The following is a 253,983-nucleotide window of genomic DNA, read 5'->3' as shown; positions in this document are numbered from 1 at the left end:
AGATAAAGTTATTTACAGAAGTGGATTTGGGTTTGCTCTAATGCACAGAAAGAGGAGGATTAAAACCTCCCAGTTCAATGTCACTGAGCAGAGATTTTTATCCCAGAGATATTTCAGACTGGGCTGCCCAGGGTCGTCCACTGGGAAATAGAGGGTGGATTCAAACTTGGGCCTGTCTGACTCCAGGTTGCGGACATCGCGCCGTGTGCCCTGATGTCAGAGGCTGCAGGCAGACCACCGTCACTGGCCTGATGGGTCCCAGGACTCTCAAAGGAGCACTGAGAACCCACCTCCTTGGTTCTTCCCTATCCCCATGCCTACCTGCTGGCTCTGCCCACCTGGCCCAGCCTCTGCTTTGCACCACTCACTCCTGCCCCTCTGGGTGGTCAGATCCCAAGCCCTGCAGTGCCAGGAGCTGCTCTCCCTGTGCCTGTGCTGGGGCGGGGGGAGGGGGTGACAGCCCCTCTGCCCTGATGCACCGCCCGAGCTGCCCAAGCTGCCCGCACTCACTGGCATTTCTGCAACCACTGTAAAGTGTCACTCACCGCACAGCCCCATCCTCCGCTGCACCCACATGCTGCCCTCAGTGCATGAAGTTAAAGGTCGACCTCCTCCCCACCCAGCCGGGTCCTTCCACGACCTTCCCCATCTCTGCACGGGGAATTCCTTCCTGCCTCTGACTCCGGCCAGAAACCTGACTCTTCTCTCTCACCGCCTCCCAGTCCACTCCATCGGGACACCTCCTCAGCTCTCCCTTCCACCCTGGGTTCCAACACCGCCTCATGCCCCTGGGCGGGTGCCCTGGGGATGCCCCTAAGTCTTACCCTCTAGTTGGGTCCTTCATACGCCATCATTCCCAGTACAGCCATGGAGATGGCAGGGGATCATATGCCAATTCAGCGAGGTCCTACTGTGTGCCAGGCCCTCACTGGCCCCTAACATTGACCCTGGGATGCAGGTCCCACCATCGACCCATCCACACCTGGGCCCCTGAGAGCTGAACAGCCTGCCGATGGCTCCCAGCAAGTGCCAAGTGGAGCTGGGTGTCGACCCGGCTGCCTGGTGCCAACACCTGTAGTGCAGAAAGGTTGCAGGAGTGGGGGGGGGGGGCGCTTTGGGCTGATGTCTGCAGTTCGGGGGCTACCGCAGGATCTGCATGCCTCTGTGTCCCTGGAGCCACCTGCGGGCCACCTAGGATGCCGTGTAAACAGGAGGCTGGGTCGGGTGGCAGTACGTTCAGTTCGTCCAGGTTGTAGATGCTTCCAGGGACTCAGCTTTGCAGGGGCTTCTCCCGTGCCCTACCAGCCCCTCCCTTGGGGTCTCATCTGCTTCTGAAACCTGGGGCTGCAGGAGCTCAGGGGAGTCCCACACTGTGGGCAGCCCTGTGTGCTTGGGGTCTGGATTTCCCCTCCCACCACAGAGGGACATTGACCCCTTGGAGTGTGGGTGCTGTCACCAGGCAAGGGCATGGCCAGAGCTGTGGGGACACAGACAGGGACAGCAGGGATCACACAGTGGCCAGGGATACAGGGGACAGTTGGCACTAGGCTCACCCCTGAATGGTGGGAGTGAGTCTCACCTAGACAGAGTCAGGGACACAGTGGACTGTGGTGGAGACACGGCGGTGTGGACAGGGCTCTGGGGGAGGCTGGCCCAGAGCTGTCCCTAGCCCTCCCCTCCCCTCCCCGCCTCAGGTCCCTCAGCCCTCCCCACGCACCCCACCCCTGCCCTTCCCGGTCCAGCCGCTGCCACTGTCTGACGCGTCTTTGAAATCTTATCTCCATCTTGTTCTCCGTTTCCTCCCTGTCCAGGCCTCATCTGTCTCCTGCCTCCCATCCACCCCTCACCTGCTTCCCATCTGTGGCCCCTCCCCCTCCCAGCCCGAGGGCCTCAGCCTCTGTCCTGTCCTGTCCTGTCAGCCCATCCCTGCCCCTCCAGGGGCAGATTTCAGCGCTGTGGGTTAGCACCCTGCCCACTGCTTCCTGTGTGCCCTGAGCTCCATACCCCAAGCTCATTCGCTGGTCCTCCTTCCTTCTGCTGGGGATGCAGCTACAGTCCCCAGGCCGGCCGTGATCCAGCCCTCGGGCCCCTGAGGCTCCCCAGTCAACCCCTCCAGCTCCTGGAGCCCCTTGCTCCTCTGAGCTTTGCCTGGGTTGCATGAGTCAGAGCGGCCTGGGCTTCTGCTTCACTTCAGTCTCTGACCTCCTCAAGGGTGGGGACAACTCCACCCTGCATCCTTTACAGATGAGGCTTGGTGAGCAGGTGTGCTGTCTCCGGTTCTCCACAAGTCTAGCTCTGTTCCATCCTTCAGGACTCAGCCCTAATGTCACCTCTTCAGCCAGCTGCCCTGACAACTCAATCTAACGTGGCTCCCTCCCCCACCCCAGCCCACCCAACCTCCGTCCCTGCACCCTGATTTCATTTCCTTTGGGAGTTCAGCTTCTACTTTACAGAGGAAACAGATAGGAACCAAGGGCATCTAACAGTGGGCCCATCTGAGTGCCCAGAGTGCCCCGGGGGCCCCAGCAGAGCCCTCTAGCTTCCTTCTCCCAACCAAAGCCAGGCTTCCCTGGCTCTGTCCCTGTCGCAGCGGTCCCAGCTACCTCTGGGAGTCTCCATCCTGTGGAATCAAACTTAGAGTGTAGACCCAGCCTGCCTGGTTTCAAATCCCAGCCCCACGACCTAGCAGCTGAAGATCCTTAGCTCTGGGCTGCATTTCTGCACCTGTAAGCGGCTGAGGAGGGTGAGGTGCCCATGTCAGAACTGTTGGACATAAGGATTAGGCCCCTTGCAGGTGTCATGGGCCCACAGGCAGCAAAAATACAGGAGTGAATTGTGTACTTGAACGTGAAGAGCCCCTTCACTGGTGATCAATGATAATCACAATTATCAATCATTTCGCTGTCACGATCCCGGTCTTTCCCGAGTGCTCTGCAAACCCAATCTCTCTGAGTCCTCTCAACACACTTGGAGGTGTGGACTCTTACTTCCAGCTTCCAGACGAACCAACCAGGAGGCAAAGGGCAGAGACCCCCAGGTCACCCCTGAGTATGCAGGAGGTGGGAAATGCAGGCCAACAGTGGGAACTTGGGGGCTGTCAGATACTGGGTCTGACCTGGCTCTGCCCCTGGTGACCTGGGGCAAGACATGCTCCCTCTCAGCCTTTGCTTGTCCGTCTGTAAAATGGGGACAATAACACATTGAGAATTCAGTGACTTCTATGGGCTTACTCAGTGATCACTTAGTGAATGGCGTCTGACAATAGAACTCAGCTGGGGTTTGCCCCAGACCTGTTGACCCTGACCCTGAGCCTTCCCAATCCAAGGCCTGGCCTTCCGGGAACGAATGCGGCCCCTTCCTGCTCTGCCAGGGACCCCCCAGGCATCTGAAACTACCTGTGCACGACCACACTTCTGGGAGGCGAGTCTACAGTCCCATTTGGAAGCAATTGGGGCCCGAGTCTCTTGGGCCTGGAGTCCATGTTTAACTTATTTGAGGCATTTGTGGCTTCAAAGGCGAAACCTAAACGTGGAAGGGAGGGTAACGGGTGTTTTGCTGTTCATTCAGATTGTGCTTCTCTGAAGTGTATCGCTGGCTGACATCTCAACTGCTGCATGGCACAGGCCTGTCTGGGTGGGCTGTGAGCTCCCAGGCACGAGCCTGCCACTGCCCTGGACATTCCATGGCTCCCACTGTCCACAGGGACCAGCCAGGTGCCTCAGCCAGATGACAGCTGTGGAGCCCAGAGACCCAGGCCCCTTCCTGGTTGTGGGACCCGGGGCTACTGCATAGCCACTCTGAGCCTCAGTTTCCTCCCCTGGAAAATGGAGAAAATGTTACCTACCTTGCAGGTTTGCTCAGAACTGAGTGATTTCCTGGGATGTGGGACTTTAAGTGATCAAGCCTGGAAAGTTCCAGGCAAACCAGAACCAGTTGGTCACTTACAGGGTTGTATGTGGATGAAAAGGGAAAACGCATGAAAAGTGCTGAGCATGGTGCTTGGAGAAAAGCAGCGACGGCAGTGGCCCTGTGTGCATTACACTTCACAGTTTACACAGCCCTTTCTTTCTATTTCACAAGTCTCCCAGTGACCCTGCTTATTCTCCTGACTTTAAAGGTGAGAAGACTGAGGCTGAGAAAACTGGCAGCGTATCTAGGGTCAGATGGGGTAGAGACGGGACCTGCTTAGGGTGAATGACCCCAGGGTCTGCCAGCCATAGCCACAGCCACGAGGGAAGCCCTTTCCTCTACTCTCACTATCTTTCCTCAGGGAGGTGAGGATTGGAAGGATGGATAGAGTTGACTCAGAGTGGGAGGGAGCTGTGATTCTGGAAAAGAGTTAGACTCTCAGCTCTCCTGCTGACAGGCGCTGGTCCACAAACTCTCACTCATTCAAGCCCCCTCTGCTGCCACCGAACTCTGTGCCTTTGGGCAAGCTACTTTATCTCCTGAGCCTCAATTTCTTCAGCTGTAAATAGGGAGTAATCACAGTACCTACTGAGCAGGATTTTTCTAAGGACTCAATGCAGTGATTTATAAAAGAGCTCTGGAAAGTGCCTAGCAAACATTAGCTAACAATAAGATTATAATGATTCAAAATAATACAATTCACAAAATGTTTTCCCCTCCAGGAGCCCATTGAGTCCTCACAACAGCACAGTTTTGAGGAGTAGCTGTGATTTTCCCCATTTTCCAGATGGGGAAACTGAGGCCTGGGTCAGGGGCAGAAGTTGCCCAAAGCTACACAGGAAGTGGGGGAGCAGGGCTGGGAAGCCAGGCTGACTGGACCAGACAAGCAGCAGAGCCCATCCCGTCTCTATGCCTGACAGCTTTTCAGCCCGTGGCCCTTCTGACCCTGCCTCCGAATGGACTTTTGTTCTCCTGTCTCCAGGAGAGTCCACCAGCTCCATTACCCGCCCTCTGCATTTTTCCCCCCTTTTTGTTGTACTTCTCACTAGTGGAAGTCAACTTATTGTTTTTCTTGTTGTTATCCATTTCTCCCACAAGAATGTCAGTTCCAAGAGGGCAGGGTCTTTGTCTTTTATGTTCACTGCAAAATCCCAGTGCCTGGCACAAAGCAGGCCTTCAGTAAACAGCTATCGAATGATTCGGTAATCTTCTAATTATTAGAAAAACAAACGAAGCTTGGAGTTCCGCACCGCCACCTGTGATGCAGTGCCCTATTCAAGCCAGCAGATGGCAGCAGAGAACAAGTTACCTGATGGGTGGAGCCCAGGTGAAGCGCACAGGTTTGACCTTAGAGCAGAGCCTGTGTGTGTGTGTGTGTGTGTGTGTGTGTGTGTGTGTGTGTTGTATGTGCCTTCTAGATCCCAACTGGACAGAAGGAAGCTTTTTCCAATAACATATAATAACAGCTATCACTGATTAACTACAAAAGCAGTTCGTGCCCAGTGCCACCTGTGCAAGATCTCGTTGAATTCTCATTATAGCCCTATTTTTAACCTCATTCTCAGACAAAGAAACTGAGGTGCAATAATATGCCCCAGGTCACAGCCAGGGGTGTCCAGGACCAGGAGACTAGGAGCCTTTCCTCAACCGCTGTCATATAAGACCTCTGAGCTTCAGCTGCCCCTCAGCAGACTCAGTGGGCCACCCCACCAGGAGGAAATGGGTTCCCCGTCACTGGAGGTGTGCAAGTTGTGCTGGATAAGCACCCAACAGAGAGGGTTTGGGGCACCAGATGCCCAAAGCCACTCCTGGCCAGGAAGGACCTGCTGTATAATTTTCAGGGCCTGGTGCAAAATGAAAATGTAGAGCCTTCTGCTCAAAAAGTAAGAATTTCACGATAGTGAGAGCAGAGCATCAAGCCAAGCGTGGGGCCCTTCTAAGTATGAGGTTCTGTGTCACTGCGCAAGTTGCATGCCCAGGGAGCCAGGGGTCTGGGTAAGGCCTATGAGGGACATGCCTCAGGAGCCCCTGGGATGTCACCAGCCCAGCTCTGCAGGAGTCCAGGGAAAAGTCCTCCTTAGCATGTTTCTTCTCATAAGGCGGGACCCCACATCCCTGCACCTTTTATCTTCCTTCCCTGGCAGTGATTTATCTCCATGTGAAGGGCTGGGGCCTCAGAGGCACAAGTCCTGTTTGATGGTCCATGAATCTTTCCTGTCTGGATCCTCTGGCCACTCTCTGCGCTGCTGGGTGGACCCACTACTTCCTTTCTGCCAAGTGTGGATTAGGAAGCCATAAAACAAGGAACCCAAACTCCTGGCCAGGAGAGCACACACATGGGTTTCAGATGCGCTGGCCAGGTGGAAGGAGATGGATGGGGGCTGTGGGACTTGAGTCCCAGAGGGGGACCGCTTCCCTTGGAGGCCGCCATCTCCAGTCCCCTTTCCCACGGGGAGGGGACTTCCTGGCCAAGCCTGGGGCCAGAGCTGGTCAGGGCCACTCCCAGAAAAGACCCTGGCTGAAGGCACAGCTAGAGGTGGTCCTGGTGGGGCAGGGAGTAAGGGAGCCCAGGCTGAGCTGAGCATGAGGGCCCCGGTAGGAAGACCTGAGCACCACTCGGGTAGGAAGAGCTGAGCACCACTATGTGCTGGGCACTTAATACATGTTGTTCTCACGTCTCGCGAGGTTGCTCCCCTCAGAATACTGTGGATGAGGAGCCCGAGGCTCGAGGTGAGGCCACTTGCTAAGGTCACACAGCCAGGAAGTGATGGGGTTAGGATTTGAACCCTGGTAAATAGATAACAAAGTTCTATCCCAAAGAGAAATTCTAAAACCATAATATTTGCAAAGCATATTATTTATGACTTATTTCTTGAATGTTATCTGTTTAAAAAAATTAGGTTGGAAAGGCATGTGGAACAAAATTGAAAAGTTGTATAAGATAACTTTGAGGGTTAAGGCTTCATCTCCCCTCCCCATTGTCCATAACATCCCCCCTCCCCCCCACCCCCGCTTTCAATTCTTTTGAGTATTTACCCAGAAGTGGAATTGCTGGATCATACAGCAATTCTATTTTTAATTTTTTGAGGAACTGCCATAATGTTTTCCACAGTGGCTCTACCATTTTACATTCCCACCACAGTATATAAGGGTCCCAATTTCTCCACATCCTCGCCAACACTTGTTATTTATTTATTTTCATAATAGCCATCTTAATGGTATGAAGAGGTATCTCGTAGTTTTGATTTGCACTTCCCTAATGATCAATGACGTTGAGCATCTTTTCATGTGCTTATTGGCCATTTGTATATTTTCTCTGGAGAAATTTCTATTTAAGTCTTTTGCCCATTTTTGAATTGGCTTCTTTGTTTGTTGTTGTTGTTGACTTTTAGGAGTTCTCTATATTATCCTGGATATTAATCCTTTATCAGATATTTGATTACAAATATTTCCTCCCATGCTGTGGGTTGCCTTTTTACTCTCTTGATGGTGTCTTTTTTTTTTTTTTTTTTTTTTTGTGGTATGTGGGCCTCTCACTGTTGTGGCCTCTCCCATTGTGGAGCACAGGCTCCAGATGCACAGGCTCAGTGGCCATGGCTCACGGGCCCAGCCGCTCCGCGGCATGTGGGATCCTCCTGGACTGGGGCACGAACCTGCATCCCCTGCATCGGCAGGTGGACTCTCAACCACTGCGCCACCAGGGAAGCCCGATGGTGTCTTTTGATGCACAAAAAAAATTAATTTTGATGGAGTTCAATTTGTCTATTCTTTTTCTTTTGTTGTCTGTGCGTTTGATGTCATAGCCAAAAAATCATTGCCAAATCCAATGTTGTGAAGCTTTTGTCCTACGTTTTCTTCTAAGAGTTTTATAGTTTTTGATTTTATGTTTAGGTCATGGATCTATTATGAGTTAATTTTTATATATGGTGTTAGGTAAGTGTCTAACTTCATTCTTTTGTATGTAGGTATCCAATTTTTCCAGAACCATTTGTTGAAAGGACTGTCTCTTCTCCACTGACTACTCTTGACATTCTTGTCAAAAATCATTTGACCATACATGTGAGGATTTATTTCTGGACTTTATATTCTATTGAACTTGTCTGCATTTATGCCAGTACCACACTGTTCTCATGCACGTAACTTTGTAGTAAGTTTTGAAATCAGGAAGTGTGACTCCAACTTTGTTCTTCTTTGTCAGAATTGTTTTGGTTATTTGGGGTCCCTTGAGGTTCCATGTGAATTTTAGGATGAGGTTTTTTTTAACTTTTGAAAAAAAAAATCATTGAGATTTTGGTAGAGATTGCGTTAAGCATATAGATTGTCTTAGGTAGTATTGATATCTTAGAAATATTAATTCTTCCAATCCATGAACATGGGATGTCTTTCCATTTATTTGTCTTCTTTAATTTCTTTTCAGAAATGCATTGCAGTTTTTATTGTGCAAGTCTTTCACCTCCTTGGTTAGGTTAATGCCTAAGTATTTTATTCTTTTTATTTTTTGGCTGCACCACGCAGCTTGTGGGATTTTAGTTTCCCTACCAGGGACTGAACCTGGGTCACTAAAGTGAAAGCACCGAGTCCTAACCACTGGACCGCCAGGGAATTCCCAGTATTTTATTCTTTTTGATGCTGTTGTACATGAAACTGTTTTCTTAATTTTCTTTTCAGGTTGTTCATTGTTAGTGTACAAAAATGCAACTGATTTTTGTGTGTTTACTTTGTATCCTGCTACTTTGCTGAATTTATTAGTTCTATGAATGATTTTTGTGGAATTTTAGGGTTTTCTACATATAAGATTATATTGTCTGTGAGCAGATACAATTTTTCTTCTTTATTTTCAGTGGGATGCCTTCTATTTCTTTTTCTTCCCTAATTGCTCTGGTTAGCACTTCCAGTAATATGTTGAACAGAAGTGGCAAAAGCAAGCTTCCTTGCCTTCTTCCTGATCTTAGAGGGAAAGCTTTCAATCTTTCACCACTGAGTATGATGTTTGCTGTGGGTTTTTCATATATGGCTTTTATTATGTTGAAGTAGTTACCATCTATTCCTAGTTTCTTGGGTGTTTTTTTTTTAAATCATAAAGGAATATTGAATTTTGTCAAATGCTTTTCCTGCATCAACTGAGAGGACTGTGTTTTTTGTTTTGTTTTGTTTCATTTTTGATCATGTGTTTTTTTTCCTTCATTCTGTTAATGTGATATATTACATTGATCAGTTCTCATATGTTGAACTATCCTTGCATTCCAGGAATAAATCCCACTTGTTCATGGAGTATAATCCTTCAAATATGTGGTGCAGCACATTTTGCACCCGAGGTTCAATATCACAGATGTGTTGCCTGTTTAATATCGATCTCCTCCCACTATGTTGAGCTCACCAAAGGCAGGGACCAGGTTGGTCTGTTTCCCCAGCACCATGCACAAGGCTTGGCACAGAGTAAGAGCTCACTAAATACTCAGTGAATGCATGAGCAAACAGGAAAATGACAGAAAGAAATTACCCTAAAGAGATAACAGTATTGGATTACAGGTGATTTCAGTTTTCTTTTTATACTCTTCTTTTGTACATGTTTATCCTGATTTTATCAAAAATCAAATATACATTATTTTAATGATAGAATGAGAGACTACTCTGGGTACCCAGAAGGGACAGGATTGAAAGGCATGAAATCAGAGCAGGAACCCTGATAAGGAGGCCGCTGGAATGTCCACGTGTGGGGTGATGTTGGGGGGGTATACAATGGGTGATGGGGGCCAAAGCCTCAGTTTCCTCATCTGGATAATCAGGCTAATAGTCACCCCTGTACTTAAAATACAAAGTTCAGGTAAAAACAAACATCAGGGGCTTCCCGGGTGGCGCAGTTGTTGAGAGTCCACCTGCCGATGCAGGGGACACGGGTTCGTGCCCCGGTCCGGGAAGATCCCACGTGCTGCGGAGCAGCTGGGCCCGTGAGCCATGGCCGCTGAGCCTGAGCGTCCGGAGCCTGTGCTCCGCAACGGGAGAGGCCACAACAGTGAGAGGCCCGCGTACCACACACAAAAAAACAAACAAACACAAAAAACCACATCATTTACTGAGACTCATTCCATGCCCTTCACTGTCCTATCTAAAGCCCCCATTCCCACTTGAAGATCATTATCTTCACTTTCTAGGTGGGAAAACTGGGGCAGGGATCCATCCAAATTCTAGCTCAGTCATAATGACCCAGTTTTCTGAGCCTCAGTTTTCCTGTCTGTGTAAGGGGAACAACAATAGCCTCTACTTGTTGCGGTGCTGTGTGTGGTCAGTAGGATTGTGGTCTTAAAGCTTATAGCTTACCTTCCAGGATGGGCCAGCTTATGTGAGCTGCCCATCACCACCATGACCAATGAGGTGAAGTTACCCTCCTAGGGTCACACAGCAAACCAGTGGCCCAGCCGGGATTCAGCCCAGGTTTCTCTGACCCTAGAGCCCAACTCCTTCCAGTTTCTGGTGTGAGGGGCTCCTGTGCTTGGTAAGAGCTCTGGATGGCAGGTGCCCGTCTGGAATGTAGTAGAGCTGAGTGTGAGGGGGCCTGTCCTGGTGGTACAGCGTGGACAGGAGAGGGGTCAGGGAATCTGGCCCCATGAGGGATTTCTCAGGGCCACACATCCAGTGCAGCAAGAGGTTTCCCAGCAGCCGATGCACCATTAATGGGCCTCCTTTCATCACAATACCCCGTGATAACAGACAGATTTAATTAAAAAGAACACACATCCTCCTCTGCAGGGCGGCTGCAGCCAGGGTGTAGGGCCTGAAATTAAAATTTAGCTCTATAAACTCAGCACACAGGCGAGGGTGCCCAGAGCTCCCGGGTTTTCTAAAAGCAACACCCCCGTCCCTGCATGTCCACGTTATTTATCGTGTTAATTTTGTCCTCTGGCCACAGTGTGAACCAACTCTGAGCCCCGAGCCCCGACCCTGACTTGCCTCTAGCTCCCAGGCTGTGCCAGGCACGCGCGTGCCTCCTTTGTGGAGGAGCAAGACCGAGAATGCCAGCTTGAAATGCGGAAGACCGGGCAGGACTCTCCCTGGCTTTGTGCTATCGGGCAAGTGACCCACTCCACCCAGATCGTCTGTTTCTGCATCAAGAAGCTGAAGCTGTCCCCTGAGGCTGGGCGAGGCCTGGATGAGACAATGAGGAAGGCCGCTGGGCACACAGTGACCGCTCAGCAAAGGTTGGCTGTCAACACTGTCGATGTTGTGACCACTAGTGGTGGGAGCTTCTGCACGGAGCCCAGGAGGCCTTGGCGACAGGGAGGCTGAGATGGCTGGGGAGGCCCAAGCTGGACATTCAGGGTCCCAGATGCAGCAATTAAGAGTGGAGACTTGGGAGTCAGACGGGTCCAGGTTCAAATTCTTGTTCTGCCACTTCCTAGTTGTGTGGACCTGGGTGAGTGACTCTCCCCTGGGGCTCTGTTTTCTCATCTGTAAAATGGGAATGATAATAGAGCCTTCCTTTTAGGGCTGCAGACTGAGGAATCCACAGTCAGGTACTACACCTGGCACCGGGGAAAAGGCGTGGGCTTGGGTGCTCTGGCCCACGAGGACGGCTTTTAAAGCTGAGGGGAGGGGTTGCCCAGGCCCGGTTTTCTGGTCCGGCTCAGGGCGGTCTCCCCGGAGGCCCTCAGGCCAGCGGCACCCAGCAGGTTTACACCCCAGGTGCCCGCAGCTGTCAGGCTGGGGACAAGGGCGCCCGCTTTGTGACCAGATAGGTAGCCTGATAGCAGGGCCTGTGAGACAAAGCTATCGGAGTCGTCGACAGGATACCAAATGGGCTTCTCCGAGCAGGCGGGCGCAGAATTGCATTCAGCTCGGATTTAATTAAAACGACTCGAATCTTTCTGATAATCCTCCCAGCAACGGCTGGAGCAGGGCCTGAAGCAGGTTTCCAGGCAACGGCGCATCCTGCAGATAAGGAACTTTGCAGGGAAGACGCCGTGAGCCCCTCGGCTGGCCCGACACCGCTGCTATCACCCTGCCCATCGCCCAGCCAGAGAGGCTGGGGCAGCCAAGTATCAGTGCTTGTGGAATGGGCAGGTCTCCAGCTCTGCTTGGAGGCTGAATCTGGAGGGGAAGGATGAGGCCGGGTGCTGCATCCTCAGCAGCACCTCCCCTCCCACCTCCCAGCCTTTGCCTGTGCTGGTCCCTCTGCCCTGCCTCCTGTTCGTGGATTCTGACTTGTCCTTCGAGTCCCAGCCCACAGTGTCCCTCCCTGTCCTCCTCTGATTACATATGAATCCCCGGCACCCGGTCCAGAGCCTGCCAGAGGACAGGGGCTCAGAGAATATCTGATATATGAATGGATGAATGAATGCATGTGTGAAGCAGACAAGCAGCCCTGAGTTTGGAACAGGGGCTCCTATACCAGTGTTACTTCTTACCAGTCTAGAAACCAGGCAGGCAAACGGTTCATCTTCTCTGCTTCCTCACCCGCACAGAAGGGGTACCCATCACTCTGCCTGGGAAAGGGGTGTGATCCCTGCCACCCCCCAGTAGGGGCCCGAGGGGCACCCACCATGTATCCAGCACTGCACAGCCCCGGCTTCGGCTCCCCCAGGCTAGACTCAGGGCTCAGCTGAATCTTCTTCTCCCAGACCCTGCCTCACCCTGGAACCCATTACAAAATATTTTAAATTTAATTATTTAAAATAGGTAACAATTCACATGGTTCAAAGTTATATACAGACAGAACAGTGAAGTTCCCGCAGGGAACCACCGCTGTTAGCTTCTCAGGTATTCTTCCCGAGTTTCTTTACGCACATATATGTTTAGATATGAGTATAAGGTGCAAACAAAACAAAGCAAAAACACTGCGCACCAAGATCTCCACGTTGCTCTTTTCACTTACTACCTCCTGAAGGTCTTTCCATGCTGCTATGAAGGGTCCTCTCGTTTTTCCAGCTGCCTAGTATCCCGCTGCGCAGATGCCTGGGTTTATTGAACCAGCCCTATGACGGCCGTTTTGATTACAGCCTGTGTTTTGTTATTATTGACAAAGCTGCATGGAAGAACCTTGTACATATATCGTGGGGTTGTTTGTCTGCAGAACAGTTCCCAGAATAGAACTTGCTGGGTTGAACGGTGGAATCTATCTTAACACCACAACCTCATTCATCCATCCGTCCATCCATCAATGGTTTCCTACTATTCAACATCATAGTGAGCCTACTATGTGCCAGACACTAAGCAGGGCACAGGGGGCCTAGTGGTGAAGGAACCAGGCCTGATCCTTGTGCTCTTAGAGTGTAAACTTCTGCTCCACGGACACGGCGCCTTCCCCCCACCCTGCCCAGTGCTGCTGGAGGGCTCCCCTCACTCAAGAACCTGCTCTGGCTCCCTGTGGCTCTGGCTCCCCGGCTCACATTCCAACTCCCAGCCTGAAGTGTGAGGTTCCCTGTCCTTTCTCATCTAGCCTGATGCGTCCTTACGTTTAGCCCAAAGTCTTCACTGTCATGGGCTTCTTTACTGCCTCTTGGGACCTCCATCTCCGGGCAACCCCAGAGGGTAAGCTACATGCTGGGTGGGCACCCTCACTGCTGGAGCACCTTCAGCGTGCTTGCCTGCTGTGCTGTGCTTGGAATACTGGCTCTGGGGTCACACTGCTTGGCTTCAAATCCCATCCCCATAGCCCTTGAGACCGATGGACCTGGGCAAGCCAGCAAATCTCTCTGGCCTTGGTGTCCTCATCTGAAAAATGGGGACAATAGTCTGACTACTTCCAGGCTTGTGGTGAGATGGAGATAAGCCCAGGCCCCTACAGCAGGCAGGACCGAAGCAAGCTGGTGTCACGTGCTTGCTTAATCCCCACCAATAGCTTCCCAGGGAGGGTATTAGCCCCACTTTACAGATGAGAAAACAGAGGCCTAGAGAGCAGAGTTGGGATTGGAATCAGCACTGTTTGGCCCTGTGATCCTTATCCTCAACCACCAACTTCTGCGGCCTCATGGGGGTCCCTGCAGCACAGTGACACCCACTCTGCCGACCACGGTGGACTTTCCTGCCTGGCCCTGCCTTCTAGACCCTTGGAGCCCCTTCCCCCGAGCTGGGCTCTGGCTTCTCTCACTTGTTCACTCAACTCCCTCATTCAGCTGTGCCAGGCACCGTTCTAGGTGCCCAGGATTCAGCAAGGAACAAAAGGGATGTTCGCCGTGAAGGTCAGGAAGTTGGGGGGTGGGGGAACAAGCGTGCAGAGCGGGAGGGAAGCCCAGAGGAGGCAGGGTCTCCAAGGAAGGCTGGATGGGGAAGCTGACATGGGTGGAGACGTGCCTGGAATCAGGAGGCCGGGAGGGCAGGGCTTTGTTATGGGGGGAGTGCAGCTGGGGTGCCCAGGACCCTACTGGAAAGCTTGCCTGTGCAGCGGGGGGAGCAGTGAGAGGGTGTGACTGATGGGGAAGGGAGTCAAAGGACTTTTGTCTTAAAAAGTGGAGAGACCTGGGCCTCCCTGGTGGCACAGTGGTTGAGAGTCCGCCTGCCGATGCAGGGGACGCGGGTTCGTGCCCCAGTCCGGGAGGATCCCACATGCCGCGGAGCGGCTGGGCCTGTGAGCCATGGCCGCTGAGCCTGCGCGTCCGGAGCCTGTGCTCCGCAACGGGAGAGGCCACAACAGTGAGAGGCCCGCGTACCGAAAAGAAAAAGATGGACAAAAAGTGGAGAGACCTGAGAGGTTATAGGCCAAGGGTGCATGCAGAGAGAGAAGGGGCCTCTGATGAAGGGGTTCACTGCAGGCCAGGTGGGCCCCAGAGTGGGGCCACTTCCATGTGGGCCCTGAGATGCAAGGGGACTTCCCACTGCAAGGCCCCCATTGCCTTGGGAAGGGGAGCTTGTTGGGCTGGGGTGATGAGAGGGGCTGGGGCGGAGGGGCCTGAGGGAGGACCAGAGGGCCTGGTGAGGTCTCCTCATCGATGCGTGGTGGACACGGGCAAAGCACAGAGGACAGGCAGCAGGATCCCCCTCTCAGGGACAGAGACGGGGAGCTGAAGCTCCTGGGGGGTCAGAGCAGGCCCCAGCCTGACTCCGGACGGCCCCCTCGTCTGTTCGTGTCTCTGACTCCCCACCACGTTCCGAGCCTCATTCCTTCCTCATCCCCAGGGCCCAGGGCCCAGGGCTGCTCCACTACAGACCATCGCTTCCCTTCCATCCCATGGCCTCCCTGGGCAAGGCCTTCTCCAGGGCAGGAGCCAGCAAAGAGGATCCCCGGTGGGCTTCAGAGACTTCAAACCTTTCCTTCTTCTCAATTATTAGTTATTATTCTTTCAAAGTGATGGAGGAGGAAAGGAAGGGCGGCGCGGGGCGGGGGAGGGGAGCGCTCACTCGGGGCCAGCTCCGGGCTGAGCTATGTGTGCGTACACTGCTTTAATCCGCACAACAGCCAGTGACACAGACACGGGCTTCCTGCCCATTTAACAGAGGGAGAGACTGAGGCTAGAGAGGGTGGGGGTTTGCCTGAGGCTGCACAGCTAAGTAGCCAGGCAGCTGATGGCAGAGGTGGGATATGACATCCAGAGGCCAGGCCTTGGACAGGGCTCACTTCAACTGGGACAGAGTCAATATCGCCCCCCTCCTGTGAGATCCCAAATCCTCTTGGGGCCCGGGGGGATGCAATTCAAGGCAAGCAGAGCGCCATACGACTTTGGAGCTGTAAACTGAGGCCAGATCATGAGAGCCCTTGAACGCAGGGGTGCCAGCAGGGCAGCGTCGTCGAGCCGTGATCTGTGGGCTGCCCCACGCCCTGGTGCCAGCTGGGCTCTGGAGGCTCCGGACCCGAGTGACCTCGGGCACCTCTGGTGAGCGGGCTGGTCTGGGCTGGGACTGTGGGATGACTGTTTTTAATAAGCTTCCAGGTGAAACTGATGCTTATTTGGGATGGAAACCAGGATGGTGGGGAAGGGATGCTGGGGAGGGGTCTTCAGTAGGTGTGCGCCCGAGGCAGACTGTGCCAGGATGTCTGGCCCCTCCCATCTGTCTTCCATGATGTCACCAGACCTCAACCACTTGGCCCATTGACCAGCCGTCAGTCACCCATTTTGTAGAGAAGTGACTGGCTTTTATTTATTTTTAATCAAAAAGGTAATGAAAGTAATAAACACAATATTTATTAAAGAAACTTTAAGGAAAAATGACAAAAAGAAGAAAATAAAAATCTTTCATAATCTCATCACCGAGGGACTAGCACCATGTAAGGTATTAACATATATCTTCCAGGAACGTGTATTTTGATTTATCCAACAAATGTTTATTAAGCCCCAATTTTGTGCCAAGCAATGAGATGAAACAATGACCAAGCCAGATACGAACAAAACACACACATACACACGCACGTGCACGCACACACGTATTTCTTTTTTTTTTAAAAGATGGTACCATGTTATTTGTGCTAGTTTTTGACAGCTCTGCTGTCAAAACTTGCTAATTTTTGACAGCTCTCCCACGTGAAAATGCACACACATATTTAGTATAACTTTGTTTTATTTTTTTTAAATAAAAAAATCACAAGATAAAAAATTTAAAAGTACAAATAGCTATATCCCCCTTACCATCCACTGTTAACAGTTTTTTGGGGGCATTTTTTCAGAATTTTTATGCACATAGAAATAAATATATGTCTTTTTCCCATAACTGTAAACATGCTAAAAATACTGTTTGACATTTGCTTACTTACTTATTTACCCATAGTCTTGGAGATGGTTCCACATCTACACACAAAGATCTCCCTCATTCTTTTTAATGCTGCTTACGATCGATGTGCAACAATTTATCTGTCTCCTAGACTCTTAGCTGTATCTAGTTTTCACATAACTTACGGTGCCTCCTTGAATGCTCGTGTATGGAAGTTATCTCACTATCTTCCTGACAAAGTCCTAGAAGCAGAAATGCTGGATAAAACGTTATGTATATTTTAAAGGCTGTCAATATATGCTGCCTCTTTCAGAAGGCTGACCAATCGACTCTCTCTGCAGCCTCACCAGCACTGGGTATTATCATTCCTTTGAATCTTGACCAATCTGATAAGCCAGACATGCTATCTTGATGTTGTATTAATTTGCCTGTTTTTGAGTATTGGTGGCATTGAGTACCTTTTCTTACACATATGGACCACTTTCATTTCTTCTTTTGTGAATTGTCTCTGACATATTTTTAGATTTGTGAGAGATACTTGTATGTATATGTACTTTATATGTAAATATGTTCACTTCTTTCTGTCATATCTAGCAAATATCCCTCTTCCCTCCAATTTACAGTGTGTCGTTTATATTTTGCTCATTCGGAATACTTTGCTATACCAAATATTTTGCAATTTTATGTACTTAAATAGAGCAATGAAAATTTTTTTTGTCTTTGGAGTCAGATTAGAAAGATCTTTACCACACTCAACATTATAAAAATACTCACCGATATTTTCTTCTGGTAATTAAAAAATGAATTCCTTTCTAAATCTATCTGGAATTTATTTTCACTTAAGGTAAAGCTCTAACTTTATTTTTTCCTCAATGGTTCATTAGACATTAGGTCTCCATGTCATTTATTAAAAATCCCATTATTTCCTTATTGATTTGAATTGTCTTTTGCTGTAATTAATTCTTATTGTCTTTGGATCTATCTCACTGACATGCTTGTCTCTTCCTCTGCCAGTCTCTCCCTGATTTAATTACTGTAGTTTTATAATATGCTTTGTAATCTTACAAGCAAACCCTCCTCATTAATCTTTCTTTTCAGAACTTTCTTGGTGATTCTAATATGTTTGTATATCCAGATGAACTTTAGAATCATTTAATTTGAAAAATAAAATTCCATTGACTGTATTTGTCTGTATTTGTGTTAAATTTGTAGATTACTTCGGAGAAGATAGGCATTTTATAGATTTTTATAACACTCTATCTTCCTATCCCATAAAATGTCTTGTCTCCCTGTTATTTAAAAGTTCTTCTGTGTCTCTCAATGAAGTTTAAAATTTTTATTTGTATAGGTCCTATACATTTTTGGTTATGCCTATTTCTAGGCGTTTGGTACTTTTTCATGGTTTTTATAAATGGGATTTTTTTCCATTATATATTCTAACTGCTTGCTAATGAAATATAGAAAAGTCTTTTCTTTCTAATTATCTAACTACTAGCTATTTTACCAAGCTCTCTTTTTAGTTCTAATAATTTTTTATTTGAGTGTCTTGGATTTTATAGGCAAACAGCATCTTCATTTGAAAATGGTGGGAAAAAAATGGTGATGCTGTCTTTTTCAATACTTACACTTCCTCTTAGCTCCCTGGCATGTCATGATTTTTTGGAGTGGATGGGCTACAGTCTGTGGTCTGGGAATCACCAGTAACCTCAGATGTGGCTTAGTCTGCCGAGCGCCACTTTCAATACCTGGAGGGGACCATGAAGAGAAGGGTGTGTAAGTGTGTATCTGTGTCACTAAGACAAAAGGAGGAGGACCCCTGGACAACGTTGTAGCTTAGCCGCCATCACAGGCACCCTTGTCAGCAACCCGGGCTGGCTCATCTGTCTGCTGCTGGCGTTTCACTCCTATGTACAAAGTCTGCATAATATTTAAATGTGCATATGGACTGGGCTACTTAAGTAGTCTTTCCTGGTGTTGGCCATGTATTCTTGGACCTTCATTCCTGGAATAGATGCTATTTAATTACAGTGTATTAGACTTTTAATGTTCTACCAGATTCCCTTTGATAGTGTTTGATTTCCCGCTTTCCCATCAATATTTCAGATGAGATTGGTCTACGGGGCTTATGGCACTGTCTTAGCTGGGTTATGGCATTCGATTTTTGACCGCTTCAGAGCATTATAAGTGAAACTTTACATCTTTTCCTATTATAAGAAAAGCTTTTCATCTTTTCCCATTCTTGGGAAAGCATGAATTGCATGTGAATTATATATTTTTTGTGAGAGCTCATAAAACCATCTGGGCCTGGTGCCACTTTAGTGTCATCTTTCTAAAACTGAAATCTGCCTGTACCATGTGCTTTCAATAATTTTTCATTGATCACAGGATAAAGCGCAAATCCTTTAACCTGACATTCAAGGTAGAGTATGATTGAACTCTGCACCAACTCTCACCACTCTCCCTCCCTCTCATATTCTGGCCACATCTAACTTCTGGAAGTTCCCCAGACCCTAGAGTAGGAGATTCAAGAGGATAGGAACAGGCTTGTTTTGTTCAGTGCAGAATCTCTGGCACCCTGTAGAAGCTTCCCTTTGATAGGTATTCCTTGAACTCCTGTTGAATGGCACTCACCGTGTTAATATTGTTGTATCTTTTAGTTCACATCAATACATGTTCACTGAGCATCTCCTTTGTGCCTGGTCACATGCTGGCCCTGGGGGGAAAGAATCCCAGCCCCTGTATTCAAGGTGCTATTTGGCTATGGGGGAAACAGGTGAGTAAACACACATTATACACAGTGAGGTAATTGCAGCTGGGGGGATATGAGTGGCATTATGGGAGCATGGGGAAGGGCCATCCGACCCAACCCAGGAAGAGAGATCCAAGAGGCTTCCTGGAGGAGGTGGCCCTGGAATTACTCTTACATGATGAGAAGTGGGGACAGGTCATTCCATGCTAAGGGGATATAGCGAGCCAAGATCCAGAAGGAAGAACAAGCACAACTCTGTTATCTCTTCTCAGGATGACTGTAGTAGCCTCCTAGCATGTCATGTCACTCTTCTGCTGAAAATCCACGAGTGGCTTTTTAAGACTTTTTCCAAAGTCCTTTGTGTGAGCAAGGCCTGATGTGATCTGGCCCCTGTGTTTCTCTGAATTTACCTGATCACTCTGTTCCAACCACTGCTGCTCCTTGGAGAGCCCAAACAGTACCAGCTCAGGCCCTCTGCACTGCCTGTTCCCTCTGCCTAGAGACTCACACCTTCACTCTTCCTGGGTCTCTGCCCAAATGTCACCAACTGGTGACGCTGTCCTCGACCCCTGTATAAAACAACAGCCCTCTCAGTTATTCTCTGTCCTGACACTGCTTTATTTTCTTCCAAGCTAGTAAAGCCACCTGATATTATACACACACACACATATACATGTATACATACACACATTTTATGCTATATGTATGTGTATATCATAATATATGATATGCTATATACTTAGGATTTTTAACTTTTTTTTCGCCTGTTAGAATGGGAGTTTCGGGAGAACAGGGAGCTTGTCTTGTTCGCTCTTGTGGCCCCAGTACTCAGAACACCATCTAGAAGAATGTGCCAATCAATACAAGCAGTTTGGCATTGCTGGTAGCAGAACATACCTGAGGGGTGAAGTGGGAGGTGCGGCTGGGACCCAGTAGAGAGCAGCGGCAGGCTGGGGAGGGGGGCAAGCCTTGGGTGATGGCAAGGAGCTTGGACCTTCTTCTGAGTGAATCAGGAGCCAGGCAAGGGTAATGAATGGTTGGATTTATGCTTGGGGATGGTCACGCTGCCCGTTGGGAGGGGCGTGGTGTGGAAGGAATGAGACTGGCAAGTTACCCCTGTGCAGGTAAGGAGTAGGGGTGAAGGGTTGGTTCAGGGGGAGGGAGGCAGGGAGAAGGCGAGATTGATGATGCCTTGCCCCTCACTGAGCTGGGGAGTCCCAGAGGGGAGATTCTGTTCTGGGGGTGTCAAGTCCAAGGCGCTCTTGGGCAACCTAGTGGAGGTGCCTGGGAAGCTGGGGCCAGGTGGGTCTAGAGCTCAGGAGAGAGGCCTGGGCTGAATAGAGGTTTTGGGCTTGGAACACGGGGAGCATGACATCATTGTTGCCATCATCCCCATTCAATCTTCGTCTAAGCGAACTTTAATTGAGCACTTAGTATGTACCAGGCACTGTGCTCAGAGTGATTTCTTTATTGACTCTTCTCTATAATCCAGTGGTGTGCTGGTACAGGTCTCCCAACCAGCTCTCTGGAGAAAAACTGTACAAACCCTGATTTGTAGAGTTCGCCAATTTCCATGATGTAAATACTTCAACCATGGTTGATTTCAAGCGACTGACGGATGTTATGGGAGGTGGAATTTGAAGAGATGGGCAGTGGCGCAGCATCATGTGGAATTTCCACCACAGATACAATAGACTCAGACAACCTCCAGGGCATCGATGAGAGTAAAATGAAGTAATTTTATAGGAATTGACAGGTTTGGAGTATTTATTACCTTTAATTTTAATATTGCTTATTTAATTGTAAGTTTACCTAATTTAATTTTTAACAATGGCTGTTTCTAATGACCACCTTACAATATTAATTCCTGAAAATTTAACAAGCAGCTCTTGTGAGCCGGTCTGAATCAGTTCCAGCACACGGCTGCTACAATCCCATGACGTCGTTGCTGTGGTCGGGGAGGTGAAGTGAGGTCACCCAGCTGGTGAATGGGAGATTTGGGTATTCTTGAGCAAGTCACTTCCTGTCCTTGAGCCTCAGTTTCCTCATCTGTAAAATGGGGACAATAAAACATATCTCCTGGGGTGCTGTGGAGAGTTCATGAGTTAATGCTTGTAAAGTACCTGACATACAGCAAATGGTCGACAAGTGGGAACCACTAGTGTGTTATAGTTATTTTAGTAATAATAATGAACATATATCCTCTCCTCGAGGTATTCACGTTCTAGTAGGGGGAGTTGGTCAGTGACAAGACATATACACATTCATAGGATTCTGATCCAGGCAGAAAAGGAAGACTTCCTGGAAGAGGTTGCATTTGAACTAGGTCTGGCAGAATTGAGAGAATGGGGGTCCATGAGGAATGGGGGAGGCATTCCTGGCTGCTGGTCCATACAAGCAGAGGAGGGATGAGAGATGAGACTGAAGGCGACTAGAAGGATGTCGAATGCCAAGACAGAGTCTGGACTTTTCTCTGAGGGCCCTGGGGAGCCGCAACAAGCTGCTCAGCAGGGCCTGGTGGCATCAGGTTGGCCTCTTGGAACATCGGTGTGACTGCGGTGGGGAGAAGGGCCAAGAGGGGGCAGGAGTGGAGGCAACATCGGCCCCGATGAAGAGACGTGGAGATGGAAGCCCACCTATCTGGGCGGGGCTGGGGTGGCCTCCAGAAACACAGGCTCCCTTGACCCCCTTCTCCCCTGCAGCTACAGTGAGGGGGCGAGCAGTAGGTTTCCCTTCCTCAACCGCTATCATCCCCGCCCCTGCTCAGGCCCAGGTCCAGCTCCAGCCCCAGCAGCTAATCCTGGTGACACTGGGTCCCGAGGCCGGGGCGGGGCAGCCAGGCAGCTGGCCTCAATTAGCTGGGGAGCCGGGTCTGGACAGTGTCATTAGGAGAAAACCAGAGCCCTGCCATAAACTCTAATGAATGCATTAATGGAAGGCTTGTGCGCCTCAAAGGGGAAAAAAAAAGTGGGTCTAAATAAAGTTATTAACACAGCCCACCTGTGTTCGGCTCTCGGCCTATATTGTTCAAATAGCCTATTAACTCCTGAAGCATCCAGTCTTGAAAGTGAGCCCTGCCTCTCTGAAGCAGACGTTTAACTGCGTTCATATAATTCAATTAGGTTCCTCAGTCGTGGTCCAAAGGCATTCTCTGGGCTTTCATCTCAGTAATGGCCTGCAGGCTGGAGTGGGGAACAGGGGGTTAAAAAGAGGGGCTTGGAACCTGCTTTCTGGCCTGACTCACTGCATCACCTGGAGGGCCTCCAAATGAGTTTCCTGGGGCAGAAAGCATTCCCCATGTGCCCGGGCTCTCCGATGGCCTTCTGTGCCTGGAATTCCCACCTACATCCTTCTTGTGCCTCTCTGTCCAACATCCAGGCCCTGCAGCCCCCATTCTGCCCCACCCCCCTTGCCCAGCAGTCCAAGGACCCTGACTCCACCCAGCTGACCCTATTAATAAAGAGTTAAGAAAATTCATTAGGAAGTGGGTCTTTTATAGATTCTGTTAAAGCCTTCTTCCTACTTCTGTCACTGAAAAAGGATAAAAATCCTTTTATCACTCTACAACTTGTTAATGTTCCGCCCCGGGAGCACTTCATCTGTAATAAACATCTTCACAAAATATGCATCCCCAGGGAGGAGCCGCTAATTTCCTCAAGGCCTCACACATGTGAGGGGTTTTTATTGGCTGCAGGTGCTTCACGAGGTTGCGTGGGCTTCTAATAAATGTCCACTAAACCGCAGGTAGCCTGGGAGTGAGATGGGCCTGTGCACCTGTCCACAGAGGGCCTCCACACGCAGCTCCTCCACCTTCCCCTGGTCCGCCCTGGCAGCGGCAGCTCCCGAGACCGACCTGCCCCTCGGACGCCTGCAGGTAAGTTCTCAGGGCCCCTAGATTCCATCCGAGCCACTCACAGAGCCCTGGTGGGGGGGGCCTGGGGCCTCGCTGCTGCCGCTTGATATCAGGAGGATTCCTCCCTGGAACCCACACACCTTGGCAGGCATGGCAAACACACAAAGACGTTGAAGGCGTGTTCGCTGGTTGATTTCTGGGTTTCCTTTCCTTGTTTGCTGTGAGGGAGTCACCCACATTAGGATCTACTGTGGAAATGTGATTATCAATGAATTTGACTTCCCATTTTCTTAGTAACTGAGGCAGAGAGAAAAGAGAGCTTGCCTCTCTTAAGTGCGATTCATAGGAAATGTGTTTTGCATATCTTCAGGGCGGTTTTTGGGATGTTAAAAATAATTGCTAGAAAAATAGGGGGTAGCTCAGTCACTAGAAAAGAAAAAGCTTACTTAAGGAGTAGTTTTCATCTGCATTCCATGAATTAATTAGAAGTTTGCATTTAATAAATACCTCTCTAGTCTCCGGGGCTCTTTCCATGTCATGATCGCCAAATTAATCGCGAGCTATGTGCTGGGTTATGGACAGATATGATGCCTTGTGGCTGAGGGAGTGGGGATGCGGCCAGTGGCTGTTTCTTAACCTCGATGTGAGCTGGAGAGTCAGCCCTAGGCTCCTGGGGGTTCACGGAGGCCCAGGGGAGAGAGATGGGGGCCCGACATGGATCTGCAGGCTCTTCCAGGATGAGGTGCCTCTGAGGACCAGAGGTTGGGATGCTGAGCTCATCCCTAAATCAAAGGGTGTATGTTGCTTCTGGACACTTAATAACTGGCATTTCTGGGGCACTTCCATGGTGGCGGTAGGGACATGACCTGAGATCTGTCCATATGGCTTGGTGCACGCATGCCCCCACCCAGGGAAGCCACCCACGCTAGGGAAAGCGGCTGTCGGATTCAGCAGAGACAACACACTGGGGCCACAGAGGCTTCTGGAAAGAGGAGATAATCCAGATCTTTCTGAAAGCCCTGAGGAGGAACACTTAACTCAGCTGCGTTCACAGGCCCCTCCTTCCCAGCCAGGGGGCTGTGCAGAATCTCACAGTCTCCGGATCCAGGGCCGGGAGGGAGGTAGAGCAGGGCCTGGACAGCTGAGCCTTGGGATGTGCACATTCCTTGTCTGGGAAGATAACGATAACATCCCGTCACTGGGCGCAGCACCCGTGATAATACAGGTCCTGAGGTCTTGCTGTGGGTCAGGGCTGAGCACCCGGAGGAGAGGGGCTTACCTCTGGAATCTTAACTACCCCTTTGTGTGCCAGGAAACTCAGGTTTAAGAAGTGAGGTTACTGACTCAAAGTCACCCAGTGGAGAAAGAGAGTTTGGGAACAGAAGCAGAGGACCCTACCCGTATCACCTGCAGGCATCCTCCCATCAGACCTTCAGGGGAGGGCACAGGCTGCCCAGCTTGCAGGCCACAAGCTGAGGCTCACCTAACAGTGGGGAAACCAACCTGGCAGGGCCCTGACCTCTGCCTCCGTCCCCCGGACACGGCTGACCCCCCCACTTCTCTGTGCTGGGAGGAGAGAGGGTCATTCACCCCCTGCCCCGACTCCCACTAGTCTGCCTGGCCCGGGCCAGCAGAAGCCATAGGAGGTCCAGGGAGCCTGGAGCAGCTTCAGAGGCGGCGATGGACATGATGAAAGGCCCGGAGCACGGGACCCAGCCAAAAGTTTAGAGGAAGCAGGGTCACTGCGCCTGGGGAGCGGAAGGCCCAGGGGGCCGGGGCCCCGGCTAATGGAGAGCACCAGATGCTGACCAGCTGTTCTCTGTCTCCCTGGAGGCCTGGCAGAACCAGAAAAGCTTCTACAGCAGGAGAGAATTAGGGGGGATAGCAGAAAGAACTGGCTGAGGGAGTGGTCGGGCTTTGAGGAGCTGTAAGAAACAGGATGGTAGCTCCGAACTAGGGCCTGGGGGCCAGAGAGAGAGAACTCAGAAAGTTAGCCCTGATACACTGACCCCCCCCCTCCTCTACAACATGATTTGAATGAATCCACCACCCTCTCCCACCCAGCTCTGCCTCGTGGGCCAGAAGCCCTACTCCTCCAGTAGCAGGGCCAGCGGTCTGGGGCCTCAAGCCTTGGACAGGAGCCTCTGAGGCTAAACAGTCAGGGTTCCGGGGAGACCCACGTCTCGGAGGCCTGGGCCCCCACAGGCTGGGGACAGCTGGTCCCAGGAGGCGAGACCTTTAGCGGCCAAAGCCCTCCAACATGAAGCCCCCAATCCCTTGGCTCATCAAAATAAACTGTAAAGTACTAAACCGTAAAGTAAGGGTGAAGAAGGCCTGCAAAGTCCCAGTTCTACCCACAGTGAACACTTTGGTGCTTTAAAAATCCAACTAAAATATCTAGGTGTCTGTGTTCAGCCGGTGCTCTAAGCACAGGCTCTGTCTGCTCACAGGGTGACCCAGCCTGGTACTTCCTCCCTCGCATCAGGGCCGGGGCCAGGGCCACTGACTTGGGGGCTTGGGAAGGGAGGAGCGGGAGAGACTCCGGAAAGCCACGCTCAGGGCTGGTGCAGAGCTGCAGACCTCACCCCAATCGCCAACTCATGATAGGAAAACCGGGGTGCAGAGAGAGAGAATGGAACAAGTCTGTGGAGTCACGGCCAGACGATGGTGGCCAAGCATTGTTCCAGCCCCAGCGGAAGCACTGTTTTCTTGATGATTTGATTCTGTTTCTGGGTGGAAAACTAGGATGTCCCTGCTCAGCTTCCTTGACCCCTTGTGGAACCCAGGGCTAGGGTTGTTCAATCAAATATAGGGCACTCCATCCAACTGGAATTTCAGATAACGAGGAATAATGTTCTAGTATGAGTGTGTCCAATGCAATATTTGGGACAGACTTACACTAAAAAAAAATTATTTCTCGTTTACCTGAAATTCCTATTGAATGGTGCATCCTGTATTTTTATTTGCTAAATCTGACAACTCTACCCAGGGCCCCTTCCCCAGTTGGGACTGCTGTGCCCTCCCGGGAAGAACCTTCCAGGTGTTTCTCTGGCAGCAGGAACCCAGGCTGGATGCACTGCTCTCACAATTCGGAGATGCCAGGGGCCGTAATCGCTCCTTTACTGTTGCAAAGAACAGAAAATGCAATTTCTTGCTATATTTTTCTTTCGGTATATATTTTTGGAGGCGGCTTGGAGGGCTCCCTCACTATGGGAGTTATTTATCAGGGAAATGAGGCGTTTTTGAGTTTGTCGTTTGTGGAGGATACGGCAGTGCCAGGCAAGCTGCTTCTGTGATCTCCTGTTTCTCTGGAAGATTATGGAAAACAGCCGACGGTGTAAGGCAAACTTTTCCCTCTGATGCTTCTGGAAGCTCATCTCCTTGATTTAAAACTTGCTAGGACACAGGTGGATTTTTTTAAGACATAAAATGGAAGGAAGGAAAAAGACAAAATACCAGCAAATGTTCTCCGGCCAGCTCTTGGAATATGATTCTTGGGATCAATGGTATTTCATTTTTCAAATTGTTGAGGTCTTTTTCAAAAAATGATTTCCAAAAGGGCCATTGCCTTTGCATATAAAGAGACTTAGAAAGGTCTTTCTTTTTCTTTCCCACTCCCTCTCTTTCTTAAGCTAACAGAAAGATGTTAAAGACATTATCTGAACTAAGCAATCAGGAAAAAATATTTGCAGAGTCAAGAAAGATCAACAGAACACGGAAAAAAAAGGAAACAGATAAAAAGCAAGTAAAACACACAGAAAAAAGTCTTTATGTTAGATTTTCGTTAAAAGTTTTTGACGTCTGACTTTATACCTTGGCTTGCGAACCTGATCACATTTAGTTTCAAGATGCCATAACTCAAACATCAAATCCTGATGGCTTTTTCTCACTTTTTCCAAATATTTGATGCATTTTTCTTTTTTTTTTCTTAACATCTTCCCGGACCAGGAGAAATATTCCAATATGGGAAAATAATGTATTCAGTGTATTTCTTTTCTAGAATGGTATCCGAAGGCAGTCAGGGTCTGCTCTAAAGATGGCAAAATTTTGCAAAGACAATATCCTAGCCCTAATTCACACCAGAATGAGAGCAGGGGGGTTTACCTACACTCCCTTTGCCGAGTCTGAACCATGGGAGAGTTCTGCTTCACTGAGCAAAGAGCCTGGCTGAAACCCAAGGGACCCAAACCTCAGCCTGCACCCCCTTTCCAGCTCCCATCTATCCTCTTCCCTTTGGGATCATAGATCTCAGATCGGAATCTTGGCCCGGAGCCTGGAGCCGGAAAGTGCGGCTTGATGTCAATTACGGCCCAATTCCAGAGGTGCCGTCGAAGAGTTAACTAGGATGTCCCAGCGCGCGAATGTGGGATAATTGGGAAACAAATTCTACAAACATCTTGAAAGGGGCAAAAGACCTTTGATCTTTCTATAGAGAGGCAGACATTACCAACGTTACTGCCTTTGGGGGCCTGCACACATCTCATACCAGGTTAGAGGATGCCATCTTTCTGAGAAATCAGCCGACACCTAATTCCATCATACCTTAATTATCCTAACTGGTTTCGTATGTCCAAAGGCATTTTCCCCAAAGATTAGAGGAGAGAGTAGGACTGACAAAATAATTAAATATGCAATTTGCCAAGCGTGGGCAATATGGCTTTGAAATCACCTTTTCAGGAAGTTTTACTGCTCGTTCATGGACATGTATATGGCAGCCTTCAGACTTTTATTTAAGCTCTTTTGATTGCCTTAATGGATTAATACCTGGGTGCTATCAGCGAGGGCCTGAGACCCAAGGCTGTTTCTAATTTCGCAAATATTGCGTCCGCTTCCTCTAGTGTTATGACAAAAGCAAGCCTCTAGAATTTGCCTTCTCGCTTAAAGCAACATGCTGATCCCCTCAAATAATTGCCTGATGTCAGAATCGGCATCTCCCAAGTGGCGTTGTGGGTTACAGGAAAGTCCCGCGGTGCCAGGGGCCTGGGCAGCCGGCGGCAGGCTTGGCAGGACTGGGGAGGCCCGTGTCGCGCTCGGGGCCTGGGTCTATTCGGGGTGGCATTCCAAAAACGAGTCCGTGTCTCCTGACGGCAGGATGCCTCTCGGGTACAGAGGAATGTGTTGCTGTCCCTGCTTAGGACTCCTGCCAGTGCGTAAGGAACATTCCATGGGAAGGGGCGGGGGAGGTGCTCGTGGGGATCTGGAGAAGAATCTCCGCTCAGGCTCAGACTGCTGCGTGGAGGGAGGCATCCGGAAACCGGAGCTGGGGGTTTGCTCTGGGGGAATAGTTTGCATTCTGTCCCGGAGGCCGGGAGAGCTGGAGTCCAGGAGGAGGAATCCACGGAAGTGGTCGCACCGTTCCCATCTTTTGGCTGAGCTGGGTGTCTGGGGGCAGTGTCTCGGGGCCAGTTCCAAGGACATGAAAACAGGGTCTCTGGGGGTGGGGGGAGTTCTTTTCTGGTATGGAACATGGGTGGGTACCCGGTGGGCAGAGGATGGATCGGTAACAGCATGCAGAATCGCTTGGTGCCGGGAGTAGTGAGAGGGTAGGTGGAAAGGAGGGAGAGAGAGAGAGAAACAATCAAAAAGACAGCACACACACGCACGTGTGCACACACACACACACACACACACACACACACAGATTGCCTTTGAAGGTGGGGGTGGGGGGGCGGGGAGGAGACAAGGCCTAATTGTCCTAGGGATGTGCGCTGCAGCCGGGCTTTTTCATCGTCCCCAGAGCTCCCTAATGAGGCTGTGGCCTCTCCTGGTGGGAACACTGCTCCCTGGACTCAGCTTTGATAAAGCGGATGGACCGTCTGGGTCGAGTTACCAGGTTTTCCTCTTTTCCTTTTGAACCCTGCGGTGGTTTTGCTCTTTCATGACAGAGGGGGCCAAAGTCCCTGGCCTCTGTCCTCAGGGGACACAGGCCATTCCACCTCCTGGGAAGGGCAGGGAGGTGGCAGGCCCTGGAGTGGGGATGCTGGCCCAGGCCACGGGCTGGGGGAGAGGAGGGGGCTTTGCTGGGCTTGATATTCAGAACTGCTTGCCAGCCACACCGGGTCTACTGGCTGCCAGCAAAAAAAATCACCTAAAATGCTTCTTAGCAGCCACGGGGGATGCTGGCATGGTGAGGGAACACGGGTTAATAACAGCAGAGGCAGCAGAGATAATGCTGTCTGCTTACCGAGAGCTCACTCTGCTGGGCACCGAGCCAAGTGTTTGACAAGGATGATACTGTGCCCCTTTTACAGAGGGGCAAATGGAGGCTCCGAGCTCAGTGGCCTACTGGTCAGAGGCAGGATAGGACTGGATCTGTCACCCCACGGCCCAGCTCTTAACCACTGGCCTTCCTGAAGGGGCGGGAGCCTCAGCTGGCCCTTGAGCCCCTTCAACACACCAGTTTTCTAGGTGCACAGACCCTCCCTCATTTCTTCTTACCCGTGACTGGGCTTTCAGTAAGACCACAGTCATAACGTTAGCAAGACCCCAGCTTTGAGGTCCTGCCTCCCCCAGGTGTCCAGAGGTTGCCCCGGGCAGTGGCTCTGGAAGGGGCGAGTCTTGAACCAGGCACCCTGAAGCAGGAGGAGAGAAGAGGACCCCCAGCCAGTGGGACTTGGCTTTGATCTCTGATTAGAAGAAAACGCCCTCTCAGGTGGTTCCTCCTTATCAGGGAGGAAAGCCCCCTTTCTGGACGGCAGATGGTGAGCAGCTGGAGAGAGACTGTCCCCTCCCAGGGCCTTCACACAAGACAGGTCCTGCTTTCAAAGGCTCACCTGCACTTCCGGGTCAGACTTGTCCCTGGCCTGGTGGCCTGCTGTCCCACCCCCACCTTCCGGCCCCCCTGCCCTTATCCCAGCCGCCTGCCCTTGAGGCTTTCCCATCAGGGCTCCTCGGGCCCGCTGCCTGCGCGTCCTCAGCCGCTGCTGCCCGGAAGACGGGCGGCAGCTGTGCCCAATGGCCCTATCGCCGCGGCCAGTCACTCTTGATCTCTGTGGTCCGCTGGGCGGTGAGCAAGGACCTTAACTTTTGTCTAACTTGTGAAAAGAGAACCTCGTAAGCCTTGACTCATTCCGTCAGGCACCCACTATGTGCCAGGCCCTGGGCTGGCACCGGGGGCACAGTGGCCAGTGAGGTGGATGCGGTTTCTGTGTTCAAGGAGGGGTGGTGGTTTCTGATTCTGATCAGCAGTGGGTTCTGGGCCACACGCTCCACGGTGGATCGGGACGCCCCAGAGTGCAGCCACGCCCCGAGCGAGAGCTGGGGACAGAGCCTTACAAGGTGGGGTGGCAGCCCTCCCGTGGTCCCTGTGGGTCCCTAGGGATGGTGTGTGTCAGGGCAGCGGTGCTCCTGCTGCTTCGCGCTCCCACCTGGACCCGCAGCTTGTGGGCGGAGCCACGTGACGCCTCCATTAGGAGCTGGAGAGTTGAGAATTCCTGCTGGAGCCCCTGGCAGAGTGTTCTTTCCACGTCCCATCATTGACACGCCCTCTTGGACCTCTGGGTCACATTTGTGGTAAGAGGGTGCAGAGGGAAACAGTGATAAAGGGAGGAGCATGATGAGAGCAGAGGACTTTCCCCCAACATTTTAAAAAACTTGTTGAAGTATATTTATTATACAATGTGTTAATTTCTGGTATATAGCAAAGTGATTCAGTTATACATATATATACATTTTTTTCATATTCTTTTCCATTATGGTTTATCACAGTATATTGAATGTAGTTCCCTGTGCTATACAGTAGGACCTTGTTTTTTATCCATTCTATATATAAGTTTGCATCTGCTAATCCCAAACTCCCAATCCATCCCTCCCCATTGGTAACCACAGTCCATTCTCTATGTCTGAGTCTGTTTCTTAGCTAAGTTCATTTGTGTCATATTTTAGATTCCACATATAAGTGATATCATATGGTGTTTGTCTTTCTGACATACTTAGTATTAGAATCTCTAGGTCCATCCATGTTGCTGCAAATGGTATTCATTCTTTTTCATGGCTGAGTAGTATTCCATTGTGTGTGTGTGTGTGTATATATATATATATATATATATATATACACCACATCTTTATCCATTTGTCCATCAATGGACATTTAGGTTGTTTCCATGTCTTGGCTATTGTACATAGTGCTACAATGAACACTGAGGTGCGTGTATCTTTTTGAATTAGAGTTCTGTCTGGATATACGCCCAGGAGTGGGATCGCCGGATCATATGGCAACTCTAATTTTAATTTTTTGAGGAACCCCGATGCTATTTTCAATAGTGACTGCACTAATTTACATTCCCATCAACAGTGTAGGAGGATTCCCTTTTCTCCATACCCTCTCCAGCATTCGTTATCTGCAGATTTTGAAATGATGGCTATTCTGACGGGTGTGCGGTGGTACCTCATTGTCATTTTGATTTGCATTTTTCTAATCATTAGTGATGTTGAGCATCTTTTCATGTGCCTGTTGGCCATCTGTATGTCTTCTTTAGAGAAATATCTGTTTAGGTCTTCTGCCCATTTTTCAGTTGGGTTGTTTGGTTTTTTTGTTACAAATATATTCAAATACCTAGAACTTTTTATTACAAATACATAGAAAAATCGTGAGACCAGTCCAAGGAATGCCCACATACCCACCTCCTAGATTCAATACAAGCGAACTTTTTACTGTACTTGCTTTATCTATGTATACACATATCTGTATCTGTGTATTTTTTGTTATAAGTTTGAAAGTAAATTCCGTATGCCATCCCTAAATACTTCAGTGTGCATTTTCTAAGAATAAGGACGTTCTCCTCGGTAACTGTAACACCATTACCACGTGAAGTAAATTAACAGTAATTTGAGAGGGAGGGATTTTGATAATTAGTTAAAAATCAAGTGCTGGTACCTCAGAAAAACAAAAGGCCTGGCAGAGTGTTATTTTAAAAGCTTCCTTTGGTTTCAATCTCTATCCAGGGCAGCTGGAGGAGGAGGGGATGGCACTCTGGTGACAAAGCCCATGAGTTCCATGAGAGCAGAGCGTGGGCACGCAGTGGGTGCTTTCGAGGTGTTTGTTGATTGGATGCATCCCCGGCAACAGCGCATCCCTGAATCCCCCCTTGTCCTCCAGAGTACAGAGGGGTCTGTCCTTCCGGCTCCTTCCTTGCCCAGAGGAGGGACGCATGTGGGGAGAGTGGGGGCTTTCCTGGGAGACAGACTGGAGCTGTTTGAACCTCTGAGACCTGGGCTGACTGGGGTACCCCCAAATCTCCAGTTCCCTCGGGACCATCGAAACATCTGGGGTGAGGGTGCGATGTGGCGCCTCCCCATGCGCTGTGAGGCCCTTTCCCCTCCCTGAGGGGAAGCATCTTGTACCTGTGTGTGTGACGTTGGGAGAGTTTGGGTGGAATGTGATGGAATAGTATTCGGCCTTAAAGAGGAAGGAAATCCCGACACAGGCTATAGCATGGAGGAACCTGGAGGTTGTTAGCTCAGTGCAGTAAGCCAGTCGCCAAAGGACAATAACTGTGTGATGTCACTTATGTGAGGTACTTAGAGCAGCCAGATTCACAGAGACGAAGAGTAGAGTGATGGCCGCAGGGGCTGGTGGGAGGGGGAGATGGGGCACTGTGGTTTAACGGGGACAGAACTTCAGTTTTGCGAGATGCAAAGGGTTCTGGGGATGGATGCGGGTGACGGTTGTACAACCACGTGAGTGTACTTAATGCTGTTGAGCGGCACACTTAAAATGGTTAGGGTTACGGTTAGAGAAATATTATGTATTTTACCACAATAAAATGGTGGGGTTTCGGTGTCTGCGATTGGCTGGTTTGTTAAGGTTCTGTTTCGGAACGATGCTGCCCCCCTCTCCTCCCATGCTAGCGGAGCCCACAGCGTGGTCAGTCAGGCAGAGTCCCCGAGAGCTGAAGATGCTTGGGAGCGTCAGACCCGAGACCCGTTTCTGGAAACGTTTCTGTTTGAAGTGAGTCTCGCCAGCCAGGAATGAAACAGAGGCATTTTGTCAAAGGAAAGAACTTGATGAAAAATTGTTTTATGAAACCCGAATTTTGGCATGTTTTCACATTTTAGTTTGTCAGAAGGCAGCGTAATAAATGTTAAGCGTGTTGTTTATTAGTATGTGCGGTTGGCTTCTTTTATGATGACAATTTTATTTTCAAGTTTGTCACCGAGTCCCTGCCGGACGGGGTGGGGAGTCTAGAAAAGAAGGGCGGGAGGCACGGTTTCCAGTTTATCCAAGTAGAGAGCAGTTTTTATTAAAACAACAGAAAAGGAAGAGGCAGCCCAGGCCCAAAGCCCCCTCCCACGCACGGGTCAGGGGGCCAGCGCGGCCTGCGGGCGCCTTGTCCTGGGGCCCGGCCTTGACCTTCCGATGTCTGTCTGGCTGCGGTGGGAGCCCTGCACTGCCCGGGCCGCCTTGTGGGCCTCTTGGCTGGGCCGCGCCCGCAGCCTTTGTTCCCCAGGCCGGCACTGGGTAGCCAGTTTGTGGTTGTAAATGGAGGCCGTGCAGGGTGTGGACAGCCCCTGGCAAACCCTCCGTGAGAGCCGGCCGAGGGAGAGAGGGACGGAGCGTGTGTTTCCTTTCCTGTCACCTCCTCTCCACCCACAGTGGATGGAGGGGTAGAGGTTCCAACCACTCGTGAGCTGAGGGCAGTGGGACCCAGGGGGAGGACACTGGGAGCAGTCACGCAGCTGGCCCTGCCACTGAGACTGGGGGCGGGGGGTGCTTCCCTCCAAAAGCCTCCGTTTCCTCAACTGTAAAATGGGGTCTCCACGCTTACCCTGGGGCTGCTGTGAGCTCCTGTTTCCTGGGTGCTCTCCCTGGGCTGCTGTGAGCTCCTGTTTCCTGGGTGCTCTCCCTGGGGCTGCTGTGAGCTCCTGTTTCCTGGGCGCTCTCCCTGGGCTGCTGTGAACTCCTGTTTCCTGGGTGCTCTCCCTGGGCTGGTGCTTTGGAGGCCGTATTCCACCCAACCCCAGGGCGGCCCTGTGTCCAGTCTGATCCCCCCTTTCAGAGGAGGAATTGGGGATCAGAGAGAGGGAGCCCTGTTACCCAAGCCGCCCAGCAGTGAGAGTGTGGCTGGCTAGGGTCCTGAGTCTGCTTGGAGCCCAGGCCGGAAGTAGGGGCACAGCCCTGCCCCGCCGGCTCCGGGTGGGCATCCTCGAGGTGACTCGGCAGCTGCCCTCAGGCTGGGGAGGAAGTACAGCTTCCGAGGACACAGGGAGCCCTGCTCTGAGAAGAACTGGGGGTCCTGGCCAAACGTGGTGACTTTCAGCCCCGAGGGTCTCTCCCTCCTGGAGTTAGGGGCCTGGGGCCCCTGCATCTATGCTCTTGGCCCAGGTCTGGTCAGCTGGTGAAGGGGCTCCTGAGCTCCACCCGGTGGACGTACCAAGTGATGAATCCCCACCTCTATTCGGGCGGTGGGCTCCTCTTTGGGGCTTTCTGGGCTGGGGGCAGGAAGAGAGGCACGGGGCCTGCCGGCATCCAGAGGGTTTTCTGCGTAGTTCCTGACGGGGCACAGAGAGGCTGTGGCCCTCTCTGGTGTCACAGAGCGTTCTGGCAGAGGACCACCTGCCAGTCCCTTCCTGAGGCCACTGGTGCGGGCACTGAGGCTGGTGCTGGGGTTGGGTGGGACTAGGGGAAGGGTCTCCCACCTTGGGCTGCTGCCTCCTCTGCTTCCTTTGGCATGTGGGGTGGGGACTTGAAGGAAGGTAATGGGTCCCCAACACCCCTTGTTCGTCACATTGTGTTTTAGCCCCAGGTCTGGCCAGTGGCTTTGAAATAGATGTTGGTCAAGACAAAACAAGGGGAGCTCGTTTGGGATCCTTTCCCTAGATTTGGACCCTCCAGGGCCCACGGTCATCACCCCTGCTGTAGGAAAGGCTTTTAAGAAAGTCGAGGTGGGGGACTGGAGAGCACTGTCCGGGCCTCTGGCCGTTGGCAGCTCCTGCCCCATCTGACCTGAAGCTTCCCTGGCAGGGGCTCCAGCGTGGCAGTCGGATCCTCCATAAAAGAATAAGGATCACATTCTTCACGTTTTAAGTTGTACAAAAGCTGTATGCATAATTAATGTGCAATAAACGTGAGCAGCTGGAAATTAACTAAATAAAAAAAAAGGAATATACTTAATTGTAAAACTTTAATTTTGCTTTTATTCTTTTCCTTTCTCTCTCTCTCCCCGTTCCCCCGCCCTTTTACAACTTGTTATATTCTCAGAGCCCTTCAGATCTTGCCGGAGATCATATTCTGAAAGACTCACCTCCTGACCTCTTGCCGGGGAGCCGAGGACAAGATTAGTTTTAAGCCTCGGCCCAGTCAGCTACTTTCAGCAGAGGGTCCGAGAGTGTCCACGAGCGGGGCGTTATTGTGTCGCAGAAAGGAATGTTGTAATCACCCCCCAAGACCTTCCTTGGGGGACCGCTATACCCTGGTTTCAAGGGCTTTGGTAGATGCAGCTTTGAGAGTCGCTGTTTGAAACTCAGAGCCCATCATGGTATTTAAAATTCAAAAACGTGAATTCAGTGGTTAAGAAGCAAAAGGACTAAATACATTTACATAAATTCAAACAAAGTATTTTAAGCAATACCATCCAAGGCCCCCTTTCTTCTTCTCCTTCTAATTTTTTAAAGGACAAGACCTTTTCTAGGTGATAAAATTGGGTGGCAAAATTTCCCAGTGGAAAAATGTATTGACCCATTCTTACTTATTGTCACATCTTTTCATAAAACCTGGGAATTCAGCTAAAAACAACAATCCATCCACTTGAAAGAAAAAAAAATATTTTTAAAGAATAAAACACTCTATTAACAGATACTTTAAAACATGATTTATTGCACACACATAACAACAGTAACTTAAAATATCAAATCCTTGGAATAAATCACTGCCGATCCCATCTCTCTTAAACGCCAGCTGTCTTCCTGTTTCTGCTGTCTTTCTCAGCCCTGGTCTGTATCAGCAGATAATTTTAAAAGAGGCAGAAGAATCAGACGAAACTCAGAGGCATCTAGCTTATTTGGGCAAGAATTGTGTTTTTAGAACATCCTTGTTTGTCCTGGACAGTTCACAGCTGGCCCTTCTCAAGTCTTTTCAAATAGCAACCAACTCAGAGTGTCTCTTTGACTTGCTCTGTTACCAGATGAATTTATAATAAGAAAAAGACTGTCAATAGTCAGTCACGTTCGTTGCCACCTCTGCCAGGTACCGGTCCTTTTTAAGGCAAACCGCTGTCATCCTAGAGATGCCCAGGCATTGGGGACCACAGGTGAGCTGTAAATAACCAGGTCCGTGGCTGTAGATCACCTCTGGCCGGCCAGCCATGCAGCCTCCACGGCAGCCCAGCTGGCAAATGCAGCCGCCTTTGTGAACAGGTGGTCCACAAGGGCGGCGGCTGGTTTCTGCAGCAGCCTTGAAGGACCAGCCTGGTTCCAGTCCAAGACAACCCACCCAGTGCTCCGCCAGGCCCCAGCCGCAGGCCTTCGCATTAAACAGGTTCTGACACTAAAAATCAAGGTCTGTCGGCTGTTGTCATAGGAATATGCAGTATCCTCTGGAGGTCTCCTTATTGAAAAACCACATCTTGCTGCTGCCTGGGCTAGGCTTCTATTCCATTTGTATTGATCATGGGGAAATGTCTCATTCCCTGGCTGACAAATACAGCCAGCAGGAAGGGAGTTTGTGTTTGGTGGAAAACATTTGTTTCCACAGTGATCTGGGGGGCCCCAGAGCTGCGGTTATGTTCATGAGATGGGGGGACATCTCTAGTTAGGCTGTGGGATTACAAATGTGGGGATGACATGGGCTTCGGAAATTAGCCAATGTGGCCACTTTGCAGATAGTGGCACTTCTAGGAGTGTGTCCTATAGATGGTACCTGTCAGTGTGTGAAAGGTCATCCAGCACAGCGCTGTTTATAGGTACCAAGGGTTCATATGGTTCTCATATGGTTCAGTCTACTAGATCTACTGAATAGAATGGCGTGCAGTCGTTTTTATAAAATTTATTTGTTACTAAAGTATAGTTGATTTACAATGTTGTGTTTCAGGTGTACAGCAAAGTGATTCTGTTATACATACATGTGCATACGTATGTATGTGTGTATCTATATACACATATATTCTTTTTCAGATTCTTTTCCATTATAGGCTATTACAAGGTATTTTATAACTTTTTTAAAATTTTTATTTATTTATTTTTATTTTTGGCTGTGTTGGGTCTTCGTTTCTGTGCGTGGGCTTTCTCTAGTTGCGGCAAGCGGGGGCCACGCTTCATCGCGGTGCGCGGGCCTCTCACTGTCGCGGCCTCTCTTGTTGCGGAGCACAAGCTCCAGACGCGCAGGCTCAGTAGTTGTGGCTCACGGGCTTAGTTGCTCTGCGGCATGTGGGATCCTCCCAGACCAGGGCTCGAACCCGTGTCCCCTGCATTGGCAGGCGGACTCTCAACCACCGTGCCACCAGGGAAGCCCTATTACAAGATATTGAATATAGTTTCCTGTGCTATGGCATTGCCGTCTTAAAAGGCATGAGATGGAGAACTCTCCAAGATGTATTAGGAAATGAAAAAAGCAAGCTGCAGAATTATGTACCTGCTATGCTCTGTATGTGGTTTTTAATTTTTATTTATTAAAAATTTTTTTTTTTTTTTTTTTTGGCCGTGCGGCATGTGGGATCTTAGTTCCCTGACCAGGGATCGAACCCACACCCCCTGCAGTGGAAGCGTGGATTCTTAACCACTGGACCGCGGGGGGAAGTCCCCATATGTGTTTTTTAAGAAGGAAATATACACATGTTTGTTGGAATAAGCCTCAACTCTGGAAGGAGACATTAGAAACTGTCCAAAGAGACTGCTTTGGAGAAGGGACTGAGGAAGGGTGAGAGCAAGGCTGACTTTCCCCTTTACAGCCTCTCTACCTTCTGAATTTTATACTGTGTGTATGTAGGGCAGATATAAAATAATTAAAATTTAAAACAAAGATCAAGATGTCAGGAAAGCCGTCATTATATTAGGGGTTAGGAGCTCAGACTCTGTGGTCTGAGAATTCTGGGCTTCAAGCCACTTCGTCTCATGGAGCCTCAGTTTCCTCGTCTGTCAAGTGGGGATAGTAATGGTGTTTACTTCACAGAGTGGAAGTGAAGATTTCCTTGAGACATGAATGGGAAAGGCTCAGCCCAGCGGCACAGAGAATTCAGTAAATGTTACATGTTATTATAGACGACATATAAATCATAACACACACTCATAAATCCTTACAGTGACTTTCTTGGCATTTTTGTTTTCTTGAAAGAGAATTTTAAAATATCTGCCTGTGTTTAGAGCCAGGAGCTGAGACTCCTGAGTGTTACGTGGAACTCTGTTTAGGGGACCGTTTCGCTGATGCAGTGACGGCCCACGCTGAATCTGCAGGGTGGGTCTGGTGCTTTTTTTCTGAACCCGTAAATGGTCTTCCGCATCTCTGTGTACACAGGCAGGTGAACTAATAGAATTAGGCTTATTGGTTTAATTCCTCTGGGCCCCCTCTGCGAGGGGAGAGCAGCTGGATGAATATTTTAATTAAGCTCTGACACCCAGAAGTCAAAGTCCCCGAGCGGTCCCAGTGGGCAAGGTCTCAGCAGTTTGGGGTTTAATCAAGTTCGGTTTCAGAGTTCAAATTTCTTCCTGGACAGAAATGTGTCATTAGGTGTCCAAGATTTCGACTGGAAAAAAAAAAATACAACTTGACTGTATTTTCTCTAGAGAATGACACTGTGATTCGATTAGCTCCTTTTCCTTGACATTTTGCCCACTTTATTAACTTCTGCTTTGCTTCTAAGCAGGCAACTACTGTTTTACTTCCCTGAAGAAGCTCATAATATTATAATTCAAGTGTCAGGACAGATTAGGTTAAACGAACTGTGTAATTCCCCAAGGAAAACAAACTTCAAAACGGACGCGGTTCGAGTTGTAACATGTCATGGCTTGCATTAGCGTTGAACGGGGTGATTCTATCACCTGACGTGCTGAAGTTGGCTCAAATGTTCCCCACTCTGCAAGGTGAGAAATTACTTAGCTAACAAAACATTTCGTTTTCCTCTCTTTGCATTCTTTCTTTATGAGATCCTGAATGTGACATTTTCACCAAAAAATCTCTGTGCTTATTTGTGAAAAAATGTATATTAAAACCAAAACCCATCAAATGGAAAGAAATCACAGATGGTTTTATTCACAAGCAGTAGAATTAATGGCCTCTCTTCTCTTTATAAATATTAGAAGCAGATGAGTTCATTACGATTTCACCCTAATAAAGAAAACCTGCTTGATTTTGACAAGACATTGACTTATCTAAAACATCTCCTAAATAACAAAGCTACTTCCCGCCCGTAAAACACCAGCTCGCAAACACCAGCTTTACCTGGACTGCTTCTAAATTAATGAAAAACACTCGAATCCGAAGAGCGCAGAAGAAGGGGCGGAGGGGGTGGAGATGGAATTCAAGGGATTTTTGAAAATGTGACTGATTTTGCAAAGAGCGAGTTTTGAAATGTTTACTCTGTGGTGGTTTGAAATTTTTACATCTTTCAACAAAGCGCGCGCGGAGAAGTGAAACCATCTGAAAGGGCTTTTGAAAAGAGCGACTCAGCACAAGTTGGCGGAGGCTGTGGTTCCTTTATCTCGGGCGATCTGTGCCCATCGTGCAGGAGGGAGCCCCAGCCCTTTCCCCCCTCCGCTCCGCGCCTCCGAGCTCCCAGCTCCGCGGCGGCCTCCGCCCGGCTTCAAAGCGCTGCTGGCGGAGCGTCCCGGGAGGGAATCGGAATCGGACACCTCGCTCCGGGGACGCCGGGCCGGCCGGCGCGGTCCTCTCCCCCAGCTCGGCTGCCTGATGTGGTCATCTTGTTAGTCATGGCAAGCCCGGGGTCTCTCTGTTTGTGCCGCTTTCAGCACTTATTAAGCGAGAAGTGGGAGGCTTTACACGAAACTGCAAAAGATGTTTTTTCTCCCCAGGGCCACGGCAGTCGGGGCCACGGCTTATCCATCATCGCAAAGATCTCTCCGAGGCACGGAACGAGTCAGCTCTGCCCAGAGGGGGAGAAAAATGAGCGGCACATGGGGCCCTCTGTCCCAGGACCTTCTTGGCTCGGCTCCCGGGGAAGAGGGTGGGCTCCTTGGTCTGGAAACTGCTGGGGGAAGGCCTTTGGAGAGGCAAAGGCACACAGCTTCAGGAAAGTGGCACATCTCTGTGGCTCTGGTGCCCAATTCTACAGTTTGGGGCTTTCCACTCGGATGCCCCCACTCTCCCCAGCCCCGAGACCAACAGGGGGCTCTCACCACGGAGATCCAGACACCTGTACACAAGTGGCAGTGCTGGGGGAGGGGTGCTGTTGAAGGTGGAAATAGTCTCTAAGCAGCTCCTGGAAAGTGAACAAATTCTGGTACCTGCACACCGTCTCGGGAACCTGCGTCTTTCTTGTCGCTCTGTGCTCCCTTCCTCCAAGGGAGGGGCTGTGAACTCCCCGGCAGGCCCAGGTGGAATTCTGAGTTCTGAGATCATCAGAGTCCCTCCTTTGAGCCTCAGTTCCATGAGTATCAAACTGCTGGGGAGATTTTGGGGGAAGCAACAAGTTTGAGCCAAGAACCCATGATTGAACTTCTCCGCCAATAAAGCCCTCCCAGCTGAGCCCCAAGGGTCTGTACTTGGTTCACCAAGCAGGGGCGGCAGGAGGCAGTGGGGGATTTGCAAACTTCAAACAGGACCTGGGGTGGGGTGGGGAGACTGTGCTGAGGAAGGAGGCCACCGACAGAGGGCTCAGGGTTAATTAAAGAGACTGCACCGTGGCACCTATCAACTCAACCTTCTCCGTATTTTCTCGGCATGAAAGCACCAGCGACTCAAGTTCTACGCAGGGTTGCCTCCCTCACCTAGGGTGAGCCTGGAAGGGCGGGAGAGTCGAGCCACACTTAGGATGGACATTTGCAGCCTCCTGGAGGACCCCAGCCAAGGCTACTTTGCCTTCCCACCGAACGCTACTTTGGACATCGAGGGTCTACTGTCTTCTAGGCACTGGGCTGGCCATATCACCTGGGAGATAGGGCCCATCAGCTCTCCCATTTTACAGATGAGGAAAGTAAGGCTCAGAGAGGCAAAGGCTAAAGGGCTCACCAGCTCAAGGGTATTTGGCTGCTTTGTGGGAGAGACGGGGTTGGAGCCTGGAGCCTCAGGCTTATGCCACTGGCTTGGGCCGGGGCCAGAGACCAGCAAAGGACAGGTTATCACTGCTTACAGCCCGCCCTCACCTCGGCCCTGCCCCCTCGCACTGTCCTTGACATTCAATCAGGTGCCTGTGATGTCTGGCCCAGCAGTTGGGGCTGGGCCTCCCCAGCTTCCCCACGACAAATGGTTCTCATTTGAAAGGGAGGTTATAAAAACACATGCCCAAAGACACTGTCAGGGAACCGAGGATTAATCTCATTTCAGTCAAAGACCATTCCAAATATTTTGGGGGTGGGGGAATGGGGGTGGGTAACAGCCGTTGACTGGGAAGGAAGTCAGGGTTCGAGGGTGCCCCTCAGGTCGGGGCCGGTTTGGAGGCACGGATGTGGACTGGTGAGGTCAGGGGTCATTGCATACCTGGTGAGGCTAAGTCTGACCGGAGGCATTGCTTTGCTGCACAAAGTCCACGAGGCCGGCTTTACCAGGGGGCCGGGGCCGGGGCTCCATCGTGAACACTCACACTGGGTTTGCTATCTTGGTTATGTTTCAGGGTGGTTTAAGTTGCCAAAAGGAAGGGAAGGATTAGACGCCCAGGACATTTGCATTTTCTGGATGGTGTCAAAGCTGCATGTTTTTGCCTGGTGACTCAACCAGAGGGGGCCCTGAAGACCAGTCAGGAGGAGGGGGGCACTGCCTCCCAGCCCCCTGCCCAGACGCTTGTGGGCTGCACAGCGAACCCCCCACCAATCCGAGCCAGGGAAGTGAGGGAGCATCAGCTTGGCTCTAAGCCGGCGGCTCCCAAACTGGGTGGCTTGATCCCTAAAAGACGACCTGTGGTTCTGGGGCACAGGCGTGAGCTGTGGACTCGGGGCCTCTGCAGAGCTTTCCGAACCCCAATGGCTCCACTGACTGAGCGGTCAGGGGGTGCCAGGTGGCTGCTGCTGCAATCTCGTCTGTTCAATGACCCTGGGAGGTAAGGACATTTATTATCCCCATTTTGTGGCTGGGGAAACTGAGGCTCAGAAAGATGCAAGTGGCTTGCCTAAGGCCTGGAAGCTGGACCACAGTGAGACATCTCCTTTAACTTTCTCAGCAACTTTTCAAAGTAGGGACTGTTGACTTCCCCAATTTATGGATGTGGAAGTTGAGGCTGGGAGTCGAGGCGCCGTGATGTGGCTCGTTCAAGCCACTGGGGAGGGAGGGCGGAGCTGGGGACTTTGGGTCCCTCCAGCTGATCCGGATCCGGAGCTCTGGCCCCGGCCGGTACCCCCTCGGGGCGGTCCAGAGCCCACATGGGCCGCTCCCCGCAAGCCGGCGGGCGCAGCAGGGGTGGGACCTCCAAGCGGCGCGGAGGGGGCTCGCGCTGCGGGCTGGCCTCCTTCCAAACAAATGTCCGCAGGGTGGAGTCGATGGATTCATTTTCCAACTGTCGGAGGTATTCGCCGAGCTCCCGCACGCGGAGGAGTCCCCGCAGAGCCCAGCGAGGGCCGGCGCCGGGCCGGGCCGGGCGCAGCAGAGCGCCCCCGCGTGGCCGGATTCGGGCGCGCGAACTCGCGGCCCGGGCAGTGGGCTGAGAGGGGCCTCGCGCTTTACAGGGACCCAGGAACCTTGAAAGGGAGCTGCTAGGATGGTCCCCATTTTACAGAGGGGAAAACAAGCAGGAGAAAAGTGCAAGAGACCTCCCAGGTTCCTCCAACCGGGAAATGGGATTCAAAGTGGGGGGCAGCCTCCCTCCAAAGTGCCTCCTCCCTGGAAGTAGCAAGAGGCTGTCCCGGCCCCTGCAGAGGCCTGCCCTAGGGAGCCCCTCCAGTCAGTGTGTGTGGGGGGGTGCCGGGGGCCCATAGCGGTTTAGTACCCCAGCAGGAAGCGCCGATGGGTGCGGTAGCGCTGGAAGCAAATTCCAAACACGAAGCTCTTGGATTTTCTGGCAAAATCCAGCCAGGGAACACTGATGTGCTAGTGTGCACCAGGCCAGGGCCTCCCACACTGGGTGGACAGGTCTGAGGGGGGGTGGGCGTGGGGGCTCCTTAGACCCTCTGTCCCCCTTCCTGCCCACGGTGAAGGGGTCTTCTGGGGCCTCCCTGTGGCCCAGTGCTCTCTGCTGGGTGCCGGCCAGCACTGTGCCACACCCTGCGCCAAGCATGCTGCGGGTCTGATCTCAATTCCTCCTCTGGAAAGCTCTGGGTGGCTGCTGGCTCTTATCCCAGAGCCCCAGGGTTGCATTCAGGGGAGTTGGCAGAGCTGGGCTTGTCGGGCCTCATGAGTCATCCCGATACCAGACAGGACGCCTCTTCTCTGGTGCACGGAATCCTGGCTGCCTTCAGGCACAGCTCGGGAGCTGGGCATGCTCGGGTTGGACGTCCTGAGCTCCCTGTGGTTGACCCATGCTTCTGAGCACTCTCTGCAGCCTGGTTTCTACATGCGCTGAAGTGGAGAGTCCCCGCCTGCAGGAGTGTGGTGATAACACACGCAAAGCAGAACCTCTGTTGCTCTACGTAAATGTGTGCCGGGGCTGTGTGACCAAATGCAACCCGCCCCCCCCATCATTTGTTTGCCCCTCACTTGGAACATCCTTCATCCCAGTCCATCCACCTTAGAGGTCAGCGCTCACCTTGTCTCCTCTAGGAACCCTTTCTCTCCCATCTTCCAGGGCTCCTCTCCAAGGGACGGTACTGGTGGGTTATGAAAGCCATTTTTAAAGGGTTCGAGAGGATGGGCAAAGATTCTTAAACAAGGCCCAGAAAGGAAAAGATTGATAATTGGACTCTATTAATAACTAAATATTTTAAATTTTTTCATCGAGGTAATTGACATATAACATTAGTTTCAGGTGTACAATATAACAATTCAATATTTGTATATACTGCAAAATGGCTACAACAAGTCTAGTTAACATCAGTCATCATACAGAGTTAAAATTTTTTCTTTCTCATAATGAGAACGTTTACGATCTACTCTCTTAGCAACTTTCAGGTATGCAATACAGTATTAATAACTGTAGTCACCATGTTGTACATGACATCCCCAGGACTTGATAACTGGAAGTTTGTATCTTTTGACCCCCTTCACCCGTTTTGCCCACCCCCACCCCCACCTCTGGCAACTACCAGTCTGTCCTCTATACCATGAGCTAGATTTGTGGTGGTGGTGGTGTTTTTTAATTTATAAATAATACATTGCAAAGTGCTTACGAATCAGAAATCGTATCTGAAAGGTTAGCTTTGTGTCCCCATTTTAAATCCACCATTTATCAGCTTATGTCCTTAGGCAATCATTTAACCTGTTGAGGATTCTGTTTCTTCATCTGTAAAATGATGGTGATAACGGCTGCCCTTTCTATCTTTTTTAAAAAAATGGAGGTATAGTTGATTTACAATATTATATTATTTTTAGGTGTATGACATAGTGATTCAATGTGTTTATAGATTTTACTCAATTTAAAATTATTACAAAATAATGGCTGTATTTCCCTGTACTATATATCCCTGTTGCTTATTTTATAAAGTAGTTTGTGTCTCTTAATCCTATAACCCTATCTCGCCCCTCCCCACTTCCTTCTCCCCATGGGGAATCACTGGTTTGTTCTCTATATCTGTGAATCTGTTTCTGTTATATACATTCCTTTGCTTTATTTTTTAGATTCCACATATAAGTGATAACAGAGTATTTGTCTTTCTGGTCTGACTTATTTCACTAAGCATGATACTCTTTAGGTCCATCCACATTGTAGCAAATGGCAGAATTTCATTATTTTTTATGGCCAAGTAATATTCCATTATATATGTGTATATATACACATATATATGTATGTACACACACACATATATGTATACACACACAGACACACACAGACACACACACACACACACACACATCCTCTTTATCCATCCGTTGATGGGCACTTAGGTTGCTTCCATATCTTGGCTATTGTAAATAATGCTGCTGTGAACATTGGGATGCAAGTATCTTTTTGAATTATTTTTTTCATTTTCTTCAGATATATACCCAGCAGTGGAATAGCTGGATCATATGGTAGTTCCATTTTTAGTTTTCTGAGGAAACTTCATACTGTTTTCCATAGTGGCTGCACCAATTTGCAATCCCACCAACAGTGGGATTTCTCCACATCCTTGCTGACATTTGTTATTTGTAGACTTTTTGATGATAGTCATTTTGACAGGTGTGAGGTGACATCTTATTGTGGTTTTGATTTGCATTCCTCTGATGATTAGTGATGATGAGCATCTTTTCATGTGTCTGTTGGCCACATGTATGTCTTCTTTGGAAAAAATGTCTTTTCAGGTCTTCTGCCCATGTTTTGATTGGGTTGTTTATTTTTTTGATATTAAGTTGTATGAGCTGTTCATATATGTTGGATATTAATCCTTTATCAGTCATATCATTTGCAAATATTTTCTCCTGTAGGTTGCCTTTTCATTTTGTTGATGGTTTTCTTTGCTGTGCAAAAGCTTTTAAGTTTAATTATGTCCCATCTGTTTATTTTTTCTTTTCTTTTTTTTTTTTTTTGCCTTAAGAAACAGATCCAAAAAAATATTGCTATGATTTATGTCAGAGAGTGTTCTGCCTATGTTCTCCTCTAGGAGTTTAATGGTTTCAGGGCTTATATTTAGGTCTTTTTTGAGTTTAGTTTTGTATATGGTATGAGGAAATATTCTAATTTCATTCTTTTTACATGTAGCTGCCCAGTTTTCTCAGCACCACTTATTGAAGAGACTGTCTTTTTTTCATTGCATATTCTTGTCTCCTTTGTTGTAGATTAATTGACTGTAAGTGTGTGGGTTTATTTCTGGGCTCTCTATTCTGTTCCATGGATCTATGTGTCTGTTTTTGTGCCAGTACCATGCTGTTTTGATTACTATAAATTTTTAGGATAGTCTGAAGTCAGGGAGTGTGATACCTCTAGCTATGTTCTTTTTTCTCAAGATTGCCTTGGCAATTTGAGGTCTTTTGTGGTTCCATATAAATTTTAGGATTATTTTTTCTAGTTCTGTGAAAAATGCCATGGGTGTTTTGATAGAGATTGCATTAAATTTATAGATTGCTTTGGGTAGTATGGGCATTTTAACCATATTAATTCTTCCAATACAAGAACATGGGATATCTTTCCATTTCTTTGCATTATTTTCAAATTCCTTCATCAATATTTTAGTTTTCAGAGTATAGGTCTTTCACCTACTTGGTTAAGTTTATTCCTAGGTATTTTATTCTTTTTGATACGATTGTAAATGAGATTGCTTCTTTAATTTCTCTTTCTGATAGTTCATTAATAGTGTATAGAAAAGCAACAGATTTCTGTGTTTTTTATCCTGCAACTTTACTGAATTCATTTATTCTAATAGTTTTTTTTTTGGTGGAAACTTTAGGGTTTTGTATATATAGTATCATGTCATCTGTAAATAGTGACATTTTTACTTCTTCCTTTTCAGTTTGGATGCCTTTTATTTCTTTTTCTTGTCTGATTGCTGTGGCTAGGATTTCCAATTCTATGTTAAATAGAAGTGGCAAGAGTGGGCATACTTTTCTTGTTCCTGATTTTAGATTTTCATTGTTGAGTATGATGTTACCTGTGGGTTTGTCATAAATGGCCTTTATTATGTTGAGATATGTTCCCTCTATACCAACTTTGATGAGAGTTTTATCATGAATGGATGTTGAATTTTGTCAAATGCTTTCTCTGCATCTATTGAGAATCATGTGATTTTTATCATTCCTTTTGTTAATATGGTGTATCACATTGATTTGCAAATATTAAACCATCCTTGCATCCCTTGAATAAACCCCACTTGATCATGGTGTATGGTTTATATATTGTTGAATTAAATTTGCTATTTTTTTGAGGATTTTTGCATCTATATTCATCAGAGATATTGGCCTGTAAATTTTTTTTTTTTGGTAGTGTCTTTGTCTGTCTTTGGTATTAGGGTAATGGTGGCCTTATAGAATGAATTTGGGAGCGTTCCATCCTCTTCAATTTTTGGGAATAGTTTGAGAAGGATAGGTATTAGCTTTTCATTATGTGTTTGGTAGAATTTCCCTGAGAAGCCATCTGGTCTTGGACTTTTGTTTGCTGGGAGTTTTTTGGTTTTAAATTTATTTATTTAATTTTTTTTTTTTTTTTTTTTTTTTTTTTTTGCCTGCATTGTGTATTCACTTGCACATGGGTTTTCTCTAGTTGCTGAGAGCAGGGGGGGGGGCTACTCTTTTTTGTGATGCACGGGCTTCTCATTGCGGTGGCTTCTCTTGTTGCAGAGCAGAGGCTCTAGGCATGCAGGCTTCAGTAGTTGTGGCACATGGGCTTCAGTAGTTGGGGCTCGCGGTCTCTAGAGCACAGGCTCAGTAGTTGTGGTGCACAGGCTTAGTTACTCTGCGGCATTTGGGATCTTCCTGGACCAGGGATCGAACCCATGTTCCCTGCATTGACAGGTGGATTCTTTTTTAATTTATTTGTTTTTATTTTATTTTTTTTGCGGTACGCGGGCCTCTCACTGTTGTGGCCTCTCCCTTTGCGGAGCACAGGCTCCAGACGCGCAGGCTCAGCGGCCATGGCTCACAGGCCCAGTTGCTCCGCGGCATATGGGATCTTCCCAGACCGGGGCACGAACCCGTGTTGCCTGCATTGGCAGGCGGACTCTCAGCCACTGCGCCACCAGGGAAGCCCGGCAGGTGGATTCTTAACCACTGTGCCACCAGGGAAGCCCTGCTGGGAGTTTTGTTTGTTTGTTTGTTTGTTTTTTACAAATTCAGTTTCACTACTAGTGACTGGACTGTTCAGATTGTTTATTTCTTCCTGATACAGTCTTGGAAAGTTGTGTCTGTCTAGAAATTTGTCCATTTCTTCTAGGTTGTCCAATTTGTTGACATATAATTTTCATAGTATTCTCATTATATTTTGTATCTCTGTGGTATTGGTTGTTATTTCTCCTCTTTCACTTCTTATTTTGTTTATTTGGGTCCTCTCTCTTTCCTTCTTGATGAAGCTGGCTAAAGGTTTATCAATTTTGTTTATCTTTTCAAAGAACTAGCTCTTGGTTTCATTGATCTTTTCCTTTTGTCTTTTTTGGGTCTCTATTATTTATTTTTCTCTCTCATCTTTATAATTTCCTTCCTTCTGCTGACTTTGGGCTTTGTTTGTTCTTTTCCTAATTCCTTTAGATGGAAGATTAGATTGTTTATTTGAGATCTTTCTTATTTCTTGAGTTAGGCCTGTATGACTATAAACTTCCCTCTTAGAACTGCTTTTGTTGCATCCCATAGATTTTGGAAAGTTGTGTTTCCATTTTCATTTGTCTTGAGGTATTTTTTGAGTTCCTCTTTGATTTCTTCATTGACCCATTGTTTTTTTTAATAGCATGTTGTTTAGTCTCCACATGTTTGTGCTTTTCCCATTTTTCTTCCTGTAATTGATTTCAAGTTTCATGTCATTGTGGTCAGAAAAAAAATGCTTGATATAATTTCTGTCTTCAAATTTGTTGAGACTTGTTTTGTGGCCTTGCATGGGATTTATCTTGGAGAATGTTCCATGTGCAATTGAAAAGAATGTGTATGCTGCTGTTTTGGGGTGGAATGTCCTGTAGATATCTATTAAATCCAACTGGTCTATGTGTCATTTAAGACCACTGTTGCCTTATTGATTTTCTGTTGGGATGATCTGTCCGTTGATGCAAGTGGGGTGTTAAAGCACCTGCTATTATTACATTGTAATTTTCTCCCTTTATGTCTATTAATGTTTGCTTTATATATTTATGTGCTCCTGTATTGGATGCATATATGTTAACAAGTATACTATCCTCTTGTATTGATCCTTTTAGCATTATATAATGCCTTTCTTTGTCTTTTGATTTGGACTTTATTTTTTCTGGTATGAGTATTGGTACCCCAGCTTTCTTGTTGTTTCTGTTTACATGAAATATCTTTTACCACCCCCGCACTCTCAGTCTCTGTGTGTCTTTAGTTCTAAGGTGAGTCTCTTGTACGAAGCATATAGATGGGTCTTGCTTTTTTCTATTCAATCAGCCACCTTATGTCTTTTGATTGGAGCATTTAGTCCACTGACATTTAAAGTAATTATTTTTAGGTGTATACTTACTTACATTTTATTACTTGTTTTCTGGTTGTTTTTGTAGGTCTTCCCTGTTCTCTTCTTCTTCTTTTATTTCTTCCCATGTAGTTTAATGATTTTCTTTAGTGGTATGCTTGTGTTAATTTCTCTCTTGTTTTTGTGTATTTAATATAGGTTTTTGATTTTTGGTTACCATGGGGTTCACACATGTTGACCTAAAACTATATCTGTTTTATTTTTTATTTTTATTGGAGTATAGTTGATTTACAATGTGTTAGTTTCAGGTGTCCAGAAAAGTGAATCAGATATAGATAGATATATATATATACACATATATATATATGTGTATATATATATATAATCTCCATTCTTTTCAAGATTCTTTTCCCATATAGTTCATTACAAAATATTGAATAGAGTTCCCTGTGCTATACAGTAGATCCTTGTTAGTTATCTATTTTTTTTTAAAGATATATATATATATATATATATATATTTTAAATGAATTTATTTATTTTTGGCTGTGTTGGGTCTTCGTTTCTGTGCGAGGGCTTTCTCTAGTTACGGTGAGCGGGGGCCACTCTTCATCGCGGTGTGCGGGCCTCTCACTGTCACGGCATTCTCTTGTTGCGGAGCACAGGCTCCAGACGCGCAGGCTCAGTAGCTGTGGTGGGCAGGCTTAGTTGCTCTGCGGTATGTGGGATCTTCCCAGACCGGAGCTCGAACCCGTGTCCCCTGCATTGGCAGGCGGATTCTCAACCACTGCGCCACCAGGGAAGCCCTAGTTATCTATTTTATATATAGTAGTGCATATGTGTTAATCCCAATATCCTAATTTAGATATCTATTTGTTTTAACTAGGTAGTCCTTTAAGTGCAAACACATTCTAAAAGACCTACATTTTTTACTCCCTTCCCCCTCACTTTGCATTTTTGATGTCATATTTTACATCTTCATGTTTATCTGTTTACTGATTATTTTAGTTATAGTTGATTTTTACAATTTTGTCTTTTAATCTTCATACTAGCTTATTTAAGTGGTTGATCTTCAGCCTTTATGTTTGCTTTTATTAATGGGATTTTTCCTTTTCTATAGATACTTCTTGTTATAGCCTTTTCTTCTTCCCTTAGAAAAGTCCTTTTAGCATTTCTTTTTGGGTCAGTTTAGTATTGATGAACTCTTAGTTTTTGTTTATCTGAGAAGTTCTTTACCTCTCCTTCAATTCTAAGTGATAATCTTGCTTGGTAGAGTATCCTAGGTTGCAGGTTTTGCCCTTTCAGCACTTTAAATATATCATGCCATTCCCTTCTGGCCTGCAAAGTTTCTGCAGAGAAATCAGCTGATAGCTTTATGGAGGTTCCCTTGTAACGGACTCTTTGTTTTTCTCTTGCTGCCTTTAGAATCCTCTCTTTATCTTTTGTTATTTTAATTATGCCCTGGTGTGGGTCTGTTTGGGTTCATCTTGTTTGGGACCATATGTGCTACCTGTACCTGGATATCTGTTTCCTTCTTCAGGCTTGGGAAGTTTTCAGCCATAATTTCATTAAATACATTTTTGACTCTCGCCCCCGCTTTGCTCTCTTCTCCTTGTGGGACCCCTATAATGTGAATGTTGGTACACTTGATCTTATTCCAAAGATTCCTTAAACTGTTTTCATTTTTTAAAATTTGTTTTTCTTTTTGCTGTCTGATTGGGTAATTTCCATTATTCTATTTTCTAGATCACTTATGCTTTCTTCTGTATCACCTAGTCTGCTGTTCATTCCTTCCAGAGTGTTTTTCATTTCAGTTATTGTATTCTTCAGTTCTGACTGGTTCCTTTTTATATTTTCTAGTTCCTTGTTAAACTTCTCACTGTGTTCATCTATTCTTTTCCCCAACTCAGTTAGCAATCTTATTCTACCGCTTTGAATTCTTTATCTAGTAAATTGTTTATTTCTATTTCATTTGTTGTTTTTTCAGGGGCTTTCTCTTGCTCTTTCAATTGAAACAAATTCCTCTGTCTTTTCATTTGCCTATCTTTCTCTGTCTCTATGGAATTAGGTCAAACAGTTACTTATGGTGGTCTTGAAGGGGTGTCCTTATGTGGTAGTTTCCCTATACCGTCTGCATGTGCCCAGTGGCTTTGGTGGGAGAGCTGGATTTGACATGAACGTAAGTCACGTCTTTCCTCAAGGTGTTCTGGCAGCTATCTCCTTGGTAGGAGCTGGGGCTGGAGAAGGAGGGGCTAGGGCTGGAGCCCTCTACTCAGTGGATGTCACCACCCTGTTGGGGGTGGGGTCAGGTCCCAAGTTGCTGGAGCAGAAGCCCTGAGGGTTGGCTCTGACCTGGCTCAGTTCCCTTTAAGTGCGTGTTCTTCCCCCTCCCAGGCCCAGCACCCTCAGTCCCAGAGGGGAGCAGTGCTGGAGTAAGGGGGGCCAGCGTGGGCATTTGGTGAGGGTCAGGGCAGGGGGTGTGGTGGTCTGGCTGCCGTCAGAGATCTGGAGTGCCTCTGATGGCCTCCCTGTGCAATCGTCAGTAATGGCTGCCCCCTCCCCACTAAGTCATCACTTAGCATTCGAGCTGACACGGCGTCTCATGGCCCGAGCTTTTTCCTTGGTTGTGGCAGCCCTTGCCCCCGTGTGGAGCTGCAACGTGAGGCAAAGGGTGCTGGAGCACCTTTTGCTTGGCTCAGGCGCGGGTGCGCACTGGGGTGGCAGGGGGAAGCAATCCAGCCAGCTGGCTGTTTCCATCTGCCCTTTCTGCCCTACTCTGGGGGCAAGCGAGCATTTGTGCACTCCTCATGAGCAGAGTCCAGGCTTCCCACAGCTCTCCTGTTAGTCCCACTGGCCCTCCAACCAGCCAAGGGGCTCATCTTCCCTTTATTGGACCCCAGGGCTGGAATGCCCACTATGTGGCTCACCCCCGGGGAGGGTCTCCACCCATCTAATCTCCCTTTTCCTCTGAGTCCCTTCCTGGGGACACAGGTCCTGACCTTATTACTTCTTTTCCCCTCCTGCCTGATTCTGCTTGTATCTTACAGCTTTGTTAGTACGGGAGCCTTTCTGCTAGTCTCCAGTTAGTTTTCAGTAAGAATTGTTCCACATGTAGATGGATTTTTTTTTAACATCTTTATTGGAGTATAACTGCTTTACAGTGTTGTGTTCGTTTCTGCTGTGTAACAAAGTGAATCAGCTATATGCCTACGTATATCCCCATATTCCCTCCCTCTTGCGTCTCCCTCCCACCCTCCCTATCCCACCCCTCTAGGTGGTCGCAAAGCACCGAGCTGATCTCCCTGTGCCACATAGCTGCTTCCCCCTAGCTATCTGTTTTACATTTGGTAGTGTATATATGTCCATGCCACTCTCTCACTTCGTCCCAGCTTACCCTTCCCCCTCCCCATGTCCTCAAGTCCATTCTCTACGTCTGTATCTTTATTCCTGTCCTGCCCCAGGTTCATCAGAACCGTTTTGTTTTTTTAGATTCCATATATATGTTAGCATATGGTATTTTTCTCTTTCTGACTTACTTGACTCTGTATGACAGACTCTAGGTCCTGTAGATGTATTTTTGATGTGTACGTGGCAGGAAGTGAGTTCTGGGTCCTTCTACTTCGCCATCTTGATTCAGGTCCTTATTGTTATGTTTTAGATTCCACATGTAAGTGAGATCATACAGTATTTGTTTTTCTTTGTCTGACATTTCATTGAGCACATTGCCCTCAAGGTCCATCCATGTGGTTGCAAACAGCAAGATTTCATTCTTTTTTATGGCTAAGTAGTATTCCATTGTATAAATACACCACATTTTCTTTATCCATTCGTCCACTGACGCACACTTACGTTGTTTCCATATCTTGGCTATTGTAAATAATGCTGCAATGAACACAGGGGTGCATAGATCTTTTTGAATTAATGCTTTTGTTTTCTTCAGGTAATACCCGGAAGTGGAATTGCTAGATCATATGGTAGCTCTATTTTCAATTTTTTTTTTTTTTTTTTTGGTGGTACGCGGGCCTCTCACCGCTGTGGCCTCTCCCGTGGCGGAGCACAGGCTCCGTACGCGCAGGCTCAGCGGCCATGGCTCACGGGCCCAGCCGCTCTGCGGCATGTGGGATCCTCCCGGGCCAGGGCACGAACCCGCGTCCCCTGCATCGGCAGGCGGACTCTCAACCACTGCGCCACCAGGGAAGCCCTATTTTCAATTTTTTGAGGAACCTCCATGTTGTTTTCCATAGTGGCTTCACCAAGTGACATTTGTACCAAAGGGCGCAAGGGTTTACTTTTCTCCGCATCCTTGCCAACACTTATGTGTTATTTCTGTCTTTTTGATAACAGCCATCCTAACAAGTGTGAGGTGATTACTCACTGTGGTTTGGATCTGCATTTCCCTGATGATTAGTGATGTTGAATATCTTTTCAAGTACCTGTTGGCCATCTGTATACCTTCTTTGGAAAAATGTCTGTTCAGATCTTCTATTTTTTAATTGGATAGTTTGGTTTTCTGCTAATGAGTTGTATGAGTTCTTTATATATTTTGGCTATTAATCCCTTGTCAGACATACGGTTTGTAAATATTTTCTCCTATTCAGTAGGTTGCCTTTCATTTTGTTGATGGTTTCCTTTGCTGTGCAGAAGCTTTTTTGTAGTCACACTTATTTTTGGTTTTGCTACCTTTCTTTTGATCTCAAATCCAAAAAGTCAGCACCAAGTCCTATGTCAAGGAGCTTACGGCTTATGTTTTCTTCTAGTAGTCTTATGGTTTAAGATCTTACATTTAAGCCTTTAATGCATTTTATTTTTGTATATGGTGTAAGATAGTGGTCTAGTTTCATTCTTTTGCTAGTGGCTGTCCAGTTTTCCCAACACCATTTATGGAAGAGACTGTCCTTTACCCATTATAAATTCTTGGCTCTTTTGTTGCAAATTAATCAACCATATATGTGTGGGTTTAGTTCTGGGCTCTCTATTTTGTTCCATTGTCTATATGTCTGTTTTTATGCCAATATCATACTGTTTTGGATATGAAAGCTTTGTAATAAAGTTTGACACCAGGGGGCATGATGCCTACAGTTTTGTTCTTTTTTCTCAAGATTGCTTTGGCTATTTTTTTTGTGTGTGGTTCCACACAAATTTTAGGTTTGTTCTCTTTCTATGAAAATGACCTTGGAATTTTGATAGGGGTTGCACTGAATCCTTAGATTGCTTTGGATAGTATGAGCATTTTTTTTTTTTTTTTTTTTTTGCGGTACGTGGGCCTCTCACTGCTGTGGCCCCTCCCGTTGCGGAGCACAGGCTCCGGACGCGCAGGCTCAGCGGCCATGGCTCACGGGCCCAGCCGCTCCGCGGCATGTGGGATCCTCCCAGACCGGGGCACGAACCCGTATCCCCTGCATCGGCAGGCGGACTCTCAACCACTGCGCCACCAGGGAAGCCCTAGTATGAGCATTTTAACAATATTAATTCTTCCAATCCATGAGCATGGGATATCTTTCCATTTATCTGTGTCTTCTTTGATTTCTTTCATCAGTATCTTATAGTTTTCAACATACAGTCCTTTCACCTTCTTGCTTAAAATGTATTGCTAGGTATTTTATTCTCTTTGATGCAATTATAAACTGTATTGTTTTCTTAATTTCCCTTTTTGATAGTTCATTACTAGTGTATTGAAATGCAACTGATTTTTGTGTATTGATTTTTGTATACTACAACTTTAATAAATTCATTTATTAGTTCTAACAGTTTTTGCTGGAGTTTTTAGGGTTTTCTATATATAATATCATGTCATCTGAAAATAGTGACAGTTTTCCTTCTTCCTTTCCAATTTTGGATGCCTTTTTTTATTCTTGCCTAATTGCTCTGGCTAGGACTTCTAATGCTATGTTGAATAAAAGTGGTGAGAGTGGGCATCCTTGTCCCTGATTTGAGAGGAACAGCTTTCAGCTTTTCATTGTTGAGTATATGATGTTAGCTGTGGGTTTGTCATATGTAGTCTTTATTATGTTGAGGAATATCCCCTCTAAACCCCTTTGCTGCGATTTTTAAAAAATCATAAATGGATGGTGAATTTTTTCAAATGCTTTTTCTGCATGTATTGAGAGGATCATAAGATTTTTTATCCATGTTGTTAATGTGGTGTATCACATTGATTGATTTGTGAATGTTGAACCATTCTTGTTTCCCTGGAATAAATCCCACTCGATCATGGGGTATGATCCATTTAAGGTATTGTTGAATTTGGTTTGCTAATATTTTGTTGAGTATGTTTGCATCTATGTTCATCAGGTTTTTGGCCTGTAATTTTGTTTTCTTGTGGTGTCTTTGTCTGGTTTTGGTATCAGGGTAATGCTGGCCTTGTATATTTTCTTGTATTTTATCAACTTGGCTACAGTTTCTGTATTAAAATCTTCAAGTGCAGCTGCTGATTTATCTGTTTCTCTTCCTCTTTGGTCAGTATTTCAGAACTTTTAGGCTCTTACTTGAAACAACTTGCTCCTGCCTGTTTCAGTGTCCTCCCATATCTCTTAAGGGCTACCTTTTTTTTTTTTTTTTTTGCGGTACGCGGGCCTCTTACTGTTGTGGCCTCTCCTGTTGCGGAGCACAGGCTCCGGACGTGCAGGCTCAGCGGCCATGGCTCACGGGCCCAGCCGCTCCACGCGCGGCATGTGGGATCTTCCCAGACCAGGGCACGAACCCATGTCCCCTGCATCGGCAGGCGGACTCTCAACCACTGCGCCACCAGGGAAGCCCAAGGGCTACTTTTTGTTTATATTAAACTCATGTTCTGTCTGGCCTATTAGTGCTTCTTCTGGTATTGGTGGGTTAGATTCTTGTCTTCCTTTTGGTGGACCAGCTCTTCTGGCGTCTGTTTTTCCCATGTGAACTCACTGTTCCCTAGACCTCTCAGCTCCATTGGCTGGAAATGGAGCTGAGCAGAGTGGCAAGGAAGCTGGTTCTTAACCTCATCTGCACACTAACATCACTGGGGAGCTTGACAAACAACTGGCTCCTGGGTCCCTCCTCCAGAGATTCTGCTTTCTGTGATCTGGGCACAGGAAGTTTTAAAAACTCTCCAGGTGATTCTAATGTGCAGTCAATGTTGCAAACCCTTGCGCTCCCTCCAGAGAAGGACAAGGAGGGTTATAGAGGAATTGATGCACCTTGGATGTTCCAATCTGTGCCAACTTCTGCCCGTGTGTCCTCCTCAATCAGGAAGTTCAGACCTTCAGGAAAGTGTCCAAGACCTCTGCCCCAGAACCACCTTTCCTGAGACCTGTGTCTCTGGTTGCACTTACTTGGCCCAAGATGTGGGGAGAAGGGAGGGGTCCAGCCCAGCTGTTGTTTTGGTGGTGAAAGGATGAAAATAGTGAAGGGATAGTGAAAGGATGAAAATGACCCATGCAGAGCAGTGTGTGTGTGTGTGTGTGTGGGGGGGAGGGGCAGAAGAATGAGCAAAGCCAGAAAGCCGCTCGCCCACGCAATCTCTCACCTGTAGCATTGGCTGTCTTTCCCTCTGGCCTGTTGCTGTTCACCGAGCCCCTTCTAGCTTTAGTGTTGGGTCCTGTGGTCCACCAATCTTCCTGTCGCTTTCTCCGGCATCTCCCTGAGTTGGGCTCAAGAGAGAGAACCAGCAGCCCGTGGCAGTCCACCTTCCTGCCCCCACCCCACCGCCATCGTGGATCGTGTTGGGCGCCGCGGCTTCAAAAAGGAGCCAGATAAGGGCCCAGCTCTCACTCTTGTCTCTGGTGTCTTTGAAGCCAGCGTAGACATGTCCATGGAGGCCCAGTGCTTGTCATCATGATCCCTGGGGTGGTCCCAAGCCTCACAGCAAGTGCCACTGGGGCCCATTCTTCTTAGGCTCCTCAGCAATTGAGTCCAGCCCACTCACTTCAAGAAACTCATTCAAAGAGCGTTTGCTCATGCCTGCTATTTCTCTAGGCTTGTACTGGGGGCTCAGTTTGAGTGTATGTGTGGCTGGGGAGGACTGTGTAATAAATGAGACACATACCCCTTCTTCCAGGAGCAGATAACATAATGAGAGGATCAAATGGCTCCAGTACCGCCAATGGGTCAATAGGTTTAAAATGCAAGGTGTACAGTGGCTTGAAGGGGTCGAGAAGGACATCCCAGAGGAGACACATGAGCAAGTCTTGAAGGATGAACAGGAGTTTACCAGGCAGAAAAAATGAGGGAAAAGTATTCTAGGCAGAGGGAATAGCATATGCAAAGGCAAGGAAGCAGAGCTTAGGGTTTGAGGAAGCACTAATAATTCAGCAGGGAGATTTAGTGGCAGGTGAGGCTGGGATGGGAGGTGGGGGTCAGACCTAGGACAGTGGTGGACGGAAACCTGGGGGGCTCAGATTTCATTCTTAGGGTGAGGGATGAAGCACTGTCAGTGGAGCAGTCCTATTGGATCCTGGCCATGAGGAAGACGGATGAGAGGGGACGACATGGGCGGCAGGGGAATGGTTAAGGGGCTGATGCTGTCATCCAGGGAACAGTGTCGAGGCCAGAACTTAAAAAGAAGTAGCAAGAAGAATAGTGGCTGAGTTTGAAAGCAAGTTTAGATGAGAGAACTGTCCAGCTGGAAACAGGGTGATCATAGATGGCTCCAGGTGGGGGTGTGGGTGACTCTCGTGAGAGATGGTGGAGCTGCTCCAGGGATGGGGAAGTTAGGAGAAGGGGAACAATGTGGGGCCTGGGGGAAGATGGTACATTCAGCTCGGGATGTGCTGAGGTCAAGGCGAAACATCCAAGTGGAGACCTCCAGGTGGCTGCTGGGACTACGTGGCTGGACCTCAAGGAGACTGGCCACGACAGAGCTAAGGGTAGTTAAAGACACAGCTGCTCCCAGCTGCCAGGAGGATGCAGAGGGGGAGAAAGGTGAGGGTGGGGCTCAGGGAGCCTCTAGTGTTTTAGAGATGAGCCAGTTATGGTGGGAAATAGCAGGCAGAATTAGGGGGAGTAGGCATGGCTGGGGTGTGTGTGGTGGGGGTGGAGTGGGATGGGCTAGACCGTCGGCTTCGCAAGGACAGGGACGTCAGTGGTGTCAGTCATTGCTGAGTCCCCAGTGCCCGGCTCGGGGCCTTAATGTGGAAGGTCCTCATACAACACGGCTTGGACGGTTGGGTGAATGTACGAATGGTGCTCCACCCACCTCACCGTCCTCCCCCCTCGTCACAGAGTGGTGGAGGGCCCCTCCATCTCTCCAGGGAGGTGTCTCACCCCTCTGCCTACAGCCTCGCCCCACTGTGTAGCAGATGCCTCTAGAGGGCCTAAACCTACACCTGCTCCAGATGCCTTGTGATCACACACTCCCCCTCCCACCAGGGCCAGAGCTGCTAGGGGCAGAAGGGGGTCACCTGACCCAGGCAGCCAATCAGAGTCTGTCCTGGGACTCTTGCCTCTGGGTCTTGTGAACTGAGAATGTGTGAACTTGGGTGGCCACGTGAGCATGTATGTGCCATATATGCTGGTGCACAGAGCACGGGAGAGGGAGGGCCAGGGTGTGAGAGGACGAGAAGCAAGAAGACGCCCAGACAGAGACAGACGAGGCAGTGTGGGTGAGACAGAGGAGAAACAGGTGTTCCTGCTCTGGCCCCTTTGAGGCTAGGCTGTGTCCTGCTTTGCGGTCCGAGTGTCCTCTGGGTCTGGCCGCTAAGCCCACCCTGGCCCAGGCTGTAGAGTGTGGACTTCAATTTCTTGCTGCCCAAAGGCCCATGTGTGAGGTGCTTCCCCCCGGCGACCCCGAGCAGTGCAGATTCTGTGTCTTGGATGTCAAAGGCTACTACGTGTACTTCCTTGGTGACCCGGCACTAGGAGGGACTCTTCAAACTCCATGTTGAGTGTTCTTCGTGGGTTTCTCGTGGAATTCTCTGGGCTGTTCTCCCTCTCCCACTGTGGGAAAAAGACCTGAGGGATGCCAGAGGTGGGGGCCTGGGCTGGAGGTGCCAGTACCCTTTTGGGGACTTTCATGGTCCCAGTGAGATGAGAGCTAAGGGTCACCCGATTCCCGCCTTAGTCTGGCATGAACAGGGTGTCCAGCCCCAAACTGCGAAGCCACTTATGAAAAAGGTAAAGAGCTATGGTGGTGAAACCTCACCAGTCATGTGCTCACAAGGAGCCTGTGTGCGTCCAGGGCTGGCAGCCCCTCCCTGGCATTTGGGGTGGCATATTGCCAGCAGGTGAGCAGTGGAGACAGGACAAAACCACTGGCGCTGGACGTGGTTGCATGTTCCCCCACTCCCGGCAGCCAGACGGCCCCGGCTCGGCACAGACAAGGCTCGGGGCGAGCCAGAGATAGGAGCGCCCCTTTGCGTTCCTTGCTGGCGACCCATTAAAATGCACGCGTTTCGCATGCTTTTATGGAAACTGGTGTTTTCTCCCTCCAGAAGCATTCCAGAGGGCTGTCGCCAGGGAGTGGCAAGGCTCTCTTCGCTCCTCTGGGATCCTTCTGGCTTGTCACCAGGTCATCTAAGCTAAACGGGGGCAAAGAAACCCACCAGCTCTTTCTAGAAGGCTGGAAGGCCAGGGTGCTGGCCAACCCAGCCAGCAGCTGGGCTGAGCTGGAGAGAGTGGAGCCCAGAGCATCCCTGAGGGAAGCCGATCTCGGTGCCTCAGAGACAGCAGCAGGCTGGGGAAAGGTTAAAACAAACGTTTATTTAACAAATTATATTAAGACGACAATCACACAGTGAAACTTCCCTTTGCCAAGTACTGGAGTCACCTCAAATAAATACACGCGGTACGACGTTGTTCCTAAGCTAGTGACACAGCCACCTGCCTGAGGCCTGTCTCCCGGTGGTGACAGGCCCCACCGGCACGGTCGCAACAGGTGAAGAAAACTGGCCACCCGGGGCGTGGTGAGCGTGGGCACCCGGCCCCTCCAGGCCCTGGGGAGGTGAGCTCGGCTTTCGTGCGCCCGGCAGGCACGGGGCTGCCGTCAAGGCCTCTCTGTGCCTCACCCTTGGGCGCACCAGCTCTCAGGGGAGCTGCGGGCTGGGACCCCTGTAAACCGTGATGGGCAGCCCGCAGCCCCGGGACTGCACCCAGCTCTCGCCCCGTGCTGGGCGAGACACTGTCACACCAGCAGGGCCAGTGACAGCTGGGAACCCATTACTGGACTGGAGGCAGGTGCTCGTGATGGGACAGCTGGCACTGGGGGCTCTGGGGCCAGATCCCGCCTCTGCCACTCACCAGCTTTGTGCCTGTGGACATGTCTCAGCTTCTTCATCTGGAACCGGGAGCAAACATCTGGAACCGGAGTATTTGTTTTTTTGGGGGGAGGGGTGGTGACAGGAGAAAATGTGCTTCAAGTGCAGCCTAGCGCCTGGCAAGGAGTAGGTGCTTTGTACGTGTTGGTCCTCCTTGCCCCCCGCCGCCTTCTGAAGGACACGGGGGCAGGTGGTGGCCATCAGAGCCTCCCAGCAGGGTGGCCCTCTGGGGAGCTAGGGCGGGGGCCTAACCCGCTATTTCTCCCCGCCACCAGGGTGCTCATCCCTCCAAGTGGAGGCTGTGGCTGGTACCAGTTCCCGGACTTGGTGGAAAAAGCCTTGTTATAAATTTGCAAGTGAACTTGGAGACAACTGCTTGCTCCTTATCACCGCTGTGCTGTTTCCAAGGCCTTTGGAGAGAGACTTGGAACGTTCAGGGGGAAGAGAAGGCAGCAGGGGGTGCTGTGCTCTGGTCAGTCCTTCCGGGAAGGACGGAGGCTGCTGCCTTCACGTCTCCGAGAGAACCCCTGCCTTCCCTCCCCACGTGAACAGAGGGTTTGTGAAGAAAAGCACCGTCCCAGAAAGACAGAGAGGTGGCTCGGTCCCGAGGTGAGCGAGCTCCACTTCCACATGGGGCAGGCGGGGCACGTGGGCACCCACCTCAGAAGGAAGGGTGCAGAGTTTGGAGCAGCCTAAAATCCACCACGGACGCGACTTCTTAACACTGTCACTGCTTCATTGTCTTAAGCTGCCGTCATGGCGACGTTCACAGTCGCTGTTAGACCCAGACCGAGTCTGGAACGTTGTGGAGGCCTCTCCAGCTCGCCTGAGTCCACAGAGGTTTGCCCTCTTCCCGGCGGCCCTGCAGCCCTGCCTTGCCTGCCTGTCCCAGAACTGCAGGGTGGCCCGGGGCTGGCGGGGGGCTGGCGGGGGCTGGCGGCTCCTCTCCCCAGACACACCCTCACTGCTCTCTTGCTCCCTGACAAGGGGTCCCACGGGGCTGTCTCTGGACCTCCTAGGGCCCATCGGAGCCGCCGAAGTGCTTGGTTCTCAGTCAAGGGAGAACGGCCGTGGGGTGTTACCTGTTGGAGATGATCCCACAGCTGGGGTGTGAGGAGAGATGCAAGGACAGAGCCCACGAGCCAACACAGCCGGACAGAGGTGAGCGGAGACGTCACCCCTCTGCCGGTTTTGGACCAGCCCCACCCGTCCAAACGGCAGCAGCAGACACAGGGTCTCCGGGCCCCACGGGGCTCCCCCAATTCCCCAGAAACAGCCCGCTCATTTCAGTGGGTACATTTGAGACCGGTTCATCGGCTCTGTCCTGGGTAAGCACCGATCCCAAAGGGTCCTCATGGGGACTTTCCATCCCGCGCCTCCCGGGCCCTGGCGGGTTCCACCAGCTAACTGCCTTTTCCTGCCACGTGGCCACGCGGGAAGGCCAGCCCCACGGGGGATGTCCTCAGGTCTCGGGGGCAGTGGGGAGAGGTGAGCACATCTCTAGCGCCCAGAAATCAGGAGGTATCGAAATGAAGCCCAAGGGGCAGCCGTGGGGGAAGAGTGGAGGGGGAGGGGGGTGGTGGGGCTGATGCGGGTCTGTGAGGGATGTTCTGCCCCGGCCTCACTTCTCAGCCAGAGGCGGCAGCTCCTAACTGCCGGCCAGGTCCTGCTGCGCCCCAGCCAGCCCTGTGCCACCCTAGGAACTGCAGGGAGGAGGGGCTGTCCCTGGCTGGGCAGTGGTTCTCCTAGGCTGCCTTCCTATGCCAGCGACCAGACACATATCGAACCTCACGTCCAAAGCGCCAACCATCTGGTGACCCCCAAGATGTGAGATACCAAGTCCTGGGGAGTTAGGACAAATTCCAACGGCCAGACAAGGCAGCCACAGGGTGAGGACCGAGCCTCCAGGGAGGACAGCGGCCCCGTTCCCATGGCACCCATGGGACTGACACCCAGTCCCAGCCGGCACTGTGGGGAATGCCAGCATGGCCGCTGGCCACTCGTGGCAGAGATGTCAGTTCTGGCCCCAGTTTGGTGACCTGGGTCAGACGGGCTTTTCAAAACAACTGTTCCTGTTAGCAGAGGCCACTAAGACACAGCCTGGCTCTGAGAAGCTGGGTGACCGCGTGTCCACGTCCCTGGGCACGGGCTCACAGAGCCTCTTTACCCACGGCCTGGTCACGGTCAGAGCACCGGGCCGGGCAGTTGGAGCTGTCATTGGCACGTGGGCACTGCAGAGATGAGCCCTTTGTGGGGATGAGGGTGTGAGGTGAGTGAGCCCAGCGTCCTGGCAGCAAAGCTCACGTCCAGGCAAGCACCTGGCCACACGGCCGTCTCGCCGGGAAGGCAAGTCCTCTCTGGGCCGGTGGCTGGGGGATGGCTGTCCCCCGACCTCAGGGCATCCAGTGTGTGAATTGAGGGGCGAGTCTGAGGTCCACTTGGGGACCCGCTGGCCGCCTCCTCCCACGTTTCCTTAGGGTCCCTGGGAAATTCTCGGGCACTTGATGCCGTTGGCATGAGCGATGTGTTCCGTGGGTCTGGGGCGATCCGTCAGCCCTGGAGGGCCCTGTGCGAAGCCGCCAGCCCCTCAGGGTCTTCTGGGAGGAAGCAATGGCTTAGTGGTGGTGACAGTCCGGAGAGCAGGGAGCCGGTGGCGTCACTGGGCGGCCAGAACAATTGTCCAGGGCCCTCGGGGTGACTCCCGTGGTGGGTAGGGTTGTTCGCAGGACAACTGGTCATCACACAGACATGGTAGGAGCCACTGGTCACTACAGCACACACAGATTAGTCGAGATTATGAACAGCATCCCCAGGGAAGCGGGGTGTCATGTCAGGCAAGCTGATGACCGAGGAGGTAACAGCTCAGCTGCCCAGAGTCTCCCAGAAGCGCCAAGCGGGGCAGTGTGGATGGGCGGCGGGAGGGACCGGGCGAGGGGGGCGCTCAGTAGTCTGGGCAATGCATCTTCTCCCCGCAGGTGGCCCCTCAGGACTGGGGGATCTGCTGGCACCGGGTGGGGCTGGGTGGGAGCCGGGCGGCGGCGCTCTGCTCCGTGCGGAAGCTGTACTCGTACTGCAGGGGGAGAGGGTAGAGCAGCACAGTCAGGGCTAGAGGACACCAGAGAAGGACCCCCCCCCCCCACGGCCTCGGACAGGCAGGCGCAGGCCCTGAGGACACGGTAAGGGCGGCCCTCTGCACGTGCGCATGTACTGCAGGCGTGAGCTGTGCACGTGCACGGCGGGCGGGGGGTAGACGCCTTTGGTGCTGCAGGTGGCTGGCTAGTTAGTGACAGTTGGTGCCTTCTGGGCCCTGCCCGCCCCCTGAAAGGTGAGCTCTCGGCCCCAGCAGCGCCCAAAGCCGCGGTGCCTGCAGCGGACGCGCGCAGCTGCCCACGTGCGCCCTGCTGCCCCCCGGCGGATGGTCCCCACGCTCCTGCTGCTGGAGGATTCCCACGGACGGGAAGGGACAGAGCTGGGGCTCCATCCCAGACCTGACCTGGGCTAGCCGCAGCCACCAGGCTTGGGGGACCCCTGGACTTGCTGCTCAGCTCACTGCTTCCTGACCTGAAGACAAACACCGGCTGACATGGGACGCAGGGAAGGGGCACCACCCCACACCCTGAAGCGCACTCCGCACTGAGCTCCCAGCACTTGCTCGCACGTGATGGACCTGGGGCTCCGTGAGCCTGGGCCAGGGCGGGCGCCGGCGGAGTGTACCTGTGCCAGGCCCGCCCTGCTGCCCGCCCGAACCTGAGCTCAACCCTCCCGCCTGAGACCCAAGCCTGCCTACCTGACCCCGGCTCACTGAAATGACAGAAGGTAGCTTCCGAGTCTGGCAGAAATTTACAGAAGGGGTGGGGACACCTGTGGTTCACCTTGAAGGCCAGGCAGGATTTCAACATCCAAACGTTGGGCAGGGCATGCCAGGAAGAAGAGGGGGCACAGGTGAGGAGTGCCCGCCGGGCAGAAGGGCCAGGCCCGAGGCTGCGGGGCTGGGGAGCAGGGCCATGGGAATGGCCTGGACACCACGCAGGGCAGCCACGTGGGTCCACGGGTCTTAGAAATGAGTTGCTTAGATTAGGTCAGTGGTTGTTAAACATTTAAAATAATATTTTAAAACTTTTTAGCAGTAGAATTGCCATAAAACGGGCTTCCCTACGTAACGCAGTTGAGCTGCCTGGTTGAACTCAGCCACTACTTGAAGTTGTCGCCTCGGAGACCCCGGGGGGGGCTGCCAGGAAGGTGACGTGCAACCATCCCAGCACGAGGGTGACCGCTGGGTGCCCACCCAGCAGGGTGCAGACCCCAGCCGCAGCTGTGGGCTCCAAATGCCCTCCCGACCCCCAAAGTGAGCTGCCTGCGGCAAGGAGGCATTTCTGAGGGCCATGCAGAGCAAGGAGCACAGCTACGGGCTGAGGGGCTTTAGGGATCGTTCTAGAAATGAGGGGAAGCAGAAGCTTCCGGAGGGTTTTACTCCTCCCAAGGGGAAATGGTGGGGAGGCCGAGGCAGCCAGCAGACTACCACTGCAGCACTGCGTCCTCAGCCACCCTGCCCGTGGTCCCGGAGGCCGATCCAGGACCGACACAGATCCAGGCTGGCGCTGGGTGCGGGGGCGAGGCCTGGGCTGGCCCCGGCTGTCCCGTGTGAGCAGCAGAGGCGAGCAGCCCTGAGCAGCCACAGGGACCAGGTGACACTGGTGATAGGACTGTGGTCCCTACAAACAGAAGGGGCGGGGAGGGAAGGACTTGACGTGGCAGGGTGACCTCAGGCAGGTCTTTCCTCCTCTGAACCTCAGTGAACTCATCTCTAAAGAGGGATCACATCAAGAAATAAATGTTGGCGATGATATGGAGCAAAGGGAACCCTCGTACACTGTTGGTGGGAATGTAAATTGGTACAGTCGCTAAGGAGAACAGCATGGAGGTTCCTTAAAAAACTAAAATAGCACTGTCACGTGACTCACTTCTGGGAATTCACCTCAAGAAAAGGAAAACACTAATTCAAAAAGTTCTACGTACCCCCGTGTTCACAGCAGCATTATTTACAATAGTCAAGATATGGACCAACATAAGTGTCCATCAATGGATGATGAATGGATAAAGAAAATGTGGTACATATACAGTAGAATATTCCTCAGCGATAAAAAAAAAGAATGAAATCGTCAATAAAACTGAAAGCTGGTTCTTTGAAAAAGGAAGCAAAATTGATAAACCTTTAGCCAGACTCATCAAGCAAAAAAGGGAGAGGGCCCAAATCAATAAAATCAGAAATGAAAAAAGAGAAGTTACAACTGACACGGAAATACAAAGGACCATAAGAGACGACTGCAAGCAACTATATGCCAATAAAATGGACAATCTGGAAAAAATGGACAAATTCTTAGAAAGGTACAATTTCTCAAGACTGATCCAGGAAGAAACAGAAAATATGAACAGACCAATTTACAAGTACTGAAATTTAATCTGTGATTAAAAAACTCCCAACAAACAAAAGTTCAGGACCAGATGGCTTCACAGGCGAATTCTATCAAACATTTAGAGAAGAGTTGACACCTGTCCTTCTCAAACTAAACTATTCCAAAAAAATTGCAGAGCAAGGAAGACTTCCGAACTCATTCTATGATGCCACCATCATCCTGATATCAAAACCAGACAAAGAAAGATACCACAAAAAAAGAAAATTACAATATCACTGATGAACACAGACGCAAAAATCCTCAACAAAATACCAGCAAATTGAATCCAACAATACGTTGACTCACGTTGGATCATACACCATGATCAAGTGGGATTTATCCCAGGGATGCAAGGAGTTTTTCAACATCTGTAAGTCAATCAATGTGATACACCACATTAACAAATTGAAGGATAAAAACCATATGATTATCTCAATAGATGCAGGAAAAACTTTTGATAAAATTCAACATCGGTTTATGATAAAAATTCTCCAGGAAGTGGGCATAGAGATAACCTATCTCAACATAATAAAGGCCCTATACGACAAACCCACAGCTAACATCATACTCAATGGTGAAGAGCTGGAAGTGTTTCCTCTAAGATCAGGAACAAGACAAGGATGTCCGCCCTCATCACTTTTACTCAAGGATGTCACAAAGAAAGAAAACTACAGGCCAATATTGCTGATGAACATAGATGCAAAAATCCTCAACAAAATACTAGCAAACAGAATTCAACAGCACATTAAAAGGATCATACACCATGATCAAGTGGGGTTTATTCCAGGAATGCAAGGATTCTTCAATATACGCAAATCAATCAATGTGATACACCATATTAACAAACTGAAGGAGAAAAACCATATGATCATCTCGATAGGTGCAGAGAAAGCTTTCGACAAAATTCAACACCCATTTATGATAAAAACCCTGCAGAAAGTAGGCATAGAAGGAACTTCCCTGAACATAATAAAGGCCATATATGACAAACCCACAGCCAACATCGTCCTCAATGGTGAAAAACTGAAACCATTTCCACTAAGATCAGGAACAAGACAAGGTTGCCCACTCTCACCATTCTTATTCAATAGTTTTGGAAGTTCTAGCCACAGCAATCAGAGAAGAAAAAGAAATAAAAGGAATCCAAATCGGAAAAGAAGAAGTAACGCTGTCACTGTTTGCAGATGACATGATACTATACATAGAGAATCCTAAAGATGCTACCAGAAAACTACTAGAGCTAATCAATGAATTTGGTAAAGTAGCAGGATACAAAATTAATGCACAGAAATCTCTGGCATTCTTATACACTAATGATGAAAAATCTGAAAGTGAAGTTAAGAAAACACTCCCATTTACCATTGCAACAAAAAGAATAAAATATTTAGGAATAAACCTACCTAAGGAGACAAAAGACCTGCATGCAGAAAATTATAAGACACTGATGAAAGAAATTAAAGATGATACAAATAGATGGAGAGATATACCATGTTCTTGGATTGGAAGAATCAACACTGTGAAAATGACTCTACTACCCAAAGCAATCTACAGATTCAATGCAATCCCTATCAAACTACCACTGGCATTTTTCACAGAACTAGAACAAAAAAATTCACAATTTGTATGGAAACACAAAGATCCCAAATAGCCAAAGCAATCTTTTTTCTTTTGCGGTACACGGGCCTCTCACTGTTGTGGCCTCTCCCGTTGCGGAGCACAGGCTCCAGACGCGCAGGCTCAGCAGCCATGGCTCACGGGCCTAGCCGCTCCGTGGCATGTGGGATCTTCCCTGACTGGGGCACAAACCTGTGTCCCCTGCATCGGCAGGCAGACTCCCAACCACTGTGCCACCAGGGAAGCCCCAAAGCAATCTTGAGAACGAAAAATGGAGCTGGAGGAATCAGGCTCCCTGACTTCAGACTATACTACAAAGCTACAGTAATCAAGAGAGTATGGTACTGGCACAAAAACAGAAATATAGATCAATGGAACAGGATAGAAAGCCCAGAGATAAACCCACGTACATATGGTCACCTTATCTTTGATAAAGGAGGCAAGAACATACAGTGGAGAAAAGACAGCCTCTTCAGTAAGTGGTGCTGGGAAAACTGGACAGGTACATGTAAAAGTATGAAACACTCCCTAACACCATACATAAAAATAAACTCAAAATGGATTAAAGACCTAAATTTAAGGCCAAACACTATCAAAATCTTAAGAGGAAAACGTAGGCAGAACACTCTATGACATAAATCACAGCAAGATCCTTTTTGACCCACCTCCTAGAGAAATGGAAATAAAAACAAAAATAAACAAATGGGACCTAATGAAACTTCAAAGCTCTTGCACAGCAAAGGAAACCATAAATAAAACCAAAAGACAACCCTCAGAATGGGAGAAAATATTTGCAAATGAAGCAACTGACAAAGGATTAATCTCCAAAATTTACAAGCTGCTCATGCAGCTCAATATCAAAAAAACAAACAACGCAATTCAAAAATGGGCAGAAGACCTAAATAGACATTTCTCCAAAGAAGATATACACATTGCCAACAAACACATGAAAGGATGCTCAACATCATTAATCATTAGAGAAATGCAAATCAAAATTACAATGAGATATCATCTCACACCGGTCAGAATGGCCATTATCAAAAAAATCTAGAAACAATAAATGCTGGAGAGGGTGTGGAGAAAAGGGAACCCTCTTGCACTGCTGGTGGGAATGTAAATTGATACAGCCACTATGGAAAACATTCTGGAGGTTCCTTAAAAAACTACAAATAGAACTACCATACGACCCAGCAATCCCACTACTGGGCATATACCTTGAGAAAACCATAATTCAAAAAAGAGTCATGTACCAAAATGTTCATTGCAGCTCTATTTACAATAGCCAGGACATGGAAGCAACCTAAGTGTCCATCATCGGATGAATGGATAAAGAAGATGTGGCACATATATACAATGGAATATTACTTAGCCAAAAAAAGAAATGAAATTGAGTTATTTGTAGTGAAGTGGATGGACCTAGAGTCTGTCATACAGAGTGAAGTAAGTCAGAAAGACAAAAACAAATACTGTATGCTAACACATATATATGGAATCTAAGGAAAAAAAAAAAGGTCATGAAGAACCTAGGGGTAAGACGGGAATAAAGACACAGACCTACTAGAGAATGGACTTGAGGATATGGGGAGGGGGAAGGGTAAGCTGTGGCAAAGAGAGTGGCATGGACATATATGCACTACCAAACGTAAAACAGATAGCTAGTGGGAAGCAGCCGCATGGCACAGGGAGATCAGCTCGGTGCTTTGTGACCACCTAGAGGGGTGGGAGGGAGGGAGACTCAAGAGGGAAGAGATATGGGAACATATGTATATGTATAACTGATTCACTTTGTTATAAAGCAGAAACTAACACACCACTGTAAAGCAATTATACTCCAATAAAGATGTTAAAAAAAATTATCTAAGGAGGCAAAAGATCTGTACTCCAAAAACTATAAGACGCTGATGAAAGAAATTGAAGATGACACAAACAGATGGAAAGATACACTGTGTTCTTGGATTGGAAGAATCAATATTGTCAAAATAACTATACTATCCTAGGCAATCTACAGATTCAATGTAATCCCTATCAAATTACCAACGGCATTTTCACAGAACTAGAACAAGAAAAATCCTTAAAATTTGTATGCAAACACAAAAGACTCTGCATAGCCAAAGCAATCTTGAGAAAGGAAAGTGAAGCTGGAGGAATCAAGCTCCCTGACTTCAGATTATACTACAAAGTTACAGTAATTAAAACAGTATGGTACTGGCACAGAAAAGAATATATAGATCAATGGAACATGATAGAAAGCCCAGAAATAAACCCATGCAATTATGGTCAATCAATCTACAACAAAGGAGGCAAGAACATACAATAGAGAAAAGACAGTCTCTTCAATAAGTGGTGCTGGGAAAACTGGACAGTTACATGTAAAAGAATGAAATTAGAACATTCTCTAACATCATACACAAAAATAAACTCAAAGTGGATTAAAGACCTAACTGTAAAACCGGATACTGTAAAACTCTTATAGGAAAACATAGGCAGAACACTCTTTGACATAAATCGTAGCAATATCTTTTTGGATCTATCTCCTAGAGTAATGGAAATAAAAACAAAAATAAATAACTGGGACCTCATTAAACTTAAAAGTTTTTGCACAGCAAAGGAAACCATAAACAACCTATAGAATGGGAGAAAACACTTGCAAATGATGTGACTGACAAGGGATTAATCTCCAAAATATGCAAACAGCTCATACAGCTCAATATCAAAAAAGCCCAAACAACTCAATCAAAAAATGGGCAGAAGATCTAAATAGACATTTCTCCAAAGAAGACATAACAGATGGCCAAAAGGCACATGAAAAGATGCTCAACATTGCTAACATAGAAATGCGGATCTAAACTACAATGAGGTATCACCTCACACTGGTCAGAATGGCCATCATGAAAAAGTCTATGAATAATAAATGCTGGAGAGGGTGTGGAGAAAAAGGAACCCTCCTACAGTGTTGGTGGGAATGTAAACTGGTATAACCAGAGAACAGTACTGGAGAACAGTACGGAGCTTCCTTAAAAAACTAAGAATAGAGCTACCATATGATCCTGCAATCCCACTCCTGGGCATGTATCTGGAGAAAACCATAATTCGAAAAGATACATGCACCCCAATGTGCACTGTAGCACTGTTTACAATAGCAAAGACATGGAAACAACTTAAACATCTATCAACAGACAAATGAATAAAGAAAATGTGGTACACACACACACACACACACACACACACACACACACACACACACAGTAGAATACTACTCAGCCATAAAAAGGAGTGAAATAATGCCATTTGCAGCAACATGGATGGAGCTAGAGATTATCTTACTAAGTGAAGTAAATCCGACAGAGAAAGACAAATATCATATGATATCGCTTACATGTGGAATCTAAAAAAAAGATACAAATGAACTTATATACAAAACAGAAATAGACCCACAGACATATAGAAAACAGATTTATGGTTACTAAAGGAAAAGCAGGGTGGAGGGATAAACTAGGAGTTTGGGATTAACATATACACACTGCTATATATAATATAGATAATCGACAGGGACCTACTGTATAGCACAGCGAAATATACTCAATATTTTGTAATAACCTATAAAGGAAAAGAATCTGAAAAAGAATATACGTATGTACGTGTATATATACACACATACGTAACTGAGTCACTTTGCTGCACACCTGAAACACAACACTGTAAATCAACTACTTCAATACAAAACTTTTTTAAATAAAAAATAAAATAATGAAATCTTGCCTTTGTGACAACACGGATGGACCTTGAGGGCATTATGCTAAATGAAATAAGTCAGACAGAGAAAGACAAACACCATCTGATCTCACTTATATGCGGACTCTAACACACAGCAACAACAGCAACCACAAAACCAAGCTCACCGTGCAGAGAGCAGATGGGTGGTTGCCACAGGCAGCGGTGGGGTGGGGTGCGCGAAACGGGTGAAGGGAGTCAAAAGGCACAAACTTCTAGTCACGAAATAATTACGCCATGCGGGGGGGATGTACAGCCTGGTGACTACAGTTATTAATACTGTACTGCATCTTTGACAGTTGCTAAATCTTAAAAGTTCTCGTCAGAAGTCAAAAAATTGTTACTGTGTTTGATGAGGGATATTAACCACTTATTATGATGATCGCTTTGCAATATACACAAATACTGAAACATGTTGTACACCCGCAACTAATACAATGTTATATGTCAATTACACCTCGATAAAAAAGGTGGCTTGATGATCTCTACTCCCGGGGCCTACTGTGAAGGCAGGACGAGGTGCGGCAGGTTAAGGGCCCGCCTGCCCCAGCAGCAGGCAAGCACTCGCTGCACATCTGCTGGCTACGTGGGGGAGCCCATCAAAGTAGCCCCACTTTCCTGCTAATGACCATGGTCTGGGGACTCCAGCTCCCAGGAGGCTGGAGGAGTAGTGCAGCCCTGGACCAGGCCTTCAGGCAAAGTTTGGGACAATACCGCCACCTGGTGGCTGCTCAGGCGCATCACGCTCCATCAGCACCCATCACATTCCCTGCCCCCGTGCTGGGCGCTGGGGCCAGGTGAGAGCCCTACAAGAGTGGCAGGGGATGGACATGGGCACACCGGAGCCTTTAACCCAAATGGGCAACACAGGACGAAAGCAGCTTGGGGGAGAGAGCATAAGAGCATTTCTGCCAATGGCCGAGGGTGGTCCCTGAGCAGCACCCAGGGGGTGCCACAAGCCCGGCTGGAGACATATGGAACCAGGAATAAAGGGATGGGAAGTGGAAGCACTTGGGGGGCAGGGTATCTGGAGTTACAGGTGTGGAGCTGTTTCGAGAAAAGCACCCAGGGTCGGAAGACAAGAAGATGGGCCTGTCACCTGGGGCCAAGAAGGGAGGAGGAAACCAGCCCTGACGATGGACCCAGGGGCCAGGGAGGAGGGCAGCAGTGCCTGAGCTGCACAGGCCGGGGGCACGGTAGTTAAAAACACATGGTGATCTTAGCAGGGGCAGTTCTGGGTGGGCAAAAGTTCAAGAGAGCAGTGCTGACGTGGACAGGCGAGTGTGGTCTCTCCTCAGGCGTGGGGAGAGGGTGGCACCCAGCTCTGAAGAGGCTGTTAACAGCAGGCTGATCCGCCTTTAACACACGCAGGTCCTGACTCAGTAGGTCTGGGGTGGGGCCTGAGATTCTGCATCGTCAACCAGCTCCCAGGTGACCTGATGCTGTGGGTCAGTTCCGTAGCCCAATCAGTGAGATGTAGGAGCGGATGTGGATGGGAGTGAGCAGAGAGGAGACCAGAGGCATCAGGGCTGAGGGGCTGCTGAAGAGGGGCTGGGGGAGAGGGTGGGGAGGGCCTCGCTTTGGCTGCTTTGAGGCCTTGCCTGGGAGACGCCCACCTGGGGCCGCCCGCAGCAGAGGTGAGGGAGCGAGCCCAGCGCCAGGCGCCCTGCAGGGGCACCGTCACGTGCTGGGGAGACAGCTGTGGGCTGTGCCACCTCTGCTCTTCCAGAGTGTCCGGCTCCCAGGGTGGCGGGGACGCCCAGGGCAGCGAGGCCGCCTTGGTTAGTTGGGGGCTGGTCACAGAGAGCGCGTGGAGGGAGACGGAAGCCCGCGCTCCCAGACGTCCAGAGCCGGCCCGGAAGCGGGCTGCAGACCCGGACGCTGCCCTGCCGGTGTGGGCCTGGCAAGTGCGCTCCCGATGGCAGGGTGGGGGGCGGTACGAGGGGCGCAGGTGGACAGGCCAGGGTGGAAGGGCCCTGGTGGGGGGTCGGAGGCCAGTCTTTGTGGCCAGGGGTAGGGACACGGTCACTGCGGGAGGGGGGTATAGAAGGGTCTTCAAGGACAAACTGCTAAACTCCTGTTTCTCTCACCCTCGGGGGCGGGGGGAGAATCAGGAGTACACACGCCGCCTCCTCCTGACTCACGGCCCAAGTTCGCGCCCCAGGAGGGGGCCAGGGACCCGCCGCACAGATTGCTGTCCGCCCACCCCTGCCCTTGAGATTCTTCCCTTTGTAGGTTATCTTGGCTGGAGAAAAGCACCTCTTGTTTTCTCTAACTCCCCAAATGAAATTTCAACATATGTCCCCCGTCATAATCCCCCTTAGGCCGTGGATAACCCTTCCCACAGACGCTGTCCTCTGCCTGGGATTGCTGGCCCCAAAGTGTTTGCCCAAGAGACTAGGGCCGCTTCTGGAAGCCCTTTCACTCCCTTGGGCAAACACTGAGTACCTTTGAAGGTGGATTTGGGCCCGGATCTGTTGACTCAGGACATTAGCCTCCTGCATGAGGAAAACCTGCACTCGCGTACAAACAGCAAATCCTTTTTGAATTAAAAAAATTTTCAATTAAAAAGCATTTTGGTTCGTAGAGCTGAGCCCAGCCGAGCAGCGCCCGGCCCTGGCCACAGTGCCCTCTGGTGGGCATGGGCCATTATCACAGCAGCAGGAAGTCCAGGAAAGAGACGTCGCTGTCAGGGGCTCTGTGGGGCTTCCCTGGGCCGGGGATGGTGGGCCCCTGGCAGAAGACCCTGCCACCAACTTATCAGACCTCTCGAGACACAGCACGCGATTCCCAGATTCCAAGAGCCTTTTGTCACGGTGAGGCCAGCATCCTGGCGGTGGGAGATGCCGACCTTGGTTTCCAGCTGCACTGGGGAGGCCAAGTCACTCTAGCCCCAGCCTCATGGCAGAAGGAGGCTGATCAAACCCCCCACCCACTCTTGAGAGTGAAAAAGCAGTCCTCCATGTGCATCGGAATCAAGGGTCTGAACCAAAGCCAGTGCTGCCTGGACCCTGCCTGGGGTCAGGGTGGGGTTGAGGGCAGGGCAGGCATCGGCATTTCTTAAAAGCAACCAAGGGGCTTTAATGGTTAAGCAGGTAGAGAACCACGACCTGAAACCTTTTGCTAAATAAAATAGAGGGAAAAGAAGTAAAGGCAAGCACACACCCTCCCACCCTTCCCTCCCTGGGTCTTGTTAACTATCAAATCAACGAGAGGGCTCCAGACAAGGAACAGCAGTAAGGGATTGTTTTTAGAACCTGAATTTTGAGATGTGGAAGCTGAGGCTCAGGGAAAGATCAAACTTCCCAAGGTCCCCGAGGGCTGGATGAGGCCAGGGGCGGGGACAGGCACACTGCTGGTGGGGCAACCAGCCTCAGGACCGGTGTCTACACGCACCTCTCAATACGGGTGGAATTCCGAAATGGGGGACAGGTGGGGTCACAGAAGGGCCTGGAAGGATGTGGCAAGAGCGGGTCTGAAGGAGCCCAGGCTGGGCCTCAGGGCCCTGGCCAGGTGAAGACAGGTAGGAGGAAGTAAAGGAACAAGACACCAGCCAACTTGAAGTCTGGCTCAGGGCTGGAGTGACAGTCACGGCGGGTCCCCAGGGCAGATGGGCGGTGGGTGAGGTTCTGAGCAGTGGCCCCGGCCGTCCCCACAGCCTGCCTTTCCCAAGCCTGTCCTGGCCCCATGGGCCAGGCCATGACACCTGCTGTGTCACCCTGGGTTCAGCCCCTCTGGGAATTTCAGCTCCGGGAAGCTTCCTCTCCTCACACGAGGACTCTGTGTCCCCCCATCTGTTTCTGGAAGCCTGGCTGCTGGATCTCGGGTACCCCTGGAGAGGAAAGGGCCAGGTGCCATCGTGAGGAGTGGGCCCTAAGGGGCCTCACGTGCCACGGCGCAGGCCTCCTCCGTGTGCTGGGAGGGCTGACAAGCCTGTAGGAGGGCTCTGTCCCGAGAAGGGCTGTCACGTGCAGACTGGGGCCTGGGGGATGAAGGGAAGCCAGGACTGCCCCCCAGACCTTGCGGGGGGGGGGTCCTGAAATACCCCCAAGCTGGGGAGATGCCTTGTTCATCCCCTCACTTGCTGAGAGCCCACAGCTGGGCCTGGAGGTCAGGGCTCCTGGACTACAGCCCATGAGCCCTGTGGTCACTAATAAGGGAACAGGAGGGGTAGGAGCTGCCGTGTCCCAAGCCAGGGTCGGGGACAGAATCCTCACGCCCAGTGAAGCTGGTACTGCTGTCCTTCCCACGTGAGCACAGCGGGGCTCAGAGAGGGGAGAAGCCTGACCGAGGCCACCGGGGTCGGGAAGCAGGAGGGTCCCACAACAAGCCCACAGCGGGGTCGGTGCGACCCTCGCGGGAAGCCTCTTCTGTGTTTCCCTTCTGGCTTTCCTGCTGGGCTGCTCAGCTCTGACCCGAGAGCAGCAACCCCAGAGTCAGAGACCCTGAGCCCCACCCAGCCCCCCTGCTCAGCCTCACCCTAAATGAGGGGCTGAACAAGGACCCCTCGCGACCCACCTGCTCCAGGAGCAGGCACCACGTCTGTATGGGCACGGGGCACGGCTGCCGGATGAATGCATGGACCACGTGCCGATTCAGGCCGTACCTCTTTTGACTCCGGGGCACCCAGGTCATTCTCATCAACGCTCATCAGCACCCCGTCCCCCTTTCCTGCTCTAAGCCGGGGACTCCCGGGGGGGGGATGGTGACACCCACCAGCACCCTACACAGCCTGCTGCCCTGGGCTCAGTGCCGCGAGAGCCCCCCCACTCTCAGGGCACCCTCAGCTCAGGAGCACCTCCACCTAGGAACCGACAGAGCATCAAAGAGCGGTGAAGTGACTCCTACGTCCCCACCTGGGCGGAGCCCCAGCCCCTGCTCTGGGAGTGAGGCGTCAAAGGTTTCTGCACAGACCTTTCCCCACACATGGCTTCTCAGATCTCCCCTCCCTCTTCCTGTCAAACACCACACCTCTGTGCCTTTTCGAATGCTACTCCCTCTGGGACGTTCGTCCTCCTCCAGGGAGGATTAATCACTAGCTTCCAGGGCCCCACATCACTTTCCATCTCCTCCTTAAGTGCAGGGTCAGGATGGGGCCTCAGACATTTCTGTAGCTTCAGAGGCTGGTAGAGGCTGTGGCCCAGAATAGATGAATAAATGAATGAATGAATGAATGAATGATGGATGGATGGATGGTACAGGCTGTGGGGAGGGGGGAGGTGAATGGGTGGATGAATGAGTGGATGGAGACACAGGTGGATGGATGGACGGGTGGATGGATAGGTGAGTGAAGGGACAGATCAGGCTCTGGGGACAGCTCAATGCAAAGGAGAGAAGACAGCTAGCCTAGGGACTCAGTTCTCAGGTAGGGGGCAAGTCATTCTGGTCTTCAGTCTTTGGAAGCAGCAGTGTGGGCTGTGGGTCCTCTGAATTCCCACAGCCTCTGAGCGTGATGGTGTGATGGCCCCTAGTCCGTGGTGTTTAACTCATGGAGGCAAAGTGCCGACCCCAGGGCTTGTCCCCATCACCCCTGTGAATCGTGAAATTATGAGTCGACATGTGATCTGTGTTTGTATCTCCATGCACAGACATGGGCAAGCTGGAGGTTCACACACTAGTGGCCTGTGTGGTGTTTAAAATAGTTATAAACATTGAAAGTTGAAGAGACTTTGCATAAAATGCCAGCATTTTCCAGATTTTATAAAACAAATAGGGGGCTATGGCGATTTTGGACCTTCATTCTTGCACCCCAACCCTTAGCCTCACACAGGTGAATGAAGGCTGCTTCCTTTAGAGAGAGGCGTGCTTTCCAGTTTGCCGCAGTCCCCACCATTCCCTACGAACTGCCCAACCAGAGTGTCAACTGCCATTTTATCCCTGTGAGTGCATTTTGTGTGGGCACATGGGGACAAAGTAAGCAAGAAAGTGAAATATTTCTGCACCCATGACTCTTAAAAGTAGAAAGATGAAAGACAGAGAAGGCCATGCATTTTAAGGAAAATGGGGGAAAGCACATTCTGTGGTGGCACTAGGACTGCTGCGTGATTAATAACAAGCTGACTTCTCCTGGCCCCTCCCAGGCTGCAAGGCTGGGGGCCCAGGGGGTACCTGCGGGTCCAGCCATTGGTGTCGGCATGGGGCTCTGGGCAGGGCTGGGGGCTGACGGACGCCTTTGTGGCTGAATAAACGCCGGTTCTGTTGGCAAAGAGCCATGGGGGCTCACCCCTCAGTGAGTCAGCGTGTCAGAATTCAGCTGAATGTCACCTAAAAATGGATATTTGTATTTTCCCCCTCCTAGGTTATTTGTGGAAAATATTTAAAACAATGCCGCTTTCTGGCACTGATTTCTGAGTGGAAAAGGAGAAGCCATGGATGACTCTGGGAACGTGCCCTACCCATTCTTTATCTTTATGGTAATTTTTTTACCTACATGCTGGGCAACCTTCTAAGAGTTCAACTGGCGGGGGGGGGGGGGGGGGGGGGGCGGTATTACTTTCAAACTTGGGGGATGAGAGTTGCCAAAAGGACAGAAAATGACAGAAAAATCCTTTTATGATAGACGTCAAAAGACGGAATATTCATCTTGACCTCAGTTCTGCATGACCCAGGTATACAACTCATGACAGTATCCAGGGCAGGTAATTCTGTCCACCAAACATCGCTCCCTCATTTATATGATGAACGCCCTGGGCCGCTGCAGGAAGCGACCTGGTGACCTGGGTGGCGGCTGCTGCTTGGCGACACCACTGCCGACAGAACCAGAGAGGGTGGGGGGGGGGAGGGGGAACACAGACTCTCAGAATTAGGAACTCTATTACTATAATCTACCGTATTAATATTCCTGCAGAGAAAAAATATGATCATCTCAATGGATGATTAGAAGACATTTATCAAAAGCTACCATCTAGGGCTTCCCTGGTGGCGCAGTGGTTGAGAATCTGCCTGCCAATGTAGGGGACACGGGTTCGAGCCCTGGTCTGGGAGGATCCCACATGCCGCGGAGCAACTAGGCCCATGAGCCACACCTACTGAGCCTGCGCGTCTGGAGCTTGTGCTCCGCAACAAGAGAGGCCATGACAGTGAGAGGCCCGCGCGCCGCGATGAAGAGTGGTCCCCGCTCGCCGCAACTAGAGAAAGCCCTCACACAGAAACGAAGACCCAACACAGCCAAAAATAAATAAAGAAAGAAAAGGTATTATGAAAATAATTAAAAAAAAAAGCTACCATCTAATCCTGATAAAAACATTTAGGAAAACAGAAATAGATGGCTAATTCTTTAACATGATAATAAAAAAAAAGATATGTCTATATGCAGCAAGCCAAAATGCAGCATTATGGGTTAGTATAGAACTAGAAACTTCCGTCCAGACAAGGCGGCCCAGTGACCTCACCGAGCTGGCCGCGGTGCCAGGTGAGGCACAGGAAGAGGGACAGGAGGAGGCAGTGTTGGTATTTGCAGACGACATAAACTCCGGCCTGCGAAACTGAAGAAAAGCAACTGAAAAACCGTCAGAAACAATAGAAGTCAGTGGGAGAGCCAGCCCACAAAATGATGCAAAAGTCAACAGCTCTTTGATACATAAATGACAGAAAATATAATGGAAGAAAAGATCCTGTTCATGAGAGCCACGAAAACATCAAACACCTAGGAATAACCTACAAAGAAGGGTGCAGGCTCTCCACAAAGAACGCCCTTCCACTCTGCTGAGCGACAGAAACAAAGACCCGGGTGCAGGCTTTTCACCAATCGTTCCTCTATTAATCTATATGCTCAGTGCAGTCACAATAAACATCTAGAATGGAGAGTTTCTCCCCCTGAAAAGATTCTCAAGTTCAGCTGGAAGAATAATCATGTGAATATAATTAGAAAAATTGAGGTGGGGCAGACAGGAGAACTAACCTTATATTAAAGTTGATTATAAAGCTATCAGATTCAAAGCAGTGTGGCAATCATAAAAAGAACAGAGATGAACAGAGTCAAGAAAAATGTCCATTGATCCACTTACAGATGGAACTGTCCGGTAAGAGTAATACTGAAAACTCACTGAAGAAAGTAAACACTGTTGTGAAAACTGGCTAACACTTTAGGATAAGATAAAGCTGGATCTAGATCTTACTTTCTAATAAACTTCAGATGGATTCAGTAGTTGAAAAGTATTTAATATTTTATATATGTTAAATACTTGTGTTTTATATATATTAAAACACAAAGGGTATGAAAAAATATGGGCGAATATTTTTATAATCTTCTAAGTAGGACATGAAATCAAAAATAAAACCTCAAAACAAAGACAAAATTGCCCATGAAAAAATTAAAAACCATTGTATAGCAGAACACATCTTTAACAAGGTGAAAAGCCACTGGTTGAATGTGTGTGTGTGTTTGAACACAGGACAGAAAGGAGGTTGTTGCAAAGAACATAAAGAACTCAAAAATGAACGAAAGAAGCTAAATAAGCCAATAGAAAAAACTGGGCAAAGGGCACAAACAGAAGAGATTCACAAAAGAAATACAAACGGCCAATAAACATATGAAAAGATGTTCACCTTTAAATACCAGTGATGCTTAGCTATAGTGAGGACGTGGGAAACAGGTACCCGCTCACACACCACAGATGGGGGAGGGGAAGTTTAAATGGGCACACTCTTTTTGGAAGGCAAAATGGTAATACCATGCATTCTTCTAAGAAACACCCAGGGAGCAAAGACACACATACAAGGAAATATACTGCACCGGTGTAATAGCAAATAATTGGAAACAACTCAAAAGTATATCAATAGTGGATTGCTTAAATAAATTATGACAGTCATAAAAGGGAACCATATGTAGTCATTAAAAAGAATGAGGTAGGTTTGTGTGAAATGACATGGAAGGTTGTGCAAGATACACCGGTCTGTGCGAAAGCAAGATACAGAATATTATGTCCAGTGTTGAACTCCTGTGATCTTTGTTTGACACGTGTGTGTGTATGTGTGTCTCTCCCAGGAGTGGACCACGGGGGACTCTCACCTTTGAAATGTTTCTGTAATGTGTGCATTTTAATAAACACGCACAACCTTTGCACTTGGAAAGAAAACACTAAATATTAAAAAATCGATTCTGAACAGCAGGGTAGCTGCTTAAGATGACAAACTGCCCATGATGTCTGCCACAATTTATGGGGAGAGAACTGATCTCATCTGTGGCATCAAACAGTGGTTCCCAAGCTGTGGTCAGACTCCTGAAGAGTCCAAGAAGTGGAGGTCCCCAGGCTACTTCCCACATTTCAAAAGAAGCCTAACATTTCTTTTATGCGTTTGGAATTAAACTAATTCATTAGGTGCCTTTGTTTTTGGCTGAAATTATCTCAACTCAGTGTGACAGCTCTGTAAAAATTTGGTGGCAGCTCTATGTCTTTGAACAATATAAAAAAGGGGAGCGGAACAATATATAAGAAGGGTTAACTTCTATTTAATTAACTTTTATTTAATAAATGAAGTAGGCAAATTTCTTTCCCAAAACATATCAGCTTCCTGACTGAAAAAGAAAGAAGAAAAGATTCTGGGTGTTGAAAAATACTAAGTCTCACAGATAGAAAACACCTTATTTCCTGCTGCAGTTTAAGACCTGACCACTAGATGGTGCAAAGAGATCACACATTTTGCAACATCTCCCTCTACAAAATTCTTAACATTAATAAGCACAATGAAAGCTTTCCAAAAGTAGAAAGAATGAACAATTGTGCTGGGATATGAACATTTTGCTTTTATAAAATTGGACTCTGCCATTTCATTACTGATACAAAAATCTTCTGCCTCACTTTCTTCCTGCATATGCAGATCCCAAATTCAGTCTAATCTCATATATTGCAAGGGCTTGCAGAAGTCCATGCAAAGTGGATGTACAGAAGTTGGATTCAAAAATTCTTTTTACTTCGCGATGCCAAATGTGTTTCCATTAATTTCACCTCAATGCCGTGAGGTAAATGCTAGTGGAATCTGCCCCAAGCTAAATAAGCAATAAGCCCTATTTTTCAATACACAAACACATAAAGATGTCAGCTCAAACTGTTTACTAATTAACACTTAAAAAGACACAAATTAGATATGCGTGGCTAAGAGCAATTATAATCAAGACGAATTTCTCCAGTCATTTGGGAACTGAAAAAAATGCCTAATTGCTGGAACCAATGTTTTAAAAACTGAAATCACGCCAGTTAGCAAATATGTTCATTTAAAGAACATTCCACGTGACTACACTCTTGAGGATTGACTACAAACATAAGAACAAGGAAAATATTTAGGTATAAAATTAAAATTTTAAGCTCCTTTAGATTTATAATTTCTTCATTAAATATGTCTGCAAACAGCAGCCCATAAAAACCTGTAGCAATTAAGTGGTTAAATGAACTGCCTCCCTTGTCAGTTTTAAAGGAGTGATTAATATCAGATCCTCCCTTTACTAATTAGACTCTCCCTTGTCTTTCAGCCTTAAAGCCTAGTGAAAATGGAGGCTGTTTGCTCCACCAGGAAGTGTGGTGGGCTAATGGCGCTCCCTTGCCACGGTTTTGAGTGTGGTGCCCACCGAAGGGAGGGTGAGCACTGTGGTTTTCCATGGAGGGTCGGCAGCAGGTGGGGAAAGGGCTTTGTGTGCGGGTCTGGAAGGCACTCTGGATGCCGCTTCAATCACAGGAATTGTCGGCTCCTATTTTTAGAGGCTTGCAGTGTTATGCACAAGGCATGGAATCTACAGTCCAGGCCACCTCTCCTGGCCACCACTCGTGAGACAAGGGACAGGGCAGTCTGTGCGGGAGGCGAGGCTGGGGATGGACGGGCCACGGGGGACGGTGGGGTAGTGGGCGGGGAGGGAGGATACACAGGCTGCAGGAAAGGTAACCGAGACACAGGAATTATTTTAGAAGCTGCTGCCCAAACTGAGGAGCTGGGGAGCTCTCACCCTGGCTGCGATGGGGCGTCCATCAGATGGAGAAACAGGGTGACTGCTTACAAGGGAAATAAAGAGCGGCTGAGACAGAGAAAATTTATATGCCCATCTTCTCACTCCCGGAGAAGATGCTTCATCACGGGGTCGGCTGCGAAATTACACTTTTCCCGACTCTTGAACAGAGAGAACCTTTTGTTTGGGCAACAGGGAGGACAATAAGGGCTTCACTGGGACACAGCCCTCCGGGGTCACGGCCACCCTCCTGCAGAGCCAGACGGCTGCTCCCCGGGGCAAGGGGGCCAGGTCAGGGCCAGAAAGCACTCCCCCCCCACCGCCGCCTTTGCTGCCGACAGCTGCCACTGGCTGCTCCCTGGTCGCCTCCCAGGGCAGAGGGGAGGTAAGCAAACACACACTCTCCTGCCTCGGGGTAATGTACACGGCAAAGCCCCTACTCTGAGCCTCGGAAGGTCACAGACGGCAGGAGATGTGGCTGCTAAAGGGCGGGGTCGGGCCGCAAGGAGGCTGGGCTCAGCGCTGGGGACCAGGAGAGGGACAGCTTCACAGCGGGAATTGGTTTACAACCTTGGCTTTTCCGCTTCAACAGCCCATGCCACCTGAGCGTGTCTGAAGAATTTTTTCCCCCATATCTGCCGGATGGCATGGGCACTGATTTTTATCATGACCTTCCTTGGGGGCCTTTCATGAAACGTAACCAGGTGCTGCGTACACCACGACTGCCGGGGCCTCCCGTCAGTGCCACAGCGGCAGCCTTGGGACCAGCACTCCGGCCAGGGTGGGCTCCCTGGGCCTGCACGCCAACCTGAGGAGGGGGAGGCCAGGGGACTTGCCCCAGGGTCCAGCCTAGGTGGCAGATTTGGCATGCTACCCTGGGGGGCTCGACTCGAAAACCGTGTCCCTCCACTATGCTGTGTTGCCTCCATTGTCTACACTGTCCACAAACGTCCCTGCAGACACCCGGTATCTACATACCCACGCGGCGGGCGGCTCCGGCCCACACGGCCAGCGAGCCTCGTCCCACCTTCCTGCTGGAGAGCTGAGTGGCACGCTCTTGCTTAAGCTCGTCAGATTCTCGTGTTGGCGGGCTGGAGGCACACTGTCACCCACTGCGGGGAGGCGACACCTCATCTCTTTGCATCTGTTACTCAGTTCACGGCGGGTCCGCGCTCTGGTGATGAGGGCCGCTGGGGACAGCACTCCTGGGCTGGCTGTCGGTGATCCCTCGGGTCCCTAATCGCCAAGCTCAAGGCTGATGGGGTGATGGGGCTTGTTCAGGGGGTGACCTGTCCCCGAGGCTAAATGGTGGTGACAGGGCGCACGCAGGCTGAAATTGAGAAGCATCCCCCAGGCAGGGCAGGGGGAGTAACGTTCAAGTTGGCAGGAGAGCGGGCCTGCGCCAGTCCTGGACGGGAGGCAGCATGATGCCTTTGGGGCGAGCACTCCCACTTCCTCTATAGCTGCGGTCACCCAAGCCCAGGTTTCTGCTGTGAGCTGGGGTGACACCACGTCTCCCAGGGGGCACGGACGGATAAGGGAGGGGAGCGCCTGCCCCAGACAAAGCAGCCCCCACTGACGCTGGGCTCTCCCCGCTGCTTGGGAATCCCAGGCGAGATCCAAGGGGGTGTCTGGGATGGGCAACGGGACAGCGCAGGTCACGGTCAGCCCTGAAGTCTCCCGCCTTCTTGGGGGAGGGCGCTTGGCTTGACAGTGTAAATGTGGGGAAAGCAAACCCCCAGTGGAGCACCCCTGCCCCAAGACCCCTCCCCAGGCACACCCCCCCGCCCCCACCAGGGCAGCCAGACTGGGAATGGAAAGGGGCAAAATCATCCTGACTAGGGGGACCCCCAGCTACTCAGGGCCAACCCAGAGAGCCCGAGTGTGAGGCCAGGGGGCTGTGGGCAAAGCTTCTCCTCGGCCTCCAACCCTCGGAGCTGTGCTGAGTTCAGCGGCTAAAAGGGGAAAGTTCCAGTTTATTTACAGAGAAAGTCCTCTGACCTTGTTGCAGGAGGAGGAGCCCGTTCACCAAAGTGTGTAGATGTCAATACACTAAGCACCATTAAATGCACGTGGATGGCTGGTGGAAATAACTTTTAAATCCCCAGAGTAAATAAGAGTCTCCACGGCACCCTCGACTTCAGTGGTATCTGTGATGGTTTTACGCCCTATTTAGTGTTTCTAACCTCTCCCCGTTCCCCTGTATTTTCTTTAACTCTAATTTCTTTCAACAGAGAACACAGACGTGTGTTTTTAACTCATCACTGAAAACAAGGAAGCAAGCCCAAGCTTGGTCAAGGGGCTGTCTCTCCTCCGCCACCAGCAAAAGGGCAGCTCGCCGGGCTGCAACAGGACAGACTTACACCGACTCTCCCCGCTTCCTGTGGACCAGGGGAACAGTAGTGACAATGACCATGACCATGACAGCAGCCGCTGATAACTAACTGGGCAGTAGCCACAGCAGGTGCTGTTCTAAGCCACTTCCGTGACTGTCTTGGTCAAACCCATAAATGCTACAGGGCACTTTTATTACTATCCTGATCTGACAGAAAAGGAAACTGAGGCTCAGAAAGGTTAAGTGGAGGAACTGAGGAGTCTGCCCCACCAGGCTCTGTTCAGAGCACCTGACATCAAGACGACGCATTCACACCAAACACATTTTTGGCCCTTTCGTGGGGAAGAGAATTAAGAGAACTTACGATGGTTTCCACCACATGTACTGGCTCTACACTGGGCTCTCTCCTATTTCACCCCGTCCTGGTAACCTGAAGGCCCGGCCGGGGTCAGAACCCAGGTCGACGGGCCTCCCAGGTACCACTGTCCCCATCAGCCCCAACAGTAGGACAGGGAGCAACAGACTTAACGTCATAACGGAGCGGATTTGGAGTATGACACGCTAGGCCTCAATCTTGTCTTGGGTATTATTATTATTTCACCTCTCAGTCTCAATTTCTGCCCCATGAAATGGGGAGGAACAATGCCACCTGGTCAACTTGGGGTGAGAATCGGTGATGACGGAGGTAAAGCCCAGGCCCAGAGCGGAGCATGTAGCAGGTGCTTCAGTGAACGGGGCTCTGGTTACAGCCCAGGAGGATGGGCGGGGAGAGAAGGGGCGACATTCACAGCTGCCCAGTCTCTGGCACTCACCACCTACCCCACCTACCCAGGGTGATGAGCAACTGCTGTCCGCAGTGCTTCACACATCTATCCATTTAGTGTTCGTGAGACAGGTTCTACTGTTATCCTCGCTTTAAGCAGAGAGGGGGCGTGACCACCCGACCCCCACGCGCGCCCCTTAAGGTCTGTGTGACCTTGTCCGTTCTGACAGGTCCCAGGCCACGCATGGCCCTGCTTCACTGCCTGCAGCCAGAGCAGGTCCCGGCAAAGGCATTCCACATAGGCTCGCTGGTGCCACCCTGTGCGGGACGGGACCCCAAGCAAAGGCAGTCTGTAAGCGGACGGCCGCCTCAATTTTGAGCAAGGTTGACCTGGGGCTCCATGCACATGTATATATCTGGTGTGGTAGCCAGACATTCTTTTTCCTAAGTTTACCCCCATCCCCCAAAATCTATAGATGACAATCACGTTGGTTTTTATGATTTACTGAAAATCAAAGACAAAAGGGGACTTTTTTGTCTTGTTTTTGCTATGACAGGTTTAGAAATTTGTTGTACTACATTGATTCCATTTTCCTGGATTTCAGCCATCTTTCAATAATGCAACCTGCTTCTGCAAGCTGGGTACACAACAGAAAACCCAGAGGAACTGAGAATATTGAAATGGTTCTACCATTTCCATCTTTGAGACAAATGTGCCTCTCAGAGGAGAGCTGGCTGCAAGCATGTGACCGCTTAACAACCGTCTACATGTGAAAGACGACACGCACGCTAACGCTGTCTTATGGAAGTGGGGAGACCACCGGCAGATCTGACCTCTAGCTTGATTCCATTATCTCAACTCTCTTTCTTCGGAGTTGTCACATGTGCTCCAATCCTGGGTTTCTTTCTTTTTTATTAGGAAAACATCCAAACTCTTTCGAAACAGGCTGCCAGGTGGGGTCTGGCTATCAAGCACAACGGAACGTACCGTCATCCTTCCTCTAAATCACCAAGAGCCTCTGACATTTCCCCAAACTCCTACTGGTGGCAAATGATAAAACAGAAGGAGGAAAAGCCAACTCTGCACACACACCCCAACCTCTACCTTCGTTACGCCATGACATTCTAAAAAAAATGAAGCAGAACTGATTGTTCTGTGCATCATGTAAAACCTTCTGTCTTATTACTTTAAGTAATATACACATTAAAAGTGAGTTTCTTTTTCTCAGAAATAAACTTGAATGAAATGAAAGTATTTTTCTCAGAGGGTCACCCCACACCTAGGTCCCTCCTGTTTCTGGAACACAAACCCTAATGGGGATGGGAGACCCTGGGTCGAGTGAGTGATGACCCAGGCCCCCCCACCTGTCCCACTCTGGGAAGCTTGCTTACCTCTTTTTCAATTTCTGCCAGAGATTTGATGGTGATTCCCAAGAGATCAAAGGGCTGCATCTGAAAATACAGATCAAGTCATCCTTTTAAACGGCTGGAAAAATGCTTCTTCACATTTGCTCTTATTCACAATTGTGACACTTCAAACCCCCTTGTGATCTGGCATTTTCTCCACTCCTTTTCCATGGAAACCATCAATGTGACTATAGTGACCAGTAGCAGGAGCAGACGCAGAAAACCTGGCCGTCACCGGGGTCCCTTCTGGTGGGGACCCCGGCCTAGGCACCTGTCTACAGCAGCTGGGGGGCGGGTCATGGCTCTCCTGAAAGACCATGACTGTCACCAATAACTTCTGCCTCTTGTCTCTCCCTGCCCACAGGAAAAGCCGGTGTGCTCTTTCTGCAGCCGCGGGGATGGAGGCGCCCACGGCTTCCCCACGCTGCCCTGACATCCGCGTCTGTGTGCTGGAACGGGTCTAAGGAACTCCACGAGGCAGGCAGCCAATCTTCTGCCTGGGACTCTTGGCATCAGAGAAGGAGCTGGAGGGAATTCCGGGTCTTTGAAAATGCAAGGTAAATGAAGTAACTGCCCATCAACTGTCGTTTAAGAAGTCAGTGGTGGTGGAAAATGGTAACACTGCATTTTAATGGGTATTTCTGTAACTTCATAGAGATGGGGACCTTTCTTGAAAAACGCTGGCTTTTCCAGACAGCATGAAAAATCAAATGCACATGGTAACAAGAGTCAGCTGGAGGCCCAGAGAAGCCTGGGCTGAAATAATGCACGGTGAGGGGTGGAGGGAACCTGGTCTCTGAGGTCCCTGGTCCGAGTCCCCTCGGGGATCATCAGTGGTCTGTATTCCCGAGGGGCACCAGCCCAGCCTTCTGCAGCCCAGGCCAGCAGCTGGCAGCCGGGGATGAACAGGTGAAACCTGAGAATCTCTGACAAAACCCTGGGGCCTTCACAGTTCTGAACTGCAGCCCAGAGGCGGGGGATTTCCTGGGAGGGGTGGTAGAAAGAGGCCGGCTCTGAGCCCAAGGACCTGGATTCTAACTGGGCTCAGTGCCCCTTCGTGATGCAGCAGCGGCAGGTTAATCACTCGAGCATTTCCTCTCCGGTTACAAAGCATTGCGGGAGGCCCTGCCGGCTGGGCTGCTGAGATTAAACACAGAAGCGCAGGGAAGCGCTTGCACTGGGCTTGGCCCGAATCCGCCTGCCTGAGCACTTGCTGAGTCGGCAGAGCCCGATCTTGGGACAGGGCCACCGAATTAGGCGCTCAGCTCCTGGGGCTGCTCTGCCAGTAGCCACAAAACAGTTTGGCTTTCTCCTGCTGCCAGCCCGAGTGGTGCGAGAGCGGGGCTGCCTGCCTGAGCGGCCCGGGATCCAGCAGAGGTCCAGCTGCTGTATCATTAGGCTCTAACTGCCCCACTAAACTTTCCTGATTGGAGCCGGTGTGCAGGACAGAACAGCCTCTCCAAGGGAGTGGGCGGGAGAGGCGCCAGCGTCTCCATGGCAACGCGGCCAAGTGGAGTCAGCTGAAGTTACTCATGCTCCGTAGGTCAAGTCACGAGCGTTTTTCAAGATTAAGCTGCTTACCAGAAGGGTTCAGAGAAGGCCTATTATATTTCATGAAAATGGAAACTCCAGTGCAGGTCAAATCGCGAGCTGGGTGGTTTTAAGCTGGGTCCAAGAAAAACACTGAAGGATTCTTTAGCTGGTGCCCAAACTAGGGCCTTCATGTTTATCAGCTACTCAAAGCAAACTTCTGCAGAAAGGATTTCAAAAAGCCCAGAAAGCAGTCTACTGAGCCAGCATGGACCAGGCCTGCACAGCTGAGGGAGGGCCACTGCCACACTGGGGGGAAGGCACCACCGGAGAGAGGGCACAGGGGTGCCAGGCGGGGCCCGCAAAGCTGTGCGTGCTGGGTGCCTCTCACGATCTGGGTTCTGGCCCTCAGACCCAGCTAGCTCACTCAATCCCTCTGTCACTAAAGATGGCTCAAGGGCCCAGCCTGGCCTCAGTTGCCTCAAGTGTATCATGGGGTCCGTGCTAGCCTGCAGTGGGCGGGAGACCCACAGCTGCAGGGCACCCTGCACTAGCAGGCCCAGCCCTGCCACTCCGATGCCTGCGATTTAGAGCAGAGAACATGGTCATCACGGAATGCGGCAATGACAATGGGGAAGTGAGGCAGCTTTCTTTCTGCTAGACATTGACTTTGTTAAATAAAAGATAACAGAAATTAGTAAGGTGAGCTTGGAAAGCAAGAACACTTACAGCCGGTGCAGTTCAGCACGATTTACCATCACATTTGAATCAAAAAGCCTTCGCTGCATCTGCGTCTGAGTGTGTCTGCTAGTCTGCCTCCCTCCCTCCCCACCCTCATCCCTTCTTTCACTTCTCAAGCACCCACTATAGGCAGCATTAGCTGAAGGGGCCCAGGGAGGAACACGACCCACTTCCGGCTCTCAGGCAGCCCTGCTGTAGGCTGCAGGGCTGAGCTTCCAGGGGCGGGGAGAACACGAGGACAGCAGTGATTCGGGCAGGGGCAGGGGAAGGGGAGTGGGGCAGAAGGGAAGGGCGATCGTGCTTAAAACTTACACTTTCTGGAACACAAGAAAACTTCTCTGAAATCATAAATGGCACACCATCCATTGCTGCAAAAGAAGAAAAAAAGAGAGGAAATGGCATTGCAGACACCACTAATGTTCAGCACCTTGAGATACTCAGACAGTACAGGCCGGTCAGGGCTGGAGCCGGCCGACACGTGCACAGGTGAGTGGGGCCGAGGGCAATGGGTGCCCAGGTACCATTCCTGCTCCTGGGAAGGACACACACCTGGTGAGCGAGGCAGACGCACCGCCGAAGTGCAGACGAGCTGTGAGAGCAGGGAAGGGTCCAGAGCCCACCCGGGGTCCAGCCTGTAAGCGGTGGGAGCCACCGAAGGGCTGGTGGCAGGACAGAGGCGCACGAGGGCTGAGGGGAGAAGGCCGGGCTGGGCGAGGAGGTGGGCAGTAAGCGTGCTCTTGAGATGTCCTTCCAGCTGAGCCTGATCACAGCCAGGCTGTCAGGCTCCCGGGAAAGGTCCAGGTTGGAGGAAGGAGTGGTTCTGGAGTCAGACAGCTGGGTCTGGACCCTGGCCACGGCTTTGGGTGTTGGGGGTCCGCCTGCCGATGCAGGGGACACGGGTTCGTGCCCCGGTCCGGGAAGATCCCACATGCCGCGGAGCGGCTGGGCCCGTGAGCCATGGCCGCTGAGCCTGCGCGTCTGGAGCCTGTGCTCCGCGACGGGAGGGGCCACAGCAGTGGGAGGCCCGCGTACCGCAAAAAAAAAAAACAAAAAAAACGGCGCAGCCTGCGGAGGAGTAGGTGTGAGGCGGCTGTGTGTGAGGCTCCGCCCCCGGCGCCCAGGTGCTCGGCAGGCGGGGCTGCGCGGCCACCATCGCTGGCTCCTGGTCCGCTTTCCTGGGCTGAATCGCGGCTCCCCCGTCTCCTCAGTGTTAACAGGACACAGAAGGGGCGGGAATGGGTCCTCAGCAAAGGAAAACGGGGCGGGGGTGTGTGTTCAGCGGGTCAGTTCCTTTCCCACAGCCCCGCGCCCACCGAGTCCCCAGGTCATCGCTGTCAAATCACGACCGGGAGCTGCCTCCCCGAGCGCGCCCTCTCCCGGGAGGGGCGGAATAATGACGTCAGTGTGGAAACCTCGGCACACTGAGGAGCAGGTCGCACTGGACCGAGTGTGACACCGGTACCCCGCAGCGCGAAGTCCAGGCAGCCGCGGGCCGTGGGGCGGGCGGAGGCTTCTCCTGGGGCCCGGCTTCGCCCTCAGGTCTGAGCAGAGGCCAAACCCGGCCTCCCTGGTCCCAGCCACTGGCGTGGCGTGGAGCGTCACTCCGAGGGCAGTGGCTTTCTGGTAAATTGTGGTCACAGGAAGAAACGGAGTGATGAGTTCCCTGGGAGGCGATCATCTCTGCCTCCCCCGACATCTAAGATGGGGCCCTCTCTGGTACACAAGTGGTAGACAATTTTTTTTCAGTCTTAAGAAATAAGAGTCACAGAAGCAGAAAGAAGAAAAGGAAATAAGAGAAAGAAAAGAAATCTGGGACAAAGCCTCTCTGATCAGTAAGACAAGCCACATGTCTCATTTTAAGCTACAGTCACAATTTCTGGGAAGATAAACATGGAACCTTCTCTGGTAAGTTTGAGGAAAAGGCAATAGCACAGTTGGCCGCAGCTGCTGCACTGGAAACCTCCTCCTTTCCTGGGAAGCCTGCTTGGCCACGGGGCTCCAACAGAGACGTCTGTGGTCAGAGACCTCGCATCACGGAGGCCCTGCGACCTGCCCTCACTGCCTGGAAGAGGCCCAGCTAAGCACTGGGGACAGTGTGACAGCTCCCCAGAAAGGCAGGGGAAAGCCCACAGTGACCTTAACACAGTACAGCACACACGCAAATACACTAATGAAGTCTGAGCACCTTTGCTCACTTACAGCTGCGAAAACCCATCCCTGAACAGATGATCCCTGAAAGGCCACGACGCCTTCTAGAAAGAACAGGACCAGGCCCACCCAGGACCCAAGGAGAGGCCAAGCTCCCTTTCCAGAAGTTGCCACCGTGCACTCAACGTGGCTGGGAGTCAAGGCTCACCCCATGCGGCACTCTGACCCCAGCCCCCTTTCAAAGGCCACAGAGGCAGGACAGCATGCAGCACCGACAGCATTTTGGATCACTCACAGGTTGGGGGTCAGAGCCCACACAGGCGCCAAGCAGTGACTCCAGTCTTTGGCCCTTCCATGAGGTATACATGAAATTTCTGAGAGCAAACCTGCTTCTTCCACACCAGGGCCTTTCACGGTTTTAACAACATTACCAGTCCCTCCCCAAGTGTCTAGCTGGCCCTTCTACCAGCTCCTTCCCATCAGACCGACGGGCCAGGAGGTGGGCTTGTGTGCAAACAGCCCCATCAGACCCATCATGGTCTTTTCGAAGCCACTCTTTCCTTGGCCATCCCCCTCACCGTCAAGGCACCGCCCCCATCCTGGCCACCCCAAGTCAGACGCTAGAAGCCACAGCCTACTTTACCTCTTCTTCAGATTCTCAAAGCCCCCTGTTGTCACCTGCCCTGGCCCTGTCACTCTCTGCTCTCTGCACACGTGTCTGCACACACACACCGCTTTCCCAGCTTCTCTCTGCCCAGGAGACAGACGGCAGGGCCCAGGGCAGAGCTCCCTTCCTGCGCTCGGGAAGCAATCCGACCCAGCGCTGGAGAGCGGTTTCCAGCGAGCGCATCTTTGGCCATGTCGCTACGCGGAGAACCCCGCTCGTTCATTCACTAGGCTTTCTGCCTTTGGTGTTTAAAGACCTCCTTAGTGTCTGGGGGTTTCTGGTAAGATATGGTGAAGATCTCCGTTCTCCCTGGTGACAGCTGTTTCCATCCAAACGTCAACACATGTTCAGACAACTGGTGTTCTGACAAGGTGGGAAGTAAGTGACCTGCAAAGGCCCGACTACCCCGGGAAATGAGAGACCTGGGGAGCACTGGGCGAAACTGAGGAAGGCTAGTGACCCCTGCCCAGCATGAGGCTGGCAGTCAAGCCTGCACACAAAGGGAAGAGATGGGAGGATTTCCAAGGCGGGGTGCTTACGGCCCCTCCGCACAGGATGCCCCTCCCCTTCACCCTACGTCCACCCACCGCCATCCCTCTGGGATCCGCTCAGAGGGGCCCCCTGGGTGCCTAGCCAGGGCCGCATCTCCTCTCCCGGCTGAGGGTCCTGGCCATCCGCGTGTGAGTCACCTCTGCATTCCTGTCCCAGCACAGGGGGTTCCTGGGGTGCTCAGCACCCCCCATAATGGGGCTCCAGCCTGGGGACATTTGGAGAGAACAAAGGGAAGACGCCTTCCCGAGCCTGTCTGCGAAGCAAGAGGCAGCAGGGAGGGTGGCCCTCCGGACTGTGGGGCTGATGCCCTCCTGACAGGGTTTAGCAGCAGAGGAGACGGTGTGGAGATCCACTCGGACCTAATCCGACCTCAAGGGGAGCTGGGAAGGGAGAGAGATGTGAACTTGGGGATAAGTTACCACTTTATCTTAGAGCTCAGGACAGAAAGACGGGCACAGCCGGATGCTCCCTGTATTCTAGACAGCAGGCTTTAACAATCTTGGAAGAAAAGAGAGTCCATAGGCTCCCAGGGGCTGAAGCTCCTGAATGGGAGCCGGCTCAAGAGCAACAGTCGCCATGGTGACACGCCCCGCGTCCCTGGGAAGGGGAGCCAGAGTCCCCAGGAGCCAATGAGAGTCTGCGAAACAGATGATATGCCAACCAAGTTCCACTTATTTAAAAAATCTAATATGGCCAAGATTATGGTAGGCTGAGAAGAACATGGATTTCAGCAAAGCACTTGACAAGTTTCCCATGTTACCCATATGGACAAGATGGATAAATACAGCTGGACAATGTTAAGGGCAGGAGAATCCATAACTGGCTGGACTAGACGTTCAAGAAGCTGATTAATAAATGGATGTTGACCTCAAGTGACCTCTCTGGAGGGTGCCCAGGGCACTATCAATTACTCTAATGAAGACACGCATAGTGGGCTTATCCACTATGTGGCTGATGAGGACAGTCTACAAACTGGATAACAGAAGACCAATAAAGATCTCAAAAAGCTGGAGTCACGGGCTCCATTTAACAGATGGAATTTACTAAAGGTCAGTGCTAAGTCCTGTACTTTAGGTCCAAAACACCAACTGCGTTAGATGGAATGAAAGAGATGTTCATGCTGGAATAACAGCAGAAGACATGAAAAAAGACTGGTCTGTAGTTGAACAAGTCAACAGCGTGACTTGACTGTTTAGAAAGGGGGAGGGATGGCACTGTAAGGGACAGTGCAGCAGTCCTGGTGCCAGGCTGAGGGAGCTGCCACCTTGGTCTGCTCTGGGCTCAAGGGAGGGGTTCAGTGCTGGGATCGCACTCTCAGAGGGTCGTCCTGGGCAGCCTGCCAGATGGTGAGGGACCTGAAGCCAGCCCACAGGAGGGAAGGGGAGGAAGCCATCAGACCTGCTGCTCCAGGAAGGCCTGATCCCATCCACTTTTGTTCATCGTTGCACCCCACCTGGCACCCGAGAGCCCAGCGCCGTGCCCAGCACACGGGAAGTGCAGCAAGATGGGGTTTGGTCCAGATACGAGAGGCCTTGAAGGTGAATGTGGTCAAATGTCTGCACATGTTCTCAGAGCTGTCACAGGAAGAGGGGCTAGAGAGACGGGGCACGATTTAGAGGGGGGGACCCTGCCCTCCTCGGGGAAAGGCAGAAGGCAGGACCAGCAGAACCGGCTGACAAAGGTCCAGGTGGCCGGCCGCTGGGAGGGATTTTCTGTGTTGGTAGAAAGCTGATCTGTGGGACTGCTAAATCCCCTTCTAATCCCACGACATCCATTTGTCTTCTCCTTATCTGGGCCGCCTTTCCATATCTTAAGGTATCTAGAGGTTTGCCAAACATAATTCTTAAAATCAATGGCACACATTTTTCATGCCTTCCAAAAGAAGTTCACAGATCGTCTCCACCCGGGCTCCTTGTGGGGAGCCATGTTTACTTCCTTCCTTCCTTGTTTCCCGAGCTGAGGTCAGCGTTTCGTCCTCACCGTGATCCTCCTTCTAGCCTTCAGCCTGCTGCAGAGTCCTACTCGGACTGACGTGCAGTGGAGGGGCTGGACGGAGAGCCGTGACGAGGGGGCAGCTCTCATGGAGCCACTGCTCAGGGGGTACATGTGCGCCCCCCAACCGGCCCTCCCAGTCAGCCTGGGGTTCTACAGGGTTCTCACACGGACACGGCCTGACCGATCCATGGTCACAACCCAGAAGCAGGACACAGGAGTCTGTCCTTTCCTCACTGGCGCCAAAGGCGGCATTCCCGGGACCCAGAGCAGTCTGCTCTCCAGGCTCCTCGGCTCCCTTAAACCTTGGCTGGAACAGAACTTCTCCCCTAGCCCAGCTCTAGGCTAGAAAGAGAGAAAAGGAAAGGAAACCACATTTACTGACCACATACTAGAGAGCGAATGGGCATCAAATAACGTAACCCTCAAAGTGATCACGTGCAGGTTACACTTAAGGAAACTGAGGCTGCAGGAGTTACGTAGCTTGATGGGGCCAGGATTCAAGTCCAGAGCTGTGGGTGTGGCGCTGCCATGGGTGGCAGGCAGGAGGGGTCTGAACTCCAGGGGGCAGCACGTGTGGCGAGAGGCAGTCTCACCTCTCTGAGCCTTGGCCGCCCTGCCTGCAAAGCAGGGACAACACAGCCAGCTGTCCTAGGAGGTACTGTGAGGGCTGGAAGGGGCCCACAGCCAACGTGGGCTTCTGCTACAGTCCACAGCCCCGTGCCGGGCAGGCTCCCTTTCGGGACCAGGACGGTGTTTTCTTCACCGTCTTCCTTTCTCTTCCTTTTTCTATTTTATTTTTTGGTGGCAGTTTTAACAAAACGCTGATCCTCTGCACGGAGCGAGCGGCGCAGAGCAGATGAAAGCGAGGATGTGCCGTGGGCTCCGTGGCGCAATTAGCATTCTCCTAAACAAACGAGCTTCAGCAGAGCTGTAATTAAGCAGGCCTGTAATTAAGTATATGCCCTTTATCATAACGATCATGCTGGAAAATGGCATGATGTATGGAGCTCTGTTATTAATGCTGTAATCCCAAACCGAAGTGCGAGTACATAGAAATCAGCGTGTCAGGCCTGTCACCGGAGTGTTTGTAAAATACATTAAAGAGAAAAGCCGGGAAACAATGAGCTCATTCAACTGTTCTTTTCACAATCAGGCTCTACAAGTCAAGAGGATTGTGAATGCTTACAGAATCTGCAACGTTTCAACAAATAAAGCTCTAATCTGCTACTGTATTAATACCACCCCCTATTCTAAAGAAGGAAAGGAGGAAGGGGGTGATTTTTTTTTTTTCCCCCCAACTGACCGGGATACCTGCCTTTGCTTTCCTAGGGGAAGAAGTCCAATTTGCGTGCCGTATCTGTTTGGACATAAAATTGGATTTCGGCTTTTGCGCAGACGGCTCTGCCATGAACCTCTAGGAACTCTGCCTGGCAAGGGGACAGGGTCACAGCTCCTGCGTACGGGAGCTACTGTGTAACCGTACTTGCCGGGGCAATCCCTCAGAGCCCTCCCTTGATTCTCCCCTCCAAATGCACGCCCGTGGACTTCTGAGGGCTCAGCACAAACCCACCGCTGACCAGCTCCCAAAGGCACCGGGCCGGGAGCAGCACATCTCCTTGGTCAGGCCTGCCGATTCCTTCCTCAACGAGGAAATGCTCCGATCGACACATGCATTAATTTCAACGCACTTGATAAAGAGATGCGTAAAGTCATGCGGTAAAAAATGTAAACTTTTTAAAAAGACTCCATTACTAGCATCTCAATTGTTGTCTGCTTACAGTTGCCAAGTGGTGTTAAGTGAGCTTGGTCACGGTTCCTCAGAAGTTCTTGCAGAGATGAGGGTGAACAACGTGGCCTGCTGGCAGGCAGTCATTTTCAGAATAAAATTGAATGCAGTTGGAGTGGTAGGAGACCTTTAATTCTGTGGGCCTGCTTGGGGTTCAGAGCTGTACATAATCAGTAACCTGGCCCTTTCTTCTCCCCATTTCCTGCGGCCTTTCAAAGGTTCTTTACAATTTGTGATGGGAAAAGTGCCAGCAACTCTAGATCTCAAGGCCACTTCTCAAAACTCATTTGTAAACCAAAAACACCAAGCCGGTTCGGCTTTCCTGGTGATTTCACTTTGGGGATATTCCTTGGAAGACATCTGTAGACGCCCCAGAGCTGTCTGCTAGGTGACATTCCAATTGAGTTGACACAAGGCCAACAACTTCCTTCTAGATCCCCAAAGTGATTTGTTTTGCCACGTGATTCATAAGCCAAAAGGAGTGATTCATCAGCCACGGCGAGAGCCTCCCGAGTCCCACGCGTGAGGTGGCTCCGAGGAAGGCAAGAGGGGCCTCACGCGCGTGAGCACCCTGGGGCCTGGGCAAGTCACTCAGCCTCCGCGTCTGCCTGTCCTCGGTGAAGGCCGACAGCCGCTCCGCGGCATGGCCGACGGGAGGAAACCAGAAGGGGCCAGGGGCACACCAAGCAGCCCACTGCTTCTTCCGAGGAGCGAATTCAGGTCAGGCCCTCTGCCCCATCTCTGACTTAGGACAAGCGTTCAATCTCTCTGTGCCTGATTCTTTGACCGCAGAAGGAAGGAAATCATACCTGGATTGCTGTGAAGTTTAAATGAGATAAAAGCGTAAGGCTCAGCAGGTCATGGAAGCAACCTAAATGCCCATCGACAGACGACTGGATAAAGAAGATGTGGTGCCCATATACAAAGGAATATTGCTCAGCCATAAAAAGGAACGAAACTGGGACATTGTTGAGACGTGGATGGACCTAGAGACTGTTATACAGAGTGAAGTAAGTCAGAAAGAGAAAAACAAATATCGTGTATTAATGCATATATGTGGAATCTAGAAAAATGGTACAGATGAACCGGTTTGCAAGGCAGAAATAGAGACACAGATGTAGAGAACAAACGCATGGACACCAAGGGGGGAAAGTGGGGGTGGGATGAACTGCGAGATTGGGATTGACATATATACACTAATATGCATAAAATAGATAAGTAATAAGAACCTGCTGTATAAAAAATAAATAAAATTTTTTAAAAAAGCATAAGGCTCAGGTACAAACTAACTGCTCAGTAACTGTCATCATCACGGCACTAGAGGAAAAGCCCTTTCTCTTCTCCCTGCTTTTACATACAAACACAAGCGCATCCACATTAAATTACGTAACCCGCGGCTGTAACTCCTGATCCAAAGGCTCTTGGAGGTGTGGAAGCGAAGCCTACCCAGGAGGGCTTCCCTTGGTGTCCGGACCATGGCTCTCCTGGCATCTGCCTTCCCTTGAGCTGTCACAGGTCGAGCTCAACGGCAGAAGCAGGGCCCAAGCTGGGCCCAGGTGCTAAATGTCCCCTGGAAAAGAGCCCCCAAAGCAAAGAGAAGAAAACTGCCCCTGGGCATCAGGAGGCTAGTTCACCAGGTTAGTCAGAAACACCGTCATCTTCAAATAAAGGCGCCTTCACACCATAAACGAATATTCTCTGAGGTTCTATTTCGCATGGGTAATTAGGAAGCCCTCCCCCGCATTTCTCTGGCCACCGCCCCCCCCCCCCAGGCCTCCAAAACACCGAGCACCTGACAGTAACTGTCACTTTAGCCCTGCAGCCTGCTTCACCCTTCCACGTCCCCACATCCTGGGAGGAAGCTGAGGGCCCTCCAGCCCTCCTACACCCCTCCTTCTGGAGTAACCACCCAGGGGGCCCCATGGGCTTTGCAGCAGGACGCCTCGTGGGTCTCTGCTGGGAGGCGGGAGCCCACAGAGTCTGGGCCACGTGCCCCACAGGGACTCTAGATATATGAAGGAGCACATCCTCGCTCTGCTACAGAAATGCATTTTAAAACTTTATGAGTACTTAATGGCTTGGGGCAGAGACCAACTGCATTTTGCTCAAAGTAAAGATAAAATCCAATTAAGTGAGACTTTTCCTTGCTGGCTGTTGAGCGGCTCCTGGGTAAGTCACCGTCACTATGTGTTCACACCTGCTTCCCCAGTGCACACGCACAGAAACTCCTCGGTGAGCTCGAGACCAACAAAAAGGGCTTTGGGTGTGCAGAATAAAAAGCTGAACCGAGGGGCCAACACAGGGGTATTGCCGCCAGGCACATTCCTGGGGAGGCAGGCATGGTCTAAACGCACTGTCCTCCCGCGACTGAGGCAAAGCCTTGATGCGGACGGGACAGGCCTGGGCAGGGCTCGGGCCCCAGCGCAGGAAGATGCGCTTTCATTTCTAGAGCTCTTTTCACCTTCTCAAAACCAACTAATATACATTTTTAAGTTTTATTTTTTTTAACCCCTCAAAAAATGAATACATTCTCTAAAGAAGCAATTCCCATAGTCCAGCTACGTTAAGCACCCCTTGACACCAGAGCCACATCTCAGGGGTCTCCTCGGGGGAAGAGCCGGGGTAGTGGTCTGTGCACAGTCCTTGGGGTCCCCCCCCCAGCTCATTTCCTATGGGCTTATGTATATGTTTGCATGTACAGAAGAAATGCAGGATTTTTGGGTGTATGTGTTTGTGTTTTTAATAACAATAGCATCACAGCATAACTGTTCTGCAACTTGCTTTTTTCACCTGTCAGAGGGTTTCCGTGTCGGGGTAGCTACAGATCTATCTCAGTCTTTGTTACACCTGCACAGAAGTAAGGGTGGGGTGACAACCGAGCGCCAGCTCATAAGGAGCCTTGATTGTCATTTAAAGTGGCCTGAATGTCCCCGTGAGGCCCCTGGGGAGCCGCTGCAGGGTTTTTGAGCTGGAGAGTGACACACTGTATTTATATTTGAGGGATGTCTCCTAGTCCAGGCACATGAGAGGGAGTTAGGCTGGAGGCAGGACCACCAGGAGGAGGTTCTGACAGTAAATCAAGGGGGGCTGGTGGCCTGGACTAGGCCTGTGACAGTAGGAACGGAGGAGAGAGGACACATGGAGGAATGTTTAGATGGCAGAATCCAGGGATCCAACAACCGGCTGTGGAGGGGTAAGGGAGGAGCAGAGGAGTCAGGGGCGTCTGAGGTTCTGCCTCAAACAGCTGGGAGAAAGGGGTGCCAGGCACGGATGTGGGGGCCAGTGGGGTGGAGTCGGAAGCATGGGGATGAACCGGTGGGTTCCATTTTGGATGTGTCAGGTTTGAGGGGCTTTTGAGACATCCAAGGGAAGACCCTGGCCGACACTGGTGGGAACACCACGACCAAGAATGCAAGACTGGTTGGTGAGGACTGCCTGGATGCAAGTACAGAAGTGAGCCCTGATGGAGCGACCGGGAGTTACCAGCATGGTGATAACCAAGGACACGAGAGGAGGGAAGATGTTCTGGAAGAAAACACGTGAGGATAGAGGCAGGCCCAGGACGAACACTGAGGGATGCTGACAGTTAACACTCAGGTTGAGGAAGAGAAGTTGGCAAAACAATGCGAAGAAGATTAGAAGGTACTCGGTGATGATGGATCAAAAAATTGGAGGTGTTAGTATAAACTTGGTTTTAATAAGCAGATATATGTCTGTGAGTCTGTGTCTGTTTTGTAGATAGGTTCATTTGTGCCATATTTTAGATTCCACATATAAGTGAAGTTATATGGTCTTTCTCTTTCTCTTCCTTACTTCACTTAGTATGATAACCTCTAGGTCCATCCATGTTGCTGCAAATGGCATTATCTCATTCTTTTTTATGGCTGAGTAGTATTCCGTTGTAGAAAGAACAGATTTGTGGTTGCCAAGGGGGAGGGGAGGAGGGAGAGGGATGGACTGGGAGTTTGGGGTTAGTAGATGCAAACTATTACATTTGGAATGGATAAACAAGGTCCTACTGTATAGCACAAGGAACTGTATCTGATCTCCCTGTATAAACCATAATGGAAAAGAATATTAAAAAAAAAGAATGTATACATATATATATATATATATATATATATGTATGTATAATTGAGTCACTTTGCTCTACAGCGGAAATTAGCACAACATTGAAGATCAACTATACTTCAAAAAAGGAAAAGCAGGTATACGTGAAAATACATGTAGATACGTATATGTAAATACACATGTACATTTACATGCACGTGTATGTGCTCCAACACACACACACGTAATATATTTCTATTTGCTGAGGCCCTAGAAGCAATGGCACCTCGAGAGTGATGAGCATACCCAGTGCCCAGCTTTTGGTTTCCAGGATTCTCCTCTCAAAGAAATAGGGCTCTTTGCAGAAATGGCTGATTCAGCACTGAGCAGGGAAGGAACACACCTGGGACATCTTGTTGCACCAGAAAGTAAAGACGTTCTCTAAGAATCGGGGAAATGCATCAGAGGGACACAGGAGCCAGGGCTCCCAAGGGCTAAATATGGAAAAAATTTGAGCATCAAAATAAATACTGATAAGAATGAATAAGAATCCACTAGTCCACATCAATACACACAAACTGGGGATAAGGGAAAGCTCTTCCTTACAATAAAATGCCAAGTAAGAAATACTGAGGGATGGAGTTATAAAATGAATGGATGCTAAAACTAGTAGGTGAAAATCTGATGAGGAATGAGCTATTTACATAGTCCTGAAGTATTTCCCACAAATTACATATTAATTACAAAAGGAAAAACAGAAATTTCACAGTGAAGAAACCGGGCACACAGCACTTCAACCACATGATCCCAGTTAATTTTACCAATGCTGGGTCATGCCAACATCATGGACCTCCTGATATGATGCACTGAGAATAAATACCTGTTGAATAAATAACAGTGATGAGAACTGTTCTGGGAGTCAGGGGGCCCACGTGTAGGCCAGTCAGGTCTCAGTGTCCTCATCTGGGAGTGGACGGCTTGGGCCACATCAGCCACTTGGCTAGGGCTCATCTGGCAACTTTAAAAAATTATTACTGCTGCTTGTTGTTCCTCCCCCAGAGGTTCTGATTTACTTGGTCTGAGGGTGGACTCTGGGCTCCCAGGTGAGCGTATGTGCAGCGAGGTCTGGGCAGCCCTGGGCCATCAGATGATCTCAAAAATCCCTCCCAAGCAGCCGCACAGCACAGGGAGATCAGCTCGGTGCTTTGTGACCAGCTAGAGAGGTGGGATAGGGAGGGTGGGGGGGAGGGAGACGCAAGAGGGAAGACATATGGGGACATATGTATAACTGATTCACTTTGTTATAAAGCAGAAACTAACACACCATTGTAAAGCAATTATACTCCAATAAAGATGTTTAAAAAAAAAATCCCTCCCAACCCTGACATTCTCGGTCTCACAAACCGTAACAATCACCGTCAGTATTAAATAAGCGTTGGTGATTTGAGACCCGGATGTAAACCTCGGAAGATACAACGCACAAAATCCACCAAGGCTGGCCCATCCCAGGCAACGTGATTTCTCCAGCCCTCCTCTAGGTTCTACTCAAACAGCCTTCTCCAAAGCAACAATCAGGAAGAGTTATAGCAGGTTCTGGGCCAGATGCCTCCCCTCCCCTCCCCTCCCCTCCCCTCCCCACCCCTGGAGTCAAAGGGCAAGGAGAGAAGGTGTCCCAGGGCGTCCGGGTGTCTACAGCCAGCGCTGACCCACGCTCCAGAGAGCACTGTCCAGGGAACAGCGTCGGGGCACTTACACACGTGCCCTCTTGAACCTCCCAGCAGCCCCGTGGGTGTCGCCATCCCCACTCTGCCAAAGGGACCTGAAGCCCAGGAGATGGGCCGTGGTCAGGGCCGCAAAGCTGGTACAGAAAGGGAGCTCTTCCAATCCACTGCCTTCCCACTACTTGAGGAAGAGGTGGGAACACCTCCCTACGTGGCATGAAGGAGTCATCCAAGGATGGAAGCAGAAAGGTATAATCGAGAAGGGCGAACATGTGAACGGAAGGTACGCAGAGCTGGAAGGTGTTAAGAAGCCAGCATGCGCGGGGTCTTCATGGTGTCTTCTGGGCTCTCGCCTCAGTGGCCCAGACAGACATACCTGCCCCAGGGATCTTTGGAGTTGACTTTCAATGCAGGTCTCCTTAGGCTATTCCCTTACTTAAAATCTTCAACTGTTTCCTCAGGTTTAAGGGGTGATGTCCAAATGCCTCAGCCCAGGCCCTCACAGGCTGACCCCAACCTAGCTTTGTGGTCTAGCTGCCCTCCCACCCTGGCTCCCCCCACCTTGGGATCTAGCTACGCCAACCTCCTCACCATTTCCTGACCAAGCCATGCATTCTGTACGCGATATGCCCTTCTCCTTGCTGTGTGCTCGGCCTGGAGAGCCCACTCCTGCCTGTGAACCCCCCAAACCAGCTGAAAGTTACCCATGTGGGTCACCTTCCGAGCTGTCACTCACTGGAGTCAGTGGCCTTGCTCCCACTGCCTCTCTGCTGCAATCATCCATCCCAATGCCTTTCCCCAGATGACAAGCTCCAGGCTAGCCCAGGGCCTGCAAGGATGAGGCGATGGACAGATAAATGATGCAAGGCCACCTTTCCGAAAAAAGCTGTTTCGAGATGGGAATTCTCTAGGACTCTGTGAAACAGAGACGTTCTAACTCCTTTTCTTCCGATTCCTTGATCAATGAATAAGCTTTTGATTACTTGTCTGTTTGCCCAAGTACTTTAACAATAGGATAGGAGGCCTGAGCATCACACAAACTGGAAAGGTATAACCTCGTTATAACTCGTAAGATTTGAAAAAAAAGACTGCCCACAGGTTAAAGGAAAATGGTACAAAATGTGACACTCTGGTACCACAGCACAGAGATCTTCTGATCGTGATTAGTGGGGTCACATTCCCCAGGGCCTGGGTGCCCCTGAGTGAATGGGAGAACTTAGGATGAGTGCCCCGGAGCCAAGGCCCTGAGCCCTGGGGTCGGGGGTGGGCCCTGGAGGGGCAGCCACCACGGGAGGCCCCAGGCTTCATCCTCCCCAAGATGCCCAGTGATTCCAAAAGCCCCGCCACAGTGACAGACAGACATGGACCAAATGAAGAGCGACCTGCTACGGGAAGTCTCACAACAGTCGAAATCCAACCTATGTTTACGTAAGACTGCACTGCCTGTGTGCCTTCCGACCAGGTTGTAACTTTATAATAACACTTAATTTGAAAAGAAAAAAACCCCCATTTCTACACCTTGTATTTTTCTCAAACACTGAACTTCCCAATTCAAAACCAAAGGTCTGGGCTTCCTCCCCTTCATGTAGCTAGACTTGCAGCATCTGTGAGGAGGGTGGTGCCCACAGAGGGTGCGCGATGACAGGAGACGACAGAATTACCACCTGTAGTTGCGACAGGGCACAGGCGGGCACACTGACCGACACAGAGGTGCCTTTCCAATCAGCAGAACGTTCAAGGGACTTTTCCCTGGGAAACAGCTTCTCGGGAAAACAGTACATCACATTTCCAAAATTCAGCTCCAGTGGACAAGCTCCCTGAACCACGGTAATGTGAGGAAAACGAGCAACCACAGACAGAACTGACGCCTCGGCTGACACCCGATCTGATGTGGAATACTGGGGCGTGGGCTCCCTTCTATCTGCTTGCTGCGTCTCCGAAGTACAATGCCACAAATTACCCAGATTTCAGATTTAATATTAACCTTTAAAGGGCATGTCACAGAAATGTAGTCTCTAAATATTGGTTGTGAGCTCACTTTGTAAGTCTATCACGGAAAATAGGTGTGAGGCTGCCACCCATCTCTGACTACATCTGTCATGGGCATCTCCCGCCACCTGACAGTAATTCCAACTGAACCCAGCAGTCCCACAGACGAACAATTCAGCCATCCTCGCTAACCACAGTCTGAGCTCAACCTTAAGATTTAATAATAGAGCCTGCTAATACTGCTCTCATTTCTAGAGCTGATGAACTTTCAGAGGCAACATGAGTTGAAATAATGAGTGCGGAGATGACAAAGAATTTTAATCCAAGGTTCTTTGAAATATCCAGTATAATAAGCACTTGTTCCTTTCTACAATGGGCATATAAAAGAGAAATCTAAATAATAATTGCTGTAATCATCTTGAAAAATATGCAGAGATTAATGGTGATTATGAAAATCTGTATAATTGTTCTCTGAAATCATCACTGATGAAGTGGTATCTTGAAATGGCCATAGCCGGAGAACTTTTAACACCGAACTCCATGTGGGCATGGAAACGTGACACTTCAGCTTTCTCCTCGTAAAATTATTACCCTGTGTTTACGAAATTGTTTTTCATCATTTCCAATACGCTGGCCTGCATTTTAACTCTTCATACCAGCGCCCTGAAAAGGTTCTAAGACGCCCTTAATGGGATGCATATGTCATTGTGGTTCAAAGCCCCAAGTTCAACTTGTTATTTATTCAAATAATTAATTACTCTTGTATCCATCGAGCAGTTTGTCATGACACATTAATGACTTGATAGACTTCTATGAACTGGTGAACACAGAACAGCAGAGCGTTTTTATCGTCATTTAATTTTAAAACGATCCTGTGTGAAATTATCTAGTCGTGAGTGATGGGAGCATAAAGAACAGACTCAGCAAAGCCCCTTTTGGATCATTGCTTTATTAATGGTAACGTCAGGGAAATGAAAAATGCTAACATTGTCATATTCCGCTGCTGGGGGGAGATGAATGGCTGGGGGAGAGGGTGAGGGTGCTGAGCGCTCAGGCCAAGTGCACAGGCCCCTCCTGGCGCCAGGCGGGGCGGGGCTCACGCCTTGCACACCCAGAACTCCAGCTCGAGACACCACTTCCACGCCCAGGCTCCCTTTTGAGTTTATGGCTCTCGACGTCTATTACTTTTGTGTGTGTGGTCTTTTTTTTTAACTTGAATTTTCCGCTAGTGATATAAAGCAGCCTCACGAAAACATTTCGCTTTATTGCTTTGAACATTAAACGTTATTAATCCAATAGAAAAACGTTAAAGATATTGCTGTCACCTTTAAATGTGAAATGATATTAGGCGCTAAAAAAATGCTGGGTTAGGAGAAAAGATGTTCCCTTAGTTTCTTTGGAGCTTTGAGATAACTGTGCTGGGTTGATGATAAGATAATATTTCTACAGGGCTCACAGCACAACATCTGCTTAAAAGAGATTTCTTTTTTTTTTTATATACAGTGAAAATTGTTTCTCAATTGTTTTAATTACAAACTTGGGAATCTATGCAAACTACTCCCCAGCAGTGTGATTCAAAGACAATAGACCGCAATCCCTGAAGAGCCGCAGCGCAGCCGGCGGGCGGGCGGGCATCACGGGGGCTCTGCCTGCACGTGGCCGAGCCTGCGAGGGGACCGTGGCAGAGGCAGCAGGCATTGTTCTGCCCTCTCGGAAAGAGAAGCAAGCAACGGTGGATCTCTTTTTCCTCGCGAGCTTCCTGTTTTGTCTTCCCAATGCCGGTGAGCGGTGAGCGGCTCTACCACCCACCCAGGGGCCTGGAGCCACAGGGACCTGCCCCCTCCCTCACATCTGTCATCAGTTTCTTTAAATCCCAAAGAGGGCGGTCAGCGGTGGCAGCTCACACTGAGTTGAACGGCTCTGTGCAAGCCCCGGTCTAGGTGCTTTCTGTGTACTGAGTTCTCATGACAATCCCATGAGCTTATATATTATTATTATTTAGATCATCATCCTCCTCCCCATTTTACAAGAAACATTCAGGCGAAGGACAGGTAAGCAACCTGCCTGAGAGCACACGGCCAGCAAGATGCAGAGGAGGAACTGAACCCGGAAGCCTGACTCCTTCCCGCGCCGCCACGGTGCCTCTTAATTCTACCCAGGGATCTCTCTGGAACCTGGCCCCCCTGCCCACCTCTGCTGCCCAGGACCCAGGGGGATGCCCACCCTTCTGACATTAGCGGCTTCGCTACCCCTGGCTCCCTGTAATCTCCTCTCTTACAGAAGCGGATGTGGAAAGAAATGGGGTCCAGGCAGTCGCTTCCACAGTACATGGGAAGTGCAGTAAAAGTGGAGCACGGCGGGGCAGCTGAAAACGCAGCTGATGTGAGTTGAAACAGGGGTGTTAGAATTCTGAGGATAAACAAGTCAAGGGACGTGGGAAGGCCCAAGCCAGCAGTTCGGTGGCCTATTTTGCGGAATGCCCCCCCTTTTCAGGTGGAGACACGTGGGTCAGAGTCTCATGATTTTCACAGGGACATTTCACGCCAGGCGGCCACAAAGCCAGAGCTCAAGCCCAGGTTGCCTGAGGCCCCAGGGCACCTCCGCCCAGGTCCCGCCTTGTTAGGCAGTGAGTGCCGGCCCCACCCGGCGGTCAGGGCCTCGTTTTGCTCTGTCAGGAGGTCTGAGCAGAGCCGCAGCAAGCAACCGTGGCTCGGTGGAGTTCTGCCAGGTTTAGAGGTTGTGAGGTGTATCACAGGTTCATCTGGGGGACCGCCGGGGGCCCTCAAAGAGACAGAGCCGCTGAGATGGAGCTGCATGAGATCACAGATGCCACAGGCAGGGGAAAAAACAGTGGTTTCAATAGGAGCCCCTATTAGATGGAAAGTCTATTTCCCTAATAGATGGAAAGTCCAGGCAGGTGGTCTCGATCGTAGGGTCACTGCTTCTCATCCAGGGCACCTTCACTCAGGAAGCCGACCACAGGGGCCCTCTCTTTGGAGAGCAATCGCACCCTTCGAGATGACAAGTAGCACCGCCACGGGAGACATGCTGGTCCAGACGGGGGAGGCAGGGAGGGTGGGCACCGGTGAGCCCTGCCTTTGTTAGTGCTTTAAAGACGGTGCCTTCAGAGCTGGCCCCATACTCCAGAGGAGGCAACCTCGCTCTCCAAACCACAGGTTCTCGGACTTCCAGGTGTGTCAGAATGGCCGGGGATGCTCGTTAAAAATGTGAATCCCTAGCCCCAAACCTCCAGAGATGGGCTCAGGCACTTAGGGACAATGGCGCTAGGAGAAACTCCGCTCTGTGCTTAGAGCCAGAGAGCACTTCGCTGAGGGTCTCATGGACCAAACGGCTACAAAGGTCTCATGCGTGCAGCTCCGTGAAGCTTTTCTGCGCAAGCAGGGCTCTCTGTTATCTGTAAGGACTAACCACGGCAGGGAAGGTGGCACCGTAGCACCGGTCACGGCTGTCATTTGGTGAAAGCCTTGGACTTAGTGCCAGGTGCTCTGCTCCACCCTTTCCCTGTCACAACCCTGCCAGACAGACGGGATCACCCTGTCCTATGTCTGCGAGAGGCAAGGGAGCCACGCTTCCAGTCGAAAGGGAAGCCAGCACTGTAACCCACGTCGTCTAGCTCAGAAAGCCGGGCTCTTGACACTCCTACATAGCATCTGGTGTCAAGAAACACCAGTGCCGAAGGACAACCAGGGACTCTGCTCACTAATGGATTATTCACTATGCTGTAACCTAACCCTGGATTTCTCTTCGGTCCAGACCCTTCGTGGACTGAGCCTCTGAAACTCATAAGGGAAAAGGAACCCAGAAAGGTCCTTGTTTTCCTGGCTCTGTATCTGTAGTGAGGTTTCTGAGTACTCAGGTTTCTATGGCTTTTACCTTCACTAGTAGGTAAACAAGATGCACTTAGCTTGTGACTGCCTTTCTGGAATCCAGACAGAAGGCTCCTCTCTCTCTCTCTCTCTCTCTCTCTCTCTCTAACGCAAACTGAACTCTTCACATTTTGAAGCTGAGGGACACATTTCTCACTTGTACTGGATTCTCGAGTTTCCTTCTTAAACCTTTCTGTGCTTCTCTGAGTGATGACTTCCAGCCACTTGAAAATCTGCCCTGGATTTTTTTTTTTTTTTTTTTTTTTTGCGGTACACAGGCCTCTCACTGTGGTGGCCTCTCCCGTTGCGGAGCACAGGCTCTGGACACGCAGGCTCAGCCGCTCCGCGGCATGTGGGATCCTCCCAGACCGGGGCATGAACCCATGTCCCCTGCATCGGCAGGCGGACTCTCAACCACTGCGCCACCAGGGAAGCCCCTGCCCTGGATTTTTTAAAGGGACCCTTTGGTCAGAACAAAGTGTGAAAGTCCACATTTCAATGGGAACAAACAGCTCAAAAAGACACACCTAAGTGACTTCTCCACCAGGAGGCTTTCAGGGCTGCTGCAGTAACTTGGGAGGAAAAGCTGCATGCCAGGAGCCGGGAACCATCGAGAAAGGCAGGTCAGTAGGAAACCAGGGGCCTGTTCTTAAAAATACTTTCCTTAAAGCCCCAGGGGAAGGGGAATATTACGTGAATTAAAAAAGAAAAAAAACGACCAGACCCCTCGGGGGAACACAAACCCTGCAGGTGGGCACAGCTCTAGGCCCGTGGGGAGGGAAGGCTCGGCCAGGCCGAGGAGCACTGACACCACAGTCCTGAGCAGCCCCGGTGGACGCCTCGCAACTGTCCTCTGGGCCGCACGCCCATGATTTTATGGAGTGAGAGGTGACACTTCCCCATTTCTGGGGTCGTCTGCAGTGTGATCGGAAGTAGAGAAGGCAGAAAGGGGAGCTGTCCTTGCCCCTGAAACAGCCTCCCCCTCGGTACTCAGTATTCGTGGTGGCTGCCATTGGCGGAAACCCTGCGGGCCGTGACGTGAAGTAATCTGTCATTTTGCTAAAAGCACAACTGGAATTTCATGAGTGGGGCGTCTGGCCAGCAAGTAAGCCCGTCAGACACTCAGCACCTGAATTTCGGCCCAACTGGGATACTTCCCACTTTCCTCCTGCAAAAGCAGCAACTATCTATCTATGTATCTATCTATCTATCTATATTTATTTATTTTTGGCTGCATTGGGTCTTCGTTGCTGCGCGCGGGCTTTCTCTAGTTGTGGCTAGCGGGGGCTACTCTTGGTTGCAGTGTGTGGGCTTCTCACTGTGGTGGCTTCTCTTGTTGCAGAGCACGGGCCCTAGGCGCGCAGGTGCGCGGGCTTCAGTAGTTGTGGCACGTGGGCTCAGTAGTTGTGGTTCGCGGGCTCTAGAGCACAGGCTCAGTAGTTGTGGCACACGGGCTTAGTTGCTCCGCAGCATGTGGGATCTTCCCGGACCAGGGTTCAAACCCATGTCCCCTGCATTGGCAGGCGGATTCTTAACCACTGTGCCACCAGGGAAGTCCCCAAAGCAGTAACTTTCTTGAACTTTCTTCATTAAAAAAAAATTGAGCCCCACAAAGCGCCCCCTGCTGGTGCTGGTGCTGGAAGCGGGAGGGGGAGGGGGAGTCAAAGGTCTAAGAAAGTGAAGGGGCATCTCGGAGGGTGAGGAGAGGGGTCTGGGTTTAATCACAGAGTGGGCTGGGAGGTGGGGCCAGGGCACAGCTGGACTCCGGCGCAGCCAGGCGCTGACCACGTGAGGACTGCTCACCAAGGGAAAGAGGAAGGCGCCTGGGTGAGACTGAAGAGCTGTGTGACCTGTGGTGTGAGGATATTCACAGAAAGTACAGATTCTCAAAGGTGGCTCAGGAGCTTTAAAGCAGGGACCCGGGAACACTTCCAAGACTAAAGGCAGCTTGAGAATTTTTGGAGGCCTTTTTGTCTCTTGCGTATTTTACAAAGGGAAGTCGGAGCGGGAACTGTGGGCAGAGGAGGCTGCTGGTGATGGCATCACCACCTGGCTTCAGGGCTGAGGAGAAACACGTGGTGCAGGTGAAACTGGCCTCTGTTAGAAGCAATCACCGTCCCAGACCCAATATCCCGGAGCAAAGGAAGCTTCTGGGTTCTATGTGGCCTAAGAACAACTGCTCCTTGGGCTCCACAGCTGTCTTTATTTTTATTTATTTATTGTTTTTTTTGGCCGCGCTGTGTAGCTTGCGGTATCTTAGTCCCCCGACCAGGGATTGAACCCAGGCCCTGGCAGTGAAACCGCCAAGTCCTAACCACTGGACCGCCAGGGAACTCCCTCGGCAGCTGGCTTTAGAGTCACGCCATCATTTGGAACATCCTGAGCTGGGGCGCGGGAAGGGGCAAAATGGGAACCTGGGCCAACTACGCTGACAGCCTGATTAGCAAAAGCCTGGGTCTTGGCCCAATTCCTTTTTACATAAACAAAACCCACAGTTAAAATTATTATTAATGGTGATGTAATATATGGAGGAATTTACTTAAATGACAAAATTTATTTTAAAAACTTTATAAATGATGTCAGTTTTTATTCAGAGAATCGTTAGTTCTAAAGGTTCACCAACACACGTCACTTTTACGTTACTAGATTTTGTGGGAGAAATTATGTGCTGAAGAGCTGTTTTTAAATTTGAGCATTTGGGAATGTCTTGGGGAATTGTCCCATCAAAACATTTATGGTCTAATTACTGTATTCAGACGAGATGTTCAAGACGACCTGTCAAAGTTCACTATTCTAGAATCACCCATGACCACAAAAACACAACACGGAGCACTAGAAGCACAAAAATCCACCCTCACCCCAATTATTTAGTTGGGTCTTTGTGGGCTAAAGCATGCAGGGGTTAAAATCAACCATGCCCACACCCCCGGCCACCGCAAACTTGCCCCTACGCTTAGATGGGAAATCCCTTTGGCCATGACCAGGGCCATCACCCCTTTTGCCCAGCACTGGGCACCGGCTGTCTCAGTTACCGAGACTGGGGTTCATGGGAGGACCGAGAGCTGTGAACAGTGCCCAAATACAAAACATTTCTTCCAGTAATTAAAAAAAAAAATCAATTTTGCCCCATGGGGCTCTAGCTGAACAGAAATCAGCCTGCGGGACGCTGGGAAGAGGCTGGGGCGACGCGCTACATGGTGGTGAGGTAGCTGGTATAACATTTAAGGGAACGAAGTGGGGCAGTCTCAGAACCTTTGTAGTTAAGAGAACCGAGGGGCAGACAAACACATTTTAACAGCCAAGCTCCTCCTTTCACATATGTGTAAAACCTCTGGAATTTCATAGGAAAAAACTATTTCAAAAGCAATCTTTGAAGTCTGAAAATAAAAGCAGAGAGGCAACGTCTCGGTATAGAAGGATGGTTTCAAACTACTGAAGGCACCAAGGGAAGGCGCTAATGGGCAGGGAGTCGCACCAGGTCAGAGCTACACGCTTGCATGTGTATCTCTGGATGCCTGGCCTTGGCTGTACTGACTGCATCTCCTCCTGGCGCAGCTTTTCCGTGATGGGACAAGAGACATCCGTCTTCTCTATCTCGCTTTGCCCTCTCGGGGCCTGGATGGTGCCTGGGTTGGTAACGCTGATGATCCAAAGAGAAGGCTGGGCCAGGTGTGCACGTATGTGTGTACCTGCGTGTGTGTGCATATGCGCACACGTGTGTGGATGAGAAAGTGGCGCAGCGAGAAGAAAGAGACCACTCGAGCCCCACATGTGTGACTACCGACCTCTTCCACGAAGCCCCGGGCACACACAGGGCCCGTGATGTTGGCAACCCAGTTCCTTCACAGTCCGCAGGGACAGACAGAAAACAGTCACGGAAATTTCCAACAGTAGCGTTGACAATAAAACTCCAAACTTGAGAACGTGGCAGGGGCAAATGGGGATGGCCCTCGGGGTGTCTCTGCTGCCCTGGCCAGGTCCCTGGCCGCCGCCACTCATCCCCCCCCCCCCGCCGCTGCCAGCACCATTCACGCACCAGGAAGTTCCCACCCTGTGGGCAGGGATGCCGAGGACCAGCTGACCTGGGGAGGGCTCGCAGGGAGGCGGCGCCTTCACGGGGTTTTGTGTCCATGACACTGGCACAGGCAAAAACAGATGCTCAGTGAAAGCCTGCTGCATGGAGGAAATCGGGATTCCATCCTTACGCATCTCACAGCTGACCGGGCACTTCAGCACATCTTCCTTGTGGTCTGTCCCACAATCCCCATTTGACAGAAGATGAGCTGAAGCTGGAAGGTGAGTGACTTGTCCTAGGAGCAGAGCTGTGACGCGAGTCCAGGGCTTTTAAAATGAAGCCACGCTGTCCTGCAGCCAACCCCCCGCCCCCCCGCCCAATGCTAGCAGGTCACTCGTCCCAGAGAAAGAGCTGCACCGCGGCCTGCAGAGAGGCCTGGAGTGCTACGTGCTTCACGGTGCTTTTATTTTGGCCTCAGTCGGCATCTACCCTTGAACTTCTCTTCCTTCCTCCCTCCTATGATATTTCAATTACTATTTCAATTATTATTGCAAGCACTTCGGCCAAAAAGCTCACCCCAACCCCAAATCACTGCACCCCAAACACACAGGTCTGAGAGAGCCCACGCGTGGCGGAAGAGGGTTCTGACAGCTCTGCCCTTCTCTGGCTGAAACCCTTTTCGCCTATTCACCAGCACAGAGGCCGACAGCTCCCCTGTTATTTCCAGCAATATTTGGAATAGAACCAATTTCCAGGACAGCCAAACCACCTGGAGGCCCCATGAAATCTGTTACTGCGGTTGTCCCCAAATCACCACACAGACTGCGCTCCGTGGGGGACACGTCTCCCCAGCCCCAGGCCCACGTGCACAGCAGAGCTGTGCCGCCTCCTGAGGGAGAGCCCCTGGCCGGGGCAGGGCCGCCTTCTCTGCCTTTTACGGCCCAGAATCAAGCAGTGACTGGTGGGGAGCAGAGCTTCAGGGTTTAATAAACGACTGGCTGAAAGGCCTACACTCAACACCAGCAACAACGCAAATTCTACTCGAGAGCCCCGGTCGTGTGCAGGTGTGCACCTGCGTGTATGCACGCGGCCACACGAGCACACAGCTTCATGGGCACACACGACATGAAGACCCTCCCGGGCACTCTGTAACCTCTCTCCTTCCTTCATCTTCCAAAGGAAAACGAGGCACCTCATTTCGAACGTCTGCACAAGGCTTTGACGAGCTGCCCTGCTCCCCTGTGCACAGGGGCTGAGGGAACGGGATTTCTTGTACAAACCGTCACACGAGCGGTAGGCGGGTCCGAGGAGTGAAGCAGCGTGACTCTCATCACCGCCAAGCCCGGGACATTCCAGGTGGCTCCAGTTAGCCAACCGGCCTGGCATTCACACAGAGTGAGCTCAGCAAACAGCTCGGGACGATCACACGGTTCACCTAAGTTGCTTTTCACTGCTTACCTGTGACCAGAGGCTGTGCGAACGGCGTATCTTTAAAGTTAAATCAGAAAGACAGATACATCAGGTATCTGTGCATAAGTCAGGTGCATCCTGGGCGCCCAGCCAGGCCCTGAGCGTTTTCTCTTCCCGCCTCTGGAAGGCAGGGGCGAGGGCAGTCCCACCTCGACCTCCCGGGCCTGCTTCTCTGAGAGCCCTGCTGTGGCCTGGCGCCCGGGCCCCTCCTCAGGGCACCGAAGGACCTACAGGTGCAGCCAGCCCTCAGGGTCATCCCCTCGGCAGGGGCCCACCGTGCGGCCCCGATGGCTCTTCCTCGCTGCCGCCCCCAGCCCACGCTCTGCTCCCACTGTGGGCCAGGCCATTCACCTCGTTGAATCCTCACTGTATTCTCTGAGGACGCTTTTCGTGCCTCCCTTTCTGTTTCTACAGCTGAGGAAACTGAGGCCCAGATGGTGAGGGGCCTGCCTCCTGATCACAGTCTGGGGTGAAAGGCAGAGCTGGGGGAGACTCGACCCCCTGGGCCCCTTGCACCTCCTCTGACCCCTACCCTTCCAGTGATGCGAAGATGTCACCAGCGAGGAGCTAGGCCACAACCTGGGGTGGAACAGAGGCCTGACGGTCCAGACGCCCCTACCGTAGTGTCTCGCATTTCAGGCTGCAGAGAGTGGCTGGTCTGCACCCACAGGCCCGCAAGACGCCCCTGGGATCCTGCAGCTGCCCTAGTGACCTCAGTCCCGGGTGCCAGCCCCGAGTAAGGGGCAACTGCCCTTTCAGCCTCCACCACACACTGGACACTGGAGTGTGGCGACTGAGTAGCTGCTGGACCAGCCTGCCTGAGCTGTGTGACTATGGGTAAGTTAACTAAGCTCTCTGTGCTTTCATTTCTGCATCTGTAAGCTGGGATTAATGATACCTACACCCCTTAGGGCTGTTAGGAGTACAGAAATGGTTTGGGTAAAGCACTCAGAATAGGGGCCGACACTTCATAAATGCTAGGTAAGTATCTGTTCTTGTTATTATTATTCACTTCCCAAACATGAAAGAAAATGACCAACGTCTATTCTGGAAACGCTCCGTCGCTGTGCCCTCCCCCCAACCTACAAAAACCAGTTTCCTGTAAATAATCCTCACACAGGGAGGGCACAGGACAGGGAGGGGGGCGTCCCTGATCCACGAGGCTGCTGTGACATGACAAATAAGCCGCAGGCTGACAATGTCTCCAAGACATATTGGAGTTTACTTTGTCGTTTGGGCTTGCCATCTGTGCCACACCGCCGGGGGCCGGCTTCCCAGGCTGCTCTGGGAGCACGTGGGAGAGTCCACCAGTCCCTGGACAGATCTGCAAGCTCAGCAGGCCATCAGTTAGGCAGCCTAATGAGAGGAAATGGAATTTCCCCACCACCTCCCTGGGAGCCAGGCCTTCCTTCCCAGGGAGGGCCTGGGGTCCTGGCTCTACACAAGGCAGGTAACCTGCAGCGCTCATCACCTAGTGGGCCTGCCTGCCTGGGCCGCTCTGCTGCCACTGTGCCGTGGCGCAGGTTGTCAGCCGGAGGGGAGACCGAAAGGCGGTATGAACTTGACCGCAGAGCCCTCGCAGTCAAAGCTATAAACACCAGGAGGCTGGGGGTACGAAGACTGACAAGGCCGAGCACTTTCCTCATGGAGTATCCAGTCCAGGAAACGAGAAGGAAACCTGAAACCAAGAGGAGATGGAGAAAGGCTGCGACGGAATTCTGCAGAAGGCACCACGAACGCACCCTGGGGCACCGTCGTGATTTACTTACTGTCTGACCCTGGGAAACCCACTAACCTCTCTGAACCTCTGTGCCTCATTTATAAAATGGGAATAACAGTTAAATAAATTCCTGTAGCAAAGCAATTTCACTCAATGAATAGTATTATTCCTGAAACCAAACAGAAGCGTGTCACTTGCTCCTCCGTGGGACGGCTGGTCCAAGGAGAGGCGGAGCCAGTCCTTCGCAGTGTGGGTGACGATGCAGCCGTCATCCCAGCCCGGGCACAGCTGCCCACAGGGCTCAGGGCTTACTGGGCCCAGGCCAGGCCTTCCAGGTTCAGAAAATTCTGGGGTCTGAGGGCAGGAAAGGTAGGAAGTGTCTAAATCTGCCCCAGTTATAGGCTGTCTTCACTCTTAACCATGAAGGATGAGCCTCTGCCTTCCCGTGGAAATGAGCCTTGGCGAGGAGGCGCTGGGACACATCCACTCTCATCCGAAACCACGCTAACGACAGGAAGCCAGGGAGGCTGTGCCTGTCTGTCAGACACCCAGCCTGAGAGAGAGCACCCGCGGCTCTCTGGGGCCGTGCCCACCTGCCAGGCTCACTCTGGACGTGGCGCTGTGCGCCTGTGGCCGCCGAGCCTTCTTCAAGGACATATCCACAAGCTGACGAACACGTCTGATTCCCAGCGTCTGATTCGAACGTTTCTGGTGGTGGGTCACAGCAGTGGGGTGGGCGGTACACGCTGAGCACCTGCCCACCGTCCCCAGGGTCTGCCAGGCACTGTGTGTGTCACCTACCACACCTGGCCCCCAGGCTGGGCTCTCAGGAGTTCCTCAGTGACTGCTTGCTGAATGAGTGGACGGCTCCGTGAATTCTCACGGCCCGAGTGTGACACGGGTGCAGGGAGCCCTGCGAGCCTGAATGAGAGCAGCCGCAGTTACTGGACGGCGGGGGTCTCCAAAGCCCCCGTGCTCTGCCCTACCCAGCCCCCGCCCCGCGCCTGGTATTCCTGTGTGTGTCCCTGGAGTATCGCCAGGGAATGTGCAAGGCTTCAATAGCACTTCCGATGATCAAAGTTTTAGAGTAAGGGTCTTAAAGTAATTTTTGAAAGATGAAATAGCTGGTGTTTCATGTTGCTCTCTAAGAACAGAATAGCCAGTAGCAGCAATGAGCCCCTTTAGTAACAAGGTAACTATGTGGCAGAGAAAGACTGAGCAGGGCTAGACTTGGTACCATGTGCCAGGGATGGGAGACTCTGAGAGCAGAGTTCCTGTCCACAAGGAGTGGACAAAGCTGATGCAGGGAAGCTGACGTTCACGTGAAGGACACTTGAGAGACCGTGCTCACGCCTGGGTACAAAGGTGGGCTGGATGCACTTGTAGGAGGAACCAGGGGGCAACAGGAGTCACCAGGGATAAATGGCTTCTGGGAAGAGCTGGGGCTAGGGCGCAGGGCAGGGGCTGGGGAGGACGTGGAGGGGACAGGAAGGCTCTCTGGGACAGGAGGAAGCCCAAAGCAAGGCCCCTGTGGGCAGCGCCCTGCGGACCCTTACCGCCGGAGCAGAGGGAAGAGTGACCAGGCCCACAGCCTCAGGGCCCGTGCTAAGAACTTGAGAGCCAACGTGGGACAAGAACATTATAGAACTTAAGGCCCCAAACACAAACTGGAACAAAAAGGGGGCATTTTATTTTCATGAAAGGTAAAATGCACAGTCATAAACCTTCACGGCCTGAATAACACCACTTTGAAACAAACAACACCGATGATCGAAATGATAATGACACAAGAAGAAATTAAAAAAACAATAAACGCTACCACCTTTGGTCAAACATGATGGATGGATTGATACATGCATATGGATATAGATCCATTCTTCCTATTTGATTAAAGAACGGTAGTGTGTACGTCAAACACTGTGCCTCACAGAAAGGAGACATAGTTTCAAGTGACGATGGAACATTTACTAAAACTGTTCATGTACTAGATGACAAAGAAAGACCCAATAAATGTGAAAAAATAAAAAAATTATAGAGGTCATATTCTCTGACCACCATGCAATAAAATTAGAAATTAACTAAACAAAATCCCAATCACTCAGAAAAAAGAGTTTCCTATTATTTAAGTCAAAGAGGCAGTCAAAACTAAAATTATGTATTTATAAATGGGAGTACTATATATCAGACTACCATCAAAGCAATACACAAGAATATTTATATAGCTTTAAATACTTTTTACAAAAAATCAAAAAGAACTGAAAACAAATGAGGTGACCTTTCAACCCAAGAAGCTATATAAAAAACCCAGAATAGGCCATAAGAAAGCAGAAAAAAGGAACTAATAAAAATAAAACTAAATGATGAAATGTAAAGCAAAATCCTAATGCCTTTATAAGCAAATAAAAAACTGGTTACTTGAAAAGATAAATAAAACAAATCTTTAGCAAGGATGACTAAGAAAAGGGAAGAAAAAAAGCCCATTTGTGATATATATGACCACAGGTATGCTACTTTTAAAATCAAAATAAACTCTTAGGTGCAATTTTGTACCACTAAACTTTAACATTTAGGTGAAAGGGCTGATTTTTCTTTCAAAGAAAATGTAAATGACAAAACTGACCAAAAAAAGCAGAAAGCCTGAAAAAAAATCACTGTGAAAGAAATTGAAATTGTTGTCCTTCCTCCCAAAGTACCCCTGGCTCCCCCAAATGCTTCCAACTCCATTTAGTTTTTACAGGGTATTGTTTTTTCATTTTCTTTTTCCCCCCAAGAACAGAAATTAAAATATTTTAAAAATATTCTTTTATTTGAAAGAAAAAACTGATTCTTAGATCACTCAAAAATATCTTAATAAGCATAAACCCAACCTCACATATAAAATACCAAAATCCTAACTTAAATAACAGCAGCTCAAATCTAGTGCCATAAAGAATAATGCACCATAGTAAAATAAGATTTATTTCAGAAATATAGCAATAATTTTCTAAATGCTACATCATCAAAATAAAAGGATTCATATCAATAAATTAAATGAGTATGAATACAATAATACATGGATAGATTCTGAAGTTATTTTTATATGAACTTGAAATTAGCATCTGAATTAAAAAAACAAAAACAAAAACTGGGACTTCCCTGGCATTCCAGGAGTTAAGACTCCGCACTTCCAATGCAGGGGGTGCAGGTTCAATCCTTGGTCAGGGAACTAAGATCCCACATGCCGCCGTGCGGTGAGGCCAACAAAAAAAAAAAACCCCAAACAAAAAACAAACGAAAAGTTAAAAAAAGAAAACCTCCCAGGAAAATAGAAATAGAAGAATCATTCCTTTAGTATGATCAACCTCTCTTTCTTAAATTACTAGCCTACCTTAAACCTGACTGCAGGACACTAGAAACATCTTCACTGAGGTCGGGAACCAGATAAGAATGCAAGCTATTGCTACTATCATTTGCTGCTTTGGATATTCTGGCCAATGATATAAAGCAAGAAAAAGAAATGAGGTATAAATATTATTGAAGAGACAAAATCATATTTGCAGATGACATTGTTGTCTACAGAGAAAACCCAAGTAATCAGTTGGAAGCTACTGGAAATAACAAGCAAACAGAGAGGTGGCCAGTTACAAAATGAATATTCAAAAACCAACAGTAGCTTTTAAAATATATATAAGCAATCCCCAGTTAAAACATAATGGACAAAGCAACACCAACAACAAATTTAAAACCTAGGAATTAGATAATCAGGAAGAAAACTGTAATACTTTACTGCATGATATAAAAGAACATTTGAATGGATGGAGTGTCGTATTACGTTTCTAGAAGGAAAGATCAAGTATTTTAAAGATGATCATTCTCCCCAAATTAAGTTATAACTTCAATATTTTCTCAGTCAAAATCTTGAAAGTATTCTCCTTGGAACTTAAAGTGATTCCAAATGTCAACTGGCTAAAAGGTTGAGATAGAATTACCAGGAACATTTTGAAAATCAACTACAAAGAATAATAAGACAGGATATCAAAACATACACATGTATAATACTTAGAGGTGTGATTCTCTCATTAGAATATGCATTCAAGCCAACGGAACAGGACATAAGCCACAAAATATATCACAGTAGACAACGAAGGTTAATGTAAGATTGTTTTCAAGTAAGTTGGTAAAACAAGATTATTTAATAAGTAGCACCAGGACAATGATAAGTAATTTGGGAGAACATAGTTAGATCCTTATCTCATGTCGTATATCAAGTTATAGAAGAAATTCAGATTTAAATGTTAAAGAAAAGGAAGGTACCAGAATACACATGAGATAGAGAAGGTCTTTCTAAAATGTGATGGCAAAGGCACAACAAATAAAGGAAAAGCAAAATTAAAGGTCAAACCACAAACTGGAAAAAGGCAGTAGTAACATGAGAGCACGTCCTTAAAGATGCTGTCCTTAGGGAGCTGCTGCAACTCAATCAGCAAAAGCCAGACTTCAACAGAAGAGAGGGAGGGTGGGTACAGGAAAGAACTGGAGGGATCCGGGTGGCCAAGCCACACGGGGAACAGCCCGCTCACTATCTCACCTTCCAAATTGATAAGGAGTTGGGAAAACAACAGCCAGCTGGTAAAGGCTTCAGGGAAAGCAAGGGTTAGGTGGAAGTGTAAATGGATTCAACCATTTTGGTGGGCAATCTGTCATTACGCATCAAAATGTTTAAAAACGCACACTTAACCTAAGGAACAAAGACTCATCTAAAGGAATGCTCACCAAAGTATAACTTTGAGAAGTGAGGACAACAGAAGTATCCAGTCACAGAGGACTGGTTAGAAAAAGTGCACTGGATCCATGAGGAAGACTGTGCAAACGTTCAATTCGCCCTGAGGAAGGCTCTGGAAATGATGAGTAAAAAGGAGCGGGTCTCCAGATGGAGCGGACATTCTAAGGAATAAAAAGGAGCTGCTGAGACATTCAACAACGAATCTCGAAAACATCACACCGAGTGACAACAGAACTACACACTGTATGATTCCATTTATGGTACATGAAACACATGAATGACTGCCAGAGACTTGGGGGGAGGTGCAGGAAATGACTGGAAACAGGAAAAAGAGAACTTTGGGGGGTAATTGAAAAATTCTATATCTTACTTCTGGTGGTAGTTACATGACATTTATCATGTGATCTGACATTTGTCAAAACTCATTAACTGTACACATTATAGTTTTAATAAATACGCAATAAACTTAAGGGTGAATTTTATTGTATGTAAATTATACCTCAATAAATCTAACATAAAACCCCATAATGGATGGTTAGGTAGAAATATACTTTTATATATAAATATATATGATATATACCCTAAAATAATTGTTTCTCTGGATAACGGGATTATGAGTGATACTTATCTTCTGCCCTATGCTTTATATATTTTCCAACTTTTCTACTTTTATCAATCAGAAAAGTTTGTGTCTATCTTGATAAAAAATATCAATGAACTGCTCCGTCTAGCAACAAACTTTTTCTTAGGTTCTTATGGGAACCGCTGAGTCCCACCAGCCCTGAGGCAGAACTTTCTGGAGCACCTCTGTTCCAGTCCCTGCAGGTACCTGGCTCTCAACAGGTGCTCAGAAGGGGGGTGGGAGGGCCGAGCAGCAAGAAGGACCACCTGGCTCAAGAGCTTCATTTTGCAGCTGGGAAAACTGAATCCCAGGCAAAGGAAGCGACTTTCTCGAGTTTGGAAGTGGTCAAAAATGAGCCTTAAATCCCAGAGGGCAGTGCTATTTCCGCCACACTGGAACACCTGTGAAAATCCCTGAGCGAATCCCTAACCGTCCCAGGAGACTTCAAGCTCCTGATGAGCTGACGATCGGCAGCAGACACTCTAGGCCAACGTTTCCCACACTTCAGGAAACAGTATCTCATGTCCCAGATTCACTTATTTTTATTCCAGTATTATTGCTGACTTTATATTTTTCTTTACACCTGAAAACTCACTTAAAATCTTTTTAAATTAAAAAAATCCCATTTTATTTTTATCCTTTTAAATTTAATTTTTCTGAACTACTTTTTAAAACTCAAAGTTACCATTCCTGGGTGTGTGTTCCCACTCCCCTGTGAGAGGTGGGAGGCCAGGGCCTCCTGGGGAGGAGAATGCACCCCGCACACTGACCTGGCCGGCCTGGATGCCTTGCCACGTCTGACCAGAGGCTTTCAGAGCCACTGGGTGTTTCTTCCAGGTCTCCTGCTCTTCCCCTCTACTCTGAGAACAGCGCGTTGCAGATGGGAGCTGCTCCTGCATCCTGGGTCCCAGAAAGAGATGACAGATGGAGCATTAACCTGCGGTCACCAACTCGGAACTTGAGTGACACACAAAATGGTGGTATGGTAAGCCACCAAGGTTTGGGGGGTTGTTTGCTGACTGCAACAGTACCCAGCAAAGACTGATTAATACACCTGCTTTAATCTTATTCTCAACAATACTATCTGTTGATATGCTATTATGGTTGATATAAGATAATTTTAAAGGCCATCCGCATCTCACACTCCCTCACGGGCACGCGCCCCGTCTTCTGGGAAACACTGCTACGGCCTGAGGAGGGAGTAGATGGGTACCAGAGGAGATGCAGATAAAGAAGCAGCTCCGAAGGGACGAGATCCTAGGACTACACAGATAAGATTCAGAAAGCTCTGAATGTTCCCCTGCCAACTGTAAGCTGCACTGTCAACTTCATCATTCACTGCGCTCATGTGTGTGTGTAACTGTTTTAAGAGTACACATCAACTGTAAGACAGAGCCAATATTCAGAAATGTTAAGGTATATAGGGAGAGTACATCTAAGATTCAAGGGATATTGGGAAGCATGGGGAAACCAGAGTCAAGGAGATGACTACATGGCCAGCTATTTCCCTAAGCAGAGAAGTGTCCTGGTTTAACCTTCCCACTCCTGATTCTTCTTAAAACAAAAACCACTCTGACCAGCTAAATATGAAAGGTGCTTACCTACTCTATGACAATAATTTAGATTCTCTGCATAATGGATACCATTTAGCTATCTAGAACTTTCACTCAGCTCTGTCACGTTCTAATAATTAATGGTCCAATTGCTTGGCTCAGGTAAATTACATTTGCATATGCAAATGACGTCTAAATACTCTGTACTATTAATGTTATCACTAATTACATAATAACAGTTACCAATTTCCACACGGATCAAACTTACAGTTTTGTAGCTGTTAGGGAAATTGTGCTTTGTAATTAAGATAATCCTCATTTCCAGATGCTAATTAACTATATAATAATTAGTCTCATTCACTAACGCAAATTAAGGATTTTCATCTTTATTGATAAAGGAGTGGCTTCTTATCAGTTAAGGAAAGATAGCCCTAGAAACCTTGCAGAGAAATACTTTTCCCCTCTAAAGGTTAAAAGGTAAATCCATTTTTATCAGTCTCATTTGAGAATGCAAATTAGGTCTGATTAATCAAGTCAAAGATAAATGTGCTCGTCTGATTTCAGGACAGAATGTATAGCTTACCCAGTTCATTTCTTTTCCCCTTATAAATACCCAGATAAACAGAGTCACAAGCAGAAGTCCTCCTAGCAGAAGTAATTCATCTATGGTCAGAGGAGAGCCGGGCGACACGTGTCCCTCCACTACGCTACCTTGTGTTCCCCCTTCAAGGATCAGGGCAGCGTCTCGAAGGACCTGTGTGCTCATGGACCAGCCACAGTGGGAACGGGCGAGAAGAGAGTTTTGGGAGTAAAAACAGAGGAAAATGGGAAAGCCACATTTGCTTGGATTATTAAGTTTTCTGTGCTCCAAACAGAATACAAACTGGCACCTCCCATCGTGACTAATGAGGGCTGCCTCCGCGAGAACAGAAGGGCTGACAGCCAGCGAGGCCTAGTTGGCAGGTCCCAGCCCAGGCCTCGCCGCATTCATCATCCGCTAAACCAATCCACCAATTCTGCACCACCATTTGTCATTAATTATGCTAATCAGCACACCATTACTCTCTGATGACACTGTAGCTGTTATTAGCTAGTTATGGCTTTTCAGAAGCACAACTTATTGTGCACGCAGGGGCCGTGCATGCATTAGCCTACAGGGAAGAAATGTCCAATTATGAAAAGAAGAAATTTGCTATTATCTTTTTATAACAAACCAATTTAGTAATTAGAAAAGTCTCTGAACTCATAGGTTCTTCTTTTTTCTTCCCCTAAAATAATTGTAAACCACCTCCCCCCCCCCCCCCAAAAAAGTGCTTTTCAACATTTCTCTGAAAGAAAAAGAAATACCAACAGAGATTTTTTTGTGACACGTCTGGAAGTGGGGCCTGGGGAATGACTGTGCACAAGCGCGGGGCACACAGAGATTCTGGTGGGCTGGGTTTTTCTTTCCAATTTTGAATTTGCAGGACCACTTTATTATGTATATTTCAGTCACTAGGAATGCCTACGAAAGCACACCCACGCGACCTTTTACAGTTCACTTACGGCAGATCGAAGCTGTTCACGTAACGCTGCCAGGCTGTGCACACCTCACCTGGCAGATGCTTCCAGGAGAAGCACAGCGACAGCCCCCTTTAACCCTCCCGTGCCCCAACGATACCGCCAAGGGCGTCGACGCCACTCAGATGACCTTGGAGACAGACGATTTGGCCAAATTAGCACATGTCCTGTGCACGGTGTGGGGCTGTGCTCAGGGCTGGCAGAAGGAGGGAGTCGTCTGGGTCAGCAGTCAGACCAAGTCAGGGGAGACTGTTTTCCAAAACTTAAGGCTCCACAGAGGGTCTGCCCTGACTCTGCGTGTCAGCAGGGCTGACCTGGGGGCTCTTGTGCAAACCAGGTTCTAAGCCCAAATTGTTGTGTTCAGGCTGGAGTCCTTACCATTAGTTTTAGAAGCTTAGTCTGTATTAAGAGCTCATTAATATCATCAGAGTAAATGGGCCTATTAAAACATCTTTAAGCAATATCTGAACATAAATCTCCCTAAACTATATTTAATGACTGTACTTAAGATACATTATATGCAAGTCTTAATGAGACATTAGATAGCATTTTGAAGATTAAAATTAGAGAACCCATATAAAGTCTGTCCACTTAATGTAGCCTTAAGCTATACTGATGAAAGCATTACTACGAAATTATTGCTGCGTTAGAACAAATATTTTTAATCATGTCTGATTTATGCATTCTCTTTCTCATATAATTTTCATTTTCACAAAATACATTTTGAGTTTACAAAAGAGGGCATGCGAAAGGTTTGAAGCGTTTGAAGTACTCTGGAGGTACAGCAAATACAGAATTTAGTTAGTACTGCTTATTGAAAGCGCTCTGGGCTCCAAATCACATTTCTTTATGCTTGGTTTAATTAGTCATTCCAGTACTACAGGCAGCCAAATATATTTACCTTACCATTTAACTTCTTTCACAACTAGACTAGATACAAAGTAGACCTTAACCGAAAATATTTTGAAGACCAGAATACAGTACAATCTACACAACACTGGCAGTGGTAACTTCTGGGCAGCTAACTGAATCTGTTTTCCTGGGCCCTCTGCAGAGCCCACGCTCCCAGACAGCACCCCTGCCCTGCACCGTGTGCTCCCACCCTCAGCAGACAGCTGGACAGACGTCCTCTGACCTCTGAGGTCTGCAACCTTCTGTTTGTCTGTTTCCCTTGAGCCTGTCATGGAGGCATCAGTGAAGTCCTGCTTCTACTCCGGGGCCCTCGCTGTGAAGAGCAATCAGTGTTGCTAGTAGAAGGATTTTTTTTTTAAAAGTTTGATTCCCCCAGGGCTAAGGGGATTGAACCTTTTAAACAGATCCAAATCCACCTCAAGTCTGTTCAAACAAGGAAGCATTCTCAGGGCCTGCGGGAGGACGGCGGTGGGTGTGAGGTGCTGATGCCCAGAACTGAACTAACTGCCCAGAGCAAGCAGTCGGGCCACAGAAAGATCTGCGAGTCTCTCTGTATGAGGGATTCTACTCCATCTGAAATAGAAATGTATATCCCGAGTCTATAAAAATCCTGATAAGACTTATTACCCAGCGGCCTCTTGAAAACAAGTCAAACTTCAGATTATATCCATTAGAAATGCTTTTCTTCTTTATGTACTGTATTTAAAATACTATGCACCCAAACAGGATTCTTCATGCAACAGAAAAATCTATCCGCTTCCCCCTGCTCTTGGGAGTTCTCCCAAAGGAAAGAAACTGCATCTACCCCTGTATCAAGATAAGAGCCTTACAATCTCATTTTGGGGTGCATCTGTTGAGTCCATCATATCCCACTACCAGCTGAACTGTAGAGAGAATGTTATCTGAAAACCTGGACAGGGATAAGCCTAGATTAATGTCACCCGGTAGCACGCAGAGCCTGGACTTGGATCTGACACCAGCGCCAAGATGCTTTGCAAAAATTAACGCTGTAGAAAACGTTAAGAGACGAATTATCATTGGAGCTTTTTAGACTTTTTTTTGGATACTTTATACCAAAGTATAACCACCTTTTATATATGCTATTCAATTATGAAAGACTTCTGGGATTATGTAAATCAAGACAAGTCAACTGGTGACACCTCTCTTAATAGAATGAGATTATCTCGGCTTTTTTTTTCTCCTTCACAGAAGAAGAAAGTAGCACAATTTAAACGCTCTGGTCATTAAAAGAAGACCCCTCCTCCAGCATGTAAAATCTGTAGCAACAAGCCTATTTCCATTTGCTTCTCCCAGATATTCTCTCCCCAGAAGGAACTACGACATAGTACAATTTTGCATTTTTAACTGTATGAATTAGGCATTCTTCATAAATAACAGCTATGTGCTATACACAGGAGCTCCTTTTTATTAGGGACACAGTAATGAACAATGAGCAATGTGTTCTATTATTCTTTGTCAAATCACAAAATGCTACATTAGAATAACTGTGCTGGTCAATGTAATATAGTAGATTAAATTCAACTTCTGTGGAAAAACCACTGTAAAACAGCATGATAAGAAGGCTATAAAAAATTTAATTTTACTCCAAACTCCATCACAAAAAAAATGGTGTGAAAAGTAATTTTGCATAATCAGTACACGCCATCTGGAACAATTAACCAAGTTCTATAGAACTATGAGGATCAGTCATATCTGCTTATTAAAGATCAGAAATTATACAAGTAATAAATCCTTGAAAAAACTAAGCGTACTCCCGCCTGTCAACGCTATTTTAACTTCAAATACTGAAGAACGCCTGATAAGGCTGAAAAGAAGAGATTAATATATGCAAATTACATCCAGCATTTAAAATCCCCACAACTGTCTCCGGTTTTCTGTCCCTTATTGCTGGCTTTATGTTTTATTCATACACCAACTCACCTGTCACTTCATAAGCTATAATATTATGGGGGTATTATTAAACAGCATAAAGCCGTGCTTTAATTGGAAAGCTTCATTGCATTTTCCAATTATTTGGAGTAAATTAAAAGCAGATGCACATAGTTTAATAAGGAGTCTAATATCAGTTCCGGGAAATCAAAATTCATTGTCATTACTAGGTCGTGATAGTTTTGCAAACTGTACTCAATTTCAGAGGTTTTCAAAAGAAAATCTGTCTATGCAATCTGTTAATTGTCATTCGGTTAATAACTGTTTAAATATCCCAACTACACAGCAGCTTCCTATTAAAAAATATTAAACTATGGGGTTTATGCAAGGAAACAAATCGTGCGAGCCACTCCCGGGCTGGGCTGGGCTTCTCAGACTTGCCAGTTCCCCATAAAACAACGGAGGCCCGGAGACACCCACCCACACAGCAGCTTCCCGGGACGGGAGGACAAAGGACAGTGGTTCTGTACTCTGAGCACCAGGGATTGCAGCACGATCAGACAGCTCTCGGTGGGAAAGGGCAGAAGCTGTATTATAAATTGTGCTTCCAGAGGTCCACGCTACTCAGCAAAAAATTAGCTTCTGAAGTTTTAATTGGTCCACCTAAAATAAATCCTTTTAATGAGTGAATTAACGGATTCAGGATGCAAACATGGGCAAATCAAAGAAGGCAAACGTCGTGAGCAATTTGTTTTTAAAAAACTGACCCCTGAAGGGCCGTCCCTCACTGGATCATGACCCGGGAGTGGAGTGTCCCCAAGGCCCTGCAGGGGCTGCCACGGTGCCTACAAGTGGAATGAACCGCCAGACAAAGGACTATATTCCAAGCGGTTACGGATGTAAAGAATGAAATCTTAAAGGTTACTCTTCCTGAAGAATCCTGCTCACAGCTGCAGTAACATTAGAACTCCGCAGCTACAAGTCGCACACACACAAATATGTGTAGTTAAAGCATTTACAAATGAAAAGTCACAGGAATACTCAAACCAGTACACGCAACCCTTTCATTTTTATACCAAGTGACAGACTTTCTCAAATCCTAGGTGTGTAAATTATAATAGGACAAGCAGTAATTGACTTTTAAACTCCACCCACTGCGAGGGCTACAATTAATCTGTTTTTAGCATAAAAACTGCTGCTCTGCAAAGTTCATAACTTGTAGGCTCTTTTCCCCAATCCAATTAAAACCTAAGAGTCTTTCTAAAAGGTAACAGCACAGAATTTATGCTTCACCTCCCGGTTCAAAGGGCATAGAGGCTAACACCCCAATCATTCAAGGGCAAGCCCCCCCCAGACCAGAGAGGACACCAAATGCTTGAATGTGAGAGAGCCTTTTGGCAAAACAACCAGAAACTATGCTCAAAGATGAAGATAAAAGCAATTCTTGTGCAGTGATCCAAAAAATAGCATCTCTCTCTCTTTTTTCCCCAAAATTACCTGTTTTAATAAAGTAGACACACTGTGCCAACTGAACCATTTAATTATCTGCAAAAATGATGAATCAAAACAATAGTTTGCAAAAATAAATGACTAACCTCTGATTAAAATGTCTGTCCTCATTAAATCCAAATAAAAGATACAATATCTTTTAAAAAAAATGTAGTCTGAAGAAAGGAGCAGTCCCTTAGCATCGATAGATACCCTGGCTTCCTCTTCTAAGATGGGGACATCTAAGAAAGTTGTTTAAACTGTTCTCCCAAACCCCAAGAAAGATCGTCTTCAGTGCATGGTGTGTCCTGTGGCTGCCGAGCCAGCCCTCGGCACAAGCCCTGGAGCCGGCACCCGGCCTGGCAGCAGCTCTGGAGCGCAGGGAAGCCTTCACGATGTGCTCGGTGGGTGGCGTGACTCTCATGGACCCTGAAGGCAAGTCCTGGCTCACAGTTACGTAAGGACTCTGGCTCAAGGGTCCTGGGATGACAGGGGCAGGAAAGAAAGAGCCACAAACCAAAAGGCAAAGAAGAAAGAAGTCAAAGTGTTTAGAGGGCTGAGCACGGATATGCTCCTTTCTCAGTCGGAGCTGACTCGATGAGAAGGGAAGGGGAAAACTGGAGGCGCATTTAAATGTTGAGATGTTCTCTTTTAAATTGTTTTACCCAGTAACAAACTTGCATCTCATGCAATTACCCATTTCTGAGCTAGGATGGGGGGTTGGTCTTATATGACACCAAGAAGCCCCCTGAACTGGGCAGGGTCCCTCCAGGTGTGAGCTGTGAGCTCTCCTCTGGCCCTGCCTAGTGGACCAGCTGCCCCTCCTGATGGTATTTTAGGCGGGGTGGAGGTGGGGGTCTTACTGCAGGTGACTAAGCCCAGCGCTCCCTGGAACGACAGTGTCTGCGACAGCCATTCAGCTGCCATCTCTGCGGGGCCCGCTCAGCACAAGGCACTTCACATCCATTATCCCTAATCCTCAAGATTCAGAAGAGGAGACGAATGAAATGTTACGCAAATTGTCCAAAGTCACGCAGCTGGGAAGGGCGGATACAAAGGGTGGATTTCAAGAAGCAATCCGACCACAAATATCACCGAGCGCCTCCCGCGGGCTGGGCCCTGCTTGGACGCACACCAGTGAACGAGGCGCGTGGTCCTAACCTCCTGGGACGGACCCTGGACTCCAGCAGAGAACTGAGCACTGAACAAGACGTTGTAACCAAAGACAGGTCGCCCTCATTAGAACCGGGAAACCAGTCAGACGGCCAAAGCTTACAAGCAGCAAGAATAGCCAAGAGGCTTATGGCCAAAGAAGCTGCCCACGCTGGGCCTATACAAGGGCCAACCACCTTTGGCAGAAGAAGGGTGAGGGGGGCCTGTGTAATTCGTGAGCCAAAGGACCCTCTGACAGGAGTGACACTGACATTTTGTTAGCACAGGGCATACGTAAGGTAAACACAGGAGGCAATGGAACAGAAAGATGGGTGCGTTTATGGCCTCCAGATAGGAAGCGATTAAGTGCTTCTAAGTGTGTCACCAGGAGCGATGCTTGGGGCCAACGAGGCACGCTTTCCTCTCTCCTTCAAAATTATGGATGTTGCCTCGCCGGTGGATCATGAGATCGTTCACACTGTAGAACAAGCCAGGCGCGAGAAACTGCTCTAAACAAAGGATCTCAAGCTTGGAGGACAGTTCTGCCTCACTCACCGTCTGAGACGATCAAAACACAAATCTGAGGAGTAAGGAGCCTCGTTCTCCGGGGTGTGTGATAAATACATCCTGTCCAAACCCTAGGCTGGAGCAGTGAAGATTGTGTTTTTAAACATAAAAGGTTAAGACCACCACCGGCCATTTATAAAAAGAGGGAAGAAGGCATTGGGTATTCAGGACACAAACACCAACTGCACAAAAACGGATGGATTCAGGCATTCTGTCCAGAGGGAAGGTGGCTTCACTGCTACAAAACAGATCAGAATGTCTTTTGTCCTAACGTTAGCAGTTAAATGCATTCGTCCTGACATCCTGTGTGACGGACAGAGAGGATAACTCCTGATCTCATCACCGAATTCCGTACAGCCATCCAACCTCTCCCTGAGTTCTGCCGACGCCCACACCTTTACTCACTAAGTTTAAAGACGCTCACCTGGAAGCTGATCCCCTGTGACTACCGTCATAAGTCAGCCAGGCTGGAGCCTGGGAGCTGGCCAGGCGGGAGAGCAGGAGAACCTAGGCAGTGGGGCCAGCAGGACGGGAGCTGCGACCAGGAGCTCAGGAGAGGGTCGCACAGGGTCTGGAATGGCTCAGTGACCTCAGCAGAGGCTGGCACCTTAGGAGGCCCAATCGAGAGAACGAAGCTTCAAAGCGGATGGCACTGAGGTGACTGTCAGTTCAAATAAGAGGCCTATTGTGGGCAGGGTCCGGGAAGTTGGGACAGGGGAAGAAGACGCCTACACTTCAGTCCCAAGGTGTGAAATGGTCTGTTTGCGCTGCCCACTGCCACCACAGGGCTGATGGAAGGCCACAGCAAGGGGACATCCAGGTGCCCAGAGCTCCGCACCCCACCCCACCCCCCGACAAAGGTCTCCGTCTCTGACACAAGACCAGCAGTAGCCTTGCCTACCGATGGAGAGGAGGTTCCTTGAAGCATCTGGAGTATTCCCTTTCCTGGTTGGAAAAGAATCTGAGAAGGGGCGGGAGGGAGGTGCTGTGGAATAATTACAATCATAATCAACACATCTATAGCACCTTCCACGTACCAGGCACGGTTCTAATCTTCACTACAAACCACTGCCATTCCCATTTAACAGACAAGGAAACTGAGGCCCAGAAAGGTGAAGCCGCTTGCCTAAGGTCACTCAGCTTCAAGTGGGGGGCTGTGTGCTCACCTCTTCACCGTTCTGCCCAGCAACGGCCAATAGGAGCCACACCGCTCTTGGCAGTGCCCTGCGGACTGGGGGGTCATCGCCAGTCAAGGATCAAAGGCCTCACTCTGATGCGGTCCCGGAGATGAGGGGCCGGGGATCATCTGAGGTTGAAACAACACTGAGACCTAATAAACCGTGAGCCACTCTGGGTGTGGGGGTCCTTCCAACTTCAGTTGACAAAGGCAGGGAAATGGTCCACAGCCAGAAGGAGCGTCCTCCAGGCGGGGGCTGGGAGCTTAGGGTCTGGGTGGGCTTGAATCTCAGCTCTCCCGCTCACTGGCAGTGTAACTGGGGGCAAATCACTCTCTCAAACCTCAGTCTCTCCACCTGTAAAATAAAGATACTTATTTTATGAGGCTCGAAACGAGGCTTGAACGTAGGAACTCAGCAACGCTGGCAGCTGTGCTGTATCTGTAAAATAGGGACAGTAGTAGTAACAGGACAAATCCTAAAGGTTTTCTTGGCAAGGATTTGTTGGGATTAAATAACAAAATGCATGGGAAGGGCTTACTCCAGAGTCTTGTACACAGTAAGTGCTAGAAGAAGGCTAGGTATTATTAAAATAAATGAATGCAATCCATTTTAATAAAAGCAAAAACAACTTCAGCTCCCTAAATGTGTTTAAAGAATTTCCCTTAATTATATCACTTCCCCATCTCAGCTGACAGTCTATTATTGCGACACAGGGAGAGACAGAGATAGGAAAAGGAACAAAGGGCTAATCCGATATAAGCTGCTCCTAGGCAGGAGTGTTCGGTAAACCTGACGACTTCATTCGCCCCAGAGAAAACCTCTGAAGAAGTGCTAAGAGCAGATGAAGAGCTGGGATTAAGCGTCTTCCCTTTGTTTTCAGCATGTCTCTGGCTAGGCCTTCAGAAAGGACCACAATCACGCTGCCTGCCAGGAAGGGAATTACGATGGGGAAATGGAGGCATATTTCTGCTTAAAAACTAGACAAAGAAGGTAAGCATGCAGGGAGAAAGGTGTCAGAAAGTTGGTTTTTCTCTAACTGTCCGTGTCTGGGAAGTTTATAGTCAAGACAGCGTTTGGATGGAATTTCTCTGAAGTCTGGAGTCAGTAAGTACACATTTGCTAGTAACACCTCAGGTATCCCAACCCGAAAAACACACAGGCTCCTTCCCACACAACCCCAGCCCTGGGAGGTGGGTGTTACCACCGCTACCTTAGATACTAGACAGTGGTTGACACAGAGGAAACTTCCAAAAAGTATTAGCTGAACTACAGTTACATTTGAATCACTGATGTTGTTATTGCAATTACTGATGTCGAGAGACGTGGGCATTTAGATCCAGAAACGCGTGGTGCCGAGCCTGGCATCACCGGGCTAGCCAGCAGGAGAGGCTGGGCCTGCACCCGGCTCTTCCCACTGCCTCTCCGCTGCCTCACTCGAGGATTTAAGAGGGGGACGTGGCCCATTAAACCAACGCCGCCTACACTCCGCCGCGCCTAAAAACCGAAGCGAGACTGAAGGCACAGCAGGGCGTGGCCACCTTTTAAGAGCACTGAAGTATCTGTCACCTAATAATATTTTTATTTTTCACGATGACGAAACTGGAAGAAGTCGTAACTTTCTCCTGCCGGTGGAGCACAGGAAAAGCAGAAATGAAAGCCCGGAGCGGAAGGCAGCCAGCCCAGCAGCACTTTTCCTCCAAAGACACCAAAGGCACGTTGGAAGATTTTACGGAAGTCGCCAGCTCACTCTGCCAAGGGCGTCTTTCCTTCCTGCCCTCAAGCCAGCATCCTGTCACCTTCCCGAGAAGGGTTCATGGGCTGCCTGCCACGGAGAGCTGCCAACGTCTAAGTGACGATGCGTGACAGTGGGCCTCGGTTTCCAGGGGGTGCCGAGCCGAGCCCTGCCAGAGCCTTTGCTGCAAGTTTCTCTGGCCTGAGGAAGATGTTTTCGCTGAGCACTCAGAGCGCTCTGACTGCTGAGAAGCAAAATCTCACAGATAACATCATACAAGGGAGCGCGGGGCCAAGATGAGCCAGTGTGTCCTGAGCGGCAATCCTCATCCAACCTTTGGGCTCCGACTCTGATCACAGCCCTGCAGGGGAGGCGAGTATGGAGGGAAGCGACATTCCCGCACTGCCTCCTGATTTATAACACACTCTTCTATATCCTGGATCCTCTCAGCAATCCTGGGAAGCTAGTGGGCGGTTACTGTATTATTTTCCAGGGGTGAATAACTAGCATTGAGTGACCTGCCCAGGGTAACATAACGCAGGGCCCTTGCACAGCTCCAGCCAGGAGCCATTCACATGCGTCGTGCAGTGCGGCCATTCACAGTGGCTCTGTGTGATGGCCCCACGTGCTTCTGACCCCAAACGCCCCGTCAGTCACATGCTGAACCTTCTTCCCCACGCTTCCCTCGAAGAGGGAACACGGGGCCTGGCACACGGCAGCGCTGTCTGCTGAATGAACAGGGAAGTAAACAGTCGTTCTGGTCTCTTTGCCTTTAATTACAACCGCATGGATTCAAAAAGGATTGAAGACAGCCTCCATCGTCTCTTCTAAACATAGCCTCTGCTGCCTCAGAGTGCTCCCAGGTGAGATCGCTCTAACACAAAGCAGTGTGGGAGGAGACCAGCAGCCCCAACTGGAAGGGACGCAGACAAGCTTCATGAAGAGGTAGTGTAGGAGCAGGGCTTCAAGGATGGGTCAGCAGAGAAAAGGAGAAGAGACGATGGGGCCACCTGGGCCATGGGACTGGCAGGGGCAGATGCACAGAAAGACACAAAGATGAGGACACGGGGAGCGACCTCGGCTGCTGGGCACAGAGGAAGGGACGCCTGACAGGTGGAGACTGGCCACTGACAGCCCCAACGCCAGGCAGGTGAGGTATGAAAGAACGCAAGGTCTGATCTGAGAGGCTGTGCTTTGGGGACATGAGTCTGCCACCTGGGCAACTGGACTGAGGACTGATAAGCCAGGTCCAGGAAGTGCGAGGCACCAACACCTGGTACCTGCCGGGCCCGAGCCCAGCCAGCCCCGTAAGCGGGGACACAGGAGAACACCAGAGGACCATGCCTGATGCTCAGGTCCAGAAGATGCGCCGGGGGAACTGGACATGGCTCTGGACCTCATCTGTCGTAAGGTGACCCAGAGCCCAGCCAAGGGGTTTCAGGGTCTCTCTCCGCAAAATCCTAGCAGAGGCACTTGCAGAGCGGAGCACCTCGAGTTCCCAAGTGCCCTGCGTGTCTGCCCGCACAAACCGTTCATTAACTCCAGTGACCACGGTGGCTGTATGAAAGCACGTCCAATTAGCCAGGCCTCCATGAATATTTGCACTCTTGAATCTTTCGCATTTCGAAAGGGTTAAAGCTTATTATTAGCATATAATTTACAGTCCTTTCTCCCAGGAAAGGAATAATGCACAGTAAATGCCACATTCATTTTAATAATACATGTTACAGTCTGTGCCCAACATCTGCACAAAGGTAAAGGAGACAGATTTTTTTGACGTGTCCCACTCTGCCATCTAAACACAGGCTTTTTGTTTCTTAAGTGACGGAAGGTTTAATCAAGAAAGCAGGCAATTCATCAATCGAAACAAGGCAGCGTGTGAGCGCCTGACAGCACACACATGGTTGTGTACAGAGCAAACCTGGCCACCTGTCACCCGCACCTTTACGTCAGGATGTACAGATACACTATGCAATAAAGTGCCCATCCACTCCCATTCATTTCTGCTTTTTCTTATTCTATTTTCCTTTGTTGTCAGGGCAGGAATAGATGGATAGACAAGGGACGCAATGGCTGTTAGAGGGGATGATAAAAATTTATATGTCTTTAAAATGACTTATTTCCTCCTTGATTTGAGCACCGTTATTATAAATATTTTTTCACTTCATTGAGGAATTTTCCCCATATGCTATAATCTGGGGCTGCATCAAACTGACGTTCCTCCCGCGGATCCCTGCCACCCTCCCACGTGCTCACCCCCACCTCTCCAACTAGTCCTAGGTGAGTCTGAAAATCCTCATCGGAGGATAAAGGAAAGGAGGGGTCTGAAGTTCAAGGCCACAAAAGCCGCGTGAACATGTCCATTAATGACAGAGGCCACAGGGGTACCTGCGAATGCAGAGGGCGATTCACATTACTCCGGGGCTCCCACTAGAAGCTGGCGGCCCTTCCCCTCCTATGAGGTTGTCAACCCAATCGCAGGCTGACACTCACCCACATGCATGGGAAAAGGAGAAACACACACACACACACACACACACTCCCCACGCAAACTCTGCAGCATAAACGTGACATGTGGAGCAGCTGTCTGTTAGAACACCTTACACAGAAAAGAACAGCATCTCTCACACACCCTATTGTTTTAGTCCTTTGGTCTCTTCATTTTCTGACCCGGCAGTGCTTTATGACCATTACAGTATTAAGTTTATTTCCGATATTCCAGGTGAGATTTTTTTTTTCCTAATTAAAAGACAGAAATAATGTAATCACCAGAAATGAAAGGAAAATATGTTTGCAGTTGTTTGGTATGCTGCAGATGAGTTTTTAAATGATCACACTGTGGAATATACAGATTTTCTTTCATAATAAGATGAAGGGCTGATGGCAGAAATTTTATCCAGTTGGATGAAATATATAAATCATGAATTTCATAATACTGATAATTAAATGTCCATCTTCCAATTTAAATGAGGACTAGATTAAAACTGCATGGAGAAGGCTGATATTCAGAAATCATTAATTATTTTTAATTGCTTTGCGCTTTCCCGGTCTGATGTCAGAGTTACACGGCTCGTACGGGGTTCTGTGTTTCAGATAAAATTCTCCTTCTCTCTGCACGAGTGTCGTGGCTAAACTGCTGGCCGATGGACTCCAGCTTGTCCACTCTCACACGCTTCCTGATGTCAAACATCTTGAAAAGGGACTGGTTTTTAAGAGGCAACAGCTGTGCAGGGCAATAAGCTGGCTTTTCCAGCAATCAAAAAACAAAAGCAGAAACAAAAAAAACCTGAAGAAAACAGAAAAACTAAAGGCAAGGTGACCACAGCCCCTGTCTGCCGGGTCGGTTCCAGGTTCCGGCTTTGTCCTGATGCAACTCTGTGCCCCTTTCACTCTCAAAAGTGACGAAGTGGAAAATAAGTCACGTGGTCAGCCTGGTGCTGACGGACAGATGAAGATGTCAGGCGCTAAAAGGTGCTTCCCTGCACCACGAGGCCTCAGCGCATTTCTGCACGTGGCTCACCCTGAAACTGTGGGCTGAGCTGGAGATGTTTGGTTTTATTACATGCTGGTTTTAATATGCCTCTGCTTTACTGTACTAATTTATACGACTGTGTCAGTTTTTTTCAAAACGGAGAAAAACAAGTTCTTTGGTAAAAATTCTTTACATGGCGCTATAAATCAGTTTATAACCACCACAAAAACAAGACTCTTACAGCGTAGTGTCCCATACCTACTGTCACCTGTTCCTTAAGTAAAACCTGCCACGTGGCTGACAAGACATTCCTAGGTTGGAAAAAACAATCCTGGTGCCTCTGGGCTGAGCTGCTTGTTACAGGGACCCTCGGCACAGGTGGCCCTCAGGTTGGACAGGACGTTGGGGATCTCCTCTTTCCTGACGTCCCCCGAGGTCCCCAGCCTCTAAGGCACATGACACCCAGCACAAGAGCATTTCTTAAGAAACATTTCACTCAACTTCCAAACATTTCAGGGGTTCAAACATGAGTGGATCTGCCTCACATGGGCATACAGTCTGTCCTTATCAAACTCATGGAAAGGCGGCTGTCCCCAGCACCTTACAGGGCCCTCTGTACGAAGAAAAATTCATAAAAGGAATAGTTAGGCTCTCCTCGAACAACCAGCTTATTTTTAGGTTGTCCGTAAGGGAACTGTCGACTCAGAACCAAATCCAGAATCTCTGCTTCATGCAAAGCCTCACCCACAGCTGCACCCTACTTTGCTATCCTGTATTTTAGTTCACTCTTACGTTTCCCCTTCCGTTTTCACTTTGTTACATGCATTTTTGCAGCTACCTTAAATCTTTCTGGAATAGGTGGAAGAGAAATGAGCAAACGGTCAGACACCTAAACATCTAAAAAAATTATAAGGAAACAAAAAGGGAGGATATCATCATCTGGGACTAAAGTAGAAGATGTTCAGGAGAGAGAAGATATTCTTTAAAAGAAAACTAACAGCCACTAAAAGTTCTGACAAGGAAACTTAGGAACTGGGGCTTTGGGACAGAATCTAGAGAAATCAACATGGCCCTGCAGCAAGTCCTCCCAGGAGAAGATCTTAAGGGCATGTAACTGAGGGAGACACACCGATAAGAACATCGCCAGGAAAGAATGAGCCCATGAGCTGCCACTTATCACAAGTAAGGACAATTTAAACAGTGGTTTGCCAACCCTACTATATGCAGGTTACAGAGTGAGACAAACCAGGTGCCCACCATTTTATTTCATCTACTCTTTCAAAGAAAACCATCCTCAAACCCTAAGGAGTGAATAACATGGTGATGGGGAATTTGAGGGGCAAGAAAGGTGAGCAGCCTGGTGCTTTCAAGCTCAGTCGGTGTCTGGGGGGCCACTGGGCACAAAAGATAAGTCAGTGGTCTCTAAGGAACATCAGTGGACAGGAGGTTCCAGGGGACTGAACAACAGAAAAAAATCATGTCCTCAAAAAGGGATAATAAGATAGTTATTGATCTGTGGCCTGGAAGTGATATCCACTAGAATTTGAAAGCGTATGATGAGTCAGAAGACTTGCGAGCACTCAGAAAAGACGGCGATCACTGGAATCTGCAAGGCTTCCCAAGAGCGTGACAAGTTAACATCGGTCCTATGTTGTTTCTTCTTACGAGCACAATATGTGCGATCACAGAAAAAGGAGACACCGCAAAGAAACAGAAAGGAGAGCAGGAAAATCCAGTGAAAACCACTATAAACACCTTGGCATGTACCTTCCCAGACCTTTAGATATACTTCTTAAAACGAGATCACACTGCACGTCCTGGCTGTCACTTAACAGCATTCATGCACATCTTTTTATCTAAATCAGAACTGTTTCTGATGCTTGAAAAGTTAAGGCCACTGTATGGATGTTTCATAATTTAACCACTCGCCTTTATTTTAGACATTTATGATATCCACCCCCCCACCCCTTTTTGGGGTATTATATTTAAAAAGCAGCAGTGCTCGCCCTTGTGGATAAATCTTTTTTGCACATCTGTATTTTCCAGAAGAAATTCCTGGAAGAGGAAGTGTGAGGATCAAAGGTGTGCTTCATGGCCATTCTGATGAGGGTACAAGATGGCAGAGAAGGGAATACGCTTCTCAGGATTTCAGCACGATGTTCCTCACCCCAATCCTGTGGGCAAGAGAGAACTACCCACTGGCTGGACAGTGCAGAACAGTCGGCATGCAATGCTGACGGGACGCGTGGTACCCCAGATGGCTGGAGGGATATGAACACACAGTAAGACAGCCCCGCTGAACACGGGAGCACCGCGCAGAGATGGGCTGGGCTGCTCAGAGATGGTGGCCCAGACACTGTAGGGTTGGAGCAGCAAATCAGGACGATCACCTGCCCCAGAGGTCATAGAGGGTACTCCCAGGCAAGGCAGACACTAGGCTAAATGCTTTCCTTCCTCCCCACTTCCTTCCACAACCATTTCACGAGCACCTCTGTGTGCTGGGGACAGAGCTACATGCTGTGTCCACCGGTCTCTCAGCAGCTCTGAGCAGTGTCTCTCCCTCTGCAGGCAGGACAGGGATGAACTGTCTCAGTGAAAGGTACAGAAGGAATATAAGTCCTTGGGAAAACAGGTATGCCCTTGGGAAAACACTTAAAAGTATATATTACTTTAATAACCATACGTACAAATTAAATGTGGGCTGCTCTTCAAACTTCTAATAACATTGTTTGGAAACCTACGTATCTTAGGAAGGGACCGCAAGCAAGGGGCGCAGTGATCAGATGGTTTCAGGAACGAACCAGAGCAGCCCAGGAGTTCGCACCAAAGGCTCAGTGCCCGACGTCCGCTGCGAACGTGTGCCGGAGCTGCTTCGGGAGGAGAACAGTTGGGCGATTCGTTCCACTACCAGCAGAGCGCCAGACATCACGGCTTTGGGCACTGTGCACGGGCTGGGGGCTGGGGCACATGCTGCCTTGACTGTTTTTGGAGTGAACCACTGAAACCTTAACTTCGCAATACCAAACTGAGACATGCCACTCAGTGCCAGATACTGTTGGAACGGGGGTGGGGGGGGGCGGGGGGGCGGGGGGGCGTGGTCTCTGCTCCCTTTTAGCCAGAATGGCTCGCAGGCGGGCTGCCGCTGGGCAGGCCTCCCAGCTGCATGCACCACGACTGCGCAGTGTTGAGTCTGCCGGCCTTACGGAGCCCGCGGGTCCCGCAGGGCACGCCTGGCGGCATCACAACAAAGCAGTCCTGGACCCTGGCGGGGCACTCTGGTGCTGCCACCACCGAGGAGGCCCGAGCTGCCTGCTGCCCTGGGCCACAGCCTCGACTACCTCTGTTTGGAAGATAAAATCCAATTGACTGCCACTTACGCAAACGTAACAGGAAGTTTCTGAATGGCTTCCCCTGCGTCTTGAGACTGTTACCTCGGCATTGCTAAACTAACAGCTGAAATGAACCCAGACAACACCTCATCAAAGCCGCGGGGCGAGGAAGCAGTGGCTCAGAGGCCGACAGGAACATTCCTGCCAAACCAGAGGAGATTTCACTCTGTGGGCCCTTCTCTGCAGAAACGTCAACAGCTGGGAAAGCCATCAGAGAATCCAGGTACGGTGGGGGCAGCCGAACCCTGTGGCTGGAAAAAGATTTGCGAGCTGGAGGGGAGAAAAGTCATCTGCTGTGACTGAGCTCTCCTCATGTGCATTGGGAACGGGGCCGCCCTGCTGGATTTCACAGACCTATTTTGCACCACTCTGCCACCAGGCATCTGGGGAAATATTCAGCTTTTCTACAAAATAGGTCATCTTTCCACACTTGTTATGCTCCTTGTCGACTCTGCTGAAATAGCCAGTGCACAAAAGAAATTCTCCCTGGAGATGCTTCTCTTCGACAACACGTTCCCGCTGCCCTGGGGAGCTTGGCTCCTGGAGAAAAGCCAGGATGAGGGCTTTGAGAACATCCCCGTCCTTGTCCTTCCCCTTCCCCTTCCCCTTCCCCAGCAGGAGCGCCACCCAGAAACGGAACGACTGGCCTTTGCTTATACTTCCAAACCTATTAGGGCGTGATCATAACAAGAAAAACTAATACTGACACGAATTATACCATTGTTCTATTTCATCTGTTTAGTAACCTGAAGTTGCAATTTTTAGAAAAAAGATTACCTTTCGAATAACCGATTCATTATGGTACATGAATGAATGCCATGTTCCCGTGTTCAAAACATCACTCACCATTAAGGGTATGTGCTGGTAAGTGGTACCGATTTGCCATTTCCCCCTTATATACAAACGCCCCCCAACTGGAGGCCCCATATAATCAGAGTCAAGTTTGTGGGTCTCCTCAGCTCTTAGCAAGTCACCTGCCCTGCCAGGCACCTAATGAATCTCAATTCTGTAATAAGGCTTGTAAGTTTTTTGAAAAAGGAAACCAGGACTGACCAAGTTCCTGCCAAGGTAACACTATCCATTTCAGGGCCGAGTTCAGAAATCACAGACTCATACGATGGGGCCGGGGGTGGGGGAGACGCCAGCGCAGCCGCTGGTCACAGACCTGGCTTTGAGAAATGAGCGATGAGGACAGACGTGGATACGGAGGGCAGGCGGCACCAGGCCTCAGGTCTGCGGGGTCCCCAGTCCCCGCGGGGAACCTGCCCTGGAGCTGGTAGGTGAACGATGTGGTGACTATTCTCTGGAAACCTCCCTTCAAGCTTGTGAAATCCACGCATTGTTTCTCATCATTAGTTTCAAAACATGCTGAGGATCTGGCCCTTCACTAAGCGCTAGGGCGACACAGAGGAAAGGGAAGGCCTGGTCCCTGCAGGGAACAGGCCCCCTGCAGGGGTAAAAAGAGAGGTAAGACACACAGATGCCGTTAGCAGCCAGGAAGCACGTAGAGGGAGGCGGTGCCTGGGACACAGACGCGCTAAATCGCTGGCCCTTCGCAGCGGCCGCACGTACCTGATATGGCATACAGATTGGAGTGCTGGTACCCATAGTCAGCCCGAGTGCTGTTCCTGCCTCGGAAGGTAGCAGGGAGCGTGAGAGAGATGTGCCTGAGAAAGACAGAGGAGAAAAAGGAGGTTACAGGGTGCACGGAGCAGTCCCCAAGGCTCAGAAAGCACAGGCGCCACCAACAGCCCACAGAGCCCGGGAAGCGGGCAGTCCTGGGACCTCCGCCTTCTCAAGCAGGACTTGAGCTGCCCCACCAGCTCGAGCCCCCCTAGGAACTCAGAAGTTTCCAGACATCAGTGGCCACTTTTTTCCATATAGCGAAGGACATTCAAGAGGAAGAAAGGGTTTCCCAAGCCTTAAGTGACGTGGCAGGTGCCCCGAGGAAGTGGGTGATTTAATCTTGATCTCTACCCACTGGGCAAAGTGCACCAGTGGGACCAGGATGCTCAGCTCTGAGTGCAGGACTTGGTTTGCCCTGTTGTCTTGGTCCCATTCCCCATCCAGTGGCTTCCACTCCTGTCCTGCGGGGCTGTGGAGGGTCACAGCCCAGGAAGCACTTTGTGAACGAAGGCGTTAGGTGTTATTACCACGTGTGTCCAGGAAACGAACGCCCACTGAGAACCACAATGGCACGTTCCCCTGAACTGCTGTGTCCGCACGTCCCCCTCAGGTGGGAGCACACAGTAGGTGCTCAGAAAGTACCTTCCATCGACCCAGCTCGTCTTTTATGGCGCAGGCGTTGGCCATTAAGGCCCACGCTGCCCACACATAAGCAGGTATCGATCAAAACACATAATCCACTTGTCGCGGTCATCAGCTGCCTTTAGTGAATGCCGAGAAGAAAGGTTACAACGATAGGAAAACCATTTAAAACCCAACAGGTCTGGGGGACAAAAGCAACACAACTGCCTCTTCGTGGTGTGACTGGGGGTTGGTTTGAAGTAGCTCAGTAGCCTGAGCTCTGGTCACACACAGTCATTTCTAAAACGGAAGAGGGGTGGGTAATGATCACATAAAGAAAGCTCACGTTCTACATGCTGCCCTTGCCACACAACAAACGCGTGACCTCCCAGAATGACTCTGGGCGGGGCCTGTTCCCACAGGCCCCCGGAGGAGCTAACATCTGTGCCACCGGCCGGCTGGCTGGACCAGGGAGTGGGGCCTTGCTGAGCGTGAGTCCTGTGTCCACGGCTCAATCCTGATGAACTGAGGATGCAGAGGTGAGCTACCCCCTGCAAGGAGCTCTCAGGCTGGGGGGACAACGGAGCAGGAACAAGCCACTGTGCGACAGGACACGTGCTCGGAGGAGAATAAAAACCACGTGCTGAGTGAGCACGAAAGCAGGCGGGTGGGGCTTCCGGGGACACTGCCTCAGAGGAGGTTGCCGGTCTTACAGGAGGAGACAGGAGCAACGGCAGTCAGGGAGAGCTGACTCTGCTGCAGGGTAAGGCTGCCTGCGGGAGACAAAGCCGGGGCCAGACCGAGAGGACACCAAACGCCGCACCAAGGGCTCATCCGCTTGGACGAAGGTTCTCACGCTCCGTTCTGCGCGTCACAGCACAGATGCAGGCACTACTGCTAACCATACAGACTCACAGTCCCAGCTCCGGGGAGTCTGGTTCAGTGGGCCTTGGGTGCAGCCCAGAAATCTCTCTGACAAGCCCCAGCAGTGCCTCTGAAGACAGGCCGCGTTCGGGAACCCTGGGAGGGAGAGGAGCAGCTGCAGAGGGATTTGACGCAGTTGATCGATGCCTCTGACCACAGCACTTAGTCAATGAAGCTGAGCAAACAGAAGAATGAGTTACTGACTGTGGTTGTGGGTGAGCAGAGCTAAGATGGTGACAGGCGACCCTGCAGAGCGGGCTCGCCCTGAGCTGGGCCCCGGCGTCTACAGATTCCAGGGTTCTCTCGTGGCCCCGCACATCGCCCCCGCAAGGCAGGTACAGGGCCCGGTGCAAAACCATTGGGGGACCTGTCAAATGTCATTAAGAATTTCAAGATGGCGACAGCGGAGGCGGAGCGTTAAACCAAGCGCGGGGGCCCTCCTGAGCGCGGGGCCCTGTGCGATGCACTGGCCGCACACCCGAGAAGCTGGCCGGGGGCAGGTGTCGGCACTACACCCACTGTACACCGAGGGCTTTTCCAGGAGCCGGGAAAGAACCCACACCCCGAGACTGCTGTGCCCCAAGAGCCCTAAGAAGGTGCATCCCACCTAACTAAGGACACGGAACATCTGCGCGGTGCGGCAGCCGCTCCAGGAAGCTCGCAGAGGAGGTGGCGTGTTGGCTGAAGCTCGGACGACAGGTGCACCTGGGTGACTGCACAGAGGGCCTCCTCCTTGGATGAGAAGACAGGGTCAGCCCAGCCATTCAGCTGTCAGAGATGGTTGAGCAAGCCGTGGCCCACATCAACCCAGATGGGTGGGGGAGGGGGGACTCGGGGCGGCAGGACAGGCAGGGTCCCTGCTTTTGCAGAGCTCACCCTGCAGAGGGGGACACAAACACGTCCATGAAGTTACAGGAGCAGCGGCTGACGCAGGGCAAGCAGGAAGACTGTCTGCACTCCCCCGAGGAAGTGCTGTTCCGGTGGGGAACTGGCGGTGGGCAGGGTTGGCGGGGTGAGGCAGGGAGGGTCTCTGAGGCATCTCCTAAGCAGCAGGAGGTCTGGCTGAGGGGGGACCTGGAAGGAGGCCGGGGTGGTCAGGGCCTGAGGCTAGGGAGAGGGTAGGGGACCAGGCTGAAGAGAGCTTCGGGGGCCACGGCACCCAGGACCCCACAGAAGCTCTGACTTTATCCTGAAGGGGTTTTAAGCAGAGAAGTGACGAGATGCAATTTACAATTTTAAAAGATGACCTGCTTGAAGGAAAGTGAGGGAAAAAACCGAGATGCCACCGTAGATGGGAACAGAGCAGCCAATCACAAGGAGGACTGTCATGGAACTGCAAGCAATTATGCAGCACCTACTGCGTGCAGACTCAACAATTCCCGTCAATATCACCTGCTGTGACCCTCTAAGTGAACGGTTTTGGGGTAATTCTACGGCCCACGGAACTTAAGTGTATGCTAGAGAATCAAGCTGCCCGGTTCCTCAGCTGCCCTGTCCACAGGGACTTCCTGGCCGAAGCTGCCTGCCTCTCTGGGGCAGCAGGTTTTGCCTGGCTGACCCCACTCTGCAACTCCTCCTTCCCTGGCCTAGTTCCTTCTGTCTCGCAGCAGCCCCTCCTGGCTCCTCCCCAACCTCGTGAGGGCTGCTGTTGGCAAGGGTTCTGGTTTAGCGTGTGCTCTCACTCCACACACTTTCCCTGGGCAACCTAACCCACATGTGTACCCTGGTTTTAGCCATCCTCACACACCAGCCCGCCTCTCCAGACTCTTGTCACTGCTTACCCCTCCCTCCACCAGGAAGAGTGAAGGTCCTGTACGTCTCTGAATCTGCCACGTTTTCCCCCTGCCTCAGCCTGATTCTTCAGCCACCCCACTCCCTCCTCCTAGAATCCCCATTTCCTCCCTTACCGCCTCTTCAAACTCCCCTTCGTCCTTCAAGACTCCACCTAAGCATCCTCATTTGGTAAAGCCCTTGCTGGGCTTGTCCCAGGCTAGATGGGTGTCTGTGCATCCTCTCTCACTCCAGTTATCCCAAGACACCTTCTCAAGAGCAGGACCAGATCAGATCAAGTTGGTACCCCATTTCCTAGGACAATTTCTTCCCCAGAGCAGACAATCATTGAACAAATGGCCGTTGAACAAATCGAGTGTTGAACCTACGGCATTAAAACCCCTGGATCTTTTTGGACATGAACTGCTGCTGCCTCTACTATTGCATTTTCGCCTGTGTGTTTGCTGAGTTAGACTCAGGGGGTCTCTGGGAGACCCATGACACCACACATCCCACTCCCCTCTGCTACGGAGGAAAACAGGTATGACGTAAGAAGTCAGTGGTGGCAGCAGCCAGGAATTTACAAGGGAAAAAACCGAAAAAGTTTCTGATCACATACGATAGACAATGTGGGGCTGATGCGGTAAATGGGAAATTAAAAGAGATTTCAAGTTGCAGGCCTGACTCTTTCACAGACCAATTGCTCAACAGGAATCACTCAAATTGAAATCAGGTTACCAAAAACTCCAGCTCTGGTGGCTGACGGTCAGGGGGACGGGGCAGCATTAAGACCAGACAGTGGGACGGCCCCCGGCCAGAGAGGGCCATAGGGAGAGGGGTCCCTGCACCACAAATAGCTGCTGCTTTTGCATTTTCACTTCTATTGTTCCTGGACATAGGGAGGAAGGGACGTGGGGACAGGAGAACGAAAAGGCACACCGAGGCCTCCCGTTAATGCGAGTGGACAGTTTGGGCCGAGGAGACAGATCACCTGTAGTTAAATCAAACAAAAAAGTCCCCTGCTGAAGGAGAAGTGGCCCAGGGGCGCTCAACCTCCTATCAGCCTGAAAGTGAGGACGGACAGGAACGTCCGTGCAGTCAGCCGAGCCTCAGAGCGAAATGAGATTCTAATTCCTCAGCATCTGGTGGGGACCCACCTGCCAGGTGCTGGGCTGGGTTCCTTCACGTATGTCACCTTGCCTAATCCTCTCAGCAACCTTTTTAGGCAGGAACAATCACTTTCAGTTAACAGAACAGGAAACTGAGGCCCTCTGAGATGAAGTTGACAGAAGCGAGCTAGAATTCATGAGCAGGTCGGTCCACGTGTCCTCTGGAGGTTACCATCCTCATCTAACAGTTGCCCTGATGGATCATCTTTACCATCAGGTACGCAGAGTGAGATCACTCAACCAGGAATCTGGGGTCCACCCTGAGATGCCCGGGACTCAACCTGTCTGCCACTTACTAGCTCAGTGACCCTCACAGGTCACAGTCCCTCTAGTATGGGAAAAGGGAAAAGCTACAGGCAGATTTGGACACCCAATGGAGGCAGTGCTGGTGTAGTGGTGAAGAGTACCGAGCCCAGAGTCCACCCGACATAGGTTCAAATCCCAGTGCCACCAGCAGGGGCTGGGTGCCCTTCAGCAAGGGGGTGTTGCCTCCCAGTGCACAGACGCAGGCCGAGCCGACAGCACAGCACCAGGACGTGCCAAGCACGTGGCAATACGATTTCTGTTCTGCTTCTTCCCCTTCCTGCCCCCCCCCGGCACTGTTTTAAGCCCCGCTCGTGAGAGCCTCAGTACAGGACCACTATGAAACGCCTGTACCTTCCCTCTGCATTAGAATGAAACCTGAGCTGCCCCACAGCTGGAGGTCCTGCCAGTTCTGGCCCATCCCTCCTCTCTGACCTGGGCTTGTCTGTGGTCCCTGCACTCACACCCTCCAACCTCACCAGCTGCTTTTGGTCCCCTCCTCCCCTCACTCGCATTCCCTCTTTGGGGCCTCTGCACTTGCGGTTCCTGCTTCCCTCAGGCACCCCTGGGGAAGCACCCCGCCTCTCTCTGGTGGCGCTCCCCCTCGACACTCACTTCCCTTTCTGCTGAGCCCTTCCCGCTTAACAGGACTGTCGATTTCTTTATATGTGTCACTAGGACACGATCTCCGTGACACTTTCTCTTTCCACCGTATCCTTAGTGCCTACAACAGTGCCCTGCACACAGTGGGCACTTAAAAATTATTAGGGAGAACCCTAGAAGATTACCTAATGCTGTTGAATGAACCAATGAATCCAATTCTGACCTGTAATTAGAGATCATTTGGGGAAACTTACAGGAATTACCTTCGTCATGGCATTGCTTATAAAGCCAAAAAATGGAATCAAATTCAGTATCAAATAATAGGGGACTGCTTAAATAATTACAGTACAGCCATCTGATAAAATATTTTACAGTCATTTAAAATATTTTACAGACTACTTAATAGCCTGAGCCCATGCCCATTACCATAGCGCCTACTGAGAAAAAACATAAAACCCTTATTTTTACACTTGGAATTATAATCAGCTAACCCAACACTCTTTGGCTTACTGCCCATAACCTGATGATCTAATAAGATTAAAGGGATGCCCCACTCATGGCACTGGGTGTTGCTGGAAGAGGAAAGAAAGAAGAAGCCGGGCACTTCAGTAGAACGTGGGCGCTACACACTCAGCTTTTCTGAAGCACCTAAGCCAGGGGAGTTACAAGAACGAGTATCAGACAAAGCTGAGACGGCATCAAACAAAGCTGAGACCAAGTCCATGACCATGATGCTGGCTGGGACCCCCCCAGACGGCAATTTCAGTGGAGTCATTTCAATGGGCCCCGAAGTCGTTGATCACGCTGTGATCCCTCTAGCTCACTCTGTTGATCTAGAAGAGTGTATTTTAGATTTTAAGAGAGTTCATAAAGATCACCAGCAGGCCAGGAGAAGTAAACCCAAGAACTCAGGAAACTGGCTCTACCTGGGGTGGCACCTAGAGATGAAGACCCTCTGGTACCATCCCCAGTAGGTCTTGGACCACCGGAACAGGGGACTGACCGTTAGAGGCCAGCAATTTCTGCCACTTGACTCAAATGATGGATCATGATTCCAAAATCTGTTTGGCAACCAGAGAATTCCAACTAGGACAGCCCCTGAATCCTAGGGGAGTTTTACCAAGCTTTCCTCCCTGTCCGCCACCCCCAGAATGGCCCAGAGAAGACAGGGCACACCCTGCAAGCCATCACGTCTCTCTGCACGGGCGCTGGCTGTTCCGTAATAAATAGGTCAGCATTGCACGTGCTGCCAACCACAGCTCCGGCTAAATAGAGGCTGAGGGAAATTCCGTTTTTCTCCCCCAAGTCAGTCTTTGGCGCCTTATTCAATTAACATGGCCACTAAGCCGCAGACAGCTCCATATAAGAGCCCTTCAGTTACAGAATACATTTTATTATGTGACAACAGTTGCCAGCACGATTTATTTCCTTTGATGGGATTCTGCTTTCTCCTTGTTAATTTAAATCTGTATTTTCTAGTGCTGATTCCAGGTCTGTGTGAATTTTTAAAATGTTACCATTAATCTTCCGAACCCAGTGGCCACATGTAATGGAGATGGCTCTGCCCGGGCAGCCGCGATGCCGGCTCTCCTCTCAAACTGTTGGAGGGCAGCGCTGAGGGGCCCGTGGCTGGTACGGCGGCGGTGGACTCATGGTTAGAGACAGATGTCACTTCTATCTTCCACCCCCTGCGCGTGCGCGCGCACACACACGCACACACACACATTTGCAACCAACAGATTTTGTGGTGTTAAATCACGATTCCCATTCTGTTTTCTGGCTATATCAAAACCACCTTCTGCGTGCAGCAGCAGTTTTCCATGTGTGCTCCAGGGACCTCCAGGGGTTCCTCAGACTCTCTCAGGGAGTCCACGAGGTCACCACTACTTTCATAATAACACTAAGACATCACTTGCCTTTTTCTCTCTCATCCTCTCACGAGCAGACAGAAAAAACTTCCAGAAGCTTATGAGGATGTCATCACTCTGACGTCTGCTTAGGTAGTCTCGTGTTTTACGTTTTTCTCAGTTTTAAGTTTTAATAAGGGAAATATAGATAAACCTAACCCACATCAACAAAAGCTCTTTTGAATCCTCATTTTTTTTTTTTTCTCCAGCAGGATGGAATCCTCAAGTTTTAAGACTATTAAAGTCCTAGACCCAAAAGTTTGAAAGCCACTCTTCTAGGACAGTGTGTTAAATGTAACTCTGTGGAGGCAGGTGTGTGGCTGTGCGACCTCTGGGTCAGGATGCTCCTTAGACACAAGGGCCCTCTGAGTCAGAATGACAGACTACTCTAGATATCTAAACAGTATATCACCCAAATAATGAGAAATAACATTTGTTTACTCACTTTCACTGGTATAAAGAAGCATTAGTTGAAAATATTTAAAAGACTGAAAAAAATTCAAACTAGGAGGATGAAATGATACATGTCCTAAAAAGACATCAGGACCATATGACTTGTAGGGCCAGACGTGGCTCTAGCCAGACTCCAGTCACCAAGCGTCTACAAAAACTAATGAGAACAGAGAAAGGTAATGATGGTTCAGAAGATTACCACCAAACAATGAGCGCCCAAGGGAGAGGAGGGGAGGGGAAGGAGCAACTCATACATCCTGCCCTTTGGCCAACATCCAGTCTAGAAATATATATCCTCACGAGGGCCTGTAAAAAATGTCACACAACAAGATAAAAAGAACATTACCTCTGGGAAAAAGATGTACTGTAGGATGCAGAAAAAGCTATCTGCATTAGGAATAATGCGGAAATAAAATCCCCCAAACTAAATCAGCAGTATCGTGGATAAGCCCCCCACTAGTTTCCAGAATGCAGAGAAGGAAAGAACACAGAGGTGACAACGTTGAGGAAAAATATGATAAATATGGAGAACAAAGACCCATCTAAATATTCTAGGTGTTAGAGAGAAATCAGAACAATTAAAAGAGAAGTAACAATAAAAAACAGTTTAAAGCTTGCCTGATTAAATCTAAACAACAAACAAAATATAGAAGCCAATAGGGCTTCCAACATTCCAAGCAAAATCAACAGAGACTCACAGCAAAATAAATCCTGATTTCAAGACTACCTAACTTCAAGACTTAGTGTAAAGCTACAGTCATCAAGACAGTGTGGTACTGGCATAAACAGACATATAGATCAATAGAACAGACAGAGAGTCCAAAAACAGACTCACACATGTATGATCAATTGATTTCCAACAAAGGTGCCAAGAGAATTAAACTGGGAAGCAGTAATCATTTCAACAAATGGTGCTAGAACAACTGGATAGCCACACACACAAAAGAGAACCTTGACGCTTACCTCACACCACATACATATATAAAATAACCCAAGAGATTCACAGAACTATTCTAGAAAAGAGGAAAAGGAAAGGGTAAATTGTTAAGTCCAGGCCCTGGGGTTTGATACTTTTTATTTAAACACATCTTGATTGACCAGGCATAGCATGGCCTCTTCTCAGAGAAAAGACAGGAGAAAATCTTTGTGACCTTAGGTGTGTCAAAGACTTCTTAAATAGGACACAAAAAACCAAAACTCTTCCAGACAAAAAAAAAATTGATATATTGGACTTCACCAACATTTAAAACTCTTGTTATTCAGAAGATGCTGTTACAAAAATGGAAAGGCAAACCACAGACCCGCAGAAAATATCTGCGAACACATATCTTACTTATAACTAGGATATACCCAGAACTTACAACCTAATAGAAGACTAACAAGCCAATTTAAAAAAGACCATATGGGGCTTCCCTGGTGGCGCAGTGGTTGAGAGTCCACCTGCCGATGCAGGGGACACGGGTTTGTGCCCCGGTCCAGGAGGATCCCACATGCCGCGCAGCGGCTGGGCCCGTGAGCCATGGCCGCTGAGCCTGCACGTCCAGAGCCTGTGCTCCGCAACGGGAGAGGCCACAACAGTGAGAGGCCCGCGTACCACAAAAATAAATAAATAAATAAAATTAAAAAGACCATATGATTTGAACAGACACTTCACTAAAGAAAATATACAAATGGTAAATCAGCACATGAAAAAAATGTTCACCATCACTAGTCATTAGGGAAATGCAGATTAAAACCACCATGAGATATGACTAAGTGCTCCTACATTACTGAGGAGCAATTAGAACTCTTATGCACTGTTCGTAGGAATTTAAACTGGTACAACCACTTCAGAAAACAGTCTGTAGTTTCTTAAAAAGTTCAACGTACCCTACGGTACAAGACAGCCATTACACTTGTAGATTTTTACCCAAGAGAAACAAAAGCATATAATGTGTATACAAATGTACCGAGCAGCTTTATACGTAAAAAGTAAAAAACTAAACACAAGCCAAATGTCCAGTATCAAGTGACTGGATAAACATATTGTGGTCTAGCCATACAATGGATACTACTCAGCAATCAGAAAGGAACCAGTGATACATGCAAAATGGATAATGTCAAGATAAAGATGCTGAGTAAAACAAGAAAGATAAAAAAGAGTACCTATGGTATGATTCCGTTTGCATAAGATTCTAGAAAATGCAAACTAACCTGTAGGGTTAGAAAGCAGATCTGTGATTGCCTGAGGAGAGAGGATGTATCACAGAGGAGCACAGAGAAACTTCTGGGGGGTGTGTGTGTGGATATATTCATGATCTTGATTTTGGTGATGGTGTCACGGGTGTATACCTACCTATGTCAAAGCTCATCAAATTATACTTTAAATATGTGCATTTATTGCACATCGAGTATACTTTGGTAAAGCTGAAAAGACTTTCCTGATCTTAAAAAAAAAAGAGACCTAATAAAGAAGCCAACGGGGTTCACAGTATTCCAGAAAAGGCAATGAATCCCACGATGAATCCTGGCAAGTACTAAGGGCGACTTCAGACCTTTCTTCCGTCATGCTACATGCTGAAGGCTGGGGAGCCACAGAGTTAGGAAGGGAAAGAAAGCTGAATGGACGAAGAATTTCTGAATCCCTAGGTGTCTTTCACATGTGAAGGCAACAACAAAAAAGATCCCGTCCCTTTCCCTGAAAGAAATACATTAAAACATGCTCCAGGTGATTCAAAATTAAGACCTAAGAATAGGGAAGTAATGAGACAAGAGGACTGGCGTTTATTCTTTCCCTCTGGAAACCTAGCCTGAGGAAGCAATCTGAAACATGAGAAATGACTTATTTAAGATAAAAACAGTAAAATAATGTTCGCTGACATTTTCGCAGGACTTGCCCTTCTCATGCATCATGTAATCCCACCCGGATCCTATAACGAGGCACTGAGATCATCTCTATTGGACAGAAGGTCTCAGAAAGGTTCAGCAGCTTGCCTGAGGGGGCAGAGCTTGGATCTGAACCCTGATGAGGCAAATTACAAAATTCAGCTCTGAGTCATGACTCTCTCCTCAAACACGGGAAATAACATTATAAGATGTCTGATTCAGAATATTTTACAGACATGAAATGATGTTTACAGGTTTTCTCGGTGGAATTGGGGGAGGGTGCTTATGACATGATGCTGAATGAGGAACTCGGGCGTAGACTGTGTTGAAGACAGTGATCTTGGCTGCAGGAAGAGGCAGAAACCCGATCCTTGGCATGGCGTTTGTAAGAGCAAGGAGTCGGGCAAGTGTTCAGGCCACGCTAGCAGGACAGACCAAGGAAAAGGAACGAGCGAGACATTTTTATATCAACACGGTCAGATCTCGAAGACGTGGCTGTACGGTCAAAACAAAAGGGAATAAAACAAAAACCAAGTTGCAGAACGACATATATATAAGCCACCGCACAAACAATATATTCCTATGCGTACGCATACACATACGTCCCAGGACAAAAAGGACCTGGTAGCTTAGAGCAGTGATGGCCCTGGGCTACTGGCAGGACTGGGATGCAGGACGGTGTCTGTGGTGTGGACAATACAAGTCTCTGAGGTCAGGGTGTGGATTGTTTTCCCCCTGCTTTTTATATATTTTTATATGTTAATTTTTTCAACGAGAAATTATTTTTCTTTTTATCAGAAAAAAAAGATGGCAAACATTAGGAGAAGAATTCTAGAAGAGCAAAGGTATAAAAACGTCCTGCACGGCACTTGGTGCTTCAGGAACATCTTGTTTTCCAGCTAATGTGGCTGCTGGTGGACAAGGACCAGAGGTAATGTGCAAAAGAAAGTGACGGAATGCGGGGAGGGATGGAGGAGGAACAGGCAAAAGCCACAATAACTGAGTGAAGGTGGGCGGGGGGGGGGGGGGAAGAGCCCAGCAAATGGCTAAATGAAACTCTACTTCATTCCTGCAAACCACCACTGGGAAGAAGTCATCTGTGACACACAGCTTCTGTGCCAGGTGTAAGGACATGCTTAATGAATGCCATTTAATGAAGAAAAAGGCTCTTATAAAACACCTGGCACAAGCAGGGTGAGGGAGTCACAGGAAGGGAGACCTTCGCCGCACCTGCTGGCATTTTAATAAGCACCTTCTAGAGCGTCCGCTCTCCAAGGCTGGTCAACGGTGTCAGAACCAGGTCCCTGACCACTGCCCGCACTCGCTGACAGTTTGGGGAAGCTTATTTCTTAAGGACCATATGCTCAGGTATTGGAGAGCTCTGGAAGGTAATTAAAATGGATCACTTTCAGCTGGAAGGGCCTGACCGGCACTCACATCCTCCTCTAAGACTTCACAGCCAGGATTCCTGCGCCGGGTCCCCTGTGCTTCCAAACCGAGATTTTGAGTTACCATTCAGATCTGTGCAGACCCGGAGAGGTGAGAAAACACTGTGTTTCCTCGTAACCTGGTTCTACTGAAACAGAGAGCCCGTTACTGCAATGACCCTGGGCCCTAAAATACTTTTAGGTGTGGAGATTTTTTTTCTCACTGATTTTGAGCCAACCTCAGAAGGTGCAAAGTTTACTACCCTTTCTCGTGATCTGATGAGACATTTAGCTTTGTTCTGTTTTGTAAATGACACCAGCAAAGTCAAGTGAGGTTTTATTAAACCTAAAATGGACCTATTTCCTCTGCAATGATAATTCACTATCTTAAACCTTCCATGCCCAGACCTGAAACTTAATTCCAAATATACCCGGTAAATTGAAGCCATCCAAGGGGAGACAGACTGTGGGATCCGGAGGCACACAAGGGTACTAGAATCAAGACGTTGTGACCAACTCAGTCCACCAGTCTTTAACTGAGCTCCCACTGTATGCCAAGCACTGTGTTTGGCCCTGGGATAGTTTTTTAAAAATGATAAGTGCGTCTTACTAAATGAAAGAAGCCAATTTGAAAAGACTACATACTGTATGATTCCAACTCTTATGACATTCTGGAAAAGGCAAAACTATGGAGACAGTAAAAAGATCAGTAGTTGCCAGAGGGGCCTCAGGGAGAGATGAACAGGCAGAGCACAGAGAATTTTTAGGACAGTGAAAAGACTGTTCATGGTATTATAATGATGGACGTACGTCATTATACGTTTGTCCAAATCCATAGAATGTACAACACCAAGAGTGAACCCTAAGGTGAACTGTGGAATTGGGGTGATTATAATGTGTCAATGTAGGTTCATCTTTAAAAAAAAAAGAACGAACCATTCTGTTGAGTGAGTGACATTGATCATGGAGGAAGTAAGGCGTGGGTGAGGGAAGGGGGTATACGTGAAATCTCTGTACCTTTCTATTTTGTTGTAAACCTAAAACGTCTTTAAAAAAATAAAGTCTTTTAAAAATAATTTAAAAAAAAACACCCCAAACCCAAATAAAGACTCATATCTTTCCCCTTCAGTTGTATCTATAAGTAAATTGAAACACATACAAAAATCCCCTCTATCATAGAGTAAAAAGCTCTAAATATCATAAGCTATACAAAGAGAAGACTCTAAGGTTATATGCTTCAATTTTAAGGCAATGGCATAAAACAAAACAAACATCTATTGAGGGCCTACCACACACCAGTGCCTCCACTACAGCCTGTGAAGTACTCAGGGACGTGGGAGCTGCAGTGCCACCTGCCAAGAGGGAAGAACGTGGTGGGGGAGGAAAGGCCGGGGCAACGAAACTGCAATTCAAGAGTCAAGACAACGACCTAAGAAATGTCACAAAGTAAGCGAGGGGCAACAGAGGCTTCGGCAGTCAGAGACCTGGGAGGTCATTGCGGATTCACGGTTGGGAGTGGCTTTCTGGAGGCCGGGGGCGGGGGCACTGAATGCTTTGTTCCTGTTATCACCTGTGTTTATGACAGTCACCACTTACTGAGCACATTCTTCATGCTTCTCACTCATCTCTAATCTTCACAACCCAGTGGGTTCTACAGGTTGGAAGAAAGAAGGTTCAGAGAGGTTAAGGAACTTAACCTCTCTGGTCACACAGGAACCTCTCTGGTCACACAGCCAAAGGAACTGGCTGAGCTAGGATTTGAGTTTATGCTTTTTCCACAAAGCCATGTTGCTTCACCAAGACAACACAAGCACAAAAGTATAAATGCAGACTTGTTCATTTTCCATTCAGGCAACCCATTTGCCATGATCAATATAACTTCAACCTACCAACTCGACGATATAATGAGTCTTCCTCATGGGCAACACAGACACACACACAGACACAAGCATACTCCAACCAAATCACTCTGCATTGGACAAGGGAAAAAAAGCTGCCACTGGAAGACTAAGGAAATCACAATTCCAAACTCCCCAAGTTCCTAAACGTATAACTTTAAAGTATGTTACCACAACATACTCGACAGCATATGGCAAATCAATTACTAGTTTAAATCTTAAAACAAAAACATGGCAAGTGTGGTGCAGAAATAATCAAGAACAACGGTTCAGTTTAGATTACAGTGGGCCACTAGAGTTTTGAATACAATTAATCATCATTCCAGGCAATGGGAAGCCATATTGACACTTATTCCTAATTTGAATATTTAATTAGGGTGAAGTTCTTCATCATATTACCGCAGAACTGGGAGAAAGCCTGGAAGACTTACACAATTGCTATCTTAACCCCTTCCCAGCTGCTCACCTGTGAGCGCAGCTCTGGCGGGGAGAAGGCCTGTGCCCAACCTGACGCCGTGGGAACTCAGGGGGGATGCTGGCGATCGAGGCTGAGAGCGGCCAGATGGTGACAACAGAAAGGTCCAAGGGAACGAACTGCTCGTGCCCAGAGTGAACTCTGAAACGAACTCTGGACCAAGACAGAAAGTCACATGCGTGAGTGTCCACTGTGTGCCCGGCGTGGCACTTCCATGTGTTTCCCTATTTGGTTCTCACAGCAACCCTGCAAAGAAGGTATTCTTATCTCCATTTTATAGACAAGGAAACTGAGGCTCAGAGGACTCATATAACTAACTCAAGGTATCACTGCTTGTGAGTGGTATCAAGAAGGCCAAGCTACTCATCTCACACACACACACACACACACACACACACACACACCTACCTTGTACTCCCCAAAAGAGACAAAGAGAACACCTGACAGTCAATAAAAATGTGTTTAAAGCTGTATTTTGGATATTCTGCATCGTGCAAATAAATTGGAGGGGGAGGGCAACCAAACCCAGGCCTCCTCAAGCAGCATTCCAAAATTCATCTCTTAGATTCAAAATGCACCACTGAGCTCCCCAAGCTGGGACATCACAATGACGCTGTGTCCAGCTGCTCCGGAGACGGGTGAGGGCATGGGCAGCAAAGCTCAAGGAAACAGCCTTGGACTGCAAACGTGACACCTGGTGCTGCCGCCCCGACCCTGCACAAGGGAGCCTCGCCGAGGCAGTCACTGCACACCACCACTGGTGGCCAGGGCGGGGTGGCAGGGTGGCCGTGGTCAGTAACAGGACAAGAAAATGTGAATTTGTTTCTTTTTTTCTTTCAAAATGGCAACAGTAGCATTTATCACTACCTATCAGTTTGGACAAGAGATTACATTTCCTTAAGGTCCTCTTTCTCACTGTATGAAAAGACTTTTATTGACATTTCACGGGTGCCATGTGATTCTGAGTGACCAAAGGTAACACATTTTCCCATGCAATCGCCCCCAAGACCCCCAGGATGGGGCCAAAGGCTGACTGTGCACACTGCGCTTGGCCATGGTGGGTTCAGAGACCTTCCTGCTTCCAGATTCCACCGAGGTGCTGAGAATGTGGGGTGTTCTGACTAGCAGTTTTCTTTTAGAAGCTCACGATGGGTTCAATTACCCTCCTGTGGACGTGGCCAGAGCTCCATATGCAGCGGCCACTTTCGGCAGGAAGCGGATTACGGGATGGAAGGGAAGAGCCGGCCGCGCAGCCCCGCGCTCGGCCCTCTTCCCGGCGGGCGGGCTGCAGGAGACCCAGGATCCAGCAGCCCTGCTCCAAGCCCGCTCCTTGCGGGAGCAAGTGGCGTCGGGAACTTTGAAACTTTCCTTTGTACATTACATTAATCCATACAAGAAAATCTCTTTTAATGAGGAGTGATGTAGTTACAAACTCTCCAGAGCCATAATTAGAGCAAACTAATTGAAGTTGTGTTTTGACACACTTTCCAAATTCACGGGTGCCGGATGACATATTCACAACACTGCTGCCGCACAACCATGGCGACGGCAAAATCATTAGGCTAATAACACTTATTTGCATTCTTCTCACGCCGGCAGCTCTCCCTTAAATACTGTTTCTACTACTGCTCCTTTACTGTAAGTTTCCACTGGAAGATATTAACAGTAATTATTAGTCCTTTAGTGGAATTTTAACGTTAAAGAATCGCAACCTGCATTAACATACATAGAAGGCCAATTCTGTTCCGTAACCACCGTTGGAAGGTTGGGGGTTATCTTCCTCCACCCCTCACCCCACAACCTGATGGCGACAGTTTCACAGCTTCACTTGGGACGACCACTCCTAGCCCACCTCCGGTGGGATCTGAAGTCCGGGCTCCTGAACTATTCTGTTTCGAATGTTTGACGAGGAAAATCTTTTTTTTTTTTTTTAAAGTACGTTAAAATGAAATAGTTAAGGAGAAATTTTTTCCGAGCAGTTAAAAAAAAAATCAACAATTTACAACACGGTCTTTGGTAATAATACTAATGAATTCCAGGAGGACGTGGTTTAACCACTCTGTCACCACCCTTTCAGTGATGAAAGACAGACTTGGAATAACCAGACGTGAGAAAGGCCAGCGCGGGTGGGGCAGGTCTGATCTGTCAATAGGGAGGCCCTGTTTGCCACCAACAAGGCCAGTTTTGGGGATGCTTAACTCACACACAGAGAGGAAGACTCGACAGTTCTGAATAATGGTTATTAATGACTCCCTCCTCTAAAGTGACAAATTACTTCTGAAATGTAGAACCGGAGAGGTATGAAGAGTGAAGGGAACATGACAGGAAATGCCAGCAGAACGGAGGTCCTGCTCACTACTCCACGGCGGGGAAGGGCTGGGCCCTGGAAGACAACTCAGCTCAAGGGCCCACCTCTCTGGGCATCTGGTGGCTCTGCCAGGGCCGTGAGCACAGCCATCCCCGCCTGCACCTCGTGTCAGTGACCAGCGTCTCACCTCCCAGGTGCACCGTGACGGGGAGGTGAGACCTGGTTCCAGCCCTGCTCTCCCAACGTGCCAGCCTCAACCGGTCGCTGCCAACAGCCCCTCACTGGATACTCAGGGTTGGGTTAGACAGTCACTCAGATTCTGGGCTTCCATAAATAACTTGGGATCAAGAAAAACCACCACCATGTCATTTACCTTTCAAAATTCAAGAGAAAATGGGGGCATAGGATGACACTGTCTTAACTAAAAATGGGCACTTGTGTACAATTTCAAACTACAGTATTCAAGTATGTATTTCAGGATAGATGTCTAATCTCAACCAGGGAAGATTTAATTGAGTGAAGAAAATGCTTTCTTAGAAAAATGTCAAAGGTTATACTCCTTTAACGCTTGGCAGTTTTCAGTTTCTTGAACTACCATTCTCGGACCACTGCTATTTTTCAAGTCGCTGATTACTCATAAAACAAAAAAGGAAAAAAAAAAGGGAAACTAATTTTCATAGCTGCAGCAACATTCCAAATCATGGTACTTATTCACTACATATAAGTTTTATTACACTTGAACCCTGAAATGCCAAAACACCTACCTCCATTATAAAAGAAATGAAGAAAAAAGCCAAGCCTGGCTGAGGGCACTGCACTTCCATTGCAGATGAGCTAGTCTCATCTTATAAACTGAAATATTTAAACAGTCTCTAAACCTCACTGACCCTGCTTTTGAAAACAAGGGACATATGGGCACCGCTAGCTTTTCATCTTCTTCCAGCCTACTAAAATACCCGCCTCTCCGAAATTCAAGAGTAGCGAGGCTGCCAAACTCAGATTCATGAAAGGCCCCGTGCGTCTTCCCCTTTTTGCCCAGTCAATCTCCAAAGCTGTGGAAAACAATTTGTTTAGCAAAATGAAGCAACGACTAATTAGGAGGTGGAATGTGGGTCCTGGTCTGGAAGCCTTTACGGCTGGGTTTGGTCCCCGGGGGAGGCCGTGCCACTGGCTGCAGGGGACACTGAGGTGGAGGGTCCTCAATTCAGGAAGCCCTGAGGCTCCTTGAAGGCAGAGAGGACAGGATGGTGGGGCCTGGGTTCCAATCCTGGCCCTTGGGTAAGTCACCGTCTCTCCAAGCTTCGGGTTTCTCATTTCTTAAAATGAGGACACAATTATTCACCTCACTGCACGGTTGTAAAGACTAAAACGATATACATGAAGTGTTTACACAATGCCTGGCACAAGACGCTCAAAAACCTGTAGCTGAAATAATAATGATAATGGTGATAATTGTATGTATTCTGATAATTATTAGTATTATTATTCAACTGGAAACAAAACATCTGCTGCTCAAGAAGGAAGTTCAAGTTGAATGCTACCCTACCCACAGGCAAACGTGCCACCTAAATAAATCCAAAAGGCCTTTGAAAAGTTACTGCAAGCAAAGGATTCTATCAAACAGCCAAATTAATAACGGAAACCCTGCCTTGAGACAGAACAGCACGGGCGGGGGGCGGGGGGGAGCGCTGTGCGCTCAGAGGTGGTAACATACCAGGCAATCTCACTTGACACTCATTTTTACTTTGTTCGGAGGCTAGATTTACACTGAGAGACCCAGGTGAAATATTCCACAGAGCCACCTGCAAACAGACTATCAGCTTCCATTCTGATAAAAGCTGAAACATCCTCCTCTAAATGGTCTGCTTCACAGAGCCGACCCTGAAGTGAACGGATAAATCTGCTCTGACACATGGAAAACTATTTTCATAATCCTGAAAAAGGCCTTTCTCCAACCCCCCGAGCTCAAACCCACCGTGCAAAGAGCCCTCGCACATTTGAGAACCAGGCATAGGAGGGAATCATTTCACATGTATAAACCCGCTCTCTGGGACAACAACAAGCCCACATAACCATCATAACCACCAAGAAAAATGAGGCACTCACAAAGTCACAAAAATTACAAAGATAACACACTTACAAGCAGCAAATACCTTGTCGAAAATCTGATGCGCGAGACTGAAAGCAGGGAAGGCCAGCTCAGAGGTGGGAGCCGTACTGACTACTACCTAATTGCTCATTAAATAGAATCTCTGACTTCCCAATAAGCCCTATTAAAAATTAGTATCAAAAATAATACCATTCCGCCTAAACTCATCATTCATATCTAACAATACCAAACTGCATTCTAATGAAATTTCACCTTCAAAATAACTCTGACACCAAAACTAAGTCTGATACTGTTACAAAAGCAGGGCGGGCTTTGTGGCCCACGCATTTGAAAGATATTCCAATAACCTCGCTCTGTAGGTCTCTCTCACACCACTCTCATGATCCCCAGAATAAATCAGACTGCTCGCAACCCTGCGTAATCGCGGGCTTGGAAGCCGGCCGAGGGGACCCTCTGGTGTATGGCCCTCACAGGTTCTCCTCAGGCAGCTCCCACCCACAGGGCAGGCTCTGGGAAGTCCTTCTCTCCAGCGCCGGTCAGGAGCCTGGAGAAGCTGCACGTGAAGACGGATGGGACACCTGGGGCTGCAACCAACCACTGCTCCGCTCCCCAGCGAAATGCTTCACACCAGTGAGCCTGTGACCACGAGCATCAGGGCACAGGGACAGTCTGCAAGCCAGGGGCAGCTCATCGGCTTGGGTTCAAATCCCAGCTCTGACACTTAGTAGCTGTGTGACCTTGGGAAAGGAATTTAACCTCCTTGATTTCAGTTTCCTCACCTTGAAAAGGAGGAAAAAATAGTACCCGACTCACAGATCTGTGATGAGGATTAAATGAGCTTTTCTTTGTAAAGTACTTGAATAGTGCCTGACACCCGGTAAATAAGTCTCCGTTGGCTGGCTGGTTGCATGGATGGATAGATGGAAGGAGAGATGTATCAATATACGATACCTGGTCCTATGTGTCCAAATCAGCTCACTTTATACATTCAATTCATACTTTGAGTGCCGCCACGTGCCAGGCACCTGAAGTTCAAAGGTCCCTACCGTTCTGGAGCCACACGTTTGTCACTGAATACTTACTGCATCAAAGGAGATGACGCAGCTCAAAGTACTCGGTACCTTTTGATACACAGTGATGCAACGTTATCATCGTTATTTTTGTGACTAGCCTTTTCTGAGGCTTTAAAGGAGAAAAAGGAAACATGAGAACCCCTGTCATCAGTAAGCCAGAAATCTATTCATAAGACCAAGCATAAATAAACTCGGCAATGACAGGGAAACGTGAAATGCCAGACTGCACGGTGCAGGCAACTGGAGGAGAGGAAGGCGGAAAATGATGTGGCCAGGCTTTCCAGAAGAGGTGAGGGCGAGGCGAGGGCTGGAGGGTGGACAGGACCCGTCCTCTGCACTCTGGAGCCCAGTCTGTGTCTTTCAGGAGGGCAGGGGCTCACAGCAATGGCCCGAGCGGAGATGGCCAGGGTGCCAAGGAGACTGGCCTGATTCGAGCGAGATGATGTGGGAGGCGTGTCAGGCAACAGGAAGCCAGCGAAGGCTCCGGACAGGTAACAGAGCACGTGCACGCCTGAGAACCCCAACAGGACGGCAGGCAACCCAGGACTTTAAAGTTCCAGACAAAGAATGTAAGCATGGGCTATTTACGTGAAATAATACCAAGCCCCAGGAGCCTCTAATCTAAGTTTGATTTCGTGTTCTGGTCCCGCCCCTCCAGCAGGTTCTTCTTTGGGACACCCCTGGTGCTGCTGCTTCCAGCTGGAGCGGGGGGAGGGTACCACGAGCAGAGAGATGATTCCCGCGCCCATGCTCCCTGTGCTGGAAGAGCAAAGCTGTCTTACCACCTCCACCTTCAAAGGAGGGTCATAGCAGGAAGGATACGAACACGTGTGTCCTATCTTCAGAGTTAAACAAAAATGTGTGTGGTGTTCGCATAAACAGAAGGTAAGTCTACTTCTCCTAAGTTGTGCCTGGCCACGGCCTGCAGAGGGGCAAGGTCCTGCAGGCCCTCCCTGGGCACACGTACCCCCAGACCGTCTCTTGCGACTGTGGAGCTCAAAATCCATGTCATAAGTTGTTTACTACGGGGGAAAAAAAGAATCAGTGGAATCAGCCCTTGGGCTTGCCTTCTAATCTTACCTTGACGGGGGGCACATATAACCCTTCTCATAAGTGATGAACCCTTATTAAACAACAGTTTTCCACTCTAAAATGAACTCCCTCCAATTCTCTGGGCCGAGCCTTCTCCTACTAAAACCTATCAAAGAGGAGAAACTGCTGGGCCTCCTCATAGGCAAATGCCCCCGCTCCAAGCCAGCTGCCGCTCGGGAAGGGGCAGACACCTCGGCAGGAAAGGGAGAACAGCCTCCCTGATCTGTGCAACTTCAGGCCTCCTGTTCAAGTCCTGCCACAACAGGGCAGGTGACAGATGTCCTCTGTGGTTCAAAGAGCATCTTATGACTGAACACTGACAGGAAGCAGCCCAAGCACTTTAGGCCGTCAGCTCAGACGACAGGACTGCAGCCGGTGGGCAAAGGCTCCGTCCCCGCTGCCGGCTTCTTCCATGGGTGGATCAAGTGGCCCAGTGGATCCCACACCCGTGGGAAGGTGGGGTCGGGGGGCCAGGACAGAGCACGGCAGCCCGCAGGCTCCCGAAAATGGATGTGACAGGGATGAGCCCGGACGTGCACGGCCTGAATGCTAGATCACCGCGGAGGAATGTTTCCTCTCCTTTAGGAAGAGCTATTAACCTTTCAGATGACAGCCCTGGGATGGGAGTGACGAGACGATTTCTGAGGTCAGCAAGGATCTCTGTTCTCAAAACCTGACATCGACGTGCAAAAGTTGTGACTGAATCCTGGTGTCCCTGAGTGGAAGACTAAATGCATGTGACAGATCTTCTGCCATCAAAATGCCCCATTTCCCAGAGTATCTGTCACAGATTGATAACATCCACGCAAAAAGTTAAGTACAATTATGACTGTCACTAAGAAACATCCTTCGGAACCTGTGACTGACAACCTGCTGGAAGCTGACAAATCACTGGAAGATTCCCGAACAACTCGAGCAGCGCCGCGCGCCTTATAAGGGAAGCTCAGCCCCAGCGGACACGGGGAGGGGCTCCCGGGAGGCTGCGCCCTGTGTCTCTGGGAGGGAAGATGACATTTTCTCCTGGGGGGACAGTGTCGGTGAAGGGTCACTGCAGGAGCCCATGGCCTGAGATCTGGGGGGCAGAGTTCAGGGGGCCGCTTCTCCCCCAGGACCCCAGGCCAGCAGGAAGGGCAGAGTGGCGCCGCCGGAGCCACGGGGCCCCGCCCAGCCCTTGTCCACAGAGCCGTGAAGTGCCTGGACATCCCAGCACTCCGGGGTGCAGACTACTGGCTTCAGCTGGACTCCGAGAGCGAGCTCCTGCCTGCCCACGCTGGGACGGAGCCACGGGCCGCAGCGCGTGGGCCTCTGTGTCTCCATCTCGGGAGGGCGCCACGGTGCCACCCTGCAGGCCCTGAGCTCCATCCTGACACCGGCTCCAGTGCGCGGGAGGAGGCCCGACTGCAGGTCGGAGGATGAGGAAGCACCGACAGTGGCGCGAGCAGACCTGGGTGACAGGTGCCCGTTGGAGCTCCCCGAGTCACCCGGGGCAAGGTGTCTGCGGCCCTAACGTGCAAGTCTGCTGAATCTGTATTTCTGAGGGTGGGGCTAGGGAATATGATGCATTTCAAGAATCACTGAAGGTCTGAAAACCCAAACGCTCTTTGAATACTGCCAGCAATTGGGTGCACATGACCTCGCAAGCCGGCTTCTTCAATGCCACGGGGTTTTTTTACCCTTGGGAAGTTCCCTTTATTAATTTTTTAAAATGTTAAGCCCAAACCTACCTCCTTATAACTTCATCCCACCTGATCTAATTTTGCCTTCAGGGGCTCCCAATGCCCCAGCCCCACCTGGAAGCACTTCTACTTTCCCTTCTACACGGCGACCATTTAGACATTTGAAGCCAGCTGCCTCGCCTTGACTCAGATCAAAACTCAGCGATTCCTCACACTCAAGCTCAATGCTCGAGTCGGGTAACTTTGACAAGGTGGTGCATGGCAGTGGACGCGACCCTCCTGATGTCTTGACAGGCGCAGGACACCGGGTCAGGGGGCGTGCCCCACTGTGCACGCCAGGCTGCGCTCGAGGTACCCAAGCTCGTGCCCAGCCTGGCTCCTTCACGTGGACCGCTGCTAAGCCACATCTCCTCAATTTGGTGCCCGAGCAGTTGACTTTTTGAACCTTGGGGGCCCTGTCCATTTTCGCCCATCACCTTTCATCCCCTGGTAGCGGCAGGGTGCTCTGGCTGCAGAGGAGATGCGGAGCATTGATTCTGTCACTCAGCACATCAGCTCTCCCTAATGACTCTGTGTCATCTGCACATTTGATATGCATGCCTCTGATGTCTTTATCAAGCCACGGGTTCTGCTGTTCAGCAAGCCGGGGGGCAGCAGCCCACCGGGGCCCCTCGTGGGAAGGCACAGAACTGTTCACTCAGCCACACTCTGGGGCTACTGGTACTCCATCAGCTGCGAGTCCACCTGCCTCCCCGAGCTTTTCCGGACCTCGGTTCCAGCAAAAGCTGAACCTTCTCTTCCCTGCAGAATCATATGTGAGAGCCGGTGTGTGGGACAGGAGTGGGGGCTGCTCTGGCTGAAGGGGGAAGGTGCTTCCTCTGTCTGCACGTGCCCCAAGGCAGCAGCAAAGAAGCAATCGGAAAAGCCCAAATCCAGGGACCCCGATGTTTGCTCACACACACCAGGCCGACTTGCAAAGCTGAGGCCAGCCCGGGAGAGAGGTGGGGACGTGGGATCACGCCCGATGCCCAAGGCCAGGCCCACCCTGCTGATCAGTGTGTGTGAAGCAGATGGCAGAGGACGGGGCAGCGCTGGGGCCCAGGGAGAAGATGAAGGCTCCAGGCCCCCAGAAGAAGTGGCATATGCCCTTCTTCACGTGGGAAAACTGTCAAGAAATGAGCGCAGAGACGTGTATGTGATGAAGACTCGCCGGGTGAGGAAGAGGAGCTCTGCCAACACGTCTTATCCTGCCTTTGGCCGTGACCTTTGACCACTGTGCCCCATTCACCGGATACAGCCAAGGGGACTGCCCATCCTGAAAGGACAACGCCACATCTGGCCCCATGACTAGCATTCTCTGCAGTAACGGAGGAAACAGCAGGAGGTGCTCGTTCTGAAGGGCAGTACCGGCCTCTGGAAAGGGAAGGCGGCTCTGCCAGGACCACGAGGGCCTCAGCTGATGACCCATCAACAGAAACTCCACCAGCTGCCCCTTTTGTCTGACATAAGCTGGGGACGACAGCTCTCCAAAAAGTGACAGGAAGTTCTTTGATATACGAGTGACAACGGAAGAAATGTAGGCAGCGAACACGTTTTTAGCTTTTCAGACAGAAGCTCCGGCTCAAGAAGGCAACAAGGTCGGCTACTGGCCCTCCCTGACTCCCTTCCTTCCCCTGGGGACTGGCTGGGAAAATGGCCCGCTGCCCGCGGGGGAACCGGCCTGCCTGTCCTCCAGGCTCCTCCAAATCTGGTCAGTAGAGGGCGCTGCATCACCACACTCTCCCTCCAGCCTGGGCTTTGCAACTTGATCCCCGCGTCCACACAAAGACCACAGCTGAGGTATTTCTTATGCTTGTGGTTTAATAGTACAGGAGAAAGAAGCAGCAAAAACAAACTTGCTATTTTATGATATGATATCACCTATGTAAAAAGTACACAGAAAAATGACTTGAAGGAAATATAGCCAAAGGTTATGAGCCTTTGCTTACTGGAGATGGAATTCGTTTTTTTCATTATTTTCTATACTCTGTCAGTTTTCTACAAGCTTGTATTCCTCTCATAATCAGAAAAACCTGAGGAGTCTTCAGGGACTCAGGAGCTGTCTGCGGGTGGGAGTGGAGAGGCTGCAGCCCAGGGTCTGAGGCTGTTGGAGAAGCATTTGTTGCAAAACTGAATATATGCCTGCACCTGGGCTGAGCTCTGGGAAATAAAAGGCACTAGACACAGTCCCTGCCTTTAAGGAGTTTACAACATGAGTGAAGGTATAACGGCTGAAAAGCGCTCTGAGGGGAGAGCCTGGCACAGGCACAGGGCACTCAGGGAAGGCCTCCTGGGAGAGGCGGCATTTGCGCTGACATCTGAGGTGGGGGATGGGAGACACACCTGATGCACAGGTGTCCACATGAGCAAAGGCACAGAAGCACCAAACAGGAAGGGGAAAAGAGGCTATTGGTTCAAAGTTTGAGGCGTGGGGACAAGAGAGAGAAGACTAATCCTGGGATCCAGACCTGGAGGCCTCCATCCTACAGGCCCACTGCAGACCCCCAGCGGAGACAAAAGCCTCATCCACTGCTCACCACCAGAGAGAAAGCTGTTAGCTTCCTCTGCTGGACAGATTGCAGGGATCTGACGCCTCACGGAATAACACACTCCTCATTTCATAAATCTTCAGTGGAAAATTTGAAAAATCAGCATTTCTTTTTTTTTTTTTTTGCGGTACGCGGGCCTCTTACTGCTGTGGCCTCTCCCGTTGCGGAGCACAGGCTCCGGACGCACAGGCTCAGCGGTCATGGCTCACGGGCCCAGTCGCTCCGTGGCATGTGGGATCCTCCCGGACCCGGGCACGAACCGTGTCCCCTGCATCGGCAGGCGGACTCTCAACCACTGCGCCACCAGGGAAGCCCAGCATTTCATTTCTTATCAAAGATGCACAATAGGAGAACAATACGAAAACTGAAGAACATAAAAAAACCCTGATGAATTAGGGGGCTCATGTAGGTGTACAGGCCATCTGTAAATTACTGCATAGTGAGAGAGGAGAGTTTGGGACAGACAAGTGGTTTTTACTGAGAAGCATTAATGTAACATTCAATTATCCTACTGCATACTGGCTGACTTAACTCAGTCAAATTAGAATACATTTTATATTGACTATTTTGACATTTGCTTTATTTGGCAAGTAAAACAAAACTGATCCAATTTCCTTGAAGCCATTGTAAACCATAAACTGTACAACAAGAGGTTATAAAATACATAAGCCTCACAAGGCTTGTTCCCACGCACTATCTCCAGTTCTGTGTGGCTCTCTGTGGCCTGCGTTCTCGGGTCCCCTGGCTTCAGTTCCTAGAGCCCGTGCGCCCACGCTGACCGGCTAGCTTCTGGGGAGATAGCTCTTCCTGCCTTAAGTGGAGAATCAGAGCTCTTCCTTTATCTCACAGCAAGTTAAAACCTGCCCTGAGGTGGTGCCTATTTCTAGGCCCTTCCAGACCATATAATGTCAACAGGAAGCAGCTGGAACCTCTCCAAGGCGACGGGCCTGAGCTGACCCTGAGCACACGTGACGGGAACCACAGCCTCGATGGTGCCCTGGGCAGTGAGAAAGGAACTCCAAAGTGCTACTGAGCTGTGCGAGCCTTATACTCCTAAACCAAAGACGCACAACTCTGGGAAGCTCATCAGCTAGTCATATCCCTTCACACCAAAGTGAAACTGAAAACTGTCAATACTCCTCAAGTTTCAGGCCATGGCAGGGGTAGATACGATTAAGTACCGCCCTTGGTTTGTGAAACTGTCGAGAGTGAAAAAGGCCAGACTGTCTTCTGGAGGACACCCCGAAGGACAGGCCCCGAGCTGCCGGCTCATGACTGTGCGTTCGTCCGAGGCAGCGGGAAGCCCAGCAGAGGAACAGGGCACAGGAGACTGCCTGTAGCACCCTCTCCCCTGACTCCCGGGGGCAGGGTGTGGACCGTGGGGCGTGGGGAGGGGGAAGCACCCAGTAATGGTTTTGTCCTGTTCCTGGCCGATTTTGCGCACCTCGAACTGCCCACGCGGAAGCTCTGAGATCCGTCCTCATTTATGTCACGTCCAGCTCCAAATGGCACTACCTCACAACTTCGTACTGGTTTTATTTACTTTTGTAATTCCTTTCTCAAGCTTAGTCTATCACTGCTGTTTGTTCCCTGTCCTCAAATAATTTACTGCTAATGATGCAGAGGTTTTTGATGGGATAGAAAGTGTTGAGACCACTACTGCCTCTGCTCCAACGGAAATCAGGTGCAGAGACCAGTCTGCTCACCCAAGTTTCTTTGTGGAAACAACTATTAAAACTAACAGCCCCTGAAAAACTTCTCACTATTCTCTCCTACCCAAAGTACCTATCTCTTAGTTTGTAGCTCTTTGGGAACAGGAACAATATGGAAATGAACAAAATTACCTACCAACCCTCCTGGAGTTGAAAGAGTTGCTGGCCAAGGCAGAGAAGAAATTCCACCTTTTACGGCCAGCACTCCCAGCAGCGTGGCTACAGGTCATGTGTCTGTGTGCGACTCTGAGCTCTTTAGAATAACAAGCCCATTTTAAGTTGCATATTCTGCTATTTTAGAAGCCTGCAGAATAGGTGCAAGACAGAATGGCTTTTACGTTCATGTAACGCAAAGATTTCTAACTGGCTTTGTGAAATCTCCTCTAAAGGTATATCGCTTCTGCGATGTTTCCGCAGATACCAAGTGGAGGGGTTCTAAGATGTTACACAGTGGGACCCAAGCCCACATGACTCTGCGACACGCATAACAGAACAAGATGCCACTGACAGGGCCTCACCTGGGAAGGTTGGGGGCTGGGGTGGAAGCAGCTGATGACTGGGAAGGCGTCGTGGGTTGAGATGAGTCATGATTTCTTGGTACTCTGCCCATTCGATACCAGATCCCCATGCTGTTCAACTCCCTTTAGGAGAAAAGAGAAGTCTTCATGGCACCGTTTAACATAAAATTACCTGAGCTACAAAGCAAACCAACTCATTTAAGAGAATCACAGCCTCAGACGCCAGGGAATCGATTCTCGCCCATGAAGGTGGGTTACATCACCTCCCTTTGTGCTCTGGGCATCACAGTTCAAAGCCTAATGTGATGGCAACTGTCCCAACTCAGCAGGCCCGTCTGACGTGGCCATCTTCTTCCCCCACCCCTGGGCCTGCCTTCCTACTATATGCTATCAACATTTTCCTTGGTTCTCGGTCTGCAAAATTCTTCGTATTCCGCCATTTCATTGTGGGTATTTGTGCGATCGTCTGCTTCAAGTTCTTTGTGTGGTTGGGGCGAGACAGACAGGGCACTGGGCTGACCCGTGTGCCCGGTGTTTAGCTATGGGGAGAACGAGCCCCACCCAGCTCCATGCCGTGCCGCCCCCCTCCCCCTGCCCCCCACCTCTAGGGTGAAGCTCCTCACTGCCTGGTGTCACCTGGTGTCAGCCTCATTCTCAGGCTCAGTCTGGGAGACATCTTCGCAGAGCCCGAGGCATGTGTCCCATGAACCACCACAACCAAGGGTGGTGACAACAGGGCCCGACGGATGCCACGTCAGGGTTCCTGTTACTTGATCTGCACACACCCCTGCAGCCCGGCCCCATGCCCCACGGTCACAAGTGTTTATGAGACAGGCATACTCGCAGGGACTGTAACAGGATTATTTTAGACACATCAACGTCCAACTGCTCAGCTGCCGCACAGAACTGCACGTTGAGATGTAGAGGAAGATCATCCCTCCAAAAACCGAGAACAGGTTTGTTCAGAGCATTCTTCTGGTGGCCCCTCGGTACACGCGGAGCTGTCCTGAACCACAGCCGCGTCGTATCAGATGGTTGATTCCACTCAGCTGCACTGATTTTCCCACCTCTCGGTATCAGGCCACAGTCAGGCCTGGGAGGAGCTGTTCCCAGTCTGACAACCCCGGACCTTTGCAAAGTAACCTGTGGAGCTGTGCCCATTCTTAAGAAAAAGCGACAGAGCTCTGAACACTGAATTCTCTGTCCTTAAAAATAACACTGGAATTGTCTTCCTCTGAAAAAGAATTTTTGCCTCAAGATGAAACAAAAATATGCTTTATTTAGCAATCTTTTCAAAATGATATAAAAAAAGGGATTCTAGTTTTGATTACCAAGACATATATGGTAAGAATCTATTCTTTAGAATTGTTTAAATTGGTTAAAAATCGAATCTTTTAAAGTAGCATAGTGTGTAATTTTAAAGAACTGAATACACACAGCAACTGAATATACATAATACATGTAGTAATTATTAAACCGTTGGTTTCTACTATTTGGATGTAAATGGCTGTTTCTAAGATACCTGAAGTATGGTTATTTTCTTACCTATTTTCTACTTCCATAATCCTGCTTCCATAATGACTTTAAACCATGTTGCAAAACAGGATTTTTGAGTGTGTAGAAAGGGTATGATCATAGAGTCCTTTTTTAAAAAGATTATTAATTTATGGCTGCGTTGGGTCTTTGTTGCTGCGCGCAGGCTTTCTCTAGTTGCGGCGAGCAGGGGCTACTCTTTGTTGCTGTGCGCGGGCTTCTCACTGCAGTTGCTTCTCTTGTTGCAGAGCACGGGCTCTAGGCACGCAGGCTTCAGCCGTTGTGGCTCGGAGGCTCTAGAGTGCAGGCTCAGTAGTTGTGGCGCACAGGCTTAGTTGCTCCGCGGCATGTGGGATCTTCCTGGACCAGGGCTTGAACCCGTGTCCCCCGCATCGGCAGGCAGATTCTTAACCACTGCGCCACCAGGGAAGCCTGAGTCCTTCTTAAGGACCACAAGATCTTGAGACAGAGAATCAGATTCCATAGCTGAAGAGTCCACACAAGCTATCGTGCACCAAGATGAAAATAACCTCTATTTCTGTGACACCTGCTCCCCACGTGCTTCAAGCAAACACCGCAGCTCTATCTCTCTCTCTCTATCACCCAGTCCGTGAGCAGCCTTCAAGTAAAGGCCATGGCTTTTCAAGTAAAGAGGAGGGTCTGGGCTCAAATGAGCAAGATCCAGGAGGCTGACCTCAAAAGCCAAGTAGGAAAACGCATCCATGATGTAGGGACCCACAGGGATAAGCAGGAAGATTGCAAAGCCGGCCAGGGAGAGGCACGTGGCCAAGAGGCCGAAAACCCTCAACCACGCTATGAATTTGAGAGACCCGAATTTCAGCTGAGTGAGTACAATGGGTGAACACCTATTATCTTTTGGACGTCCAGCATCCCTTCATCCCTCTTCTGATCTTTACCTTCCCTCCGTATTCAGGGAGCAGCCACCCCTCATTCCCAGTGCCTGAGTTCCAATGGAGCTGACCCCACTTTCAGCTCAGACTTGGTCAATCAGAGATTGACATTTTCCTGGTAGCAGCGACAGGCTCAGGGTGCACGTGACCCCAGTGAGATCCATCAAGACCGAGGGGAATGAATTCTAGAACTTCTGAATACTGGTCAGGAGCATGGTGTCCTGAACCAGCGGCCTCCCGGGTAGGAAGGGCAGCAAGGAGAGCTCAGGCCAGGGGCTGATGAGAGGCAGACGGCTGAGCCCACGGGTCACACAGAAGGTCTCAGGACCCGGTCCCCAGGGGTGATGTGAGCACCCTCAGCAGACAGCAGAGATGAGACTGGGGCTGTTGAGACTTACCCAATGAACGTGTACTGAGGAGGGGCCTGCTTGGTCCGGCCCATGATCCGAATGTCACAAATGGCAGCTTCGGTTGAGTCCCGTGGGATGAATTTAATGCACAGCCTCTTCTTCCTAAAAGCCACTTCCTCTGAAGGAAAGGACAAGAAAAGGGATGAGTCTTCCAGAGGTGCCCACGTCTCCGTTTTCAACACCATGTCTCCTGTCACGTTCCCTTCCCGGCGGTGGAAGTGACCAGCCATCCAAGTCGCCCGAAAGAAGGGCTGGACGCAGGGCTGCAGTGGACAGGCCCAGTCACCCTGCTCTGCATTCGGGGCCTGACCCCCGACAACCCCTGCCAAGAAGGGGCCCAAAGGGCACACACACCTCTGCAAGGAGCATCCTGGAATAAACCCACGACTACAACCTGCTCGCTGCTCCAGCCATCAGATACAAACACACGGACACCCTGAGTGTCAACACATTTCACTACATGGTCTTTTTTCTTTTTCACTTTTTAAAAAATTTATTTATTTATTTATATTTAAAATTTTTACTTTTTGGCCACGCCACACGGCATGTGGGATCTTAGTTCCCCGAACCAGGGATCTAACCCATGTCCCCTGCAGTTGGAAGCGCGGAGTCTCAACCGCTGGACCACCAGGGAAGTCCTTTTTCACTTTTTATTACAGAAATTTTCAACCATTCCCCCAAACAGAGAGAACAGTAAGATGAATCCACATGTTCCCATCATCCGGTTTTAACACTGTCAGCAACGGGCGACCTGGTTTCTCCTTCCCCCACCCCCTCCAGCTTTGCTGGAGACTTAGAATGACTCCCCAACACCATGTCACGTCATCCACCAAAATCTCAGTAGGTATCCATGGCAGGCTTTTTTTTTTTAATTATTATTATTTTTTACCATGACTGGTATCATTCCTAACAAAATGAACAATGATTCCTTAATATCACCCAAGAGTCTATGCTCAAGTTTCCTCCGTTATCTCAAAAGTGTCATTTAACTGTTGGTTTGTCTGGACCGAGACCCAAACACCGTCTGTGCACTGCATTTCGTTGTTAGGCCTCTTCTGTTCTGTGGCAACCTCTCCACCTTCCCTTTATCTTCAGGGCACTGATAGGATGGAGAACTCAGGTCACCCCCTGTACTTCCTGTAAACCGGCAGAGTGAAAGGCTCGATTCGATTCCGATCAGGCAGGAGCACTTCACAGGTGACGCAACGTACATCCGACGGTGTCACACGTGCGGCCTGGGGCTCAGCTGGGCCACCCTCGGTAGGTCCCACGGCTGTTGGTACCTCAGTTATAAAGTCCCCAACAACCATGCTCATGAGGTTTTCTCATCCCCTGATGACTGTTGCCTAGATTCATAATCATTAAAGTCGTCAACACAGTGATTTTCTGTCATTCCTTCTGCATTTATTAGCTGGAATTTTTCTATATAAAAAACATCTTATTTTTCTACTACCTGGTCTCCCTGAAACATGCTTTGTTACAGGAAAGGAGAGATAAATATGTGATTCTTTTATTTATCAAGTCTTAGAGTGATGAGCTGGTACCCTAGCAACTGCCGAAGGTGAACCACCACCCACGTGTGTTTTGTTTGTTCATTTGTGGTTTTTAAACATGACTTTCAATCAACTGCAGCCATTCAGTACATGAGTCGGATAGATCTGGGGTGAAATTCCAACTCCACCATTATCCAGAACCATAATCTTAGGCAAGTGACTTAATTTTTCGGTAAAAGGGAGTTAATGAAACCTGAGGCCACAGGGACACTGGGTGGATGAAATGTGATGACGCATATGCTTCCCTTAGCCCCGTGCCTGGCACACAGTAAGTGCTCAGTAAAGAACAGCCATGGGGCTTCCCTGGTGGCGCAGTGGTTGAGAGTCTGCCTGCTAATGCATGGGACAGGGGTTCGAGCCCTGGTCTGGGAGGATCCCACATGCCGCGGAGCAACTAGGCCAGTGAGCCACACTACTGAGCCTGCGCGTCTGGAGCCTGTGCTCCGCAACGGGAGAGGCCACAACAGTGAGAGGCCCGCGCACCGCGATGAAGAGTGGCCCCCACTTGCCACAACTAGAGAAAGCCCTCGCACAGAAATGAAGACCCAACACAGCAAAAATAAATAAATTAATTAATAAACTCCTACCCCCAACATCTTCTTAAAAAAAAAAAAAGAACAGCCATGGATGTTCTTACCGTTATTTTTTTATTTTTATTTTTTGCGGCATGTGGGCCTCTCACTGTTGTGGCCTCTCCCGCTGCACAGCACAGGCTCTGGACGCGCAGGCTCACGGGCCCAGCCGCTCCACGGCATGTGGGATCTTCCCGGACCGGGGCACGAACCCGCGTCCCCTGACTCTCAACCACTGCGCCACCAGGGAAGCCCCTCACCGTATCATTGTAAGTAAGCCTCTGGCATACAATTTGTGTCAGTGTTTGGCATTGATTTTCAAGACCTTCCAGTTCCATGGCAGGAAATAAGCACATTTAAATCAGGGAGCAGGATAAAGAGGGGAGTGCAGTCCTGCTGCTGGTCTTGATTTTTACCAAAGGGGAGATTAGAATTAGGTGCTGACATTTTGGGGGAACCAGATGGAAACTCAGAAACTTTGTGGGTTCTTTTCCTAGTGAGGAAACTGAGGGCTAGACCAGATCTACCAGCTATGAGTAATAATACTGGATACTGAATCCAGACCCCAAATATCGTATCCAAGAAGGCCGGGGTGGTAACTGGGGGTAAACTGTCCACAGCAACCCTGCAGCTTCAAAAACTATGAGCTCATAAGATCAGGCCTTTGAAAGTGTGAAGGAGGAGAGACCTTTCCTCAAAGTAAACTACGATGCAGGTCTTTTATGCACTTGCTCTGCCAGCTGCTCTTTGCTCCATTCTTCCATCTACAGCAAACTCGGGGTAAGAGATGGAGCCACTAATTACACATGCTTACACGGGCCTGACTTTAAGCAAACATACAGAGTCCACAGAAATGTGTTCAGTCACGCTAATGAACACAGAGAAAGGACACAGCACTTTACTAAAACAAACAGTCTTCCAGTTTTTTAAGTGCTATAGAGATTGCAACAAACCGTATTTTAAATTAATTACAGGAGTCTCATCTTTCTGGCTGATTTTATAAAATCAGGACCCTAAACGCTCTCAAACATCACAGAGCTGACCACAGGTTTATCTGGTCAGCTTGAGCTCACCTGTCCCTGGGTAAAGGCTCCAGGAATGACCGCATGACCTTAAATGAATAGGCGACCCTAAACTCACCCTTCCTTGTGTGATAAGACACTTGTTGGAGGTGCCAGGACCCGACCTCAGAATGTCCATGGGGCAGCAACCAGTGCACCCCCAGTCATGGTGGGGGGACTTCCCAGAATCACTGGGGCCCCACGGAAGCTAGATCAGGACTCAGCCCTGGGCCTCCTCGCTCAACTGGTTCAACAAATTGAGAGGAAAATGCAGAATGGGAACTCCCTTGGTTCTATAGTATATCAATATACAGACATTTTAAGCCACTTAGTTGTCAAAAACGAACGACAATGCAAATTTTAAAACTAAGAAAAACACAGGGGAAAAGTAGGAAATTAATACAAAAAGTCTACAAGGCAATTTTAGCTCTTAAAGAGACCATTCATATAAGAACAAGCAAAAGCAGCAGGCAAACACGTGAAAATATTCAGTTTTGCTAATAAATAATAAGTGAAAATTAAACAAAATTAGAGAGTAAAACTAAATAAAAAATGTAAAACCTATGCTGGCAGGCCGGTGGAAAACAGGTACAAGCCGCGATCATTAGTGGCCACGTGAACTGGTTTTCCTGGAAGTTAATTTGGCCTCAGAGGATAATAAAGCTTATCTTTATTGAGCCCATCCTCTGATCAAGGCACTGTGTATGGCAGGTACCTTAGGTGATTCAAAGATGAATTAAACACGGATCTTGCCCTCGAAGAGAGTAAGTAGCAAAGACATGAAGAAAACAGGTAAATATCCCCCCCATTTGAGGCAACTGAGGCCCGGGAGGCTGAAGTCATTTGCCCAGGGTCCCTCATGTGTAAGTGGCAGAGGCAGACTCAATATTAGGCGAGTCTGACTCCAGAGCCCAAGTTCTTCCCATGATGCCTGGTGCAGTCTGTCCTAACAGAGGTAAAGATGGGAACTCGGGAGCAGAATCGACCACTCCCTTTGGCTTCCCACCACTGTTACTGGCATTTGCTTACTCTCCTCCCTCCCTTCAACACAGGTGTGCTGTGCCAGGCAGGTGAAAAGCAGTAAAGAAGGCAGATGGGGACCCTGACCTCCAAGTGAGTATAGCCACCCGCTAGACTGAGCTCCTTGTGGGTTCTTTTCCTAGGCTCATCTTTATATCCCAAAGCCTGCAGTGCCTACAGTGGACACACATCCATTGTGGCTGACTGCGGAGAGGACAGAGAGCTTGCTTCAGACTCACATCTAGGGATCAGAGGCTGTTTCACGCAGTCTTGAGCTCAGCCTTGAAAGACATGGGGTGTGGATATTCAGAGTGAGGGAAGGGGCCTTCAGGCCAGGAAAACAACAATGCAAATACGTGGAGTCCGAAAAGAAAGGAGCATGAAGACGGCACAGTAAGTGGCTCGGTCTGGGTAAAGCATGGCGTGCTTGAAGGTAAGAAGTATGTTGCAGAGCAGGGGTCCCAAACTCCCGGGCCACGGACCGGTACCGGTCCTCAGCCTGTTAGGAACCGGGCCGCACAGCAGGAGGTGAGCGGCGGGCGAGCAAAGCTTCATCTGCCGCTGCCCGTCGCTGGCAGTGCCGCCTGAACCATCCTCCCCTCCCCCCGACAAAAACTGTCCTCCACGAAACCGGTCCCTGGTGCCAAAAAGCTTGGGGACCTCTGCTGTAGAGGAAGGTCGGGAGCAGGCCGTTGAGGACACATGACCTAGCAGCCTCAAGTCCTTGGAAACGCATCACAAGGAAATCATTCAAAATCTATGCATGTTCAAACTGATCTACAGATTCAACACCATTCCTATCAAAATCTCAGCTGGCTTCTCTGCAGAAACTGACTGATGTTAGAAGTCACATGGAAATTTGAGGGACCCAGAATAGCCAAAATCATCCTGACAAAGAAGAACCAAGTTGGAGGACTCACACCACTTGGTTTCAACACCTGCTACAAAGCTCCAGTAACCAAGGCTGTGTGGTTCTGGCATAAGGAAAGACATATATAGATCAATGGAAGAGAACTCAGAGACCAGAAACAAACCTTCATGCTTACAGTCGATTGGTATTCAACAAGGATGCTGAGACAATTCAACGGGGGAAAGAACAGTCTTTTCAACAAATGGTGCTGGAACGACTGGATACTCACATGCAAAAGAATACATCTGTTTAAATCAACTATACTTCAATAAAAAATTTTTAAAAAAAAGAACAAATCTGAACCCCTATCTTGCACCATTCACAAACTTGAACTCAAAATGCATCAAAGACATAAATGAAAGAGCTGAAACTATAAAACTCTTAGAAGAAAACACAGGCATAAATCTTGGTGACCTTGGATTTGGCAATGGTTTCTTGGGTATGATTCCAACAGCATGAGCAACAAAGGAAAAAAACCCAGATAAATGGAACTCCACCAAAATAAAAAACTTTTGTGTTTCAAAGGACAGCATCAAGAAAATGGAATAACTGTACATCAACTATACCTCAATTTAAAAAAAGAAAAAAAAGTGAAATGAAAACCCATAAAATGGGAGAAAATTTCTGCAAATCATATAACTGATAAAGGACATATCAAGAACATACTAAAACATTTTTACAACTCAATCGTAAAAAGAAAACCCAATTTTAGATGGGCAAAGAATTAGAATAGCCATTTCTCCAGAGAAAATTACAAATGGCTAATAAGCATATAAAAAAATGTTCAACATCATTAGCCATAAGGGAAACACAAATCAAAACCACAATGAGAGACCACTGCATACCAGCTAAGATGGTGAGAATTAAAAAGAATGACAATAACAAGTGTTGAAGATGTGGAGAAACTGGAACCCTCAAACACTGCTGGCTGGAATGTAAAAGGGTATAGCTCCCTTGAGAAACAGTTTGGCAGTGTCTCAATAAGTTAAGTATGGAGTTACCATATGACCTAGCAATTCCACACTTAGGTATATACCCAAGAGCAATGAAAACATATGGCCACACAAAAGTTTGTGCATCCGTGTTCAAAGCAGCATTATTCATAATAACCCTAAGTGAAACAACCCAAATATCCATCAGTTGAATGGATAAGCAAAATGGTACATCCATATAACAGAATATTACTTGGCAATAAAAAAAGGAACGAAGTGCTGACATGCTACAACATGAACCTACCTTGACAACATTCTGTTATGTGAAAGAAGCCAGACACAAAAGACTACAGATTATACAACTTCATTTATATGAAATGTTCAGAATAGGCAAATCTATATGGAAAGTAGATTAGTGGTTGCCTAGGGCTGGCAGGGGGCTAGGGAGGAGAGGACTAGGGAGAAATGGAGAGTGACTGCTAATGGGTACGGTTTCTTTTGGGGTGATGAAACGTTCTAAAATTGATTGTGGTAAGGGTTGCACAGCTCTGCGAATATACTAAAAACCACTGGATTGTAACTTTAAATGGGTAAATTGTATGGTATGTGAATTATACTTCAAGAAAGCTGTTATCCCCAAACTCCAATACAGAAATATATAAAATCTATTGGTAAAAGGTGCTTAAACACATGCTTTTACAGAGTGGCACTACGGTTAAAAGTGTGGGGAGTCACACTTGTGTGTGTAATCTAGTCATTCCCCCACTTCTAGATGTGTAACCTTGGATAAGCTCTTTAATCCCTAAGTAGTTACTGTGCCTCATTTTTCTCATATGTGAAATGGGTATAATAATACCCATCTCCAAATAGGGGTCTTACTGAAGATTAAATGAGATCAGGTATGTAGAGCATTTAGCATAAAGACATACTAAATACCAACTATCACAATTATTAGCTAATACACGTCAGTAACAAACAAAAGCAGCCCAATGTCCAAAAGTGAGGAGACTATTAAGAAAAGTAGGCTACACAATGGAATTCACTTGTTCCATTAAAATAACAGCTATGTGGGGATCTGTGTAAATATGGAAAGTCTGGTCTATAAGAAATGCTTGCAAGAAAACAGCAAACAAATAAAAAAAAAAGTAGGTCCAAAATGGGGCTAACTACGGAAAAATAAAGTATGTGGGACAAAAAGTGAAATGCAGAGTTTCATAAATGGATCATGTGTCATAAAGAAAGGATTCTCTGTATTTGTTTTTTATTTACTGCATCACTGTCGTGGATATCCTAACATTGGTCACAAGTAATTTAAAGTAAAACAAGTTATAGCACATCAAAATGAGGAGGCTCAACTACCCAGGTTTCCAGCTCTATTTAATAACTGGCGAGCACGACAAGAACCTCGAAGTGCCCCAGGATCCTGAAGAAGCTTCCGACGTGTCAGCCACTCACTTCCACTCTGTGTTGCTCAGGGATCAGAGTCTTCCCTCAATTTCGAATCCTGAGGACTCTAAGTTGCAGTCTTTCTGGTTCTGACTTTTCTTTGTGCTCCAAGAGCCAAAAATGGGGCTATTACTGCCCTTGTGTTCCCTGCGTGCTTTTGGTTTTTTCCTTTTGCTTCTGGGTCTCATGCCAAGCTTGGCTTCAGCAGCACCGGAGAACGGGCTAAGGACAAACTATAAGCGGTTTCACTGTCCCCTTCCTGAGTGAGCCGATTCAGCAGGGAGCACCGTCCTGCTCATTTACATGCCGCTACCCAGAACGCTGAAAACTCCTTGGAGAACCAAGTCAGGCATATGTCAAAAGCAGCAGGGTTTATTTGGGGCACGCAGTAAGGCCTCCTAAAATGTTTCCGAAGAAAAATGCACATAAGAATGTCTAAAAATATACCTGAAGGAAGAAAATTCTCATCGTGACGAGAAGTAGTAAGGGGTGACTCACGTGTGTCTACCGTCTCCTGAATTGGGATGAAGCCGACAGGCAGAGTGTCCTTGATGTCGATGAGCTTCATGTCCACTAACACGTTCCCTAAATGGCTCTTGGGAAGAAAGAAGAGAGAGAGAGATGATTAATCTGAACACGCCTGCAGTGGGTTTGCCATCTTGGCTTCAAAATGCATATCTAACACAAGACTCGCGCCGCTTCACGACAGCAGGTTAATTACAGTAGGTGTCATTTAATGCTCCCCAGCAGTTACACAGGGACTCTGGTGGCCCCCGGGGAGGAGTTTCATCTGCAGAACCTCAAAGCCACTCACTCCGATGTGGCCTTGGTTAGCAAGATGAGCCCTGAGCATCAGCTCTTGGGGTAGCAGGTTTAGAAGGAGCACATTCCTGGGGCGGTCGCTGCACAGGGAGAGCTGCATCTCAGCCTAACAGAGAACCCGTCACACTCCTAAGTGATCGCCAGTCTGCATGTTGACACACATTTCGGTGGCTAGACACATTCTGTAAAACCCCACGAATCATAAACTAAGACACAGTGAAAAGCCCTGCTGCCTAATATTACGCATCTTCTAAAATGACATGCACAAGGGCCTATTATAGCTTCTACTTAGTGGTAGTGCACGGGGTCCACAGTGCGCAGTTTCCGTAACCAGTGCAAAAATATCTTCGAAGACAGCATGCCATCCTGTAATTGCAAGAGAGAATTCTCTGCAAACGCACTGGCACTCACAGCCCACATCTCAAGTTGGAAACAAGCTCTAAAGCGATCTACCCTACAACTTAGATATGTGGGTCCACCTCGGAGATTTCATTAAATTCTTCAGTTAAAAAAAGAATGATGCCTTCTGATCCCAATCTCTCCTGTCAGGATACTAGCAATGCACTTGGAATGCTCACCTTCCAGAAGCACCTCATCCCCACAAGTCCCCATGAGCACACTCTCAGTTTACCTGTTCTGCGCTCCCGGACGAGCCCACCACCTTGCCCCGCACAGCAACTCCTCAGGCGTCCTGCTCAGAGAAGGGCGTGCCCCTCAGTCTCCGTGCCGCACCCCATCCTGCGCAGTGCCAACACCATCCCTGAAAGCCAATCAGGGAATTCCTATCATCTGAACTCTACGCTATGTCCTCTCTCGGCACTCGCAATTTTCCTTCATATCAATTTATAATGACATATTTGTGAGGTTTTTATTTAGTATCTGCTTCCCCACTAGAGTTTGAGAGCCATCAGGACCAAAACTATCTCTGCTACTACTATATATCCAAGCCTAGCATAGATCTGGGCACACAGTAGGTGCTCAATAATTATCTGCTGAATAAATTAATGTTTTTTGGTACATTTTTAACTGGGCGGGCCACTCAGAACCAGAAATCAAATTGGATTTGCTTGGATGATGAATCTAAACAATATCAATAGATATATTAAAAGTATATTTAATAAATGTATTATAAACCAAAAGTACACAAATGAAATAAATTCTTGAAATTTAGCCATGAAGGTCAAAATGTCAAGTGTAAACTATGACCAGTGTTTTTTCGGCACTGTGGTCACAAAACCGTTTCTCTAGAAATACGGTATTTGCCGAGGATTTAATATTATTACATTTCAGGTAGCTGGGTCTCAGGAAGACAATGCACAGATCAGCGCAGCAAGTGGAAAGCGGAACCCTCACTGCTGCGGAATAAATCTCTGACTGTGGAGGAAGGGTCTGAACCATTAACCCAACGCGCAAGCATCAGCTGCCTTCAGAATCACCTGATCTAATCTATCATAATTTTTTTTCATGACAGTTGCTTTTCCATGTCATCACTGTTTTCTGCATTGAGAAATTAACAACCGGGTATGTTTTCCTGCCCCATAGATGGACGGGTGTTCATCAATATCCTTCTCAAACGTCTTCTACTTGACAAGTTGGGTTTTACATAAGTCAACTGCAAACCACTTAGCGACCTCACACTCCACACTCTACAAATGTCCCTGATCATAAAACCAGAACATCGGTGGTGCAGCCATGAAAAAAAGCATGAAAAAACCCCTCCTGTGCATATGGAACGGGAGCCTGCACTGTCAGAGCTTCCCGCAGCCCAAGTGTGGTCCCTCCGTGCAGGGGCTGCCACTGCACCGGGTTTAATACAGAAAGTCTGCCACACCATTAATTTTGCTTGTTCCTCTCCCCTCCCCCATCCCGTGCTCTCTTTCATTTCCTCCTCATAAATATGAAGAACGTATTCCCAATCCTTGTTGAGCAAATGATTCATGCCAAAAGCCCCATATGCACTAACTCAGGGTATTTATATTGTCTCTGGTAGCCAGTATTTGCTAGTATACTGTAATTATTTTTGACAACCTTGCATTTAAGGTAGCCACAGATAACCAACTTAATATTCAAATGTTCATAAATTCTTCTGTTTAATATCCTCCCTACCTAATCTATGTACATTATTATTACAGGTAATGCAGAAAGTACAGGGCATGAAAAGTGCAATTAATCTCAATCCTTCCCCAGGAAGCAATGTCACTCCAAAGCCAGGTTTCTGTATTAATAGCATTATTGGGGGAAAGGAATTTAGGTTCCAAAGGAGTCTCCACAAACTCCTACACAGCGAGTCTCAAGTCACCTAATTAAGAATCTGTCCAGTCTTGAGATTCCACATCCCTCCTTTGCAGTTGTAAAAAATTGTCATGCAAAGTCTTGGCTCTGACAGCAGGGCCGGGACAGACCGGCTGTAACATTAAAATATGCCTTATTCCTGCTCTAATCCTGGGCTGGCAAGTGGGCCCCTGCCACCCCTTCAGCTGTATCCCTCTGGATCTCACTATAGGACCCATTCTTTCTTTTTCTGAAAATAAAATGCACCTAATTTCCTTACTGCCTCAAAAGAGGGGCAGAGGATTCTCCCACTGCCCTTGTCCTCATCTTGCATCCCCTCATCACACCCACCTCCCCACGTCTGCCCAGCCCTCATGGAGCAAGACACGCATAGTAGGCACTCAAGGAACATCTCCTGAACGTTCGACAAATGTTGACTAAATCGGTGTATTTTCTATCATCCACTTACCCGTGACGCCTAAAATTAACAAGCCCCAGGGACTTCTCTCTATCATTTTGAGACCTGTCATTGTCCCCACTCCAAGGGATCAGGGGCTCTTCTGGCCTAGAGTACCGACACCCCACGGCCTTCAAGGAAATGCAACAAAAACAGAAATCAAAAATGACCAACGAGATCGTAGCTGTCCTTTGTGGCCACGGTCTCCTCTTCAGTAGGAGAGGCTGAGGCTAACTGGAGACCAGGAGTGAACACATGAAACCACCAGGCAGAGTGAGGGTGTGAACAAGATGCTCAACCCTCAGGAGTTGGTCCTCACAGCTCTGAGCGGCAGTGAACACACGGACCTTCTGCAGAAAGGGTAGCCAGTGGGCAGAAAAGAGGTGACAAAAGCTAAGAATACGACTAGTTTCAAAAAAGGTTTAGGTAAGCTCCAGGGACAAAGGGGACAAGAGTGACCTGTACGTGGATGTGGACGCAGGAGGGAAGGATGGGGCCAAGGGGGCACTACCCCTAAGATCACGAGTCCCACGTCTGGAAGGGCAACCCGGCCTTCAGACCTGTTCCTGGGGTCTCCTCAGCTGCACCGTGACATGAGGGACCTGCTCAGACCCACCGCAGGCTCACCTGCCAGGACTTTCCCCTACTCCACCAGAAACTCTGTTCTTCACAGCAAGCATGTATTACTCTCATCATTAGTGGGAAAAAATTAAAGCAATGAGTTCTCCCTGAGTCTGTTAGGAATCATTTTCCTAACAGAGACTTACCAACAAACAACAGGAATGGCTGGTGGAAGAGAGTGCGGGCCAGAGAACTGTGTGACTGTCCACAGCCAGCAAATGCTGCAGGGACGCACGAGGACCGTGATAGGACCACGGGGCTGTGGGGTTTGTGATGGAGAGAAAGACCGTTGCCTTTCCCCTTCCATGCTTCTGAATGGGGATGTTTGAACCTGATTTTTTCTTTATAAATCATGAACATGTATTACTGTTATAATAAAATTTATAAAAATATTTCCCACCCAATTTTTTTTTTTTTTTTTTTTTTTTTTTAGCATTCAGGCCCAAAATAAAATGTCACCTTAAAAATGAAAATCTGACTGCTCCCTATTTGGAGTTAGGGAAGACAGGTGGCCTTGGACAAGCATGAAAACTCCCTGATGTCAGAAAGGAGCTGGTACTTCGAGAGCCTGTCTGAGGACAGAAGTGGTGTATGTGCAGAGCGCCCAGGACAGGTCTCACACGGGGTGGACACTCACGAGAGCCACTTCTCTTCTTTCTAAGCCACCCATTAGAATACTTTGCTGGAAGAGCTTTAGTAGATGTCTTTAAAATTTCCTGATTTATGGGCTTAAGTATTAAACATCACAGTAAAAGAAATCTGCCTGGGTGGTGGATACCCACCTGCAGAAACAATGAAATGTCATATGTCAGAGAGACTCGGGGAGAAAGTTAACAAGGCCATGTCTGGGGGAGGGGTGACTGCGTGGCATCCTTCTAGCTATGCTCCCATCTGGTGGTCAGCTTTAAATCCAGCTCCCCTGGAAGACACTTACCTCCGTACTACCCTGTGATTTGTTACTTGGAGGAAAGGCAGGCAGACAAGAGCTGTGAGAGAAATCTCCTAGTCTCCTTCGGAGAACACGTTTTAATGGAATTCACTGTACACTTGGGTATGTGGTTAATAATACTGTTAATAAATGAAACACAGCACAGGCTGCTGATTCTACCCCCATTCACTAAAACCACAGATAAATTAACATAGTGATGAAAATAAACCACAAGCAAAAAACGAGGAGATTTCAAACAGGAATGTAAATGACTTGTGCTCACTTAGCAAACAGAAAACCACTAAGACTTACATTTTCTTTGGAAAATGATCTTGTGAAACACAGGTATCTGGTAACCTTGGATTTAAATAAGCCGTCTTTCCAGAGGTCAGCATCCACACCATCTGCTGTCTGTGCAACCTACACCAAAGAGATGGAGAAAAGGACAGCAGGTGAGGCAGGATGCAGCCAGGGCGTGTGTGAGCAGCTTCTTCGTACCTGCACCAATTAACTCCAGCCTGGACTCGTGCGGCATCTCATTAGTCCATTTCATGAGGCCCTGGGAAGAGATTTTCCAAGAGGGGTAAAGGGAGAGCGTGAAAAATAACAACTTCTAAAAATACTGTCCCTGGGGAAGCCATTGATTAAAGACACCCTGACAAAAGTGGTTCTAATGAGAAAAGAGCAAATTTTGTTGTCATGGACCAAGAAGGGATTGGAGAAGTCAGCAAATTAAGTTGCTCATTACCACTTACTCGGGGGATAGTACAGGGTGCAGAAAAAAGTCCAATGGGGCGTGAAATGCCACCTGAAAGGGGCACCGCCTGCCGTGAGCCTGGCACGGCCTCCTGCTCCGTCCAGGACCCGGGCCGGCCAGGGGCTGCCGTCACTGGGACTCTGCTGGGCGCTGGGGCGGGGGCGGGGAGCTGGGAGATGCACTGTTTCTTCTCGGCACAAGCTCTGCGAGTGGCCGTCAAGGTCGGAAACTGTAGCATGATAGGAAAATTAAAAAAGACTCAGCTGCTTGTTTATAGGCTAAAGAGCCATCTTCTCGTATTCAGCTGCAGAAATTTTCCTCTAGGCAGCATTCAAGGATGAAGCCGGCCTTGATTTGAGTCTTACAGGACCTGTGCATGGGACTGTGGGGCTGGGGCTAGTGGGAAGGGTTCACAAGGACACGGGAGAGGAGATGGAGGCCGGCCAGGATGCACTCTCCCCATTCTCTCCAAGATACTCATTAACGGACCATCAGGGCCTGGGCTGCTTCCTCCCTCAGCGGCCTAACAGGTCAGAGTATTAATCAACCTCCCACACCCCGGCTGGACCCCAATGGGGGACCCCCCGGAAGACTGGGAGCAGTGCCCCTTTGGGGATGAGCTCTGCAGCCACCACCCCTGCCCCTGCCAGGGCACACTGGGCATCTCCCTGCTCGTCCTTCTGAGGCTTAGACTTTGGGAAGCCGTCCTTGATCTGACAAGCTCCAGGCCGTTCTCACAAACTGCTGAAAGCACCTCCCTTCTTCACACAAAATGCCCCTGAGGCAGCTCCATCCCGTGTCCACACTGCACAGGAGGCCCACGACCTCGGACTGTCACATGCGCAGGGCAGGGGGGTGGGGGTGGTTCCACTGGGATGGTCCCCAGAGCCCCGACGGCCACGCTCTCTGAGGGGCCTCTGGAAAGCCCAAAGGTCGACTGGCAAAAGAAAAATGCCTTCTTTCAAACCCAAGGATCGTAAGTTAGCAAGTGCAACAAAGGGAAAAGAAAGGTTCTTATTCTAAATACGCAGATATGTTTGACCTGAAATCTGAAGGAGGAGTAGTATGGGGACAATCTCAGGGAACGTCTGCTCCAAGTATGTCACCCTCACAGAAAGAAACACGACGGAACAAGATCAGGCCCTGTCCGCATCTCCCCCCGAAACGGTCATACATGAAGTTTCTCGGAAAACATGAAATTGGAAGCAGCGGCCCCAGCTTCCCACTCCCAAGGATCCCTTTTGCTTTGTTTTCTCCCATGGGTTCCATGTTTGAAAGATTTTTGTTTCCCAAACTGTACTTTTATTGTATTTCCTCAGTTCTAAGATGTAGTCGTTTGGGAATCACCCGTGGATTTAAAGAACACTCCTTCAGGAAAAAAGAAATATCGTATCAAAATGCACAAACCTATTTTAAGATGCATCCTAATTTCAGAACCATTAAAATGTGAAAAGATGCTCTAGGAACAAAGAAATAAGGGAACCTATGTGGTTTCTCTATAATAAATGCATTATTTTTGATAAATTTTTAAAAATAGAGAGACTGCAGAACACTCAAAGGCTGTGGGACCACAGGCTGGGACTCAGAAGGAAGAGAGCTGTGTCCAACCTCCCGCGGAAAAGGCAGGCGGTTCAGAAGGGCTTTCCAGGCTACTGGAAATTCTACTGAGGGGTGTTATGCACCCTAAGTCAAGGCTATTGTTTCCAGGGTTTGAAAATGATGATTCCCTCCTCTCACCCACTGCTAGAATTTTCCCTTTTCTGAATGAGAAGACACCTTGGTAGGATAAAGAGGCTGGCGCAGGAGTGCCAAGGGAGAAAGCAGGCAGTGGACCTGCTCCCTCCTCAGAGGCCCCCTTCTCTCCTTCTCATCGTGGCAGTTACAGTCCTCCAATCCGCTCCTGAGAAACATTCAACACAGGCATCCAAAGTCCCAGCTTTGTCCTGAGGCCACGACTCCTTTGCAATGAAGTGAAAATGTGCATCGCCCTCCAACCCCAGCCAAGGGGAGGTGTGGAGGGAGGTGAGGGTGAGAGGGAGGAAGAGGGAGAGAAAGAGAGGGGGCGGGGGAGTGTGAGAGTGTGTGTGTGTGTGTGTGTGTGTGTGCGCGCACGCGCACGTGTATCTGGGCAGAGCGCAGCTGCCCACAGCCTGGGGCCCGCAGGCCGGATCCACACTGGCGGCCGGCTCCACTGCTAAGCAGGGAGTGGGAAGGCCCAGGCCTGGCTCCCAGCCGGACTAGGGAAGTGGCCCTGGTGTAACAACCTGGGCCTTCGCAGCCCTGCCCTCCATGGAGCGATAAGAAGTACCCAAAGCTTCTTTACAACCCAGGCACGTAAAGGTGCTGTCTAACCTAAACTCTTCCCATCCCAAGTTAGATGAGCTACAAGGTAAATGTGGCAGGTGGCTACATGGGCGCGCCTGCAGAAGTTCACGTCTAAACTCTGCCCTTGTGAGCTCAGTCCTGAGTCCCAGGATGGGAGGCTGCAGGGGGAGGAGGAAGAAGTGCTCTAGGCACAGCAGACCCCAACCTGACACCCCAATGCTTAAGCAAGCCCCCTACCCTGAGGGCGCTGCGGGGACAGAGGGGATAATGCATGAGACGTGCCTCAGTGCCCACTCAGGACCCCCACAAAGCCCGTGCCAACAGGTCTACGCTAAACATGAGGACGTCTGCTCTGAGAGCAAAACAGATATTTAAAGTGATACCACGCCACGTCAGGATTCGAAAAGCCCTGCACTGTCACCTCGGGCTCCGCTCCAATCTCCGGTCCTCTCGGATTCCTTCCCCATCTCTGGGACCGGACCTGGTCTTCAGACGCATATCAGGTACCTGCCTGGTTAACGTTTACCTGCCCCTACTGCCCCGCTACTGGACTAAAAGCTTCACCAGGATGAGGACGATGCCTGATGGCCGTTTATCCCCTGCACTAAGCATACTGCCTGATACATATGGGCTCCACCAAAACTTGCTGACGGAATGAATGAAAGAATCAGCCAGTCAATCTGGAGCAAAGCGTGAAACACCAAGGACCCTGCGGCTCCTGGAGTGACGCAATGAGAATTCGAAACAATGAAATTCCCAGGACTTAATCCCTTGAACTGAGTGTATGTATCCGCTTCAAAATCACCACTCTGCGGCCACATCCCCATTTCAACAATAAGGCCACTTATTCTCTTGGTTCTTATTTGTACCCTGCCCTGTTCCCCAAATGACTAGAATATGTCCAATGCTGTTGCTGGCTGCAGCGCCCCCAGAGTGTCTGTCACAGGGCTTCACACACACACACACACACACACACACACACACACACACACTCTTCTCTCACACACTCACGCTCACATACACTCTCCCACTCACACTCTCATACCCTCCCCCTCTCTTTCTCGCATCTTCTCCGGTACAGGAGCTGCCTCTGCGGAGGAGCAGGTGGTCAGTGACAGAACGGACACGTGGGTTTATCTCTCTTCTCTGCCAATATTCTTCTAAGATGACAATCAAAGTGGAGGAAGTATTGGGGCCACTAAAATAAAGTGCAAGAGAGGAGTACAACACGAGAGAGATGCCATCGGGTGTGTGGAGGTGTGGGAAGTGGACGGTCTGGGGTGTAGCAGAGTGGAGGCGGTGACGGAGGCCCCAGGGCCCCGAGCCACCAGATACTCCTAGGATGAGGGTGGAGGGCCTGGAGGTGGGTGGGTGCGAGTTTAGGGCTGAGGCAGGCAGACGGAAACAGGCCTATACACAAAGCCATTAGACTCCCAGATCCCTACCCCTGTTTCAGAAGTATTTTCTGCAGAAACGGGACCAGTAGGGCTCAGGGCTCCATAACACCAGACTGATGGGGAAGGAGGTGAAGGAGGAAGTAAGACTCCAGAGTGAAAGGAGGGGGTAACTATGCACAGTGACTGGTGACTGAATGGTGGCCCCCGCCAGGCTCACCCTCCTTCCTGCTTCTGGTACCTCGGCAGCCAGGTGTACCCTCTAAATGCTGGAAATTAAAGGATGCATCTCTGGAGAAACTAAAGAGTTCCAGAGAGAGGACCAGCACCTACAGGCTCTGTGGCCTCTGTTATCGAGGCCAGCTCCCTGCTGCATCACCCACTGTGCAGCCCGCAGGTCATCAGGCCTTACCCCACCGCGGGGCTCCGACCCCAGGAGCTAGGGCTTCACTCCTACCTGACAACAAAGGGTCACCAGGCATCGGGGGGAGTCTCAAATATGAAAGACAGGGCTCAAATTATTAGGAAAAGGGGAACTTGAAAATAGTACAGATAATATGAGGAAACAGTGAAGGCTAAGGAACAACCAACCAACTCTATAATCAATATCTTCAGAGGGATGAGTGACTACATTGCAACCACCGAACAAGAACAGAATAATGTGAAAAACATTTTAAAAGGAACAATTGAAGACAATGTAAAGAGCTTAGACATAAAAAACTTACGGCTAAAATAACAAATTCAAAAAATATATTGGAAGAGAAAGTTGAGGAAATCTTCCAGAAAGTAAAATACAAAGATGAAGAGGTTAACTAGAGGGGAAAAAAACTAAGAAAACTGAAGAATCAATACAACATCCAATTAATGAAATTTCCAGAAAGAGAAATAAAAAAAGGAACAAAAGGTGAGCCTCCACCTTAAAGTGGTCCTGAGAGTTCTAGCACAGTGAATAAAAAAGCCCCACCCCAAAGCAAAGCAATGGAGAATCCCACCACATTTGGGATGAAGAAACCACCTTTGAAACTTCCAGAGCGAAAGAACAGGCCACGTGCAGAGGAACGGAATCTGAATGCATCAGACTTCTCACCAGCAACACTGGAAACTAAGAGAACGACCTCTTCAAAATTCCGAGGAATTCTGGAATTCTCCACCTAAACCAACATCAAGTAAGCATGAAGGTAGGATAAAGACCTTTGCAGACGTGCAACAATTTACTAAATTCATCCCCTGCCCACCCTTGAACCTACAGGAGGATGCATCAGCACGGCTGGGGATTGAATCAATAAAGAGGAAACCCTGAGCTCCAGGAACAGATCCCACACAGGACAGCCAGGGGACGGCAGTGGCACGTCCGCCGGGCAGGGCCTGGACAGGAGGGAAAGCAGAGAAGGTCGTGGAACAACCTTCCACATACCGTATGGGAGTACATTATGGGACTGTACTCCAGCACTGGGAAGAGATACAGACGGGCACGTGACGGACGTATTGGAGCATTTACAAATAAAACCACAGGCGTAAAGCTGTTTGAAAACAGCTAGTAACTAGCTTGAAACTAGCTTGTTTCTAACAGCTAGTAACTAGCTTGAAAATTTTAAAGAAAAATGTTAAATTCTTGTATAAAAATCAGTAGGCACCTAGACAATAAAGCAAATGAAAGAAACAAGTCAAGAACTAATTCCAAGAAAAGGAAAGGCTTATAAGAAAGAAACTCCAGTCTGGTGCATTACTTGATTCAGTGGTACCCAATGTTTACATGTGTAAACACTGCCCACTAATTTACCAAAAATTGTGATACTGCCTGATAGGGGGAGATTATGAGAAAACTAAACGTGAGGATAAGTAGATCAAGAGATAAGCAGTATAGGGCTTCCCTGGTGGCGCAGTGGTTGAGAGTCCGCCTGCCGATGCAGGGGACACGGGTTCGTGCCCCGGTCCGGGAAGATCCCATGTGCCGCGGAGCGGCTGGGCCCGTGAGCCATGGCCACTAAGCCTGCGCGTCCGGAGCCTGTGCTCCGCAGTGGGAGAGGCCACAACAGTGAGAGGCCCGCGTACCGCAAAAAAAAAAAAAAAAAAAAAAGAAATAAGCAGTATAAACACATTATTTAGAAACATGGAGATGAAGTACCAGAAGTGAAAAAATCTAAGAGAGTTGAAAGTAACTGCCTCTGGGGAGTGAAAAATGGAGAGCGGGCAGGGACATGGCTGGGGGCAGCTATATTTTCTTATAAGCCTTTTAGTACTCTGATTTTTTAACCTGTAGGTGTATCACTTTGTTAAAAAAAAAACAAATTTTAATTTTAAAAAATCAGAGAGCTGGGAAAATGTCCCATGGAAGACAGTATGGGGGTATCATTCCTTTTAGAGGAACCATTACTATCAGGACCATCAGGGATGTTCCTACAGGCACATGACACCGGTTCTAGGCATCTCTGTAGTGTGTCCCAATGCGTGACAATGTTCAAAGCCGAATGCGCCTTCTCCACTTCCGGTGTCCACCAGAGCTAACACGAGAATGAGGAGGGCCTGCAGCCCCGAGGCCGGTGTCTGCGAGTGGCAGCCCCCAGTCCTGCAGAACCAACGCCGGGACGTGGACAAGCTGCCTGCCCAGGGCGGGCTCAGCCTCTGCCTCACGCAGCCCAGGCCGCTGAATTCCTTCCTTCTCGGGCTCAAGCTCAGAGGTCAAATTCTGCACCGACATGCAGCAGTCCCAGAGGGACACGTGTGTTCAGGAAGCCCTGACGGCCCGCGGGGAGCGGGGCTGGCTACCTGCAGCTGGCTTATGGGGCAAGCCCGTGTGAAGGAATCCTGAGGTTAACTGTAGGAAACCCTCCCGGTCTGAGGACACGTGGTGGGGCAGGAATTCCTGCCGAGTACTTACTGTTTGCCAGGCTCCGGTGGAAGCAGGTTATGTACAGTTTCTCAGTGAATCCTCCCAACCACCCAATGGAATGGGTACTATTTACTACCCAGTTTACAGGTGACAAGATGAGGCTTGGAGAACCTCTGTAAACTCAAAGTCATTCACTGGTCAGAGCAGAGGTGGGTCTCCCTGCACCTTGCCTCTCCCCCCTCAGCACCCAGCAAGCAGAGCCCCCACCACGGCCCACGGAAGGATAGTCAACCTCCCAGATCAAAACCAGGACACCCGTGGGCCCTGCCTTTGGGTCAGTTGAGAAGCCACGTGCAGGCCTCCCTGGACCCAAACACAAAGAACCACCCAGGGCCACTTTAAAGAAGCACCAGCAATGCCACAGTGAAAGGCAGCTGGGGGCACATGGCACAGGTTCAGACTGAATGCTGCAGGGAAGAGAGGGCTTGAGAACACTTCTGGAAGCATGTGGGTCTGGAGAGCTTCTCTCTGATGACAGAAGAAGAGAAGAAAACAAACTAATTGTAACGCTGAAATGACTGACTTATTTTGTGAGACTTAAATTTAAGCTAATAGCCCTAATGGTTTTAAAAGGTCCTGTACATTGAGGCAAGGCCTAGTGTTCTAATTACACTCTTTAACTTGCAGGACATGGGAATACCTGAGCTCACGCACACCGGGGGAGGCGGAGGAAAAGGTACTAGAGGATGCTGTCCCACAAGGACCAAGGAGTGCCCAAGCAGGCAGACCTGGGAAGAAAACACACTTGGGTTCATTTGCTCAGGACCTCGATGGAGAGGTGCATGGACTTATGGGAGATGCGGCACCATCATCATCGATGACCCTACTCTGCAGTCTATTCCACTGCATTCTCCATGCTGCAAGGATCATAACACCACCTAACATTTACTGTGTGTAAATTTACTGTGTTCTATGTGCCAGGACCTGCCCTAAGTATTTTATTCTCAAATTGTTAGTGTAAGTCACTCATTTAACACAACCACCCTATGAGTTACCGTAAGTAATAATCAGTTACTGCCTGATTTTATAGATGAGGAAATTGAGGAACAAAAGGATCTTGGCTAAACAAATTATGGTATGTCTATGTAATGGAACACATATTCAGTTCTTAGAAAGGATGAAGTATGTCTATATATAGAATTATGTCCATAATTTATTAAGTGTGTGTGGGGGGGAATCTTTTTACCAAAAAGCGTATGAGAGAATCCATATAAGGGGGAAATGGGCACACCAATTGCTCCTGAAATGAGTACTAAGTGGTACAGCCTTAAATTACATTAATTTGGTGCTGCATATCAAAAGCCTTAAAGATATATATGCTCTGTACCAAGGAATTCCACTTCTGGGCAGAGAGTCTGAGGAGATAATCAGTTCTGTGCACAAGAGTGGATCATCATTTGCTCCTTCATATTGAGCTTCTGGGCGCCAGACACCGAAGAGGTGCAGAGGACAGAGGGTTGGACAAGACAGACTCGGTCCCTGACCCCATAGGGGTCATATTCTAGACGGGGGAAGATGCACAATAAACAGGCGAACAAATAAACAAATATAAAAGGTAATTTTAGGAGGTAATAAGCATCTTATATAAAAGAGGGTAATGGGGACAGTGACTGTGGGGAGGGAGAGGTTACTCAGGTGGGGGACCGGGGGGGGCCTCTCTGAGGAGGTGACAGGAAGATGCTGGCATGAGATCTGGAGACAGAGCTGTGCGGGCGGCTGGCGGGGTGGTGTGAGGACGGCAGGGGGGGCAAGGCTGATGCGCGACAGGGGCAGAGAGAGGGGCTCAGGACTGGAGCCTGGTAGGGGGGAGGGGTGCTGTCTAGACAGCGTAACGGCAAAAGTGGGGAGGAAGTGACACATTTCTGATGATTACAGGGCACCCTTACAACAGAAGACTCAGCAGCCTTTTCAAACAACTTTGAGGACAGGTATCTACTAACATGGGAAGTTCAGGGGAAAGAATAAGTTACAAAATGGTTTCTACAGTACAATCCCAGAATCTAATTTAAAAAAACGGTACAGATGAATTTATTTACAAAACAGAAACAGACTCACAGATCTCAAAACCAAATTTACCAAAGGGGAAATGTGGGAGGCAGTGATAAACTAGGAGATTGGGATTAACAGATACAAACTTACTGTATATCAACACATAACTAACAAGGACCTACTGTAGCACAGGGAACTCTATTCAATATTCTGTAATAAGCTATATGGGAAAAGGATCTGGAAATGAATGGATATATATATATATATATATATATATATATATGGCCATCCAATTTACTTTGCTGTACACCTGAAACTAACACAACACTGTAAATCAACTATACTTGAATAAAATTTTTTTTAAAAAGTACAATCTCATATTTTGTTTTTTAAAAGTTATCTATACAGAAAAGGATCTAGACAAATACAAAGCAAAATATTAACTACTGTTTGGTTCTGCACAGTCGAGATTATGGGTATTCTTTAATGTTATTTTTTTTAAATTTATTTTTATTGAGGTATAACTGACATACAATATTACATTAGTTTCAGTTGTAAAACATAATGATTCAGTATTCTATACGCTATGAAATGATCACCACGGTAAGTCTAGTTAACATCCGTTACCATACGTACTTACAGAATTTGTGTGTGTGCTATGAGGCCTTTAGAGACCTACTCTCGCTGAGCAGCTTTCAAATATGTGATACAGTATCGTTAACTACAGTCACCATGCTGTTCATTACATCCCATGACTTATTTATTTTGTAACTGGAAGTTTGTACCTTTTCACTCTATATAGCTAAGAAAAACAAAAATTAAAAAAAATTTATATTAAAAAAAAGAAAAACAACAATTTAAAAGACTTCATTTGATGGGATGAGAACTAAAGATACGCTGGATTTAAACCTGAGAAACACTTTGTAAATCAGCTCCCCAACTAAGCCCCCTGGAGAGGGTCTGTGCAGTAAATCCTTAAAACTGTCAGAGGTCCTTCAATGTCAGTATCAAGTACTCTTGCCCAAAGAGTAGCTCTTGAAAGACAGCTAACCACCGGTTTTTGTCAATCTGTTCACACCCTGGTGTTTTAAGAGAGCCCACCCACAATTCAAAGATGTGCTTGCCAGACAGAAAGCAATCAAAGGGGCCAGGACATTCCGCAGACATTCCAAAGGAAACATCTGGCAGACACTAGAAACAAGAGCGGCGTTCAAAGGGCTCCTGACGTGTTAGATCATCCTCTGCTGAAACACACACACTTGGCCCAGGTCAGACAGTGGCCAACCGTGGAGCCCCTTAAACCCTTATTCAGACCAGTGTGGGCACAACAGCCTTCTGGATCCCTAACAGGAGGTGTGCCCAAATGCTTTCTAAAAAACGATAAAGTGAAAAGAGCCTTTTCACTTATCTGCTGATGAGCCCAGGAATGCTTGCTTTTCGGTTCTGATTTATTTGCGTCATTTTACTGTTTTGAATCCTGATGGGAGACTCAAGTCTGCCAGGGGTCTTCAGCTGAAGTGTCTGATATTTCTTAGCAAGAGAAACGAACGCGCGGCTCTGTCCTGAGCCTGCCACCGCTCCCTCAGCCTCCGGGCTGTTCTCTGCACTCACGTCCCAGAGCACGGGCCGAGCTCTCCCTCTTTGAGCTCATCTTTCCTAATCTGCCCGGCGACCTCCTGCCTCCCCGGCTTTCCCCCCGGGGCTCCCTCTCATCACTCAGGGGGTGGCTGACAGAGTCCCACCCTGCCAGGCCTCCCCGCCCACACTAGCCAGGAGCGAACTCTTTTCTTCCAGGATCTTCCCTTCTGACGGCTGCGTGCATCAAACCTTCTCTAATATGGAGAAAACCATGAGATGGAGGAAAGAACTTGGATTTTTGGAGTCAAAAGGTGGAAACACCCCAAATGTCCATCAACTGATGAACAGAGAAACAAAATGTGATCTATCCATGCAATGGAATACTATTTGGCCATAAAAAGGGAATGAAGTACCGACACATGCTACAACATGGATGAACCTTGACAACGTTATGCTGAGTGAAACAAGACAATCACAAAGGGCCAGATCCTGCACAATTATATGAAATGTCCAGAAGAGGTAAATCCACAGAGACAGAAAGTAGATTGGTGGTTGCCAGGGGCTGGAGGCAGGGGGAGATGGGGAGTGACTGCTAACGAGTATAAGGTTTCTTTTTGTGGTGATGAAAATATTCTGAAACTAGACAGTGGTGAAGATTACACAACTCTGACTATAGGAAAAGCCACTGAATTATACACTTTAAAGGACGAACTTTATGGTATGTGAATTATATTTCAATAAAGCTGTGTTTTTTAAAAAAACTCTTAGCATAAGATCTGGCACGTGATAGACACTCCAAAAATGTTAGCTCTTTATTATTACTTCTGCTCCTTACATTTTTCAGAGTACATAGCCCAGGGCCTTGCTGGTAGGACACAATCAGATATCTGCCAGATGGCTGAATGAACAAGTAAAAGAATGTACAGTGTGAAAGATGTACACGGAGTGAAGGGGGGCACATCAGGGGCTGCATGGAACGGCCCTCTCTTTATTCCACCCTCCTTGCAGCTGCCGTGGTAACTGCAGGCACAGAAGGGACCAGTTCCTGGTGCTGGGCGGGGCGCAAGAAAGCAAAGGGTCCTGGAGACACCCCTGGAAATCAGGAGCCCTGCTTCTGTATCTGCTGACGGGGAAGGGAAGACACAGGAAAATCAGTTCCTGGGGACTGTGAGGCCCATGAGACAGGAAATGGGAAGGAAATAGGGGCAGGGCACTTGGCTGCATCAAGGGGGAATCTCCTCTGCATTCCTGGTGGTCAGGAGAGAGCACCTGGGTCACAAATGCTCCCGCCTCTGCCACCTGCAGCTAGCCACGCCAGGACACAGCCCTGGACCTCCACAGACCCCACGGAGAGCAGCATCAGTGGCCTAGAGGTTCCCTCGTGGCTGGCTGGCACCCAGGTGGAGGGTGGGTTCCTCTCAGCCACGAGCACTCAATCTGTGACAGAGCTGCGGATGACACACCAGTGGCCGAGGCATGAACTACTCAATCAATAGCACACAGATACCTAGTAATCACTGTGGACCAAAAAATTAAACTAGAACTCTGCCTCACATAAAAACAAATTCTAGGTGGATTAAAGATTAAATGTGAAAAGCAAAACTTTAAAACTTTTCAAAGAAGATGTAAACTATCTTTATGATTTTAATAGAGGGAATTATTGAAGAAATAAACACACGTGTATAAGAAAATCCATAAAAGAGAAGACTGATGAATCTTACTATCCTAAAATTAAAAAACTTTGATACTACAAAGGTCACTCAAATAGTGAAGAGACAAGCCTCACACTGAGAGAAATGCATAACTGACAATGGATTAATATCCAAAATAAATAAAGAACCCCTGCAAATCAAGGAGAAAAAGAAATAAGTGAAAAGAAAAATTATATAGAATATGTAGAAGCCATATGAGAAAATGTTCACCCACTCTAGGAAAATACAAATTAAAAATGACAATTTTCTACCATTCACGGTAAATCATTGACTAAACCAAAACTATCTGACCAAAATGAGTGGGGCACAAGCTGGCACAGCCACTTTGGAGAACACATTTACTATGTTCAGTAAGGGGAAAATGACCCAGCAATTCTGCTCCTAAATTGTTCCCTAGAAAAGAAATTCTTAGCATAACGATATGAGGATATTATTTGCAATACCGTTCATAGTAGTGAATTATTGGCGACAACCCAAATCTTCATCAACAGAAGGGTCCATAAATACATCACAGTATATTCATGCAACAGAATTCCACACAGCCTTGAAGACACATGAACGGGAGCCACACATATCCCCAAGGATAAATCTCAAAAACAATGCTAAGCAAAAAACCAAGTTGAAAATATGTACAGTATGATATGGATTCCATATGATAGCATCTATATAAAAGCAGAAAAGAACATATAGGAATGATAAATACCGAACTCAGTGGTTACTCTGGCGCATGGAAGGACACGTGGGCCTGGAGGGTGCACAGGCACCAGTAACGTTTTGTTTCTTTTATTAAAAAAAAACCTCACATAAACCTGGTGAAACGTTAAGCCTTGCGAAAGATGCATGGCGGTTATGTGGGTCTTTGTTACGTTACTGTCTATACTTTTGTATATATATGAAATGTTCTGTATCACGATTTTTTAATTAAAAAAAAATCAGACGATAGAGACCTTAAAAATAAAGGAGTGAGGCATGCAAACACTCGCAAATGTGCACAAGAAGGAATGTTTCCAGAGGAGACACAGGAAGGACACCCGCTTAAATGTGAGTTTCAGGTAAGCAATGAATCATTTTTTTTCAAATTTTAAAAAATTTCAAATTTTTTCAGACTTAACTGGGTACGCTGTACTCTTATTCTTATTTGCTAAGCCTGGCGACCCAAACGAGGAGGCCTGTACTAAGGTTTTGTTTAGTGAAAAACCAGAATGAAACTAAAAGTTGAGCAGGGGGAGGATGCCTGCACAGAGCGCTCAGCCTACACGGACACCACACACGAGGAGTGGGAACGTGTGTGACCTACAATGCTGATCTAGGAAGAGCTAAATGACACGTGCGTCCTTCGGTAAAGATGTAGCGAGAGCTCACTGCATGATCTAATTCATACTGAGAAGACAAGTTATGAAGCTGTAGTCCTGAAAGTTATTGACATGTGCAAATGCAGGGGAGAAGGAAGAAAAAGCCAATGGATGACAGCAGCTAATAGAAATCAGAGCTGTGGTCGAAAGACGCTTGAGCTTTGGCTGTGTTGTTTGATATTTCTAAAATAAGAAGTTTTTGTATTCCTTATTTTATTAAAAATAAATACAGGGGCTTCCCTGGTGGCGCAGTGGTTGAGAGTCCGCCTGCCAATGCAGGGGATGCAGGTTCATGCCCCGGTCCGGGAAGATCCCACATGCCGCGCAGCGGCTGGGCCCGTGAGCCATGGCTGCTAAGCCTGGGCGTCCGGAGCCTGTGCTCTGCAAACAGGAGAGGCCACAGCAGTGAGAGGCCCACATACCGCAAAATAAATAAATAAATAAATAAATACAATTTCTTGCAAAAGGAAAAAACAAGCCTAGCGGGATATTTCCAAACTGTTAATAATATGTGTAGGATTACAGGGAAGAAAAGGTAATATTTTTGCTCTTTATTTCTGTAATTCTATATGATTTGGATTTTCTGAAATGAGCTTTTATAATTTTTAAAATGTCATGAAGATACTGTTAATTTACAAAAAAAAAGGCAGGGTTCACTGATTCTCTCTCTATCACGGAATCCAGAGAGTAAGAATTTCGTTATGGAGGATGAGTCTGCCAAGCAGAGGAAGGAAAAGAGAACAAAAGAGAAGCTGCTGCTGAAGCCTAGCTCAGCCCCTGGAGACCACCCTCTCTGTCCCGGCTAACCATGGCACAGTGTTCCAAAGTCCCTTTCTGGCTATGAGCTAACAACCTAGGCCTCACACGGCCCAATACCTACTCTCCTGGGCCAGGGAGGCAGAACACAGCAGCTTAAAACATGGGCTTTGGTACAGGACAGATGTGAATTCAAATCCTGGCTTTGCCACTTAGTAGCTGTGTGACCTTGGCTGAGCTCCTCAACCTCTCTGAGCCTCAGCTTCTGCCTCTGTAAATGGAGACAATAGGTTCTATCTCACGCAGTTGTAGTAATAATTAAAAGAGGCAATTATGAGCCTTGCCGAGCACCTAGCATACAGAAAACACTTCCTCAGTGGTAAATATTGCTGCTCACATTGTGTCAGAAGCACTGTGTCCCTCCCGTGCCGCAGTGGGGTGTGCTGGCTGACCTGGCTTTAAATAGAGACTTCAACCTATGGGTACAGTCATCACTAGGCTGCAATTCATCCCATCAGGCCACAAGTCTTTACTTTTCTTTCAGCAAATATTTACTAAGCACTTATGATACGCAAGGCATGGCACCATGCGCTTCAGCATATACAAGTATGAGTAAGACGCGGAACCTCCCTCAGAGGAAAGCCAGAAGATGTGATGAATCAGCAAGAGGGCACAACACTCAGAGGCAGGAGACCCACCTGTTGTGTGATCTTGAGCCCTTGAGCTCTCTGAGGTTGTTTTCTTATTTGTAAAATAAGATTATAATAGTATCTTCATGTGGTCACTCTGCGAAGTAGATACTATCTATGGAAGCAACTAGCACAGGGACAGACACAGCACGGATACTCAGGGTGTGGAGGGTGGGGGTGGGGCGAGAGAAGAATCAAAGGCAGCTTTAGGTGGGGGCCTCATAAAGCATCAACAGGCAGGAATGAAGCAGAGGAAGAGGGGAAGGCACGGCCCCAAAGAAGACAGGACCAGAAATGACAGGGGCCTGGGTCCTAAGAGGCCCCACTTGCGAGGAGCTGGGATGGAGGGACTCTGAGAGGAGACACACGGCAGGGTGCAGGAGCAGGGCAGGCCCAGGACTCAGGGCTCGCCCCTGGGCAAGAGGGAGAGTGTCTGGAGAGCTCAGAGCGGGAGGAGAAATTCTAAGAGTGATGCTTAAAGGAGAAAATCCAGAGCTGAGAAGGGAGGGACCAGAGTCCTCTGGAAGAGACTATCCAGGACACGAATGGTGAGGTCCTGCCCTCGAGTGGTAGAGACAGAAAAGGATGATGCAAAAGCTGAAGGGGCGGGGGGGGGGGGGGGGGGGGGGGGGGGGGGCGGGTGGAGAATCCAAGAAACTGCCAGGTGCGGTGTGGGAGGGGCAGGGGGCTGGGTGGAAGAGGCCCAGGAGGAGTCTGGCCTCCAAGTGGGAGGGAGTTCAGAGCACGGGCAGTTGTGGGTTGGGGACCTGGGTGGGGAGTTGGGGAGGACACACAAGACAGCTCAGTATGGGAATATTCAGGCTGAGTGTCGGCCAGCCATGACCTGTGGGCTTGTCTTCCAGGCAGGTGGAAACGTGGGCCTGGCTGAGGAGCGAGGCTAGCAGGGGTGGGTGAGGAGTGGGGAGTGGCTGGCCCCAGGCTGGAGGAGAGCATACAGTGAAGGAGACTGGGTCAGAGCCTGGGGGCAGGGGGGTGGCAGAGATGCCACGCAAAGGGGAAATTGGGAGAACAAAGGAGGAGAGAGGTGGAATCTCATTTAAGGGATAAGAGTGCTTCAGGAAAGAAGGGCTGGAGAAGAATATTTGATGACTCAAGAAAACACTACGATAGTATAACAGTAACATACAATGCAATAATAAGCATGTTATTACATAGAATATATGACAGAATCCCACTACTGCTAAAACACACACACGGAGGGAAAAAAACTAAAGGATGTATGTCAAAATGTTAACAGCATTTTTCCTCTGAGTGATAGGATTATGAGCCACTTTTTTTCTTCCTTGTACTTTTCTATATCTTCCAAATTGTCTACGATGAGTGTGCGTTAGTTCTATATTTAGAAAACGAACACATTAAGGAAGGAAGAAACTGGTCAACAGCACCCAAAGCTGAGATGAGATCAAGAAGAATAAAAATGAGGAAAAAGCTATTGAGCGGGACACTTAGGGAGCACGGGGTGAGCTGCGTCCGATTTCAGGAACAGAGCGGACAGAAGCGTGTTTGTGAGGAGAGGGAAGGGGGAGAGAAGAGGGAAAGAAGGAGAGAGATTTTCACGAGAGGGGTTTACAACCAAGAACCAAGGCAGGAAGACATGGAAGTGAGAACTCCCCTCTCATGGGGGGATCAATCTTGGGAAGGAAGAGGGGCTCCATGTCTTTGCTCATTTTACCCCTCCTGTCTGGGTCTGTGAGTTGCCTGTGGGCAGGGACTGCACCTGACAATCCCAATTGCCCAGTGCAGGACCTGCACGTGGTGAGGGCTTGATAAATGACTGCTAATACCTGAGTCCTTCCCCTCTTCAGCTGCTCCGTCTCTGAAGTTTAAGGAATCCTCCTCCGCACCTAGGAGCGTGCGCTTCTATGAAGGAGCCTGCAGGCTGACTTAGGGAGACTACAGAAATGCTCATTAACAAGCAAGGGCACAGGGCTGACAGATTCTGGAGACCCCAAGACACCTAAGTGTCTTCTTCAGAACAAGAAGGAAGCTTTTCCATCAAGCCAAATCAATTAACTTCAAGGTAAGACCAAATTATAAGATATAATTCCTGAATGCAGTTCAACGAGGCTAAGAAAAACAAAACGGGTCTAATATAAGAGGGCAATATCTTTGATAAACGGCATTATTTTTGCCTCAGCTAGGGTACTAGCAGGATCTGGCTAAGAAAACAGTGAAAACTAGTGATCCTGGGATCAGCAGAAACCCCAGCGACCGTGCATGGCGTCCGGGGCTTGAGGAAGGATGCTGGCTGCACCCTGGCCCAGGCTCCCCCTGCCCTGGGTCGCTGCCCCCCCCCCCTTCCCAGGCTCCGCACAGACCACCGGAGCGGGCCGTGGAGGTGCTGTGGGAACCAACCAGCCCGCAAAGGCCTGGCTGTGGGCTTCTGACCGGTTTTAACAAAGGCGCCCTGGAAGAGACCCAACAAGGCTAGGAGCACAGGAGGAGTGAAAGTGATAGGATTTAAGAGAAGACAAGTTGAACTCGTGCGGCTCATGAGTCACACTCAATGACAGGAGGCGGGAAAGCAAAGGAGATGAACTGGCACTCGTGACTAAGTCACCCTTCTTATTTACTCTATTACTCAGCCCTCAAACCACACTGCCAGCTGTAATTGCATTTCAATTCATGTTTAACACAAACATAACTTAGCTGGATGCTGGCATCCCATATCCCAGACACAGAAAGGCAAAACAGAAAGGAGTCAGCTACTTCAATAAACGCTCGTTGCATGCCTGGTGGAGCGTGGACGCAGCCAAGCACCGTGCTGGAGGGAGAGCCTATGAAAGACACCACTGCACGGCCTCCAGGGCCTTGGCTGCAGGGAAAGGGGCACGCTAACCGGCCTCTGTAACTAGAGTGGTAAGAGCTGCAATGGAGGAAAGTAAAGGCACTATCGTAACACAGAGCTCGAACGTAATTCCACAGGGAGAGGAACGGAGTGCGTGCACAAAGGCGCAGAGGCAAGAATGGCAACCGCACATCTGGAGAACTATACAGAGTTCCCACGGGCAGGAGGAGGGCTAGAAATGCAGGGAAGGGGCACTTCAGAAAGGTCTTAGATTCCAGGGAGGTCCACCCATTTGATAAACACCTACTGAGTGCTAGCTGCGAAGCATTCAGTAGTGAGTAAAACAATGAACTTGCTTTTGAATCTAAAATCAGAGGCCGGAGGAGGACAATTCTAAGCAGGTGAGTAATCTGATCTTTTAGAAAGTTTCCACTGGAGAGAATGTAGGAAAGACAGGTCAGAATGGAGTTAGGGAGAGGCACTGGGAGACTATTCAACAGGCCTTACAAAAACAGTGGAGAATATAGAGTTGTTGGACATTTGCTTAGTCAACAGGTCAACCCCTTCTTAAACCCTTCCCCTCTCATCTGCCCCCTCCACAAACATCATGCAATTTGCAATCACATAATTTCCTATCACATAAAACTCATAATAAACTTGTCAGCCTAAAACATGATCCAAAGGGTCATGGAACAGCCAACAAACAGGGTGGGGAAGTAGAAACAACAGAAGAATTCAATGAGGTTGTTGGACATAAGATAAATTTTTAAAAGATTAGTTTTCCTCTATACAAACTGAGAAGCTTCCCAACTTTTTTCAAAGTTTTAAGATAGATTGCAGAATGTGGGAATTACCTGTTCTTGACAATTTTATAGACTGCTGCCTTAGAAAGAGTTGGGCCAACTCAAAGAGTTGAGTGCTTTTGTTGGTAATAAATCTCTAATGACTTTTCCAATTTCTTCCTTTGATATGGGTTTGTTATGAAATTTCTTCTTAAATAGCAGTAGAAATGATCTAACTCATCAAGATTTTCAATTTTAGTTGCACAGGCTGAACATAAGAGCTAGACATCATATTCTTTTATAATTTTCAAATGTCCTTATACTCTTACTTTCCTCTTTGCAGTCTAAATTCTGCTTATATTTATTTTCTTTCCTTTTACTATATTTACCAAAAGTTTATCTATTATGCTTTTTACAAAGAATCAATTCTCAATTAACAACTTTCCCCTCTTTTCTCTTACATCATGATTATATCTATGTTATTTCCTTCCATGTGTTCATCTAAGAAACCTGAGCTGTGGGACAATATCAAGTAGTCTATATACATGTAATTAGAGTCCCAGAGAAAAGAAAGATGAAGAACTATTTTAATAATGACCAGAAATTTTCCAACTGCAAGAACAGCAAAATATACATTCCTTTCAGGAGAAAAGAAACATTTACGGATCGTAGCCTAGGCTTGGGGTCAATGTAGGCCAATCCATCCTGTAGCCTGTCTGTGTACAGCCTGTGAGTTACAAATGGTTTTTCTATTTGTTAAGGGTTAAAAAAAAATCAATATGCAATCGAGACCATATGTGGCCCACAAAGCTTAAAATGTTTACTATCTGAACCTTTACAGGAAAAGTTTGCTGACTCATGCTAGATCATAAAACTGAGTTATTCTCTGATGACACAGAATTAAATAAGATGTCAAAAACAAAGATATATCTACAAAATCCTCAAACATATGGAAGCAAGATAACACACACCTCAACAACCCATGGGTCAAAGAAGAAATCAAAAGGGAAATCAGTATTGTGAATGGAATTAAAATTAAACACAACATATCAAAATTTGAGGGATGCAGCTAATGCAGAGTTAGAGGGAAATTCACAGCATTACATTGCTTTTGTTGGAAATGAAGAAAGCTCTCCAATCAATGACCCAAACCTCTACTTTTAAAAAACAAGGGGGTGGGGCTTCCCTGGTGGCGCAGTGGTTAAGAATCCGCCTGTCAATGCAAGGGACACAGGTTCGAGCCCTGGTCTGGGAAGACCCCACATGCCGCAGAGCAACTAAGCCCACGTGCCACAACTACTGAGCCTGCGTGCCACAACTACTGAAGCCCATGAGCCTGGCGCCCGTGCTCCGCAACAAGAGAAGCCACCGTAATGAGAAGCCAACACACCACAACGAAGAGAAGCCCCTGTTCGCCACGACTAGAGAAAGCCCATGAACAGCCATGAAGACCCAACAGAGCCAAAAATAAAAACAAATAAATAAATTTATAAAAAAAATCCAAGGGGCTTCCCTGGCAGTCCACTGGTTAAGACTCCAGCTTCCACTGCAGGGGTCGTGGGTTCAATCCCTGGTCAGGGAACTAAGATCCCACAAACCGCACGGCACAGCCAAAAAAAAACCAAAACATGTCCACAGTTTGGGGACTTCCCTGGTGGCACCGTGGTTAAAAATCCGCCTGCCAATGCAGGGGACACGGGTTTGAGCCCTGGTCCAGGAAGATCCCACGTGCCGTGGAGCAACTAAGTCCGTGTGCCACAAATACTGAGCCTGTGCTATAGAGCCCGCGTGCCACAACTACTGAAGCCCGCGCGCCTAGAACCAGTGCTCCGCGACAAGAGAAGCCACCACAATGAGAAGCCCACGCATCGCAACAAAGAAGAGTAGCCCCCGCTCACCGCAACTAAAGAAAGCCTGTGCACAGCAACAAAGACCCAACACAGCCAAAAAAAAAAAAAAATTTATTTAAAAAAAATAAAAAACAAAAATATTGAATCCAAAGTAGAAGCAATAAAAATAATAAAACAGAAAACAAAAATAATACAGAAAAATCAATTAAACCAAAAAAGCTAGTTTCTTGAGAAGATTAATAAAACCCAGGCAGCCCAAGGAAGAAAAAAAGAGAGCTGATACCAATTATCATTATTGGGAATGAAGAAGAAGATATTCTACAGATCCTAGAGAGATTTAAAAAGATAAGGAGATATTACGAACAACTTTATGCCCAGGCATTGGAAAACTTAAATGGAAAAATTCCTTGACAGACACAGATTACCAAAGCTCATTTAAGAGTAGGTAACTTGGGGCTTCCCTGGTGGCGCAGTGGTTGAGAGTCCGCCTGCCAATGCAGGGGACACGGGTTCGTGCCCCGGTCCGGGAAGATCCCACATGCTGTGGAGCGGCTGGGCCCGTGAGCCATGGCCGCTGAGCCTGCGCGTCCGGAGCCTGTGCTCCGCGACGGGAGAGGTCACAACAGTAAGAGGCCCACGTACCACAAAAAAAAAAAAAAAAAAAAAAAAGAATTTACCTAAAATTCTAAAAAATGCAACCTAGTCTACAGTGACAGAAAGTAGACCAGTGGTGTCTTAGGAATGGTCTGTGGCAATGGCGGACACGCTCGTCACCTTGACCGTGATGATGGTTTCACAGATGTATACATACCTACGTCAAAATTGATCAAACTGAACACTTAAGATGTATGCAGTATACTGCAGATCAATTTTATCTCAATAAAGCTGTATTTAAAAAGAACCCATTTACATTGGAAACAAAGCACATACAGAAATGAAATGACATACGAGGAACACTATAAAACTTTACTGAAGGACATAAAACAAGACCTAAATAAATAGAAATGCAAACCATGTTCCTAGATGGGAAAATTCAATATTGTAAATATATGGATCCCCCTCAAATCAACTTAACTCAGTGCATTGTACTGTGAGTCAAAACATAATATTTTGTGGAATTTGACAAGTTGATTCTCAAGTTCTTTCAGATAGTAGGTTGTAATAACCAAAAATTTTGAAAAATGAAAACAGAAAGGAAGGAAATCACTCTATCAGATATCACACATGCTATGAAAACCTTGCAAGCTTATGCTGGGTGAAAGAAGCCAAACAAAAAAGGTCATACATTGTATGATTCCATTTATACAGAATATCCAGGACAGGTAAATCCAGAGAGACAGAACCCAGATGGTGGTTGTCAGGGACTGGGAGCGGGGAGGCCAGTGACTTCTTAAGGGGTACATGGTTTTCTTTTGGGGTGACAAAATGTTCTGGGACTGTAATTGCACTAAATGCCTCTGAGCTGTTCACTTTAAAATGGTTAATTTCACCTCAATTTTTAGAAAATCAAGGAATTGCTAACTTCAAAAAAATCCACATGCTATAAAATTTCAATAACTAAAGCAGTGTGTTATTGTAGAAGAAGCGGTTAAATAAATTAATGAAATGGAAGAGAGCCTAGAAATAGTCTGGAAAATTCCCCTCTTTGGGGCTCAAGTAAATGTCATCCTGCAACAAGACTGATCACCAAACTGCTTCCTAAACGAGTTGATGGCTGCAGGCCTCCAGTTATAAGCAAGATGCTGCAACACTGTCATAATGCAGGAGTTTGGATTTAAGCACAAAAGCCAGGGTTGAATGTTAAGGGCATGATTTGCTGTTTGTCAGTGGTATAATCTGAGCAAACTGGGGTGCTACCCCTGGCCCTGGGCCTGCTGCAGTGTAGCTGTTGTTATACCTACTGAAAAGGCACATGGGACTCACATCCCAGCCCTACAGGCAAGGCCTACCCAGCATTCCTTGTGGATCCCCCAGATCAGCTATCTCCCCCTCAACCCTGGTGGTCTGGCTGAGGGTCGGCAGAGGTCAGGAGGAGACCATAATGCAGCTTATTTTTGTTTGCCTCATGTACTGTGTTGTCTACATAAGGGCCCTACCCCTAAGGGAAAAGAAGCTGCTGAGTTCCACCTCTGGGTCAGGAAATGAGCTTTTAGCCAGACTAAAGCACAGCCCTGTGCAGTATATGCAGCGATTGAGCCTACGACAACCGCAGCACATCACAGAGGTAGAGGGTGGTGCTCAGAACACAGCTACACATCTGGAAAAAATAAGTCAGACCCCACCTCATACTACACTCCAAAATAAAAATCTGGGTATTTAAAAAGCCAAATCAACAAAACAAGATGAAGTATTGGCTAAAAATAAAGCCTAATATTTCTATAATCCTGGGATAGGCAGGCTTTTTCTGTCTTTATTTTTTTTAATTTTTATTTTGAAATAATTTAAGATTTAGAGTTGTTACAAAAATAATATAAAGAATTCCTGTATACCCGTTGCCCAGATTCCCTAAAATGTTAACATTTTACCGTATTTGCTTCTTCTCTCTCTCTCACATATATATGTAACATTTATAATCATATCAAGAGGCACATGATATTGATTTGTCTCCTTACTGGTAATGTTAACTTGGACCATTTGCTTAAGGTGGTACCTGCTTGGTTTCCCCACTTTTATTCTTTTGTAATTAGTATTTTGTGAGATACTTTGAGACTATGTAAATATACTGTTTCTCCTAAAACTTCTACCTACTAATTTTAGCATCTAGACAGATCTTTTAAACCATTAAGTCCAAAAAGAAAAAATTTGACAGATGTGACTACATAAAGTGAAAAACTTTGATTAGATGAACAAACCAAGTTTGATACTATGAACAAAGTTGAAAGACAATGACGGTCTGAGAAAAATATACATAACAAATATAATAGGCAAAGAATTAATAAACAGAAGAGATGAAGGAATCCTACCAATCAATAAGAAAAAGCCAACCACATGAGTCAACTGTAAAGACAGGAAATTAATTAAAAAAACACAAATCGCCAATAAACATGAAAAAATGCTCAACCTCATTACTAGTAACAGAACTGCAAATTTACACCACAAGCTCCTAGTTTGGAAAAATAAAAATAAGAAGACTGATAATAAAGAATTTATTGGGCTTCCCTGGTGGCGCAGTGGTTGAGAGTCCGCCTGCCGATGCGGGGGACACGGGTTCGTGCCCCGGTCCGGGAAGATCCCACATGCCGCGGAGCGGCTGGGCCCGTGAGCCATGGTCGCTGAGCCTGCGCGTCCAGAGCCTGTGCTCAATGATGGTAAGGATGAGGGTAAATAGAAAATTTTGTATACCATTTACTGGGAGTATATATAAACTGGTAAAGCATTTCTGAAAAGCTACTGGTAGTAACTAATGTTTACTAATGTTTACTAATGTTTAACTAATGTTTAAATGTACGTATCTTTTGATCCATCAGCACACACCCAGAGATGTATGTACAGGGATACTTATCACAGCACTGCTTTGCAAAGGCAAAAATAAGAAGTTTTCATTAGCAGAGCAGTGGTTAACAAGTTACTTACTACACAGTGGAAAACACCCATTAGAAAGAATGAGGTTGATATACTTGTCCAGACATAACATGGACAGATTTCCTATATATATTGTTAAGGAAAAGAGGAAAGTCAAAGAATATTATATATAGCATTTGTACAAATAATAACAATAACATACTAACAGCTACATACCTCAAGCTAATGCCAGTCACTGTTTTAGGCACTTTATGAACATTATTAGCTCATTTAATCCTCACCACAATTCTCTGAGGAAAGTTCTGTTATTAATCCCCACTTCAGAGATGAGAACTCAGGCACTAAGAGGTAGAGTACCCTGACAAAGGTCACACAGCAGTAAGTGGCGGAGCCAAGATCTGAACCCAGGTTGGAGGGTTAAAGAGTCTATACTTTTGACCACAACTATACAGCCTCTCTCTCTATATTAGACATTTGCAAATTCAAAGAAAAAGGATTGGAAGGATATAGACCAAACCGTTAGCAATGGTTTCTTGTTATTAAGACAAAACAATACTTTACAAATAGCTAGTTAATCAATGGAACTGGCTGCCAGATCCCCTGGATGTCTGCCTATTCAAGAACCAAAGCAGATACTTCCTCCTAGCCTCACGTCCCTTTTCTGGAGACATCTCACGGACGCTCCCTTTTAGCGATCTTGATTTTTCAATAATATAGCTCACCACCCACAGTTCTCAACTTCGGTCACATCTCCCCTTCCCGATACACATCAGCCTCACACAAACAGCCTCTTAATACTGTAAACGTGGACCACAAAAACTGAGAAAGGTGGCCCTGCGCACTTCAAGCCTCACAGGCCTTAAGGAACAACTAGCTTGTATTTTACAAGCGCGCAATACCGTATTTCCTGCCTATATACGTAATAAGGCTGGAACATAAATGTTTTGGAAAGATTTCTGACAGGTTTAGAAACAAACAGATTCTCTAGTTAACCCTGGATTAACAATAAAATTAAAGCGAGCCAGGACTTCCGCTTCCAGGAATATGGAGTAGATATACGTTTCCCCATTCCTCCTAAGTACAACTGAAAACACTGGACATTATATGAAACAAACATAAGTGGACTCTGAAAGGTGAAAGAAGGAGGTAAGCAGCTAGGGACCTTGGGACCCAAGGAACAACATAGTGGTGAGTTCCTGGGTTTCTTTCTGCCTGACATATCCCTGACTTGGAGCTAGAGAAGCCAGCAACCCAGAAACAGCAACAGACAGACCAAAACAAGCCCCCCCAAAAGCCTGCTTTCTCTAGCCAAAGGAAAATCCTAGCAAGACAGAAACTTTTAGACAGTAACAAATATACTCCAGCCAAACACCACATAAAATACGGTGCCCACCCCCTGACCCATGCCAGGAAAACCAGGGTAGGGAGCCCAGACTTCCACCCTCTCTGGGCTGTAACAAGACATCCCAACACCTCAAGATGGTGCCAGGGAAGGCCAAGTAGGGAGCCAGGACTTTCATCCCAGCCAGGGAGTAATGAGGCACCCCTCCCTGTGGTGGGGTGATGTTGAAGAGGCCTGGTGGGGAGTCAGGACTTTCACCATAATATCTACCAAGGCCACCTCCCCAACCCTGTGATGCCCGTGGAGGCCACAAGGGGAGCTGTAATGAGGCACTCCTACCAGGAAGGTTTAAGTGAGACCTAGTAGGGAGTTAGAGCTCCCACCTCCATCCAGCAGTAACAAGGAGCCCCACCTCCTTAGGTGTCACCAAGTGGGGAAACTGGACTACTACTCCTAGCTGGCAGGAATCGGAGCAGTATCAAAAGAAGCTAGCTAAAATAGAAAGTTTAAATAAAATCCAGACTCATGTAGCATAATAGCCCCAATTTCCAGTTTTCAATCAAAACTCACTCATCAAAGAAAATCACCAAGAAGCAGAAAGATCTCAAACTGAATAAAAATAAAAAATCAATATGCCAAAGCCAGGATGACAGAGATGTCAGAATTATCTGAAAAAATTTTAAAGCAGCCATCATGAAAATGCTTCATGATCAATTACAAACATGCAAATGAAAAAACAAAGTCTCAGCAAAGAAATAGAAAGGCTCGCAAATAAACAGAAAATAAAAGAAGAACCAAAGAGAAATTTTAGAACTGAAAAATACAACAACTGAAATCAACCAAATGGATGGGCTCAACAGCAGAATGGAAGACAGGGAAGAAAGAATCAGTGAACTGGGAGACAGAATAGAAATTACCCAGTATGAACAACACAGAGAAAATAGACTGAACAAAAAATGAACAGAGCCTCAGGGACCTGTGGGACTGTAACAAAAGATCTAACATTCCTGTCATCAGAGTTCCAGGAGAGGAGGAAGAGGGTAAGGCTGAAAAAGTATTTGAAATAATGGCTAAAAATTTCCTAAATTTAGCAACAGGCATAAATCCACAAAGTCAAGAAGGTAAGCAAACTGCAGACAGAATAAATCCAAATAAATCCACACCAAGACACATCATTGTCAAACTTCTGAAAAACTAGGACAAAGAAAAAATTTTAAAGATTTGAGAAAGAAATGACACTTTCCTTATAAGGGAAGAACAACTAGAATGGCTGCAGATTTCTCATTAGAAATCATAGTGGCCGGAAGAAAATGGCACACCATTTTTCAAGTGCTAAAAGAACTGTCAACCCAGAATCCTATGTCCAGTGAACTGTCCTTCAGGAATGAACAAGAAATAAAGACATTCTCAGATAAAGAAAAACTAAGAGAATGTGTCACCAGCAGACATACTCTAAAATAAAGGCTGAAAGGGAGTTCTCTAAACAGAAAAGAAATGATAAAAGAAGGAACTCTGAAACACTGGGAAGGAAGAAACAAACGGCAAGCAAAAATATAAGTAAATAAAATAGACTTTCCTCTCCTCTTGAATTTTTTAAATTATGTTTGATGGTACAAGCAAAAATTACAACACTTTCTGATATGGCTCTGTATATATGTAGAGGAAATATTTAAGACAATTATATTTATAAATGAGGGAGGGTAAAAGGATATAAAAGAGAGTAAGGGTTCTACACTTCACTTGAACTAGTAAAATGATGTTACCAGGAGACTGTTATAAGACACACACACACACAGAGACACACACACACACAGACACACACAATGTAATACCTAGAGCAACCTCTAAAAAAGCCATACAGAGAAATACACTCAAAAACACTTAGATAAGCTAAAAATGGAATTCTAACAAATGTTCAGGTAACTCACAGGAAGGCAGGAGAAAAAAACCCTAGAAAATAAAAAATAAAATGGCAGCTTTAAGCCCTAACATATCAATAATTACATTAAATACAAATGGTCTAAATATACCAACTAAAAGACAGAGATTGGCAGAGTAGATTTAAAAACATGATCTAACTATGTGCTGTCTACAAGAAACTTATTTCAAATATAATTCTATAGGCAGGTTGAAAGTAAAAGTATGGAAAAAGATATTTCACGAAAACATTAATTAAAAGGAAGCAGGAGTAGCTATATTGATATGAGACAAAACAGACTTCAGAGCTAAGAAAATTACCAGACAGAAAGGCACATTATATAATGATAAAATGGTCAATATACCAAAAAGACATAGCAACCCTACATGTGTATGCACCAAACAACAGTGCTGAAAAATATATGTGAAGCAAGAACTGTTAGAACTGAAAGGAAAAAGGACAATTCCAAAATCACAGTTGAGACTTCCCTTTCTCAAAAATTAACAGAATAAGTTAACAGAAAATCTGCAAGGATACAGAGGAACACAACAACACTACCAACCAAAAGGGTCTAATTGATATTTAAAGAAAATTCCACTCAGTAATAGCAGAATACACAGTATTTTCAAGTAACCATGAATACATGCCAAAAGAGACCATTTCATGGGCTATGAAACAAACCTCAACAAATTTAAAAGAACTGAAATCATATAGAGTGTGTACTCCAATCACAATGGAATCAAACTAGAAATCAATAACAGAAAGATCACAGTGAAATCTCTAAATGTCTGGAAACTAAACAACACAATTCTAAATAATCCATGGGTCAAAGAAATCTAAAGAGAAATTTAAAAATACACTGGACAGAACGAAAACAAAAAGAAAAATAAAACACATGAAAATCTGTGGGACATAGCTAAAGCAGTGCTGAGAGGGAAATTTATAGCACTAAATGCATATATTAGAAATGAGGAAGACTCTCAAATCAGTAATCTAAGCTCCTACCTCAAGAATCTAGAAGAAGAAAAATAAACTCAAAGCAGGCAGAAAAAAGAAATAATAAAGATAAAAATAGAAATCAATGAAATTGAAAACACAATAATACAGAAAAATCAATGAAACAAAGTTTCTTAAAATGTTAATAAAATTGACAAACTTTTAGGAAGACTGATAAAGAAAAAAGAGAGAAGACACAAATTATCAATATCAGAAACAGAGTATTATTATAGACTTTACAGACATCACAAGGATAATAAAGGAATGCTACGAACAATTCTACACACATAAATTTGACAACTTAGTTGAAATGGATCAATTCCTTGAAAACCACAAACTATCAAAACTTACCCAACATGAAACAGATTATTTGAATAGCCCTATAACTACTAAGAAAATTGAATTCATCACTTTAAAACTTTCAAAAAATAAATCTCCAGGTCCAGACGATCTCACTAGAGAATTCTACCTAACGTTTATATCCTAGCTAACATTTTATTAACACCAACTCTACACAGTCTCTTCCAGAAAATGGAAGAGGGAACACTTTCCAATTCATTTTATGAATCTAATATTACCAAACCAGATTAAAATTGTACAAAAAAAGGAAAACTACAGATCAATATCCCTCATGAATACAGACTCAAAAATTCTTAAAAATATATTAGCAAAGAAAATTCAGCAATATATGAAAAATAATTATACACCATGACCAAGTAGGACTTATTCAAGGGATGCAAGGCTGGTTCATTACTCAAAAATCAATGTAATTCACCATGTTAACAGGCTAAAGAAAAAAAAAAATCACATGATATATCAATCAATGCAGAAAAGGCATTTGATAAAATTCAATACCCATTCATAATAAAAATTCTTAGAAAAACAAAAACAAAGGAACTTTCTCAACTTGATAAAGAGCATCTATAAAGAAACATACAGCTAATGTTACACTGAATGGTGAAAGACTGAATGCTTTCCATCTATGATCAGGAATAAGGCAAGGATGTCTACTCTCACCACTCTTACACAACACAGTGCTAGAAGTTCTAGCCATTACAATAAGGCAAGAAAGGGAAATAAAAGGCATACAGGCCTGAAAGGAAGAAAGTATGACATGACAGTCTACATAGAAAATCCCAAGGAATATATACCAATAAGTGAGTTCAGCAAGGTCTCAAAATTCAGCAAAGATAAACATACAGAAGTGAGATCAGCAAAGATACACATACAAAAATCAGTCTTATTTCTATATATAATAGCAATAGACACACAGACATCAAAAGTAAAAATACAGGGCTTCCCTGGTGGCACAGTGGTTAAGAATCCGCCTGCTAATGCAGGGGACATGGGTTTGAGCCCTGGTCCGGGAAGGTCCCACACGCCGCGGAGCAACTAAGCCCGTGCACCACAACTACTGAGCCTGCGCTCTAGAGCCCGGGAGCCACAACTACTGAGCCTGTGTGACACAACTACTGAAGCCCACGTGCCTAGAGTCTGTGCTCCGCAACAAGAGAAGCCACCGCAATGAGAAGCCTGCCCATCACAAGAGTAGCCCCCGCTCACCACAACTAGAGAAAGCTCGCGAGCAACAACAAAGAGCCAACGCAGCCAAAAGAATAAATTAATTAAATAAATTTTTTTTAAAAATTAAAAATACAATTCCATTTACAATTGCTCAAAATAAAAAATAAAGCATTCAGGCTTAAAGCAACCAAAACACGCATAAAGCTTGTCTGCTGAAACATACAAAATGCTGCTGAAAGTAATCAAAGAAGTACTAAATAAATGGAGAGACAGACTATGCTCATGAATCGGAAGACACAATGTAATAAACATGGGAATTCTCCTCAAATTGATGTACAATTTTAACATTGTGATAATATGATTTACAATAAGGAATACATATTTGGTCTTTACCCACAGTTCCTGGCTCACAGCTCCCAAAACCCTTGGAATCTCCTGAATGATAAGAGCAATGGGAGCATCTTTTGTCATATTTGTCCTTAGTTCCTGAAATCACTTCAGAGCCATAAAAGTGAAATGGGTGTCTTGTTATTCATAACAAGCCCCTTTCCACCACAACTGGGTTTATGTTAATGAGGTGACTTCTGGAAAGCACATAAGGATGGAGACTGGTTGCCAGGAGAACCAACCGTGAATAAAGGGTTGGAACTTTTAGTCCTATCCCTTAATTTCCAGGGAGGGGAGAGGGGCTGGAGATTGACTCAATTTCCCATGGCCAATAATTTAATCAATCATACCCATGTAATGAAGCATCCATAAAAACCCCAAAGGATGAAGTTTGGAGAGCTTCCAGGTTGATGAACACATGAGATCTGGGGAGAGTGGCATGCTGGGAGAGACAGCAAGGAAGCTCCTCACCCTTTCCATACACCTTGCTCTATAAATCTCTTCCATCTGGCTGTTCCCGAGTTATATCCTCTCATAATAAACCAAAGACCTAGTAAGTAAAATGTTCTCTGAGTTCTGTGAGCCACTCTAGCAAATTAACTGAACCTAAGGAGGGGGTCATTGGAACCCCCGAACTACAGCCAGTTGGTCAGACACACAGGTGACAACCTGGGCTGGTGATCAGTGTCTGAAGTTGGGAGGGGGCAGTCTTGTGGGACTGAGCCCTTAACCTATGGACTCTGACGCTATCTCCAGGTAGACAGTGTCATAACTGTTGAACTGTAGGACACCTACAGCTGGTGTCTGAGAACTGCTTGTTGTTGGTATAGGGAACCACCCCCACGCTGGTCCACAGTCCATTTATTTATTTATTTATTTATGGCTGCATTGGGTTTTCGTTGCTGTGTGCAGGCTTTCTCTAGTTGTGGCAAGCAGGGGCTACTCTTTGTTGCGGTGTGTGGGCTTCTCATCGCGGTGGCTTCTCTTGTTGTGGAGCATGGGCTCTAGGTGCGCGGGCTTTCAGTAGTTGTGGCATGTGGGCTCAGCAGTAGTGTCTCTTAGGCTCTAGAGTGCAGGCTCAGTAGCTGTAGCACACGGGCTTAGTTGCGCCACGGCATGTGGGATCTTCCCGGACCAGGGCTCAAACCCATGTCCCCTGCATTGGCAGGCGGATTCTTAACCACTGCGCCACCAGGGAAGTCCCACAGTCCCTTTTAAACATTACTTCCCATCTAAATTCCAATAAGATTATTCTAAAATTTACATGGAAAGACAAAGGAACTTGAATAGCTAAAACAATTTCTTAAATGAAGAATAAAGTCGGAGGAATCATTTAATCCAATTTCAAAACTTATTGTAAAGCTACAACAATCAGTACTGTGTGGTATTGGCAGAGGGCTAGACACACAGAATAAAACTGAATAGGGAGTCACACATATAGGCCCTACTGATTTTTTACAAAGGTTACAACTTTCAACAAATGGTACTGGAGCAGCTGTTCATGCATAAGGGGAAAAAAATAACTCTGACCTAAATCCATACCTTGTACAAAAATTAAGTCAAGATGTATCACAGAGTTAAATGTGAAATGTAAAACTATAAAACTTGTAGGAAAAAAATAAGAGAAAATCTCCAGGATCTAGGGCTAGGCTAAGAGTTTTGGGGCTAGGCTAAGAGTTCTTGGACTTGACACCAAAAACATGATTGATAAATAGAAAAACTGACAAATTGGACTTCATCAAAATTTAAAACTTCTGCTGTGTAAAGATCCTGCTAAGGTAAAAAGACAAGTACAGACTAGAAGAAAATGTTTCCAAACCACTTAACTAACAAGACTCACATCTATAATATACAAAGAACTCTTAAAACTCAACAATCCAGTTAGAAAATGAGCAAGACATGAAGCAACATTTCACCGAAGAAATAAAGATGGCAAATAAGCACATGAAAAGATGTTCAACATCATAAGCCACTAAAGGAATATAATTAAAGCCAAACGAGTTATTACTAAAACCCTATCAGCATGGCTAAAACAAGAAAGTGTTGACAATAACAGATGCTGGAAAAGATGCGGAGTAACTGGTGGAAATGTAAAATGTTACCAGCCACACAGGCTAGTAGTTTGGCATTTTCTTAAAAAACTAAATATGCAACTACCATATGACGGGCAACTGCACTCCTAGGCATTTATCCTGGAGGAATGAAAACTTATGTCAACACAAAACCTGTAAACGAGTATTTATAGCAGCTTTAATCATGATAGCTTCAAACTGGAAACAACCAAGATGTCCTTCAATGGGTAAATGGTTAAACAAATTGCGGTGCAGTAGTATCAATTAATACTATTCAGCAATAAAAAGGAACAAACTATTGATACATGCAATAGATTCTCTAGATGAATCTCCAGAGAATTATGCTGAGTTTTTGAAAATGAAAAAAACAATTCCAAAAGATTACATGCTATATGATTCCATCCATATAACACTCCTGAAAAGACAAAATTATATAAATGGAGAACAAATTAGCGGTTGTCAGTGGTTAAGGAGAAGGTTAGTTAATTCCTAGAGACAGAACACAATTTGCACACTTCTGATATGCAAACCAACCAATCCTGAGGCCATATGCCCACCTGCCCCCTTTCTCAGGCTCCTTCAGTCTGAAATACTATCCTCCTGCCCTAAATCATCCCAAGGCCAGGTATCTGACAACTAGAGGCCACCCTTGTAGCCCAGAGCACGCTGAAATTATTAGGACGATCCTAAATCTGCTTACCCTTCCTTGCTTTGTCTTTCCCACAGAAACCACAATAAAGGCTCTTGCCCACACTTTCCCCTTGCTCCCTCCGCCTGCTGACCAACGCTGGTGCGTCCCCATGTGGCCCTGCATAGCGTGGAAGCCCACTTCTCTTGGACTGTGAAAACAAACTCTCTTTTCAATGGCAGTTTTCTCCTGATCTGTAGGCCTCACCACACCCGAACAAAAATAAAATCCCAGGTACATTTTAAAAGTGAAATGTTCTGTATCTTGACTGTATCCGTGTCAATATCCTGGTTGTGATGCTGTACTAGAGTTTTTAAGATATTACCATTGGGGGGAAACAGGTACAAACAAGATCTCCCTGTATTATGTCTTACAACTGCATGTGAATCTATGATTATCTGAAAATAAAAAGTTTAACTGAAAAAAATGGAAGGTTAAAGCAAGTCCCTCCTCTTCCCCATTAATCCAGTACTTGAGGTTTTTTGTCAGGAGCCTTTCTCATAGTGAATGGGAGGTTGCAGCGAACAGGAGGGAGTGCCAGAATACTACAGTGCTCCCCAAGTCCTCTCCCCTTTGCAAATGAACCAACCATGGAACAAGTCATTAGGGAGAGTAAAGTCTTTGGGTCAAAATCAAAATTCATAGTTGGTGGGGCAGAGACACTTAGAAGGAGGCAATTTAAAGCCATGATCTCAGAGTCATCCTGACAGCAGCAATGTTTGCCTCATGCACCCCTCCGGGAAGCCAGGCATGTGCACGTGTAAGTGGTCCATGTGTGTCCTGCCCAGTGTGGCTCCACGCCCGAGGCCAGGGCTCTGCAGGGCACAGGGGAAGGTGCAGGGACAATGCTGTTACCGACGCTTGCTAATCCAGGCCACAGGAAACAAAAGCCCAAGGGCTGGTCATAAAACCATTTTCCGTATTTTCAGTAAATCTCAGTTTCATGTATTTTCTCACAAAACAAAAGAGAGGAACACGTGGTGCCTTTTATCAAAATTAGCTCTGGTTCTGAAAATAAACCAGTGGGTGAGTTGGGACTCGGTCTGCAGTCATTTCCGCCCTTGGGAGCAGGCCCTGGACAGCGAAGCCACGTGGGGAGGGAGCCAGGGGCAGCGGGAAGAGGCTGTCACACCTGCTCCTGCATCTGCTTCATGGAACCAGAGCTTCAGGAGGGGCGGCTCTCCCGTCCTCCAGCCACAGGATCAGGGTGGTCTCCCTGCCCGGCTCGGGCCTCCCACACAACTTCAGCTTTCTGGAGACTCATGTGACAGCTGTGATCAGACCGGACAGATGGTTATATCCTACAACTCCCGCTTGATATCTACCATATATTTTTAATAAGATATCATTCCCATCTTCACATACTTTTCATTGATTTTTTTTTTAATTTCTTTAGTTCTATACAAAAATACCAACTTGCTTGAATCAGCTTCAGCATTTAGTGGATTATTTTTTTCTTTCTCCACTTTGGTAGGCAGGACCTCATTTGCGGGTTTAGAATTTTAAACTTATCCTTCTCTATGCCCCTAGAGACAGCCCACAGGCCCAGAGGGGAGCTGATCACTCCTAGCGCCCCCAAAGACCCTCTCATTTGGCAGTTCAAGCATGTGAAACTTGCAATTACTTAGGAAATCCCAAATATATAAACTACACAGGACCAGCAGTTTTTTTTGTTGTTTTTGGTTGTTTTTGTTTTTGCGGTAAGCAGGCCTCTCACCGTTGTGGCCTCTCCTGTTGCGGAGCACAGGCTCCGGACGCGCAGGCTCAGCGGCCATGGCTCACGGGCCCAGCCGCTCCGCAGCACGTGGGATCTTCCCGGACCGGGGCACGAACCCGCGTCCCCTGCATCGGCAGGCGGACTCCCAACCACTGAGCCACCAGGGAAGCCCAGGGCCAGCAGTTTTTAAGAAATGTTTTGCTGTCTAATTAGTTTCAGAAATAAACAGGAGTGTTGAGAGAAACGAGGTGGGGGGAGAAGAAGCACAGAAGAAATGGGAAGTGGAGACTTAGGGGATGCCTGGTCCGTGCGTGGCCCTCGGAGGCCCACTTGCTGGTCAGAGGCCACGACCAAGGCTGGCTTTCCAGCACGCAGCGCCGGCAAGGAACAGGAGCAACACAAACACAACTTCCTGGGCTTTTCTCTGACCAGGCTCTGGACACCAAGTCCTCTACCCCCTCTGGGGCCTTGCTTCATCAGACAGCCCCTCTCTCTCCTGTATCGTCAACCCTCCTCACTGTTGGTTCCTCCCCATCAGCAACTAAACATACTCAACACCTGCCTACCTTTAACAAAGGAAAAAAGACTCCTGATCCCGTATCATCCTCCAGCTGCCACCCTCCCTCAAGGCCATCTGCACTCCCACCTCCCACTTCAGGTGGACCTTTCAAATCCACTCCAATCTTGCTTCTGAGCCTACCACCAAGTTCACAAGCACCTTCTTGTTACTGAACCCAAGAGTAAGCTTTCAGCCTCATTTTATTTACCCCTTAGTGAACTCTGACTATTACTGACCACCTCTTCTTCTAGGGATACTCATTTTCCTCCAGTTTCTTACTAATTTTCCATCTACCTTCTGGATGCTCAGCCCCAGCCCTCTTTTGAGTGTCTCCTTCCCAACCATCCCTCATCATTGATGCTCCAGGGGACTCTGGCGAGGAGTCTGATACGACAGGACCATCTCCATGACACCACGGTCTCTGCCATGTGATGGTAACACTCAGGCATCTCCCCAGACCTGCAGACACAGGGCCGCTCAATGTCCCCACCCAGACGTCACACAAGCACCTCAAACTCAGTGTGTTCAAAACCGAACCAACGGTCCTCCTCCACCCTCAACCCACCTAGCTGTCTATGTTCCTATCTCAACAGAAAGCATCAACATCCACCCAGCTGCCCGGTAAGACACCCTCGAGTCACTCTGGTCCTTCCCTTTCCTCACCTCTGCACCCGTCTCCCAACATTCAACCCATTTCTTTCCTGTGAAAGAATACGTATTCGGGTCCCCATGCCCCATGTTTCCATGTCCCTCAGATCGATCCACTGTTAATGGGTTAGGCTTCCACTCTCTCACTCGACACCAATACAGAGCCTCCAAACTCAGCCCTTTGCCTCAGTACCTACGCCCTCCAATGATTTCCCTTCCTGTACACACCAAGGAAACTTTTAAAAACACAAACCTAAGAACCTTTTTCTTAAAGTCCTTTCGTGACTCCTACCACCCTCAGCATGACCAATGCCTTCGTGTAGCTTACAACATTCTGGGGTGATCCAGCCTCATCTACCCACCCTTCCTCATCTCTCGCCTTTCACCTGATGGAACCCCTCCCAGGGTACTGGAATTCCCAGGGCCTTGCACAATAGTAGGTGGTCAACAAAAATCTGTGAAGCCACTGTGTGAAGCAATAAATGAACGCATAACATCAGAAAAAGCTTCCCCAAGGAGTTTTCAAAGTGGGTTCTGAAAGATTAGGAAAATTATATCCAAAAAGCGGGGGAGGACAGGAATTTTGAAAATATGGGAAAAGTGGGTTCAAGGGTTTGATGGTACAAAGTTGTTCCTTATTCTGAATATGAGAAAGTAAGAGGTTCAGTGAGGCTGGAGGAGAAGTGAGTAGAAGAAAGTGAGACAGGAAGACACACTGAGAGCACGTGCGCCGAGTTCAAGGACTTGGATATCTGTCCTTTCTCTGTTTACCCAAGAGGAGGAAGCTCTTGGGGAGAAGATCCATGGCTACCACGGAAACAACATACCATCCAGGCCCTCACCCCTAGAGGTCTGCCTGGCCCAGAGGAGGGCCAGTGACAGGAAGCTGGGTGCTGAGCCTGGGGTGGGGGAGGGGGGCAACTTGGTCAATTCATCCTTCAGCCCCGAAACTTCACTTTACTGAACACCTGCTTGAGTGAGAATAGAAACTGACAAAACGTCACAACACTTCTAGAAGGCACTGGCAATACTTAGCAAGTTTAAAATGTGAACACTCTGACCCCGTAATTCCAACCTATGAAATTATTCTATGGCACTAACAGGGTGACCACACCAAAATACACACACAAGGATGTTGTTTATCACGTTAAAAACAAAAGATGGAAACAAACTCATGTCCTTCAATATGGGATTATTAGCCAAATTTTGGTACAGCCAGACAATAAAATATGCATTGTTAAGAGGATGTGATCTCTCTCTATAGACTGATATAGAGCTATGCCCACAATATATTTTTTTAAGTTATGACAGTATAAATAGTACCATCCCATTTGTATTTTTAAAATATGTTTTTTTAAAAAAAACTCACAAACGTAAGTCCCGGATTGTGACAACACGACATCCCCTGAGACTTTCTAAACTTTAAATCAGGAGAGGCCAAAGAATAACAGGAAAAGCTAGCACAGCACTTCCTGAGATAGACTTGTGGTGACCACGTGTACAGATTATTTAAGAATGACTTAACTTAGAGCAGGAGTTCTCAAAGTGTGGCCTCTGAGCCAGCAGCATCAACATCACCTGGCAACTGGTTACAAGGCAAACTCTCAGCCCCACCCCAGACCTACTGCAGCAGGAATCTGGGGCGTGGGGTCCCCCAGAGGAATGAGGCCCACGAAAGCTTGAGAATCCCCAACCTGGACATCTGGAAACAGTCCGTGAACTAGGGGATAATCTGTCACTTCAGAGTCACTGTGCCAAGACTCCTGTGTGTCAGGTGGGGTTTCTCAGGAAGGGAATGAAGGAGGTCTTAGATTGCAGCGAAGAAAAAGAAAAAAAAAAGCCTCCTAGGCTCCCTGAGGCCAAGACTCAATTTGGTGGGGCCCCTACACATGGCACTTGTAAACGCTGTTAGGTAGAATTAAGGTAGCCAACAGCAAGGCAGAGGCCGGGCAGGGAGGGGTCGGAGGACGGACCTGGGTCTCAGCAGCAATATTCTCTGAGCCTCACTCTCTTGTTCCCATCATCCTCAGAGCTCCAGAAAAGTCTCATGGAAAGTAATTCTGGTCTCAGCTACTCTGTGGGAAACCATGGAAGGTCACAGAACAAGGGAGTGGAAGGAAAAGCAGTGTCCATCCCCACTCAGGCCAGAAAGAGGGGAGCAGCCTTGCCAGGTTAGCAGGGGGAGATGCACCCAGACAAGGGCGACCTCACAGATGTCACCAACAAAAATGGTGCAGCGTGTGGTGGCAGGGGAGAAGGCCAGAGCCGAAGGACCCCAAGCGCACTTGAGCCGGTGCGCTGGGAAATGCTCAGGAAAAGTTGGAGGAGAGACACTGGGCAGGCCTCAAGGCATGGAAAAAAGGGAGCAACTTCTAGAAGTTAAGCTGGAAAGGGTCGTGTTGTCACAATCCGGGACTTAGCAAGAAAAATGGGGAGATCTGGAAAGCTAGATCTGAAAGATGGAACAGTCTCTTAGGACTTCCCTTCAAAGCACTTATCACAATTTTATCTTACATTTACTTGTATGATCACTTAATTGTCTTTCTCCCTATCTAGACTTTAAGCTTCATGAAGGCAGGATGTGTTTTCATTCACCACTATACCCCCAGCTCCTAGACAGAGAGCACATAGTAGGTACCCAAAAATATAGGTTGGACAAATAAACAACTTAAAATTAAAACACTCTGGAGTGTTTGATTATTCTTTCTCTGTATTGTTGACTTTTTGTTTTTGCCAAAAAAGTACATCACCATATGAAATTATGTCACCAAGAAGTATATTATCAAAGGAAGCTATTTCCTTTTTGGAAAGAAAGAGTCATCTCACAAATACCGTGTTGTGGCTTTAGTCTGTGAGTTGTAAACACTCACTGAGAAAGGCAAGAGAATGCAGGTAAAAAGTATGATGTATTTCACTGGAAGTACACAGAAATACACCCAACAGTGGTCAGCGGTGATGTCCAGCTTGATGCCCTTAGACACTGCAACATCCCAGAGGGACCTGGCAATCAAAGGTTAATTTTGTGCAGAGGAGTTTTAGCACGAAGTGCTTCCGTGGCATCACGATTCATTGAAAACTGCCCATCACATATGATAAAACAGCACGTGCTACCACGCATCTACAACACAGAGTCATCCTACCAGGGACCGTGGACACATGAGACCCACCCGCCCTCTGAGGGCAGGGAACCCCAGTCACTCCCAGGTCTGAGAGCGTGGCTGAGGGGCAGAAAGTGCAGGCTGTTTCAGAGGGGACTGCAGAAATAGGGACAACAAATTGAGAAGTTTAGCAGATAATCCCCAGCCCCCAGCCGAGGACGCTTCCCCTGACCTGCAGAGAAGTTACAAAATTAAATTTTTATAAACAAACACTTGGCATCTTTTACTTCAAGCAGCAACAGGGCCTCTGCTCATTTTAAAGTGGTTGTAGCATCGAGGGTCAGCAGCCCATCTAGCGCCTAGCTCTTGGGGCTGCGTGTCACGGTACTTAACGCGCCCTGTGCACAGGGAGGGATTAATCCTCCAGCAGATGCGACAGAGAGAGGCCTGGCCACAGTCCGCAGCAGAGCTTCCTCAGCCACCGCACTTCTGTCTCAGTATCTCTGCAGCCCGGCCACCACCCAACGCCTCGCACTTCGGTTCGGATGTTGACCTCACACGAAACTCCTCCGGATAAAAGGAATGGGGAGTGCCTCCCTGCCTGCCCACCCCGTGCCTTCCCTCATTCCCCTCGAACTCAGGGTCAGACCTCTGAGGAAGCAGATGCTTATCTGGGAAGAGTCCAGCGGTCAGTCCAAAGAGAGGACTCCCGCCTCCCTCCCTGAAAGGGCTTTCGGAGGGAGCTCGGACGCTCTGCCTCGGCGTGCAGGGGCTGGGTAATTGCCGGGCTGACCCTCTGGAGCCGCCTGCCCTGCTCACCTTTCATGATAATGCCTGGTACAGCCTCATCATGAAATGTGCTTATTAATCTTACTCATTTGACACTGCGCTCTTCTGCCCTGAGCTAGATGTTAGGAGAAAATGATAGGGATAGATTCTGCTCCTGTCAGACTTACCAAGACTTTCAGAAAACCAGACTATCAAAGGCCATCTGTCGCCCACTAGCCAAGCATTCACGGTGACCCCGAAGGTACAAGCAGAATGTTAAAGACACAGATCCGCAAGAGGGAACAGCGAGAAGACCTGGGCCACACCCCAGGCACCCCCTCGCCCCCAGAGAGCCGCCGCGGAGCCAGTCCTCCCAGAGATGGCATGTACCAAGCCCCCGACCTGATTCACGCCTCACTGCTTCATATCTAATTCATCAAAAGACACTTGGGCTTCTCAAATCAGGAACATTTTTATTAGCTTCCCCAGGAGTTTTATGGCACAAAGCCATACCTAATGATTCTATTTTATGGCAAGTTATACATTCAAACAGTGCTCTGAAGTCAGGCAGCAGGTAAGACTCAAATCTTTGTCAAAAAAGATTCCCCCGTTCTTTCACTTTTAAAATGTTTATAAGCTTTCAAACAGTTGGGAAAGTGATGTGGAGCATTTTAACAGGCTTCCCCTTCTCACACGGGGCCCGGCATGGGCTGACGCAAAACGCACCGCACTGTTCGCAACGGGAGCTGACTTCGCCTGCCCACCTCCTCCGCCTGGGGACATCTGGCAAGGTCTGGACACGGTTTTGGTTGTCACAACTCGGGGGTCTGTGCTGTTGGCATCTAGTAGGAAGAGGCCAGGGATGCTGCCCGACTACACACTATTTTCTGATCATCTGGCCCAAAATGTCAGTAGTGCCGAGGTTGAGAAACCCTGCCTTTGGGCTTCTTCTGGACTAGGCATGGCATCCCTCCCACCCCTGGGACATCAGACACTGATCTAGTCACTGTGCCAGGTTTTCAGTGCTGGCTAATGAGACTTGTATTCTTTTATGTATTCTTGGTGCACATTTTCAATGAGCAAGAATAAAACGTCATCATAAACAAAATGAGGAAAGTGAAAATAAGACCACCTCAGAAGCTCAGAACACATGACAACAGTCACTGTTAACTAAACCCTCCCAATAGTTCCTCTGCACTTTTTAAGCTTCACCCAAAACGGAATTTACCTACTGAAAAAACAAAATAACCAATTCCAGCCATCAGTACTACTGAACACCACCACAGATGCCTGCTGAAAAGCAAAGCAAGTTCTCTGCTATACTGCGGTGATGTGGTCAGTGAGAGCCCTGGACTTGGGAGGGGGTCTGGTCCTGATTCACCACTCCCAAGGGCTGGGGCTCCGTCACTTCCCTTCTCAGAGCTTGAGTTCTCCTGATCAGCACAGTGGAGAGAAAGCAACTTCCCCTCCCAGCCTCCAGGGAATCATGAGAGCCAAACGAGTTCATGGGTAGGAAACTGCTTTGTAAACCGTAAGGGGCTATATAAACAAACGTCAATACATTTATGACATTTATACATGTAGGACAATCTGTGACAGCAAACCAAGGGTCTTTCAGACTCGTGGATCCTTTTCATGAAATGTCACAGCTAGAAATGACTTTGGAAATCAACTAATCCAACCCTGTAATTTTACGGAATGTGAAGATGACCATCACAGAGGTCAAGTGACCCAGCTAAGGCCATGAAACGGCCCAGACGGGCTCAGGTCATCTACTCCCAAAGCAGGACGCTCCCCACGCCTTCCCATCGGTGACGTCTTCCCTCCCTGTTTTAAGTTCCTAGAGAGAAGAAGCACATCTTACACACAGGGTTCAGAGGGCCTTGAACACAGGAGATAACTATTTGCCGAATCAGCGAATCTTGACTTACTACGTCGTAGCCTGTCGGGGCTCGGTTCCGAGAAGCCACCACCCCCACTCCCGTGATGGGATCCATTGACGTCTCTGGCAAGGCTTCTGAAAGGTCTTTGACTTCAGGCATGGCGGATTGCTCCTGGTTCCAAAAAGGAAAAAGAAAGCGTACAATTCAAACGGAGCATTTAAAGTGAACGATGTCAAGTCTCGCACAGACAGAACCAGCGTCTTGGGGCAAATATCCTGAACTAAGCTCCACGTACCTGGACTGGCTAAGGGAGCCCTGGACCCTTTCCTCCGATCAAGAATTCAAGTCATCTCCAGCCCCTGCTCTTCTCAAGTGAGCTTTGAACACTCTCCTGCCCAGCTGCCTGACTTCTGAACAGATACCACCAGCTTCTCTGAGGATGAATCAGACACGGCTAAATCTAACAGTACCTTCCGTCTCTCTCCCTCACAATACCTCCCTGCAGAAGTGCAGCCTTCCAAATCCACAGCGTCTACCACATCCAAGGGAGGACTGTTCGGGCGGCAGAGCTCTGCAAACACACAGAAGAAAGTGCTCTGGGCATGGAGGCCAAGGCATGGCAGTGGAGTCCAGGCTCTGTGACTTACTAGCTGGTGACCGGGCAAGCAAGAGGTCAGGACACTGACAGTCGCAGAGCTGCTGTGAGAACTAAAGGAGTCACGTAAATCAAGGGCCTGGAGAGGTTCCCTGGCACATAGTAGGCGCTCAACAAAAAGCAGATGAGACTGGAGGGTTCGGGATACAAAGGTCCAGTGTAACTGGCCAGAAACATGGTTGGTGCTGCTCCCAAGAGGACCGGCGGGTCCCTTTGTTGTGTTTAATCCAGCAGGTCATGTGGGCACTTACTCAAAGCTAAACACTAACAATGACCATAATTCTTGTTGGGCACTTTGGGAGAAAGGGAGGGAAATGCAATTATTATTCTGCTGCTGATTGCCTCTTGATGTGACCAGAGGAGACAAGCAGAATATAGAGAGAGCACCGGGTCTGGGCAGCTCGAGTGGCAGCGCACCAGAAAGCAAATGAAAAACCTAACACCTTATGTGAATGGCTTTTAGTGCTTTTAAAAGGACAAGCTGCGAAAAAGAGCAAGTTAAATTCTACCTCCTTCTGCAGCAATTGAACTCCACTGGCTGTAGGTCTGCCAGATCTCTCAAGGCTGGGTACTGCTTCTAAAGTAAACCAAACGCCCTGCCTAACCAGGCAGGCAGGAGGAATATTCTTAGTTCTCAGCCTAGAACCAGAAAAGGCAGAGGCTATTAAAACTGACTACAGCCTCCTGAATAGAAACAACCAGAATGCTGTATGCAAGTTACCGTGTAATCAGCGTCCCCTGGAACCCACGAAAGGCTCCAGAAACAGACTTGTCAGTGCAACGGAGCCAAGTCTCGGGTTAAGGCTAGGAAGTGCCTGGCAGCAGCCACAGTCTCAGCTTCTGTTTATGACAAAAGCCAAACTAAGTTCTGCTTTACTTAATTCTACTGAAAATAAACTTCTAGAAGCACAGGGCAGGGGGGACAGGACACCAAACCACATCACTGCATCGTTTTCTGTTTTCAAATTTCACTTACCAGGCAGCTTTACCTGCATAAAGAACAGGGTTTAATGCTTCCTGCACACAGTAGGCACTAAATAAATATTTACTGACGGAATCTGCATACATGCCCCCAATAAAGGTTTAGAATTAAATATCTGCACCAGCCCAATCCAAACACTGATCAAAAAGTACTTCACTTGGAAAACCCCATATTCCTGGTAACATGGAAATAACGTTGCTGCAGTTTGCAAAATATTGGTACCTGCTGTTGGTTACCAAAATGCTTGCAATTAACAACTCATTAATAGAATGTACAGTTCTGCCAGTGCTAAAATATCGTGCTGTGAATTTAATAAAGAACATCAGAGGTGAGTGTTGTTGTTTTTTAAGATAGTAGGGCTTCCACTATCTGAGAGAGAGAGGGGGGAAGTGAGCATGCGAATAAATAAGAAACATTTTATTAGCTGAGAGATGCCCGTCCTCGGGTCACCACATCCTCAGCCACGTACTGATGACAATGGCCCTCCTCTGCTCTGCAGCGTGAGCAAGGGCAGGGGGCTGACGCCGCTGCTCCCACAATGCACCGGGCAGCCCAGCACCGGGCCCCAAGATGGCTGCGGGCGGCCTCCCCGAGCAGACAAAGAAGCCGGCGGCCGGGCCCGCGTGCCTGGTCATGGCCCGGCCTGCAGGCTGGGAGGATGCGGCAGACAGGGCATTAGCACCGAGCATCTCGGATGCACGCCTCCCTCTTTCCTCCCCCCCCCCCGCCCCCCCGCAGTGACTGTGCCCTGGGGATCCAGCAGCCTTTGTGAGATACAGACAAATGACTCCTCGCCACGCGGAGCTCCGCAGTGGAGGAAGCACCACCACCAGCAAAGGAAGCTTTTAATGAGAAACGCCCAAGATATCCACGGCAGAGGCAATCACTCAAAGCAGCCTGCCCTGAATTACATATTTTCTGACTGCAAATTACTCTTAACAGCGTCTCTACCGTCACTTCAATTGACCTTCCTAACAAAAGGCCATTTATTAACTAGCTCTCGGTGCTCCCCGGGCTGTGCGCAGCCTCCAGCCAGAAGGGATGGCACCACTGTGTCCGCGGCTGCCCGGGTCATAGGCCAGGCCTCTGCGAGGGGGAGAAGAGGCCATTAATGCCGGGCTGCAGAGCAGACCTGCCGCGGGGAGGGGTGGGGGCGGCAGGGTGTTTAAGGCCAACATTAACCTGTCTTGCAAGATGCGATGCTGGGCTACAGCAGAAAACGCGAAGGCCTACTTGCAACAGCTGGTGTCATCCTCAGCACTGCCCACCCAGCACCCACCTCTATCTCCAAATCCCAGCTGCACACAGAACACACTACACACCTCCCCACATCCGAACAGCACCCTGCAATTACCAAAAAGCTTTCTCGGGCTCCTTCTCAATCGATGCTCACACCAAACCTAGAAGGTGGCTGGGGCGTATTATCCCTATTTTAGAGGAGGAAAACGGAAGCCTGGAGTTCTCAGACACCAAGAGCTGGCAGAGGGCAGAGCCCAACGGGACCTCTGGCCCTCCTTCCCCAGTCTGGTCTGCTTTCCATACACTGTGTATAGACAGACGGACTTACCATCCGATATCCCATCAAGAAAGCACTTTGAACACCAATTATATTTTAAAATGCCAACGCTCTTCTTTCTCTAGCTGTAGCCCAGTAACTGAAGCAAGGGGGAGAAAAGTACAGAAAGATAGAAGTAACATGGGATTAATTTTCCCCACACCTCAGTTTCAAGATTCAACACTTCCCTCATAAATAATTTACAACAATAAAAATGAGCTAAGGCCATGTTTGTGTACGACGGAGGTAAATTTAGACCTAATGAGGGAGATCTGAGCCCTGCACAGGAGCGAACAGGTTGATGTATAGCACGGTGCGAGTGCGATCCACGGCACACGGGGGCTCCATTACCAACTGGAAGTCACAGGGCCAACCGGGGTGGAGGTACAATTGGGGAAACTTCTACCGTCCCAGCTGTGGCTGCAAGGAGGGCTTCCACAGAAAAAGCCAAAAGTTGATGCAGTATTTTAGAGGCCAGGATAACAGATGCTGAGATTTCTGAGAACTACAGGATTGAGCCAACCTAAAGCTAAGTCGGTTCTCAGTAAACGCCAGGTAAGGAATGAAGACGGTGGCAGCACCTGGGAGTCACATCTGCCCTCGGGCACGGAGAGGGTACACTGGCGACACTGACCTTGACCTAGTCCTCCTAGCTTGACCTCGCAGGTCATTTGGTCCCTATCCCAACCTCTACCCCGAGTGTGCAGCCAGCCTCACTCAGATCACCGCCAAGGCGGGGCTACAGAGCCTCGCTCTGGACAGGCATGCCCGTGTCTGCCCCGAGAGGATTTCTCTGCAAGGTGGGGAGAGAGACAGAGAATGAGTGTATGAGTGTGTGTGTGTGTGTGTGTGTGTGTGTGTGTGTGTGTGTGTGTGTGTTGTACATACTGGGACTAGAGAGGCTGGATGGGGTCAGTTAGGGTGAGGTGTGATTTCCAGGCCAGCAGGATTTTTTCCATGCTGTGTTCAATGAGTTCTATCCAATAACACTGGGTAAGAGAACAGCTTCCTACGTGAGCCTGCAATGCTGCAAACAGTGCCTGGGGGAGGCCCCAGCTCCCAGCACTGCAGCACCTCACCAGTGCTGTCATCCCAGGTTCACAGAGAAATGAACTTTAACTATAAAGCCCCTTCATACAGACAGCACACGGCTCCCTTGTAGCTGATCAAAGAATTACTACAACAGTGTACTTAATCCCTATAAGTCAGCAGTGCTGGGCTTAACTGATGCTGAACATTGTTTCAGAATCAAAGGCGTGCCTCCCGGCCCCAGTCTGGGAGAAAACTAAGCTACTGTATCACAGTTGAAAACTCAGGGGAACTTTGATATCATCTCTGTTTAATTTCCCCGGCCCTGTGAGCCTGGGGTTTATCTCGTTTTATCAGCTCCTGTACTGAAATCAAAACCCAACTAGCAGAGCTCAGACCTCTCTCCACGGAGGCCCTTCCAGCAGCAGGGTGGGGTGCAGGCCGAGGAGTTTAAAGCACTTTGCGCCCGGGGGCGGGGGGAGGCAACAACTGCCGGGGGGCAGGGGGTGCTGCCTTCAAAGGAGGCGCAGCAGGGACCCTGGGTGAGGAAGGAAGGCCGACTCAGAAGCGGAGCCCTCGCTGCCCACCAGAGCTGAAGGTGGGACTCGCACACAACTTCTGAGGAGAGTAATTTCAAAGTACTGCGGGGGGAGCAGGTTAAATCGGGCTACTGCAGTTGAAATGACAAAACCAGTGAGTTAATTAAGTCCCTACAGAAGGATGAACTTGTGATCAGATTGTTTGAAATCCAAAGTCAAGGGCACAAAAGACAAACTGTCTGCCCACATCTAGCAGCTTGTGGGGCTGAGGAAAAGCAGTGGATAAATAGTTCACTCCCCGTGGGAAACGGCCGAAGAGCAGGGCCTCCACTGGGAACGGCCGTCCCCCAGGAAAAGCTCCGGCTCTGGCCATCGTGGGGCAGCTCTCTGCCTGTTTCCCAGCAGCAGCAGTGGTACCAGTGGGCTGCGGGGAACCCGTGCCCTCCTCTGTTGCTCCATGATTCCTGGCACCTTCCTGCTAACAAATCTTATGCAGGGGACAGAGGACAGGGGAGGCCAGGCTTCACCAGTGCACCCACAACACACACACATACACAAACTGGGCCACCTCAGGCAGCCCTGGTGCAGAGCCCTACCTCCTAAGGAGACTGCAGGCTGAGGCCAGAGTCCCTGCGGCAAACAGGCACATGGCCAGCCGGCTCTGGGGGCTGCCCATGGGGGACCCAGGCTAAGAGGCGTCCACTACGGAACCTCAGGATAGCATCCTGGCGCCACCTGTACTTGGGCCTGGATCACTTATCTAGTGACCAGTCAGAAACCAAATCGTTCTGACAAATGCTGTTGAGTACGACCTGGTGGCAACAGGCCACAGGCTGCTGGGAAGGCTGCTAAGATACTGGGGAACTAAAGCAAATATTTTCCTAAGCTCCCCTAGATCACAAAGAACTTTCCAGCTAGGGAACTAACAATGGCAAGCACTTCCTTTTTCTCCAGTGAAGGTCTGTTACTTCTAATAGGAGAATCTGGTGTACAAATGCATCCATTCCATCAGACCTATGTTTAGACTGATATTAACCATTGGATTACCAAACCGATTTTCCATAAACCATGTGAGGCGGGCCTGCGGTTTGGGCTGCTGCAGCCCGTACAGCGCAGTGCTAGACCCTGGAGTTCTCTCTCCCCAGATAAATCAGGATCGAGTTCTAGAGCACTGCCGTGGCCAAAGGCCTGCCCCTACGGGCCCGAATGTGAAAAACCAGGGAGCCTGGTGCGGGCTCCAGGAGGAGGGGGCGTTCTCCAGTACACTGTGAGCCCCACCGCAACCTGCAACTCGCTCACAATCACTGCAAATGAAGGTCGTCCCCACCCACTCCCATCAGGTCTAGTGTCATACTGTCGCCTGGAGAGAAGGAAGAAGGACACTGACAGAAGGCAGATGCCCTACAAATGAACCCACCCCAGGAGGTCCCAAGAGCAACATTCTCTTGATATTCGGTGACATAAAATGGTCACAGCCTTGGCTTGATGGCCACAGTGTCCAGAGCAAAAATGTCACCTCAACGCTGGGCAAATGGGCTCCCAGGCCAGAATCATGAGAACACCTGGCTTCAGGTCAGCAGACACCTCCCATCACGACCACCCACTCTGTGACTTGCACATGGGTCTTCAGAGCTTCTCTGGTCACATAATCATTCTGTGTGCTGATGACTTCCAAATTACCTCCACGGCCCGGACTTTTCTCCTGAGACTCAGACGAGTGTGTCTAGTACCCTGCTGGCTATTGTCACCCAAGTGTCCCATTAATACCTCAAACCTGGCTGACCTTGCCATCCTCCCACCTGAAGCATCTCCCACGTTCCTGGTACCTAACAGGACCTGGTGCGTAACAGTCAGCCCACAAATGTTTAGAGAGAGCCCTTGTGCTGAGCGTGAAACAATGGTGAAGATGGAAACCCCAACATTCTGGATGAGGAGTTCTCAAACTCTAGCATGCATGAGTCATCTGAAGAATTCCCTAAAACAGTCTTAAACCCACTCCCAGAGATACTGATTCAACAGGTCTAGGGTGGGGCCTGAGAAGCTGCATTTCTCTTTTATAAATTTATTTTATTTAATTCATGTTTATTTTTGGCTGTGTTGGGTCTTCGTTGCTGTGCACGGGCTTTCTATAGTTGCAGTGAGCGGGGGATACTCTTTGTTGCGGTGCGCGGTCTTTTCATTGTGGTGGCTTCTCTTGTTCTGGACCACAGGCTCTAGGCGCGTGGGCTTCAGTAGTTGTGGCACACAGGCTTAGTTGCTCCACGGCATGTAGGATCTTCCTGGACCAGGGATCGAACCCGTGTCCCCTGCATTGGCAGGGAGATTCTTAGCCACTGCACCACCAGGGAAGTCCCAGAAGCTACATTTCTAACAAGATCCAGGTGATGCTGAAGCAGCAGGTCCATAGTCCAAACTTTGACTACAAGGCAGTAGGTACTCATTAGATGTTTGATGAAGGAAGGAAGGGAGGGAGGGAGGAAGGAACCTGAAGGTCATCATCCATGGGGAACAGCCTCAGAGTAAGTCCCCCAGTCTTTCCCTCCCCAACACAGGTTGCCCAAGAGCACCCAGTTCCTCCCCTATGGCACCCATCCCACCATTCAAAATCTGGGTCACATCTCCCATTCACCCCAAACCTTCCCCACTGCCCAGCCAGACAGGTGCTGTCACTAAGAATCCTGATGTTGTCCAAGGACATGGCCTACGCACATACATGTGCACGCATGCACGCACGCACATACACACTTACACACAGTCTTGCCTCTCAGAAGGCTATAATACTTTCCCTAGCAGAACATCAGTTATGCAAAGGTATATGTCCACCACAGTGCCTAGCCCACAATGAGAACTCAATAAATGGATTACGGATAGATAGATGGTTGGATGGATGGATGGACGGGAGGATGGATGAATGAAGTTCCTGTCCTCCTCTCAAAATCGCCAGTGTTTCATCGGATTAAGGGGGGCATATAAAGCACCAGAGGCAATGGTGAGAGTGCCACGCTGGGGTCACTGATGCTCCACGCAGGACAAACACCACGATCCCAGGGCTGGGCCATCTGCCGAGGAAGGGAGGTGGGACTGTGGCACTCCAGGGGGTTCCAGAAGTGGGTGTGACTCAGCTGGAGCAGGCTGGATGAGGGCCTGGCAGGAGGCTGCACGAAGACTCCCCTAAGGAGTTTGTAAAAACTACAGCTGCCTGTTCCAACCCCCAGGTTCTGATCTAATTGATCTGGGCTGGGTCAGAGACTGGAGAACGCAGAGCCCAGGTGCAGTGCCACTGTGCTGGGTGACACAGAGACGAATAAGTCATGGGTACCGCCTGCAGGGCTCACGGGCTGGAGGAAATGTCCCGAAAGAAAGGGACCACAAATGAGGCGATGCTCCCTTTTGCTGGGCAGTCAGGGAGCTGGCCTTCCTGAAAGATGGAGGGTGCAGAGTACTGCAAGGAGTGCAGGCAAAAGACACGGCACCAACGGTGGCGTGAACAGTCCCAGACTGTCTGGGGAACTGTAAGTAGCAGATGGGCTCTGAAACAAGCTTATGAAACGCTTAAACAAACAAATAAACAAAACCGTTAAATACCTGTCTGCACTTCTCTGCTATTTCTAAGGTCTAAGTAATGATGTGGATCCACAGGAAGGAGCGCCCCAGTGGTCAGAAGGAAGAGATTCCCAAGTCTTGCGTTCCTATTTCCTCTCCTGTAAATGAATGCTTCTCAAGCCAAGGCCACTTCCTGCAGACCCTATAGGGCCTCTTCATGCTATTAGCTCAGGGAAGGATTGGGAGGTAAAGCAGAGGAATGGAAAGGGTGCAGACTTGGGACTCAGAGGGACCAGGGCTTGAGTCACAGCTGTGACACAGCTGTGTGACCCCAAGCAATTCAACTGAATTGGGCTAAGTTTCCACGCCCCTCAAATTGGAATAATGGATGATAATATTTTCTTTACAAGGTTTTAATGTACATAAAGAACTTGCAGAACTTACATCAAAAGATACAATCAACAGAGTGAAAAGACATCCAAAAGAATGGGAGAAAATATTTGCAAATCATATACCTGATAAGAGGTTAAAATCCAAATCTATTAAGAACTCCTACAACTTAGCAATAACAAAAAGCAAATAACTCAATGAAAAAATGGGGAAAGGACTTGAAAAAGGACATTTCTCCAAAGCTGATATACAAGTGGCCAACAAGCATCTGAAAAGATGTTCAACATCATTCCTCATTAGGGAAATGCAAACCAAAACCACAGTGAGATATCATCTCACACCCATTAGGACGGCTGCTACCAAAACCCAGAAAACTAGTGTTGGTGAGGATGTGGAAAAATCGGAAACCTGGTGCACTGTTGGCGGTAATGGAAATGCAGCAGCTACGGAAAACGCTGTGGTGATTCCTCAAGATATGAAAAATAGAATTACTATATGACCTGGCAATTCCACTTCTGGATATATACCCAAAAGAACTGAATACAGGGTCTCAAAGAGATATTTGTACATACATGCTCACAGCAGCATTATTTGCGATAGCCAAAAGGTGGAAGCAACCCAAGTGTCCACAGACAGGTAAATGCATAAGCAAAATGTGGTCTATACATACAAGGTAGTATTATTCAGTCTTAAAAAAGGAAGGAAATTCTGACACCTGTTGCAGTGTGGGTGAACCTTGAAGACATTATGCTAAGTGACATAAGGCAGTCACAGAGAGACAAATACTCACAAATATGATTCCATTTATATGAGGTACTTGGAGTAGTCAAATTCCTAGAAAGTAGAATGGTGGTTGCCAGAGGCTGGGGAGGGGGAAACAGGAGTTTTATGAGTACAGTTGACCTTTGAACAATGAAGGGGTTAGGAGTGCCAAACCTTCCAGCAGTCGAAAATCCGAATATACCTTAGAGTTGGCCCTCCAAATTCGGAGCTCCTCTGTATCTGTGGTTCTGCATCTGGGGACTCAACCGACCGCGGACGGTGTAGTACTGCAGTAGTTACTATGGAAACAATTCCACGTATAAGTGGACCTGCGCAGTTCATACCCATGTTGTTCAAGAGTCAACTGTATAGGGTTTTAGTTTTGCAAGATGAAAACGTTCTGGAGATTCGCTACACAACAGAATAATGCCACTGATGTATACATTTAAAAACAATTAGGATGGTAAATTTTATTTTGTGTGTTTCACAATATTTTTAAAGCATCTATAATTGGGGTTCTCAAATTTCAGTAAGCATCAGTACAACCCAAGATTCTTGTTAAACATGCAGATTCTGGGGCCCCTTCCCCAGATATTCTGATTCAAGATCTGGGTTTGAGGCCCTGGGTTCTGCATTTTAATAAACATTCTAAGGGTTCTGTCTTAGTTCATTAAGAATTCATCTATTTCTCTCTCCTAAAGGATATTTTTTTGAACATTTTGCTGTGCTGATCAGTATCTGTTTGAAAAAAAAAAAGTGTGTGTGTGTGTGTGTGTGTGTGTGTGTGTAGAACAATCCCGTGTTGATCCTAGCCACAGGCCCAGCAAGACGGCCCTCCAGTCTTCAGGGGAGTATGAGATGCTGCAAAGCTCTAGTATGTGACCCCTGGGCTCTAGGCCCATGGGCCTCTCACATTTCAGCCTAGACAAGCTCTGCATCCCGCCAGAAGTGTGTCAAGTAAACCAACGCTTGCCCACAGGATGTCCCCAACAAGAAGGCAATGTCAAGCACACCCTGCCTCCCATGCAGCTGGAGAGAAGAGATGTGAGGTAGGCAACCCCGCTGCAAACAGTGCCGACAATTCAGGGAAACCACAATTCCCAAGGGCGGCCCAGCGAGCACAAAGCCAAGGAGAGCCAGTGGGGCCAGTGCAACGCTGGTCAGGGAGGGCCTCAGAGAGAGCGAGAACAGCCTGGGGAGAGGCAGCTCATTCAAAGAACCCAGGCCTCCCCTCCCACAAGCCAACGCGCAACCGAGACCGCTCACTCAACCACAGCCAACTAAATACAGTGTTCTCAGCCCACCACATCCAACCATGTAGTCATTTGTTATTTTCACCATCATAATAGCACCTCTGACATTTCCCACTCTTGACTCCAACACCATCATGACTTTCCAGTGTGGCAAGGATGTCGCTCTTTGAGCACGAAGCATGGAGCAGTTCCAACCTGCTAAGGCAGCGGGGCCGGGGACACTTGGATTCTGATGCTTCCACAAGCAAATCTGCTGTGAAACTGATAGAGATGAACCTTCAGCGCCCACTCCCCCCTTCCAAGGCCCTGAGAGGGGATCACAATGTGTTCACACGGTTGTATGGTTTTGTAAAGCACCAAGATATCCTTGTACACAAACAAGACATTCTTGCATTGTTTTTCTTATAGTCCTCCCCCACCACAACAAACTGTCAAAACAGCAGACCCACAAAACCGGGGTCTGACGTTAGATCCCACTTACATTTAGTGAGGACCCACCAACGCCCTCCACAGTGTCACACACATTCATACACATTAGCCCATTCAGCCTTACGGGGTAGCTTTTATTCTTAGGCCCCTTTAACAAATGAGGAAATGGGGATTCAGAAAGGTCCCATGAGGTTCCATGACTTGCCTAGGGTCTCCTGGGTTCCAGGAGGTAAACTGACATTCTAAGCCCAGTGTTCTTTCTACTCTACCATCCCTTCCTAGTGGCCCTAAACAATAACCACAAACAGAAAGGCACTCTAAAAAAACCTGAAGCTACTCTTCTGATTAACTAGTTAATAAACCCTTAATAATAACCACTAATTTTTAATTTTTTTAATTTTATTTTTTTAACCACGCCATGCAGCACACAGGATCTTAGTTCCCCAACCAGGGATCAAACCTGTGTCCCCTGCAGTGGAATCGCAGAGTCTTAACCAGTGGACCGCCAGGGAAGTCCCAATAACCACTAATTTCTATTAACTACTTGCCCTGTGGCATGAATGGAGCTGAGCACTTCTAATATTTCATTTACTTCTTACTATAATTCTATGAGATAGATATTGTCATTAGCCTCACTCTACAGATGAGGAAACTGAGGCTCAGAAAAGTTCACTAATTTCCCTAAGAACACACAGTAAGTAGAAAAGCCAAGGCTTAAGCTGAGGCCTAATTATAAGTCCTTGCATTTAATCATGGTGCACTGTTCCAGCTAAAAGTGGGGAAAAGCCCACCAGCGGGAAGGAGGCAGGGCAGGGAAATGCCTTCAGCATAAGTCAGGAGTGCGGCCTAAATGCTAAAAGGAAGGAATAAAAAATGTGGATTAAAGAAGATGATCCTAAGCTCAAATGAACCAGTAATTGCTGTGTCAACTGCTGCACATGGGTCTTGGTGCCCAGGTCCCAGAAGAGGCCCCATTTAAATATTCTATGCATGGCACAATATCTTGAAATACCTGGTTCAATTTTCCACAAGCAAGAAAGGTGTCACCTGTCTCCTGTACTAATCTTCTGAGTACACTGAGTTTTTGAGTTAGTCTAGGCTTCCACACAGCTTATCTCCTAACTTTTCTAAGGCTTTTCTGGTGCAGCTGATAAGATTTTCTTGCCCTGTTAAAATGAGATGAGATCCAGCCAGCTGTCGAGAAATGTACAATGAGATTATACTGAGAAGGAATCACGGAGACAAAGGCCCCTAAAGAGACTCTGGCCTGCTGTCTGCTTTGTGGCAGAAAACTGAGCGGGGGGCTGGTTCGTGGGTGGGGGCGGGGAGCAGAGAAGGAGCAACAGCCATTTGCCTTTGGCCCTCCTGTGGCCTTCCCCTGTGCCTTGCTGAAGAGGCTGCAGAGGGGCAGGGAATACAAGAGTCATTTTTAATGGCCGGAAAGGCTGATGATTCAGGAAGAGTTGTGTGTTGGTAACAAAGAGGACGAAGATGCTCAAGGGTCTGCCTTCTTCACCCGGCCCCTGCCCCTGAGCCTCACTTGCGCTGGAGTCCCCGTGGGGTGACCATCGACAGGCGCACCATCCTTCGAGCCTGGGTACTCTGGGTCTTGGGTGCCCCAGCCGGCACCTCACCTTGCACACAGGTGCCCTGGAGTTTGGGTGTCCTCTCTGCTCTGCCCAGGTCACAGATGAGGCCGCACCCTAGATCATGCCCGAGGCTCAGGTGCAGTCAGCTCGGCACCCACGTGACTACAGAGAGTGGCCCCCGGACCCGGCCAGTGAAACCACTGTCCGGGTCTGTGCAGGTGGCCGCCGTGCCCCGGCACAGGTGGGCCGCTTCACCTCTCACTTGGGCGGACGTGGCTCTCGGGAGCCCTCACCAGCCCCGGCCCAGGTTACGCTGCTCGCACCCTGGTCCCCGAGCTCCCTCCGGCTCCGCCAAGCCGCAAGGCCAAGCCGGGGACGGGAAGCCGCGGCGCGCGCAGGGCCGAGCAGAGGCCGCCGGGCCTGTCCCCGCGGCCGGCCGGGCACACAGCCCGCAGGCCTCGGTGCGGCCCGGCTCCGCCCGTCCACCCGCCCCTCGGCCCGGGGCCTGCGCCGGCCCGCCCGCCCGCGGGGGCAGCAAGGGCGGCTTGGCCGAGCCTCCGCGGCGCCCTGCCCGCCCTGCCTCACTTAACTGTTTCCCGCTGGGGCGGCGGTGGCGGCGGCTGCGGCGGCGGCGGGTCCCGGCTCCGTCTCACGCAGAAGCAGCTTCTCATCGCCCGGGCGGCGCGGAAGGGGCCGGGCCCGGGGCCCAGGCGGCGGGGCCGGCGCCGCAGGTCGAGCGCGAGCCTCACCGGGGAGCGGCAGCGGCAGGGGCGGGGCGCGGCCTGGCGGCGGCGGCGGCAGCAACAACAGCGGCGGCTCCTTCCGCGGGCCGCGGCGGCGGGCCGGGGCCTCCCGGCTCTGGCGCTGGCTCCGTGGGAGGCGCCGGGCGCCCGAGGCTGGCTCGGGCGGGAGGAGGGAGCGGGAGCCCTCGCGTCCGGAGCCCGCGCCGCCGCCTGGCCGGCACCCCGCCTCCCCGCGGCCCGGCCCGTTAGCCCCGGGCAGGGCCCCGGCGCCGCCGACCTGGCCTCTCTGAGTACGCAGGCGGCCCCCGCCCCAGCCCAGACCCACGGGAGCCCCGGGCCTGTCGGAGCCTGGGCCCCCAATTGCCCCCCTCCCCCAAGTTGGCCTCTTCCAGGGACCCGCAGCCTCCTCAGCTCTCCTAGGCCTCATTGTACCCTAGACTAACCCTTCAGCACAGCCTTAGATCCCTAGAAGCCCCCAGGCCACACACACACCACCCGCCCCCCGTCACTTATAGGGACACCCAGCCCTACTGAACCCCAAGCCAATCCTTCAGTTCATTACAGTTCAGGAGACCCACTGGTCCAGCTGACCCCACATAAGCTTTGCTTGGCCCTAGTCCCCACTGCTAATACCAGGCCTCTCAAACTGACCCGGATCTCCTAGCAATTCTCTGCCTTCCCCTTATGCTGGGCAAATGATCTACCCACAGAGGTCTATAGCAAGAACTATTGAGGGCTGGCCTCCAGGAAGCATGTAGAAGAAGTTTAAGCACACCTATTGCCCTACAGTACTTTAGAAAAGGTACAAGCCAGAGGATAAAATGGAACTGGATGAGGAAGGGGGTCCAGAGCTTGGCCCTCAGCGAGAGTGGCTACTATGAAAGGTGGGAGTCAACTCTGCACCCTTAACCAAAAATGCTGTACAAGCCCCAGCAAGGCACCCGGGAGCAGTAGCCAGCATGCTATTTGTTAGAGCTGAGGACCCTGCAGGACTGATCAGCCTCACTTCGCTAATGCCTCAAGTGTAATTTTCACACATTCTAGGCTTTTCTAAAATAGCTGTTTGATCCTAAAGAAAAGGGTGCCAGGAAGAATTGGCTGGTGGGAAAAAATGTCCTGTGGGGAAGCCTTGTTAGTGTGTGCATTCCTGAGCAACTGTATCACTCAGCAATGCCACTACTTCAGATGGCTTTACAGGCAAGTTCTATCAAACCATTAAGGGACAGATAATCCTTATGTTATTTAAACTGTTACACAGAAAAAAAAAGTTTTCCATTTCACTTCCGAAGTTTAGCATAACTCTGATAACAAAACTGACAGAGATAACACCAAAATGGAGAATTACAGATCAGTTATAGAACACTAGTCTCCAGAGAATTGAATGTGTTTTTTGAAAAAGAGGTTCTGCAGTCAAATAACTTGAGAAAGTGCTAGTGCTGGATGCCATTTCTAGTCTATATCTTTTGGAGAATCACAATAAGTATTATTAAGGTCTCTGTGAAGTCCAAGAGTAAAGAAACCTGATTAACCTGGCATTTCCCAAACTCATATGAGCCAGGACCACCTGTTCAAAGTTCGCCAATTAATCTCTAACATGTGAATCATTACTCTTATAGACCAATCTGCTTAACTATAGAGTAGTTGCAAAATTTTACCAATTTGAATCCAACTTGCTATAAAACAAGTCAAAATCCACCATAATCAAGCAAGATTTATTCCAAAAGTACAAGGATGATTCAACATTAGGGAGTATGTAAATTCATTTCATTGTTAAAGAAAAGTAAATCACAGGATATTATCAACAGGAGAAATACTTTTAAAATATTTGATAAATTCAACACCAATACCTTACAATTTTCTTAAAAAACTCTTAATGAACTAGGAAGAAAACTTAAGTTTCTTAACATGACAAAGTTTATTTATCAGAAGCCATCCACAAACATATTTAATGGTAAGACACTAAGGGTATTCTCATTTAAGTCAGAAACAAAACAAGAATGCCCATTAAAATTGGTACAAACTAAAGCCAATGCAATAACATAAGAAAAATAAATAAGAAATACAAATAATGGAAAGGAAGAGACAAAACTGTCATTTGTTCATGATGTAAATGCATGCCTAAAAATAAAAATTTAAGGAAATCAACTAAAAAGCTTAGAGACTTTGGTAAAGTGGCTAGTTATAAGATAAAAATGAAAATCAATGGCTTTCCTAAATGTTAAGGGAAAAGACTTCTTTTCCATATAGAGGGACTTACATTAGAAAAAGACTCGTGACCTTTCTCTACCCTAGAGGACAATGAATGGTTTATCTCACTAGTGAGCGTGGGAGAAGGAACTAGACAAGAACAGATGCTCTGAGTTCTCTTTTTTGGCTTTCGCTTACTGCAGAGAGCAAATATTTTCATGTGCTCTCCACCAGGTGGTAACTGGACCTGTTTCCGGGGTAAAGATACTATTGTCCAGCACTACCTGCTTTTATGGAGGTAAATCTATCCAGTTCAGGGAGAAATACGGCAAGCCTACTTGCTTACAGATTAAAAGCTACATTTTTCCAGTCAACTTTATCAGTAATGTAGTATTTTTATCTCCTATGTCTCTTTTCTGTACCCATGCCTCAGTTTCTTCCACATTCAGAAGAGGAAGAGAAGTATTACTTAGAAGATTCCCTAATTACAACACTAAATATCTGTGATTTCCATTTAGAAAGTATGACTTTTTAAAAAGATTATATTCCATTAGCAATGAATACTATAAAATACCTAGGCATAAACTTAACAAGAAATGTCAAGGCCCATAGGAAAAAAACTATAAAACCTTACTGAAGGACATAAAAAATAAGTCCTTAGTAAAGGAAAAACATAACAAATCCCTGGGCAGGAAGTCTCAATATTGCAAAGATGTCATATCTCCCCAACTCAACTTATAAATTTAGTGGAATCCAAATCAAAGAGCCAATATAATTTGGCGGTGGGGTGCAATGGAACATGACAAAATTATTTTGAAACTTATCCCAATAAATAAATACGGGAAAATATCCAAGAAATTTTTTAAACTGAATAATAATATTAAATTATTATTATTATAAGAACATTATTAACAATAATGAATATACAATATAAAGTAACTTTTATATTATAGTGTAATATCTATTAGAGCAGTAATAATATTGTTCTAACATATTAATATATAATGTAAAACTTCAGTAAATAAAATTGTGGGCCACTAGTATAAGTTCCCTGTTTATAAATGCTTTGCTTCTATCCACTGACCTATTTGAATATTTCTAATATCCCACTCCAAACCATATTATCTTGCTTAGACCACTTCAATAAATTCCTTACTGATCTGGCTTTGCCTCCATCCAAACAATGGAAGATAGCAACAAGAATGGTCACTAAATAATAATAATAATAAAATGTAGCAAGTCACTCCCTTGCTTAAAGCTCTCCAGTGACTGTCCATAGAATAAATAAAATTCAAATGCTCCAACATGACCTACAAGATCTTGTCTTGTCTAGACCTTGCCTGCCCCTCCATCCACTTCTCAGCTGTTTCAGCCACACACTTGTTTCCTTTTAGATCCTTCAACATCAAAGCTCTTTCTTCCTTGGGGGATTTCACCCAGAGCACTCCTCTTCTCCATCTTTACAGGACCTGGGCTCTTCTCATCCTTAAACTCTGACCTTAAGTGTCACCTCCTTGGAGGCCTTCACTGGTCATCTATTTAAGTATGTCCCCAGTGTTTACATACCGTATCAGTTCATTTCCTGCTCATCACTCATCACAATTTGTAACTATGTACTATTTGTTTACCTGTTCAACTGTCAGTCTCCCCACGAGACTAAAAGCTCCACCAAGGTATCTGTTCATCAAGCATAACTGTGCCACACATACTAGGCCCTCAAGAAACATTTGTTTAATAGATAGATGTGTCAACATTTAATATGTGCATATCCTTCGTCCATGTCTAATAATTATCCAAAGTAAACAATCGGGTAAGTGCACACAGATGTATGTTCAAGGATAATTATTTCAGCATTGCTTATAATGAGAAAATACTGAATACATCCTAAATGTCTAGCAATACAAGATTAACTTGTTAAAAAAAAAAAGTTGTACTGACACAGAAATACACCATGGTATTTTGTTAAGTAAAAAAAGCAGTTTATAGAACAGAATGCATTTATTCTATGAGCCCATTAATTTTATATGTATTTGTGATTATTTATATGTATTAACATATGCATACGATACTTGGAAAAATCTATACCAAACATTAACAGTGGCTGTATTTGGGGAAAGGGTAGAGACTTTTAGTGTATCTACAGACCTCATTGTCTTATGACGGGGTTACACCCTGATAATTCCGTCATAAGTTGAAAATATCATTAAGTCAAAAATGCATGTAATACACCACCGAACATCAAAGCTTAGCCCAGCCTACCTTAAAGGGCTCAGAACATTTCCATTAGCCTACAATTGGGCAAAATCATCTAGCACAAAGCCCATTTTATAATAAAGCATTGAATAGCTCATGTAATTTATTGAATGCTGTACTGAAAGTGAAAAACAGAATGGTTCTCTGGTTACAGTACGGTTGTAAGTATATTGGTAGTTTACCCTTGTAATCCTGTGGCTGACTAGGAGTGGCAGCTCCCTGCAACTGCCCAGCATCACAAGGGAGTATCCTACCGCACATCACTAGCCCCAGAAAAGAGCAAAATTCAAAATTCGAAGTAAGGTTTCTACTGAATGCGCATCGCTTTTGCATCATTGTAAAGTCAAAAATCGTTAAGTGGAACCATCATAAGTCAGGGACCGTCTGTATATCTATATTATAGCATATTTAGGAATATGGATGCAAATAACAGAACACCCAACCAACAGTAGCTTGAACAATAGGCATGTATTTGGCCAGGAGTCATCTACTTCCAGTCTTCTTGTTACAGGAAAATGAAGACGTTAAGAATACATGTCCTTGCATCCTTTGTTGACCTCCTCAGGTGGTTGTCTCTTACACTCATGTTTGTTGCCTCACGGGCACAGGATGGCTCCTCCTGCTTCAGGTGTCATGGCCTCTTCTTTCATGGCAGGATGGGGGATGGGGTGGGGAGCAAAATCTTTCCCAGAAACTGACCCCATGGCCAGAAATGGGTCACCTGGCCACTCCTAACTGTAAAGGAGGCTAGGAAATTGGCTTTGTCAGTCATGGCCTGAGGCTGCCCATATCGCCAGGGCAATAAAAATCACTGTTCCCTTGGAAAACAGTATGGAGGTTCCTCAGAAAATGGAAAATAGAATTACAAGCAATCCTACTTCTGGATATATATCCAAAAGATATGAAAACAGGGTCTCAAAGAGGTATCTGCACTCTTATGTTCATTGCAGCATTGTTCACCAGAGCCAAGACATGGGAAAAACCTAAGTGTCTGTGATGGACGAATGGATAAAGGAAGTGTGAGACAGATATAGTTATAGATATGTAAAATGGAACATTATTCAGCCATAAAAAAAAGGAAATGCTACCACTTGTGACAACATGGATGAACCTTGAGGACATCACACTCAGTGAAGTAAGTCAGAGAGAGAAAGACAAATACTGTCTGAGCTCACCTATAGGTGGAATCTAAAAAGACTGAACTCAGGGGACTTCCCTCGTGGTCCAGCAGCAAGGACTCCATGTTCCCAATGCAGGGGGCCCAGGTTCGATCTCCAGTCACGGAACTAGATCCCGCATGCTGCAACTAAGACCCGGCGCAGCCAAATACATAAATATATATTAAAAAATTTAAAAAAGACCGAACTCATAGACACAGAGAGTGAATTGGTGGTTGCCAGGGGCAGGGTGGGAGGATGGGTGAAGGGGGTCAAAGGGTTCAAACTTCCAGTTATGAGACCAATAAGTTCTAGGGATCTAATATACAGCATGGTGACTACAGTTAACCATACTGTATTATACACTAAGAGAGCAGACCTTACAAGTTCTCATCACAAACACACAAAATAACTGTGTAAGGTGATGGACGTGCTACTATGGTAATCGTGGTAATCACTGCACAATATATACATCTATTAGATCATCATGTTTTACACCTTAAACACACACAGTGTTATATGTCAATTATATCTCAATAAAGCTGTGAAAAAAATAAAATAAAAATAATCACTGTTTCCTTATTAGGGAGGAAGGCCATTAAGATTTTTTTAAATTTTAATAATGAACGTATATAACCTTTATAGTCAGGAGAAAAAAAAGGTCAGTGTATTTCAGACATGATGAGATCCCAAAGGGTGGTCAATACCACAAAGAGGACTTGTTCTGAGAGAGGTGGGCAGAGTACGGGGAACAGCATGGAGCTCTCTGCTCGCCAGTCCAAGCCCACGCAGGTCAGGAAGCAAGTCCAGCAGCATCCTGAACCTGAGATCGCCACTGATCACGTCTATCCTTTTTGGCTCTCCTTAAGGGCTCTCTCAATAAATACATCATTGCCCCTAAGGCTGTTCTCTGGTATTGATCTGTAGTAACTAGATAGCAACAGACTGACTGCCTTGAGAGAGGGAGGGTAAACTCTCATCAGTTACCAGTCTTGCTGTCTAAACAGAACTTTACCCTGATCTGCACAGCTTTTAATCTGATCTGTGCTCTCAGATTGAACCCAGTTGCTTGTGGGAGCAGAAGGCAGGCAGGTGGGACGAACACATTTGTGGGACAGGTGTATAAATGTGGCTGGCGCTCTTTCACAAGAGTTTGACTGGAAGGATGTGAAAAATAAACATGGCATAACCACAAATGGTGGTGTTGAAACTAAGAAACCATAACCACGTGCAGAACTGCTTTTATTACACAGAGGCACCACGTCATGACAGATCCAAAGTGTGATTCCTTCAATACCCTCCCTAATCGAGAGGAGCCTGACCCGGGGAGCCGGCACAGAGAAGGCAATCGAGAAAAGCCGCTTCCTCTTCTTTCGATTGTAATCTTCATGAGGGCAGGCACCAGAGGAGTCTTGTCTCTCTTTTCACCACTCCAGGGCACAGTAGATACTCAACAAATATTTTTTGAATGAATAATGGCAGCTCTCAGTAGCAGTTAGAAATCATGCTGATTTCCACTCACAGGGCATTTCCTCTGTGCCAGACACTGGGCTAGATCCTTCTGCAGAAATTATTTCACTCAATACTGACATTGACCCTGTGAAGCAGAAACTGGGACTCCCATGTTACAGCTATGGAATTGGGGCTTCCTAAGTCACACTTCAATAAGTGGGGGTCGGAGGCATCAAACTCCAAATCAAATGCTTATAACTTCACTGTACAAAACTCTGGAACAGGATTCCCAGAGTCCTGGAGAACATTCTGATGGACGGAGCCCTGCTACTCTATGGGTAACAGTTGTACCTTCAATCCCTCACTGGGAGTCCTGGCCAGCCTTTTGGATTTAGAGAGATGAACAGAGTCAGTTTTGCTCCCAAGATGCTCACAGTCTGGAGGGGATTCAGTTACTGTTGGTCAACAGCCATTTGATCATCAGTAACAGAAATGCACTCAAGTTAGCTTGGGCAAAAAAAGAGAAGCTATGGAACAAATGGGGATTTTCATGGGAGCCATCACAAGGCAGGAAAATTCCAGGGCTTTTCCAGAGTCACGTGTGTCCTCCTATTACTCCTTCTCCCTTGGTTGTGCCGGGTCTTAGTTGCGGCAGGTGGGCTCCTTGGTTGCAGCTTGAAGGCTCCTTAGCTGTGGCTCGTTGGCTCCTTTAGTTGGGGCACGTGTGCTCCTTAGTTGTGACCGGTGGGCTCCTTAGTTGCGGCTCAAGGGCTCCTTAGTTGTGGCATGCGAACTCTTAGTTGCAGCATGCATGTGGGATCTAGTTCCCTGACCAAGGATCGAACACGTGTCCCCTGCATTGGGAGGCAGATTCTTAACCACTGTGCCACCACGGAAGTCCCTGCTGCTGTTCTTCATTCTTTCTAACAGGCTACCTTTCTCTTCTCCCTGTTCACAATCTACTGGGGCTGCTGTGATAGTACTGTTAGCCTGTCTATATCACATCAGTTCCAGAGAACTGCAGACACAGACAGGCATCTCTAAGCCCCAATTCCAGTCTTAGTGGGGGGAATCTGAAAGGTCTAGTAATGGTCAGGTCTACTCCGGACCCAATAACCTGGGGGTCAGGCACCGTTGCTCACAAATATTTTCTCCCAATCTACAGCTTCTCTTCTTATTCCCTTGATGCTATGGATTTTTAATAGTGAAATTTGAAAACTCAAAGCCAAGAAGTTAATCCTTTGTTTTTGCTGTTTGTTGATTTTACTTTGTACTATTACTTCCCTGAGGTACTAAGCCTCAGAGAAGAGGCTTTCGAGAGGGAAGAGCCTCAGGTTGAGATGCTAGAAGGAACTGCCAAGGAGAAAATGCACTGGGTAATATTTCAAAGTATTTACCAATGACACAGGTATTACAATATGGTGTGAAGTAATTTGCCCCAGGGTTTCAATACGTATAGTCAGAGTGCTGTTGTAATAGTGAGAATAGAAATATTCATTCTTCCAGAAAGAAGCTACAGAGAAAAAGGCCGGATACCCTGGTCTTTGAAGAATAAGAAGCAGTCAGCGACAGGTGAAGGAGGGAAGCTGTGGACACACGCAGAGTGCAGAGGAAGGGTGAGGGGCTGCTGGAGCTGCTGTGAAGGGCACACGGCTGGAGGGGAGACAGTGAGGTTAAGTGATGGCCAAGGCCAGCTAGAAGGCTCTGATGTCCCTGGCTGAAGGCCTTTGGGAGCCACATTCCACATAATCTCATCCCCCAAATGACCTTAAATACCAGCCTTATGCTGATGACTCTGAAATTTATGTTCCTAGCCTCGTCCTCTTCCTTGAACTCCAAACACACATATCCAACAGCCTACCCGACTTGCCCATTTAAATGTCTAGCCAGCACCTCAGATGCATCACACGTAGAACTCAGTTCCTGGTGGTCTCTTCCAAACCCGCCCCTCCCTCAGTCTTCCCCATCTCAACTGCTGGAAACTCCATCTTTCCAGGTGCTCAGACAGAAACCCAGGAGCCATCTTTGCCCCCTCTTTGTCTCTTCTACTTCACATCTATTGTGTGAGCCTCAAGGCTCGGGGAACTAAAGGAGGTGCCTCTCCTGAATGCCAAGTTTATTTTTATAAGTGTGGGTTGGAGGCATAAAACTCCAAATCAAATGCTTTTTCGCTGAACAAAACTCTGGAACAGGATTCCCTGAGTCCTGGAGAACATTCTGACGGACAGAGGCCTGCTACTCTATGGATAACGGTTGCTCCTTCAATCCCTCACTGGGAGTCCTGGAACAAATGGGGATTCTCACGGGAGCCATCACAAGGCAGGAAAATTCCAGGGGTTTCCAGAGTCACGTGTGTCTTCCTATTACTCCTTCTCCCTGTGTCTGCCTCTGTGGTTTTTTTTTTTTTCGTGGAAGAAGACAGAGCATGTTCCATCTGAAGGGTGCATACAAGTTGGCCAGGCAGAAAATGGTGGGGTCGCAGCCCAGGAAGGTCAACCAGGCACAAAGGACAGAGGGCACAGGAATAGGAGAAGGAGGGAGGTCGGTCAGACTACAAGCAGCCAGAGGAGGGAAGCCTGGAGAAGCACGTAGAGTCCTGCCAGCTCCTGCAGGGCCTGACAAGGCTTCTCTGGGTCCCCCAGCTCACCCTGCAGGCTTTCTGTGGCCTGTCGCCAATCACCAAGGCATGTGCTTGCCTGTTCTGTATTCACCCAGACTCCCGCCCTTCGCCTACGTGGCCGCCCTCGGCTCTTGGCAACCTGGTTCCCAAACCTCTGTGTTTGGCTCTGGACCTTGGCCTCTGTTGTTCACCCAGCCTCCAAATACCAGTTCATGGGCCAGTGCCTGTCAATGGGACAGGAACTGAGAAAAGTAAGGACAATGTGGCATTATATAAGCAGAATTTCATCTCCTCTTGTTTGTCACCATATCACAGGAACATGGCTGGACATAACGAATGTGAGTACAATGTCTGGAAGGCTCTGGCTTAAAAGTTAAGCTACGCAGTGAGCACAAAATGCACACTGGGAGCCCTAAGGGGAAAGATGCCTCTAACAGGCCAACAGTGATTACAATTAGAGGCCTGTCACGTGACCCATCAAGGGGCACACGATGTGAGGATTGAGGTATCACAGTAAAAGAAGACCTACAGTGACTTCAATTGTGACTCCCAAACTGAAAAGTTTTGAGGATGATCCTTTGAATGAAAAGTGGTAAACTGCCTCAAGCAGCTCCTCACGCAGGCAACTCCGAATAGCTCACTTATTTAATGATGATAAAATATTCTCATGGGCAATTCAGGAAGCACTAACGTACAGTGTCTGTGCGTATTCGGCTAGTGTGTCTATGCCTGTGCGTGACGCGTGTGCACGTATGATCTGTGTAAAGTTGTCAACTGTCTTTTCTAGGAATGTTCTATACTGTGCTATTATTTCCTTCCAACTTATAAATATTAAGATGCCCTTTTGAAAGTGAAATGATGGTGACAGTATGTACTTATGAGGCAAAATAACTCTTTGTTGGTTTCCAAATTAGTTTTGGAATTCACCAATCCAGGATCCCAAGGTCTGGGAATCAGGGCCTCCCTAATTAAACGCTTGGAGTTTGTTTTCGTTTTTTATTGGAGTATAGTTGATTTACAATGTTGTGTTAGTTTCAGGTGTACAGCAAAGTGATTTAGTTTTTATATATATATATATATTTTTTTTCAGATTCTTTTCCATTATAGGTTACTACAAGATATTGAATATAGTTCCCTGTGCTATACAGTAGGTCCTTGTTTTTACCTATTTTTTATACAGTACTGTGTATCTGTTAACCCTAAACTTCTAATGTATCCCTCCCCCCCGACCTTTCCCCTCTGGTAACCATAAGTTTGTTTTCTATGTCTGTGAGTCTGTTTCTGTTATGTAAATAAGTGCATTTGTATTATTTTTTTAGGTTCCATGTATAAGTGATAACATATATTTGTCTTTCTCTTTTCTGACTTGCTTCACTTATAATCTCTAGGTCCATCCATGTTGCTGCAAATGGCATTATTTCATTCTTCTTTATGGCTGGGTAATATTCCATTGTATACACATACCACATCTTCTTTATCCATTCATCTGTCATTGGACACTTAGGTTGTTTCTACATCTTGGCTAGTGTAACAGTGCTGCTGTGAACACTAGGGTGCATGTATAATATCTTTTCGAATTATAGTTTCCTCCAGATATAGGCCCAGGACTGGGATTACTGGATCATATGGTAGCTCTATTTTTAGTTTTTTAAGGAACCTCCATACTGTTCTCCATAGCGGCTGCACCAATTTACATTCCTACGAGCAGTGTAGGAGGGTTCCTTTTTCTCCACACCCTCTCCAGCATTTGTTATTTGTAGGCATTCTGATGATGTCCATTCTGACTGGTGTGAGATAAACATTTGGTTTTGAAGTCTTGACTCCAGCTTTGACCTGAGCATCCCTTCAGGACACAGCTTTCAGTGGATTTTGTTCCAGGAGGTAAAATTTGCCCAGCATTTAAGGCCACAAGTGACAAATTTAAAGGGAAAGAAGTTAGGCTACAATTTCAGAACCTAACCATAGCTCAGCTTCCCACTACTCATGATTCACTTTTTTTTTTTTTTTTTTTACAGTAACCAGAGTGCCAATTTGCAATATAAATCAGATTCTATTACTACCTGTGGTAGAGCCTGTTGGGAGCTCTCATATATCTGTGTACTCTTTCATGTTTCCCAGCCTCCCTGGTGGTTAGCTTGGCCATGCAACTAGTTCTGGCCAATGGGAGGATGTGAGCAAAGTGATTTGTACTATTTCCAGGTTAAGGTAGATAAGTAGCTGGTGAGCCTTCCCCACCCTCTCTTCTCCTTCTACCTGTCCCTAGGTAGATGACATCACAATGACCTTGAAGGTACAAGATGATGGAGCCACAAGATGGAGGCAGCCTGAGCTTCTGAGTTGCCAAATAGAGGAAATCCTGCAGACACACTGCAGGCTGTGATGTAAGAGGAAAATAAACTTCCATTGTTGGGGAAGCCACTGAGATTTGGGGGCTTATTTGTTACTGCAGCATAGCCTGTCCTACTCTTATTGACACACCGCCTTGCTAAAATACCTACCAGTACCTTCTTGGAAAAAATCTGCAATCTTTGCCTTGGCCTACAAAGCACTACACGCTGTGCCCCGTACCCCACTTGACATTCCTCTCCTGCTCCTATGTTCACTATGCTCTAACCATGCCAGCCTTCGAGTGATGCCCAAACACCCCAAGCTCACTCCCACCGTAGGGCAGTTCCACTGGCAATTCTTTCTGCCTGGAATATTCTGCTGCCAGCTCTTACTCCCTGCTGTCCATCATCTCAGGGAGGGGCTCCCTGGGGAGGGGGGGCCAGTGGGAACTTTGGGCCCTGTGAACACAATGGGCTGGAACTGAGCCATGTCCATAAAGCCAGGAGCCACAAGCAAGTATTTGCTAAGAGCAAGAGGCACCAGGACAACTCTGCCCAGGGCTCTCTGCCACCATATTCCTGATGAGCAGCCAGAGGCCCCGAGGCCTTTAGCGGAGCTGGATCACCCAACTGACATGACTAAGTCAGGCCTGGAGCTGGGGTTCAACCTGGCCACCAGATTCCCCTCCTGCGTACTGTCCCATCAGGCACTGTCAATTTATTTAAACATTCAACTTAAATAAACCATCTCTAGACACCTTTCAAGTTGTCCTAGTTAGTATCTACTCTAAAAGTCTGTTAGAACTGACAAAAGATAAAGAAGAAAAAAGAAACCTTGGGAAGTAAACAAAGCACTTATAAATCCAGGAAAGATCAAAGATGAAATTGCAATGGCCGTTAGAATACCTTGAGTTGGAGAACACTCCTTATCAAAACTCATAGATTAGAGCCAAAGCCAAGGTTAGAAGGGAAATTTTACCCTCAAAGAAATCTGTGGTGGAAGAATCAGGCAACAAATAAAGCTACATAACATTACTAGGTAAGACAACAGTATAAACAAGGGAATTGGAAAGGAAGAAAGGAGCTAGTTGCAAAGACATTTCCAGATTATGATGTGGGTCCAAGAAGATGTCGTCATGGAAATAAGAAAGTGCCACACTGGGGCTTCCCTGGTGGCGCAGTGGGTAAGACGCCGCACTCCCAATGCAGGGGGCCCAGGTTCGAGCCCTGTCGGGGAACTAGATCCCACATGCATGCCGCATGCTGCAACTAAGACCTGGCACAGCCTAAATAAATAAATATTAAAAATAATAATAATAAACAAGGACAGAAACTCTACCTATTAAAACTTACAGGTGCACCCCTACATTCATAGCAGCACTATTTACAATAGCCAAGACACGGAAACAAACTAAATGTCCATTGCCAGATGAATGGATAAAGAAGATGTGGTACATGTATATATACACACAGACACACACAATGGAATATTACTCAGCCATTAAAAAGAATGAAATAATGCCATTTGCAGCAACATGGATGGACTTAGAGATTATCATACTAAGCAAAGAAGTCAAAAAGAGAAAGACAAATACCATATGATATCACTTATATGTGGAATCTAAAATATGACACAAATGAACATAGCTATGAAACAGAAACAGTCATAGATATAGAGAACAGACTGTGGTTGCCCGGGGGTAGGGGGGAGGATGGATTGGGAGTTTGGGATTAGCAGATACAAACTAGTATAAATAGGATGGATAAACAACAAGGTCCTACTGTATAGCACAGGGAACTATATGTAATATCCTGTAATAAACCATGATAGAAAAGAATATGAAAAAGAACACACATATCTATAACTGAGTCACTTTGCTGTATAGAAGAAATTAACACAACACTGTAAATCAAACTATACTTCAATAAAACTTTTTAAAAAACTTATAGGGGAAAATTTCCACCCACTGGTCTATGAAAGAGACAAAAAGCCTTACCATCCACCTGTGTCAGGAGTGGAAAAGGAAATGGGATTCCAGGGCCACAACATGCTCCCAGCCTGGAGCTGTGGAGACTCATCCTGGAAAATTAATAAGCAACCTCATCTAGGACCAGAGGAAAAAACCTTGCGATCCCCAGTGGAGGCAAGCTTCAACCTGCTCTGTAGCTACAACCCAAGGCACACGAGACCCCCAAGGGAAACAAGCATAGTGTGTGAGATCACAGACAACAATTATAGAGCATACAAGGAAACAAGCCACCAAGAGGAAGACCCAGTGGGTCTATCCAGGGGGGACATTTGTACCTTAAGACCTGGAGATGAGAAAGCAACCTGAGGGCCCTGTGCATTAAGCCTGCTCAGTGAAATAAAGCGAGGCATGAAAGCATAAGGCCAAACAGGAGAGTAAGGAAAACGGAGAGGCTAGTTTGTGGTAGAGCTGGTATTCAAGCCCAGATCCACAGCTGAGTGGAACCAAGGCCGGCACTTAGTGTCTGTGTGTTGGGGAAGGGTGGGGAACAAAAGAATCTCTGTC

The 253,983-nt window shown here is 48.2% G+C and overlaps 1 protein-coding gene and 1 long non-coding RNA gene across 3 annotated transcripts; both read right to left on the bottom strand.

Moving 5' to 3' along the window:
* Window positions 1–39,301: 39,301 nt before the first annotated feature.
* Window positions 39,302–52,565, bottom strand: LOC117312670 (uncharacterized). The gene is made up of 2 exons (XR_004527104.2): window positions 41,731–52,565; window positions 39,302–40,696 (listed from the first exon to the last, which is right to left on the bottom strand). It is a non-coding gene; the product is annotated as an uncharacterized lncRNA (long non-coding RNA).
* A 7,448-nt stretch (window positions 52,566–60,013) lies between these two features.
* Window positions 60,014–239,610, bottom strand: MVB12B (multivesicular body subunit 12B). Of its 2 annotated transcripts, XM_033858601.2 has the most exons (10): window positions 239,301–239,598; window positions 226,033–226,155; window positions 184,292–184,399; window positions 179,379–179,475; window positions 171,375–171,504; window positions 168,533–168,655; window positions 140,987–141,081; window positions 89,450–89,505; window positions 86,852–86,911; window positions 60,014–63,657 (listed from the first exon to the last, which is right to left on the bottom strand). In XM_033858601.2, exons 1-10 carry the CDS (start codon window positions 239,379–239,381, stop codon window positions 63,571–63,573), a joined length of 960 nt encoding a protein of 319 aa, XP_033714492.1. In that variant the 5' UTR covers window positions 239,382–239,598; the 3' UTR covers window positions 60,014–63,570. The 2 variants fall into 2 exon arrangements, with proteins under 2 accessions (XP_033714492.1, XP_033714490.1); XM_033858599.2 differs by lacking the exons at window positions 60,014–63,657; window positions 86,852–86,911; window positions 89,450–89,505 and adding exons at window positions 114,625–115,095; window positions 227,361–227,479 and having other exon boundaries at window positions 239,301–239,610.
* Between the last annotated feature and the right edge of the window lie 14,373 nt (window positions 239,611–253,983).

Source organism: Tursiops truncatus, chromosome 6 (genome assembly GCF_011762595.2).
Source record: "Tursiops truncatus isolate mTurTru1 chromosome 6, mTurTru1.mat.Y, whole genome shotgun sequence".
NCBI classification, from domain to species: domain Eukaryota; kingdom Metazoa; phylum Chordata; class Mammalia; order Artiodactyla; family Delphinidae; genus Tursiops; species Tursiops truncatus.
This window is presented reverse-complemented; position numbering and strand designations above follow the sequence as displayed.

Bases quoted from the DNA above. Each gene is read 5' to 3' on its own strand.
- MVB12B (XM_033858599.2), bottom strand. From the start codon at position 226,143: ATGCCTGAAGTCAAAGACCTTTCAGAAGCCTTGCCAGAGACGTCAATG. The intron at 141,082-168,532 runs GTGAGGCCCTGT...TGTCTTTCTCAG, and splicing joins CCAGCCCCCAACCTTCCCAG to GCACATCTCTCTCACGCTCC. The intron at 115,096-140,986 runs GTACGTGCGGCC...TCTTGGTTTCAG, and splicing joins CAATCTGTATGCCATATCAG to GTTTCCTTCTCGTTTCCTGG.